This window comes from Bos taurus, chromosome 23, assembly GCF_002263795.3.
Source record: "Bos taurus isolate L1 Dominette 01449 registration number 42190680 breed Hereford chromosome 23, ARS-UCD2.0, whole genome shotgun sequence".
Taxonomy (NCBI): domain Eukaryota; kingdom Metazoa; phylum Chordata; class Mammalia; order Artiodactyla; family Bovidae; genus Bos; species Bos taurus.
Window position 1 is genome coordinate 13630203 of NC_037350.1, and position 288358 is coordinate 13918560.

A 288358-nucleotide genomic window follows, 5' to 3' on the forward strand; every position below is an offset into this window, starting at 1 on the left:
GGAGCTTTAGTCCCCAGACAGCAAAGGAATGTTTCCTAAAGTACACAGCCTCCTGCCGCTTTCTCCCGCGTCTGTTCCCAGCCCTCGCTCAGTATTCAGACCCAGGTGAAACCTCACTTTCTCTGAGCAACCTCTCCTTGTTACTGAATCCAAGCTCACTCTGCTCTTTGCATGACTGGCCGATGGCTGGGAGATGAGGTGTTGAGGCAAGGAATAGCGACTTTTTGCAGAGAGCCAGATATCCAAAAAGATGGCGGGCTAGTGCCGTAGAGTACCGTCGTATCAGGGGCGGGATGCCATTTTCTTTTACAGAACAGAGACGGGGAGGACGTGAGTAAGTGAGTAAAAAGGCCATTAGTCTTGCAAACTATCTTCTGGCTTGGCCAGCAAGAGGGGATGTGTTAATTTCTTCTTTTCTGTAGCCATTCATAGGTGGGCAGGGTCAGAATGTCTCTCTGTGAGCTGAATAAAAGCACTTTTAACATTCAGGCAGAGGGGCAATGTTCCAAGATACAGGCCATTGTGTACACTTTTAGCTACAGACAGCATCCTTTTAGTGATTATAATAACTAAAGCAACAAAGAGCAAAGATTGAAGTAAAAGGGACGGATCCAAGATGGAGTCAACTATGGCTCTTCCCTGTTACACACTGATCCTCTCGGACTCCATACCGCACTCCAGGTCCGCGAACCCTCAGCTCCCTGAACACCCTGTGGCACGCTTACTCCACACTGTCATTATTACTCATAACACTACGTACTCACCGTGGTTCAGACTCAACAGTTTTTTTTGTGTGTGTGTGGGCATCAGTCGTCTGTTCTTTTCATTGCTGAGTAGTGGTCCGTAAGGCATCAGTAGTCCATTCTTTTGATTGCTGAGTAGTGGTCCGTGAGGCATCAGTAGTCCGTTCTTTTGGTTGCTGAGTAGTGGTCCATGAGTTAGATGTGCTGTGATATGTGTGTTCATTCATCCAGGGTAGGACAAAAGTCTTCATTTCTCAAACTTAATGCCTAGTGGTACAATTGTTGGGTCATGCGGTTAGCATATGATTACATTTATAATAACCCCTAAATACTGTTTTCCAAAGTGACTCTACCATTTTGTCCTCTAAGTGGCAATATTTAAGAATTCTTTTTTCTATCCTCATCAACACTTGGTATTCACATTCTTGAAACACTTTCTAGACATTTAATAAGTACTGGTATCTCACATGGTTATAATGTTCATTCTCCTAGTGGTAAATGACAGTGAGCCTCTCTTTATGGACTTGTTTGTCATCTACATATCTTTGATAAAGTAAAAACCTTTGGGCCACTTTCTAAGTGAGTTACTTGCTTTTTGTTGACTCTCTACATATCACAGGGCTTCCCCAGTGGCTCAGCGATAAAGAATCCTCCTGCAGTGCAGGCGCTGCAGGTGACATGCGTTCAGTCCTTGGGTGGGGAAGATCCCCTGGAGGAGGGCATGGCAACCCACTCCAGTATTCTCGCCCGGAGAATCCCCATGGACAGAGGAGCCTGGTGGGCTACAGTCCATAGTGTTGCAAAGAGTCAGACACAACTGAAGCGACTTAACACACACATACAAACACATACGTATCATATATACATATGTTTATATATGATCTATGAATATTTTCTCCAAGTCTGTAGTTTATCTTTTCATTCTCTGAACAGCATCTTTCATAGAGTAAAAGTTTTAAAAGTGCTCATTTCAGTTCAGTTCAGTTCAGTCGCTCAGTTGTGTCCGACTCTTTGCGACCCCATGAATCGCAGCACGCCAGGCCTCCCTGTCCATCACCAACTCCCGGAGTTCACCCAGACTCACATCCATCGAGTCAGTGATGCCATCCAGCCATCTCATCCTCTGTCGTCCCCTTCTCCTCCTGCCCCCAATCCCTCCCAGCATCAGAATCTTTTCCAGTGAGTCAACTCTTCGCATGAGGTGGCCGAAGTACTGGAGTTTCAGCTTTAGCATCATTCCTTCTAAAGAAATCCCAGGGCTGAATGAAGTCTAATTTATCATTTTTTTCTATTATACTTCATACTTTTGATGTCATATCCAAGAACTCTAATTCACAGTCATAAAGATTTTCCTCCTACTTTTTTCTAAAAGTTTTATAATTTGACATCAATTTCTACATTTAGGCTTATGATACATTCTGATACATTTAAAATTAATTTTTATAAGATGTGAGGTACATGGAATTGAATGTCTTTGGAGACATTTTGCCTTTACCTTGGAATATCTTCTTTACGGTTCAACCATTGCAAGATGGTTTATTTTTTATGTCATGGTTATCTAGGGAGAATCTTTGAGGATGGGCAAATTTGATTTGAAGAAAGGCTTAATTTTAACCAGACAAGCTGACAGCAATGAATATTAATAAAGAATTAAAAATGCAGATACTAAAGTATCTAGCCCTTGCTTTGACAAGCATTGTTTGGCGAAATCAACACACTATGTATGTATGTGTTTATTTGTATGTATGCTTCTGTTCATTTATTCACACATGCACACACATCTATAGAATCTTAAATATTTCTGAGTTTATTGCTTCTCCCTAGAGCTTTAAGCCACAATTTTACTTGTTCAGAAATACCAGCTACCCTTTTCCCAGAGGCAGGAGATTTTGGTTAGTGGCTTTAGAGTTTGTCACAAACTGTCACATTCTTCAGTTTATAAAATGGACTTGACTTGGGTAGACAGAAGATGGATTTTCCATTACATCATTTAGAAATGGATAGGCCTTTCCATAAACACACTTAGACACTTTATCCCAACTTGTAGTTTTTTTTCTATTTCATTTTCATGTTTTAATGGCCCTCTTGCCAGCATATCCCTTTTGGCATCGTTGGCAACGTCAAGAAGCTTGAGTGCATCTGCCTTACCCTGAATCCACCAGAATGGCAGAGGGGCTTCTTTGCCAAGCCCACTGAGCTTGAGGCCTGAGGCATCCCCATTACCACTTAGCACCAGGAGACCTTCACATGGAGCTGGGAGCCTTCTAAATTTCTTGGATTTAGGATTAACGACTTTCTCTGTTGTCAATTCTTTAGTGTTTCTGGATTCACTTAATATAACACTGTCAGGCTTTAGTCTAAAATATATTCTTTGAATTAAATAAAAAAGCAGTTATCTAGGCCAGCCTTTACCAAAAAATACAGGATACTTGCTGTGAAAGATTGGATTGTTTGTTTCAGCTCTTCACTCGCCTGCAGTAGGGTTATACATCCGCACCCTTCCCTTTGCAGCTGGCACTTGTACGCCCACAGGACACTGGGACAGTGGGAAGAGTTTGCTTCCCCCCAAACTCCACGTTGTTGGCAGTTGGCTTGGCCAATGGAGTGCTGTGCAATTGGCGTGAACATAGGCTTTGTGTCGGCCTGTGTGTTTTAGCTTGCCCTCTTGCATCCCTGTGATCATCATCATCAGAACTAGGCCTTCCCTCTCTGCAATATGGGCCCAGCATGAAACACAGAGAACTGACCCAAACCTGATCTGCAGCTTGGACCTAAACTAGCTAAACAGCAGCTTGAAGCAGAGCTACCCTAACCAGTCCACAGACCAGGGAGTAACAAAGGTAAAATTCTTGTTTGTTTATGCTTGTTGAGTTTTCTTACTTACTAACACACTGACCTATCTCTCAGTCATGTTTCCCACAGTCAGTGAAGTCCATATGAAACGTAGAACAAACCGTTATTTGCTAGGAGAAACAAGTGAATATTGTAGCCATGAATCAGAATGGTTAGCATCTTCTCATGGATTTTTCTCCAGTCTACCCCAATCTTCAAGAATCCACTCTGAGCAGATTTTCTGAGCATCCTTTTGGTCAGATTAGTCTGTGTAGAATTACACAATGTGAAGGCTGTCATTTCCTAGTGGTCCTCACAAGTGCTGGATCCCAACAACGGAAGCCTCTATCGAGTTGTTATGTTATGATTTATACATGGGCAGTGGTACAGGTTCCAAGCTGTAGAAGCCAGATTTCTTGGCAATAGAAAGTACTGTTAAAATTCAGCCTTTACCCAAGAATATTAACAAGCTCTGATCACTAGCAGTTATGGTGCATCGAAATGTTCAGCGAGTATCAGCGTGAAATGACAGGCTGTCCTCTGTCTTCCCGAGATCCCCAAATCCCCAAACAAACACATTTTCTTACATTCCTTGCTCCAGGAACATAGGTATATTTTGCAGTTAACTTTACTGGGCTTGGCCAGACCTCGGGAGTCTTATTTCCTTACACCTAGATTTTTAGCTAGATAATTTTAATTGGAATCTTTTATTACAGTGCGCTCTTTCAAAATCTAAGGATATAGCTGGCTATTTCCTTTACCAAGCCCATCTCAGAATTAGATGCCATCATCTTACTGGCAGAAAGTTCCAAGGCCACCTTGAGCCTCTGATTTGTATCTTTACAACATGATCAAAGAGTCTTCCTACTTTTAATGCATCACATGAGCCCTAAATATTTAAAAATAATCACCAAGTACATAAAAGTCATGCTTAACCTTATAAAACACGTGTTGGCTCCGTTCATTTTCTCAAAGTTCACCTCCCCTTCTGTGCTTTAACTTTTTCTACTTCTCACCCAGCCATTCCTTTCTTCCTTGGATCTGATTGTTTCTCTTCTGACTAGGCAAACACAGGCAGATTGAGCAAGGCTTTGTCACAAGAGAGATGTTTAGCCAGAGCGAGGAAACACTAAAGGGAGACATTATAGTCATCTTTTAAATTTCATTTATTTTTATATTTTTGGCTGCATTGCATGGCATGCAGGATTAGTTCCTCAAGTAGGGATCAAACCCATGGCCCATGCAATGGAAGCAAGAAATCTAACCACAAGGAAGTCCCTATGGTCACCTTTTAACACGTGATGGTCTGTTATATAAAAAAGGGAATATGCTAGAGAAAGAAAGAAAGAGGGAATAAGCTTGTCCTCTGTTGCTATGGAGAGGATGTAGCTAAACAAGTTAGAACAAGTCATAGAAAAGAGTTTTCAGGGAAACTCTCCTATAAAAAAGAAATTGGGCTCAATTAAAAATTTTTCAATCAATTGGTAATGTCCAGTCATAGACTAAAAAGCAGTGAGTCCTTGTGAGTGAATGGATTCAAACTTTTCAGGCATAGTAAACACGTAATTCCTACATCTCTGAGTACCTTCCGAATTTAAAATATTATGATTTGATCTATTTGGTTTCTACAGTTTATCTACTGAGTGTGCAGTGCAGGATAACATCAGCCGTACCAGTTTCGTGATTCTGTGATTAAATGAAAAAGTCAAACAGAACTTGTAGTCTTGAGTCTAGTAGGTCCTTCTGAATACTCCCGACTTCTGTGGAATCCAAATTGAAATATCTTACATAGTAAGATAGAGAGCATTCTACTTTTTCGTATTGTGCTGGTTAGTTTTTTATTATACCTACAGCTTGATCTCCACTGTTTAGAAGCATAAATATGCGTATAACTTTATGACTGGGATCATGTTAATTTACTACCTCCTGCTGTCATTCTGAAAGGAGCTTGTTACTCTGTTTTCTAGTTTCTAACCACAACAACAATATTAAAAAATAACATTAAAAAGCAGAGACATTACTTTGCTAACAAAGGTCCATCTAGTCAAGGCTATGGTTTTTCTGGTAGTCATGTATGGATGTGAGAGTTGGACTATAAAGAAGCTGAGCACCAAAGAATTGATGCTTTTGAACTGTGGTATTGAAGACTCTTGAGAGTCCCTTGGACTGCAAGGAGATCCAACCAGTCCATCCTAAAGGAAATCAGTCCTGATGTTCATTGGAAGAACTGATGCTGAAGCTGAAACTCCAATACTTTGGCCACCTGATGCGAAGAGCTAACTCACTGGAAAAGACCCTGATGCTGGGAAAGATTGAAGGTGGGAGGAGAAGGGGATGACAGAGGATGAGATGGTTGGATGGCATTACCGACTGAATGGACATGAGTTTGAGTAAACTCCTGGAGCTGGTGATGGACAGGGAGGCCTGGTGTGCTGCAGTCCATGGGGCTGCAAAGAGTCAGACACAACTGAACAACTGAACTGAACAGAACTGAACCACAACAACTTTGGGGTTAACTTTCTTTTAGTCTAGCTATATTAACGTACAGAGTGTACTAAAAGAAACACTTTCTATGTTGACTTTTAAAATCATGAATACAATTCCAAGGAACAAAAATAGTAGATAGTGAAAATTCTTCCTTCTTAACAAAATCAAAAGTCAGATTTTAAAACTATATTTAAGACTTAAAGACTATCTAGATGCTTCAGTATGAGATTTGGGATTATTTTCTTCTACCTATATACACCTTTTAGAAAATCCTTTGCTGTGATTGATTAGTAGTGAACTAAGTGTTTGAAAGAAAATGCCATTCCTGAAGGACATTTTTCCTGGTACAAAATTATAGCAGTCATCATTTATTTACTGCTTTCAGCACACCAAAGACTGGTTTCTGGCTTCCATCAGTGTTGTTGAGAAGTCAGCTGTCAGTCTAATTACAGCTCATTTGAAGGCTTTCTTTTTTCTTTCTGGTTGATTTTACAATTTTTTGTCTTTGGTTTTCTAAAGGTGCCCTCTAATGCACCCAGGTGTGAATTTCCTTTATTCATCCAGTTTTTGACTCAGTATGCTCCTTGACTTGGTGGTGTTCATCAGTTCTAGCAAATTCTCACCCATAATTCTTCAAATATTGCTCTTTTGCCTTTTACTTTTTCTTCTTGGATCCAATGAAGCATCTTAGAATTCTGTTACATTCTCTATACCTTTTATCTTCACGTCGGCATTTTCTAAGGATTTGTTGGTTTCTCCAGGATTCATTTTTAATATTTTTTTTAAGTGCATGAATTGCAACTCTATTTTTTACACTTAAAGGCTGATGAGAAACCTTTACTAATCCTATTAAAGAAAATCCAACATGACAGCTCAATTGAAAAGTATGGTAAGCATGTTTACTCACTAAATACTATTTTTCAAGAACACAACATGAAACATCTAGCATGCATGTTTAATCTCAGTACAACAGATTCAGAACCAAGTATACATGTGTACATGCTTCAAGGCTAGGTTACAATTATCATAGTCATCGTCATCATCATCTTCACATTTTCTTTTCAATGCATTTGATGCTTCATTAGCAGTATTTTGTGATGACACCATGTTAGTGGTAATAAGAATATTTTTGGACCCAATTAATGATGGATTAATTAGAACATTCTGAACTACTGATGTTGCAGGAGTTGATGCCTTTACAGCTGGGGATTGTGAAGTGGGCATCTGTACTGTGAATCTTTGCCCTGTGAGGGACACTGGAGTCCCTACTTTAGTTGAAATGGACATGGCTTGTGGGGTTGGTGTGCCAAGCGTGGGAGTATTTGGTCTGCTAGTAACTGAACCAACACTTAACTGTGGAACTCTCATTCTTCCTATAGAAGTAGATGCCTTTTTTGTAAAGACTTAAGTCTATAATTTGGAGCAGTCAAGCAAAACCTATCAGGTAGCAATCTAGGACCTGAATATGGCTTGATCCATGGCAAAGGGGTTTGATTTCTTTGCCTTGCAATATCTAATAAAAAAATCTCTTGGGGGAGGAGAGGTAACAGACTGGTCAGCAGGACACTGGATTGCCATTCGCACATCATCTGCATCAACAGTAGCTTTCTTAGCATGATTGAATAAATTTTTGCATCGTCTAGAATTGTGGTCACATACCAGAAAGCAACCTCCAACATCTGATTTATAATTCTTGGTTCATGAATTCTGTAATCCCCATACCCTTCAGGATTTGTGCCATCATCTGTGCATCTTTTGGCATGCTCTTGGGAGAAGCCATCTTGCCAGACTCCTTGATATTTGGTGGTCAAACTTTTCAAGCTAAATCACACACATTAATGTATTTCAGTCCTGATCTTGATGCAAGTTACTTGCCTAATGTAGTTTTTCCAACCCCTGGTGTACCAGTGAGTAGGATGTTTGGAAGCAACATGGTCCTCACCCCACTGTCTCTGGACACCTCTGCACACGTGCTCTACACCCAACTCATTTTTAATATTTTTGACTCATCTTCCAATTCTCCAAGTCTCTCTTTAAGTGCTATTACACCTCCCTGCTGAGATCTTATTTTTATTATTATATTTTTCAACTCTGCAACTGTTTATTCAGTTTCTTTCCAAAAATCCAGGTCACTTTTTTATGGTTTCCAGTTCCAAGCTATAATTTTAAGATTGTCTTTTTTGCTAATTGAATATACTACACATAGTTTTTCTTGGTAGTCTGTCTCTAGTGCAGTCCTATAGCCTACTTTTTTTCACTTCACAGTATATTGTTCACATAATGTTACTCAGTTTCCTGTCTTATTATTTTGGTATCTGAATAATATTCTGTTGATAAAATGAATGGTAGTTGCCTCATTTATAAGACAGGAATATTCCTACCTCTTGGGGTAGCTGCCTGGCTCACAATAATTAATCTCACAGAGAATACTCTAAGTAATTACTTCTGACTTTCTGTATCTTTGCAATGATTATGACTTTGAAAATTATGTTTATGAGTAGATGGGGTCTTCAAGAAAATATGGAGAAATGAAATAAGTTTATTGGGTATTTGGATTCTGTATGTTAAAAATTTCCATTATTTATATTTAAATATGTTTATGTACTAAACATAAATCATAAAAGTAAAATGAAGTTCCTTAAAGGTAAAAAGGTAATATTTTATATTTTAATGAACCCTTCCTGTGTACCAGGCCCTATTCTAAGCTCTTCACATGTATTAGCTCATTTGACCATCTCCCAGCAACCCTCTTTGAGAGGTATAATTATTAGTCCTACTTTACAGATGATAAAGTTGAGGCCCAAGAGGGTTAAATAACTTTCTATGGTCATACAATTAATAAAGGGAAAGACCAGGATTCTAATACAAGCAGCGTGGCTCCAGAAATCAGTTTGTTAAATACTGGTATATGAAAAAAAACAAAAAAGGAGAGGAAACAGGAAAGGAAAAGCAAGAGTATCACATGTACCTCTACCAGTAAACCTCGTTATCACATCTTCTTTGACATCCCCAGCTCCATTCTGTACTAATCTTAGAGAACCAGGAAAAGATGTGAAGAGAAAAAAGACAGTGTTTCACGTTCTATGGATGTGTAACAAGTCACCCTTCATGGCAGAAAGTAGCCATTTGTTTTACCCATGGATTTCATGGGTCAGAAGTTCAGAAAGGGTAGAGTGAGCAAGATTTGTCTCTGCCTCACAATGTCTAAAGCAGCTTTAAGTTTAAAAAAAAAAATCTTTATTTCAGATAAAGTTATTTCCATAATTAAGGTTAAAGTAAATGCACTTCCATGAGTCCATTATTTCAGGTGACTGAGTCCTCAGATGGAAGACTTGAAACTGGGGATAGAAATTAGGCAGTCATCTGAAGGCTCCTTCACTCACTCGTCTAGCTGTTGATGATGATCCCTGGCTGGGAGTCTCAGAGACTCTTTGTGAGGACCTCTCCAGGGGGGCTTCCCTCAGAGACTAGATTGAGCTTCCTCATAGCCCAGGGTTGGCATCATCCAGAGTTAGCACTTTTAGAGAAAGAGAAAAGCAGATGGAGAGAGGGAGAGGGTGGGAGAATGAGAATAAGGCTGAAACTTTTATGATCTATCTGGAACTTACATAGTATCTCTCCTATGTTTGTCAATGAAGGAGACTCAAAAGATGCAGGTTTGATCCCAGGGCTGGGAAGAGTCCCTGGAGGAGGAAATGGCAACCCACTCAAGTATTCTTGCCTGGAAAAGTCCATGAACAGAGGACCTGGTGGGCTACAGTCCATGGGTTCGCAAAGAGCTGGACACGACTTAGCACACAGCATGATTTCCTCTGTTGGTTGATGTAGTCATGACTTCCCCAGTCTGACTCAAAAGAGGGACAGCCACATTGTAAGAAAACTATACGAGGTGGGATGTGAAAGTGAAAGTCGCTCAGTCATGTCCAACTCTTTGGGACCCCATGGACTACACAGTCTGTGGAATTCTTCAGACCAGAGTACTGGAGTAGGTAGCCTATCCCTTCTCCAGGGGATCTTCCCAACCCAGGGATCGAACCCAGGTCCCCCACATTGCAGGTGGATTCTTTACCAGCTGAGCCACAAGGAAAGCCCAAGAATACTGGAGTGGGTAGTCTATCCCTTCTCCAGGGGATTTTCCCAACTCAAGAATCGAACTGGGGTCTCCTGCATTGCAGGCAGATTCTTTACCAACTGAGCTATGAGTAAAGCCCATGAAGGGGATATATATACATGCCAGTATACATGTGAGGTAGGATATATATTGGTAAATATGCCTGAGAAGGAATATACAAAAGTTCATTTCTGTGTTGTACTGAAGCCAACAGAAAGAAGAGTGGTGATTTAGGCAATCTTTTTTAAGTTAAAAATAACAGCTAACAGAAAAATATGCATTTTCACCCAGAGTAATGGTGAGTGAACAGATATACTAATTTACATAAATACAAATGACTTTAAAACTAACAATCTTTATAAGTCTGCCCTGATTGATTTATAAACTACCTCCGATATTTTACAGTAGGACACATTCTGGAGGAAGAAAAAGTCTGATTTCACATATCATGACTGGTCTTTATATCCGAGGACCACACTGAGAGTGCATCTGTGGGACAAGGCTTCCCATTAAGCAGACAGAGTATTTAATAGCAAGAGCTTATATGATGTGGCAATTTGGTTCTTACATGTACATTATTACACAAATAGACACTTCGTAGGACAGAAAATGCATCTTTTGTGTCACTGATCAACAATGACAGCAAAAGATTAATTTTAAGAAAAATAAATACGATCTTTTAACAAACATGGTCAATGAGACCAGATTGAAAATTCAATTTATGAGATGAAACTGATGCCTATAACAAACCAGCAGATTATGAGATAATGTGCCCTCTTGAATATCAAAAAGCCTGAAATATCAAAGAATGTTCTGCATTCACTGGTGTTACCTAAAACTCTGGGTATAAGGTCAGAGGCAAAGCCTGAATGGTTAGAAGGAGCTGACTGTGCATTTCCACTGTATCATGGAAGGCATAACCACTTCTCAAGCATCCCTACTCCAGTATGCATCAGATGAGGTGGGGTGAATTTCAAACCAAAGAGGCTCAATAAAATCCTATTTAGGAACAAATCAATATGTATTAAAATTAAATCCAAGTTCTCAGCCTGTGCAAAAACATTTGTAAGTTACTATCAAGAGTTTTCTTTTTCTTAAAAAAAAAAAAAGTTTGCTTATTTATTTGTTTATCTGGGTCTTAATTGTGGCATGTGGGATCTTTTTTAGTTGTGGCATGTGAACGCTTACTTGCAGCATGAGGGGTCTAGTTCCCTGACCAGGGATCAAACCCAGACCCCCTTCAGTAGGAGCCCAGAGTCTTAGCCACTGGACCACCAGGGAAGTCCTGCAAGACTTTTCTTAAGGCAAATGATCATAATTACAAAACCCAGAGGCGTCAAAGCTAGACACGGACACAAAACGCAATCCTATCCAAGGCAGATGGATATGTGGGTTGGACCAAATGTTTTATGGGAACTTCAGTAGATGTGCAGCTAAGATGGTTGGAGGGAGGACCAGGAAGAACTGGAACTTCTTTCCTGGACCATTTCTCATGCCTGCCCAAGCCCTCTGGATCATGTGAGCTCCTGCTCCTCATGCCAAGTTTTCTGGCCCCTTCCATTGTGGTAGCAATACAACAACAACGAAGACAGTTCTGAAGCAAGATGTAATGATGATAATAACTACCTAAGAATCTCCTTGGGTGTACATTATTTATCCTCACCATTGGCAATTGACCAGTTATACACAGATCACCTGCTTGTGTTTTTTTTTAAGTCACAAACATTTTCTTTTATGGTGGCGGGAGTCTGTTGAAGTAAGCAGTAAAGGAATACTGGGGATATAATTGAATAGAGTTTGTATAAATCATAAATGAGTCCAATTTTTGTGTAAAAAAAAAACTAGAGGATGACTATATAAAAATTTTCCTCTTGAACTGATTTTTTAAATAATTTAAAAAATATTTTCTTGAGCTGAAAAAACATGGATGTTGGGAAAACTCATTTTGCATGCAAAAGGAAAAAGAGATGTTCAGAGAATGCTTATGTATTTTGCTGTCTTGTAGTGGTCCTCAGTTGCTGGACAGTTCTGAAAGTGTGTCTGTGGAGACACATTCAGCTTAGTGGCACATAGAGTCTGAGGCTGCTGTGCTGTGGATGCTGACATGTGGCATCCGCCTTCCTCTAGGCCGGGGTCCCCAACCCTGGGACATGAACTATTAGGAACCAAGGTGCACAGCAAGAGGTGAATGGCAGGTGGAATGAAACCATCACCCCCTCTCTCGGCCTCCCCATCTAAGGGAAAATTGTCTTCCGAAAAACAAGCTCCTGGTACCAAAAAGGTGGGGGACCGCTGCTCTAGGTCATCCTGGTGGGGGACCGCTGCTCTAGGTCATCAGGCTGACTCTCTACTGGAGGACAGAAGAAGCTTGCTATCCTTTGTGGAGCAAACTTGAAAAATGACATTGTATGTCCAGCTCACTCATAGTTAACATGGACGGATCACATTAGGTGGGTCCCTTCCCTTGTCTGATGGTGGAACTGATGGCCCACTCCAATTCTCTCTCCCTTAGCCATATTATGTCATTTGGAGCGTGACTGCAGTTGTTGACACAGCAGTCTCCTTACCGCACTGCAGGGGGGTGCCACTCCCTGCCCGGGACCATCAGAATGTGTTGCCTCTCTGTGTTCCTACTTCTTGATGGCCACTACTTTTACTCCTCCTCAGTGGCTTTCAAAGGCCTCGTTATCCATTTGCCAATCTCAGCCAATAATTTCCTTCCCTCTGGCCACAGAGTTTATAGAGCTGCCTTTCTCGCTCAAATCACTTGTCAGACCCACCTCCAGCTCCTGCAACCGAATTTCCATGTAGGGAGGTTGTTTACAAAAGGCCAAGGGACCTGTTTCATTTCTCCATTGTCTGGAGCACACCCATCATTACATGGAATTATGCAACATATTCATGGCTTCTGAAAATAATGCTTACCGTGTTTCTTGGAAAATCAGGATAAAATTCACTTCAAATAAGATGACCAATGTGAACTTAAAAAAGAAACCCACAAGAACTCACTTTTTGAAACAAAACAGAAGCTTTTTTGGCCTGCGCAATGCCCTCAAGTTTATTTCCAGTAAAGGATCATTACAGAGACAAATAACCCAACAGTTACTGTTACCGGATGCAAGATGGTGTGCCCGGTGCACAGAGGGACCAAACAAAAGGAGAGATTGGATTTTGGAGTAGAGAGAAGTTTATTGCAGGACATGCAAGTAGAAAGGCTTGTGACCTGTGACCCCTCAACCCCAAACTTCTTGAAGTGTTTCAACACAGCATTTTTTATTGACAAAGAATTCATTTTTAAAATTTATGTTTAATTGGAGGATAATTGCTTTACAATTGTGTGTTGATTTCTGCTGTGCAACAACATGAATCAGCCACAAGTGTACATGTATCCCCTCCATCTTGAGCCTCCCTCAAGAGCACGAAGCTGAGTTCCCTAAGTTTTATAGTATCTGTAAAGCATTTTTAAAGGTAAGGTGAGGAAGGGATGTGATGCTTTTGAACTGTGGTGTTGGAAAAGACTCTTGAGAGTCCCTTGGACTGCAAGGAGATCCAACCAGTCCATTCTGAAGGAGATCAGCCCTGGAATTTCTTTGGAAGGAATGATGCTGAAGCTGAAACTCCAGTACTTTGGCCACCTCATGCGAAGAGTTGACTCATTGGAAAAGACTCTGATGCTGGGAGGGATTGGGGGCAGGAAGAGAAGGGGACGACAGAGGATGAGATGGCTGGATGGCATCACTGACTCGATGAGTTTGAGTGAACTCCGGGAGTTGGTGATGGACAGGGAGGCCTGGTGTGCTGCGATTCATGGGGTGGCAAAGAGTCAGACACGACTGAGTGACTGAACTGAACTGAACTGAGGGAGGGGTGTGGTTAGTTGTTAAAGACTTCTCTGGTCGAAATCTTTTGTTCTTGGCTGCCATCAACTTCCAGTGTTCCTGTAAACCTCTAACAAGACAAATGTTATTCTCTTTTCAGCAACTTTTAATCTCTGTATGAATGGAAAAGTGTTACACCCTTCAAAGAATGGACTATCCTATATATTTCAGGCTATGGGCTACATTCTTTTTTTTTAATATTTATTTTTATTTGTTTGGCTGTGCCAGCTATTAGTTGCCACCATTCTCTGCCCACCCCAGAATCCATATGCTGAAAAGGTACAGCATCTGTAGGACCAGACTGCAAACTTCTTGAAATCAGCTCCTAAAACTTAAATTCCCTTGCAATCTCAAGAATGTTTAACACATCATCATGTGTAGGGTAGGTCCTCAGATATTGTTCACTTGGCCATGGTTCAGCTTCCAGTTATGTGACGTAAGATAAATATTGAATAATACAGGCTGGGTTAAATTACCTCTACATATTAGCTCTGACATTTATAAGCGGAATTTCTAAGGTCTTGAGCTACTGGAAAAATATACAAAGTATGGGGCAATTCCTTCCTATCATCACACAAATAGTGAAATACTCTCTAGGGAAGTTGACCTTCATTAGGTTGCTCACATTAGTTGAAAATGTATTTCAACTGAGCTTGAACCCTCACTTGAACATTCTTCTTAGAGGATTTCAGCCACTCTTACAGTTTCAGCTACCTCCTTAAAAGTGGATGATTCTCGAACACTTTCCAACTCCTATCCGTTTCAGGATCTCTAGACTACTCATTCCAACTCTTCATTGGAAATCTTCACCAGGCATTTAAAAGCCAGCTTAAAATTAACATGTGCAAAGCTAAACTCTAAATCTGCTTTTCCTATTTCAAATATTATTTTATAACATTATCCTCCCTAATGGACCCTAGCTAGAAACCTAGGCATCATCCTTGACTTTTTCTTCAATCTTACTCTCCAGAGACACAGTGAGTTGCCATATCCCATCTTGGTTGCCTTCTTAGCTCATTTTATTTTTCACAGTTTTTTGAGATTTAATTTACATTTCATAAAATTCACTCACTTTAAATAGGTTCTTCAATGTGTCTCAATAAATGTATATAGTTGGGCAACTGTGATCACAATTCGGTTTTAAAACACTCCCATTATGCTGAAAAGTTCTCTGTACCTCTCTCTGTACTCCCACCCTGGCCTCAAACAACTGCCTATCTGTTTCTACAGTTGTGCCTTTTCTAAAAATCCCATATAAATGAAATTACATAATATGAAGTCTTTTGTATAGGACCTATTTCACTTTCCATGATGTTTTTGAGATCCATGGATGTTGCATGTAGCAATAGCCTGTTCCTTTTTTGTTCTTGCTATTCAGTTGCTCAATTATGTCCGACTCTCTGCAACCTCATGGACTGTAGCACACCAGGCTTCTCTGTCCTTCACAATCTGTGGAGTTTGCTCACATTCATGTCCATTGAATCGGTGATGTCATCCAACCATCTCATCCTTTGTAGATCCCTTCTCCTTCTGCCTTTAATCTTTCCCAACATCAGGGTCTTTTCCAATGAGTCAGGTCTTCTCGACAGGTGGCCAAAGTATTGCGGTTCAGCAGTTCCTTTTATAGTTAATAGTATTCCATTGTATGAGTATACCATAGTTTGCTTATTTATGGACATTTGATTGCTTTTCCAGTTTTTTACTATTGTGACGAATATTGCTAAGAACATGCTCATACAAGTCTTAGTGTGGATACAGGTTTTTGTTTCTGTTGGGTAGAGATCTAGAACTGGAATTGTATGGTGAGTATATGCTTAACTTTTAAAGAAACTGCTGTAGTTTTACAAACTGGATGCTCAAGTTTACATACCACCATCAGTGCATTTAGGTTCCAGTTTTTCTATCCTCATCAATACTTGGAATTGTCTATCTTTTAATAGTTGATGTTTTGTTCAGTCACTAAGTCATGTCCAACTCTTTGTGACCCCCATGGAGTCCACCAGGCTCCTCTGTCCATGGGATTCTCCAGGCAAGAAGACTGGAGTGGATTGTCACTTCCTTCCAGATTAGGGATCAATAAAACCCATGTCTCCTGCATCGGCAGGTGGGTTCTTTACTGCTGAGCCACCAGAGAAGCCATCTTTTAATAACAGCCATTCTAATAGGAGTAGCAGCACATTTCATTATTATTTATTTTATATTTTTCCAAGGACTAACAATGTTGTTAGTCTAACATTGTTAGTCTAACTAACAATTTCAATCTTCTCATGAAATGTGCATCCATTTATCTTCTTTGGTAAGGTATCAAGATCATTTGCTTTTCTTTATTGAGTTGTCTCTTGTTATAGAGTCATAGAAGTTCTTTGTATTTCCTGGATATGAATCTTATTGAATATATGTTTTGCCAATATTTTCACAGAGTCTGCAACTTGCCTTTTCATTTTCTTCATGGTGTCTTTTGAAGAGCCAACATTTAGCTTCTTAACTTTTGAATGTGGCTCATGCCTCTCTTCCCACAGCCACTTCTTTGAGCTCAGCTGTTTTCTATTCATGGCTGAATTTTTTTTTTTTTTTTCATGGCTGAATTTTTGTAGTAGCCTACTGACTAGTCTCTTTATCTCCCCATTGCATTTTCTAAAATGACCTTTGCTTTCAGGACTAAACATAAGTTCTGTAGCCACATATATGTGATGTGACAACTACGGAGGGATGCCCCTCACATCGTTTCCCAAACAACCTGCTGTAGAAAGCATGGTGACTGTCAGAGTCCAGCCACCAGAGCTGTGGATCCGCCGCAGCACTCACTCCAGGGCCACTCTTGCTCCAAACTGCAAGACAGTGACGGAACTCAATGCAAGACTCTGCTAACAGGCGACCCCTGCTGAGGAGCTCCTAATCAGCTTTGCCAAGGCTTTCTCAGGGTTTTGCTGCAGTCTTTGGAGCTTTTCCAACCCAATTTCTTCATTCCTCATTTTTAAAAAAAAACTTTCTAAGTTTCATTGTGAATTGTCCTTTTTTTTGAGTCTGTATTGAATTCGTTGGACTTCCCAGGTGATGCAGTGGTAAAGAATCTGCCTGCCAATGCAGGATATGCAAGATATGGGGTTTTGATCCCTGGGTAGAGAATATGCTCTTGGAGTAAGAAATGGCAACCCACTTCAGTATTCTTGCCTGGAAAATTCCATGTATAGAGGAGTCTGGAGGGCTATGTCCATGGGGTCACAAAGAGTTAGACATGACTAAGCACACACACACACACACTCACACACTGAATTTGTTACCACATCCCTTCTGTTTTATGTTTTACTTTTTTTGGCCACGAGGCATGTGGGATCTTAGTTCCCTGAGCAGGGATCAAACCTGCACCCCCTGCCTTGGAAGCTGAAGTATGAACCACTGGACTGCAAGGAAGTCCTCTTCCTTCCTTCTTTCCTTTCACAGGTGTCAAACCTACATCACAATCTGAAGGCTCTTCTAGCCTTCTCCTATTTCCTCTCCCTTTATCCTTCTTGGTGTTTTTCTCAGTAAACCTCTCACATGTCTAGTCCTATCTTGGCATCTGCTTCTCAGAGAACCCACCTGCCACAAGAGACAAGGCCATGCCTGATCCAGTCCCCACTGTAATCTTGCTGACTCCTCAGTTGTCAGTGAACTTGTGTCTTCTTCCAGTTCATGATGACTATAGAAGGAACCAGGGCTTCTTCTGCCAGTTTGCTCTCTTTTGTTCAGACTTCTGAAGCAGCAGAAGAAAAATCCATCTGCCATAGTAGAAAGGCTATGATAATGTGCTGAGGAAACCTTATAAGAGTAATGTTAGGCAGGAAGTTAGTCATGAGCAACAAGAGGTGGCCCCATTGACTGACTGTGGAATAGCTGCCTAATCTCAAGCTATTTGCCAACCCCTTCTCAAACACATACCCCATCAGTACTCCAAAATGGTCAAGAGACTGGAAAAACCCCCCACAGGCCAACTGGAGGGATTTTCCCCACTCTGGCACATGTGCACACCTCATGCTATCATGTCCTTAGATAACCTTTGGTGGCCATAGGGCTCATTAAGTGTTCATAAATATCCTACAAATACATACATCTAATTATAACAAACTGAATTATGGGAAGGACATGTACAGTAGAGCCTCTTCTTATACAAACTGCAGCTATCAATTAAGACTGTCAATCAACAGCCTCCTGGATTATACAAAAGAACCTTGCCTTAAAAACCCTATACCCCAGCTCTCCCAAGGCCATTGGCTTCCTTGGCCTGGCCCACCTCTCTCTTGAGGTGTTCTCTCTGTTCTCTCTTTACCTTCAAATAAACTCTCTTGCAACAGGTAAAACTTCAGATTCTTTTTTGCATTCTTATCAAGAACTGAGGCCCACAGGAGGAGGGGTCTCCAGACTCTCTTCCACTAAAAGTAAGAAGAGCAGGAACTCCAAAGAAAATTCAACCCTTCTAAAGAACGTATACCCTCAACACCTTCTTTTGAGCTGTGGATGTTGGAGGAAGAAAAAAAAAAAAACCCTTTTCTATAGGGAGTTATTCTCCTTGTACCCATAAATAAATTCACTCTTCCTTGCAAAACCCGATGCTTCTGACAGTGCTCAAATGTGCTGTTAGAGGGGTTTGGTCAGTAGTGAGAGACAGCAGGCAGGCATGCTGTGTTTATCATCGCAGGAATCTCATGGGGCTCTTAAAAATTTGCAGGGCTCTGGATCCCAACCCAAACCTCCTAGACTAGATTTTCCAGAGAAGAGCACTGGGAAGAGTATTTTGGACAAATGCCCCATTACAATGTTTGAAAAATACTGGTAGAGTGGTTCAGATTACAAGTACTAAACCTAGCCTGATTAGTCTGGTTCTCTGACTTTTTCTGGCTGTGTGATCTTGGACCAGCTCCTTTGTTTTCTCATCTGTGAGATGCTATAATGAGTAGTACTTCCCGCATTGGTTTCTGTGAGCACACAAAGAGTTAATGGTTTGGGTATGAGTAGGACAGTGTCTGTTGCTTGTGGATTAGTTGCTAGGTTGTGCCTCACTCTTTTTGTGACCCCATGGGCTGTAACCTGCCAGACTCCTCTGTCCATGGAATTTCCCAGACAAGAGTATTGAAGTTGGTTGCCATTTCCTTCTCCAGGGGGGGGTCTTCCCAACCCAGAAATCGAACCCGAGTCTCCTGCATTGCAGGCAGATTCTTTACCATTGAGCCACCTGGGAAGGCCAGGACATTGTCTATCTTATAGAAAATTGCTTATTAAATTTTAACTCTCTTTATTGTTGCTATTGTTATCATCATCACCATTATAAGTCTTATTAGTGACAGATTGAATGCAACAAAATCATGAGCAGCTGCCAGGTGTTATGCTAGGATCCAGTAGGGAGACAGTATATTTTTGAAGGTATGGTTAGAATACGGAAATGAGCCCGACCTACCACCTGCTCATAGCTAGTTGAGTTTTTCCCTACCTGGCCACGTTCTCCCATCTAATCTCCATCATCTAGGGCATTCATTAGTCAGCTCTCTGTCAGGATTAGGAGTGGGCTTGGTGGTTGGTACAGAGACAAGCTAATAGTCTTTGATCTAGATTTAGGAGAGGCTCTGAGAAAAGTCTCTTAGTCATCAGTTCAGAGTTCACATCCCAGGGAATCTTATTAGAGAAGTGAATGACCTTGAGCAAATTATTTAAGCTCTCTGAGCTTTTGTTTCCTTAATTTCCGAATGTTTTCTACCTCCCTGGGCTACTGTGAGGCTTAACTAGCGAGATGATGGATGTAAACTCCCATGCTGGGGGCTGAAGAAATGGGCGTCCCACCTTGTTTCATTAGGACTGTTTTTAGTTCACTGAGATAACCTATCCACAGACCCTGGATGAGCCCAGCTGTCTCCCTTGGAGGGGAGAATTTCAAGACCCAAAAGCCTCCCCCAACTGCCAGACTTATAACTCAAATAAGCCATCTTCTCTCTGAATGTCTCAGCAGTGCGTGGGAATTGTCACTTCTCACCTGTATATTGTCTTGTCATTTACTCCTACAGTCCAGGAGTGGCCGTTCCAGGGTCATTTAAAAATGCTGAAAGAAATACATAGCTCAACAAACCCAATTCTTTCCCCAAACTTTGGCTTTGGTTTTATCAACATGGATTTTAATTCTCGCCCCCTGCCTCAATGGTGAGCGCACATGGCCTTTGCAAACATGTCTTCAAAATGTCTTCAAAGTTTACAAAATGAACTTTGAAACAGGACAGTAAGTAATATCACCAAAGCAGCAGTCATTGAGAAAATGGTCTCTTTAAATGGGCTAATGTTTTGGACTTTGATGTGTCCAAATTTCAGAGGAATATATATATAAACTTGTTGATATAAATTTTATTTTTTTTAAAATTAGGACATTTGCTAAAGCAGTTGCCAAAGTGGTGCCTAATTTGGAATTGTTCTTTCCACCCTGGTTTGCAAGGGATTTGCTTTGGGGTAAGAGTATGTAACAGAGACTGCAAATCAAAATTTGCTTCTTACAGATTTCCAAGCTTAAGGAAAAAGTCCCACACAATGGATTAGAAAGTACTTGAAATCTCTCTGAAGTGAAGGGTAGGATTATGCGAAGATAGTAACAGGCAGTTCATAACCTTTTTGCTATTTTTCAAGTGTGATGGTGAACTCCTGCAAGCTAATAAAACATAGAAATAGAGACGTAACAAAAACTTTTCGGCACTGAGAATGAAAACACTGGGATACTCTAAAAAATTTGCTAGATAAGCAACTCATGTTCAAAGGTGAAATAAATCATACACATTATATGATTGATTTATTTAAACATAAGTCTATACTTCAGGGAAAAAAATGATTTCTGAGGAATAGAATGAAATTCAGGATGCAGTTGCCAAGACATCCCTTGGAGAAGAATTGTATCTACTTAGATAAAGCTGGGATGGAGTCATGTGAGGTGGAATGCCAACTCCCAGGAAGCTGAGCCACAGCAGGTCCTTATGTCCTTTGTACAAAAAGGAGAGGTTATGCCTAGGGTGACAGGAAGAACCTCCTTTCCTTGACAAAGGACAAACAGTAAGTAGAATCCTACCAAAAGGGTTTTAGAAAGGCCCATAGATGAGGGTTATAGTACCACAGCTCGAGTGGCAGTAGGCAAGTCCTCCTTTCCTGGTGTGAGTTGGGAGACTGTTGTAGATGTTTAGGACGGGGACTTTCCTGGTGGTCCAGTGGTTAAGAATCTGCCTGCCAATGCATGGGACACCAGTTCAATCCCTGGTCCCAGAAGATCCCACGTGACACAAGGCAGCCAAGTCCATGTGCCACAACTACTGAGCCCACACACTCTACAGCCCATGCTCTGCAACAAGAGAAGCCATGGCAAGTGAGTAGCCCATGCACTACAGCGAGAGAGTAGCCCCACTTTTGGCAACCAGAGAAAGCCCCCTCGTAGCAGCAAAGGCCCAGCACAGCCAAAAATAAATAAACAAAAAAATATTCTTTAAAAAAAAAAAAAAGATCTTTATGAGAGTCTTGCCCAAATTCAGAGATTTAAAGCACATCCCAGTGCAACCTGGCAGAGAGATATTTTTTAACCTTAGTCCTTGGCATGTGTTTTATTCATTTAGTCCTGCATAACAAATTATCTCAAAACTTGGGGCTTGAAATAACAAGCTATTTTTTTCATAATTCAGCAAAAATTTGATCAGTTTTCTTCTCCAAGTGGTGTCAGCTGGGGAACTTGGAAGCGTTCAGCTGGTAACTGGGCTGTGAGGTCCAGGAAGTCTACGCTCACAGGTCTGTTGACCTGGTCCCCCATTAGGCTGCCTCTGCACATGGTTAGCTTGGGCTTCCTTACAGCATGGTGGTCTCAGGGTAGTCTGGCTGCTGACATGGCACCTGGTTTCGCCAGGTCTTAAAAGTTACCACTTGCCACTTTTGTAGCATTCTGTTAATCAAAGCAAGACATAAGGCCAGTCCAGATTGAAAGGGAAGAGACAGGGACCCCTCATGTTGATGGTGCAGTGTGCGCCTTGGTTCATCTTAAAGGAGGAAAAGAACTGATGGCAGCCCTCTCTGGAGAGTCTACCATAGTCTGAGAAGGTGGGGCTGGCAGCTGATGGCTTTGGAGAAGAGCGTGAAATCAGGCTAAGCCAGGGAGAGCTGCATCTGGAGGCAAAGCTGATGTATGAATGGTTATTAAAGTTTAGGCAGTTGGGCACCAAACTTCAGGTAGGAGTTCAGACATAGTGCAACAGGAAGTTGATCCTAAGGAATCCTAGGGGCAAGGAGCAAAGGAATCTGGGAACATTATACCAACATGAATCAGGCTTCCCACAATACCTGGATTTTTTTTAAAAATTCAAACATCAGACATCCCTGGTAGTCCAACAGTTAGGAATCTGCCTGCCAATGCAGAGGACATGGGTTCGATCACTGGTCCAGGAAGATTCCACATACCACAGGGCAACTAAGCCTGTGCCCCACAGCTATCGAGCCTGTGCTCAGGAGCCCCTGCTCTGCAACAAGAGAAGCCACTGCAATAAGAAGCCTGAGCATCACAACTAGAGCGTATGCTTTGCTTGCCGCAACTAGAGAATGCCGATATGCAGCAACAAAGACCTAACACCGTCCAAAATAAATAAATAATAAAAATGTTTTAAAAGATCCAATGATGTATATTGACCTTATTGTTTTTTAAAAACAAAGTCAAATATCTGTACAAAAACAAGTTCCTTTTGCATCATCTTTGTGTTCCTGATGTCTCTAAGCTCTTTAGGTAAAGAGCGGGGAGATGAATGACTCAGAAAAGATGGGGCCAGAAAAGCACAGTCAGTTGCCCAGCCTTGTCCTGGCTGCATCTGACTTCCTCATCTCAGCTCTGGAGGCTTCATATGAAATAGCCAGTGTTCTTATTGAGGAGAAGGCGGTGCTCTCCTAGGGAGTACTTGCAGATGTGGTCATCCTAAAGACCTCTGCTGGTGGGAGTGCTCCTGGTGTTGAGTGGATAAGAGCCAGGGAGGCTAAGTATTCAAACACCCCACACACTCGCAGGGAATTATTGCAGCCCAAATGCCATTGGCACCCTGACTGAGGAACACAAGGTAGACAATTGGGGTGATATTGAGTACTTGGGTGGAAATATGGAATTTGGAAGATGCAGGGGCTGCAAGATCCCATAATAGGCTGCTGTCATCTAGTAAGTCCAGTAAGTCACTGCTAAACTGTAGCAAGCATGGTGCCTATAGAAAATACAGTCTTTAGATCATGTACCCCAAAAAAGGTCACCTTTGAAAGCATGCATTTCCTCACTTCTCTCAACTATTCTGAAATGATAGCTGGAGAATCAAAAAATGTTATAATATTTTTATAGAAATAAGGTTGTACCATAACCTTGTGAAAAGAAGGATTGGCTTATCTCCATCTGTGGAAATAACTGCACCCTACTTTTATTGTTCTTATTCAGAATAAAATATGTTCATTTTGCTGTGAAGAGATGTTTCTGCTAACATGTACAGAAACCTATTTATTCTCTCCCAATCCAACTGGTTTTCTCCTAACCTGCCAATCCACCAGGTTTACATGGTCAAGTCCAGTCTCTGATGGCAGGGGAACCCGACATGTAGAACCTTACATGGGGTCTAACGTGTGGGGTCTAAGCTTTTCCTCCAGAATAAACTTCACCTTGTGTGGCAGAAACATACTCTGCAGCCTTTCTCTTGCAGTGATACATTTAAGAAGTGAGCTTGAATTTGGGAGTCCTGATCAGTCTGGCCATGAAATTGCTCCTCCCAGTGTCAACCTTGTTCTTCTAGTCCTCCTTTGTCTCTTTTTATGCTTTTACTCTTTTGTGTAGCTGGGACTAATGCAGAGATTTTCTTGGAGGGAAGAAAGCATTCCATGTGAAGCTTAGTACTGTCCATTCCAAGCTCTGGAAATGACTTAGGTGTTTGCCGCTGTGTGGTCAGCAGATGGCTATGTCTCACCCACTCCTAAGCTCAGAAAGTTTCCAATTTTAAAAGCTTTTTAATGACCTCTAATTTGTCAATGGATAATACAAATCCGGCACAAACAAGCAGTGATTTAATTGGGTACACTGACATCTGCTTTCACGGCCGTGTACTTTTGAAAATTGTGCACAAGTATTTTGGTTGAGTCTACACTGACCATGAAGAAAGCCTTTGAGTAGGGGCAAGCTGTAACAGATGTAGTGTAGATTTCATTATCCATACAGTGAATTACCTGTGGCAAATTTGAAATCCTCACGTTATTTCTTCTTCTACCTAACACTTATCTGGACTCCTTCCCTCTGTGGTTGGTTGATGTGTGCTCTGGGAATGCAAAATCATTTTAGTGCATTCCCTTTGATGACTTGGAAGCATCTGAGACCACGCAGAGCCCCAGGGTCATGGTTATGAACAACAATTATTATACTGGAGACTTACAGATGTGCCGGTTACTAGAGGGTTGTGGTTAATAGAATGTTAAACAACAAAGAGTTTATTGTAGAACTGAGGAGGAAAAAAAGCTCCCCAACAGCAAAATACATAATCTCAGAAAGTCAGGGGATCTGGAAGAAAACACACAAAGTTAACTTTTCCCTTTATAAAAAATTGTTCCCCCAAATTAAATGGTCTGAGTTTTAGAAACTTACCCTGTGGGAAATACGTTGCTTCAAAGGAGAAAGAGATTAAATGGAGATGCAGCGAGCAGTGTCTCCCACATGTAGACTCTCTTCCACAACGTGGTTAGGCATTTGGTGAAATCTGATTAACTCCAGTCACTAGGGAACTGTTCAGTGGCTTTTTAGTTCATGGCACTGAGTCCCCGTGCACCAACTCATGTCCTCCTACTGCACATGGAACATCAGACCTGATGGCAAATTCAAATGCAATTCAGGCACTATCGTCATCCTTTACACTGAAGGCAATAACCTGACACGCCTTTTAATGCCATCACCTGCCTTGGCCTGTAGTAACCAGACACATAAATTGGGTCTTGCTAAGAAGTTCACTCCAGTATTCTTGCCTGGAGAATCCCATGGACAGAGGAGCCTGGCGAGGTACAGTCCATAGGGTCACGAAGGCTCTGACACAACTGAAGTGACTTAGCAAACACACACACACAAGAAGTTCACCAGCGCTTCCCTGGTGGTCCAGTGGTTAAGAATCCTCCTGCCAGAGCAGGGGACATGGGTTCAATCCCTGATCCAGGAAAAGCCCACATGCCACAAAGCAACTAAACCCATTTACCTCAACTACTGAGCCCACGGGCCTAGAACCTGTGCTCTGCAACAAGAGAAGCCGCTGCAGTGAGAAGCCCACGCATCACAACTACAGGGTAGCCCCTGCTGACCACGACTAGAGAAAACCTGCTTGCACCAACGAAGACCCAGCACAACCTAAACAAATAAATAAAAAAATTTAAAAACGTTAGTATGGCAAAAACCACTACAGTATTGAAATTAGCCTCCAATTAAAATAAATAAATAAAATGTTTTTAAAAAGAAAGAAAGAAGCAGAGGTGAGAATCCAGATTATAAAATATTACAAATTAAAGAGACTAACAAAATTATAGACAAATGCCACTCATTAAATTTTTTGTTTTGGAAAAAAAAAATACATGTTAGCAAGTAATTCTCATTTTATTGATTTGAGCAAGTAATTCTCATTTTTATTGATTTGATCCATTGATCCTGGAATGGTAAGTGATACATTACCTGCAAATGGAAAAGCTGTTTACTCACAGTGTAAATCTTTTTATATCCAATAAATTTCTCAAAAAAACAAAAACAAAAACATAAAGTTCACCAAAAGCAAAGCAAACTCCATGGTGTTGAGCTCGTCATATCACAGTGGATGGCCTTGTTTCTGACCTATTGAGCTGTCCAGAAAGTTCATACTTATGAAAAAACCTGAACAAAATTTTTGGCCAACTCAATATTTCCCGAGATCAATGGGGTGAGCTGTGAAACAGACCAAACCCCACTGGGTTTACCTAATACAATAGGTAGACAGGCTACATGGTGCCAGGCAGTTGGTGATAGAATGTATTTCTGCCCAGTGACTGCTCTGAAGGTCTTTGACTTGTCCCTCCAGATTCATTCCTACCCCCTTCCATCCTTCTCTGTGTTCAGGAAGCTGATCTTGGATTTGCCCGATAGGGAGGGAGAATATAGCATTGGGAGACTCAAAGAAAGCAGAGCACAAGATACACTGTTCCATTCCTGGTTCCTAAGCTACTTGGTAGCCACTTCTGTCTATCTTCAGTTTCTACTTACGTCCCTGGCTCCCTTGGGGCAGTCCACTCTGCCTCTGGGTTCTGATTACCACTCTTTCCTTTCATCCTTCCAGGCCTAGGATTGTGATAGCTCCTGCTATGTCTAGCCCCAGGTTGCTGTCATACTCTGTAGATTCTTTCCCACCCAGATCTTTGGAAGGGCCTCTTTGTTGGCCTTCCCAGCTAGGTGAGCAGTAAAAAATCCACCTGCCAATCCAGGAGGTGCTGGAGATGCAGGTTCCATCCCTGGGTTGGGAAGATCCCCTGGAGGAGGAAAAGGCAACCCACTCCAGTGTTCTTGCCTGTATAATCCCATGGACAGAGGAACCTGATGGACTTTATGTGGTCACAGAATCAGACATGATTGAGTGACTGAGCATGCATGCAGCCCCTTTGTTAGGCTGGCTTTAGGTTACCCAGTGAGTAGGTTGGCCTGTCTTCTGCTGGAACACTGACGACCACATGGACTCAGTTCACCCTCTTTGTATGTGACTCCATGTGTCCCAGGCTGCCGGGAGGAGTGCAATAATAACAACAGACACAAAAGAGTGTTTCTCTTCATCCTTCACCCCCACGCTTCCTGCAGAAATTTCAGTTCCTCGGTGCCCTAACAATGAGTCCGCTTGACTTGACCCTTTGGAGGCACAGCCTTCCTCTATTCCTGCCCCAGTTTGCTATGTGGACAACTCCAACCTTTTCAAAAGGCAGCAGAGCCAGTTCTGCCCATTAGCTCCTCTAGGTTAGCTGCTGCAGTGTCTGGGCCAAGGTCCCTGGTGGGGACCCTAAAAGTACTTCTATAGCTGATACTGTGGTTTTCACATCGCAGCTGCCATCGCCAGTCCTGGATGCCACTGTCACACTCCGCACCTCCATTCTCGGTGTTCCATGGAAATGATACTCTTTATCTTTGCTTGCTTTTTATCAGAACCCACTCGGCCAAAGACTTGGTTTGAAGCCCAGTGGAATGGGTCAGAGTTTAGTCTATGTGACAGATCATGCGCTGATCTCAGAATCAGGCATCCCCTTGTCCTTAAACCAACTTCCTCACCTCCATTTATCCTTCCCTTGGGAAGGGTTCTTTCTCAGGAGTCAGATTTCTCATGTCCTGTTGTTTATTTCTCCAGACCAGCCTAGAAATGTCTGAATCCTCTGGGGAATTCAGCCTAGGTTCACTTGATACCCTCAGTCTTCTGGCCATTCTACTTGTGCCCCTAGAACCCTACCGTCTACCCTTATCTGCATCAATCTGTGCTCAGAAATGTCAAATTCTATGGATTTCATCACTTAGCCCTCCCTGCCCTCTCGGTGCCGTTTGGGCTCAGGCAGTAGAAGGCAGGGGCAGGATGTGAGCGTATGAACAGAGAGATCTCAGAGGGTGCGGCTGGGGTTCAGCTGGTAGTAGTGGTTTATATACAGTCACGGTGCCTACCAGGTCACTCTCTCCAGGGCCACAGCTTTTGCCGCATTCTTGTAAAAGTACCCCCAACCCAGCCCTTTGTCCTTTTAGTCCTAGGAGGTGTGGTGGGCGTAATTGCCCCCCAAAGATGACCACAGCCTAAATCCTAGAACTTGTAAGTATGTTACATTACATGACAAAAGGGACTTTGAGGGTGTGGTCAAGGTGCTTAGCTGCTCAATCGTGTCTGACTCTTTGTGACCCACCAGGCTCTTCTGTCCATGGAATTCTCCAGGCTGGAGTGGATAGCCATTTCCTTCTCCAGGGGATCTTTCTGACCCAGGGTCTCCTGCATTGGCAGGCAGATTCTTTACCGTCTGAGCCACCAGGGAAGCTGCCGTGGTTAAGGTAACAGTCCTTTTGAGACAGGGAGAGTAGGGACTTACCAGGTGGTTCCAGTGGTTAAGAATCCACCTTGCAATGCAGGGGACATGGGTTCACTCCCTGGCTGGGGAATTAAGATCCCACATGCCGTGGAGCAACTAAGCCCACGTGCCCAACTAGAGAGATTAAGTGCCATGACAAAGATTCGTGTGTTGCAGTTGAGAACGAACACAGCCAAATAAATTAAAAAAAAAAAAAAAAGATAGGTAGAGTAGCCTGGATTATCTAGGCAGGCCCAATCTAATCATGCGAGCCCTAAAAAACAGAGAACTTTCTCCAGCTGGAATAAGATAGATGCTGCAGTGGGATAAATCAGACATTCCAAATGTGAGAAGGATTCCGTGTTGGTTCTGAGATGGAGGAGCCAGAGAAGAGGCTCTGACTCCCATCTATCAGTCAGTAAGGAAACAGCTCTCAGCCCCGCACCTGCAAGGAGCCAGATCCCGCCAATCACCGGCATGAGCTTAGAAGCAGATTTATCCTCAGAGCAACCAAATAGGACCATGGGCCTGAGAACATGGTGACTCCAGCCTTGTGAGAGGAATCAGAGGACCCAGACGAGTTACACTGTAACCAGACTTCGGAACCAGCCAGGGAGTGAACCCATGTCCCCTGCATTGCAAGGTGGATTCTTAACCACTGGAACCACCTGGTAAGTCCCTACTCTCCCTGTCTCAAAAGGACTGTTACCTTAACCACGGCAGCTTCCCTGGTGGCTCTACATCACTGTGTATATAAACCAGGTATCATTTTAAGCCACTAAATTTTGGGTAATTTGTTATAGCAGCAGTAGGAAATGTTCCAGCAAGAATACAGGTGTTGATGGCTTTCTATTGTTGCTAGTCTGGGTGCTGCTTCTGCTGCTCCTACTCAGTCACTCAGTTGTATCTAACTCTTTGCCACTCTATGGACTGTAACTGCCAGGCTTCTCTGTCCTTGGGATTTCCCAGGCAAGAATACTGGGTTGCCATTTCCTTCTCCAGGGGATCTTCCCGACCCAGGGTTGAATTCACGTCTCCTATGTCTCCTGCATCAGCAGGCAGATTCTTTACCACTGAGCCACCTGGGAAGCCCCCCATGGGTACTGCACCATCCCCTAACTCTGCTCACACCGCATCAGTGGTCCCCCCCAGGCTCCGTTCAGTTAGCCCTTTGAGTGGCTGCCTCTTTCCTGCCGGGTCCCTGACTCACATGCACTGCCCTATTTAAAAGCCCTAAAGATACTTATCTACATATTTGCTAAGTGGTCACACATGTTCTTTTTTATTTTCCTTTTATTTACTGTTTGCATTTTTTAAATTGAGGTACAGTTGATGTGCAAATATCATTTACAACATAGTGATTCGGAGTTGTTAAAAGTTGTATTCCATTCATAGTTATTATAAAATATTGACTATATTCCCCGAGTTGTACCATATTTCCTTGTAGCTTATTAATTTATACAAAGTAGTTTGTGCTTCTTAATCCTCTATCCCTATCTTGCCCCTCCCCCTTCCTTTTCCCCACTGGTAACCACGAGTTTGTTCTCTACCTCTGTGAGTCTCTTTTGTGTTAAAAATCACTACTCTGCTTTATTTTTTAGATCCACATATAAGCGATGTCATACAGTATTTCTCTTTCTCTGCCTGATTTATTTTTCTTAGCATAAGACCCTCCAAGTCCATCTATGTTTTCGTTGTTGTTCTGTTGCTCAGTCCGACTCTTTGCACCTCCATGAATTACAGCACTCCGGGCTTCCCTGTCCTTCACCACCACCCAGAATGTTCTTAAAATCATGTCCATTGAGTCGGTGGTGCCATCCAAACATCTCGTCCTCTGTCATCCCCTTCTTCTGCCCTCAATCTTTCCCAGCATCGTGTTGTTACAAATGGCAACATTTTCTTTTTAATGACTGAATAGTATTCAATTTATATATATATCACATATTTCTTTGTCCATTCATCTGTTGATGGACACTTAGGTTACTTCCATATCTTGGCTATTGTAAATAATGCTTCTAAGAACATTGGGGCTCATGCATCTTTTCAAATTAGTGTTTTCATTTTTTTCAGATATATACCCAGGAGTAGAATTGCTGGGTCATATGAGAGTTCTACTTTTAGTTTTTTGAGAAATCTTCATACTGTTTTCCTCAGCAGCTGCACCAATTTATATTCCCACTAGCAGTATACAAGGGTTCCCCTTTCCCTACGTCTCCTCAACATTTATTTGTGGTCTATTTGATATTAGCCATTCTGACAGGTGTGAGGTGACATCTCATTGTGGTTTTAATTTACATTTCTCTGGTGATTAACAATGTTGAGCAACTTTTCATGTGCCTGTTAGCCATCTGCATGTCTTTGGAAAAATATCTATTCAGGTCTTCTGACCATTTTTAATCAAGTTGCTTGTTTTTTTGATGTTGTATTGTACTAGCTGCTTATATATTTTGTATATTAACCCTGTTCATGACATGTTCTTGACATACAAAGCATAATAGGCTTCATCAGTGTATATAAGCCATGTGTCTCTCATAGCCCCGCGCCTATTAGCTAATGGGGGCGTTTTTAACACCAAGTGGAGATATTATGTGTGGGGTCTGTGACCTAAGAGAATTTTGTTGCTCTTATCCCTGGGATTCCTGAGGTCCTTCTGGAATAGGATGAGACCAGAAATAGAAAGGCATGACATTTGATGCTTCAAAGTGTTTCCAAGAGCTCAACTACTCGGAGACTAGTAGCTGCACAGTGTCGGCTAGGTGAGTCACTGCATGGAGTGTAACACTGATCAGAAGGATCTGATCCCCGTGTAGTCAGCTTGTTTCCATTTCTCATGGACATGAAGGCCACCCAGTCCTGCCAGCTGTCTCACATGTAGGCTTCTCCGGAGGGTACAGATGAGATGGTGTCAGTGGATCGCCACCGTCAGAGAAGGGCTGGCAGGTGGTGGGTATTTTTCATTTGCCAAATACACTTAACCATGAGATGCTTTCCTGCTGTCCTTGCTCCTCTGATTTCACAAGTACAACCCGGCATCATTGCCTTGGCTTTTGAGAGTCTCCCAATATAGGAGACTTTTAAAAATCAGCTTTGGGCTCAAGGAAGGACTAAGGCTGAGCTTCAGAGAAGCTGTATGGTTAGCACTAGAGACATGATGAAAAGACAAAGGATTGGCTTTCCTGTTACTTGGAAGTGATATCTCCTCTCATTTACATTCCCCAGGGGTTCTTTGGGAGTTGGGTATTTTCAGAGGGACCTGGACCATGCTTGCACGACAATACGCCATGGAGGTGGGTATCATAAGAGCTCTGCAGCTTAAACCAGAGCACTAGACACTTCACAGAGCCCTTGTTTCCCTTACCAGTCACAGCCAGTCCTAGACATAATGGGTAATATGTCACTAATTATAAACAAACAGACAATGGAGTTTGTTTTTTGCCCCTGGAGTCTGCTCTAGCTCCCAGTCAGATCTGAATGCATTTTCAACTGTAATAGAAACCGAAGCTAAGCGCTTTGCGACTTTATTATGGGCACAGAAAAACAGAAGGAAGGGAAAAAACACCCAGTCCAAGTTTTTAAAAATTGAGTCCCCACTACGTGTGGGTTGTTTTACATACATTTTCTCTAGTAGGAAAAAATAACCCTGCATGTTTATCACGACCCCTGCTGTCCCTAGTTTATCGATGAGAAAACCAAGGCCTGGTGTGGCTCTTTTCACTTGGGCAGGGCCACCATGTTAACAAGCATTGAAGTTGGAATGAAACATTATGATCCTCTGACTCCAGAGCCTAGGCATCAGCCATTTCATCACACTTCCACACCAACTAATTTTTCTCCAGAATTGAGGGATATTTAGCTTTCTTCTCGGGTGTGCCTTACTGGACCTGGAAACTTTTGCCTCATCTGCTCTTTTGCCTTCCAGTAAAACTACATCCAGACAACTTCAGATAAATACTATTTCTAGGACTTTCTCCTAATGGTTCTCAGTGCCTGGAAGTTCTTTCTTATGACTGACCCAAATATTTCTTGCTGTACTTCGAAGACTTCTCTCTTGCTGTGCTCTTCCTGCAGACGGTGAGCAGCGCACTGTAAAACCACCTCGCAGACCTGCAGGATTGTGAAATAGCTGCTCTGTGGAGGGGGAGAGTTCATCCCCTTAGGCCAGACAACAGAGTAGCCAGAGAAAATCAGTCTCGTCTGCAGGAACTCAGTGAAGGTTTTAACCTTTCCTGGCCTCTCCCAACTAAAAGTCCAACTTGGAATAAATCTTCAGTGCCTTTAACCATCTTTTCCATACCTCTACTCTCTGCATGTCCTCTCCATGATCATCTTATTCCCCACCATCCTTGAGTTAAAAGATGGGGAAAGGGAAGTGGGAGGTTAAGGGGAACTGAGTTAGTTATACACAGCAACTGCTGTATTAAACTCCTTGGCTGAAAAATGTCCTTGAGGAGATCCAGTTGACAGGAGCACAAAAAGGCCAGGAGAGGTAGGGAGGCCACTGCTCCTGCCCAGCACTCCCCATTAGACACAGCTGGCTGAGCATGTGAGCAGCCTGCTGAAGCCTCTCGTGTGGTTCAAAGATCAAAGCAGAGTGTCCCCCGTGTCTAGTCCCTTCTGAAGGAGCCTCAGGCTCATCTGGGAAAGAGAACCCAGAGGAGGGAGGCTACCTGCTGTGACCATATATCAGAGGGAGGGCTGGGCAGCCTGGTCAGTGGTTGGCAACAGAATTCCCAACTGGAACTTGTAAGGCTTTGAAAGGGAGCCAAGGCCCTAGATGGCAGGCTCTGGGCTTGGTTCAAGGAAAACCACAGAGGGTACCAGGATGTTGTGAAGATCTGGGAACTGGTTGGCTTACCAGTGTTGGCATCTGGCACTCTGGGCATGCTGGGGGAGGTGAAGAGCCATGCAAGCTGGGTTCTCGCCATGCTCTCTTCTCATGCTCAATGAGGCCTCCCTGAGCTGCTACTTCCCTTCTCAGGGCCTCAGTCTTCACCTGGATTGAGTCGAGTTTCCCTCCACCTGTATTTCTATGCTCAGCTTGGACTGTTCTCCTAAGTAACTGACTCCTATTTTGACAATCCCTGAGCATATCCCCCCAAAGACCCCACGGATACCTTTTTTACTATCCCAAACTGAGACGACCACTTTCTCCTCTTTAAAATTGCTCCTCCTGGAAGGTCCTTGGTGATCCAGTGGCTGAGACTCTGAGCTCCCAATGCAGGGGACCCAGCTTCAATCCCTGGTCAGGGAACCAGATCTTACATGCTGCAACTAAGAGTTCGCATGCCGCAACTGAGACTTGGCACAGCCAAAATAAATAAATACTTTTTAAACATCTTTCTCCTTCTTTGCCAGGATTCAAATTCCAGTAAGCTGGTTTCAGAGCCTTGGCAGCAGGGCGTGAGGAGGGTTGATGGACTGAGGTCACTGGGGTGACTCTTCCTGATTATCCTAAGCAGGAGAATTCTGAATCCTCTGCCTCTGAACCCTCTGATCCCCAGACCCTGCCCTCAACCACTGTCTTAGCTCAGGTCTCCCTCGTCTCCATATAGGGTGGTAACAGCCTCCCTTGGCTTCCCTGCCACAGCCCTGTCCGTCATTCACTCCACCCTGTCCTAAACCTTCTAGATCCAGCCACAGCCCTGCTCTGTAGCTCTAGAGGCTTCCATGCTGTCTGCAGGATACAAACAAGGCTCTCTGGCCCCTCATACTTCCATCTACAATTATAAACTTCCTGAACTCAGTCCATCAACCCTCCTGACACCTTGCAGCCAAGGCTCCGAAACCAGCTTGCTGGGATTTGAAACCTGGCCTCTTAGACAAGGGTTTTATTTTGTTTTTAGTTTTCCCTAAGGGTCAAAAGCTCTTAGGAGGCCTCCGGCAATTTCTGCCACACTCACTAGACCTTCCAACCCCCGGGGAACAATATATGTATATATGTACACATACACACATCGATGCATATGTAAGTATATATTTATACTAAAAAGTACCCGCTGAGCACTTTATAAATGGGTGGGCAATTCTGATTGCCTTGTGTGTGAGTCAGGGGCTTCCCTGGTGGCTCAGATGGTAAAGAATCTGTCTGTAATGCAGGAGGCCCAGGTTTGATACAGACACAGTTCTAATTGCCTTGTGCACATTATTTATTCCTTCCTTAAGCTCTCTGAGGTAGCTATTATTATTAGCCCCAACTTATAGATAAGGAAATAAAGGCACAGAGAAGTTGAGAACCAGCTCAGTGTTGCATAGCTGGGAAGGAGAAAAGTTTGGCCTTGAACCTGTGCCATGGGACTCCAGAACCTGCACAATTAAGAACAAGTTCTTACCACCTGTGCCACGTTCCCCCTCATAATACACCTTCTGAGTTAGGGAACGTCCCCCTGCCTGGGCACCCCAGGGATCTTTTTCCCCATTAATTCTCCTATATTTGAGAATCATGGAAAATCAAAATTGAGAGGCTTCTCAGCTCTGGTCCAAGTTTTCCACTGCTCAGAGAGGGAAAGTGACTTATTCAGAGGCACACAGGAGACAGGGAAAGGCCCGACAAAGAACTTCCACACTGCTTTTCTTTTCTGTCTCTGGACATAATTTCTCACTCATTAGGCCCTTGCTATGTTGGTTCTGATTTGAGATTCCAGCAATATCTACTGCATTTCAGAAAGAAAAGGGGGGAAATGTGTGTATGTGTATATGCACGAGCACACACACACTCCATTCTGTAAATGAAGATTTCTTCTCTAGCTTCTCCAGAGTGAGTTCTTTGTGTGTGTGCACACATGCACGTTCAGTCGTGTCCAACTCTTGGGGACTCTATGAAGTGTAGCCCAACTCTTGGGGACTCTGACCATGGAATTCTTCGGGCAAGAATACTGGAGAGGGTTGTCATTTCCTCCTCCAGGGGATCTTCCCGACCCAGGGATCGAACCCACGTCTCTTGCATCTCTTGCACTGGCAGGCGGATTCTTTACCACTGCACCACCTGGGAATCCCTGGTGAGTTCTTTATCCCCAAACTCCCCTCTCCCCTCCCTGGGCATCTAGCCATGGCGTCCTTTCCCCGCTTCTTGTTGATTTTATCTAGGCTCGAAATGTGGAAGCAACTACAGTGTCTCAAAGGACTAAATACCTTGTGATGACTCTTCTCATCTGTTACCAATGCCCAGCGAATGCAAACAAGGACTCACAAAGGCAGAGGGATAAACATATTTAAGCCAGACCTATTTCCAGAGAAATAAATTAAAGATGGTTCAAACAAACGCTTCAAACACACAAGAATAATGATTTCCCCATGGATACATTGTGTGCTTGCTGGCACTATAACTTTGGCCTTACATGCAGGAGCCCATAAAAAGTTAGGGGCAGGATAAAAAGAAACAAGGAGTGCACAGTGGAGTGAAGCCATTCGCACTGCAGCCGAATATCGCTGCCCCAAATTACCCCGCCGGAGTCTGCTGTCTGGGGATTCCAGACACCTGGAATGCAGCGAATTCAATGTCTGTGGAAGCACCATCCGTGGATGCTAAGACACGCCAGGACCCCTACCTTTTGCCTCCCTGTGATTTTTTGGGGACCATGCTTTTTAGCCTGCCCACAAGGTAGGTTTGCCCATGGCTATCTGTCTCCTTTTTTTTTCTTTTTGCAGAGAAAAATGCCAAAGCAGATACGCAGCTGGGCAGTGGAGGAGTGGCTCTGTTCCATGGGGGAGACTGGGTTATTTCAGATGACCTCTCTGCACCCCTGAACACCATGAGAGACTTTAGCTACCTCGCTCAGGTTCATCTGGCCCTGATCCCCAGACCACCTGTAGGTATTCTCATGACCCTGACTGTAGTCCATAGCTTAACAGAGAGATTCAGGGGAAATCAGTGCCGCCAACTACATCCATTTTGATCTGCTCCTAAGCCCTCCACTGGGAACATCACCAATATGGCAAACATCTTGAAAAGGTCCATTTCTGTGCCTCCTTGCCGAGGGTTTCCAGGGTCTCGGGGTCCATCGAAAGTGACGAGTTGTTTTGAGTTGTGTCCAGTATTTTCACAGTATGTTTCTTCGCCACAAAGATTTTTGCCCTGAACATTTTCACTGCATAAGTAATTGGCCATAAAGCAATTGCGTCATAAGAGGAAAAATAACTGGCTGACAGTTTGGTTTGAAGTATACAGTACAAAGATCACGACAGATAACAGTGATTTGTCCTGAGAGTTGATTTCTTTATTTTGAAACACTGGAGGAGAAAGAGGCCTTGAGGGCACAGGGTCGAGCCCTCATTTTCCATAGAACTTTGGAACATTTCTCCGTGGACACACGACAATATGCCAAGGACATACAATGGTGTAGAGGCTTTCACAGCTCAATAAAGCTCAGTTGCAAACATGCATCCTGTGTTGGGAAACTGATACCTCTTTCTACCTTTTTAAAAAGTTTTTAATTTTTTATTTATTTTTGGCTGTGCTGGGTCTTCATTGCTGTGCATGATGCTATAGTAGGGTAATGGGAATACCTACAGGTGGTCTCTGGGGGTCAGGACCAGACACCCCAATTTGGTCTCTCATGGTCTTCAGTGGCTCAGAGGGGCAGAAGGGTGGACTACGCCAGCATCCGAAATAGCTGTCTCCCGCGTGACTGTGGCCTCACTCAGTGAAAGCAAGCCACTCCTCCACCGCCCCGCTGAATATCCAATTTGGCATTTCTCTATGCAAAAAAAAAAAAAAACAACAAAGGAGACAGAGAGCCTACCTTGTGGGCAGGCTAAGAAGCACAGTCCCCAGAAAGGAACTCTCGGCGTGCTTTCTCTAGTTGAGGTGTACGGGCCTCTCACTGTGGCGCCTTCTCTTGTTGCAGAGCACACGTTCTAAAGCACACCAGCTTCAGGAGTCACGGCACTCAGGCTCAAGAGCGTGCGCTCAGTCCCGGTGATGCACGGGCTTAGCTGCCCCTCGACATGTGCAATCTTCTGCAGCAGCGATCACTGGTGTCCCCTCTACACTGGCAGGCAGAATGTCTCAGTCACTGGACCAGCAGGGAATTCCTGATCAGATCAGATCAGATCAGATCAGTCGCTCAGTCGTGTCCGACTCTTTGCGACCCCATGAATCGCAGCACACCAGGCCTCCCTGTCCATCACCAACTCCCGGAGTTCACCCAGACTCACGTCCATCGAGTCAGTGATGCCATCCAGACATCTCATCCTCTGTCGTCCCCTTCTCCTCCTGCCCCAATCCCTCCCAGCATCAGAGTCTTTTCCAATGAGTCAACTCTTCGCATGAGGGGGCCAAAGTACTGGAGTTTCAGCTTCAGCATCAGTCCTTCCAAAGAAAATCCAGGGCTGATCTCCTTCAGAATGGACTGGTTGGATCTCCTTGCAGTCCAAGGGACTCTCAAGAGTCTTCTCCAACACCACAGTTCAAAAGCAGCAATTCTTCGGTGCTCAGCCTTCTTCACAGTCCAACTCTCACATCCATACATGACCACAGGAAAAACCATAGCCTTGACTAGACGGACCTTTGTTGACAAAGTAATGTCTGTGCTTTTCAATATGCTATCTAGGTTGGTCATAACTTTCCTTCCAAGGAGTAAGCGTCTTTTAATTTCATGGCTGCAGTCACCATCTGCAGTGATTTTGGAGCCCAGAAAAATAAAGTCTGACACTGTTTCCACTGTTTCCCCATCTGTTTCCCATGAAGTGGTGGGACCGGATGCCATGATCTTCGTTTTCTGAATGTTGAGCTTTAAGCCAACTTTTTCACTCTCCACTTTCACTTTCATCAAGAGGCTTTTGAGTTCCTCTTCACTTTCTGCCATAAGGGTGGTGTCATCTGCATATCTGAGGTTATTGATATTTCTCCCGGCAATCTTGATTCCAGCTTGTGCTTCTTCCAGTCCAGCGTTTCTCATGATGTACTCTGCATATAAGTTAAATAAACAGGGTGACAATATACAGCCTTGACGAACTCCTTTTCCTATTTGGAACCAGTCTGTTGTTCCATGTCCAGTTCTAACTGCGTACAAATTTCTCAAGAGGCAGATCAGGTGGTCTGGTATGCCCATCTCTTGAAGAATTTTCCACAGTTTATTGTGATCCACACAGTCAAAGGCTTTGGCATAGTCAATAAACCAGAAATAGATGTTTTTCTGGAACTCTCTTGCTTTTTCGATGATCCAGCGGATGTTGGCAATTTGATCTCTGGGTCCTCTGCCTTTTCTAAAACCAGCTTGAACATCAGGAAGTTCACGGTTCACATATTGCTGAAGCCTGGCTTGGAGAATTTTGAGCATTACTTTACTAGCGTGTGAGATGAGTGCAATTGTGCGGTAGTTTGAGCATTCTTTGGCATTGCCTTTCTTTGGGATTGGAATGAAAACTGACCTTTTCCAGTCCTGTGGCCACTGATGAGTTTTCCAAATTTGCTGGCATATTGAGTGCAGCACTTTCACAGCAGCATCTTTCAGGAATTGGAATAGCTCAACTGGAATTCCATCACCTCCACTAGCTTTGTTCGTAGTGATGCTTTCTAAGGCCCACTTGACTTCACATTCCGGGATGTCTGGCTCTAGGTCAGTGATCACACCATTGTGATTATCTGGGTCACAAAGATCTTTTTTGTACAGTTCTTCTGTGTATTCTTGCCATCTCTTCTTAATATCTTCTGCTTCTGTTAGGTCCATACCATTTCTGTCCTTTATTGAGCCCATCTTTGCATGAAATGTTCCTTTGGTATCTCTGATTTTCTTGAAGAGAGCCCTAGTCTTTCCCATTCTGTTGTTTTCCTCTATTTCTTTGCATTGATCACTGAAGAAGGCTTTCTTATCTCTTCTTGCTATTCTTTGGAACTCTGCATTCAGATGTTTATATCTTTCCTTTTCTCCTTTGCTTTTTGCTTCTCTTCTTTTCACAGCTATTTGTAAGGCCTCCCCAGACAGCCATTTTGCTTTTTTGCATTTCTTTTCTATGGGAATGGTCTTGATCCCTGTCTCCTGTACAATGTCACGAACCTCATTCCATAGTTCATCAGGCACTCTATCTATCAGATCTAGGCCCTTAAGTCTATTTCTCACTTTCACTGTATAATCATAAGGGATTTGATTTAGGTCATACCTGAATAGTCTAGTGGTTTTCCCTACTTTCTTCAATTTAAGTCTGAATTTGGCAATAAGGAGTTCATGGTCTGAGCCACAGTCAGCTCCTGGTCTTGTTTTTGCTGACTGTATAGAGCTTCTCCATCTTTGGCTGCAAAGATTTGATAGAATGTGGTCCACTGGAGAAGGGAATGGCAAACCACTTCAGTATTCTTGCCTTGAGAACCCCATGAACAGTATGAAAAGGCAAAATGATAGGATACTGAAAGAGAAAGTCCCCAGGTCAGTAGGTGCCCAATATGCTACTGGAGATCAGTGGAGAAATAACTCCAGAAAGAATGAAGGGATGGAGCCAAAACAAAAACAATACCTAGCTGTGGATGTGACTGGTAATAGAAGCAAGGTCCGATGCTGTAAAGAGCAGTATTGCATAGGAACCTGGAATGTCAGGTCCATGAATCAAGGCAAATTGGAAGTGGTCAAACAAGAGATGGTAAGAGTGAATGTCGACATTCTAGGAATCAGCAAACTGAAATGGACTGGAATTGGTGAATTTAACTCAGATGACCATTATATCTACTACTGCGGGCAGGAATCCCTCAGAAGAAACGGAGTAGCCATCATGGTCAACAAAGAGTCCGAAATGCAGTACTTGGATGCAATCTCAAAAACGACAGAATGATCTCTGTTCATTTCCAAGGCAAACCATTCAATATCACAGTAATCCAAGTCTATGCCCCAACCAGTAACGCTGAAGAAGCTGAAGTGGAACGGTTCTATGAAGACCTACAAGACCTTTTATAATTAACACCCAAAAAAGATGTCCTTTTCATTATAGGGGACTGGAATGCAAAAGTAGGAAGTCAAGAAACACCTGGAGTAACAGGCAAATTTGGCCTTGGAATACGGAATGAAGCAGGGCAAAGACTAATAGAGTTTTGCCAAGAAAATGCACTGGTCATAACAAACACCCTCTTCCAACAACACAAGAGAAGAATTCCTGATACCACTCCCTTTTTAAAAAAATTGTATTGATTCATTTTTGGCTGTCTTAGTCTTTATTGCTGCATGGGCTTTTCTCAAGTTGGAGTGAGTGGGGGCTACTCTCTAGCTGCAGTCTACGGGCTTCTCACTACGGCGGCTTCTCTTTTGGTGGGGCACAGGCTCTAGGGATTTCAGGTTCAGCAGGTGCAGTATATGGGCTCTGTAGTTGCAGCTCCCGGGCTCTAGACCACAAGTTCAGTAGCTGTGGTCCACAGGCCTAGTTGCTTCATGGCATGTGGGATCTTCCTGGACCAAGGATCAGACTCGTGTCTCCTGCATTGGCAGGTGGATTCTTTACCACTGGGCCACCAGGGAAGCCCCTGATACCTCTGTTAATGAAGGAAGAAATATTAGCAAAAAAAAAAAAAGAATCAGTGCAGTGTCAAAACAAACAGACAAATAAATATGCAAAAAAAAAAGTAAGATACTAAGAAAGACTTGGAAGACAAGTGCTTAGGATCAACCTACAAAATAAAAATAAAACCAATTATTTGCACAGATTGGCATGAATCTATATCCATTTAAAATGTATTCAAATATCTTGTATGTCACAATAAAGTCTTAATTTTTAAAATCTATTTCTCATGTTTCTTTATGTCCTTTTTAGCATCCCTCTTATTTTTCATGTTTTATCTTTCATGGCAAAATTGTCTTATGGCTAGTTAATTATGTGGCAAAAACATTTGTGGCAAAAATGCAGCAAAATGTTTACAATAAAGAATCTTGTGTCAAAAATACCTAGAACTAGTTTCAGTATTTCGAGAAGTTTTTTTTTTAAATCTACTTCTTTGGTAATAGGCCTGCATGTAATGGTTAAAGAATAGGTCTTTTGCTTACTGCTAGCATCATATTTGGAGAAGGCAATGGCACCCCACTCCAGTACTCTTGCCTGGAAAATCCCATGGATGGACGAGCCTGGTGGGCTGTAGTCCGTGGAGTCGCTAAGAGTCAGACACGATTGAGCAACTTCATTTTCACTTTTCACTTTCATGCATTGGAGAAGGAAATGGCAACCCACTCCAGTATTCTTGCCTGGAGAATCCCAGGGACGGGGGAGCCTATGGGGTCTCACAGAGTCAGATATGACTGAAGCGACTTAGCAGCAGCAGCAGCAGCATCATATTAGCTCAGAATGTCACAGTGCTACTACATCCTGCTCATGAGTGTTGATTGGCTATTGGTGGTATCTTGGACTCGCTGGGAATTTTTTAGTGCATCAGCTCTGGTTCTCAGAGCCACAGGCTATTTTCCCCTTTTCCTCCAACATGCATCCTGCCCAGTTCCTCACTGTGTGCTTAGGTTTCCAAGATATACAACACCCGCTTCACTCCTGAATTGTGTTGTCTTTCCCAAGCCAAGGTTCCCAGGTGACCACCCTACACAAGAATGAAGACTAGAGATACTACAGTATAAGAACTTTCCTAATCTCCTGTCTCGTCCAAACATCAGCAAGGGGGTTGGTGGGAACTCAACAGGACTTTGTCTTCCAGCGGCCTCCGTGTGGGTCCTGAATAAAGACTAAGTCTCCCTGGGAGGAGTTTTGAGAGAGGGCACAAGTTGTGGGGCCAGCCAGGAACCCCAATGCCCAAAGGGATCTTGTTTGTCATCCTCATTCTGGATAGGCTATGTAGGTCCCAGAAAGAGTGCTGAAAGGGGACTTAATGGTAAGTTTGGTAACCACTGCCTCACCCTGTAAAGGCTCCACCCATTGCCCTGGATTCAGGAGATTTGCCTGATCCCTTAGGAGGGGTCTCTCTTAGTCCCAAGACCTCATGTGTCATGATTAATGTGCTATGGGTTTGAAGATAGAGAAGAATCAAAATCAGGAATCAAAAGGCTGAAAACTCAAGAAAGAGTCTTGGTTCATCTGATAGGGATAAAATTCCAAAAGACAAAATGGAGAAAGAAATGCTGATTCAGTACATGGCTGGAAGGAAGGGAATCGTAGGGGTGAATTCAGTGGCTTCCCATATGCCAGCTATTGCCTTGACTCAATGGCTTAGGTGGGATGCCCTAGGGGCAGACCTGAGACAGTGACTTTTGCAGGAATAATTTATTAAGAAATGGCTCCTGGGGATGCCGATTAGGGAGTAGGGAGGCTGGACAGGGGAGGAAGATGAGCAAGGAGCTGTCTGGGGCAGGAGTTTAGTGGGGAAAAGTTTCAGCCAGATTCTACAGGGGACCCCTGGACTGAGATCCTGCCTCTGAGTGACTGCCAACTAAGGCAAATGACCTGGACTCTTGAGCTCCCATCCCAGTCATGGGTTAAAAGAGAGGGCTGTGAGCAGCCTTCAGCTGTGTTGAGGTTAAAGAGCTCTAGTAACCGGAAGATAAGCCACCAAAGAGTCTAAGGTGCAGAGATTGAAATCACACCAAACAAAATAGGGGATGAGCAGAGAAACGGTAAAAAGATGTTTCAGGGAACCATCTGAAAGCATGGACATTGTCTGGCGATAACCCAGCTTCCCTGTGTGATTCTTCTCTCTGGCTTCACTGACCTGGCCAGTCCCTGAGTCTCTGGTTTGGAACTGGCCACTCAGCCTTTGAGTTGAAGATCCTGTTCTTTGGTCAGGGACCCGAGTGTTAATGGTCTGGCCTAGAAGGAGCCCTCTCGCCGGGGCAGAAGGCAGGAGTCTAGTGTGGAGCCCAGCCTGTATTCATGATTGCCTGCTGTTTGGATCCACACCCTTAATCTTACTGTAGAGACCAGCAAGCCATGCCCTGGGTTGGTCTACACTACAGGAGTTGCATATACTGATTAACCACCAGTTAGGATGGCCCACACCACTGCTTCTTTCCAGTATCCTGTTTAAAGGGTTGTTTATCTATGTACGTAGATTTATCTATTGTTGTGATGTATCAAACGACAAGGTCAAAAATAATATATCAGTGATTTATGTGTGTGTGATTTTGTCTAGAGGGAGAAATCCGTTTTGCTAAAGAGCATACGTCAGTACTATCTATTCCAGGGCTGTTCATGTGGGTAATAAAAACGATCATAATGATGAATACTGCAGCAACAGTAGCTAGTGGTTTGGGTTCCCTGCCTCACATGCATCATGAGGGCATGTGTCATTCCCCTTTTGCAGAAGACAAAAAGCACAGAGAAGTTATGTACCATGGTCATAACCACACAGCTCCTAAAGGCAGAGCAAAAGGATTCAGACCCAGATCTGGCAGCTTCCAGAGTTCACCTTCCCCTCCTTCACCCTGTTGTCTGATGTTGGGTGCTGCTGGAGACATAAAAATGCCAAGAAGTTTGATAAAACAAAACCGGCAGAATTCCAGACTTGCTAGTTCAGGGAGAACATAAGAAGGCACCCAAGGGACACTTAAAAATAAGAATAAAGTGAACAGAGGATCTTTCCTGACTGTCCAGAGGTTGAGACACCACACTTCCACTCTAGGGGGCGTGGGGTCAATCCCTGGTTGGGGAACAAAGATCCCACACGCCACGTGGTGTGACCGAAAAAATAATTTAAAAAATATTTTAAAAATATGCCATAAGATCTTGTGTCTGGTGAGGGGCTTAGAGAAAAAATAAAGAGGACAGAGCCCTAACCCTCTGAGCAACTCTGATCTGGTCTCATCATAAGGCTGATGACGGTTGCAAGTACCCAACTTTCCCAGAAGCATAGATCGCCAGACAACTGATGAAACTCCATGCGCAGATAAATATGCTACTAGCTTAGCTTCACCTCATACTGTCATTTACTCTCGCCTGATTTTGTCCAATACGTATGCATTTTTTTTCTTAGCTTCAAAGGGAACTTGGAAAACAAATGAGAGGAATAAAGAGAACCGGGAAGCCCGCTGACCGTGACTTTGCACTCACACACACACTCTGAGTGCACACTTAAGTGAGACCCGTAAGAATTCTTGGCCTGACATCTCTGCACATGAGATCATGGCGTTTGTACAATCTGGCCTTCTGCTTATAAATAAAAGACACGGCCTGGAGATAGATGGAGATGACACTCTGGAAAAAAGGGAAAAACGCTTTATGAAGTTCAGGTTTTATATTTTAAAGCAGCGACATGGGAAGATAATCTGACTTGTTTGTAAGGCTTATTTTTTAATCTAAAAATAACGACTTTCTACTAAAAAGGGAGACTTGTGGGGAAATAAGGAGAAACAGTTTTCTGTGGGTGATTTATAAAGCAAGCTATTTCTGGGGATTAAGACTGTCTACCTGGGTTTGAGTTATTTGATTACCTAAAAACTTGAATGAGCATGAGTCAGTTAATTTGCCGGCTTTCTGGTTGACCTCTGTGTCATCATGTCCTCTCCAGATGCGCGGGCAAGATTTATCTGGGGTGGCCCCTCGGCCGGCTTGGGCCTGCAATACCACTTAGTCCCTCTTCCTCCCACGGGCCCCTCCCCGGCCTCTCTCACAATGGTTGCCTTTGAGTCCAGAGAACCTTGGTCTTGCGGGCCCCTGGTCTAATATCTCCGAGGAAAACACTGGAATCCCTCGGAACGGAGCAGAACTGGACGGGGAGACGTCATTATCCCAGGGCTGACTGTAAATTGTGCTGTTTAGTCTGTAAAGCAATTAGGTCTGGGGAGTGTAATGTGATGCTGGAGGCTGGCTGGCCTCTCTGCCCATCTCTGTCTGGTCTGTTAGTTCTCCATGGGCATCAGCACCCAGCTTTTTGGGCCAATATCCCGCTCCCCTTAACCCAAAAGCATGAGCTGAAACACATCAGTTTGGTCTTATGGGTTGAGTATCTGTGTATGCAAAGGACCTGGATCCTGACAACCTGAGGGTAAACTGCAGCTTTGCTTCCTTCTTGCTGTTTAATGAAGTTGGGCCAGTCACTGCACTGTCCTGAGAGCATCTTGGTTGCATTAAATGGGCCTTGTCGCCTCTATCATGTAGGTTTAACTGAATTGGGCAGGGCTAGAGCCTGGCAGGTGGTTAGAGCCCCAGTGTTCTCCTGAGTCTATCTGGGTCTCTTTGTAGGGTGACTGGTGACTACTTGGTTGACATCAGCCATGTTCAAAAGACCTGCCATTGTTTCTATCTGCTTCTTGTGAATGCTGGCTGGCCTGATGACCTTCTCCATTGATGTCTCTCCCTTACCACTTCTGCAACCTTCTAGCTGAGCTCTGTACGACCCTGAGCTAAGTCAATCTCCCCTGCTATTCTCTATTACAGTGTCCTGGCTGTCTCCTAGGTACAGCTTAGCCACAGAGTTCATTTTTCTATTGAAATCTTCTTATGGGTCTTCTCCACTTGACTGGAAACTTCACAGAGTGTGGTTGTAGTTGCCTTAGTCACATTATTGACCTGGCACCTGATGTAGTCCTTGGCACATAGTGACTTCTCAGTAAATATTGGGTGGCCACAAAGTTTGTTCAGGTTTTTCTAATGGAAAAACCTGAATGAACTTATTGGCTAAGCCAGTATCTTGTGGGATGAATGAGTGAAAAATAATACATACATGCCCCACAGGCATGTTGGGCATGCCCAACACAATGGGCAGGTTGGGGCCAATACTCGCCTTCTTGCTGGCCAGATACAATCTCAAGGTCAGAGTCACATCCTTGGAAAATCTGCCAGAGCAGCCTCTTTCCTTGGTTATCCCTGGGTACCTCCCTCATCCTCCATACCATACACAGCCTTGGATTCCCTACCTCTGGGGTTCTTTTGCATGAATAGAAGAAATAAACTTCTATTTCATTTATGCCACTGCTATCTTGGATTTTCTGCCATATGCAGCCAAAGCTTATTTGGTTTATATGCCAGGGAATTTCTCTTCAAGGGCAGCTCCCCTGGGCTAGACGCCACTTTGGAATAGCAAAGTCATGAGGGCCCTATGTGTGTTTGTGTGTGGGGAAGCAGGGGAGGTTTCACCAGAATCCTGGGTGTGTTTGGTGCAGGAAGGAACTCCTTTTTCCTAGTGAAAGATCAAGCCCTAGGAAGACTCTCACCACACTGTGTATTAAGCCAAGCCTACTCTGCTCCACCCGGACTCCAGTGCACATTTGTTTTAAATTATTCTTTAATTACTTAAGTGTTTGTGGTGTCTTTGCTCTTAACTTGGGGGCCTGAAGAATGAAAGGAGGGAATCTTGCTGTCCCCACCCCTCCACCCCCAGGATGGAGACCCTCCCAGAAGCTCCCCCTTACTTGTCCCAGGGAGAGGCCAGTTGGTCAAAAGACAAGACCCCCGGGTGTGAGAAATGGAAAGACCACCAGGTTTCCCTTGTAATCCTCCAAATTCCAAGCCCCAACTTGGTGTCGTGTTGGGAAATCTGACTGTTTTGCTTTTGTGGCAATGCTAACATATACCTAATTAGTCTGTTTGTCTTAAAATCCACCCACTCTTCAAAAGGAAAAGAAAATAGCTGGGGCTGAAAATAGTTCAGTTGTAGACGTGGGAGCCATTGCCAGAGCTTTAATAAATACCCCAAACCTCTGATTGGTCTTTGCCAGACCTGCTCTTAGAGCAAAGAGCTGCAGGGACCTGGCCAAAGCACTGTCTGCTGGGATCATGGGTGGGATCTCATGGCTGTGGCAGGGGAAGGTCCCACATCTCACGAGAGGTGGGAGTCATCATATCATAGACCGTCAGGGATGGGAAAGAAAGTGAAGTTGCTCAGTCGTGTCTGACTCTTTGTGACCCCATGGACTATAGCCTGCCAGGCTCCTCCATTCATGGGATTTTTCCAGGCAAGAATACTGGAGTGAGTTGCCATTTCCTTCTTTAGGGGATCTTCCTGACCCAGGGATTGAACCCGGGTCTCTTGCACTGTAGGCAGACTCTTTACTGTCTGAGCCACCAGGGAAGCCCCCATCAGGGAAGGGGGAGACCAGGAAATCATGAAGATCAGTGTTCAGTTCAGTTCAGTAGTTCAATCATGTCTGACTCTTTGTGACCCCATGGACTGCAGCACGCCAGGCTTCCCTGTCCATCACCAACTCCCAGAGCTTGCTTGAACTCATGTCCATTGAGCTGGTGATGCTCTTTCCCAGCATCAGGGTCTTTTCCAACGAGTCAGTTCTTCACATCAGGTGGCCAAAGTATTGCAGTTTCAGCTTCAGCATCAGTCCTTCCAATGAATATTCAGGATTGATTTCCTTTAGGATTGACTGGATTGATCTCTTTGCAGTCCAAAGGATTCTCAAGAGTCTTCTCCAACACCACAGTTCAAAAGCATCAATTCTCTGGCGCTCAGCTTTCTTTATAGTCCATCATGATCATGAAGACCAGCCCTGTTGTTTTATGCCTGAAATAACTGAGATGCAGAGATGGAGACGACTTGCCACAGTTTCACTCTTTAGAAAGCATAATGGTAACCTGAACACATTCTCGGTTCCCCTCTCTCCCTTTACACCATAAGCAGAGGCATATAGAGTCTTCCATGTTTAAGGGGCTACATGAGCCACACCTCTGGTTTCTTCCTACCCCAATCTAGTGACTTCTATATCTTGCTCATCTCTAAGAAAAGCTTTCGTGAGAAAATTTGTTGAGTCTTCACTCTGTGCCTTAGCCCTGGCGGCTCGGATGGTAAAGAACTCGCCTGCAATGTGGGACAGCCGGCAGGCTACAGTCCACAGGGTCACAAAGAGTTGGACATAACTGAGAACCTACCTAAGCACAGCTCAGCACATGTGATCATTGTAACAAGCTTACAAGATGGATATAACTCTTCAGATCAGATCAGATCAGTCGCTCAGTTGTGTCCGACTCTTTGCGACCCCAGGAATCGCAGCACGCCAGGCCTACTCCTTGGAAGGAAAGTTACGACCAACCTAGAGAGCATATTCAAAAGCAGAGACATTACTTTGCCAACAAAGGTTCGTCTAGTCAAGGCTATGGTTTTTCCTGTGGTCATGCATGGATGTGAGAGTTGGACTGTGAAGAAAGCTGAGTGCCGAAGAATTGATGCTTTTGAACTGTCGTGTTGGAGAAGACTCTTGAGAGTCCCTTGAACTGCAAGGAGATCCAACCAGTCCATTCTGAAGATCAGCCCTGGAATTTCTTTGGAAGGAATGATGCTAAAGCTGAAACTCCAGTACTTTGGCCACCTCATGCGAAGAGTTGACTCATTGGAAAAGACTCTGATGCTTGGAGGGATTAGGGGCAGGAGGAGAAGGGGACAACAGAGGATGAGATGGCTGGATGGCATCACCGACTCGATGGACGTTAGTCTGGGTGAACTCCGGGAGCTGGTGATGGACAGGGAGGTCTGGCGTGCTGCAATTCATGGGGTCGCAAAGAGTCAGACACGACTGAGAGACTTATCTGATCTGATCTGAACCATTATTATCCCTTCTGAGTCTTGGAGAGGTTATCAATGACTTGCCCAAACTCACATGGGCTTTCCTTGTAGCTCAGACAGTAAAGAATCTGCTTGCAATGTGGGAGACCTGGGTTCAATTCCTGGATCGGGAAGATCCCCTGGAGAAGGAAATGGTAACCAGTGTAGTATTCTTGCCTGGAGAATCCCATGGACAGAGGAGCCTGGTGGGGTATAGTCTATGGGGTCACGAAGAGTCGGACACTGCTGAATGACTAGTACTTTCTTTCTCTAAACTCACACAGCTTGAAAGTGACAGGACTTAGGTTTAGGCTCTGGGGAGTCTGACTCCAGAGTCCCCAGCCTTAATCAGTGTGCCATATGGCTTTCTAAACTTTGAAGATTTTAGTTTTTGTGTTCAGGGGATCTAGTACTGCTCACCAAACACCAATAGACCACATCCTTGGGGTGATTTTTTTCCTTTGGTGATGATGGAGTCACATGGACCTATTCACAGTTTCTGGTCTGCTGTGCTTTCTGGCCATATTTATGGCCTATGTTTAATGGGTAGAGCTTGTATAAATTCTCAACTCCTGCTTGCATAGTTTTGAATGGGACCTAGGACAGGAGAGGGTGCTTCAGTAGATCCAGACTAAGGTGCAAGGTCCTTTGCCTCTTGGACTATGTGATCCAGCATGCTCAGTGATACTCGAAGTGTCTGAGGCACACTGGAATGCGTCTGTAGAGCCTTTGGCAAGCCTTCATAGGTGAATCACAGCATAGACCAGCAGAATTTTGAGCAGATATGTCATCCTCTGTGGATAACTATTCTCCTTTGAGAAATAGCTCTGTTTTGCTCCAGGGTCCTAGTAGTGGCTGAAAACCACCTGACCTTGGGCCAAGTTACCATAAGACTTGAGTCACACATCATGAATTGGGTGTCAATATCTGACACATTAAAACACAAAGCTGGGCATGCAGGGACCCCTCCACAATCAAATGGAAGTGACAGGACTTTTCTAATGGTCCAGTGGTTAAGAATCTACCCACTAATGCAGGGGACACAGTTTCAATCCCTGGTCCAGGAAGATTCCACATGCCGTGCAGCAACTAAGCCCCACACCACAGCTACTGCCTGGAGCTGTGCTCCACAACAAAAGTCACTGCAAAGGGAAGCCCACACACCACAACGGGAGAGTAGCCCCCACTTGCCGAAAAAAGAGAAAGTCCATGCACAGCAAGGAAGACCCAGAACAGCCAAAAAATAAATAATAGGTTAACTGATTTTTAAAAAGAAGATAACCTCCTTAAAAAAAATCAAAGTGGCATACATGAAACGGCTCAAACCAATCCTAACAAGTAACATGCATAAACAAGTAGTCCAGGAACCAAGGGCCATACTCCTGCTGAGGGTCCTGGGCATGCTCACAGGGCCCGTGCTCAGAAGGCCTCACATTTGGTTTAATGCTCTACTCTCACCATGTTGAAATTCGTAATTTGGGGGGAAGGGGTCCTTCATTTTCATTTTGCTCCAGGCTCCACAAATGATGTAGCTGGCTTTGTTCCTGCACCTTGCTTCTTCCCTCTTGACCTGTCCCTGTGGCTACATGGGGGTTTTCTATGATCTTTTGACTTAAGAAGAAACATTTGGGCTTGGTTTATGTATGATTCACTGCAAGATACTGACACTATGTGAAGACAGCAGAGTACAAAAACCACAGTCCCACTCCCGGGTGTCCCCAAAGGACGAGGGTGAGTAAGTAATCCTTCCAGTGGGCAGAGTTGTTCATCCTGCCTGAAAGAAGAGATAACCAAAGGTTGGGAGCTATACTGATTCGTGCATAGTGGATAATGGTTTGGCTGGGTGGCCAAAGACTTGGAAAATCAGTGACAAGGAGGCCTGGGGAAGAAGCATATGGTTAAATTTTCTAAACGATAATTTAGAAAATTGTAAAGGACTAATGCATAATGTAAAGGACTTTGTATCTTTGTGCTCACCAAAGAATGCCCTCAATAGAGGAAGAGCTTAAGAATTTGGTAGACAAGATGACTCACTCTGCAGGTCAGACAGCCTCTCCCTAATCACCCTTCCTTGACCAGTTAGCTTGTGAACAAAGTAGCCTTGATGGCAGAAATGGAGGCTGAGCAACATGGATTTCTACTCAACAAGGCTGATTTGGCTACTGCCGCTGCTGAGTCTCCAATATGCCAAAGAAGAGACCAACAGTGAGCCCTTGATAGTACACTATTTCTTGGGGGGAAGGGAGAAGGGATCAGCCAACCGTGCAGTAGTAGGTTGATGACAGTGGGCTGTGTCCATCGTGGAAGGGGCAGCATTTGTTCTTATCGGAGTAGATTCTTTCTTTGGATTTAGACTGACCTCTCCTGCTCACAATGCTTTTGTCAAAACTGGTATCTGTGGGCTTAAACAGAATACTTTGTCCCCTGTCATGGTATTCAATGCAGTGTTGCTGCTGCCCAAGGAACTCATTTCACAGCCAGTGAAGTACAGCAGTGGACTCTTGCCCATGGATGTTTCTGATCTTACCTTGTTCCCCATCACTGCGAAGCAGCTGATTGCTAGAACTGTAGAATGACCTTTTGCAGACATAGTTATGGCACCAGCTGCGTGTCAATCCCTTGCAGAGCTGAGGCAATGTCCTACCATTCACAGAATTCTCCAGGCAAGCATATTGGAATGGGTTGCCATTTTCTACTCTAGGGGATCTTCCCAACCCAGGGATTAAATCTGGGCTTCCCAGACTGTGGGCAGATTCTTTACCATCTAAGCCACCAGAGAAGCCCAATATCCTACAGCATAAGGCATATGCTCTAAACTGGTGACCAAGGGATTGTACTCTTTCTCTCACAGCTGGGATTCATGGATTCTTAAAGAGTGGGAAAGGGATTAAGATCTCTATTACCACTACTTAAACTTCTGCTTTTTGTTTCTGCATCTTTGGGCCCTTCTTGTTGAGAGGACTTCGTTTCTTTCCTAAGAGGAAATCTGTCCATCACAGCAGTGATTCATTAAACTGGAAGTTGAGACTGCCTCTTGACCTCTTTAGGTTCTTCCCGCTGGAGAATCAACAGAAAAAGAAGGTGGACTGCTGTGCAAGCCTAGGTGATCAATCTTGCCGAGGGGAAATCGAAGACTATTGTACAATGGGGACTTCCCAGGTGGTGGAAGAGCCCCTGGAGGAGGGCATGGCAATCTACTCTATTATTCTTGCCTGGGGACTCCCATGGACAGGGGAGCCTGATGGACTACAGTCCACAGAATCACAAAGAGTCAGACACAACTGAAGCACACGTGTACAACGAGGGAAGACTGAGTACACTGGTGTGTCTGGATGCAGATCTGCCAGAGCATCTCTTGGTTCTCCAATGGTAGGACTTCCCTGGTAACCCAGTGGTTAAGATTCCATGCTTCCAATGCACAGAGCATGGGTTTGACCCCTGGTCAGGGAACTAAGATCCCACACACCATGTAGCACTGTCAAAATATTAAAAACCAAAACAAAAAACAGATGAATGGTAAAGGACGGCAGCCTAGTACAGGCTGGAGTGTTAGTGCTCCATAGCCTTTAGGAACAAAGATGGAGTCACTCCATCAGGTAGGAAATTTTGACCAACTGAAGATGTTTACTGAAAGCAAAAGTTATATTGAATGGATAGCAGAAGAAGGAAAACTCTAGCTATGACCATATAATCAGTTGTAGAAATGAAGACTATAACAGTGTTTCTTCCTCATTTTACTATGAACACATTAATATTTTTCTTTCCCTCTCCCATTTCTTCACCATCTAATATAAGATGTGTTAATAGTAAACTTGATTGATATCTTAGAATTTACATTACCAAATAGCTCCAGATGAGTATGACTCAGCTGGAGGAGGAATGAACATCTGGCAGTGATGGATAAAAGAACTTTGTATCCTCTGCAGCGGTCCCCAACCTCTTTGGCACCAGGGACCAGATTCGTGGAAGAATGTTTTTCCACGGACCCGGGGAGAGGGTGGAGTGGGAGTGGTGGTTTCAGGATGATTCAAGCACATTACATTTGTTGGGCACTTTATTTCTATTATTATTACATCAGCTGCACCCCAGATCATCAGGTTTTAGATCCTGGAGACTGGGGGCCCCTGTTTTACAGAGAAGGTTGTTGTGTTTTGGGTGGTACATGAGAGAGTTGCATCATGTAAGGCAAAGCAAGATCTTGCTATTGTCTTTATTTGGATGTTAAATATGATGAAAAGAAACAGGTATGGATGCCAAGTTGTCATGGCCCGGACTGTGGTGACATTGTATTCTGTCAATTTAGTAAAGCTGAAACTATATTTCCCAGAATTCGCTTCTCTGCATAGTTCCAGGTTAAGCCTGGCCACAAGAGAAATTTGCACCAGAGTTGAAAGGTTTAAGGGATGCTGTGGTCCTTTTAGTATGCTCTGAAGGTGGCTGAAGGGCAGACACTCTTGCAACTCAAGCATCTTGTGACTGATCTGCTGGCTCACTGGTAAGGGGTAGCAACTGGGCACACAGCTCTACCAGCTACCCCCCTCCAATATCCTCCTCCCATCTCTGAATCCTGGACCAGTTACTTGTGAGGCTTATCCTGCAGGCCACTTGGGTCATCTGGAGTAGAGGCGGTGAGGCACCGAGACAGCTCCAGTCTGCCCTTCCAAGTTCTAGCTAAACCTGAATCTCCCTAGTTCACAGATGTCTTCCCTTCACAACTGCCACCTCTGCTGACTTTGGGCCCAACATGGGATGCAAAAGTGATAGCTTTAAATAGACTGCCATACTATGCCCATGCTTGGTCTCATCCCTATAATAAATCATTATTCTGTATCGTTATTCTATATCATTCACAGCAGTTCATCTTGTCTGAGAGAACCCTGACTGATATACCTAGACTGTTAAGTAAGTCCTCTCTCAAAATTCTCTTATATACATTACACCACCTAATCCTTATAAGAAGCCCTTGAGGTCGATATTACTATCAATCTGAGGATAAGCAACTTGAAATCAGAGAGGCTAAGTGACATTTCCCATGTCAGTTCAGTTCAGTTCAGTCACTCAGTTGTGTCCAATTCTCTGCGACCCCATGAATCACAGCACACCAGGCCTCCCTATCCATCACCAACTCCCAGAGTTCACTCAAACTCATGTGCATCAAGTCGGTGATGCCATCCAGCCATCTAATCCTCTGTCATCCCCTTCTCCTCCCGCCCTCAATCCCTCCCAGCATCAGAGTCTTTTCCAATGAGTCAACTCTTCGCATGAGGTGGCCAAAGTATTGGAGTTTCAGCTTCAGCATCAGTCCTTCCAATGAACACCCAGGACTGATCTCCTTCAGAATGGACTGGTTGGATCTCCTTGCAGTCCAAGGGACTCTCAAGAGTCTTCTCCAACACCACAGTTCAAAAGCATCAATTCTTCGGCACTCAGCTTTCTTTACAGTCCAACTCTCACATCCATGCATGACCACTGGAAAAACCATAGCCTTGACTAGACAGACCTTTGTTGGCAAAGTGATATCTCTGCTTTTGAATATGCTGTCTAGGTTGGTCATAACTTTCCTTCCAAGGAGTAAGTGTCTTTTAATTTCATGGCTGCAATCTCCATCTGCAGTGATTTTGGAGCCCCCAAAAATAAAGTCTGACACTGTTTCCCTTGTTTCCCCATCTATTTCCCATGAAGTGATGGGACCAGATGCCATGATCTTTGTTTTCTGAATATTGAGCTTTAAGCCAACTTTTTCACTCTCCTCTTTCACTTTCATCAAGAGGCTGTTTAGTTCCTCTTCACTTTCTGCCATAAGGGTGGTGTCATCTGTATATCTGAGGTTATTAATATTTCTCCTGGCAATCTTGATTCCAGCTTGTGCTTCTTCCAGCCCAGCGTTTCTCATGATGTACTCTGCATGTAAGTTAAATAAGCAGGGTGACGATATACAGCTTTGACATACTCCTTTTCCTATTTGGAACCAGTTTGTTGTTCCATGCCCAGGTCTAACTGTTGCTTCCTGACCTGCGTATCATGTAGCTATTAAATAGCCAACATACATCACAGCAGGATCCTCTATGACCCACCTCCCAGAATATTGGAAATAAAAGCAAAAATAAACAAATGGGACCTAATTAAACTTAAAAGCTTCTGCACAACAAAGGAAACTATAAGCAAGGTGAAAAGACAGCCTTCAGAATGGGAGAAAATAATAGCAAATGAAGCAACTGACAAACAACTAATCTCAAAAATATACAAGCAACTCCTACACCTCAATTCCAGAAAAATAAATGACCCAATCAAAAAATGGGCCAAAGAACTAAATAAACATTTCTCCAAAGAAGACATACAGATGGCTAACAAACACATGAAAAGATACTCAACATCACTCATTATCAGAGAAATGCAAATCAAAACCACTATGAGGTACCATTTCACGCCAGTCAGAATGGCTGCAATCCAAAAGTCTACAAGCAATAAATGCTGGAGAGGGTGTGGAGAAAAGGGAACCCTCTTACACTGTTGGTGGGAATGCAAACTAGTACAGCCACTGTGGAGAACAGTGTGGAAATTCCTTAAAAAACTGGAAATAGAACTGCCTTATGATCCAGCAATCCCACTGCTGGGCATACACACTGAGGAAACCAGAATTGGAAGAGACACGTGTACCCCAATGTTCATCGCAGCACTGTTTATAATAGCCAGGACATGGAAGCAACCTATATATCCATCAGCAGATGAATGTATAAGAAAGCTGTGGTACATATACACAATGGAGTATTACTCAGCCATCAAAAAGAATACATTTGAATCAGTTCTAATGAGGTGGATGAAACTGGAGCCTATTATACAGAGTGAAGTAAGCCAGAAAGAAAAACACCAATACAGTATACTAACGCATATATATGGAATTTAGAAAGATGGTAACAATAACCCTGTATACGAGACAGCAAAAGAGACACTGATGTGTAGAACAGTCTTTTGGACTCTATGGGAGAGGGAGAGGGTGGGATGATTTGGGAGAATGGCATTGAAACATGTATAATATCATATATGCAATGAGTCACCAGTCCAGGTTCGATGCATGATACTGGATGCTAGGGGCTGGTGCACTGGGATGACCCAGAGGGATTCTACGGGGAGAGAGGAGGGAGGAGGGTTCAGGATCGGGAACACGTGTATACCTGTGGCAGATTCATGTTGATATATGGCAAAACCAATACAATATTGTAAAGTTAAAAAATAAATAAATAAGTAAATAGCCAAGCCAGGACTCAAACTCAGGTCTAACAGATCCTGAGTTCAAAATTCTTCTGTTCCCCAAACTCTTTGAATCTGCACTTTGTTATATGGCTGAATTGTGTCCTTGTTGCTCTGTTTTTGATTCTCGTGTCACCAGAGGCTAAAAGGGTTGTTTTCATGGGGGATGATTACAAAATCAACTGTACCTTTGTCCCACACTGAACCTTTCGCTCCTGTGGTGAATATCTTATCCCATGTGGTGGGTGGCTTATTTTACCTCTCACTAGGTAAAATCTCAGGTCAAGTGACTTTTCTCTTCATGAGTAGCCAATAGAAGGTTCTATAAATATGTTAGAGGGTAAAACATAGACTTGGTTTAAAATATCCAATCCTGTATATTAATTAGAACTTCAATGTATTCAGAGTACTTTTTTCTCTGAACCCCCGACACCCACCTCCTCCCCAGCTAAAATTAGCTGCAGTCTAGCTGCTTACCTTTGGGGAAAGGATGTGGTTTACATTCTCTTCTCTTTCTGGTCTGATTCTCTCCCCTCCTCTCCTCCCTCAGGTTTAAAGTTGAGAGGAAGTAGGAGAGGCAGGAAAGTGTTTTTATAAAAGGATAGTTTTGCATATTATAATATTCACCCATTGTAAGTGTATAATTCAGTGATACTTAGTAGATTTATAGAGTTGTGCAACCACAATGATTTTCACTCTTCTAGAACTTTCCATTACCCCCAAAAGTTCTCTTGTGCCCATTTGCAGTCAACTCCTATTCCTTCCCCCAGTCCAAGGCAACCACTGATCTGATTTTTGTCTTTCTGGATATTTCCTATGAATGGAATCCTACACCGTGTACTATATTGTGTCAGATTCTTTCATTAACATAGAGTTTTTAATGTTTATTTTATTGGAGTAGAGTTGATTTACAATGTTGTGTTAGTTTCAGGTGTACATCGGAGTGAATCAGTTATACATATACATACAGCCTTTCTTTTTAGATTCTTTTCCCATATAGGTCATTGTAGAATATTGAGTAGAGTTCTCTGTGCTACATAGTAGGTCCTTATTAGTTATCTATTACAGGAATACCAGACCACCTGACCTGCTTCTTGAGAAATTTGTATGCAGGTCAGGAAGCAACAGTTAGAACTGGACATGGAACAACAGACTGGTTCCAAATAGGAAAAGGAGTACGTCAAGGCTGTATATTGTCACCCTGCTTATTTAACTTATATGCAGAGTACATCATGAGAAACGCTGGGCTGGAAGAAGCACAAGCTGGAATCAAGATTGCCAGGAGAAATATCAATAACCTCAGATATACAGATGATACCACCCTTATGGCAGAAAGTGAAGAGGAACAAAAAAGCCTCTTGATGAAGGTGAAAGAGGAGAGTGAAAAAGTTGGCTTAAGGCTCAACATTCAGAAAACGAAAATCATGGCATCTGGTCCCACCACTTCATGGGAAATAGATGGGGAAACAGTGGAAACAGTGTCAGACTTTATTTTTTTGGGCTCCAAAATCACTGGAGATGGTGACTGCAGCCATGAAATTAAAAGACGCTTACTCCTTGGAAGAAAAGTTATGACCAACCTAGATAGCATATTCAAAAGCAGAGACATTACTTTGCCAATAAAGGTCCATCTAGTCAAGGCTATGGTTTTTCCTGTGGTCATGTATGGATGTGAGAGTTGGACTGTGAAGAAGGCTGAGTGCCGAAGAGTTGATGCTTTTGAACTGTGGTGTTGGAGAAGACTCTTGAGAGTCCCTTGGACTGCAAGGAGATCCAACCAGTCCATTCTGAAGGAGATCAGCCCTGGGATTTCTTTGGAAGGAATGATGCTGAAGCTGAAACTCCAGTACTTTGGCCACCTCATGCGAAGAGTTGACTCATTGGAAAAGACTCTGATGCTGGGAGGGATTGGGGGCAGGAGAAGAAGGGGATGACAGAGGATGAGATGGATGGATGGCATCACTGACTCGATGGATGTGAGTCTGAGTGAAATCCGGGAGTTGGTGATGGACAGGGAGGCCTGGCGTGCTGTGATTCATGGGGTCGCAAAGAGTCGGACACGACTGAGCGACTGAACTGAACTGAACTGAACTGAGTGTGTATATGTTAAGCCCAATCTCTCAATTTATCCCTTCCCTCTACCCCTGGTGGGGATAAATCTTAAGTTTGTTTTCTATGGTACATATATATAATAGAATAATACTCAGCCATAAAAGAGAATGAAATAATGCCATTTGCAGCAACATGGATGGTCCTAGAGACTGTCATATTGCGTGAGGTACAGAGAAAGGCAAATATCACATCATATCACTTATATGTGGAATCTAGCATAAAGGTTTTGAAGATCATCCATACTGTGGCATGAATCAGAAATCTGTTCCTTTTTATCAGTGAATAGTATTAAGTTGTATGGATATATCATGTTTTATTTACCCATTCACCATATCCATTCACCAGTTGATGGGCATTTGGGTTATTTCCAGTTTTGGGCTATTATGAACAATGCTATTATGTACATTCATTTACATGTCTTTTTGGGGATACATCTTTTTATTTCTCTTGGCTTTCTTCTTAGAAAAGGAATTTCTGAGTCTAATGGTAAATTTATATTTAAGTTTTTAAGAAATATACTGTTTTCCAAAAGGGTTGTACTATTTTACATTCCCATCAACAATGTGTGAAAATTTCACTTTTTCCACACTTACTGTTGTCTATCTTCTCAATTGTAGCCACTCTAGTAGATGTATAGAGATATCTCATTGTGATTTCAGTTCTCATTTCCCTAATAACCAATCATGTTGAGTATCTCCTTATGTACTTATTAGCCATCTGTGTATCTCCTCTTACAAAATGTCTATTCAGATAATTTGCCAATTTAAAAATTGGGTCGTTTGTCATCTACCTATTGAGTTGTAAGAGTTCTTTATATGTTTGAATATTAGTCCTTTATCAGATGAATGATTGGTACATAGATAAATGATTTATACATATTTTCTTCACATATGGCTTGTCTTTTCATTTTCATAGTGTCTTTTGAAATGTAAAACTTTAAAAATTGATAAGGTCCAGTTTGTCATGTTTTTCTGTTACAAATTATGCATTTAATGTCATATTTAAAGTCTCTTTGCTAAACCTAAGTTCACAAACATTTTCTCCTATTTTTATTCTAAGAAGTTTAATAGTCTTAGTTCTTTCATTTATTTACGATTAAAGCTAATTTTTTCCATATTTGATATCTAGGTCCTCAGCAGCATTTGTTGAAAAAAATTATCCTCTTCCCATTGAATTGTTGAAAATCATTTGTACAGAAATGTAAGGTTTTATTTCTGAACTTTTAACTTCATCCTGATGATCTACAATATAGATCATATGTAGATTCTATATGTCCATTCTATGTCAACACCACACTGTCTTGATTATTGTAAATTTATAGTAAGTTTTTTAATTGGGATAATATAAATACTCCAAATTCATCTTGCATTTTCAAATGTTTTATTTTTTTTAGTTCCTTTGCATTTCTATATACATTTTAAGATAAGCTTGTCAATGTAACTTTTTGCCAAAGACAAACAAATACACCCTGCTTCATTTTTGATAGGAGTGCATTGAATCTATACATCAATTTGGGGATAAATGCCAAATTTATCACCAACAATACTGAGTCTTTCAATCTAGAATATTTAAATGTATGTTGTTTAATTTCCAAATATTTGGAGATTCCCAGATTTCCTTTTGTTGATTTTTTAAAAAATAATTTAGATGATCTGTGATCAGATGCCATATTTCATATAATTTCAATCCTTTAAAATTTATTAAAACTTGTTTTATGGCCATGGTATTTTCTAGAGAAGGTTCCAGGTGTGCTACACTAGAAACAGAATTTTAGACAAGGAAAATACTTCCTAATGATAAAATAATCACCCAACGACTACAGGTTATCAAGCGTGCTTGAGACATTCTCCAGCAAAGACCATAAATTAGGCCATAAAACAAGTCTCAAACAATTTTAAAACACTGAAGTCATACAAAGTATGATGTTTGGTCACAAGGAAATTAAATTATAGTATCAGACAAAATAGACTTTAAGACACACATACATAGAAAGCGTTTGTTGTATCAGGTTGGTTGATAGAGTTGTTCAAGTCTTCTATATCCTTTCTGGTTCACTGTCTAGTGATTATATCAGTTCCTGAGGGTGGAATAGTGAATCCCCGATTGTTATTATTGAGTTTTCAATTTCCCCTTTCAATTCTGTCACTTCTAACTTTATGTATTTTGAGGTTCTGTTGTTTTTTATTATATCTTTCTGATGATTTGACCATTTAATAATTATGAAATATGCTTCTTTGCCTCCTACTATTTCTGCTTTTGAAGTCTATGTTATCTGATATTAATAGCCACTTGAGATTTTTGTGAATGCAGTTTGCACCATGTACTGTTTTTTTCCAAACTTTTGTTTTCAACCTGTTTGTGCAGTGTCATCAGTTTTGTTTTGATCTCCTTACTTTCATTTATAAGCTGGGCTTCCTAAAGATCACACTTGTATCTTTCTGGTACAGCGGTTAAGTCAACGATTTCACACAGCCTCAAGTCAGAACATTAAAGAATTTCAAAATTCTTACCCAAAGTTCATCAGTTTTATGTAAAGTATATGAACACTTCTCAGATTGTCTTTTGCATTTGATTGATTTCCATAGTGTCAGAATGGTTGTTTTTGTTAATTTAATCCCAGTTTGTAGTTGCTTTGTGGGGGGATAAGTTTTGCTAATCTCCTTACTCAGCCACAAGTGGAAGTCCCCGCTTCTGCAGAGAATTTTTTGGCATGGTTGCAAAATGGTTTGCATATATCAGACTCTTTTCCCTGTAAGCCTTTGGTGGGTTCTTCAAAGACTATTCAGTTGGGTCTCTCCAACTGCAACTCCTGTGATACAGGCTGTGCATTTTCTTCCTTCAGCTGATTTTCTCCCATTTAGTTGGTTTGCCAGTGGCCCACTCGTACCAACCCTTGATATCGTGGGTCCACAGTTCTTCCAGGTAGTTCTCTTTGATAAGGTCTAAATATGTCTCCTGGCTCACTTTCTCACCCATGTGGCCCACATATGCTTGTCGGGACACATGTATTAATCCTTGTCCTTGCAAACGTAGAGTGCCAACCTTCCCAATAAAGCAACTTCTCTCCTTTGATCCACCACCAAATCAATTTACCATCTGTGTCTTGCCTTCTATATTTTCAGGCTGGAGTCTGACACTGTGCACAATTTCCAACTTCAGGAAGCACTTAGGTCCTTGAGTCATCCCCCTCAAGCTGTTCTCACTAGGGGAGTAAAGGGAAGGAATTTTGGTGCAGGCATCTCAGAGAAATCTTCCTCATTATATTTTTTCTCAACTTCCATGCTTCTGATTCTTCTTATCTGAAGGAATTTTTGGAGGCATGAAAGCACTTCCCAGATACTTCCTTTTGAAAATCTGCTTCTCACTATGAAACATTATTTGAGAATCTCTTATCTATTGCATCTTGCTGCCTCATTAAAAATTCCAATTCAGCATCCCATTACACTTGTGTTTATTTTTAGAGACTTCTTCTGGTCCCCTTCAGACTAAACAATGTTTCTGAAAGTTACGGGATGTTCATAGATGTTATGTGAAAAACAGGTCCTGTGAGGAAAGAACTTTGGGGAGCACTGTGCTGAGCTAAGTTTGGGAGATCTCTTTTGCTGTGGACCTTCTAGAACTTTCCATATGCTAACAAGCACTGTGAAGTTTCAAGGTGTGTGTGTGTGTGGAGGTGGGTAGAATATATACAGTTTTTCTTGAGCTTCTTTGATCATGAAAAACACTTCCTCTGCCTTGTTTGGCAAGCCATTTAAAGGAATTAGCATTCTATAGAATGCATTTTGGAAATTGCATTTTGGCCTGGAATCACAATTGGCCTGGAAGTTACCAGTGGAAAGGGAAGGTATTTTCTTCTTCATCCAAAGGCAGGCAATCTACCACTGACCTTCACTGCATCCGATCCATCGTGATTCTGAAAGTTTCATGTGCTTTCATTTATTTTTTAACCTGCATGAAATTGAGCTTTCTTTCCCACTAGATTAAAATCCAAATTGATGGAAACCCCATCCAGTGCAACTTTGCAGCTCCAGGGCTTATCGCAATGCCTGAGACTTAGCAGGATGAGTGAATAAACAGCATTAGTGAAGGAGTGTTTTGCTGCTGCTTCTGCTCCTGCTTCTTTCTGTTAAAGAAAGTAAGAAAAAGTCCCTACACTAGAGTCCAAAACCACATATATGCATCCATCAAATATGCCTATTTTGTGTTTATGAAACTCCCCCAAAATATCTAAAAATCTGTGCTCATGACTATCTGCAAGAGGATTCATTAGATGTCCTTGCTTTTTCCAAAGGCAACCAGGGTGGGTTTTCTCTTTCTTTATTTTTGTGTATGATTGTGTACACACAGCTGAAGAGATGAGTCGCTGAGAACTTTCCAAAAGAAATGAATGGGATAAAACAGATTGCCAAGTTACTGAGTGGTAATTAAGAACAGATTCCTAACATCATCACTTTACCATGTTTAAGGTCTTTCCTTTAAAAGACAAAACCACTGAATGATGAAACGCGTTATGCTTCTTCTGATGTCCCTGGGCCTCCCCCAGGTCCCTGCTCAGTTGCATACACACACATGTGCCAGCCCAAAGTCATACAGACCTGACGATTCCAAGCAACCTCCATTTATTCTTCAACGGAGAAAAATGAGTGTGTGTGTGTTTTCCCCATCTCCAGTCCCAGTATAGATCAGGTGGGACGATTTCTTTCTCTCAAACATTTCAAAAGACAATTTCACCTTGAACTTGATTGCAGCACTCAGCCCTGAGCATGATTCTTCAAAGAGTCTTAAGCTACCGAAGGCAAGACCATCATGGGAGTTTGTATGCAGCCCCCGACTGCAAGGGCTCTGTCTCCAGAAATAACATAAGCTGCTGTGGCTACCAGTGGGCATGGCCTTTCCCCAGGCTGGGGACCCTAGACTCAGATCACACATTGTCTAGGGGGAGCAGGAAGGAATTCCACCCCCTTTCTCAGCCGCTGAAGTACTTTGCATACTGGGCCATATCCCGTCCCACATCTGGCCAGGTGTGGAGCCTGTCTGGCCTCTGCTGGGGATGGGAATAGGGGCACATACCGCATTAGACGCACGCATGGCCTGCCTTGCTGTGGGGGTGGATGGCTGCCGCCACGATGTCCCTGGATTGTGTGTCTTGTGGTTAAACACTTAGGGTTCTGACGTAGGCAAGGCAGCAGAGCCGACCCTCAAAGCCGCTGCAAACAACCTGAGCAGGCTTCTCAAAAATGCTGTCCTGCGTCTTCGGAAGGAGACGGCTTTTATGGGCCCAATTTTCCAATCGCTGCCTATTTGGTGTGGTCATGTCCGAGCCAGGGGAGGTTTCTTAACTCCAGGCAAAGATATTTGCAGAGAGCTAGATGCCAGGAACCTGGTGAATTGTACATTAATGTTAAGTGCATTCTTGGTATTAACTAACAGAAGAGCTGTGTGTGGTGGTGGTGGGGGCGGGGGGAGGATGGAGATGGAAAAGGGCAAAGAGAGGAAGAGGCTTGTAAGAATAATGGCCATCTGTAATTACAAACATTCTGCAATTCAATCCTCACTCCGGCACCATGGGCTTGATCCTCCTATTATTCCATATTTTTCCAGAGAAACTAAATGATGCTCTTAATTAGCTGTAAGATCTTGAACTGGGGTTAGAAACCAGGCTTTTACTGATGCCATATTCTGAGGCCATTCTACAACCCCACACCATGATGAGAACCTAAAACATCTTTCAGGCAGTTCATGTCCTAATTTCATGTCCTTTCCAGGAAGAAATTGTGGAAACTGACCTTCCTTCTTTAGTTGTAGTCTTAGAAGTTACTGTTGGCTGAATGCTAAATTTAAAGTGGATAACCAGCAAGGACCACTGTATAGCACGTGAAACTCTGCTCAGTGTTACATGGCAGCCTGGATGGGAGAGGAGTTTAGGGGAGAATGGGTACATGTATATGCACGGCTGAGCCCCTTTGCGGTTCACCTGAAACTATCAAAACAATTATTTGTTAATCGGCTATACCCCAGTACAAAATAAAAAGTTTGAAAAAAAAAAAAGAAGTTACTGTTGGATAGTGGAAGTTCAGGAGGCTGGTTCTAATCAATGGAGATTATACCCCTAAACATACGTGAAAGAAACAGAATGGTCCGTGATCAAAACGCCGGATGTGTTATATATCTGTGCTGGACTGGGCCCAGTGTACCACAGCTTTCTTCTGCCCTCTCGGCATTACCAACGCCCTTGAGACAGAGTTTGGCATTTTCCTGAGCAGAGCCTCCTGTCTAAAGGTGGATTCTGATGGCCTCAGGGCTGGGATGACAGGGACCGCACAACTCTGAGGTTCCTCTTTCTCCCCAGTCTTAGAAGAACTCACTGGAGTAGGGACTTTCGACCCATTTGCCTCGTTTAACCTTGTCAACAGTCCTTTAGGGATGGAATGTTCTTCATCCCATGTTATTGTTGAGAAACTGTATTAGTCAAGTTCTATGGATAAACAGACCCAATGGTGGGGGGTGGTTGGGGGTGTGTGTGTGTGTGTGTGTGTGTGTGTGTGTAGATAGATAGACAGGTAGATTTTTAGGAACTGGCTCATTTAATTGTGGGAGGCTGGCAGGCTGGAGACCCAGGGAAGAGGTGCAGTTCAGGTCTGATACGTCATCCGCTGGAGAGTCCTGGAAGTCGCCCTTTGTTCTATTACGACCTTCAGACGACTGAATGAGGCCCACCTACATTATAGAGGTTCCCCAATTTAAATGCTAATCTCATCCCAAAAACACCCTTACGAAAACATCCAGAATAATATTTGACCAAATACTTGGCTATGTGGCCCAGCCAAGTTGACATGTAAAATTAACCATCACAAGCACTAAGCTTCAGAAAGCTACCTGTCATAGGCAGCTCACAGAGCAGTGGGAGGCAAGGTGGGGACTTAATCAGGGTCTCTAATACCTGAGTTCTTATCACCATCTTCTTTAGCCTGTCAGTGTGAACTGGGGAAGGCGATTTTGTGCTGATTGGATGCTACTCATGGGGTTCTCACTGATCCTTTACAAGGTCTTTGCTGAGTGCTCCTGGGGCCTGTGTGGTACAGGACCAGGAGATCTGGCCCTGGAAAGTGGGCAAGGAGGGGCTTTTGTGATGCCTACTTCTCTCACAAGTTAGCTGGGCCTTGGAAGTGTACAGTTGGCTTTGGATGCAGGGACAAGCTTGCTGAATTGTTTGGGGGTCCCTTAGGAAGCAGGTGGAATTTTCTAGATGAGCAGTGTGCCACACAGAGCCATATTCCTGGGATATACAGGTGACTGACAGGTGAAGAAAGATGGGCCCCACCCCCACCCTTGGGGCAGTCTTGAGCATAAGCGATTACCCTCCATCCTCCCTACATTAGGGTTCTGTGTGCAGTAGTAAACAGATGATCTTGGAAGGGCCCCTCCCACTTTATGGAGTCTTCAAGACTCAACAACCTCAAAAACAGACTCTTAGCATGCAGAGGATGTATTTTACACGCTTCACCTGCTCCTCTTCCCAGTAGAACCTGAGTAAGCTTACCTGGGGAGGGATGGAGGTTTTTTTCCTCCTCTCCTCAGACCTGGCATATTCTGGTGCACAGCCTCATTCCCTTGATCCCATCCTCCTTATGCTTCCCACCTACCACCTCTAAGTCTCCAGCTCTATCTCAGTTCAGTTCAGGTCAGTTGCTCTGTCGTGTCCAACTCTTTGCAACCCTAAGCACACCAGGCTTCCCTGTCTATCACCAACTCCCGGAGCTTGCTCAAACTCATGTCTGTGATGCCATCCAACCATCTCATCCTCTGTCATCCCCTTCTCCTGCCTTCAATCTTTCCCAGCATCAGGGTCTTTTCCAATGAGTCAGCTCTCTGCATCAGGTGGCCAAAGTATCAGAGTTTCAGCTTCAGCATCAGTCCTTCCAATGAATATTCAGGACTGATTTCCTTTAGGATTGACTGGCCCTATCTCACCTCATCTTTAATCCCTTTCTGTCTCTCACTTTGCCTGGAAGAAGTTAATGAGGCTATTCTAAAAGGAGTTAATTCCAAAAGGAGTAAATTCTTTTTTTGACATTTTAATTTTATCGGACTTTTAATTTTATATTGGAGTCTAGCCGATTAACAATGTTGTGATGATTTCAGATGGAGAGCAAAGGGACTCAGCCATACATATACACGTAAAAAGGAGTTAATGAGGCTATTTCTCATTAGGTCTGCCTCTTTATAGGGTCTGCTCCTGCTAACTTCCATTAATTCTGCTGTATTTCCTTATGGCTGGGGACAAGTAGATTGGCTTGTGGGGTGATCTTCAAGGGAGGATGATCACACCAAAGCTCTCGATCCTGGAAATGAGTCAGTCACAAAATCCTCTTATGCTTTAGTCACTTCTCTGCATCTTTTTTACAATAATAATTTAAAACATATACCAATTATTTACTACTCACCATATGCTGGGCAATATGGACAAAAACAGTTGGAAAAGCAGGGTTAAGATTGAGAGGCAAATGGTGGTTGGAATGTAGATTTGGGTGTCGAGATGATGGTTGACATTCCCAGACAGTCACGGAGCCTGTGGTAGAACTAACGAGAAAGGATGAAATTGCATGAGATGAGTTGGTGACCGGCAAGAGAAGGAAGGTGGCTGGCAGATCCCTGGGGAACATCCACAGTCGGGTGGATGGACTGGGAAGAGAAACTACACAAGGGAAGTTGTTGTGCTAAGATGTCCCTGAAAGAGGGGAGTGCTTCAAAAAAGGGGTGCTCTAAGCATCTCACAGGCCAAGACCATGAAGATGCCAAGACCTGATTCAACTAAAAGGTCATGTGACCTTAGCAAGAGCAACTATGGGGATTCAGGGCAGGATATCAGAGAGTAGCTGGAAGGTGGTGGGGATTTGGGGAGACAATGGACTGGACTCAATTCCCCAAGTGGACTGTGGCACTTTCTAGTTCCAGAATTTACTTTCAGTCTCTTGCATCTTGGTTGAAATAGACTTAGTATGGATTAGGCATCTTCACTGGGCTTTGTGATTGTATTATTTAAGGTGTTGCAGAAAATAGGCAGAATTGGAGTTAGAAGAACTAGGCTAGGGTTCAAGGGTCCCTTACTTTGTAGACTGTGTGATCTTGGGCAGGATATCTATTAAATCTGGCTTCTTTTCTTATATGAAAAATGGAGGTTATTGTGATACTTCTCCAAATTATGAAGTTTGCTGGGGAATATATGCAGATAGGCTTTGAAAACTATAAAGAGTGATGTCAGTATAAGGTTAAATAAGGAGGAAATGGCAACCCACTCCAGTATGCTTGCCTGGAGAATCCCATGGACACGGGAACCTGATGGGCTATAGTCCACTCCTGTAGCTACAGGGGTCACAAAGGAGTCGGGCACGGCAGAGTGACTAAGCACACATAAGGTTAAAAGGAATCATCGTACTTGTGAGCTAACGTTCAGGAATCATTCCAATATTGTATTTTGGTGGACTGATGGAAATGTGTCAGGTAAGATAATGTTTGGCTGTAAAAAAAACATAAGATGACTATTATAACAGGAACACATAGGAGTTTCTTTTTCTCACCTGACAAGAAGTCGGGAAAATTCAGCCACTTACGGATGTCATCGAGGGCCCCAGTTCCTTTTGCCTTCCCGCTCCACCATTCTTAAGTGAGTGGTTTTTGTACTCAAGGTTGCAAGATGGTTGCTGTATCTCCAGATATCATATTTACATCCTAAGAGAGAAGAAATGGAGGAAGGAGAAATAGGGGCTGTCAAGGGGTTGAAGGGGCATGCCATCTGAATCTGACTTTTTCTTAAAGAATATTTGTAGAAACTGACCCCTGCCTTCTGCATGCCAACCTCACTGGATGGAAATGGGTTTCACAGCTATCTCTAGTTACAAGGGTGTCTGGAATGGTAACTATTGTAGACCTCCAGTTTCTTTAGTTGAGGAAGGCAAGGGAGAAGGGGATTTTGGAAGCCAATGTGCAGTGTCCACCACAAAGCCAAGTTCACCTTGGAACCCTGATGGGAGGAAGGGGATGGAGAGATGTTGCTGTGGGGTATGATGCTCAGGAGGGCAGCCAGACAGTGACCAAACAGCAGGGCTCTGAGTTCTCTGTGGCTTGGACCAAAACATCTTGGCTGTCTCCCACCAAGAGGCCCAGTCCCAAGACTTGGCTCCTTCTGGCAATCAGCCCTCACCAGCTGCTGCCAAAGGGGTAAACACATTCCAAGTCCTTGAGTCCCTGCTGCACTGTAACTGTGCTTAAGACACACCCCCACCTTTACCCCATCTGGGCTAACAGAATGCTCGCTAGAGCTGTGTTGTTTTAGTGATGACTTGTGGTTGTCCTCCTTCTCCTTAATGGGGAGTTGAATACCTACACACTTATGTTATCCCACTGAACAAGCGATTTGCATCCCATGCATCTCATTTTTCAGTTCATTCTCCAAACCGTGGGCACCAAGCAGGATAAGGCATTACGCTCTCTTTTCTTCTCTACTCTGGAAAGATGGCTATTAAACCAAGCCATGTCCTCAAACCTCTTCGGCTAGGTAGAGAAATAGACAACCATTAGAATCCAGAATCCAGACCTGAACAGCCAGAAGACGCCACCTGGCTCATCACCCAGCGTGGGCTCCATCTGCTTGCTCACTCCTGGGAGAGTGAAACAACCCAGACTCCATCCTGATGAAGGTGCCAGTCATGGAGGAGACTGTTTCTTGACTAAGGCAACTTCCGTCCAGACAAGGAGATGGATCACAATCACATTTAAGAAAAAAAAAATTAAAAGCCATTTTATAAAGTATGAATAAGGACTATTATAAATGGCTCAAACTCTATATGTAAGCAATGAAGTAAGATGAATTGACTGGTAATGAGTTGGAAAAGCTATACAAGGGCAGGGAGTGTGGAACATAATTTAATAAAAATAAACTTTTTTTTTTTTTTTTTTTTTACGCACCCACTCCCAAAGAAGAAATGGAAAAGTTGTTAGGGTGTGGACCAGGGCTTCTAATTAGCTGTTCTGTTCTTCCTGATTTATCTCCTTTCTTGCCCTAGCACCTTCCTGGGATTTAGTGTCCCGTGAAAGGACTTGGTGGAAGGGCAGGGCTCCCCCGTCCCGAGCACCTGATCTCCCAACCCGCTCGGACCAGGAGAGAAACGAGGAGAAACCCACCGCCTCAGGTCACCACTCCTGCCTCCTTGACCCCTTCTCTGTTTCCAAAACAGAGGAAGCCCTGAGAAGGCTCTTTGCCAGAGTTGGAAAACAGCTACCCTCATTGTCTGCCTCGCCCTGCCGGCTGCATTCTCCTCCCTCCCTCCGCTGCTTTCTGTCTGAAAGTGTGAAAATTACAAATCCCAAGGAACTGCAATCAGAACTCTACCTAGGGAAAATGCAGAGTATCCTGGCCATAAATATCCCGCTCCAAGACGCCTGACGTCAGAGCCGGGCGGGCGGGCGGGCGCGAGGCCGGCCCAGGGGGAGCGGCGAGGTCTCGGTCGGGAAACTGCGAGCTCGGCTCGGCTAAGCGCGGAGCGGGCGCGGCGGGCGCGGCGGGCGGGCGGGCGAGCGCGCAGCCGGGCGCGGGGCTGCGGGAGCCGAGGACGCGCCATGGGCGGCCCGGGGTGAGTACGGCCGCCCCGCTCTCCTCCCCGCTTCGCATCCGGGAGGCCAGGGGACCGCGGAGGCTTTCCGGGCCACTTCCCCACTTCTCTCCTCCTCTACTTTTCTTTCCGAGGCTGAAAGGGGATTTGGCGAGGCAACGGCTCCGCCGGCTGCCTGTTTTTTTTGTGTCTCCGAAGTGCTTTGCAGGAGCCGCCGAGAATCCCTGAGCGGGGTTCCGGGGGGGCTGGGGGCGGTGGGCTGCGAGCGCGTCGGTGCCGGTGGGTGTGATGTGCGTGTCGGGTCTGTCTGGATGGGCACATCTGGACACAGGAAATGTCTTCGGAAAACTTTAAAAAAAATGTTTATGGCTTTGAAATCCGATTCCTTCTTGTCATAAGTGGACAGACAGAGCCGGTGACCCCCAAACGGACAACTTTTTGGTGGTGGCTTTTCCCGGTTCGCTTGTGTCTGCCTTTGGGTGATTTAACTCTTCACACGCCCCCAGCTCCCACTTGCAAGCCTGGCCCCTGGCCAGCAGGCTAGGCGGGGGGAGAGGGGAGCTTCTTGCTCTCAGAAGCAGCGGGACCTGGGAGAGGGAAGGAGCGTCCCAGGAAAGGCGTCCTGAGTTGGGATCCCAGCACCTGCGGCTGCCGCCCGTCCGTCCGCCTGCTGGGGCCCTGACAGCGCGGGGCAATGGGGCTTTGACTTAACCCGAACGAAGGAGCTGGGCTGGAGGCAGGTAACTGCAAGGGGGAGGAGAAGAAGGAGGTGGTGGGCAGGACTGAGACTCTGTGTCCAGCCGTGCCGGAGAGTGGAGTGGATGTATTTGCCACATGTGCCCACTGTGGGGGCCGATGGGGGTTTTCTGGGAGCCCCTCGGTGCCCCCAAACAAGATGCAAGCTCGTAACATAAAGAGACATGTCTGAGTTGTGGGGTGGAGGAAGGGGGGTGGTGGGGGAGAGGGAGAGAGATTTTTATCAAAATTGAACACAGATTGTTGAGGTCTGGGCTTGATTTAACTCTTCTCTCTCTGCCTTGGCCACTTTTCCAAAGTCCTGTGGTGGTTTTGCAAAGTTCCTAGGAAGATGGGAAGGCGTGGGGGGGCGGGGGGGGGGGGGAACCTCTGCAGGAAAGAGTCCTTGGAGACTTTCCTTGAAACCTACAAGGGAAAGAGAGCAACTTTCTATCTTTAAATAGTTTCAGGTTTTGTGTCCCCCTCCTCCTTCCATGTTCGGTGTCAGTTTCTTGAGTTTCTCTGAAAAGTTGGCTGAAGAAGGGAATAGATTTTCCCTAGGTCGTAGAGGGGGAATCGTGCTCTTTGAGTGTGGGAGGAAGCAGGGCAGTATGGATCCACCAGCCCGGGGTTGCCCAATGCACACATTGGATGTCCATAGCTGTTCAGCAAACCAGTGACCACAAAGAGAGCCCTTTCAGCGTCATCCTACCCGGATCTCTGGTTTTATATTTTGCAATAGAACCAACCTGCAATATTTGGGTGGGAGGAAGATTACTGGACCTCTCCCTGTGTCCTAGAAAAAAGGAGAGAATTAAAAAAACAAAAAACAAAAAACAAAAAAAGGGGACAGGGAGGAAATGTGGATATAAAAAACGGACCCACAGGAAGTTGAAGATTTGGAAGGGTTTTAGAAATTATACAAATTGACTCCTCGAGAAGAGCTGTAAGAGACTGAACAGACAGCAAGTCAGCTCTAGACTCTTTTAACTTCAGGAGTACGTCTTTAACTTGAGTGCAGTGAAGGAGGAAATCACGCTAAGGGCCGTCTAAACAAAAGTGCTTGTAAAGGGGTAGTGGGGTACCCGCCGCGAAATGCATGTGTAGGAGCCTGTTTATGCATTGGCGACTGCGTGGGGATGGTCGTGGCCCCAGGCCTGGAAGCATAAATGGGCCATTTCTCGGTTGCTCTGGGAGCTGCATCGACCTTCATCTCTCCATTAAAAAAAAAAAAAAAAAAAACAACTGTGCTATTATTGTCTGGTTCCCTGGTAGCTGCACAGTCCAGCTCCTAACTCCTAGCTGCGTTTCCAGGGTTTTTCCTCCAGATCCTCAGATGCTGAGGGAATACTCGTGCCCCCATCAGGACAAAAAGAGGAGAGAAACTTCTCCTGGACCTCAGAACTGAGAAGAGAGTGAGGAGTTCAGGAAGGGGGAGGATGTGAGGGGGGAACCAATAGAAAGGCCAGTGAAGGCGGAGGGTTTTAGTTTTGGTGATTGTGGGGGAGGTTGAAAGGCCACTGCCTTCTGTGGAAAAAAAAAGTCTCCTCCCCAGTCTTCTTCCCCAGCCCCCGTCACCAAAGTTTTTTTTTTTTTTTTTTTTTGCCACAACACAGGTTAAACTGTTGCCATGATTGAAGAGCCTGGGATCCAGGGATAAAGAAGAGGGAAGGGTGAATGAAGTGTAGGTGGCCAGGAGGATGCAAAGATAATCAGGGAGGCAGAAGCTGGCCTCACAGTGGAGCTGATGGGAGTAACGACTAACACGTCCCCACTCATTCCTACCATGTACAAATAAAAGACTGGCTATCCAGGGGTGGACGGGACCTATCCCAGAGTCTTGTTCAGTCGCTCAGTCATGTCTGACTCTTTGTGACTCCATGGACTGCAGCATGCCAGGCTTCCCTGTCCTTCACTATCTCCCGGAGCTTGCTGAAAAAAAAAGAAATTTTGGAGTCTAGGGTGGCCTCTTGTCCCAGCACAGGACCCCTCAGGGACAACTGAGGCTGAGATCTGGCCTTTCCGTTCTTTCATCATCCTCTCTGGAGGGTCTGTGAGATACTGACCCTTGAGAGTTTGCTCAGGGGGACAGTTCACTGGATTCTCAGACCACTGATGGCCTGGGCTGATGTGGAAGCCTTCTCATTGGCCCTTCTATCAGCTCAAGCTTCTGACCAGCTCATTGGTCATCTCTGAGATCAGAATACTTAGGGTGCATTCTCAGGCTCTCCAGAAGGTTGAAAGGTCAAAGGCACCTGGCAGAACGAACCACTTGGAAGGCGTCCTTTGCTTTGACAGCAGTTGACCTAAGTCTCCACAACTAGAGTCTCCGTGTTCAGGGATCTGGTGTCCGTCAGCTCTGGATTTCAGATGCAGCCTGGCACAATGGAAAGAGGACCGACATCAGAGCAGTCTGCCTGGGAAAGAATTAGTAACCTGGGCATGCGTGCTCAGTCATGTCTCTCTCTGCAATCCCATGAACTGTAGCCCGCCAAGTTCCTCTGTCCATGGGATTCTTCAGGTAACAACACTGGAGTGGATAGCCATTTCCTTCTCCAGGGGATCTTCCTGACCCAGGGATCGAACCTGCATTTCCTTCTTTGCAGGTGGATTCTTTACCACTGAGTCACCAGGGAAGCAGTAACCTGGGATACATTACTTATTCTTTCTGAGCTTAAGTTCCCTCACCTGTGAAACGAGAATGATACTTACCGCTCAAGGTTGTTACAAACATGGTATTTATGCAAAGGGGCTAAAACAGAGCGAGGGATGTTGTAGACCTTTCATAAAGGGAATCTCATAATTTTATTTTCTAGTTTTTTTTAGCCATCAGCCACCCACGTGGTTTGGAAAGGACCTCTCTCCAAATCTGGCTGTGTTGTTTTCCGTTCTTGAAGACACCTGGTTGGAGATTCAAGGGCTCAGGTCACCCTTACTTCCTCCCTCTAGAAACAGTAGCTAGTGGGGATTATCCAGGAACGTGGCTGCTCCGTTATCCTGAGGGCTGGGAGGGGACACCAGGCATCCTGGATATCTGGCCTGGAAACCACTCTCGTGTTTGAGTTCTTGGCAGGGAGGAGGGCAGCAGAGCCGGTTGTACGGATGGGGTGGGAAGGTGGGCGAGGGGCGGGAAGATCAAGGAGCAGAGGCATCCTGAAGGACAAGGCCCGGGTCAGAGACGGTTACTGCTCCTCAGGGTGAGAGGGGAGAATCTGATGGGTGGTAAAAATGGAAGCTTTAGCCATTTGTAAACAGCTTGGCAGGTATGGGCTGGGGAGGCTTCCCCCTTCCCAATGGACACGCCGTCTAGCCCTGTGGGGTGGCTGATCCAGAGGACTAAAGGACCATCTGATGTGGGGAACGCAGCTGCAGGTTCTCTTGGCCCATCTCAGTGCTTCTCAGTTATCCTTCAAGTTGACATTTAAGACTTTGAAGATCACATTTGTTTCTGTTCTGTTCAAGCTGTCTCTTTAACCGTGGCCTGGGATGACTTTTCAGCTTTTAAGAGACTCAGCCAGTGGCCAACTTCTCTTGAGATGGCCCAGATTGGGGGTCGGTGAATTCCTCACTCCTGGCAGTATCTATTTCTCCAAACTCTTTCCTCACATTTTTTTGGTTTGTTTGTTTTTTTGTTTCATTATGAGGTTATAAAACTGCACCATCCAAATGCTGTGCAGGGAGGAAATGCCCTTTTCTTTGGACCTGTGGGTCATCCTGCTAGTGCTGAGTGAGGCTGTCAGACTATGGGCATTAGCAGGTGTTGTGGGGTTCTTTCTGGGTCCCCCCTAATCCCCCACCTGCTCCAGAAAAAGAAAAGGAAAGAAAAAAGAAAACTGAGAAAAATAAGCCTGAGGCAGTTGGGTAGCTCTTTGAATCCTGGCTACAGAGGAGCTGAATTATTTGTAGGATGCCCCATGGTCTGTGCAAAGAGCTTCAGAATCAACAAGACCCAGGTGTGAGTCCAGTCCTGGAACCATCAGGTCACAAGCTGTTCAGCCTCTCTGAGTCTTTTTCACCTGTCAAATGAGAACAATAAGTGTTCTAAAGGGTTGTTCTGAAGGTGAAATGAAATAGTATATGGGAAGGACCTAGCACACTGATCAGTGTTCAGCAAAATGGTAATGCCCTTCACTTTCTAGTTCTTAAGCTCTTGAAAGTACCTGAATTTGGACATTTGTCCATGTGTCAAAGTAAATAAGCCACTTATCCAAGGCTTCACAACAGTGCTCAAAGATCAGCTGTTTCTGCCTGGAGATGGAGACCTTCACTACAAAAGCAGGGCACAGGTCCGTGCTCCCCATGCCAGACAACTGGCAGCGCCATGCGAGGCTCTACCAGCATAAAGGAAAAGGCCACCCACTCGCTCACCCAGGAGCCTGGGCTATTAGTGAGCTACCACTAGAGCTTGGTTGAGAGGTCCCAAACTCTGTCTTGGTTCAAAGAATTGAGGTCAAAACTGGAGAGGGAAATCACTGATGTAGGACCCAGCATTAAAGCTGAATGATAATGGCACAATGACAGTCATACCTCACGTTTAAAAAGCATGTAGCCTCATTTTATCCTCATGACAATCCTATGAGACGGGTATGATCCACATTTTACAACTCAAAGCGGGGGGCTTAAAAGACTTCCCCTATTTCAGATCGTAAATAAGTGGAAAAAAGAGGAGGCCAACAGCTACCCAAGCAGTAAATCTCAACCCATCACCTGGGAAGCTTGTAAAATTATCAGTACCTGGGCCCACCCCGGGCTGATTGAATGAGAATCTCTGGGGTGTGGGGCCCAGGCACTGGTTATTCTGCAAAGTCCCCAGGCGATGTGAAGTATGAGTTGAGAGCTATAGGTCTAAGGGAAGCGAGAAGTGGACCAAGGTGAGGAATCAGTCTTATCAGGCACAGGTGAAACAAACAAACAGATCTTTACTAGGATTTAAGCTCCCTGGCAGTGGCAACTGGTGTGGTTCTCCCTCTACCTGGAACCTAGAACATGCCAGATACAAGGTAGACATTCGATCCATGTTGGCTGAAGGAATGAACAAACTGCTATAGATTCAGTTTAGTTGCTCAGTCGTGTCCGACTCTTTGTGACCCCATGAATTGCAGCACGCCAGACCTCCCTGTCCATCACCAACTCCCGGAGTTCACTCAGACTCACATCCATCGAGTCAGTGATGCCATCCAGCCATCTCATCCTCTGTCGTCCCCTTCTCCTCCTGCCCCCAATCCCTCCCAGCATCAGAGTCTTTTCCAATGAGTCAACTCTTCGCATGAGGTGGCCAAAGTACTGGAGTTTCAGCTTCAGCATCATCCCTTCCAAGGAAATTCCAGGGCTGATCTCCTTCAGAATGGACTGGTTGGATCTCCTTGCAGTCCAAGGGACTCTCAAGAGTCTTCTCCAACACCACAGTTCAAAAGCATCAATTCTTCAGCGCTCAGCTTTCTTCACAGTCCAACTCTCATATCCATACATGACCACTGAAAAAACCATAGCCTTGACTAGATGAACCTTTGTTGGCAAAGCAATGTCTCTGCTTTTGAATATGCTATCTAGGTTGGTCATTACTTTCCTTCCAAGGAGTAAGCGTCTTTTAATTTCATGGCTGCAGTCACCATCTGCAGTGATTTTGGAGCCCAGAAATATAAAGTCTGACGCTGTTTCCACTGTTTCCCCATCTATTTCCCAAGAAGGGCTGGGACCAGATGCCGTGATCTTCATCTTCTGAATGTTGAGTTTTAAGCCAACTTTTTCACTCTCCACTTTCACTTTCATCAAGAGGCTTTTTAGTTCCTCTTCACTTTCTGCCATAAGGGTGGTGTCACCTGCATATCTGAGTAGGAGCTGACAATTTCAGCAGCCAAGTCCAACCTGTCACCTTGTTGTGTAAAACAAGCCTTGTGTGTTACTGGAACATAGCCATGCTGTTTGAGTACGTGTTAGCCGTGGCCCCTTTCATGAGAAAAGGGTGGAGTTGGAGTGTTGTCATCGAGGCTGTATGGGTCACAGAGCTGAAAATATTTACTGTCTCGCCCTCTAACAGACAAAGTTTGGTGGTTCCTGCCCTGGTTCTCAGCGTGAACAGACCAAGTACAGTTTAGGGAAGGTTGTTGCAGCTTGGTGGTCAAGAATATGGCTTCTAGAATCAGATCTATGTTTGAATCCTGGCTCCACCACTTAACCTGTTGTAAGACCTTGCGTATTATTTCACCTGAGCCTCAGTTTCCTCATCTGAAAAATGGGGATGATAATAAATGCTACCATTCTCGAAGGATGGTTGCCAAGATTGCCAGCCCCTGGCCTAGAGTAAGCACTCAATCAATGTTAACTATCCCTATGGTGGTGGTGGTTTAATTCCTGGCAACTAGCCAGTTGGAGGGAAAACTAAAGTCAAAATCTAAATCCGGTATCACTAACAGAATAAGGGGTGTGGTGGGAAAAAATAATCAGTTGGTAAGCTGGTGTGAGGAAGAAGGACTGATGTGAGGTTTTTGAGGTAAAAGGGATCTTTTTAAGATAACACAAGACAGGCTCCTGGTGTGCGAGCGAGGTGCTATTTGGCTGACGGCTATGTCGCTACATCAGCCGTCAGTTCCGTCATCCCTCAAGGGTTAGGGCTGTGCTGTATTCAGTGGATCCCTCCTGTCTTACTCTTTGTGACCATTTGGATCGTAGACTTCCCAGACTTCTCTGTCCATGGAATTTTCTAGGCAGGAATATTGGAGCAGGTTGCCATTTCCTACTCCAGGGGATTTTCCCAACCCAAGGGTTGAACCCTCGTCTTCTGCATTAGCAGGCAGATTCTTTACCACCTGAGAAGCCCCTTCCCTGCCCTAAAAGGGTTAACTTGGGCTTTACGGAGCTTAGTCACAAGCATGTCCCACCTCTATTCCTTTGCTTGTAGTTTGTTCTGCCTGGATGGCCCATCTTCCTGGGGCTACTTGTCCTACCAGGCTTGTGCTGGTGGCCCCTTCTCTCCCAAACTCCCTTTTCCAGGCTTCCCTCTCCGCCAAGTCACTCCCTTTTCACTCTGCAAACTTAGCAGGCAGCTCTGACATAATATCTAACATGTGGCATCGGAGTCCAGGAAGGACTGAGTCTCTCTGTCTTGCCTTCTACGTATTTGGAGCTCATAAAAGTCGAATGACATTGTAGAAGCCACACCTGGTAGCCAGTGTCAATTAAACCCTTGGTTCAACTCTGACAGCTGAGTTAACTCCTGAGGAATGTCTATGGTCCGTGCCCGGGTGCTGATGAGATGGCAAGAGCAAATCCCCAGAGCCAACCAGATGGAGAAGGGCCATCCAGTTTATAGATGACGTGGAAGCTCTGTGTCCTTATCCTCCGTGCTGTGGTGGCTCCTGCCCTCTGGAGCACCTCTCCTAAGGGGTAGCCAGGGGCAGGGACAGAGGGAAGAAACTTGAAACCAACCCTCTGACTTCTTGTCAGCAGATGCGGCGAGAAGTTGGGTTTTGGCTTCTCTGGGCTTTTCATGTGTACGTGCCAAGATAATTGGGAATTGGCTTGGGACGGTCAGCTTTCATTATCACCGTAACAAAGAGAGGCATGGTCACACATAATAGCTAACAGCAGATAATTCACAGTATTGCCATCTGAACGCAGAATGTGTTGCATAATTTTTATAGATTTTACTGACAGATGTATACTCATGGCAAATATATGTCATATAGGGAATAACATTAAAATTGTTATTTTCTAATGATGGAGAAGGCATGGAAGAATGTCAGCCTTAAATTTTCCTCTTTGAACAACCCCAAATGGGCAATTAGGAGCTGATTTCTAAGAGGGCAAGGAAGACAGGGAATGAAATCGTATTGTTAATAGTAGGTCTCACTATGCATGTAGCACCATGTTGATAATTTTTTAAAAATTTATTTCTTATTTGATTTTTCAAAATTATGATGGTAATTCTCCCTTGCTTAAACATGTGGATCAATATCATGCAGAGATACAAAAAGACAAGTGGAAAGCGAATCGCATCTCCACTCCTCCTCCACACCCTGGGAATTGATGTTTACAGCCTAGAATTAATCCTTCCTTATCTTTTCCTTTGTCCATACAACTACTAGAGGTGTGTATACTATTATGGTGGGGTCTTGGCCCAGACGGTAAAGCATCTGCCTACAATATGGGAGACCCAGGTTCAATCTCTGGGTTGTGAAGATCCCCTGGAGACGGAAATGGCACCCCACTCCAGTACTCTTGCCTGGAAAATCCCATGGACTGAGGAGCCTGGTAGGCTACAGTCCATGGGGTCGCAAGGAGTCGGACACGACTGAGCGACTTCACTTTCACTTTCTTGTTGTTTGACTGTTTTTCACTGAAATGGAATCTCTGTGTATTACTCTGCTGCATATGTTTCTTCTCTTTTGACCATTTATCAGGGTCATCCCTATGGTGAATGGAACCGTTTATTTTTTTCTGATTTCTTTATATGCCTAGACACACACAGGGGCTTCCCAGGTGGCTCAGTGGAAAAGAATCCCCCTGAAATGCAGGGCATACAGATTCAATCTCTGCTGCAGTATTCTTGCCTGGGAAATCCCATGAACAGAGGAGCCTGGAGGGGTTGCAAAAGAGGCAGACATGACTGAGCGACTGAGTATACAGACGCACACAGCTCTATATATCTGAGATCATGCCATTCTTGCAGCAAAGTCCATTATTTTTTTTTTCAATCAGTCAGCTATTACATGTGATTTCATCCTGGGTGACCACCAGCTTGGGTACCTGAGTCTGACATACCAAGCATCCATCACCCAGGAAAGATGAGTGGTTGTTGTACCCTAGCCTGTGACCATCTGGGTACGCTTCCGTGCTGTGTGTGGTCTTTGTCCCCTAGGAAAGCTCTTGAGCATCAGTCCCTGTGGCTGCCCCTCCTTCTCATCAGATTTAGTCTTCCCTCCTTGGGTCTCTTCAGTCACTGAATATGTAGGAAGAGCCACAGGAAACGTCAAAGACGGATACACTGGATCGGGGAACAAGGGTGGCAGAGCAAGTCAGGCAGTGTAGGATGGCACATCCTACAATTAGGATAATGGTCAGCTGTGTGGGCCCTGCGTTCAGATCACCAGCCCCCAGCAGGACCGCTTCCCAGCAGCAGACAGTGCTGGCAGTCGTCAGCCCTCTTGAGAATTGCCTCCGCTGCAGTCTCTCCTACTGGGTCCCCTGTATCCAGTGACCAGTGGGTTCCCTCTGCCCCAATGTGGGGGAAATTCTAAAGGGCATCCTGGCTTCAGAGCTCCTCATGGGGTTGGCTGAGGCCTTCACTGATGCTGCGTGACAGCTGTACTTCCCCTCCCACCTGAACCTCCCTCCCATGATTGGTGAATTCTAAGAACCCTTCAATAAACCCCTGCCTGCCCCCAGAAGTTTTACTTATTTTACATAAAATCGTTTTGGAGCAGCCCATTATTATCCAGATAATTGTTCGTGGCTATGTCACTATATCGGAGAAGGCAATGGCACCCCACTCCAGCACTCTTGCTTGGAAAATCCCATGGATGGAGGAGCCTGGTAGGCTGCAGTCCATGGGGTCAGTAAGAGTCAGACACGACTGAGCGACTTCACTTTCACTTTTCGCTTTCATGCATTGGAGAAGGAAATGGCAACCCACTCCAGTGTTCTTGCCTGGAGAATTCCAGGGATGGGGGAGCCTGGTGGGCTGCCGTCTATGGGGTCACACAGAGTTGGACACAACTTGCCTTAGCAGCAGCAGCAGCAGCACCATGTCACTATATGAAAAAGTACGTTTTTTTCTTTTTTCCCTTGTGCTCTATATTGTATGTTTTCTAGATGGGACCCAACTGATTTCTCTTCACATAGAGTTGTGTTATAACTGGGAAGGCTGAGCACATGTTTTGATTTTATTGCCAGATTTGCATTGGCACCTGCTCCCTCCCTCAGGTCCTCAAGTCTAGGCTGAGAGGTGTGGGTATATCAGGTCAGAAGCATGACCGGATAGCTTTGTTGCCATCTTGCCTGGAGACAGGATCTGGACAAGTTGACCTTTGGGAATTCTTCTTTATCTTACCAGTGTGTCTTCTATATAAAGGGGGAGGTCTCAGGGGGCTCTGTTGGCTCATTGGGAGCCAGCTTCCTGCCTGTATAGGTTTTCATGCTTGCCTGGATCTCTGCCAGACCTGATTTGTTCTTATGGGGGTGTTTGTTTCTAACTGCTTGGTCCCAAGCCAGGGAGGTCTTTGGGGCTGTGCATTGAACATTCCACCTTCTGGGTTATGTACACTGATTGCCTACCCAAGTGCCAAAGCAAAGCTTGCCTGCATCATGGATTCCCGATGTGCCAGACTCACAGTTCATGTCTGACCGCATTCCTGGGGGTCAGTGTCAACACTCCCTCCATCACTTCCTCTCAGACACCACGGCCCCCAGCCTCAGGTTCCCCTGATAAGGTAATGAGGGAAGGGAGTGATTCCAGGTCAGTGAGGAGATCCATCAGCATCTCCACAGTGCCAGAGACAGCTTTGAAATTTGTTTGAAGCAAATTCAGAAGTTTCTGTGGACTTTGGGCAATAGAAAGACCAAGCCATTTTAACTTTTCTTTTTTTAAAAAAAAGTCTCCATCAATATATTCATCAGTCTGTTCCCGATCATGTGACACTGAGCTGGCAGCTGTCCAGAGAAAGAGAGTTAGGAATTGTCTCTGTCTTGCCGAGACACTCGGTTGATAACATTACCACTTCCCTGAACAGAGGTGATGTTATTGATGACTGTGGATCCTACATGGAAGCTGGGACTGACAGCTGATAAACAGACCAGACTTCTGAATATAAAACTGTGAGTCAGAACACAGGCATCAGCTTCAGGTTCTGGGTCTACTTCATGCTAGCTATGTGGCCTTGCATCACTTACTTCATCTCTCTGTGCCTAAACATCCTTATCTGTAAAATGGGCTGTTATGAAGGTAAAGTTAGTACATGATTTGGTAAAAAGAAAAAAGAAAAACCAGTACTTGAAACCATGGCTGTCACATAGCACTGGGAAGTATTAGTGATGGAGTTGATGGTGGTGGAGGTGATGATGGAGAACACAGATCCAGTCTCATTGGCCCCGTTGGGCCTTCATCCTCCACAGTGCTTGGCACAGAGCGGGGGCCCCCCAGGCATGTATCAAGTGAAATATGGCCCTGCCTTTTGCCAAGTGTCTGCAGCCTGATTAGTCTGCTCAACTCTCTAATAAAAAAATATTTTCCATTTGATATTTTTATTTCAACTTTGTTAAAGTTGACATGATTCAGAAAAATGCAGTTTGTAAGTGTGTATCTCAGTGGGTTTTCATGCCTGTGTAACCAGCATCCAGATCAAGAAACGCAACATTCCCAAACTCCTACCTCTTCTGCCCCAATAAGTCCCTCATGTCCCTTTGTTTACTCCCCTTTCATAATCCTAACTTCTAATGTCAAAAGTTAGCTTTGCCTGTTCTTGAACTTCATGTAAATGGAATCATACGTTGTGTGCTTGTTTGTAGGGTCTATGTTTGCTCAGCCGACTTCCCTTTCACTTTTCACTTTCATGCATTGGAGAAGGAAATGGCAACCCACTCCAGTGTTCTCGCCTGGAGAATCCCAGGGATGGTGGAGCCTGGTGGGCTGCCGTCTATGGGGTCGCACAGAGCTGGCACGACTGAAGCGACTTAGCAGCAGCAGCGTGTTTGCTCAGCACGATGTGCTGATGACTCATTCTTGTTGTTGTGTAGTATTCCACTACGGGGCTATCCACATTTGATCCGATCTTTGGTTGGTGAGCATTTGGGCAGTTTCCAGGTTTGAGGCTGCTGTGAATAGCCTTGCTGTGAACACTCATGCACTTGTTCTTGGATGAAGATAGGAATGTTTCTCTGTTGCTGTGTGCCCGGGACTGGAACAGCTGGGTAGTAGGGAATACATATATTCAACGTTAGGAAATACTGCCCAACAGCTTTATAGAGTTGTTCTACCATGTTTTCCCTTTTCTGTGAAGACGAAGCAGCTGTTCCAACTTGGTAGTGTGGGGGCACAAGGCCTGATCGTACCCTGGGGCTCCTGAAATGTGCATCTTCTCCAAGCTCTTGGTTGTAGAAAGCCTTGGGGAGGGAGGCATGTCCTTTTTAACCAGGCACTGCACAAGGTGTATCGCTTATGTTCCTTCACCAAATCCTCTCAACCATTCCACGAGCTCAGATGCTGTTATCCACCCCTCTCACAGATGAGGCAACTGAGGCTCAGAGCAGTTGAACGAGAACCCTAAGGTCCTTCAGGACGAAACTTGTCAGGACGGAAAACAAGTGTGCCCACACTAAGATGTGTGCCTTTTAGGATCCGATGGTGCATTGTTTTGCCTTTGGTGCTAACAGCAGAGAGAAACACAGACCACTCTAGAAACCTGCGCCAGCTGTGAGTGGTGGCCATGAGAAGATGGTCTGTGAGAGGGAGCAGAAATAAGCAACTCGGTGACCTTGGGAGGTCAAATTGTTTTCCTGCCCAGGGATGGTTGGAGAAAGTCATAACTTTCCTGGAAGGCAAGGGCGACCATGTAATTTACTGTCTAAACCAGGACGCTTTCAAGAGTGAAAGCATGCTATCTGCATAGGATGCTGGGGAGGCAAGCGTAAACTGGGACTCTTCCAGTTTTGCTCCCCCCTCAGAAGTCTAAGCAGGTATGGCTCTCCTGGTAAGTGGGGCTGCACAGGTTCTTTTTAACTCTTTCAGCACACTGTCTGTCTGGACTCTGCCCTGATGTAATGTCTTCTAGCCTCCTCTGTTTATACTAAAAACGAGTCTGGTTTTCTTCTTCCCTTCTATACAACATTCCCTGCCCAAATGGGGCTCTGACAAGGTAAGCTTCCTTTAAAACAGATCCTCTCACACTGAGATGCATGTGCCAACAGATTAGAAGCTTCTAGAAGCCTTGGACTCTGCCTTAGTTACTGTGATATCTACAGCACTTAGCTGAGTGACAGACATAGAGTGAGCACTCCAGGAATGCTTGACTGTATATGATGTTTATCCATGTGCTTATTCATTCATTCATAGCTCATAAAAAAAGAGCTTAGTTTGGATCCTAGCCTCTTTTTTAAAATTTATTTTTAGTTGGAGGATAATGGCTTTACAATGTTGTGTTGGATTCTGCTGTACAACCACGTGAATCAGCCATCAGTATATATATATATATCCTCTCCCTCTTGAACCTCTCTCCCAATCGCCACCCCATCACAGAGCACTCGGTTGAGCTCCCTGTGTTATACAGCAGTTTCCCACAAGCTGTCTATTGGAAAAGACCCTGATCTGGGAGAGACTGAGGGCAGGAGGAGAAGGGGACGACAGAGGATGAGATGGTTGCACGGCATCACCGACTCGATGGACATGAGTTTGAGCAAACTCTGGGAGATGGTAAAGGACAGGGAAGCCTGGTGTGCAGCAGTCCATGAGGTTGCAAAGAGTCGGACACAACTGAGCAGCTGAACAACAGCAATGTATATGTTGATGCTACTCTTTCAATTCATCCAACCTTCTTCCCTTTCTGTGTCCACAAGTCCATTTTCTACTTCTGCATCTCTATTTATGTCCTGTATTTACAAGTTCAATACCATTTTTCTAGATTCCATATATAGGTGTTAATGTACCGTATTTGTTTTTCTAACTGATTTCATTCTGTATAACAGGCTTTAGGTTCATCCACCTCAGTTCAACTGACTCAGATTTGTTCCTTTTTATCCTAACCTCTTCTTTTTATCTGACTCCTATTCCTCTGGTCCAGAAAGAAGTCAGTTGTGTGTGTGTGTGTGTGTGTGTGTGTGTGTGTGTGTGATAGGGGCAGTGCATGCACACAAAGAATGAAGAATCAAAGGGATCAACTTAATGAATAGCAAACACATCATGGAATTTGATGTCAGGATCTAGGTTTGAGTTTGAACCATCCACTAATTAGCTGCACTGGCTTAGATAAGCGATACAGCAGTTTAACATTGCTGAGCCTCTGTTTTGGCCATGTGTGGAGTGGAAACACAGTTATACCAGGGGTAAAGGAGTGAAATGTGTCTGCTGAGCAGGGTGCTGTGAAGTGTTACGTAATTTCTTGTTAGTTGCTGTAGTGGTTCAGCCGCTCTCTGAGAAGCACCAGTGGGAGGCACAGTGTGCTGAGGCAGGTCCTCCGTCAGCTGAATGAATCCCCCATCAGCTAAATCTATTTCTACCCCCCAGGGCCTCTGGTCTCTTAAAGCGAGGCATCAGCATGTACGTGGCAACCCCATGTGACTGGGAACTCTTATTAATAAACCAGGAAGCACTCGGCAAATTCTTCAAGGTCTTAGGGATTTGATGTGAGTGTCGAAAGATAAGGATGCAAAGGATGATTAATTTCTCACTAAGCCCACAGCTGCATTTTCTTTAGAACAACAAAAAGAAGCATTTAGAGGCTTAATGTGTATCCCACAGTATCTTTGGTATGGTGTGGTAGTTTCTCATGTAGATTCTGGGGTCAAAACTGCTGCTGCTAAGTCACTTCAGTCGTGTCCGACTCTCTGTGACCCCATAGACGGCAGCCCACCAGGCTCCCCCGGCCCTGGAATTCTCCAGGCAAGAACACTGGAGTGGGTTGCCATTTCCTTCTCCAATGCATGAAAGTGAAAAGTGAAAGTGAAGTCGCTCAGTCGTGTCCAACTCTTAGCGACCCCATGGACTGCAGTATTCCAGGCTCCTCCGTCCATAGGATTTTCCAGGCAAGAGTACTGGAGTGGGGTGCCATTGCCTTCTCCGGGGGTCAAAACTGCTGGGATCCAAATTTAGGATTCCACTGTTTATTAGAATTGCAGCCTTGGGCAAGTATTTATCTCCCCTGAGACTCAGTTTCCTCATCTGTGAAACGGTGATAGTATTTTAATAGTAACTACCACTAAATGGGGCTTCCCTTGTGGTTCAGCTGGTAAAGAATCCACCTGCAATACAGGAGACCTGGGTTCAATCCCTGGGTTGGGAAGGTCCCCTGAAGAAAGGAAAGGCTACCCACTCCGGTATCCTGGCCTGGAGAATTGTATAGTCCATGAGGTTTCAAAGAGTCAGACACAACTGAGTGACTTTCACTTTACCACTGAATGAGGACAAAAATAAGACTTGAAAAGTACTTAGAGCAGTGCCTAGAACACAGTACATACACTGTCAGTTCAGTTCAGTTGCTCAGTCGTGTCCGACTCTTTGCGACCCCATGAATTGCAGCATGCCAGGCCTCCCTGTCCACCACCAACTCCCGGAGTTTACCCATACTTATGTCCATCGAGTCAGTGATGCCATCCAGCCATCTCATCCTCTATCATTTCTTTCTCTTCCTGCCCCCAATCCCTCCCAGCATCAGGGTCTTTTCCAATGAGTCAGCTCTTCACATGAGGTGGCCAAAGTATTGGAGTTTCAGCATCAGTCCTTTCAATGAACACCCAGGACTGATCTTTAGGATGGACTGGTTGGATCTCCTTGCAGTCCAAGGGACTCTCAAGAATCTTCTCCAACACCACAGTTCAAAAGCATCAATTCTTTGCTGCTGAGCCTTCTTCACAGTCTAACTCTCACATCCATACATGACCACAGGAAAAACCATAGCCTTGACTAGACGGACCTTTGTTGGCAAAGTAATGTCTCTGCTTTTTAATATGCTATCTAGGTTGGTCATAACTTTCCTTCCAAGGAGTAAGCATCTTTTAATTTCATGGCTTCAGTCACCATCTGCAGTGATTTTGGAGCCCCAAAAAATAAAGTCTGATGCTGTTTCCCCGTCTATTTCCCATGAAGTGATGGGACCAGGTGCCATGATCTTAGTTTTCTGAATATTGAGCTTTAAGCCAACTTTTTCACCCTACTCTTTCACTTTCATCAAGAGGCTTTTTAGTTCCTCTTCACTTTCTGCCGTAAGGGTGGTGTCATCTGCATATCTGAGGTTATTGATATTTCTCCTGGCAATCTTGATTCCAGCTTGTGCTTCTTCCAGCCCAGCGTTTCTCATGATATACTCTGCATAGAAGTTAAATAAGCAGGGTGACAATATACAGCCTTGTCATACTCCTTTTCCTATTTGGAACCATTCTTTTGTTCCATGTCCAGTTCTAACTGTTGCTTCCTGACCTGCATATAGGTTTCTCAAGAGTACACTGTAAACCTGTGTTATTATTATTGGCCGAATAATGTGTTGTCCATTGGAATACGATGTGCTGATGCAGTACATAGTTAGAGAAGGGAAGTTTGTTTTGTGATGGGGATGTCTGGGAAGGCTTTGTGGAAAAGAAGCATCCTCAAGGTTGATTCTTTTACACTCAGAGCAGAAAGTTCATGCCCATGATTTCTCTCTTCTTTAAGCTTGGAAAAAAAGATTTAGTGTAGAAAAAAAATCTTTCCTTAAGAGACATCAGTTTAGACTTCCATGGTGGCCACTGGTTAAGTACCTACCCACCAATGCAGGGGACATGGGTCTGATCCCTGGTCCGGGGTGATTCTGCATGCTGTGGGGCAACTAAGCCTGTGTGTCCAACTGCTCAAGCCCACACGCCTAGAGCCTGTGCTCCACAGCAAGAGAAGCCACCGCAACGAGAAGCCAGTGCGCTGCGACTAGAGAGTAGCCGCTGCTCGTTACTTCCAAATTAGTTCCTCCATCCTTGTGTCAGGGACAGGGGAATATTCAGATGAGTCCTGCAGGTACTAACAGTGTTGTCAAGAAAGGATCTAGAAGTGAAGAATACTATCCTGTGTCACCAGTGCCATGAGTGGGAGATGCTGAAAGCTGAGAAATTTAGATTCCCCTTAAGAGTGTTTGGGGAGAAGGCAATGGCCACCCACTCCAGTACTCTTGCCTGGCAAATGCCATGGACGGAGCAGCCTGGTGGGCTGCAGTCCATGGGGTCACTAGGAGTCGGATACTACTGAGCAACTTCACTTTCACTTTTCACTTTCGTGCATTGGAGAAGGAAATGGCAACCCACTCCAGTGTTTTTGCCTGGAGAATCCCAGATACGGGAGAACCTGGTGGGCTGCCATCTATGGGGTCCCACAGAGTCGGACACGACTGAAGTGACTTAGCAGTAAGAGTGTTTGGGAACGTGAGGAAGTTCGGGAATCTCCTTCCAAGTTTCCGTTGTGATGATGGGGTGGTAAGTGTATGGTGCTTGCTGTGGGAGCAGGATGGACAGATGCTCTCTGTGGTTCCTTCGGTATGTCTGTGATGTCTCACAGGTGAAGGGCACGATGAGAAAACACTCTGAACTTTTCCTAGACTGTGTTGACAAGGTCTACACATATGTGTGTCTCACAGTGCCCAGGGATTGTTGGGATTTCTGCTTCAGGGGTTTCATCTCTGATGTTGTGACTCATTTTAAAATTGTCTATCTCAAAGCCATTTTAACAAAAGGAAGTCTTCCCTCTGGCTCCAGCCATAGCTCTTCCTCCCTCTCCAAATTTCCTAGTGAAGAAGTGATGAAATACTATCCGACTTATTCAAACTTTCATAAATTAAAAGAAAAATTCTTGGGGTTTTCTAGAGCATGCAAATGCAGTGCTAACATTGCAGTGATGCTGTAAAATAATAAACATGTGAAAAAATGTTCGACCTGACTTGGGATCAGGGAATTACCCTAAACTGAAGTCTTAGGGAGACAACCATTTCACACTCATCAGATTGGCTCCCCAAATTATACTCCTGCCATTGTGTGTAGTTCAGTCGCTCAGTCATGTCCAACTCTTTTCGACCCCATGGACTGCAGCACGCCAGGCCTCCCTGTCCATCGCCAACTCTCAAAGTTTACTCAAACTCACGTCCATTGAGTCGGTGATGCCATCCAACCATCTCATCCTCTGTCGTCTCCTTCTCCTGCTTTCAGTCTTTTCCAGCATCAGGGTCTTTTCCAATGAGTCAGCTCTTGCATCAGGTGGCCAAAGTATTGGAGTTTCAGCTTCAGCATCAGTCCTTCCAATGAATATTCAGGACTGATTTCCTTTAAAGAAATCTCCCATTCACTCATGGTAGGCATTAAATTGCTACAGACAATTGGGGGAGCTATTTGGTGCTATCCAGTAAAACCAAAGATATATTTACCCTACAACCCAGGAATTTCATTCTTAGGTAAGTCTAGAGAAACTCTAATACACGTGAAAAAAGAAATATCCAAGAATATTCATGATAACATGTTTTTTAAGAGCTAGAAAACTACCCAAATATCTATCATCAACCAGAAAACTGGTCACATAATTTGATATTTCTGTGTGATGAAATGGGGTGAAAAAAATGCATAGACTGTGCTATGGAGACATAATCTCCCTAATCTCAGAAACAGTATAAAGTGGAAAAGGCAAGTCACAGAAGGATGCCATTGCTATGAAGATTTAAATCATACAAAGTAATACTCTTATTTACATATATTTACCTATGTAATTAAAGTATAAGAAACACATTATTTTGGAATAAACACCAAATTCAAAGAAGTGGCTCCCTGCAGGGAAGACACGAAAGAAGACCAGGGAGGGGTCACACAGGGCCTCCGTTTGTATCCATGACATCCATGGCTTGTGATGGCTACACAGATGTTTATTTTATTATTATCTACATTATTATATGTATTTTGTAAATATGTAAAATATCTTCTAATCTAAAACAAGGTAACTTTATAAAATGGGCACGAACTCCTGCTCTGTCTCCTCTGCCTGTTGGCACAGAGATGCTGTGCCATGACTGGGAAGCTCTCCCCATTTGCTCTGGGTCCATATGGGAAATTTTAAGTAGATGTGGCCATCTCCAAAGCTTTCCCTGGCGGCTCGATGGTAAAGAGCCTGCCTGCAATGCAGGAGGTGCACAAGAGACACAGCTTCGATCCCTGGGTTGCGAAGATCCCCTGGAGTAGGAAGTGGCAACCTGCTCCAGTATTCTTACCTGGAAAGTCACGCGGACAGAGGAGCCTGGTGGGCTACAGTCCATGGGGTTGCCAAGCATGACCGTCTTCAAAGGGAATGTTCCCCATACATCTGCACTGGACCCTGTGTGCACGAGGCAGTCACTGATTTTTGAACTAAACATCTTTTTTCCCTTGGCTTGTGGGGTTTTGGGGATCTTATTTTGATTTGTTGGTGGAGATGCAGATCAGGGCCATAGTAGTAGAAACCAAATGGCATCTCTCTGGCTTATTCTCCGGCTAGCAAATTGCTAGAGCCTCCTCACATCCCATCTCTTCCTTGTTACTGGGATCTCTTGCTAGTGCTGGCAAGTGACCGCCATCCTGACATCCCCTTTGATAAGGACATGGCACTAACATGCTCAAGTATTTCTGATTGCCCGAGGGTGGGGGGAGGAGTCCCCCCTGTCTCCACCATAGCTGCCTGGTTTCAGTGAAGCTCCGCAACCCTTCTAGGTTCCATTAGTACAGTCCCAGCTCTGTTCCTGTTGCAAACATTGTGAAATGGGAAAGTACCCACCGCTGGGAATTGCTTCACTTTCTTTTCCTTGCCAGTGAAGCCATGCTGACTTCTCCTCTGGGTGCTCATTGAAGTGCAGTCGATCCATCTCTTTTATGTGCCTCCCTTTTTACTGCAGCCCCATCTCCCTTGGAATCTGGTCCACGTTCAATCCTGGTGACACACACTGCGTTGGCCTTGAGTGCCCCGTCCTGTATTGTACAGCCTCTGTCCTTGACCGAGCCTGTTAACCTCGTTGCTCAGTGGTTCTGCAACAGTGAGCCCCTTTCTCTGGTTCCCATGGTGCTTGCAGCTAGGGACTGTAGCTGGGGGTGACTTTCCTCTCTGCCTTTGGCTGATTTATACATCATATAATTCATCTTCTTTAAATGGGAGAAAGTCGCTCAAAGCTGGGGCTTTGGGGAGCAAGTCCTAGGTTGCTCTGAAAATGGACACCATAGTCCACATCAGTCAGGCTCCAGGCAGAAAGCAGTTGGCATGCCCCAAAGGGTTAAACTGATAAGAATGTAATGAGAGGGATATTTGCAGAGAGATAAAGAGCTAAGGAGATGATGAGGCACCCAGGGGCCATCAACAGCAAGAAGCTCTTAACACTCCTACGCCTGCAGAGGCCAGAGGAAGTTCTGGTGTTATCATTGAGCCCTGTGCCAGCTGAAGCCAAGGAGGAAGGGCTACGTGGCTGGAGATGTGGCCCTAGAGGAACACAGCCCCTGCCAGAGCCATGGCTTAGCAGAGACCTGAGATCTCTCTCCCTCTGCCCTCCAGTCACCTGCTGTTGCTTCCCACTGGTTGAATCCGACTGGGTAGCAGAAGCCCAGGAAACTGAGTGATGCATTCTGGAAACGTCAGCTCCCAGCTGCTCCGGGCAGGAACATGGCAGAGAAGGGCAGGGAGTAGAGCCAGGGGGCCAGGCAGATAGGAAGCAGCACCATGTATATTTCTCCATGCTGTCACCATGTAACTAGGAAGACCAGGCGTAATGAGTGTTCAACCAGTAACAGCGTTTTGGGCAACTGGGGCTATGGTTCTGGGACTGGTTGACTCCTGCTTAGATGGGTGAGCCAAGAAGATCTGGGAGGGAAAGGGACTGACATTCATGGTTATGGGTCATGGACTTTGTTCTGTGCTTTGAAAAAGATGATTTGAATGAGACCTGAGGATTGGCTGTTTTTCATGCCCCAGGTGGTTATCATATCTTAAAATAATTGAACTTGGTGATCTCACGTGGCAAATTTTAGCCTTGAGACCTTTTCTGAGCCTAACCCAGGTGACACACACCACGCTGGTCATGAGTGCCCAGAGTATACGCCTGTGAGGCTGATGATGCTCTTAGCTGGAGATGATCTTCCTGGAGTTTTCCTCCTGGCTCCACTTTCTTATTTATTTATTTATTTTTTTTTAGGGTATCTCATAGGAGTTTCATTTTTTTTTTAATAGATTATAACATTTAATTTTTATTTTATTTTTAAACTTTACAATATTGTATTAGTTCTGCCAAATATCGAAATGAATCCGTCACAGGTATACATGTGTTCCCCATCCTGAACCCTCCTCCCTCCTCCCTCCCCATACCATCCCTCTGGGTCGTCCCAATGCACCAGCCCCAAGCATCCAGTATTGTGCATCGAACCTGGACTGGCCATTCGTTTCATACATGATATTATACATGTTTCAATACCATTTTCCCAAATATTCCCACCCTCTCCCTCTCCCACAGAGACCATAAGACTGTTCTATACATCAGTGTCTCTTTTGCTGTCTCGTACACAGGGTTATTGTTACCATCTTTCTAAATTCCATATATATGTGTTAGTATACTGTATTGGTGTTTTTCTTTCTGGCTTACTTCACTCTGTATAATAGGTTCCAGTTTCATCCACCTCATTAGAACTGATTCAAATGTATTCTTTTTAATGGCTGAGTAATACTCCATTGTGTATATGTACCACTGCTTTCTTATCCATTCATCTGCTGATGGGCATCTAGGTTGCTTCCATGTCCTGGCTATTATAAACAGTGCTGCGATGAACACTGGGGTACACGTGTCTCTTTCCCTTCTGGTTTCCTCAGTGTGTATGCCCAGCAGTGGGATTGCTGGATCATAAGGCAGTTCTATTTCCAGTTTTTTAAGGAATCTCCACACTGTTCTCCATAGTGGCTGTACTAGTTTGCATTCCCACCAACAGTGTAAGAGGGTGACTCCACTTTCATTCGCATTATTCATTAACTTTGCCCGGAGGCTCCCTTGAGCATGTTTTACCTGTGAAGGGTGTGATACATGTCAGAGGGGCAGCCTTGATCAAATGACCCTGATTATGTAGACAAGGTCTCTAAACATTGTGGCAGGATACCCAGGAAGGAGAAAATAACATAGCTGAACTCGTGGGCGTATGGGACCTGTCTTTGCGAATTCCAAATCTAGTATGAGAATTGGGATGTACACACCAAAGGTAAGGAACCCATGGGAAGCAACATATCATGAGAAAGTTCACAATATACAAACAAAATGTATGCTTGGTAAAAGAGGATCGGAGAATAGAGCCACTGGGAGCAGAGAATAATAGCCCTGTGGGGCGGTGGTGTTTTAGTTGCTAAGTCGTGTTCAACTCTTGCTACCCCATGGATTGTAGCATGGATCTGTCCATTGGATTTGCCAGACAAGAATACTTGAGTGGGTTGCCATTTCCTTCTCCAGGAATTGAACCTAGGGATTGAACCCAAGTCTCCTGCATCTGGCAGGCGAATTTTTTACCGCTGAGCTGCCAGGGAAGCCCCACTTGCCCTGTAACCTTAACTAAACATTTGATAGCTCACAGTAGGCCTCAGTTTCCTCATCTGTAAAATGGGCAAACTAAAGGTCGATTTATCATTAGGCAGTTGCAGGGGTTACATGGGAACATCATATGAGGCACAGGGCCTGCTGCTGCTGCTAGGTCACTTCAGTCATGTCCGACTCTGTGCGACCCCATAGACGGCACCCACCAGGCTCCCCCGTCCCTGGGATTCTCCAGGCAAGAACACTGGAGTGGGTTGCCATTTCCTTCTCCAATGCATGAAAGTGAAAAGTGAAAGTGAAGTCGCTCAGTCGTGTCTGACTCTTTAGCGACCATGAACTGCAGCCCACCAGGCTCCTCCATCCATGGGATTTTCCAGGCAAGAGTACTGGAGTGTGGTGCCATTGCCTAGTACACAATAAATGCTCAGTAAAGGTTGGCGATTATCAACACCATCATTATTCCTGGAGGTGAATACCAATCACCACTTGGGAAAAGGAGTAAGGACTCCAAGATTCCAGAGGACTTGGCACCTCCTTGAGTCTTTTAACTGTCCTAGTTCACTGCCATTTTCCAGACCACGTCACAGGCCTCAATTCTTTGACTCCCACTCATGTCCCATCACAGGTGCTTGTGGACCTGGCCGTCAGCTTCGTCCCCTCTAGGTGGGAATCATGAAGTGTTTGGAAGGAAAAGTCTGAAGGGCCATCTTGGCTCGTGTTTCCCAAACCTCGTTTGATAAACCACTGGGTCCCCACAGTGGCCCTGGAAAGAAAGATCTGTGGTTAAAGAAATTGAAGCAGCCATTCCATCTTCGCTCTTCTTTCCCTCACAAAGCCACAAGGCTCAGAGAGGCACGGTGGTCAAAAACTGGCTTCACATTGTTTAAATAGGATTCTCTCTATTTCTTAACCTAAAGAGGACTTTTTTCCATAGGACACCCCACAGAACTAGTGTTTTTAGACACGTATCAGTTAGAATTTTTGTTTAGCTACGCGGTGATGGTGGTGGTGGTTTAGTCACTAAGTCATGTCCGACTCTTGAAACCCCATAAACTGTAGCCCCACCTGGTTCCTCTGTCCGTGGAGTTCAGAAGCCCAACTAGAGTGGCTCTATCAGCTCAGGTTCTGTATTTTTCTAATTTTCAGGACAGTAGATGCAGGCCTGAGTTGGCAGAGTGGCCCCACAGTGCTACGAGGGACCTGAGCTGCTTCTGTCTCTCTACTTCAGCCATCCTTAGAATAGATTTTTGTTTTTGCGCTCATTGTCTCATGGTTACAAGATGGCTGCATCACCACTAGCTTCGTATCTGCATTCCAGGCAGGAAGAAAGAGAAGGACAAAGTACACAAAGGGTCTATCAGCTAATTCTTTCTCTTTAATAAGCTTTCCTGAAAAGCTTTTAACAAGCTTCTTTCCAGCCTCTAGAAACTGGTTGAAACTCTGTTAAGGGGACTTCAAACTGCAAGAGTCTGAAGAGAAGCTAAAAACTTTTTAAATGGGTATTTTGATGCTTCAAACCAGACCAGGGACCTATTAGTATGGAAGAAGGAGAGAATTAATGTTAGGTGGGCTGTTCACATCATGTGCCACATTGATTGATTAAATCTTTGCTTCTTTCTTCAGCGGGTTTATTCTAAAAGCATCCCATGGCAAAGAAAGAAAAGCAAGCAAGGAAACCAACTACTCTTTGTAATCAATAGAAACTACTGTAAGCAATAAAGCGCTTGGGCTCACAGACTCATTGGGAAGATGCTGTTGGTGCCCCATGCAGGCCCCCCACCTTCCTGGCCACCGTGGGTGTTCTAGCTAATGGCTCACACCTGTGGGGACTGCCCTGGGGTTATTGAACCTTCTCACCCCGAGGTGCCTGGGAATTACGTCATACTTACCCCCACCTTCCCCTGCATCCTGTGGGCCAATGACTAACTGGGGAAAAGGTACAAAAGCCCCACTCCCTCGCCCCAACTGGGGTAGATATGGCAATGCCCTTCCTTCTCCAGAGCTCCCCCTGAATTGGGCTGAAGCTCGACTTTTCCTAAAACCACATTCTTGGCAGATCCTTCCCCTTTCTTTCCCTTATTCCCTTCCTGGTTTCTCCTGAGAGCACGGCCTCAGTACATGGCATGTGTATGAACGTCTGTCTCAGGCTCTGCTTCTAGGGAATTAGATCTAAGGTGTCCCGGGTCAAACAGCTTGAGGGATGGGGAGGGTCTTCACTTCCTTCTAAGGGATTTGGTATAAAACCTGACCCCTCAGTCCTGTCTGCGGCCTCTCTGGCTTGGCCTGGAGGCTGTGGGGCAGCTCTGCATTTCACCCTGGTGATGACTGTGGGGCAGCGTCTTTGCCAGTCCTGTCCAGTATGTTTGGGGAGGACTCGGCACAAGATGGAATCCAGTATTGTTATCTTCTCAAAGCAGATATTCTTAGAAACATTGATTTGCATTCTTAAGCCCACGAACTGTTTGAAAGGACTTGTCTTGTGTGTGGGTGTGCGCGCGTGTGCGCGCGCACGATTTTCCATCTTGCGGCAATGGCAGTGGGGTATTTATAGCTGGATCTACAGGGCCATTCTCACGTGGCTAAAGCAAATGAAAACCTCATGTGGATTTTGTTTTGTTTTCCCCCCTCTGCCTTTGCCATTGCAAACTCTCCTGTTCTTAAACCCTTGTTGTTGTAACCAGAGCCGCGCGGAGCATCGCTGCAATGGGGAGGTTATGTAAATTTACTATTTCAGGCAAGAGCGCCCGTTCTCCTGCAGTCAGGCCACAGGGCCTAAGAGAGGGGACTTGGAGGGGGGAGCTGGAGGGTGACCCTGAGTGGCTGCCCCACCCAGCACCGCTCCCCCTCGAAAGTCTCCCCAGATTAACCCTGTGGACTGTGGATTCCCCAGGTCACCTCATGATCCCTCTGCGTACATGAGCTCCTTGGAAAGACAACTGTTTTCTTTCCCCCTTGTTTTTCTGTATTTCTTAAGCCTTTCATGTCCGTGTTTTGCCTTCTCGGTTAGACGGAAAACACCCTGGGGGCCTGGTCTGCTTGCCCAGGTCAGTAGAGCTTTTGCAGGAGCTGAGGGGTGGGGGTGGGGGGCAAATGCTCAGGCCCCTGCTTTCTCTGGTTGGATGAAGAACTCCTGGGGTTCTCTAGACGGCAAGGTTGGAGTGTTGGCCTGATCTTTACGGAGAGGACAGCATTTTAAGCTGAGGAGGCCAAGGGACCCAGGACCCTCGTAGACCACCTACCATTTCTTTCTGGTGACCTGGAACCCACACATTAGCACTTTAGATGAAAGCAGCTGGGGCTGCACTGTGGCTGGGGAGGGTGGCCTGGCCGCAACCTGCCAGAGTATGCGGAGCACCCGAGGGGCTGGAGGACGCTTAGGAAGCTTGGCTGCCCTGACCCCGGGAGCTGCACATTCTTGCTGCCGGGCCTCCTGCAGCTGGCCTGCCACACAGAGGGCTTTCCAGACTCCTCAAACTTGCTGAGCAATACCTGCCATACATCCAAGGCCTACTCTGTGCCAAGCACTGGGCTGAACACTTGCACACTTCAGCACACCTCATGCTCACAACAGATGTGCAAAGCGGGTGTTATCCCATTTTACAGAAAAGAGAACCACGTTTCTGAGAGTTAGGCACTTTGCCTGAAGCCACACAGATAGGTAGAGGCACAGAGGGCCTGGCTCCAAGACCCTAGTCCTCTGATACGTCATAACCATCTCCTTTAAGGTGTACATATATGTTAAATATTTATTTGGTAGCACCAGATCTTTATTTGCAGTACTCGGTTTCCTGACCAGGGATCTAGTTTCCTGACCAGGGATCGAACCTGGGCCCCCTTCATTTGGAGCATGGAGTCTTAGCCACTGGACCACCAGGGACGTCCCCATCTCCTTTTACAGCGAACTCCCCACCGACCCCCGGATCAGAAGGCACCTTCTACACTGTGATTAGACAGGTGCCTGGCAAGGGGTATGCATGCTTAGTGGCTGAATCGTGTCTGACTCTTTGTGACCCCTTGGACTGTAGCTCGCCAGGCTCCTCTGTTCATGGGATTCTTCAGGCAAGAATACTGGAGTGGGTAGCCATTCCCTTCTCCAGGGGGATCTCACCAACCATGTGACTTCCACCATGCTATAACTCTGTAGCAACAACAAGCATTATTCTGTATTTCTACCTTTCCACCCTGCTTGGGAGCTTCCCTGGTGGCTCAGTGGTAAAAGAGCCTGCCTGCTAATACAGGAGGTGTGGGTTCGATCCCTGGGTCAGGAAGATCCCTTGGAGAAGGGAATGGCAACTTGCTCCAGTATTCTTGCCTGGGAAATCCCATGGACAGAGGAGCCTGGTGGGCTACAGTTCATGGGGTCACAAAGAGTTAGACACGACTTAATGACTGCGCCCACACCCAGGTGGCCGTCTAGTCACAGCATGGAAGGTGTCTTCTGATCCGGGGGTCAGTGGGGAGCTTCTGGAGAGCCTGAGGCTTGAACCCTTGGGTCCTGCATCTCAGTTCTGCCACTGCCTCCCTGTGGTGCTCCCCATTTCCAGCCCCCCTTCTCTTTCTACTCCTGTGAGTTCTAGAGGGTTTGCAATCCTAGGATAGAGCCAGCAATCTGTTAGTGTTTGTCCTGATTCCAAGAATCCCAGATACACAAGAATTCCTCATTGAAAAGTCAAGCATTCTTGGGGAAAGTGTGTGTCACCGAGAGAGCGAGATTCCTTGCATTGGGAAATAAGATCCTAGGCCGGTCCAGGCAAATAACTGTGGATTTCAGAGCCAGAGGGAAGTGGATTGGCTCCCCCGCGACACCCATCTCCCGGGCTACTCACCCCCTCACAAACCACAACTGGCGAATTTGCCTCCCCAGTTCATCTGAGGGCACTAACCAGATGATAATTTCCTCCAGATACAGAAGGAAGGAAGAGGCAGATTGGGGTGCCTGCATGCGTATGTGTGTGTATACAGTTCTCCTCACGGCTGGTCTCTTTTGTGTAGCTCCTGTTGGCTTGAGCCACTCACCTCATGAAGAACATGCTAGTGAGGTTTTGTTTTGGGAGGTGGGGGATCCCAGGATACAGACAGTGAGATCAGCTGCTCAGCTGCTCATCTTCTCCTACTTTGGGGCAGCTCTGCTTTCCAGAGCATCTCAGGTCAGTGCAAGGAAAGATGCTCAGTTGAGAAAAGAGCCTCTCATGGCTGCAAATTCGAGTGGTGGTGTCGCTCAGCTGTGTCTGACTCTTTGTGACCCCATGGACTGTAGCCCACTTGGCTTCTCTGTCCATGGGATTTCTCAGATGAGAAAACTGGAGTGGGTTGCCATTTCTTTCTCCAGGGGATATTCCTGACCCAGGGATCGAACCCATGTCTCCCATACTGCGGGCCGTCTCCTGCATTGCAGATGGATTCTTAACCACTGGTGGTTAAGACAAGTGGTTCCAGGGAGGGCACGTAACTGATGGTGTTCTCCCTAGGGAGGGAACTCGAAAGCCTCAGTCCTGGTATCTAGAGTGGGCATCAAATCAATAAGTCCAGTGTCACCACGTCTCACCACTAGGCTCTTCCTCTAGGAAGCCTTCCAGGTTGAAGTCTAATCACCATTTGTCCGTCCCTTCCTCCATCCCCTTCGGCATTAGCCTTCTCCAGGTTCCAGCTATACAGTAGATAATACTATGGCCAGATGTCACCCGAGCAGCCCTGTCTCTGAGATGCAGAATAAACTAGCTGGATCCAGCACCCTGCCCCCCAAGCACAGGGAGCCCCACATCCCTCCTAACCAGCAGTGTTTCTTAAACAGTGGTTCTGGACCAGCAGAATCGGTATCCCCCAAAGCTTGCTAGAAATGCAAGTCCTTACCCTGCCTCCCACCCCCACCCCCACCCCAGATCTGCCACATCAGAAGCAGCAGGTGCAATCTGTTTGTGTTTTATCAAGCCCAGTAGGTGATCCTGATCACAGTCAGGGTTGAGAACCACTGGCCTAGAGATTCCCAAGTAAGAGGTGATGGCTTCAGTTTTTCCTGTCACCTCCAGCTCTGAGTTGCTATTTCCATCCAACTAGTATGGAACAGTGGTAAAGAATCTGGCTGCTAAAGCAGGAGACTCAAGAGGCACGAGTTCAATCCCTGGGTCAGGAAGGTCCCCTGGAGAAGGGAATGGCTACCCACTTCAGTATTCTTGCCTGGAAAATGCCATGGCCAGAGGAGCCTGGTGGGCTACAGTCCAGGGGGTTGCAAAGAGTTGGACATGACATAGTGTTTGTGTGCATGCAACGCACAATTAAGATTATTAATCACTGTGAGTCATGAACAAGGGTGGCTGTGAGGTTAAGAACATGGGCTGTGGAGCTGGACCGCTTGGATTTGAATTCTCGACCTCCACTCACTGTGGTCCCTGGGTGGCTTAAATTCCCTCTCCTTCAGACCGCTTATCCCTAATAAGGTTAACATCATATTCCCCACAAGGCAGCTGGGAGCCTTTGGTGTGTTTGCATGTCAACTACTTGAGCAGTGCCTGACACATAGTAAGCCTGCAGTCAACGCTCACTTTTCTTATCGCTGGTTTTGTGCAGGCAGACTCTCTTTTTCACTGTGTTGATCCAGATGTGAAATTGAGTCCTTATACCCTGATTTACCCAACACACACACTACCATTTACACAAGGGCTCTGTGAACATGGTAAACTTTAAGGAGATTTGAGGAAATGGATGGTGTTTACGTTACAACAATGCAAACAGTTGAAATTGAAGATTGGACAGCCTTGTTCTAAGGGGCTGATTGCTTGGGGAGCAGTCTTATGGTTTGGACTTTTTAACTTGCTCCTTTCTTGGGCTCATCAGAAACGTAACCAGCTCCCTCTTTATTTTGCCGAGTGGTTTGGCTACCTTTCCTCCAGCCCTACTTGTAAACTTTTCTCTTTGCCTTCTTTGTAAATCTGACAACTTTAGAATAACGGCCCTTTTCGTCTGACTTTCACCCTGGCTTCCTGCCTATCAGGGGAGAGAGAGCAGCAGGGAAATATATTTCCCTTCGCGTGTGAACTACATTATGGTACCTCTCAGAGGGCCTTAGCGGCACAGTCAGCTTTGGTTTATCTATATATGTATATGAATATTGAGTTGGATCTGCTTATCTTATCTGTCAGAGCATGTTGTGAATGTTTTCACAGACAGAACATCTGTCTGTGAATGTTTTTCCTACTGTTTGTTGTAAACCATCACACCTGTACAGCTAGGGGTTTAGTCTCAACCGGAGCCTCTCAATCTTGATACTGCCTGGATAATCCTTTGTTGAGGAGGGGTGGCATCTTTCCGGGCTTTATAGGATGTTTAGCAGCATCATCAGTCTCTGCCCATTAGAGGCCAGTAGCATTCCCTGGTCGTGACACCAGAGTTGTCTCTAGACATTGCCAGGTGTCTCTAGAACTGGCCGCCACCAACCCTCACCCCCAACACACACTCAGTTGAGAATGGTCTAAGCTAACTCTTCTGTAGCAGTTTAAATCCAGTATATCTTACTCTCAGTCCCAGAGTTTACCTCTGGAGGGTACTTATGGTTGTTGATATTGTTTAGTCACTAAGTTGTGTCCAACTCTTTTGCGACCCCATGGACTATAACCCACCAGGCTCCTCTGTCCATAGGGTTTTCCCTGGCAAGAATACTGGAGTGGGTTGCCATTTCCTCCTCCAGGGATCGAACCGGGGTCACCTGCATTAACAGAGTCCCAGCAGGTCCTGGGTCACCAGCGATTCCTAGGGAGAATCACCAACACTTTGTAACTGCATTTCCTGAAAGGCTCCACACTTAACCCACCTGCGTTTGAGCCAAGGACATCTCGCTGTCTCCCCAGTACCCGTTTAATCTGCTTCTTGACTCCCAAGCCCCCACCCCACCCCCCTGCTACAGCAGGAAACCTCACAGGAACTAGGAATGGCCTTTGGGTTTTGGCTTATAAATACTCACGGTCTCATTTTTCTTACTGAGAAAAATTTTTTTATCGTGTTTAACATTCTTGTTGCCGTAGTGGAAACTTTTGTTCTTTGGCGAGTTTCCCATTCCAGGCATAGGGTCAGATTCCTCAGTGGAACTCTGAACATTTTCTAGGGAAGTTTCTTTCACCAGGGAGATTGTACCTTTGGTGCATGTACATGACTGAGGTTGGATTCTGCGTTACGACTTCCCAGGAAACTAGAGGAAGAGCCGTGTGTCTGGGGCTCCGTGGGAGGCCATAATGAAAATCCTTTTATGACTCCATTACTTTTTTGGTTTTTTTTTTCCTTCCCTTACTACATTCTAGCATCTCAAATCTAAGAGAAACAGCCAGTACTTCAGCCAGTATGAGTTAGATTATGCTGTGGTAACACAGAGTCCCCAGAGTTCAGTGACATCAACAGAGGTTTCTTTCTTTCTCACGCTACTTGTTTGTAGTGGGTCAACGTAAGACCTATACTCATTATAGTAAAATTTAGGAACCAAGCCTGGCAGAACAGGCACCTCCAAAGGCATTTGCTGTACCAAAGGGGAAGAGGATCTGGTTCTGACAATTAGATGCTCTAGAATCAAGATCACTGCTGATGCTTGTATTGGTCAGGGTTCTCCAGAGAGAGCTAATAGGATGTGTATATCTCTATCCCTGTATCCCTTCCTCTCTCCTCGCTACCCTTACTCCCTACTTACCCTCCCTCCTTCCTGTCATTTATTTATTTTAAGGAACTGGCTCACTTGACTGTGGGGGCAGGGAAGCCCCAGCAGGCTGGAGACCCCAGAAAGAGTCAGTGTTGCAGCTCAAATCCAGACAGTCTGGAAACAGAATTCCTTCTTGGAGGATGTCCATCTTTTCTTTAAGGCCATTTCATTTCAGATGATTAGATGAGGCCCACCCACATTATGGAGGGTAATCTGCTCTACTCAAAGTCTACCAATGTAAATGTTTATATCCTATGTAAAAAAAAAATTACCTTCATGCAGACATCTAGTTTTATCAAATATCTGGGATCATACCATGGTCTAACCCAGTTGACACATAAAATTAACCATCATTAGCACTCAGCATCTTCTGTCAAGTCATGGGCCAGGATTAGTCACATGGCCCCACTCAGATGCAAGAGTCCAGGATGTATGGTCTATTATGTGCCTGGAGGGAGGAGTAGAAACCAGTGATATTTGATGAAGTACCAGTAATGATCACAGCTGTGAATTCTGTTACCTGAGGATGAAAGAAAGCCTCAGTCTACGTGGTCCCCATTCCAATGCCTTCTGCAAAGTTGATGTAGAAATCGTTTTATTTTTCAGTTGTTTTATTTTATTGGAGTATACTTGATTAACCTGGCTTCCCTGGTGGCTCAATCAGTAAAGAATCTGCCTGCAATGCAGAAGACCTGAATTCAATCCCTGGGTGGGGAAGATCCCCTAGAGAAGGAAATGGCAACTCACTCGAGTACACTTGCCTGGAAAATCCCATGGACAGAGGAGCCTGGCGGTCTATAGTCCATGGGGCCACGAGGGTTGGACACGACTGAATGACTAAACCGCCCCTTGGTTTACAATATTGTGTTAGTTTCAGGTGTACAGCAGAGTGAATTAGTGACACATACACATATATCCCTTCTTTTTCAGATTCTTTCTCATCTAGGTCATTATAGAATATTGGGTAGAGTTCCCTCTGCTATATAGTAGGCCGTTATTGGTTTTCTATTTTATATATCATAGTGCATATATGTTAATTCTGAACTTTTGATTTATCCCTCACCCCCATCTTTTCCCCTTGGGTAATCACAAGTTTGCTTTTGTGATTTCTGAGTCTGTTTTTGTTTGGTAAATAAGTTTATTTGCATCACTTTAAAAAGTGGATTCCACGTATGAGTGATGTAATGATATTTGTCTTTCTCTAACTTATTGCACTTAGTATGATTATCTCTACGTCCATCCACGTTGCTGCAAATGGCATTATTTCAGTTTTTATGCCTGTTGTAGTATTTCGTTGTACATATGTTCCACACATTCTTTATGCAATCCTCTTGTTGATGGACATTTAGGTTGCTCCTATGTCTTGGCTATTGAAAACAGCGCTGCAGTGAACGTGAAGGGGGGGCGTGTATCCTTTCAAATTATGGTTTTCTCCAGATATATGCCCAGGAGTGGGATTGCTGGATCATATGGCAACTCTCCTTTTAGTTTTTTAAGAACCTCCATACTGTTCTCCAGAGTGGCTGTACCAATTTTCATTCCCACCAACAGTGTAGGAGGCTTGCCTTTTCTCCACATGCTCTCTAGCATTTATTAATTGTAGACTTTTCAATGCTGGCCCTTCTGACCAGTGTGAGATAAAACCTCATTGTGGTTTTGATTTGCATTTCTCTAATAATTAGCAGTGCTGGGCGTCTTTTCATGCGCTTTTTGACCATCTGTATGTCTTCTTTGGAGAAATGTCTATTGAGATCTCTGCTCACTTTTTGATTGGGTTGTTTGTTTATTTTTGATGTGGAATTAGTTTTAGACTGAGACCTGCCTGCCCTCTTCGCTCACAGGAAAGGTTATGAGGGGTGGGTTATGACACGTCCGGGCCTCCAGGGGTACTAAATTTTAAGATTGTTACTAAACATCTTCCTCTGTTACTTCTTTACTATTTCCTTTACTGTTTTCTGTGTGTGGTGTTGCATTCAAGAATCCTTGCATGTTATGTACTTGAAGAATACCCTGAAACAGTAATTTGGCCTTTGTGGCTTTCTTTTAGTACAGAGTCTTCAGGTTGTGTTTTTTCTTGCTTGGATGAGAAAAGGCTGAATTGTTAGCCCTCACTTTGCCACTCACGCTCGCTATACTTCTGACAAGTCCCTCCCTAGTCTGGGCCTGGTTTCCCCAGCTATCTAGAGGGGCACTGAGCCCTGGGATCTCTAAGTTTCCTTCTGGATCCAACGTTCTGGGCATCTTTGGTCCACAGCCTCTCCTAGTGACCCGCCCCCTCCAGAGCCAGGGTTTGTGGACTGGCTGCCTGGTTGGGTCCAGTGGGGGCTGCATAACAAGGTTCTCCTCCTTGAAACTGGCAGGATCACTCTGGGTTCTCACTTGAAGCTGTGGCCTTGTTAGTGCTCTGCCCATGCTGTGTTCATGAGCCCAGAGAGAATCCCTTCTTCAGCCCAGCTTGGAAGCACCATCCCCCTTCCCGGTTGGTGGGGGAGCCCAGGACGAGGATGTGTCGAGCTGGATGGAGTTCTGGGAAGCATGCAGAGGACAGGACTGGGAGATGGGAACCATCCATCTTACCTAAAAGTGGGGTCTGGGAGCCAGGCCAGCCCTTTATGGCTATCCAGGCAAACCTAACATCCAAAGAGCAGAGTTTTAAGGACCTCAACATGACTTGCTGTTGCAGTATTCATATCTGATGTTTCCAGTACCCACCCCAACCAGTTGTTTTGTAGCTCAAGTGAGATAATGTTTGAGAAAGGACCTGGAAAGCTATACATGCTGTCCAAACATTAATTAATATCAGAACCTCCCTAGGGGTCCTCTCGGAGAAGACAATGGCACCCCACTCCAGTACTCTTGCCTGGAAAATCCCATGGATGGAGGAGCCTGGTGGGCTGAAGTCCATGGGGTCGCTAAGAGTCGGACACGACTGAGTGACTTCACTTTCACTTTTTCACTTTCATGCATTGGAGAAGGAAATGGCAACCCACTCCAGTGTTCTTGCCTGGAGAATCCCAGGGGCAGGAGAGCCTGGTGGGCTGGTGTCTATGGGGTCACGCAGAGTCGGACACGACTGAAGTGACTTAGCAGCAGCAGCAGCAGGGGTCCTCTTCCCTAAGAGTCCATTGTAAAATGCAGAGGATGCAGGTTCAGTCCCTGGTCCAGAAACTAACATCCCACATGCCGTGGAGCAGCTAAGCTTATGCACCCCAGCTGGAGAATCCATGTGCCGCGTTGCCCCACGTGGTGCACCTAGAACCCAACGCAGCCAAATAAATATTAAAGAAAAAAAAGAATGTTTCAAGGAACTTGTTTCTTTCAATCAGAAATTAGAGGATCACAATAGCCCCCTTAAAAAAAGTATCATCGTGTGCTGCCTTATTCCATAGATATTTTGGTGCTGCTGCTGCTGCTGCTAAGTTGCTTCAGTCGTGTCTGACTCTATGCGACCCCACAGACGACAGCCCACCAGGCTCTCCTGCCCCTGGGATTCTCCAGGCAAGAAAACTGGAGTGGGTTGCCATTTCCTTCTCCAATGCATGAAAGTGAAAAGTGAAAGTGAAGTCGCTCAGTCATGTCCGACTCTTAGCGACCCCATGAACTGCAGCCTACCAGGCTCCTCCATCCATGGAATTTTCCAGGCAAGAATACTGGAGTGGGGTGCCATTGCCTTCTCTGATTTTGGTGCTAGGAATGGAAAAGTGAACAGAGACAGTAAGTTCATTAGAATACACCATGATGCCAGATCTCAGCAAGCTCTGGATGGGCAAAGCTCATAGGAGCTCAGAGAAGGGATCAATCGATTGTGCTCATCAGGGTAGAAGCCTCCGTAGGAGCAGTGACCACAAGCTGGGTTGTAGTGTCAAGACTTTGTAGGAGGAAGCGAAGGGCACCGTAGGCAGAAGCCTCTGCACAAGCAAGGGTCAGAGTGCTGGCTAGGCTTAGGGAGACCTCGGGAAGTCTAACCTGGCTGCTGGGTGAGGCGAATGGGACCAAGTGAGAGGAGAGCAGCAGGGCATTGGTGATCACATTGTGAAGGGCTGGTGATCACATTGTGAAGGGTCTGGAATAGCATAGGAGTTGGGTGTTCGCTGGGTTTTGTTTTCTTTTAATTACCAGATGTGGAAAAACTTTCTAATTTCAGTTTTGGCTGGAAAAAAAAATGCTATTGCTCTAATTCTATTGAAACCTGTAGATTGATAATGGGAAAAATGTAGATTTCATTAGAGTTGCCGCACTGTCGTATTCATTTTGCTACTCTCCTACCTCTTAGAACTTCCACATGGAATAGAGAGGTCTCCCTGCTCTCGTCTGGTCATTTGAAACATTCAAGTAGAAGATAGGAGGCAGAATCTTATTTTAAAGTTTTCTCTTTAAAATTTTTTCAGTTGCTAAGTCATGTCCAACTCTTTAAGGAAAAAGTGCTTATTTTAGAAAGTGTAGGAAAACAGTAAAGAAGAAGGAAAAAATACAGAAAAAAAATTCTACCTTCCAGACAAGTTTGGTGCTGCTATTTGGGTAATTACTTCCAGCGAGCATTTTGAGGGTAGATACCTCGTCTTGCTTCCCTCATAGCTCAGTTGGTAAAGAATCTGCCTGCAATGCAGGAGATCCCTGGTTCAATTCCTGGGTCAGGAAGATCCCGTGGAGAAGGGATAGGCTACCCACTCCAGTATTCTTGGGCTTCCCTTGTGGCTGAGCTGGTAAAGAATCCGCCTGCAACGTGGGAGATCTGGGTTTGATCCCTGGGTTGGGAAGATCCCCTGGAGAAGGGAAAGGCTACCTACCCAGTATTCTGGCCTGGAGAATTCCATGGACTACAATCCATGGACTCACAAAGAGTGGAACACGACTGAATGACCTTCACTTCACCTTGTCTTGCACATTTCTCACTGTGTGAACCTGACCCTAGTAGGAGCTTCATCTGCATTGTCTATTGATATAGGGAGGTTCCCCTAGACCCCTTTAGGGAAAACTAGTTGAATAGAACCAGGTATGTTCAAACCCAAAATATTTCCATTCACTACCTGCAAAGTTTGGCAGTTTTCTCTCTAGGCCTCAATTTCTTCATCAGTAAAATCGATGTAAAATTTTCAGTAAAATTGAAAATAACAGCATCTCCACACTCAAGTATGTGTGTGCTAAGTCGCTTCAGTTGTGTCCAACTCTGGGCAACCCTATGGACCGTAGCCTTCCAGGCTCCTCTGTCCATGGGATTCTCCAGGCAAGAACACTGGAGTGGGTTGCCTCACCCTCCTCCAGGGGACCTTCCCGACCCAGGGACTGAAGCTGCGTCTTTTACATCTCCTGCACTGGCAGGCGGGCTCTTTACCCCTGGTACCACTGGCATGTGTACACACTCAAGAGCGAAGACCAAATAACTTCTTTGGTGCAAAGGACACAGGAAGGGGCCTTGCACACAGGAAGTGGTTCACATTTGTTATGGGTTTTTGTACTGCCCTCTGGGTGAGTCCAGCCCCCTGTAGGGGGAGGTTTGGGGGGGTGGTTGCAGGTGGAGAACTCTGCCTGTGAGAACTGTCTTTCTGTCTCATTGTCCTACACAGCAGGAGAAGGTCAAGCCTGTTAAGTCCCAGGATTAGGCCTGTGAACAAGCCAGGGTCCTAGTGCTTGTTGCCAGCTTTTCCCTGAGTAGCTCCACCATCCCCACAGCCTCCTTCCTGTGTTTATTTCTCCCCATAGGCTTTCCAGGCAGGCTGTCCCTTTAAGAAAGCAGCCGCAAGCTGTGTACTCCACTGGTAGTCCTACCTCCCCTGCTGGGTGCCTCCTTAGGCTGCAGCTGGGACCCTCCTGGGCTGGATTTGTGGGCTGGACCCTCCCTAGGAAGGAGGCTGCTTTGCATCAAGTGCACACCCCCAGGAATCCATGCCCAAGAAAGGACTTTCTGGCCAGAGCCCCCCACTGCAGTCCTGGGCTCCTATCCCTCTGCCCTGGCTCTGGGACATACAAGGATCATTCTTAAAGACTGAGCTCAGGATCCCTAAAAAGAAAGTTAGAAAATAGCTGGATAAACTTGGGAAGTGAGAGAAACCTCCGATTGTGGATTGCAGTTTGGGGATTGAGTCTGGTGATTCTTGCTGGATGGAATCTGATGGGTAAATGTGGGAAGGAGATGGGGGGGTGCAGAGCTGGGATTCCCAGTGGGTAGGGAGCCTTGGACTTGGGGCCAGCCCCACCCCTCCTCCTAGTGGTTGTCATCCCTGAGGCAGGGAGCTGAGGATTGACATCTGGAAACATCTGGAGCCAGGCCCGAGGGGTGAAGATCAAGGAGGGGCAGATGTTAGTTTTCTCTCATTTGGGGAAAACAAAGTGTGGCCTGGGAGGGCTGTGTGCGAAGATGCCCCAGGCCAAAGGCAGTGTGTGACACTGTGATTCTGTCTCAGCTGGGGACTCAGGGGCAAGAAGGGGACAGACCAGGCCCTGGGCTTGGTCTCCAGGGCCCTTGGGCCCGGTCAGCTGCCCGTGAGTGACAGCAGGCAGGGCTGGAGCGGGAGGAGGCAGGTCTGCCCAGGGTTGGGAAGAATGAAGGCCTGTTGTTCTGAAGCCTGGGAACGTTGCCCTGGGGGGAGGCCCACGCTGGCCCAGCTGAGCCTGAGAAGGCGTGGGGGAGGGGTCCCCAGGCAGAATGGGACTGAGCTGGTACCTCCCCACTTTGCAGGTCCCCCAGCCCTATTCCTGAGGCCTGGGCACAGGTGAGCTGCCTAGCTGAGAATGCCCAGGTATATTTGGGAGGGCTGGGGTCTGCGACCCCCACAGAGGATGCAGGCTAGAAGCAGGTTCAGTCCCTGAGCTCCAGATCAGAGATGCTCGCTGCCAAATTCTGCTCCGAGAGTCCTTTCCTCTGTCCCATCTTGTGCCAGGCTGTGGCTGAGGGTTTACTGAGATTGGAAAAAAAAATGCCATGATGGAGTTGGCAGAGTGTGAAGATCTGGAAAGATGTTTTGGATACGAGATTAAAGCTGTCTTTGACAAGTGACAATAATAATTACCATTTATTCTGTAGCTTGAATGTGCCAATCATAGTGCCAAGGGCTTTTGGGGTACCATTTTGTTTCATCCTCTCAGTGATTGTTTGAGTCATGAAGAGTTTTGGAGATTTTTTTAGAAAGATATTTATTTTATTATTTATTTGGCTGCGCTGGGTCTTGTGGGATCTTTCAGTCGAGGCATGTGAACACTTAGCTGCGGCATGTGGGATATAGTTCCCTGACCAGGGTTTGAATCAGGGCCCTCTGCATTGGGAGTGTGGAGTCTTAGCCACTGGACCACCAGGGAAGTCCCTGGAGATTTTTATGGATGAAGAAACTGAGGCTCAGAGAGGTGAAGGCCCTTGCCTGAGGACACAGAGCTGGTAAATTGCAGAATCAGGACTTGAACGTCTTCGCTTATTCAATGGTTCATTCCTGTGTTGGTTTAAAAATGTTGAGCCCAAGAGCCTTTTGTGTGCCAGCGATTCTGAGGGGCACTGAAGACATGGTTGGGCGCTAGGTTGGGGAAAGCCTGACCAGCCTAACCTCACAGCCCAGTCCTCAGCCCCAGGCAGAGTCTTTCAGATGAACCCAGCGACCCTGGGGAAAGAGTTGTGTTGAGAACTCTGCTTGAGAATGTTCTTTGCCTTAAATGTTTCATTTTGTTTTCACTTTAATAATAATCTTAAAAATGAATGCATTCATTCTGAATCATCTGAATGGGCATCACAGAACCTACTGCTGGCCTGAGGTTTTCGTCCCCGAGTTTATGCTTCTGTGCGAGTTGGCCCCAAGTGGTTTCCTAAAATGATAGTGTTTAACGTTAATGCTTTGTTTCTTAAACCGGATTCTGCATTGTGTGCTTGGAAGGCCCAAATACCAAAGATTAAGAAAGGCTACACTGACTCTACTGCAGGGAGGGGGAGGTGCAGTAAGGGTATCCCGGGAAGAGATGGTTTAACATCCCTTCTCCCCCTGGGGACAGAGTAAACTGGACTCAGTCTGGGGCGGGGGGAGTGAAGCAACGTGCATTTCTGATCTCGCAGGATCAGGGGGGACCCAGCCCAGAGATTCATAGAGGAACATGCAAGTCAGGAAAGAGGAAAGTCCCTGAATTAGGGGCAGGGAGCCCCATTTCCAACACACCCTCTCTGACCTCTAGCAAATGGATGCTCCTCTGTAAGTCTTTCCAGATGGGGCAGCTTGTGCAGAGGTTGGGAAGGGAAAGTGCCAAGCCTCCTGAGAGCGCTGTGTGGTTTCCTCCCAAAGAGGGGTGTTCTCTGGCCACCCCAGAACTTCAGACCTCTCCCAGGGTCCAGCCGTTGGGTGAGAAGGCCAGAGCAGGCTCCCTGACATCCGGAACTATGGATGCAACCCAGGCTTCGACCCCCTGGACACGAGCAGGCGCCTTGTGCTGGCCTCGAGGCTCGGCCCTTGGATATGGGGCCAGGTGGCCGGCACCTGGTGTGTATCGGAGAGCCCCCCAGGGCAGGTGGCCAGAGACGAGACCCAGGACCCAGACAGCCCCCTCCTCCTCATCCACCTCTTGTTCCTCTTCCTCTTCCTGCTGAGGTCTTGGGTCTTGTTGTGAGGTCACTTGTGGTCACACCTCCCTGTGAGCAACGCTCTCATTATCTTTATCCTCTGGTTCCTGTCCTTTCCCTGGATCCTGACCGATCATCCTGGGCTTCCTTTCTCCAGACCTCTCTCTGGCCCCATCCAGCTCCTGCACTAGGAGTCGGCGAGCTGGGAAGTCCTGAGAGCACAGAGTTTGACTTTGGGGTTCACAAGGTCTCCATCACTCTCACTTGACTCTAACAAGTTGGTTCCCCGTGGCCAGCTGGACTCCTTAACGTGTTGCGCCCACCCGCTTCTACATCTCTGGGCCCAGCTTTGGCACTGCGTCCTTCTCATCCCTCCCATGAGCCCCACTCTCCAGCCACTCCACCCAGCCTGCCCTTCCTTGAACTTACTCATCTCTTCCCTGCCTCTGAACCCCTGCCTGTGCAGTCCCCCCAATCACCGCCCCGCCCCGCCCCCCACCGCCCAGTCCTATTTACTCATAAGATTTTGACGCCTAGTTCAGGTCAGCTGTTTCCTCTTTGTGTCCTGCCATGACCCTGCACCCCTGAACCCTCTCCAACACAGCGAATTCTCCTCTGTGACTGTCATTTCATACTTGCCTTCACACCCTGCACTTTAGTAATTTGTCCCTCACTGTATCTCTTCAAGGGCAGGAATCGATAGACTTGGCTATTTCCACTGCCTCCCTCATCCCTGGCTCCCTGTCTGCCAGGCAGCAGGCAGGCAGGAAGTCCTGTTGGCACAAAGGCTCATGACCTGTCCCTTCCCCACTTCCAGAGGCCCTGCCACAGCTGGTGGCTTTCTGGGGTCTAGCTGAGCCATTTTGGGAAATCAAGACCTCGTCACGTGTCAGGCCCTGAAACATCCCAGAGCCAAATCCATCTCTGGGCCTGTAACCTGAGCCTCCCCATTCCCTGCACCCCGTGATCAGGTGACCCTGTTTGTTTTGACATCCTGTGAGGGGCCCAAGTGGGGACATGAGAGATCCTGATTTCAAAGCAAAAATTTCTCTGGTAGCCGCTGAAAGCCAGGCCCCTGCCAACTCCCGGGCTCCTGTGTTAGCATTTTCAGTTAATTAAGAAAACAAGCCCTGAATCCCTTGCTGCGATGGTTCTGCAGATTCAGGGCAGAAGGTGCATGTCTGTGTGCAGGAAAGGCCTCCCAGCTTCTGTAGGCAAGGTGAGCCAGAGAGGTGCTGCCGTGCCTTCTCAGCAAGAGAAGATGCTCTGAAATTGCATCCTGGGCAGCCGACTCCAGGCAGGGCCCAGAGTGTGAATTTCTGCTCCACCTGCCCTTCTCAGGGTGTTTTCTGAACGGATGGAGGATGGATACAAGCCAGAGGGATGAGAGTAGCAGAAGAGGATTCGAGAGCCCGGAATTTGCCAGTCTTCTTCTCCAGAACCAGGTTATTCCAGCTTCCTGAGGTGGTCTGGGGATGGCTTTAACTGGGCTGACCTGCCAAGGGGGAAACCCCCAGTCAGGGCTGTTGCTCACCTATGCAGAGCCTTGGTGTGAATTTAAAAGGGTATCTTTTCTTAAGGGAAATGTAGCTAAATATCAATCTATTGCTGCAGAAGCTGCCCAGCCCACCCTCTTCCTTGCCCCCACTCTCTAGGGTATTGGGTAGTAATGCCTGGCCTCCACCAGTGCTCTTCCCTGACAGAGGTGTCATTTGACATCTGCGGGGATTGGAGTTGGGCTTCTGGGCGGTGCAGGAGCACAGTTGCATCAGGTGTTGCTGCTGAGGGGCCAGCCTGTGCCTTCGCTTCCAGATGTGCTGGCCCTGCAGCCACCGTGAAGTCACACAGCTCCGTGGAAGTGGGATGCTCTTGCCCAGCCTGGACACTGCATGCGGTGCTGCCATTGGGCAGAGGACGGCAGGATGGAGACCCAGTCCTGCTCTGCCGCTACTCAGCAGTCCAGGGAAAATCACGTGGCCTCTGTGAACCTGGTTTCTAGTGGGAAATGGGGATGAGGCACACATAGAATGTGTGTCCAGAAGGTGTAGGTGTGTGTAAACGTTGGATAAAGTGTTAGTTGCTTCAGTTCAGTTCAGTCGCTCAGTCGTTGCTTAGTCGTGTCCAATTCTTTGTGACCTGCGGACTGCAGCCCAGCAGGCTTCTCTGTCCATGGAATTCTCCAGACAGGAATAATAAAGTAGGTAACCATTCCTTTCTCCAGAAGAACAATCTTCCCAACCCAGAGATCGAACCTGAGTCTCCTGCACTGCAGGCAGATTCTTTACTGTCTGAGCCACCAGGGATGTTCCAAATATTGGATAAGACATGTGCATACCCGGCCTGGCTCAGGGAACCTGGCTTCCTCCCCGACTGTATGTCTGTCTTGTTCCATCCTGCCTGCTGGCCAGGTATCTGGTTCCCTGAAAAGATGCTGGGGAGGAATAACAAAGACGTGATTAGCTTCTGCTCAGCCTGGGGAAGAAGGGGTTGTAGGGTTGTAGGGTCTCCGTATCTGGTTTAACTGTCCAAATGATCAACAGTTGGTGGCAGATATTTTTTGACTTTTGAGACCCTTGCCTTCATCCCCTGGGGAATCTCAGGGCTCCTTGCTTTCCCCAGGTAATGACGCTTCACTCACAGGGAAGGCCATGTTCTGTAGGAAGGGTCATTTGGGGAAAGCACGTCTCTCAAAAAGTGAGAATCCTTGTGGTGCTGTAAAGTGGGACACAAGTCATTTGAGATTTTGAGGGGGAGTTTCTGATCTTTCTCTGTTTTTTTATTTCTTCCCTCTTTCCCTTGCTTCCCGCCCCCCACTCACTTATTTTCCCTTTTAATTTCCAAATCAGTCCTTATGTTGTATAGCTGATATGATCAATAGCTCTTATTTCCTGGAAGACCTATTCAAAATGCCACCTGATCCTCCCCAAACTCCCAAATCCCTGGACATCAGGTGGATTTGTTTGCTTTCAACTTCTGTTGCTAATTTTTCTCACTTCGCCTTAGGACCATTTGCATGCAAAAATTGAGAAAATTGTTTTTTAATTAAGGAAAATATACTTAAAATCAGGCGTGGAATATGAGACAGTGTACTGATGGTAGATCAATAATGCTAATTGTCTGTGAAGTCACAGCTTTCTATAACATTGACTTGGCAGGTCAGAACTTTTTGGACTGACTATTGGGAAGACCGTCTCTTCTTTAAAGAGTTTCTAAACATCCTCCGGGCTTCAAAGAGAACATTTGAGATAAAGACCAAAAGAAGTTGTGAATTTGTTTCTAGAATATTAGGGAATATCTTCCAAAGGGAAAGGCCCTCACAGGATTCACAGTCTTTAGGGAAGTATTCACTGAGGAATCTGGGTAAAGATTTTCAGAGTTTTTTTATTTACTACATTTTTGTAGTTGCTCTTTTATGTACACTGTCTTCAGTAGAAACTAGAGGAAACCAAGAACTGAATAACCAAACCAGGATTTGTCTGCTGCTGAGAATTTGAGGATGGAATTCTAGCCGTGGGCTCTCATGAGTTTGCTTTTTCCCAGGGGCAAATGGCCTTGCTTCTCAGGCCTCAGTTTTCTCCTCTGTAAAGTGGTCTTGGAAAGGATAGTCACCTCCACTCTCAGCATCCTGTGCTTCTTTGACTTTGAGTCAGTTCTAAATGAGGTGGATGAACTGGAGCCTATTATACAGAGCCAAGTCAGACAGAAAAACAAATATCGTGTATTAATGCATATATATGGAATCTAGAAAGAGTGAACCTGTTTGCAGGGCAGCAGTGAAGATGCAGACAGAGCAGACTTGTGGACACAGGGAGGGAAGGAGAGGGTGGGGCGAAGTGAGAGAGTAGCATGGAAACATACACGTCACCATATGTGAAATAGATAGCCAGTGGGGATTTGCTGTATGATGCAGGGAGCTCAAACCAGTGCTCTGTAACAACCTAGAGGGTGGGAAGGAGGCTTAAGAGGGAGGAGACATATGTATACCTATGGCTGATTCATGTTGATATACAGCAGAAAGCAACACAAAATTATAAAGCAATTATCCTCCAATTAAAAATAAATAAATTTTAAAAAATCCCATGCTTTCCAAAATCCTTGAGGGAGCCCCCTGCAGGATAATCAGAGAAGAGAGGAGTCCAGGTCCTCACCCACAGGCTGGGGGAGTGGGGAGGGAGGGGAAAGAGGTGGAACCATCCAGAAGCAGAACAGAGTAGTCTTTCCCAGGGTCGGAACTTGGCACCTGAGCTTATGGAATGGCACTTGGTCACTCCAGAGAACAGCGGCCCTTTTGCCTTGGCTCTCTGAGTGGGGGTCCACTGAGACACCCCTGTGCCTGGCTGATTGTGGGGCGTGAGCCTGGGCTGCCATTCAGGGCCTCTGTCTCTATCCCTTTGACCTCCTTGGTCTGAGCGTGGATCCTCTTAGTGGACCTAAGGAGAGTTTGGAAAATCCCAAACCCAGTTTCGGAGACCAAGGAGGGTGGTCCTCTCAAGACCAAGCCCCGGGCTACTTCTCAGGTCTGGCCACACCCATCTCTGCAGGCCCCTCCTCTCACCAGCCATATCTTCACTCTTGCCCTCGGTCCCCTCTGCCTGAAGATTGATACCTGGTGAGGTATCTAGCCCTCCTTCAAGGCTCAGTTCAAACACTCCCCCTGCTTCTATAAAGTCTCCCACCCCGCTCCCCCTGGTTTCAGGGAGATGACGTTCTCCTCCTCTGCCAGGCAGACCTGCCAGTGATGAGGCACTTAGTACGTTGCTTGAAAACCACTCTTTTGCTTGGCTCTCGCTAAACCAGGAGCTTCCAGAGGCAAGGATTCCAATAGCTTTGACTGGGCTTTCCTAGTCCCAGTGACAGGTTCTAGCACATAGTAGGTAGGTCTTAATTAAACACTGGCCGAATGACAAGTGAAGGGAACCTGGGCTCTTTGCGGTTTTCCACTGAGAAGCAAGCAGGCAGGAGTGGTTTGTGTTTGGGCCATCTCCCCAGGGCCCAGCTCCACAGTGGTGTCTGAACAGAGCATGCTGATCAGTCCCCTGCTCCCCCATACCCTTCCGTGCGAGGGGCTGAGAGCTGGGCTGATGGGCGTGCAGGGAGCCCGGGGCTGGTGTAGGAGGCAGCACTGTGCTGTCCTTCTCTAGGGACCGAGGTGTGACAACTCTCAGTTCTTCCTGGCCATCGTCCCCAGAGGCCTGGGATTCCAGCAGCACTTGGGGAAAACCAGACTGTTTGTGCCTGTGATGAACACCTGTGTTGGAGGCTGAGGAGACGACTTAACTTGGTACCCGTTAGAGAGTTCTAGTGGGTCAGACTGTCCATGCTCATCAAGAGAAACCTGGGCAATGCCAGCTTGCATGAAGGCCAGGAGGATCCGAGGAGAGAAGGGGTTGCTGAGCGTCAGGAGTGAGTTTGTTTACGCTCCAGCATTTCCAGGTCCATTTGCTGAGTGCCTCCCATGTGTGATCATGGTTCTAAGCTCTGAGGGAGCCACCTGACCACGTCCCTGCCTTCGGGGAAGCGTACTTCCTAGTGAAAGTCCCGGAAGATCAAGAGGATGGGAGCTGAGGCCGGTGCCCCCCTCCAAGGCTATTCTGAGCTGGCCTCTTGGTGAGGGGTATCCTTGCTCCATTCATTAGTCCCTGCATTCTTCCCCAAGATGTTGCCTGCCAGAAGCACAGATTCTCAACCCTCCCTCCTTCCCCAGTGCTTGTTAGAGACCCCTCCCCTAGATTCCCACCATGCCCTGCACAACTCTGCCCTCTCCCCAACCTGCTTAACTGTGGACCTTTTTTCCCTGACCAACCGAGAGCCTTTCTGATAACCAGGTCTCTATATATATGTATTTTAATATTTATGTATTTGGCTGTGGAGTCTTGGCTGCAGTATTTTGTTGGTTAGTCACTAAGTTGTGTCCACTTCTCGGCAACTCCATGAACTGTGGCACCCCAGGCTTCCCTGTCCTTCAGTATTTCCCGGAGCTTGCTCAAACTTACGTCCATTGAGTTGGTAATGCCAGTCTACTGTCTCATTCTCTGTCGCCCCCTGCTCCTCTTGCCTTCAGTCTTTCGCAGCATCAGGGTCTTTTCCAGTGAGTTGGCTCTTGGCATCAGGTGGCCAAAGTATTGGAGCTTCGGCGTCAGTCCTTCCAATGCAGCATTCTGGGTCTTTCGGTTGCAGCCTGGGCTTGTAGGGTCTAGTTTCCTGACCAAGGATTGAAGCCAGGCTGCCCCCGCCACCTGCCCTGCACTGGGGGCATGGAGTCTTACCCTGGACTACCAGGGAAGTCCCCAGTTCTGCCTTCTATTCATGACCACACCCCTGCAGCATGCTGTGCCTGGCACAGAGTGGGGCTTCCACATGTGACTGTGGAATTAATAAGCCATGGGGTAAATGCTTGGTTTCATTTATCCATCTTCCCCATCCACGGTCAGCTTGCACATCTGTTCTCCTCTCTTTCTGGGTGAGTCTTGGAGTGGGGTGAACTCTTGGGGAAGCTGCTGGAAAGCTGGAAAACTGGGAGAAATGGGAGAAGACCCTGGCTGGAGTCAGCTCCTCTGTGTCCTGTCTGCAATTTGGCCGCTTGAGGCTCATCTGCCTTTGAACACACTCCCTCCCCCGGGCTGGGAAGGCGGGTAGGGTTCAGGGCTGACAGAGCTGAGCCGTGAACACGGACCCTCCTTACTGAGGCCTGTGTCTCCCTCCTCGTGGGTGGGGACAAGGCAGTGCTGAGGGACAGACCTGCCCCTGTGGGCCTCCAGTTCAGTCCGCCCAGCTGGGCCTGCAGGAGAGCAGGCCGCCTGGGAACGGCTGGGAAGTCAGGCCCAGCCTTGGGCCCACTTCCCCCAAGGCCAGGATGTGGCGTGGGACCCAGGCAGGCGGAGGTTCCCACCACTTGGCTCCTACACCCGAAACGCTCTAAGCCCAGGCGGTGTCTCCCAGCAGGAGGGGGTGGGGAGAGACTCCAGCTGCCTGGGTCAGGCCCCTGCATCAGGACCAGGGCAGCTCCATAGGCGCCCACCTCTGACATCTGTCCGCCACCTGGACAGTTGCCAGTGGCCCTGCAGTCCAGCCTTGCCTTGCCACGGGGGAAGAGATCTGGGGATTAACCATTGCAGGCCCTGCCTGAGCCAGGCTGAGGCTGGCCCTCCCAGATCAGCTGGCATCCATCCACCATGAGCCCAGGACTGGAGAGGACATATTCGCAAATGTTGTCTCATTTCATCCTCATGTCAGCCCCGTTTTCCTGATGAGTAGACTGAGGTGTGTGGAGTTACGGAATTTGCTTATGCTGATGGTGGTGCTCAGTAGTATCCAACTCCGCGGTGGACTGTAGCCCGTCAGGCTCCTCTGTCCATGGGATTTCCCAGGTAAGAACACCGGAGTGGGTTGCTATTTCCTGTTCCAGGGGATCTTCCGAACCCAGGGATTGAACTTGTGTCTCTTGCGCCACCTACATTGGCAGGTGGATTCTTTACCGCTGTGCCACCTGGGAAGCCCATGTAACGTGCTTAAGGTTATACAATTAGTAAGGAAAGTTCCTGTATTCATCCTTTATTACAGGGTCTGCTGTGTGCTAGGCAGTAATTCTGGGCCCTGTGGATACACCTTGAATGATGGACAAAAAAATGATGGACAAACAGGGAGAGATAGAAAATAATATATATAGCATCTCATATGGTGATAAGTCTATGTGGAAGATAGGAGGAGGGAAAAGGGAGTGGATGGTGTTGGGAGAGTTTTTTTTTTAATTTTAAACTTTTATTAATTCTGTTGTTGCATATTCATCATTGTATTTGTTGCATTTAAACATTTTTTCATTTAAACATATTTTTATTTTATATTGGAATCTAGTTGATTTACAATGTTGTATTAGTTTCAGATGTACAGGGAAGTGATTCAGTTACACATATACATATATCTATTCTTTTTCAGATTCTTTTCCCATATAGGTTATTATAGAATACTGACTAGAGTTCCTTGTGCGATGCAGTAGGTCCTTGTTGATCATCTTTATTATCTATAGTAGTGTGTATATATTAATCCCAAACTCCTAGTTTATTCCCTCTGCACCTTTCTTCTTGGGAACCTTAAGTTTGTTTTCTATGTAAGTCTTTCTGTTTTGTAGATCAGTTCATTTGTATCATTTTTTAAGATTCCACATTCAAGTGATATTATATGGTATTTGTCTTTCTCTGACATACTTCACTTAGTAGGATAATCTCTTGGTCTATCCATGGTGGGGCAAATGCATGATTTCATTCATTTTTATGGCTGAGTAATATTCCATTGTGTGTTTACATATCACAGCTCTTTATCCAGTCCTCTGTTGATGGACATTAGGTCGCTTCCATGTCCTGGCTATTGTCAACAGTGCTGCTGTGGACATGGAGCTGCATGTATCTTTTTGAATTATGGCTTTCTGAAGATATATGCCCAGGAGCAGGATTGCTGCATCCTATGATAGTTCTAGTTGTAGCTTTTTAAGGGCCCTCCATACTGTTCTCCACAGTGGCTATGCTATGCTATGCTAAGTCACTTCATTCGTGTCCGACTCTGTGCGACCCCATAGACGGCAGCCCACCAGGCTCCCCCGTCCCTGGGATTCTCCAGGCAAGAACACTGGAGTGGGTTGCCATTTCCTTCTCCAATGCATGAAAGTGAAAAGTGAAAGTGAAGTCGCTCAGTCGTGTCTGACTCTTAGCGACCCCATGGATTGCAGCCTAACAGGTTCCTCCATCCATGGGATTTTCCAGGCAAGAGTACTGGAGTGGGGTGCCATTGCCTTCTCCAGTGGCTATACCAGTTTATATTTCCACGAACAGTGTGGAAGTTTCCCTTTTTTGCACATAGAAGAAGGGTTATTTTAAGTAATCTCTTTGAGAAGGTTATTGCTACTTACACAGCATTTGCTGGGAGCCAGGCATGACCCAGACCACTAACCCACTAACTTAATCCCTGCAACTACCTTCGGAGGCAAATTACTATTATTTACATTTTCAGATGGGGACACAGAGGCACAGGGAGGCAAACTAAGTTGCCAAAGAAAACATAGCCGGTCAATGGTGTTGGCATCTGCACTTAAGCCACCTGAGTTCTGGCTCATTACCATTTTTCTCCCCTTCTAGGGCTACACAGACAGTAAGTGGGTGGGCAGAGGAGCGGGCCTGCAGGACCCTATTCAGACAGGTCAGGCAGGTGCTAAGGGGCAAGCGTCCTGGTGCTCCCTCCTCTGCAGCCCTTTTGAGCGGGGGAGGAAAGAGCAGAGCAATGGGTGGATTCTTTAGAGTTAAACCTGAGTGAGAAGGGAGGGCTTGAGTAGATTTGCAGAAAATAATAGACAGTAAACACTCCAGATGTGCTCTCCCCCCCTGCCCCACCCTACCCAGTTCTTCTCTCCTCTCCTGGTCCCTCCAGGCTCCTTCACTTCCCAGAGGACTCAGATCTGAAATAAGTAGGACTGTTTCTTGCTCTTGTTCTAACCTGCCCTCCCTCCATATCAGTCTGGGGAGAACTTAGTTATGATGATGATGAAGGCAGCTAACATTTATTGCAGACTTCTTGAAATGGCTGGGGAACATGTGTACATTACCACTCACACATGCAAGAAAAATAATTGCTGGAATTGATCACTTGCAATACAAAAACCTTAGCCTGGTCAATAAAGGTATCTTCATCTTTTCTGTGATGTGATACACAGAGACTTATGGTCCAGTGAAGTCAGGATTCAGTCTTCTAGGGCCCCCCTCCTTAGTGATCTGCTCGCTGGGGAAGCTCCAGTTTTCCCAAGGCCACAGGTTCCGTGCTGACGCGCACTGAGGTGTTCTGTGTTCCCTCTGCGTCTAGGATCCTGGAGCTTGTCAACTCAAAAAGATGCACAGCTTGGGAGTTGCGAATTGAGTTTTATTTGCGGCAAAATGAGGACTGCAGCCTGGGAAACAGCACCTCAGATAGCTCCGAGAGACCACTCCAAAAAGACAGTGGGGGAAGGTCAATATATAAGATTTTGGTGAGGGGGGGAGTTCAATACAATCAAGTGCTTACTTTACAAAAGGTTTTCTGCTGGTCACCAAGAGCTGATGTCACCATGAAGAGATTTCGTCCTTTTCTAGTTACGAAGAGATGCAAAGATTGGGATCATGCCATCAGTTGAGATATCTGCCTATCTAAAGAACTGCTGCACCAGCTTCCGTGGAGCACAGAGTGCGTCACTGCACCCTGACCCCTCCCTGGGGGGGCTGAAGGTCAACAGCTGCCGAGGCACAGGGTTCAGTCTTTGCAGCGGCACATGGCAGATGCCTGCACTGTTGTTCAGTCGCTGGCAGCTGTTCTTGGCAAGGGCCAGTTTGTAGTCAACAAACCGAAATCCGCTGAAGGGGCCGGGTCTGCTCTTGTCCCCGGGGCTTTTAAAGGGTTACCTGGCACCTGTTGCTGAAGCCGTGGCTTCTTCAGGTCCCTCACTCTCCCAGGCACCCACCTTCCCCTAGGGGGCCCAAGTGTCCAGCTATTGTGAGGCCCATTCTTGGGCAGGCCCGAGAACAGCCCCCCGGTCCTTCCCAACCTGCCCCTGGCAGAGCCCTGTTGCTCTGAGCTCAGCTGAAGATGGGGCTTCTCCAAGGGGCGTGGTATTTCCCCAGGTGTGCGGTCCCTCTCCTAGGATTCTCCAAGTCATTGGCTCCTTTCTAATCATGTCCCTCCTCCCAGGTGTGGAAGTGAAATCCTGCTCATTTACTTCCTCCCCCTCCTAATCCTAGAAAGTTTCTCTATTTCCTCTTCCTGTCCAGAGTAAACAACATTGCTTCTTAGTGACCCTTCCCTGCTCGGTTGACCTTTTTGTTTGCAGGGGGGTTGATGGGGGGTGGTTATAAATCTTCTCTGACCAGAGAAAAGGCCATGGCTTAGCTCTCATATTAATAGAAGGGTATGGGAGGGACTCCCCTGGTGATCCAGTGATTAAGACTCCTGGCTCCCACTGCAAGGGGCACAGGTTCGATCCCTGGTTTAGGGACCCTGCACTGCTGCATGATGTGGCCCAAAATCAACAAACCCACAACAGCAATCAGAAGGGTACAGGGGAAAAGGAGAAAAAGAAAATTAAACATCTGGATCTCCCAGAGGCAAAATATATTGGGAAATATTTTCCTCATAAAATACTCTGTATCTGGCCTGCAATATTATTCCTGAATTTGTCAGTTACTCCTCATGACGGCACTGTGGGGTATGACCTGTCCTGACAAAGAAAGTGAGGCTTTTGAGGAAGCAAACTTTCCCAAGCTTTTAGAGTGGGTTCCTGGCAGAGCCAAGTTTAGAAGCTGAAATTCTGGATTCTCGGCTCCATTCTATTCCTAGGGCCTTTGCTTCTCAGAAAGGAGTCTTGCGGTCGAAGTTCGTTAGCCCTCAGTAAAAATAAAATGTTACCCCTTGAATAACATATAATCCTCCCCAGAGAAAGGGGGATTGGCTTCAAGTTGACTCAGCCAGGGGTGAATATCAGGGCAAACCTCTCATGTCATAGAAAATCTCACTCCATGTTAGCAAGCGCTGTCTTCAGATTCTTTCCTATTCCTAGGTATGTAAAAACTTTCATCCTTCTTGGTTTTTTTTGTTTTATTTTGTTTTTTTTTGACGTGTTCTGTCGGGTGTGGGATCTTAGTTCTTCCCTGACCAGGGATCAAACCTGTGCCCCCTGCATGCATTGGAAGCAATGACTTTTACTACCTGTTGGGAGGATGACTGTGCTTGACAGAAAGTGTGATGTGACAGCCTCCTCCTCACTCAGCTTCCCTAGCTAAAGAGGCCTTTGACTCACAGCTGTAGCTGCTTTGTGCAGAGCCTGGTACAGCCCTGACTCAGCTCACAAGTCAGATGAAGCCCTGCCCTTTTCCATCTGCCAGTAGCTGTTTTCCGGCTCTGAAGACCGCAGTGCAACATTTGAAAATTCAGCTCTGGCCCCTGGTTGCACTGGCGTTAAATAAGCCAAGGAGGGTATCTGAGCACCAACTAAAAATAGCCAGGGGAAATAACCTTTTCCTTTTATATTTAGCTTTTATGACCTAATGAAGTTATTGGTATTGTAACATTTTTTCCCTTTGACCACATGCACATGGATTCATTTTCCCAGAAGCCCCAATACCCAGGACATTCTGAGATGCAGGGACAAGGAAGGGAAGGAAGCAAAGTCAGTGAGAGACGTGGTTAAGATGACCTGAAATGGCAGGAACCAAGCCTGCACAGGCTCAGTTTAAGACTTACTACTTCTCTTCATTGCCTCCTCCAGGAAGCCTCCCTGGTCTCCTCCTGGTCAACAACCAGACTGCAGCAGATGCCTCTCTCCACTCATATCACAGTGCCTACCTGTGTCCACCCCGTACAGTGCTAGACTAGCTATTGCGTGCCTGGCTCTCCCACTAGACTGTCATCATTAGGTGCTCAGGAACATACCTTATTCAGCTCTTATCTTTCCTGCCTGGTTCATCCGAGCAGGTCAACTGATGTCAGTTAAGATGGTCCCTAAGGTGCCAGATACAGAGGCTGAGTGAGTTACTGAAGATGACATGCACTGAGGCTCAGACACGTTTCTAAAGTCCACAGGATGGAAAGCAACATGGAGCCATAAAGTATGTTACACAGGTGTGTTTTCTTTGGTGTGATTTTTGTGTGTAAGCAAAGAGGATGCTGTCTCACCACTGGCTGGGAGGTCTCTTCTTATGCTAAAAAAAGAGGATTGAAGAGCATGAGCGTGAACTTGAACATGTCAAAGGGACACTGTTATCTCCTTTCGACTGTGAGGTCCCACTCTAGAGCTCTTTGCACGTGCCTAGTCAGAGGGTCACTAGGTCCAAGCTTGTAGTGCTCACTGTGCAACAGGTCAGTAAATCAAAAGAGATGATTTTGGGGGGCGAGGAATAGAGGTTTTATTCAGAAAGCCAGCATATTGAGAAGATGATGGACTAGTGTCCCAAAGAGCCATCTCACCTGAGTTAGAATTCTGGCTTGTTTTATATCCAAAGAGCAGAGGGTGTGGCTGGCTGTTGCAAACCTGGTGCAGTAATCCTTGGTTCTTGCAGCTGTCCATGTAGGTCTGATCACAGTATGTCTATAAATATCCACATTAATTAGTTATTGATAATCGTTTTCTGTTCTACTTTTTATCTCTATATGAATGGGAAAGTATTTTACCTTTAAAGGTCAGAGCCTTGAGAATGGGCTATTATGTGTATTTCAGGCTATAGGCGACATTCTTTTACACACATACAGAGCCCACATGACTAAGCACCGGCAACAGCGCACAAGGGTTAGAGCTAGAGAAACAGATCCAATATGGAGTCAGGTTTGTTCTCCTCTGTTACAAGAGCAGATGCTGAGTAAACATTTGTGGAATGAATGGATGGGTGGATGGATGCATACATGGAGGAAGAAACTCTTACAATCAAGTGAGGTTCATTCAGGGAAGACTTCGGGGAGATGAGCTTTGAGTCTAGTTATGAAAGAGGGAAGGACATGGGTTGGCAGAGATAGCAGGGAGGGCTTTGTGGTTGGGTGAGGGGAGGCAGGCCATTGGTACCAGTTGGTTTGGATCCTTCTAACCAGATGCTGACTCCGAATGCCCGTCTCTTAGGGGAGAGGAAGACTTGGGGGGCTGTGGATAGCCATACAAAGACATATGCCTAGAGACAGGGTTTTTCCCTTTTTACTGTGCTGCTTTTCCTCCAGCACTTGGAACTGAACACATTGCTAAAATTCCTTGAGTCCCTAGGGCAGGGGTGGGGGTGCAGTTGGTGGGGGGGTCAGTTCTAACAAATGAGTCTGGACAGAGGCATGTGGAGTGTGGCCCAGGGAGATAGGGAGGGGGGAGGGGGAGAGCACTGAAGACTTGGAGAGGAGGGAGTTCTATTTTGGGCAACTCTGACTCCCAGCCTCTCTCCCAGCCAGGTCTGCAGCAGACCCCCGCCTCTGCACAGTTTGCTTGTCCCTCTGCGCACTGGCTTCTCTGTTTCTGGCTCCCCTCTGCATCCTTCCAGTCTTGGCTGTTTGCCTCTTGGTATTCTTGCCTGCCTCCCAAAACCTCCTCCCAGTCTTTTCAAAGAAGCCATCCCTGAAAAACAACATCATCTACAAATAATAATCAACATCGACATTTATCCTCAGTCCCACTAAGTGCCAGGCTCCACACTAGGTGCTTCATGGGTACTGGTTCAGCTCACAGGAAGCACACGAGGTCATTGTTCCTGTGATGATGGCTGTTTGAAGAAAGCGAGCCCCCGAGAGGTTGACTGAACCCCAGGCAAGGCCATCCTTAATGCTGGTGCCAAAGATCTACCCAACTGACAAACCTGTGCCCTTCTCTTCTCACAGCTGCCCAGCCCTCCCTCTGAATCAGAAACTCTGGGAGTGGGGCCCATTGAGCTGCGTTTAACAATCCCTCCAGGAGATTCCAGAACCACTGGTTTAGCTGATCTGGCTCCAACCTGGCTGATCAACCTCCAAGTCCACCCAAGATTTGGAGAAAGCGGATTCATTTACTGCTATTACTCATCCTTAGGATTCTGTTGACTGGCTCCGGGCAGTGGGCTAGATGCCCAAGGCTACCCAGACCTTGTTTCCCTGGTTGAGAAATAGGAGCAACCCCCACCCTTAGAGGGCAGCATCTCTGTGGCTTCTCATTTCCAGGAGAGGATCTCCCCAAGAGTGGTTACTCAATATTCACAGCACCTTAGCATCACCCAGGGAACTTTTACAACCATCAGATATTAAAGCCACTCATTCCCTGATACCACCCCCAGAAATGCTGGTCTGGACCGAGGAAGGAGCCAGGCTTTAATGGACGTGGGGGTGGAGAACCTTGACCTTTCCCTCCCCATCACTTCCCCAGGGGAAGAGGCGAGGCATCTTTGACCAGTGACTCTGGGAGGTAACGAGTTGGGCTGGCCAACACTCCTCCCTTCTCTGGGTTCTGCTGTCTGCAGGGTGGCGCATCTGGCCAGCTCTGGGTGGTGGGGTTGGAAACCTGCTCCTATGGAAAGGTCCCCAGTCACCCTCCTCTGCCAAGGACTGGACACATCAGCTGGCCTCACTCATGGGTGAAATATCAGGAAGTCCATTTGTCTAAAGAGACAGCCGCACACTCCCACAGTTTTATCAGGAACGTGGCTGATTCTGTGACCTCCGTCTGTTTGCTCCATGTATCTCTTTCTCAACTGGCCCTGAACTTGAGCCAGAAGAGGAAAGTTTCATAGATGGACCCTGCAAAACCCCAACACCATACGCTGGACAGGGTTAGTGTTGAATTTCGTGAGATGTCATGAGCATGCCAGCTAGTTTAGTTAGTGGTCAGTAAAGGGTCTGTGCATTTGAATCAAAATGCAGCCCACTCTGGTCACCAGTACACCCCTCCAGGGAGAACTGAAGCCTCCCAGCCTCAGACCTCCACCATCAGTTAACTCCTTAATCCTCACTTAAGTCAGTGAATCTTGGTGGCTCTGGGTAGAGTATCAGAGGATCCCTCCATAGCTGTCTGTTGTTGTTTAGTCGCTTCAGTTGTATCTGACTCTACGCTGTAGCCCACCGGGCTCCTCTGTCCGTGGGATTTCCCAGGCAAGAGTACTCGAATAGGTGGCCGTTTCCTTCTCCAGGGGACTTCCTGACCCAAGGACTGAACCTGTGTCTCCTGCTCTTCAGGCAGATTCTTTACCACCGAGCCACGAGGACAGCCCTCTGTATCTGAGAAAAGCACAGATTCTATTTAGAGTTGGCTCTCCCTTGTTAAAACAAGTTCCCAGTTGACACTGATGCTGCTGGTCTAGAGACACACTTTGAGATTAGGTGAGCTGAGTGCAAACCAAAGGCAGGTGAGCGCAGATGAGGTTCAGTGTTTGGCGAGCTTGGCTGCAAATTAGAATCACCAGGAAACATTTGCACCTCGCCACCCCCACCCCCTACCCAGAGCCCTGTAGGGTAAATGACTGATCCCCTTTTCCTGGGACTCAGAACTTCCCAGGGATGTGGGACTTTCAGGATTAAAACTGAGACCGTCCTGAGCAAAGGAGGATGAGCTGCTCACCCCAGTGGCTCCCCGACACCTGCCCAGAGATTCTGTTTTAATTGGTTCTGGTTAGGATTCAGGCGTAAATATTTTTAGAATGCCCTGTGATTCCATTGTGCAGCCAGAGATGAGAACTTAGGGGGATTTGAGCACTACTCTGGAAAGGAGGATGAATTGTGGGGAAAAAAAGAAAAAAAAAAAGGTTTGTATAGATGTGAAAGAGAAGGGAAGGGGATGAAGAGTCAATGAAACCACCTGCATCCCAATCCCTTGAAGAACTCGTTAAAATGCAGATTTATGCTTACCCATATCTGCTGATTCAGAAACGCTAAGAGTAGGGCCCTGGGATCTGCATTGTTGAGAAATCCCTTAGGATGGGATCCACTGTCCTTGGGATTCTTCTGTGCAGAGTGGGGAAACCAAGAGCTAAATTGGGGGAAGAGACCTGGAAACCCAGTGTGTGCTCCAGGTGGGTAGCCTGTTGACGGCTTTGGGCCTGAGGCCAAGAGGAGCAGTGAGTGAGGGGCAGGTCCAGGGCAAAGAGTTCACCTCTGCCTGGGCTGGAGGCCAGCCAAACTGGTAAGAAAGGATGGGGCCTTGGAGAAATGCTTCCAAGCTGTGAGCACGAGGGGAGGTCAGTGCTGCTGGCCAGACAGGCAGGACCCATGGCCTCCCATCCCCCCAGCTCTGTGACCACACAGTCAGGCCCTGTGTGTCTGAGTTGGGTCCACATGAGAGATCAAAGGGCCCGTGAAGGAAGCATTTCCAAGTGGGAATCGACTGGGCGTGGAGACTGATTGGATAATTATAAAGGAGGGAACATAGTGTGTTTGTGTGCACACGCGCTTGGTGGTCTTTTGGACAGCCTGTCAAAACCTGCCTCTCACCCCAGCACAGTCAGTTATGTGCCTGTGACCTTGGGCAGGTCACTGGACTTCTCTCGGCCTCAGATGTGAAAGAGAAAGGAAGGGGATGAAGAGTTTCCCGGTCTAAACTCAGGATGCTGATACCCACTTCTCGGTGTTTGATGTGGTCAAGAAATGATATAATACATGTAAAGGCCTAGCATGCAGCACCTCTCAAGACAGGAAGCGCTGAGGATGAGCTGTGCTTTGAACCTCGGACCGTGGCGTCACTCACAGAGGAAAGCCGAGGTGGGCTACAGGCGGGAGGAGCGAAGACTGTTTGAGAGGACGTCGGTGGGAATGGTGCCAGCATTTCAGAGCAGACGTGTGGGTCGTTGGAAATAAGGAGCTGGAGATAGGGGAGACAACGCTTCAGGAGAGACCGCTGGCTGAATTCGTCTGAAAAGAGAGGGAAGGTTTGCTGGGAGGGGAAGGGGTGAGGGAGAAGGACAGAGACCAGAGGTGTGAACCTTGGCCAAGCCCCAGCACACCAGCTTCGAGACCAGCTCTGCTGGGTGCAGGGCTCCCAAGAGACCGTGTGACACTGGTCCTGAACTCAAGGATGTAGCAGCCCGTTGAGAGCGACCCTATTCAGGAAGCGGCAGCGGCAGCTCTGATGTCTGATGGGAGAAGCACAGGATGCCAAGGAGGGGCGCCTCACCACACCTGTGAGCAAGGGCGCGGGCTGCCAGGTGGGTGGCCGGGAGCGAGGGGAGGGTCCAGGAGTGGTGCTCCAGACGGGGACCAGCTAGTTGAAATCGGAGATGAGAGAAAGTGGAGCGTGGGGAAAGCTGGGCTGGGTGTCATGTTCTGAAACACCATGGAGAAGGTACTGGGAAGACAGCCTCTGGAGGAGGTGGGGAGACAGGCTGGAAAGAAGTGATGCTGATGTCCAGAAGTTTCCAGGTGAGGTGGACACTGAGGAGGGAGGCGAAGGGGACGTGAGGGGCCCTCGGGTAAGTAACTTTCCTTCAGTGGAGAGAATCCGGGCACAGCTTACAGGTGTGTCTGGGTCAAAGGAACATGACTTAGGGACGGGGGAGTCCACGCAGAGACTGGGCTTGAAGCTACGGAGGGCATGGTCTGGGTTCCAAAGGGGAAACCCCACCTTCTATAGCCTGAAGTCTCCCAGCCGAGGTCTCACTTCCCTTGGAGGAAGCATCCCGTTCTAGAAGCACAGGGAGGAAAAGTATCTTACACCTTTTACATACGAGATGTCTTTGGTTCGCTGGAAGGGAGCGAGGGCAGCAGAAACAAACAGAAATGAAAATGTCCAGTGTTTCGTCTGGGAATGCCAAGGTCTCATTTAGCCACGCAGGTCCGTCAAGGCGCACGCTTTCGCCTCTTGCTAAGTGCCACTTGAGACACCTCTTGATGGTGTCTGGCCAAGATCTGGATGCCTTTGACCTCCGGTGAACTCTTAATGTTGCAGGAAGGGGGATCCCTTCCAGGGCCTGAAACTGGGCTCTTGTCTGACGCTTGGAAATGAATTGTACGAGGAGACACATATGCTGACAAAGCGAGAGATTTTGTTGGGAAAGGGCACCCAGGTGGAGAGCAGAATGGTAAGGGAACCCAGGAGAACTGCTCTGCCACCGGGGCTCTGCAGGCTCGGGTTTTATGGTGATGGGATTAGCTTCTGGGTTCTCCTTAGCCAATCATTCTGACTCAGAGTCCTTCCTGGTCGTGCAGGCCTTGTTCAGCCAAGATGGATGCCAGAGAGAAGGATTCTGGGAGGCGGTCGGACCTGTGGTGTCTCCTCTTGACCTTTCCCGAACTCTTCCGGTTTGTAGAGGCTTAGTTCCGTGTTCCATACCAGGACCTCCTGTTGTAAAACAATTATGCAAATGGTTACTATGGTGCCTGGCCAGGGTGGAAGGTTTCAATCAGTGTGCTTCCCCTAACTTTAAGAAGAGAAATGGTTGAAGGACCTGAGTTCGCATAAAATCATTGCGAAGATTTTATTTCTGGGGTTAATAACTTCCTCCTCTCTCTATTCTCCACCCACACTCCCTGCTGGAGTCAGATGGCTTTCATTCATGGCGCACATGGCGTTACGTCATGTTCCTGGGGCACTCAGTATAGATGGTGGAAAAGCTCATTGGCATAAAAAAGATAAATGAATTCAAGACGTCAAATAACATGAAGGGCCGCAGAGTAGTATATGATGCAGCGTCCTATAAAAAGGGTAGACAGCAAGGGCTCTGAGTTTATTTGGAAGAATTCAGATAGTCGAGGATGGTTAAGAAGGCTGCTTGGAGAAGGTGGGACCTGCGCAGGGAAGGGAGAGGAGGAGGAAACAGAGGTAGGCGTGGGCTGGGGGATAAATGTTGCAAACACAAATGTAAAACAAGCAGAACCAATTTTTTTTTTAACTCTATTTCAAAGCTAACACATTTTTCTTGCTTTTAATATTTATCCAATTGTAGAAGGACCCATAATCTTTGTGTCTGAGTAAAGTCATCACCTTGATGATAGATCCTGTAACTGATGGGGTCAAGAATTCAGGAAATACATACTGCAGTGTATCCATCCGCTCCCATCAAGTTCCTGCTGTGTGTGCAGAAAGAGCCCGGGTCAGGGGAGTTGGAGATAAAGCGGAAGTGTCCGTGCCCTCCAGGAATTTTAATCCCTTGAGCAATGGTGTGTTTAGGGAGGAGTGACCAGGGAGCATGTGGCCCGAGGGGTGAGGTGGGATGGAGAGGAGAGAGCAGGGTGGGGAGCAGCCCAGAAGTTACTGTGTTGCCCCATCAAGGCCGTTAGGGCCAGGAAGCCACCCCAGATTAAAGTAACTTGTCTCCGTTCTGTCCTGACCATTTGGGGACTGTGGGTAACATTTTTGGAAACACGCAGGGAGTGGCTGGCTGGGCTGCTCTTCCTGGGAAAGGCTGCCCGAGCTGGCTTCCTTGGAAGATGGGCAGGACCAGCTGCGAGATTCATGGGCCCCAGCGCAAAATGGAGAGGCAAGGCTGCTTGTTCAGAAATTACTGAAGATTTCAGGACGGCAGCGGCAGAGCCTTAAACCAAGCCAGTGGCTCTTGTGAGAGTGCCTGGCACTCATCTTCAAGAGGCTGGCCCTGAAGATGGGTAGCCTGGATCTTTCTGTGGCTCAGCGTGGGCGGTAAGATGATGGGGCCCGATTGTTGCCTGTGGCCGGGGGACAGGGCTTCTCTGTGCTAGCGCTCAGTTCTTCCCTGAGGGTTGGGGTGGGTAATGGGGAAGGGATGGGAAGGCTTTCGTGGCTGGGGGGCCGGGGAGGCGGGGGACGACAACTGCTTACCATGATGCTGTCATCTCTGTGCAGTGGGAAGGCTGTGTCTGAGTTTTGGAATCAATTAGACTTCACTTTGACTTTTCACTTTCATGCATTGGAGGAGGAAATGGCAACCCACTCCAGTGTTCTTGCCTGGAGAATCCCAGGGACGGTGGAGCTTGATGGGCTGCCGTCTGTGGGGTCGCACAGAGTCGGACACGACTGAAGTGACTTAGCAGCAGCAGCAGCAGACTGAGGTTCACACTTTTTATGAACTCTGCTAACTTGGGCAAGTTACTTACCTTCTCTTAAGCTTTAATTTCCCTATGTGTAAAAATGCATAAGGTCATCTTTGCAGGCTGCTGGGATAATTAAGTGAAATAAAAAAGGCCAGTGTTTGAGCCCAGCCTAGCTCTTAGTAAATGTTAGCATCCTTCTTTCTAAAAATGTGCTGAATGTCTATCTTGTAAAATATGGAGCATGGTATAGTTTGAGGACACATTATTGTCAGCAATTTGGTTTGGTTTTTTTTTTTTTTTTTCCCATCTCAGCCTTATTGGGGAAAGGGCTAAACTCTAACACCAGAATTTCAAATAGCTGCAGAGGGAGTATACACATTGTCTGTTTTTTTTTTAATTGGAGGATAATTGCTTTACATTGTTGTGTTGGTTTCTGCCGTACAACAACTAGAATCAGTCATAACTATATCAGTCATAACTTCCTCCTGAGCTCCCACCCCTCTAGTTTATCGCAGAGCGCTGCATTGAGCTCCTGATGCTATACAGCAGCTTCCCACTAGCCAGCTATTTTACACACGGTAGCATATTTATGTCAGTGCTGCTTTGTCAATTTGTCCCCCACTTTCCTTCCCCTACTGTGCTCACAAGTTTGTTCTCTACATCTGTAGCTCCATTCCTTCCCTGAAGATAGGTTTGTACCATTTTCCTAGATTCCATATATAGGTGTTCATATACAATATTTCATTTTCTCTTTCTGACTGACTTCACACTGTATAGTAGGCTCCAGGTTCATCCACCTCACTGCATTGACTCAATTTCGTTGCTTTTTATGACTAATATTCCATTATATATATGTCCTGCAACTTCTGTATCCATTCATCTGTTGATTGACATCTAGGTTGCTTGCATGTCATGTAAATAGTGCTGCAGTGAACGCTGGGATGCATGTGTACACCTTGTTAATATGCACTAAGGAAAACCCAATTATGTCTTCTGTACAAACACATACACCCAGAGAAATGCACACATGTGTGTGGACATACACATTACAGAACTGAGTTGAAACTGGGTTGGAATGAGATGGTGTTTCACAGGAGAGGGTGGGATTCATCTCCTGGTTTTAAACCTCAGTGTCCTTATCAGTCAGAAATACTGACGTTGGTGGGTTGTGTTGAGATTCAATGAGATACTGCATGTGAATACTACATTCTCCGGTTCACGGCAGGTACAAGCATCTTTCAGTGGATCTCTGTTCCCAGGCCATAATGTGGTTCACAGGAAACTGAAGACAAGACAGTGTCTTCCCACAGTAACATTTCTTGAATATTACATTTGGGCAGCTCCTCATAAACCAAGCATGGGCTGATTTTAAATTGGCATGGAGGCTGATTGTCAGTGATATTACTGTTTCTGCTGCTCATATATGTCAGGGAGCTAGCTGGGTCTTCTCTCTACAAAAACTTGAAAGTCAGTAGAATTGTGTGTTTATTTCCTGGGAATGAATACACATATACATACACACATCACCTATACATCTGTACCATGCCACATACGCACATAAACACACACATAACACTATCAGTTCAGTTCAGTCACTCAGTCGTGTCCAACTCTTTGCGACCCCATGAACCCCAGCACGCCAGGCCTCCCTGTCCATCACCAACTCCCGGAGTCCACCCAAACCCATGTCCATTGAGTTGGTGAGGCCATCCAGCCATCTCATGCTCTGTCGTCCCCTTCTCCTCCTGCCCCCAATCCCTCCCAGCATCAGTCTTTTCCAATGAGTCAGCTCTTCGCATCAGGTGGCAAAAGTAGTGGAGTTTCAGCTTCAACATCAGTCCTTCCAATGAACACCCAGGACTGATTTCCTTTAGGATGGATTGATTGGATCTCCTTGCAGTCCAAGGGACTCTCAAGGGACACTCTCCAACACCGCAGTTCAAAAGCATCAGTTCTTCGGCACTCAGCCTACTTTATAGTCCCACTCTCACATCCGTACATGACTACTGGAAAAATCATAGCCTTGACTAGACGGACCTTTGTTGGCAAAGTAATGTCTCTGCTTTTTAATATGCTGTCTAGGTTGGTCATAACTTTCCTTCCAAGGAGTAAGCGTCTTTTAATTACATAACACTATAAACACACACATACATACCACCCAGAGTTGCACCCTGAAGAATGCTGAGTGCTGTAGAACTGATGGGCAAGCTCCAGGAGATGGTGATGGACAGGGAAGCCTGGTGTGCAGCAGTCCATGGGGTCGCAAAGAGTTGGAATGACTGAGTGACTGAACAACAAAACCATACCACCCCATACATACACTTCTGTACCATGGCGTCAAACCCTTTCACAGGCCAGCATGGATTCATATCTTCTGTCCCTCTGTTGTCTGGTTATTTCTGAGCATCTCCTATACTTGTCCAGTGAGCAAGGACTGGGTATCTCCCCCACCCCTACCCCGCATCTCTCCTGATGTCTTGTCCTAGAAACTCCAAGTCATGGCCCCCTTTCTCAATCCCCTCTGCTATGTCGTCTGCCTCTAACAAATTCCAGAACTGTAACCTTGGCTGAAGGTGCCTTATTTTTACCCACCCAGAAGCCGGGGGTGCTTTCAATTCAGCTCTACCCCCAGAGGCATCCAGGTAGAATCAGGCTTGTGCTTCACTAGGCTTCTGGGGGCCCCTCAGCTTTTCTCATGCTTTGGTAAAGCCCTGAAATATAACCACTCCTGGGAGGAGCCTGGGGTTGGAACAGGGGAAGGGAACCCTGTTGGAGGGCCTGTGATGTGCCCGGAGCTGAGCTGGCTGCTTGATGCCCGCTCTTTGCTTGATGCTCACCTCTAGGAGGTGGAATTTTCCTCCATATGCCTATAGGAAAGTGAGGCTCACAGGTCCTAAGTAACTTAGCCACAGGCTTAATATGAAAGCATACACTCTTTACAAGAAACCACCCCACCTCCTGGAAGACCAAACAAGGTCAGCTGAGACCTGGACCTGAAGAGAGTTCCTTGTCCACCTTCCCACCACCTCTGGGCTGTGAGGTCTTTCCTAGAACCTGTAGAGAAGCTTATCATACTACTGGTTTTCTAGAGCAGGGGTCCCCAGCCTCCGGGATCTAATTCCTGATGATCTGGGGTGGAGTCGATGTAGTAATAATAGAAATAAAGTGCACAGTAAGTGTAATGCGCTTGAATCATCCTGAAACCATCCCCCACCCCGGTCCATAGAAAAACTTTTCCACGAAACCGGTGCCTGTTGCCAAAAATGGTGGGGGACCTCTGCAGGAGATGCTCAGTTATGAAGAAACAGTTCATCAGGTTCACTCTTGTTTGCCTAGAGGAAGTAAGAAGGCAGCCAAGAGCAAACCAGTGAAAGAGGAGGGGACCTATCCTGCTAGACACCTGCTGTTCTAGAGGGTTACCACCTGCAGACTCCAGAGCCCTTGGTGGCTGGGTATTGTGAGGCTATAAATATCTCTGTTTTGTTTGTTTTTAAACAACTTCATTGAGATTTAACTGAAGTGCCAAAAACTTTATGTAATTCAAATACATAATTTGATATATTTTGGCATATGTATATGCCTTTGACTCCATCCCCACCCTCAAGATCATGCTTGACCATCATCCCCCAAAGTCCCCTTAATCCTTTTATAATCTACTCCCTCCCTTCCCACTTTCCACCCCCTCCATAAGCAACCTTCCACCCACATTCTTTAGAAAGGCCAATTGATCAAAAGATCAATAGATCTTAGTTTTTAGTCAGTATAGGTTAATTTGGGTTATCTCAAATTTTAGATAAGTGAAATCATACAATATGTATGCTTTTATCTTCTGGTTCCTTGTACATAGCATAATTATTTTGAGCTCCATTCACGTGTGGCACATCACAGCAGTTCATTCTTTTTGGTTGCTGAGGAGTAGTCTATTTTATGGATACACTATACCATTTGTTTATTGATTTGCCCGTTGATGGACATTTGGGTTGTTTCCAGTTTGGAGCTATTACAAATAAAGCTGCTCTGAACATTCATGAATAATGTTGTATGGGCACATGCTTTCTATGTTTGGGGTAAATACTTAGGAGTGGAAAGACTGGTTCATACGGAGGTGTGAGTTTAACTTTTTAAGAAACAGCTGTTTCCCACAAGCAGTAAGGAGAGCTCCAGTCTCCCATGTCCTCAGTGGCACATGGATGTAGCTCTGATTTCAAGGCTTGGCTGGTATGAAATTTGTGAGCCCCGTATAATGACCAAACCTGGAAATTGAACCAGTTGGCTTTCAGTTTGGACAGGGACCCCCAAGTGATGCTGAACCTAAGAATGTAGAATCGGGTGCTCCTGGAATTATTATTCAGATGGCTGTTTGCAGAATGCCAGGAGTGGGGGGAAATGAGAGGTCGGCACCCATCCCAACCTGAGAGCCTGTGGGGCTGGACCAGGTCTGGAGCTTGGTGTTTGGGAATGAAACAAACACACTTGCGGCATCTGGGGGAAATGTGACAAGAAGCATTAACAGGATGGGGCGTTAGGGAGAGAAGACAAAGAGCCATGGGAGGGGACCTTGACCTTGGGAGGCTGTAGCTCCATGAGGGCAGGGGCTGCGTCTGTGTGGTTTGCCCTTCAACCTCCAGTACTGTGAGCGGGGCCAGCCACAGAGTGAGTGCTAGAAACAGTAGAGGTGGATTGAACGAACAATTGAATGGAGGATGAACTAACTAATGGGAGCTTGAGGCAGGATTCCATTCAACCAGCATCACTTAGCACCTCGTGTGTTCTGTGGCACAGAGCCTAGTGTCCAGGGTGGAAGGAACTCTGGAGAGCATGTGGTTTGACCTCCTCATCCACAGACAGGGCTCAGAGAAATGATGCTCTCAGCCAAGGTCATTCCTGTCTTGCCCAGGTCGCCTGCTGGGGCAGTTGGGACTCGCTCCTGGGTTTCTTCAGTTTTACTCTAGGGTTTAGCTCCTTTTAAAAATAATATTGTCTTTTCTGATCAATCAATGCTTATTGTTGGAAATTAGGAAAAATCCAGAAAAGGATAAGAAAAACAACCCTAAACTCCCAAAGATAATTACTTTGGGAGTAAATAACTCTAAACTCAAAAGATAATTATTTCAAGCTGTCATATATGTATATGTGTCTGTCTGCATCTATCTAACCAGTCTTTATGTTTTAACATTTTGGCTGTTTTCAGTCTTTCATAGTATTGGGTTGGCCAAAATATGTTCGTTTAGGTTTTCCCATACACCATACAGAAAAACCTGAATAAACTTCTTGGCCAACCCAATATTAGTAGCCCTGGGACAGGGTATCTGGTCCTGAATCCTTGAGGGCATCTCTGACTGTCTTCCAGTGCTCTGTCCATACATGATACCGTTCGTATGAACAGAGAGCTCGGAGGAGGATGGAACCCCACACTGGGAGAGAGCTCGGCAAACATTCTCAGACCCAAACACCAGTACTGCCCCTAACAGAACCATGCGGTGGTGGTGGTGGAGTCACTAAATCATGTCTGACTCGTTTCCAACCCCACAGACTGTAGCCCACCACGTTCCTCTGTCCATGGGATTTTCCAGGCACGAATACTAGAGTGGGCTGCCATTTCCTTCTCCAGGGGAGCTTCCCAACCCAAGGATCGGACTCTAGTCTCCTGCGTAAGGAGAAGCCACTGCTGAGCCACCAGGAAGGCTCGTAGCCACAATTTATTATGTTCGTTTGTCTCCTTTCCCCACCAAGCTGAACTTTTGTTTACTCTGGTATTTTTCCAGCTCTTAGCAAGGCACTTAGGTGCTGAACAAATGTTAGTTAGAATGAATGAATGGGTGAAATTGTAAGAATAAGACTGAGGGGCAGGTGAGGGGAGGTTGTCCTCCAGGAGTCAGCTCATCTGCCCTCCCCCAGCTCCTGCCCTCCCCCGTTCCCTGAAGAGATGGAATGTGCCTGCAGTCCAGGATTTATGTCCGGCCGGGCCAGGGCACATGCAAGGCCTTTTCTGGTGTGAGTGAGGACGTGGAGAGGGACTAGCAGGACTGTCAGCCCAGGGTCCAGAGTGTGACCAGGCGCACAGGCCCAGCGAGGGTCCCAGGGCCAGCTTGCCTCGATGGGACTTCGAGGTCCTGCCCTCATGACCAGAAGGCCTCTGTGTGGGACCCCAAGGAGTGGCTGTAGGGAGCTGCTCCCAGGCCGGGGGTTGCCCAGAATGGTGTGAGTTCTCAGCTGTCTGGTACTCTGGCAGGAGACCTGGAGAAGCACCCAGGAGGAAGCTGGGGGCACTTTTCCCTGCCACCCTTCAATAACGTCTCTCCATCCCTGTGGCCCACGGAAGGGGGCTCGGCTTCCAGGAAGCAGAAGGGGGTGAGGAAGGGTTGTCACGTGTGGGGTGGTTTCCCTTTGGCTGGGAGCCTCAGGCCTCTGGCTCTAATGGGTAGCAGAGATTTGGGTGTTGAAATTCCTCCTTCTCTTTCACTTCACAGCTGTTGCTCAGAGAGCTCCCCTCTGCTCCCTCCCGTTCTCAGTTCAAGTTCTTGCTTTCTGTGCCCAGTCCATGTCTTGCCAAAGCTCCCGCGTCTGCTCACGGCTCGCACACGTGTGGACACGCCGCCTGTCCATGACATCCTGGGCATCTGGCCCCTCCTGTCTTCCTAGGCTGCTCGGGGACTCGTTAACTCTTACTCAGAGCTGCTTCCAGGCTCTTCCTCACTTCTGTCCTCTGATAATCCACGCTGAGACAGTGCCACCAGAATTGTCCATCTGGATACTACTCAGACGTAGAAAGGAACACATTTGAGTTAGTTCTACTGAGGCAGATGAACCTAGAGCAAATTACATAGAGTGAAGTAAGTCAGAAAGTGAAAAACAAATATCAGATATTACGCATATATATGGAACCTAGTGGAGAAGGCAATGGCAACCCACTCCAGTACTCTTGCCTGGAAAATCCCATGGACGGAGGAGCCTGGTGGGCTGTAGTCCATGGGGTCCCTAAGAGTCGGACATGATTAAATGACTTCACTTTCACTTTTCACTTTCATGCATTGGAGAAGGAAATGGCAACCCACTCCAGTGTTCTTGCCTGGAGAATCCCAGGGACGGGGGAGCCTGGTGGGCTGCCGTCTATGGGGTCTCACAGAGTCGGACATGACTGAAGCGACTTAACAGCAGCAGCAGCATGGAACCTAGAAAGACGATTACTGACGAACCTATTCGCAGGGCATCAGTGGAGACGCAGACACAGAGAACAGACTTAGGGACAAAGACAGGGGAGAGGAAGGAGAGGGTAGCACGAATGGAGAGAGATGATGAGAGAGAGAGAAGCATGGAAGCATATATACTACCATATGTAAAATGGACAGCCAATGGAATTTGCTGTATGACTCAGGGAACTCAAAGCAGGGCTCTGTAACAACCTAGAGGGGTAGGAAAGGGTGGGACGTGGGAGGGAGGTTCAAGAGGGAGGGGGTGTATGTATATGTGTGGCTAACTCATGTTGATGTATGGCAGAAATCAAACCAATATTGTAAAGCAATCATCAACCAATTAAAAAAAAAAAAGTTGTCCATCCAAATCCCAGCTCAGAGCAGGCCTCGAAGACTCCCCTTTACCATAAGCCAGCCGACTAATTGGCCAATAAGCCAGCCAGCCTGGAGCTGCCACCGGCCCTTCCTCCTCCTCTTCTTCCCTGCCCTGCAAGCCCTGTCTTTCTTTACCTGGTTGCCCATCTAATTTCCCATCGCACCTCTCTGAGTTCTGTGTTCCAGCCTGGTAAAAGGAACCCCGTCTTCCCCTCACTCACCTGGATGCCAAGTCCTCACCCCAGCATACCTTTGTCATGAACGGGTTTCTTAGCCCCTCCCAACTGGCACGTGTCCACCTCTTTCCTCTGAGTTCTGGCTTCAAGGCCACTTCCTCTGGTGAATGTTCCAGACCACCCCAGCCAGAAGCCACTGTCCTCTCCCTGTGGTCCCAGAGCCTGGAACTCACTCCCTCCGCCCCCTTAGAATTCTGGTGGTTTATGCACAGACCATGGAGAAGGCAATGGCATCCCACTCCAGTACTCTTGCTTGGAAAACCCCATGGACGGAGGAGCCTGGTAGGCTGCAGTCCATGGGGTCGCTAAGAGTTGGACATGAGTAAGCGACTTCACTTTCACTTTTCACTTTCATGCATTGGAGAAGGAAATGGCAACCCACTCCAGTGTTCTTGCCTGGAGCATCCCAGGGACGGGGAAGCCTGGTGGGCTGCCGTCCATGGGGTCGCACAGAGTCGGACACGACTGAAGTGACTTAGTATAGCATAGCATGCACAGACCTTCCTAACAACATTGTAAACTGGGGTGAGAATGGGATTTGATATTTGGTTCATCCAAAGCACCTAGAAAATTGCTTGTGCATGCAGTCCCTTGGGGGTTGAGTGGCTAGATGGGTGGATGAATGAGTGAATACATGCATGCGTACTTGGCCACGGCCTTGGAGAGCTACCATCTGCTTGTTTTCTGTCCTACTGAGACAAAGAAACCTATGTTCTCTTGATCATTTCTCGAAATGAGAAAAACCATTGGAAAACCCACAACTTCCTACTTGTCCCCCTCCTGAGTCAGAGAAATGTCACTTTGGGGGACGTTTTCAGTTTCACTTTCCCAGCAAGACGCCCCTTTCTCTCCCTCTCCTCCTGCCACCTTGTGGGGCGGGTGGCACAGAGGGGCCCCTGGGGGCGCAGAGGGGCCCCTGGGGCTGTGAACATTTACTTTTGCTTTCTTGCTTTTCCCAGAGCCAAGGGGGAAGACCATCATTTAGGCAGCTGCTAAAAATAGCTCCACCGGTCCTGGAAAGAGAGCTTGCTTGTTTTTGAAAGTGCTCCCCGCCCCCTCCCCAGCCCTGACTGTGGCTCACAAGACAAGTCAGATTGTTCAGAGTTCTGTCCTGAGGCCGACAGGGAAGTCACAACTGGGCCTCATCCACTGTGTGGCCATTGCTGTCTGGGAGGTGGACCTGCAGAGAAGTAGGGAGACAGGAGGGCCTCAGGCTGTCCATTTTTTTGTCCTATCAGAGATGGAGCCTACTCCCAGCAGCCTCTTAGCACCCAGGGGGGACGGTATGGTGGGTGTGGAGTCTGGAGACCTGGTTTGGTTCCTCCACTCACACTTTAACATCTTTCTGAGCCTCAAGTATGGGAGGGAATCCAGGTAGTGATCGTGCTTGCCCTGCAGGAGTGTGGTAGAAGTTCCAGATAAACCCTGACCATGGTAAATATTCCAAGAAGGATCATTATCACTTTATTATGATCAGAATCACTGGATCTAAAGCGCAGCACTCCTGTTTTGGGCTCCCCAGGTGGTGCAGTGGTAAAGAATCTGCCTGCCAATGCAGGAAGCACAAGAGACTCAGGTTCGGTCCCTGGGTTGGGAGGACCCCCTGGAGGAGGGCATGGCAACCCACTCCAGTATTCTTGCCTGGAGAATTCCATGGATAGAGGAGCCTGGCGGGCTGCAGCCCATAGGGTCGCACAGAATCAGACAGAAGTGACTTAGCATGCACACACGCACGCACTCCTGTTTTAGTGGCTAAGGCAGGGTGCATGATGAGCCAGTATGCTATACTAAGTTAAGCCATTTGAAATGCATGGTTTTGTGGGTTAAAAACAATTCAGTAGTCAGCTACATACGATTCAAGCTAATAACACAGGGATCAGTACACTTTCTGTAAAGGGCCAGGTAGGAAATATTTTTGGCTTTGTGGGCCCTACGGTCTCTGTTGAATAAAACATTTATAGATGATGAGCGAGTATAGTTGTGTTGTTTTTAAGTTTCACTGAAGTATGGTTGCTTGTAGCTGTGCTTTAATCAGACTATTTTCAAACGTAGGCTGGAGCTGGATTTGACCCCCACAGCATTTGCCAACCCCTGTAATAATATGTGGGCTTCCCTCCTAGCTCAGTTAGTAAAGAATCTGTGAATATGTAAGAGCCATTCACACAGAGAGCCCATCTGTAATATATACAGTCAATATTCAGGTTTCTTCATAATTGTAACAGTAGCTTATCTATGTAGCTATTAAGTGTTTACTATTACTATTACTGGGCGCTATTCTAGATACTTTACAAATATTAGCTAGTTTAATGCTTATGACAATCCTATGAAGTGTATTGACACTTCAAGGACAATAATGACAACCCTGTTATTTCCCCATTTTACAGATGAGGAAACTGAGGCTCAGAGAGCCTAAGTAACTTGTCTGAAGTCACATAGAGTTGATGGCAGTCGAACAGAACCCAGCCAAGTTTGTGAGGTAGAATGGGATGTCGGCAGTTCAGGATGGGAGCAGGGGCAGGCTTGTGAGGGGTCTCGAGTCTGTTTGCTGTCCACAGAGCTTGAGGGGAGGGTCTTCAGAGACTTGAAGTGGGAGTAGGTATGGTGTAGGTGAGCAGTGGGGAGATGGGTGGGTGGAAAGCCTGGGAAGTACTGTGGCCTGGGATGGAAAAGCATAGACTCTTTGTTGGGAAACCAGGTTCCGGTAAGCTGGACCTGGGGCCATTTCCTGGGTGATGCCCAGTGGCACATGAAGGGTCAATGTATAGGGAGGAATCTGCCCGGGGAACAGGACGTGGTTGACATTCTTTATGTTTTATGCAGCCACTCTGGGGAGCTCTGGGCCCCATTCCCAGGCCTGGACCCCGGGGACCTGGTCAGGATAGGAGGGCAGAGGAGCGCCGCCCCGCATCTCCAGGATGCCTGGTCTCTGCCCACAAGTCATGGCACTCGGATATGCTGTTGATTCCCTTTGCCCATTAGTTTAGCCTCAGATCAACAGGCAGCTGGTTGGGACACTGACCTCATGTGTTCTGGACTCTTGTTCCCTCTGTGTCTCTGCTTATGCCCTTGCCAGGAATGCCTTTCCCTCCTCTAGTACCCTTCCTTAATTCTCTTCTCTCTTTCAAGATGAGGGGGCATGGGTTCGATCCCTGCTTGGGGAACTGAGATCCTGCAAGTCATGTGGCCAAAATAAGAAAAGAAAGAAAGAAAAAAGAATTCCCTGCCAGTCCAGTGATCAGGACTGTGTTCTCATTACCAAGGGCCCAGGTTCAATCCCTGGTCAGGGAACTAAGATCCCACAGACCATGTGCCTTGGCCAAAAAAAAAAAAAAGACTTTTCTCAAAGCTAGTTCAATGTTGCCTTCTCCTGAAAGCTTTCCCTGGCTCCCTCTTCACCCCCCAGGCTGCACTGGGTCCCCTTTCTGAGACTTTCTCACTCCACCTTTCTGTACGGTCATCGCCTCGACTCCCCCAGCTCCTCCACCAGAAGAGGTCCTGCTTGAGGAAAGGGACCAGACTGTGTTTACTCCTGTGTCCTCCCCACACAGTCAGCATCCAGCACAAGGGCTAGAAACGGGTTCCAGGCATGTGTGTTCCAGGGCAACACCACTGTGCTCAGGATGCGGTGGTTGAGCAAGTTGCCTGAACTTTGGGAGTCTCAGTCATTGGTGAGAAGGGATAGTCAGGCCATTAGACGGTTGAGATAAAGGGCAGTATTGTCAGCTCAGTGCCTGGCTCCTGGTTGGCAGTGGGGAAGTGGCCAAGGGGAGATGCCGCGGTACAGCATTGCTGTTACCCGCATGTGTGGAGCTGGGGGGAGGGGATGGAGAAGAACATCCCGGGGTCATGGCATTGGTCCCAAGAGCTAACGGAAGGGTTCATGAGTCAGCTTTGCTTCTGTGACAAGAGCTCTGCACTTACAGTCAGAATATTTCCTTGGGGTTCCAGCTCTGTCCCTTAGCTCCTGGGTGTCACTGATAAGCCGTGTAACAGCTGCTGAAGTCTTAGTCTCGTCATCTGTAAGGGGGGATAATAGTAATAACCACCTCACAGGGTCATTGTGAAGCTGAAATGCTATTGCAGAGCTGTGAAAACACCTGGCCCAGCCCATAGGAAATGCTCAGTCATGAATTATTGAGCCTAAAGAACACTCGAGAAAGCTCTGAGCGGGTCTCAGATCAGGACATGTCTTCCATGGACACATGCCCTCTGTCTTAATGGTCTGTAGCTTTAGAATCAAATAGTCATGTGTTTGAATCCTAGCTATGACATCACTAACTGTGTGTCTTTAGGCAAGTTACTTCTCTGAACCACAGGGGTTTGTTTGTTTGTTTTGTCTTCCTTTAAATAACTTCTTTAAATTTGTGCCTTCCATCTCAGAGCATGAGGGGTAGCTATAGCCCTGTGGCCAGCAAATACCAAAGTCTCAAGTACTAATATTGTTCTGCTTTCACTTAAGATTTAGGAGTAAGTGCTAATGATATTGGAATTTTGAAGCTTTAATTAATGTAAATAAAAACTGATGAGTCGAGGACCTAGGGGCCAGGGTTTGGGGTTAAAGGTTAGGATTTTCATCTTTAAAAACCAAATGGGAGTTCTGGACTCCAGTTAGAGGAAGCACTTCCTGGCCTGGGATGGAATGTGGGAGGAGCACCCAGGGCGCGCTGAGGACAGTCTCTGGGGGAATCTTGGTGAAGGAGGTTGAGCCAGGCAGTGTGGACAGTCAGGGCTAAAGGGGCCCTCGGAGGTCTTCAGTCCAACGTGGACACAGCATGGAGGGGAAACCGAGGCCCCAAGGGGACGGCACTGTGGCCCCCGACCCACCGCTGCCTCGCGACTCGCCCCGTCCCCTGAGTTAAGAAGCTGTGCTTTCTTCACAATGTGGAGGATGTGATCATGAGGAAGTGAAGTCCGGTCACACCCAGGGGACTAGAGGAAACCCCGAGAGAGTTACGGGAGGGTCAGTGGATGGAGCCCTGACAATCTGATGTTGTAGGCCATTTGGTCTGTGTTTAGGGCCGGATGGTCCTGGGAAGGCTTTGTCCCCACAGGGATATGGGGATGAAGCAGGCAGACGGGAAGTGTAGGGCATGGAGTTGTTGGTGTTGGGGAAGTTTCCCTGGAGAGAAAGGTGGGTGGTGGGGGCAGGGCGGGTGCCGGTTCAGTTTCTCAGACCCAGGTCCAAGTCCTCTGGGTTTTGTTCCGTGTGGCTTTCTGTTCTTCTATATTGCTTCTCAGTTCTCCTCTACTGCTCCTCTTTGTAAAAGAGATTTGCAGAAATGAATGGTGCTGGCCACTTCCACCTTTCCACTCCCTGCTCAGGGTCAGTGACAAGGGTTTATCTTTCCAATGAGAGGTCACTCAGAGCCGGAGGAAGAGTCCTGCCCTCCCTGGTCCAGGCTTCCCAGTTACTGAAGGCAAAGGTGGGTGGCTGCTTAAATCTGGCTAAGAAAGTTCCTTCAACGCCAGGCTTGGTGACCCCATCTGTGTGCGGGGAAGGGCTCATGGTTCAGACTCTGGGGAGGGCCAGTCTCACCTTGCCAGTCATGGAGAGGTGGTGTTGGCCTTCTTTAATGAATATATGAGGTACTCCTGGCATTTTACTTATATTAGATCATTTATTCTTCCCTGAAACTGCATGAGGAAGATCCTGTTATTGCCTTGGTGTCACAGATGAGGAACCTGGGGTTCTTGGAGGTTAAGACCTCATGCTCAGGGTCACCCAGCTGAGAAGGCAGAGCCAGGAGTCAAACCCCAGTCCGTCTGACTTCAGAGCCTCTGCTGGAGTGGAGGAAGGATTAGAGTAGGGGTGGGAGAGAAATTGGCGTGGTGAGTGATGGAGGCAGTTTCCCCCAGGGAGGAGAAGCAGGCAGCCTTTGGAATCTTCATACCCTCTTCTGATCTAGAAAGGACCTTGTTTACTGGGGCTATTTCTTTTTTTCTTTTTTTAAATACTATTTTGGATTTTTTTGTTTGTTTGTTTATTTTTTGGCTATGCCACACAGCTTTTGGGATTTCAGTTCCCCAAATGGAAATTGAACCTGGGGCTCGGCTGTGAAATCGCCAAGGCCTAACCACTGGACAACCAGGGAACTCCCTGGAGCTACTTCTATACTGAGCCATAGAGTCTGATCTTCTCTAGGGGGTGGGGGGAGGCTGCTTGGGGGGCTGGGGCAAGATGGGAACAAAGGGCATTGATGTGGGAAGAGGCGCTCTGGGGAGGCAGTGACCGGACCACAGCCTGGACCCTGGCATCCTGGTTTTCAGCCCCAGCTCTGTCCCCATCGTTATGTGGCCTCAGAGAAGACATTTCCTTCCCGGACCTCAATTTTCAGATCTCTACCCTGAAGCTAGATGCTTTCCAGCTCAGGGCTTATGGTTTTAGTCTTGGGTGTTCAGAAGGGGCCCCAAGAAAAGGAGGAAGGGACAGACTTAAGAGTTCCTGGGGAGGAGGACACCCTCAGGAACATAAACACTCAGGAGCGGTGGAGCAGGCCGCCCTTAAAAGGGCAAATATGCAGCGCGCCCGGGGGTGCGGGGGAGGGAGGGTTGGTAAGGCCCTTCTCTGTGGGGCCGGCACTTCCCGTTTGGAGGTCCGTGTCTACTTCTTCCTTCTTCTCTCCTCCTGAGGCCACTCCACCTTACTCCTCATACTCAGGCGAGACCTTAAAAATATTTAGACAGGTATGAGCCTGGTGCCAGCCAATCAGGGCTCACAGCTGTGAACACGGGTGTAAGACTAATGGGGTGCTCCAGCTGTATGTCAGCCCTGCCTCTGCTGCCCCTCCCAGGAAAGCCTGGTTCAGGCACTGAAGGGCAAAGAAGGACCAGGAAGGAGACTGGGGCGAGAGAAGTCGAGGAGGTGAAGACAGAAGAGAGCTCAGAGGGGCAGTGACTGCAATCTCTGATTCCTAGTAGTTAAGGCACCAGGCATCCTTGAGGGGAACAAGGGCACAGTCTGGAGGTGGAGGAAGCAGCTGGCAGGCTAGTGCAGAATCCGGGTGTATGTTGGCAAAGACCTGGAGCAGGCCCAGAGTTCGCAGATCCTCCCAGACATCAGCCATCCTTCCCGAGAACCCCGTCATGCCATACAGCCCATCTCATCCCACCTCTGGGACCTGCCCTTCCATGCTCTGTGTCCTCAGCAAAGCAGTCTTACCTATGGGACCTGGCCTGGAGTCTGCATCAGCATCCCAAAGGGATGATGGGCAGGGGGCCCAGGGAGGCCCGCCCCTATCTACCTATGGAATTAGTGCTTTCGGAGGCCAGGGTTTCGTCCCACCCACTCCTGCCCATTGGCTATCAAGTCCCCTGGAAAGCCTCAGTGTCTCCCTTCCTCCCTTGATGTCCTCAGCTACCTGTTCCAGGTCTTTGCTGACATAAACCAGGATTCTGCACTAGCCTGCTAGCTGCTTCCTCCACCTTCGAGACTGTCCCCTTCTTCCCTTCAAGGGTTCTTGATGTCTTAATTATTAGGAATCAGATTTCAATCAGTATTTCTTGACTGATTGATAAAGACCCCTCTGTTCTGTCTCCATGAGCACAGTTTCTTTTTCCTCAATTGACCAAAAAATATTATTGAGCACCTACTAAGCACAAGGCCTTTTATTAGCCATAAAGGCGTGGGGGGGTGGGTGTCAAATAAGCAGGAGGCATGGCCCCTGTCATCAGAGAGCCTTCACTGTAGCTGTGGAGACAACGTGCAAACCTGGAAAAGATGGCCAGTAATACCAGGCGGGCTCAGATAATGTGTTATTTTAGGTATCCCTGGGTCTACTAAAAAGTCTTTTTTTTTTTAATTGAAGTATAGTTGATTTACAATGTTATGTTAGTTTCAAGTGTAACTGCAAAGTGATTTTGGTTATACATACATATGTATCTATTTTTTTCAGATTCTTTTCCCCTATAGGTTGTTACAAAATATTGCATATAGGTCTCCGTGCTCTCCAGTAAGTCTTTGTTCGCTATCCATTAATATATAGTAGTGTGTCTATGTTAATCCCAAACTCCTAATCTAATAAATTGGTAAGTAAGGGGAAGGAAGGATCAAATCCCTTTGAATGAATAACCTAAAGTTTATATATATAAAACATAACTCTTGGATTGTATAGGGCAATATTTCTTAATATCTTTGAAAAGTAATCCTTAGAAAAATTTTTAAAAGTTCTATGTTCAAATACATTTATTAATGCAACAATATATGTATTCTTTTTTAAGGTAACAATATGGTTGATTTATTCTTTTTCTTAACATACGCACATATCTATTCTCTTTCAAATTCTTTTCCCAATTAGGTTGTTATAGAATATTGAGCAGAGGTTCCCTGTGCTATACAGTAGGTCCTTGATGGATATCCATTTTAAATACAGCAGTGTGTACCTATCAATTCCAAAATCCCCAGCCATTCCTTCCTCTCCTCCCCCGACCATAAGTTCAGTCTCTAAGTCTGTGAGTCTATTTCTCCCTTTTAAATAAGTCCACTTGTATCATAGTCTAGACTCCACATGGAAGTGATATCATATGCTATTTCTCTGACCTCAGTCAGTATGACAGTCTCTAGACCCATCTAAGTCCCCGCAAATGGCATTACTTCATTCTTTTTAATGGCTGAGTAATATTCCATTGACTTCCCTGGTGGCTCACCCAATACATTGAATAAATGCTAGAAAACATTTAAAACGTCTGTCACAAAGTTAATAAAGAAAGATAAAGTAGGGACTTCCCTGGTGGGTCAGTGGTTGAGACTTTACTTTCCAATGCAAGGGGTGTGGGTTTGATACCTGGTGGGAAAGCTAAGATCCCAGAGGCTTTGTGGTGCACCCCCCAAAAAAAGAGATAAAATGGAATCAATAAAAACACCTCTCTTGAATGATGAGTAACATGCGTCATGCCTTATATGGGAGGCTAGCTCAGATGACTGATTTATTAGCTAGTTTGTTAGGGTTTGGAAATAAAGCAGTGTTCTCCTTGAGTTACCTTGGATTCACTAGGAACACGTTATGCCACAGTTATCTTTTTTCGATAAGGTTCTAGAACTTGATTCAAGGGAATGCCTTAGATTTGACATATTTGGAGCTCCCCAAGGATTCAGGGAACAATCTCCTGTGGTGTCTTTAAGAAAAGAGGGCAGGGACTTCCCTGGTGGTCCAGTGGTTAAGACTCCATGCTTCCCATGCAAGGACACAGGTTAAATCTCTGGTGGGGGAACTAAGATCCCACATGCTGTGCAGTGAGGTCAAAAAAAAAAAAAACAAAAAAACCAGAGGGCTAGATCAGTGCATGGGATTCAAAGCTGGTTGAAGGACTGTCCCTTGAGAGTGTTAATGACTAGTTCTTTGGCATTCCCAGACGAGGAAGCTGTGTCATCTGGGCTTGTCTGTGTCCTTGTTGTGGTCAACATTTAGAGCAATGATGTAACTAAAGACCAGGGGGACATTCTGATCATTCCGTTAATGACCTAGATATAGGAGAAACAACTCAACCTTTGGGTATATTACCTAAGCACTGAAAGCAGGGACACAAACAGATATTTGTACGTGTTGGTAGCAGCGTTCTTCACAATAGCCAAAAGGAGGAAGCAACCCCAGTGCCTGTCAACAGATGAATGGATAAACAAAATGTGGTCTCTGCATACAGTGGAATATCATTCAGCCAAAAAAAGTAAGGAAATTCTGCTACAGCTTGTATGAACCTTGAGGACATTATGCTAAGTGAAATAGGCCAGTCACAAAAAGATAACTGCTGTAGGATTCTACTCATATGAGATACTGAGAGCTGTCAAATTCTTAGAGACAGAGAGTAGAGTGGCGGTTGCCAGGGGCTGAGGGGAGAGGGAAATGGGAAGTGATTGTTTAATGAGTACAGAGTTTCTGTTTTACAAGATGGAAGAAGTAACAGAGGTGGATGGTGGTGATGGTTGCAGAGCAATGTGAATGTATTTAATGCCACTGAACTATACACATGAAAAATGGTAAAATAGTAAACTTCATGTTTATATGCATTTTACCCACAATTTAACAAAATCTTGCCCCCAGACCTGTGTTATATCACAGATATTACAGCTAGAATATCTGTAGACTATAAAGGTAGAATAAAGGTAGAATCTGATTTATATTCAAAAATTAAGATACAAAAGTGTGGGGAGAGTATGTTGAGCAGCAGTGTGGTGGGTAAACAGTGGTCTTTCTGCTGAACCCACCCAGATCTGAAACCATGTTTAGGAAGCATTGGAAGGATCATTTGGCCCATTCAGGAAGCCCACGTGTGGATAACTGGACTTAATCCACCTGGAAGCTATGTGGCCTCAATGACTAGGGCCAGTGTTTATCCTTAGGCTGGTCATCATAGGACTAGGCCTTCCCAGAGGGAAACCAAACGCTTAATCCTTTCCGTTCCAGTGACCACCCATCTGTTGTGTCTCTCAGTTCCGGGCTCTAGCCATAGCGGTATCCTCTGTTCCCCGTCTGTATGGAGAGCACATTTGAGCACATTTGACCAGATTCCCATCACTCTTGGTTGAACACCATTCCAATGATCAGCCCCATTTCTTTACCCAGGGTTCACTCTAATGGCTCCGCAGGCCACCCCTTCTTCTGGATGGATGGGTGAACCCACACCCTGTTGATATTTCACATTCATCCAGACATGCCTGGCTACAGCAGACTGGGAAGAAAGCTGTGCAAGCCTTCCGTCCTCTGCTCCCAGGGAGGCCTGCACTGCAGGAGCCAGGCCATGTAATTAGCTCAGTGTCTCCCCTGCCAGCCGAATTCAGCCCTTCCCTCCCCATTGGATTACACCTTTAAAGCAGGTATCCCCAGACCCTGGAATATTCACATGAATAAGGAAGCCCTGCAGGAAAATGGTCTGCCAGTGGACGGGGAACAGGATTCCCATCTGTACAGTCAGAGTGGGTAATGCATAGTGCCACCTCTGCCCTGGAAGTCACATTCTGTGACCACAGCCCTCCCATCTTCTCTCAGGTCACAGAGGGAGAATCTGGAAGTGTTTGCAGTTGTGGGAGAAAGAAGGAGCTTGGCTGTGGGGTCAGAGGCCCCTGAGAGTTGGTCAAAGAAGTTATGGTGGCAGAGCAGCCATGTCCTGGCCCACCTGGCTGCCAGGCCTGACCACTCTGTACTCTGTTCTACCCAGATCACGATGAGGACCTAGGGCATCTGCCTGCGGACTGTCCCCCTGGCCTGCAGTGACCATGGCCCCCCGCAAGAGGAGCCGCCATGGCCTGGGCTTCCTGTGCTGCTTTGGGGGCAGTGACCTCCCTGAGATCAACCTCCGGGACAACCACCCTCTGCAGTACATGGAGTTCTCCAGTCCTATCCCCAACCCAGAGGAGCTGAACATCCGCTTTGCAGAGCTGGTGGTGAGTGAGGGGCGGGGCAGAGTGAGGGGCGGGGTAGAGTGAGGGGCAGGGGCAGAGTGAAGGGGGCGGGGCAGGGCGAGGGGCGGGGCTGGATGAGGGTCAGGGCAGGGAGGGCTTGGTCATGGAGTGGCGGGCCCCAGCAGGAGCAGAAGGAGCCAGACAGAGGGCGGGGGCCTGTGTGCGGGGATCTTCACCTGCTGAAACCCTGCTTTTGGCAGAGATGGGTCCCAGAGCACCTCAGCTGTGGGGGAGAAACGGTCAGCACTGGGGTGGACACCGTGAAGCTTGTCCCCAGAAGATGGACTTTCCTCATATCTCCACTGGACTCTAGACCTCGCTGGGCAGCGGTAGGCTCCCATGAGAGGAGCAGGTGCAGGCTTTGTGAAGTCGGCACCGAGGAGCCTCAGAGAACATAAGAATGCTTGACACCTTTTTCTCATCTGCTGGCTGTAATTTCCCCGGGATCCTCTTATCTCAGACATAAGAGACAGGTGGAATTCTGTAGGCAGATTCTGGGTACCTCAGAACAGGATTAAAAAAAAAAAAAAAAAAGCCTTTTAATTTTATATTGGAGCATAGCCGATTAACAGTATTGTGATAGCTTCAGGTGAACAGCAAAGGGATTCAGCCATACATATGCAAGTGTCCATTCTCCCCCAAACTCACCTCCCATCCAGGCTGCCATGTAACATTGAGCAGAGTTCCATGAGCTATACAGCAGGTCCTTGTTGGTTATCTACTTTAAATATTGCTGTGTGTACATGTCCATCCCAAACTCCTTAACCATCCCTTCCTCCCATCATCCTTCTCCCTGCCCCCTGCTCCAGCAACCATAAGTTTATTCTCCAAGTCTGTGAGTCTCTTTCTGTTTTGTAAGTTCATTTGTATCATTTCTTTTTAGATTTAGGGGATGGTTTTTTAAATTGAAGTATAGTTGATTTACGGTGCTGTGTTAGTTTCTGCTGTACAGCAATGTGATTCAGCTATACCTGTATATACATTCTTTTTTTATATTCTTCCCCATGGTGGTTTATCACAGGATATTGAGTATGGTTCTCTGTGCTGTGCAGTAGGACCTTGTCATTTATGCATCCTATATATAATAACTAGCATCTGCTAACCCCAACCTCCCGCTCCATCCCTCCTCCAACCCTCTCCTCCTGGGCAACCGCAAGTCTCAGATCAAGGGATGATTAACTGGAAACAAGGAGATAGAGATGCCTGAAAGACACCTGGATTGGGACTGGGATGATAACGCCTCGTGTCTAGCCTGGGGCAGACAGAGCTCTGGCATTCACACTGGCGGCAGCTCTTCCGGACTCTCTGTGATACCCATTTAGACCACAGCAGCACCCTGTGTGTGAAACATCCTATTCTGACCACAAAGAGACAGAACAGGAAGACGGCATGATTCTTCTCTTTGGAGGTCTGGTGGTGAGACAAAGTCTGCACACCAAAGAAATTCCCAGATGGGGGAGCAGGATCTGTGCCCAGGACTCGGGCCTGAACCCCTGGGAGAGAGAGCCGTAAACGCAGGGTCATCTACCATCAGCTCTTGGTCACTCATTCTCATGGCTGGCCTGCAGAGAAACAATGCAACATGATTGGAATGGGGTTTCCTACTTGGATTCGGTCATGGATGTATCTGATGAAGACAATCCAGCTCTTCAAAGCACAGGACCACTGTAAGATGGAGCAATGCCTGTGGGAGAAAAAGTGGTCCACCTTCCTCACCACATCAGGTTCAGGAAAACTCACTGTCCCAAGTTATGCCTTTCCTGGGAGTGGAGCCAGGGGTGGGAGATAGGAAATGGCAACCCACCCCAGTATTCTTGCCTGGAAAACCCCATGGACAGAGGAGCCTGGTGGGCTACAGTCTATGGGGTCACAAAGAGTTGGACACAACTGAGTGACTAACACTTTTCTTTGCTTGTGTAGAATAATATTTGAAGCCTGAGCCGTGTTTGTCAGTCCTGCTAAGATCAATTTTTCACTCAAATACTGCTAACACCATTTTCCACATTAAGCAGTTCTCCAGTTTTCTATGGACACCAACTGGATGTCCTGCAATACAACTCCATTCTGACACTTACTGCCCAGAGTTAGCACAGAGCCCACAGGTTAAGGGCTCAGATCCACGAGACTGCCCCTTACTTCACACACCTATTAGAGGTGGTGGGTCCCAGGTTTCCTATGCTTCTGTCCAACATGGCTACAAACCAGGAGTCCCCACGATCTCCTCTGCAAGTGTGGTAATTTGCTAGAACTGCTCACAGAACTCAGGAAACACTTTATGTACTGTTACCAGTTTAGTATAAAGGAGATGATAAAGAATACAAGTGAGCAGCCAGAGGAAGGCGTACAGAGCATAAAGCCCAGAAGGGTAAGGTTCCTGTCCTGAGCCCAGGAGCATCTGTCCCCAGAAGGTTCTGGGTGCCCCACCCTCCAATCACGTGGATGCATACACCCACCCAGAAGCTCTCTGAGCCTTGCCATCCTGGGGGCTTTTGCGGTGGTTTCAACAAGATAGATTTTTTTCCCCTTATTTTTTATTTTATATTATAGTATAGCTGATTATGGGGCTTCCCTGGTGACCTTGGAAGAAAAGCTATGAGAACCTAGAGAGCATATTAAAAAGCAGAGACATTACTTTGCTGACAAAGGTCTGTGTAGTCAAAGCTATGGTTTTTTCCAGTAGTCATGTATGGATTTGAGAGTTGGACCATAAAGATGGCTAAGCGCCAAAGAATTGATGCTTTTGAACTGTGGTGCTAGAGAAGATTCTTGAGAGTTCCTTGGACAGGAAGGAGATCAAAGCAGTCAATCCTAAAGGAAATCAGTCCTGAATATTCATTGGAAGGACTGATGCTGAAATGGAAACTCCAATACTTGGGCCACCTGCTGTGAAGAACTGACTCATTGGAAAAGACCCTGATGCTGGGAAAGATTGAAGGCAGGAGGAGAAGGGGATGACAGAGGATGAGATGGTTGGATGGCATCACTGACTTGATGGACATGAGTTTGAGCAAGCTCCAGGACTTGGTGATGGACAGGGAAGCCTGGCGTGCTGCAGTCCATGGGGTCGCAAAGAGCTGGACACGACTGAGTGACTGAACTGAACTGGTGACTAAAACAGTAAAGAGTCTGCCTGCAATGCCGGAGACCCGAGTTCCATCCCTGGGTTAGGAAGATCCCCTGGAGAAGGGAATGACAACCCACTTCAGTATCTTGCCTGCTTCTCCATGGACAGAGGAGCCTGGTAGGCCACAGTCCACGGGGTTGCAGAGAGTCGGACATGACTGAGCGACCAACATACGACTACTGCTGCTGCTTATAGCTGATTGGCAATGCTGTGATAGTTTCAGGTGTGCAGCAGAGTGGCCCGGCCATACACATACATGTATCCACTCTCCCCCAAACTCCCGTCCCATTCAGGCTGCCACAGAACACTGAGCAGCGTTCCCTGTGCTGTACAGTAGGACCTTGTTGCTTATCCACTTTAAATACAGCTGTATGTATATGTCCATCCCAAATGCCCTAACTATCCCTTTCTCCCACCCTTCCCCACTAGTATCTGTAAGTTCGTTCTCTGAGTCTGTCTTGTAAATAAGTTTATTTGTAATGGTATGATAGATTTTTAGCTCCATCTATTAGAGTTTGGGGAGTAGGGCTGAAAGTTCAAGGCTTCTAATCAAGGCCTGATCCTTCTGGTGACTGGCCCCCACCCTGAAGCTCTCTAGGGTCCACCAGGAGTCACTGCAGCAGGAGAAAAGGGACTCCTATCACCCAGGAAATTCCAAGGGGTTTAGGAGCTCTATGTCAGGAACAGAAGATATTCCTGTCAGTTCTATCATTCATGAAATTCCGAGGGGTTTAGGAGCTCTAAGACAGGAACCGGGAACGAGGGTCAGAAATATTAGGTTGACACTGCTATATTTAAAATGGATAACCGGCAATGACCTACTGTACAGCACAGGGAACTCTGCTCAGTGTTATGTGGCAGCCTGCATGGGAGGGGAGTTTGGGGGAAAGTGGATCCATATATGTGTATGGCTGAGTCCCTTTGCAGTTCATCTGAAAGTATCATGACATTGTTTGTTAATTGACTATACCCCAATACAAAATAAAAAGTTAAAAAAAAATAAAGCATGATGCCACAAAACACCAAAACAGATTTTTTAAAAAAAGAAATGTTGGGTTGGCCATAAAGTTCATTCAGGTTTTCCATAGCATCTTACGGAAGAACCCAAATGAACTTTTTGGCCAAACCAGTATATTTCTTACATTATCCCAGTCAGGGACATCTTCCTGAGAAGAGTGCATGAATTTTGAAAGAAGGACATGGCAAGCAGTGTTCCTTCCTTTGGCCTTTTTAGTCTCCAAATATTTATTGAGCATGTTAAGTGGCAGGATTTCTTACTAGGTACTTTGGCAAAAATCAAGGATGAGTCAGACTTGTCTCGTCTGCAGGCTAGCGTGAGGTATTGATCAAACAAATGAAAAATATTTGAGAGACTGACGTGTACTGGGTTTCGTGGGCTGCCAGGGATTTAGTGATGGACCCACTAAAATGGGTTGGTGCAGCCCCTCCCCCCAGGAATATGAAGTCTAACGAGAAGCCTGATCTTGAACAGTAATGACAAGTGTAGAGAGTGTCTTGAGAGGGAATGTTTGGGGCGGTCTGTGGCCTCTCTAGCAGAGAGCCTTATTCTAGATTCAAGGTCCTGATGGGCCCCTTGAAGCAGTGACAGATCTTAAAACAGAGTGATGGTCAGGTAAGTGAATGGAGGTGCAGAATGATGCCATGGAGTCCCTGCCAGAAGCAGCATCAGATGTGAGAGTCTCTAGTAGGAAAAAGCTGGGTCCTTTGGGGGGTACCATTATGATGAGAATATCTGAGGATTTGGGATTCAATCCTAGGCATGGTAGAAAGCCACTGAAAAGGTTAACCAGGGGTTTGAGGTTCTCCAATATACTTTTCTAAAAAGACCATCTGGGGTACTTTATTGGCTCCAAAGGCACTGTGTAGACCATCTGGGGGCTCCAGGTGCAAACCCAAGCTGTGGAAGATGGTGGCTTGGACTAAAGCGTTAGCCGTGGAAATGGGGAAAAGTGGACAGATTCCGGAGCCACTGAGAAGGAAGGATAATAGGACTCGTTGGGACTAATGCGTGAGTAGGAGTCAGGGAATACCAGGTTTCTTACATGAGGATCTGGGTGGATGGTGAGACCCTCAACAGGACAGGATGTGCCAAGGAGACCCAGGCTGAGGTGACTGGGGTAATGAATTCAGTTTGCATGTGCTTGCTGTGCCTCAGTTTCCTCATCTGTAAAATGGGTTGTTGCAAATGTAATGGATAAACTTTAAACCCTGGGAACAGTGCCTGGCACACTATCACACGTGCATGAGTGTATGGGGCACCTGAGGGCCGTCAAGCTGATCGGTGCACAGGCAGTTGGGTGCCAGGATTGGGCGCTCAGGACACTGGGGGGCTGAGAGGATTTAGGATCGTCACTGAGTCCTTGGGAATGACTTGTGAAGGGGTCACCAGAGGAAGCATAAAGGGAGGGGAGAAGAGGACCCAGGATGGTGCCCTGAGGGATTTAAGTGCTGAGTGATAGGAGAGAGGAGGAGAAGTCAGTCAGGGGTCCCAAGAGGAGCATAGCGCAAAGCAGGAGGGACGGCCCAAGGGTGTGATTGTCCAGGAAACCAGGAAAGAGAGACTCAAGGAGAAGTGGATGGTCCACAGAGTCATAGGTTACCAAGGCTGAACCAACCAAATTACCAAGAAATGCCATTTGATTTAGTGGCAGAGACCACTGGTGAGAGAAGACAAGTGTCTAAATAACCAGAATACAAAGTTGAACACAACAGCTCTGCATTCAGGTAGGGAGGGGTGTTCCTACCTGGGAAGGGCTGTAGAAGGCTTGCCAGAGGATGCCAGCTCTGAGCTTGGCATTAGACCGTGGGGCAGGCGGGCCAGGAGCGCTAGCTGGGTAGAGCTACCTGCAGAAGCAAAAGCAGAAGAGGGTGCAGTGTGTGCCAGCCAGTGGCAGGTGCACAGACGTCTCTTTAATTTCTGATTCTGACCACAGAAAGGAAATGCTTCAGAAACCTCGAGCAGGGTCTGGAAACATTCCTGGGATATGTAGAGAGTGGTTCCAGGGAAGAACTTTTCTTTACCATTTGATCTACAGGAGTCTTTAGTTCAAAAAGCAGGTGACCTGGTGGGCATAGATTCAAGTTGTCCTTGTCGGTGCCACTCAGGATGGCAGCCGCCGGTCACATGGGGCTGGTGACACTTGAAACATGGCTGGTCTGAACCAAGATGGGAAATCCACAGCAGATTTTGATAACTTTGAAAAAAAAAAGAATTCAAATAGCTCATTGATCTTTTTCTTTTACATTGATTACATGTTAAAATGACTCTATTTTAGATACTTTGGGTTAAATACAAGGTACCCAGGTGGTCCCATCACTTCATGGGAAATAAATGGGGAAACAGTGGAAACAGTGTCAGACTTTATTTTTTTGGGTTCCAAAATCACTGCAGATGGTGACTGCAGCCATGAAATTAAAAGACACTTACTCCTTGGAAGAAAAGTTATGACCAACCTTGATAGCATATTGAAAAACAGAGACATTACTTTGCCAACAAAGGTCCATCTAGTCAAGGCTATGGTTTTTCCAGTGGTCATGTATGGATGTGAGAGTTGGACTGTGAAGAAAGCTGAACACCGAAGAATTGATGCTTTTGAACTGTGGTGTTGGAGAAGACTCTTGAGAGTCCCTTGGACTGCAAGGAGATTCAACCAGTCCATTCTGAAGGAGATCAGCCCTGGGATTTCTTTGGAAGGAATGATGCTAAAGCTGAAACTCCAGTACTTTGGCCACCTCATGCGAAGAGTTGACTCATTGGAAAAGACTCTGATGCTGGGAGGGATTGGGGGCAGGAGGAGAAGAGGACAACAGAGGATGAGATGGCTGGATGGCATCACTGACTCGATGGACATGAGTCTGGGTGAACTCTAGGAGTTGGTGATGGACAGGGAGGCCTGGCGTGCTGCGATTGATGGGGTCGCAAAGAGTCGGACGTGACTGAGTGACTGAACCGACTGACTACTGACCCAGGTGATGCTAAGTGGCAAAGAACCCACCTGCCAGTGCAAGGAGATGCAAGAGACACGGGTTTGATCCCTGGGTTGGGAAGATCCCCTGGAGGAGGGCATGGCAACCCACTCCAGTATTCTTGCCTGGAGAATCCCATGGACAGAGGAGCCTGGCGGGCTATGGTTCATTGGATCACAAAGAGTCAAACACGACTGAATCGACTTATCACACGTTATTAAAATTAAGTTCAACTATTCCTGCATAATTTTTTAATGTGACTGGAAAAATTTTTTTAAAACGTGGCTCATATTTCTATTGGACAGGTCAGATCTCTGTGAAGGAAAGTCTAAAAGGCTCTCATTGAATGCAGGTATCGATATACTTAAGACTTGTACTTTCTTAGATATTACTTTCACTATCATTTTAGAAAATACAAAGATTAGTAATATGCTTTTTTTGATCTTAATGTAACTTTTGCTTTTATTAAAAAAAAATTCAAGAATCATGTTGAAAGGCCCATTATGTTTCCATGGCCCATTAACTTTTATTTATTTATTTTTGTTGAGTCCTGGCATAGCTCATGAATCATAGGAGAAGAATTTTCAGTAAGAGAGCCTTTTAGGCACCATTCAGCACAGCTAAACCTAAAAAAGTCATCCCAAACTACCTACAGAGTTACCTGAAACTTGATGATGTCAGCAACTTCCCAGTCCAGCTCCCAGGGAAGTGTGGGTTTACTGCTGGAGCCCAGCCTTGTGTGTGCATGGCATGGTCTGGGTAGTGGTACCGCTGGAGGGCGATCTCTGTCGGGCACACCTCCATGGGAAGCAGATCGACACCTTCCATGGCACAGGGTGCCCTCCTTAGCAGGAGGCTGAGTTAGATGAGTTGATGAATTGATGAGTTAGTTGAGTTAGATGAGTTGCCCAGCTCCTCATCTTTACCAGGTGTCCTCAACCATGCTGGGGCTGATGCTGGGGTTGGGGAGCCAGAGACTTTCTTGGGGACACATTTAAAGGGACAGAAACTTGAAGGATGGGGGCCAAGAGGGAAGTGGATCAGGGGACATCCTGGTGGTCCAGTGGTTAAGAATCTACTTTTCAACACAGGGGATGCAGGTTTGATCCCTGGTTGGGGAACTAAGATCCCACATGCTGCAGGGCAGCTAAAACCTGCGCACAGCAACTCCTGAGCCCCATGCACTCTGGAGTCCCCGTGCCACAACTAGAGGGTCCATGCTGCTGCAAGGAAAGATCCCGCATGATGCAAGGAAAGTCCCAAGTACCGCAACTAAGATCAGATGCGGCCAACCAAATAATATAAATTAATAATAACAGACTGGATTGGTAGACTGATTTCTTTCTTTGTCAAGCCTTGATTTATGGTGTTGACCAGCCTAAGAAGGACAAGAGGAAGAAGACAAGAAACTCCAGGCAAGAGGACTAGGAGCTAGCAAAGTAATACGGAGAGGGGCGGGAACAGGGCCCTGGACAGGGAGGAGCCAGGGGCGGGGACAGGAAGTGAAGGAAGCCTGGACAGAAGCTTGAGGGCTTGATGCAAGGGGATGGGAGGATGGCTCTGTGCTTCAAGAGAAAGAATTGCCCCAGAAAGAAAAACACCAATACAGTATACTAACGCATATATATGGAATTTAGAAAGATGGTAACAATAACCCTGTGTACGAGACAGCAAAAGAGACACTGATGTATAGAACAGTCTTATGGACTCTGTGGGAGAGGGAGAGGGTGGGAAGATTTGGGAGAATGGCATTGAAACATGTAAAATATCATGTATGAAACGAGTTGCCAGTCCAGGTTCGATGCACGATACTGGATGCTTGGGGCTAGTGCACTGGGACGACCCAGAGGGATGGTATGGGGAGGGAGGAGGGAGGAGGGTTCAGGATGGGGAACACATGTATACCTGTGGTGGATTCATTTTGATGTTTGGCAAAACGAATACAATTATGTAAAGTTTAAAAATAAAATAAAACAAACAAACAAAAAAAGAATTGCCCTATCGTATCTTTGATGCTCTTTGAAGGAAGACAGCAGGCTGAGGAATCTGAGGAAACTGTAATTTCCTATAGGCTGAATATCCTAAGATCAACCATCTCTGGGTTTCAGACGTGTTTTTGTGTCTTTGCAGGATGAATTGGATCTCACCGACAAAAACCGGGAGGCTGTATTTGCACTGCCCCCTGAGAAGAAATGGCAGATCTACTGCAGCAAGAAGAAGGTACCGTCTCTGACCCCTTCCACTGCCGCGCAGGTTCCACAGCACCGGTAGCCCTTGCTTCCACGCTTGCTCATTCATTTCGCAAACCTTTGTTCCACACCAGCCTCATTCCATTCTAGGTGTCGGAAGAACAACAGTGAATGAATCAGGACAGAAATAATCCCTGCTCTCATGGAGCTTACACGCAGAGGGTTAGGGTTCTGTTCTTCTGGGTTCCAGGAGGCGTGCCGGGTCAGGGAGATGCATGATGACAAGTCCAGATTCCCTTTCCGTGGCTGTGCGCACGCGGGGAGGGCGTGCCACCCCGGGCAGTACCCACGGGGCAGCTCTGTTGGAAGGACTGGTTTGGGGGAAGTGAATGGCCTCTGCTGGATCTTTAGCCTGGGCCGTGTCCCAGGCTGTGTCCCTGTCCCAGGGCAGCACGCAGGTCAGGGACACACATCAGTCTCTGCTCTGCCCGCCCGCCCCGCCCCTTCATTAAAAGGTGTCAGTCTCCTGACTGCGCCTCCCTAGCAGGGTGTGCTGGGCTGCAGTCAGGACTGAGCTGGGCTTTCTCTCTCCCCTCCACTTTCTCAGTGGCTGTGCTTTCTTCTCCCTTCCTCCCCCTCTCTGCCTCTCTCACCTCATCTCTTTCTCTCTCAGTCTCTCTCATCTCCTTTCTGTTGGGTTGGCCATAAGGTTCATTCTGGGTCTTATAGAAAAACTCAAACTTTTTGGCCCGCCCAATGTTTTAGCCTGTCTGTTTCTTTCGCTCTATTTTTCCTTCCTTGGCCCACTTTCCTCTCCATCCCTCTGCCCTCTCATCTCCCAGGCTTGCAGCTTCATGCCTTCACTTCAACGTACAGGTGTTTGGGAGTTGGGGCCTGTTATTCCAGCACCCAAAGGCTTAGAAGTCTCCCTCCTGGGAGAAGATGGGCAGGTCTGTGAGACTGCTTCTCCTTCAGGCTCCCTGAAGCCCATTTTGGCTCTTCTCTTAGTCTTCTTGCTCGGGATATTTGTTCCATCCTAGGCTCCATACTGGGCCAGACCGAGCTTATAAAGTTGGTCCCTCTTCCAGAATTGGAAGGGACTGAGGAGCAACCCAGCCCAGTTTTTTATTCTACACAGGACGCAAGGAAGGCCTGGAGGGGTGATGGCCTCACCTAGAGTTGCCAGCCAGCATGACCAGTGGCTGCGCTGACACTTGAATGCCGGCCTGCTGAGAGCCTGCAGGCACTGCGAGCCACATCTAGTGTAGTCAAGGCATTTATTAAGCAGCTGCAGAATACCATGCTCTGTGTCCAGGAGTCTCATTATGAGGAGAGCAGATCTTTAAAAAACTCACACTATGGAAATAAAGAAGGAAAGGAGGAGAAAATGAATTTCAGGAGTAATTCATCTTCTCTCGTGATTCCCCACTTTCCAAATCGATTTACGATGGAGGTCCCTGACGTTGATTCCTTATGAAGCTAACATAAAAATGCACTAAAATGTAAGGACACTTCTCACCACCTTCCAGACCAGTCTGTGTCATCTCCCAATACACTTTCCCACTCCCCATCTTTCCACATAGTACTTCCTCTGCCTGTAACACTCTCCCCTTGTCTCAGCCTCAGTAATCTTGAGTAACTCAGCTCAGTCCTCTCAGACCCCCACCCCATCTTCCCCATTAGCCTTCTGTGTTAAATGACCCCCACCCTGGTTTCCAGGGCCCACAGTGGACAGTCCTACCACAGAGCAGTGGTCACCCTGCCTCTGGTATTAGACAGGCTATTACATGGATGGCTTTTTGTTCAGTACTTTCAGGGCTCATAGCAGTGATTGGCATGGAGTAGGTGCTCATTAAATGCATGTGGAGTGGCTAAATGGGAAGCCAGTGAAGGCAGGAAAGTGTTTCATGATATGTTTGTTTATGTGCTGTGATCCCCTCTGTAAGGCAGAAGCTAGAATTTGGGGGCCTCGGTTACGGGAGCCCCGTGGCTTTAGGCATACAGCCAGGTGAAGTCACAAAGACCCAATCAAAGCAGGTTTCTCACTGATTTAAAATTTTAAGATTTAAGAAATTTAAAATCTTGGATTTTAAGAAATAAAATCATGAAACCCAAGTGGATGGGCCTGAAAGATGCAGGGCCAAGTCCAGGCTGGCTGGCAGGCAGGTGGCCCATCAGGAAGGTTCTTGAGGAGGTAAACGTTTCATGCTAATTTGAAAGCAGGAAATTGTTAGAAAGCAAATAAAGGGGAGCATCCAAATGGGAGAGAGACAGGAAGCAGGAGGGAGTGTGAAGAGCAGACCCACTGGCCGGAGAAGGGGTCTGAATTTTCAATCAGCGTCAGTGCTTGTCCAGTTCCCATCATTCCTGCCCACCCCTGGGGAGGAGTTGAGGCTTTCTCTTGGGACCTGAGGGCTGGGTCTGATCTGGGCTCTGCCTTCCAGCTGCACAGACCCCATCCCTCACCCCCTTTCCAAAACCCAGGACCTTGGGGCAGGGTGCAGATCTCTTTCTCTCCTTTTTTAAAGTTACAATTTATTGAGCACCTACTCTATGCCAGGCACTACACCAAATGCTTAATATCAATCGATATTTTCCAAAACTCCAAAAGACTAAGTTTTTTTAAAGGTCCAGGCTGTCACAGACTGATACTATTTTATAAAATATAGTGAGAATGATATCAGAAAAAATGAGGTTTGAAAAAGTAGATGTACAAAGTACAAGTGCACATTTTCATTAGATTCAACAGACTGAAAGTCGTATTTCATTAAATGGAGTCAGAACAAGGATGACAGGGGAAAAAAATAAAGTATTTTTAACCATATATATTGTTCATTGAAAGTGTATATACCTGCATGGTTTCTGCCCATGTCATTATCCGGTCCTGAGGTTCGGATGTTTGTGATCTGCATCTTGCTGAGGAAGAAGTAGAAGCCTAGGGAGCTTCTGTGACTCCCTCAAAGTCACCCCGTCTAGGCGGGGCTGGGAGATGAACCTGAATGCTGACCTGGAATGAAGCTCAGGACTCCAGACCATGGGCCTGTCTTGCCGGGTGGTCCATACAACCCTTCCTCTTGTTCTAGGAGCAGGAGGACCCCAACAAGCTGGCGACCAGCTGGCCTGACTACTACATCGACCGCATCAACTCCATGGCCGCGGTGAGCCTCACGCCTGTCCTGCCCCGGCCCCACCTGGAAGGGCTCCAAGGGGAATGGGCCTCATGTTCCCTTGCAGCCCACAACTGGGGATCAGCAGCTTTCCAGTTATTCCCAAGATTGTATCATGACCCCTCCGTCCCTATAGAGTCCCCAAACTATTGAAACAGTGATTAATGATGTGTAGATCACCCAGGCTTGAGAAACAGGCTAATCATTCTCCCCATTTTACAGATGAGGAAAGTGAAGCCCAGGACTGGAACCTGGGTCTTCTTACAGCCTGACACTCTTGTCTCAGTAAACCATTTGGTGGGGCCTCATCCCTCCTGAGGCGAGGGTGGCCCCTGGTTCACAGGCAGGCTGGGGGTGCAGGGAGCTGGGAGACAGGCAGCCCAGCGCGACCTCTGCTGCTTTCTCTGACCTCAGATGCAGAGTCTGTACGCGTTTGATGAGGAGGAGACGGAGATGAGGAACCAAGTCGTGGAAGACCTGAAGACTGCCCTCCGGACACAGCCTATGAGGTGATGCCCCTTCCCTCGCTTCCTCTACATCCCTCCCCCAGTGGGCCCCTCAGCTTCTCGAAGCTTCACACAGAGCTCTGCTCCCATCCCAGGCCCCTTGGGATGCACTCTCAGCATCCCCTCCGGCTTACTTTACCCTCTTTCACATCTGGGCTCCCACTCCCCCCTCTCTCTCTGAGGAGCTGGGATGCTTCCAGAAGATGAGCATGTTGGGGAGGAGAGATGAACATAGGAAGATGAGGTAAACCTCCGGTCCAGAGGTGGGCATACGGGCAGGGTGCTCAAGAGAAGGGAGGAGCCCCACCAGGGAGGTGAGAGTGGGTGAGAAATACTCTAGCCACTAGAGGGCGATGTGCTGTCTCCAGATGAGATTTCTCCATCCAGCGTGGGAGCAGGTAAGGAAGCAGGTGGTGGCTGTCTCCAGGGCTGAAAAGCACCTCTCCCTGCGTCCCAGGCCACATTGGGAAAGGGCCCAAGAGAGCCACAGGCTCCTCTCGTGTCTGGCAGTGGGCTCATTCCGGCTTAGGGGAGGCAACTGTTACATTTTCAGCAGTTTTGCAAGCTGCTTGTTAAAACTATGATTAAAATGTAAATTATATCAACTCATGATTTAAAAAATGATATAAAAACCAAAGGTAATTAAGAACTTGAAACTTATCACTCCTTAACTACCTGATGATTTGACGGCATTTTCCTACACTCTGTCATGCGTGCCCACGGAAATCGCACCCGTTGTGTGTGCCTGGTGGGAATCTGTGAATGCTACATGTCTTCCCAGCTCCACGTTCAGTGGCATCACATGACTAGCTTGAAGTCAGCTGTGCTGGGAGTATTTATACCATGGAAATTGGCCAGCACCACAGTCAGGCCTGTTTCTTTCTCCAGAGGGCCAGTTGTTACCAACACACGAGTCTGCGTGTGTGTGTGTGTGTGTGTGTGTGTGTGTGTGCGTGTGCATGGTCTGGGCTGACCTTTCTGCCCCAGGAGCCTGGAAGCGGAGCCTCAAGGAGAACAGAGGCTCCCTAACCCCTGCTTGTTGCTCAGGCGGGGATGGGGTCTGATTTAGAGAGGGGATACAGGAAGGTTGAGAAAGTCAGGAAGTAGAAGGGTTGAGGGGATGTTGCCCCTCATCTCCCACTTCCATTTCTTTTTCTTTCTCTTAATCAAATTCTGATGACAAATGTCACACATAGTCATGGTGGAAATTTTGTGGGATACATAAAAGTGTATAATAGAAAAAAGTAAATGATACCTGTTTTTAACAACTTAATGCATTCTGTTTTTCTAAGTATATTTATATAATCATGTAGAAACACTCACAGATGCCCTTGGAATCAAATGCATTCATTATATAGAGTGCTTCCCTCAGCTTCGTTTATGGCATGTCCTCAGATCATTAATTATTGTTCTACTAAATCAAGGGTTTTAAGCCTTTGTGTGTGTGTGTGTGTGTGTGTGTGTGTGTGTGTGTGTGTATGGATGCACACATGTGTGCCATGGATGACTTTGGTACCCAGGTGAAACCTATTGACTGCTTATTAGAACGATGTTTCTAAGTAATAAAGTAGATAGTAGGTAAGGTTTAAAAATGAGCCAATTAAATTGAAATACAGCCACCAAATTTTAAACATTTGTGAGATAGCAGTAAATGTACTGCTTTATGCCTTAAATAAAAAGAACTAGCAACCACCATAATTTTGAAGTGCTGATGAGTGGAAATGATATTTTGAGATATCTGTAACAGCTGCAATTTGAGATGAAAACAGCTGTGATTTCTTTGGGTGAGAAAGTCAGAAATTCTGGTAATGCCACTATATTTTATTGCTTACCTTCATCATTGAAAGAAATGCTAAATTCAAGGTTGCTGCTGCTGCTAAGTCGCTTCAGTCGTGTCCGACTCTGTGCAACCCCATAGACGGCAGCCCACCAGGCTCCCCCGTCCCTGGGATTCTCCAGGCAAGAACACTGGAGTGGGTTGCCATTTCCTTTTCCAGTGCATGAAAGTGAAAAGTGAAAGTGAAGTCGCTCAGTCATGTCTGACTCCTAGTGACGCCATGGACTGCAGCCTACCAGGCTCCTCTGTCCATGGGATTCTCCAGGCAAGAGTACTGGAGTGGGGTGCCATTGCCTTCTCTGAAATTCAAGGTAGAGATTACCAAAAAAGTGTATTTTTTGTTTCCCATGGAAGTTGATTAGCCATAGACCCCTTAGGGGAACACATATTCCAGGTTAAGAACTCCTGCACGAAATGGTTTTTAGTGTTTTTTGCTAACATTTAAGCTAACTCAGATGTTTTCTTAGGGATCCCTTAAAGAGTGCCTTCCCCAGTCTTGATCCCTCGATGCAGTGACTGATGGCTCCCCTCTCTGGAAGTCTTCCTTGTCTGCTTGTAATTCTCTTCATTCCCATCCTCACTGGTGATGAGTCTTCAGGTTTAACAGCCATGATAATTATCCTAATAATTATCATAATCATCCCTTTCACGTATATACCTTCATAGTTGTGTCACTGACAGTCAGTGATGTGCAAATGCACAGTATTTAAAATGCAAACAAGACGTGAGTCCCTTGTGGGGTGGTAAGGATTTTAGAGCTTTGTTGTGGTTCAGTTGTTAAGTGATGTCCAACTCCCTGTGACCTCATAGACTGTAGCACACCAGGCTTCCCTGTCCTTCAGTATCCCCCAGGGTTTGCTCAAACTTATGTCCAACCATCTCATCCTCTGTCACCCCTTCTCCTGCCCTCAATCCTTCCCAGCATCAGAGTCTTTTCCAAAGAGTTGGCTCTTCACATCAGGTGGCCAAAGTATTGGAGATTCAGCATCGTTTTTTCTAATGAATATTCAGGATGGATTTCCTTTAGGATTGGCTGGTTTGGTCTCCTTGCAGTCCAAGGGGCTCTTTAAAAGTCTTCACCAGCACCACAGTTCTAAAGCATAAGCTCTTCAGTGCTTTGAAAGTGAAAGTGTTAGTTGCTCAGTCATGTCCGACTCTTTGCAACCCTGTGGACTGTAGCCTGCCAGGCTCTTCTGTCCATGGGATTCTCCAGGCAAGAATACTGGAGTGGGTTGCCATTTCCTTCTCCAGCAGATCTTCCCTACCCAGGAATCGAACGCAGGTCTCCTGCATTGCAGGTAGATTCTTTACTATCTGAGCCATCAGGGAAGCCCTAATAAGTTGACCATATAGCAACCATGGAGGGATTAGTGCTTTAGATAAACCTTACGAGTGAACCAAATGGCTTCTGTAGGTGGGACACAGTGGTCCCTAGATAAAGGGTAGCTATTTGCAAAATGCAGACCGAATAATATGCAAATACAGGATACCTGTTTGGCTGACGGCTCTGGTCTGGGCAGGTTTGTGACCCGCTTCATCGAGTTGGAGGGCTTGACCTGTCTGCTGAACTTCCTCCGGAGCATGGACCACGCCACCTGCGAGAGCCGCATCCACACCTCCCTCATTGGCTGCATCAAGGCGCTGATGAACAACTCGCAGGGGCGGGCGCACGTGCTGGCGCAGCCCGAGGCCATCAGCACCATCGCCCAGAGCCTGCGCACGGAGAACAGCAAGACCAAGGTGGCCGTGCTGGAGATCCTGGGCGCTGTGTGCCTGGTGCCCGGCGGCCACAAGAAGGTGCTGCAGGCCATGCTCCACTACCAGGTGTATGCAGCTGAGCGGACGCGCTTCCAGGTGAGGACCTGGCGGAGGGCCTGTGTAAGAAGCCCCGAGGGCCCTTAAGAGAGCGCGGTTTGGCTGGGATAATGCACTCTTACCTAGACCGTGGGTTCCTAGAGGATAGGACATTGCTCCGCTTCATTTTTGTGGCTCTACAACTCTGAGCCCAGTACCTGGCTCAGATAGGGGCTCCATCAAGAATTATTGAATTGAATGCCATTGCTCGAATCAAGATTTTAGGCTTCAGAACTTCCCTGGTGGTGCAGTGGTTAAGACTCTGCACTTCCACTGCAGGGACACTGGTTCAGTCCTTAGTCAGGGAACTAAGATCCCACATGCTGCTCGGCGTGGCCAGGTAAAATAAAAGGTGTTAGGGCCTAAGCCTGGACCAGTGCCTACTTTGGGGACACTGGGACCAGTCCCAGGAGCTCAGGCCATGCTAGTGTCTTTATTTCTCCCTGCCTGTGCCAGTAAAGAGACAGACAAGAAGTATAGTGTCTTGGTACAGAGTAAGTCTCAGTAGATGTGACCTGTCATCACAAACTTTATGGTTTGCCCACCAGAATTGACTACATGCTTATTCTGTCATCAAACATTTTAAAGCACCCACTCTGTTTGGAAAGTGACCCTCGACCCTTTGCAGAATATACAAAGGAGATGAAAGGTAGAAACCATGCTATTAAGGAGCTGAGAGTGAATATAGTTACTCTCTGGGGTTCCTCCTCCAGGACCCTCACAGGTAGCAAAATCTGTGCATCCTCAAATCTCTTACAGTTGTGCAGTATTTGCGTATAACCTATGCACATCCTTCTGTATACTTTAAGTCATCTCTGGATTACTTATAATACCTACTATAATATAAATGCTCTGTAAATAACTGTAAATAAAATATAAATGCTATGTAAACAGTTGTCAGTTCACAGCAAATTCAAATTTTGCCTTTTTAATCTTTCTGAAATATAAAATATATATGTATATATTATGTTTTAATGTGGGGTCGGTTGAACCCATGGATATGGAGGGCTGATGAGCTGTAAACAGCTGTAAAGTGCTGAAACAGCATTTTGGCATCACCCAGCAAAATACAGCAAGTCCCCAGGGCTGAGTGGGAGAGGAATAAGGCAGGACTGGGGCTGAGATGTGGAGAGGCAAAGCACGCTTCTTGGAAAAGGTGGACTTAGAGAACGTTCGAGATGAGTTGGATAGATCGGGTACAGAGAATGAATGCAGCGTTCTGGGTGGTTGGAACGGTGGGAGCAAAGGTGTGAGGCTGGACCTGTAGGATCCTGATCCCTCCCTTCTTTTCGGTCCTGCCTTTCCATCCAGACCCTCCTGAACGAGCTGGACCGGAGTCTGGGCCGATACCGGGATGAAGTGAACCTGAAAACAGCCATCATGTCCTTCATCAACGCTGTCCTCAATGCTGGCGCCGGAGAGGTGAGGCCTCTCCTCCGTGTCCTTGCTGTGCTCTGACTTTCTGGCCCTGGGAAGAGGGCGTGAGTGCTGCCTGGGGAAGTGGCAGAGGGTCGGTGTGGCTGCCAGTGCCGTCATCGTGTCTTCAGATTGTCTGTATCATGTCTTGCCCCCTGCACTGGACGCCAAGAAAGAGGGGCTCCTGGGGAGCTCCCTGCATGGGTGGCGTCGTGGGTTATGTGTGCCATGGTCAAAACCCAAGCTTGTCTGGCTGATGATGGCTTAGGATGGCGGGGGATCACTTATAGGAGGAGGACAAGTGTTGGCCCTTCTTTCTAAAGCTTTCCAAAGACCTGTTTCTGGACTGATTTCTGAGTTAGCTAGTCATAGTCTTCTAGCATCTTCTGTTAGGATGTGTGACTTCTGGTTTTCCTTCAGAATGGGGTCAGAAATGGGATTCCCAGACCTTAAAAATAGAAAAATGGAAGATGAACTTAAAGAGCAGGTGAACTCCCCAAATTCTAAGGCAGTCTGATGCCTTGGTGAAGGTCAGCTTGTTGAAGGTCAAAAGGGGCAACTTAATGATCTCTGCTTTCCCCCGTTTTCTGCCAGCATACTATCTTTTTTTTTTTTTTTCCCCGCATCCCATCCTGATGACCTGACTTAGGTGAGGTAGGTTGAGGGAATTACCTGTCCCTAAGATGCTGACATCACCTGGGTCAGTACCAGCTATTTATCCTGACATCTGTTCTGATTAGTTGCTAACCATATCTCATTAGGTAGTTTTTATGAATATCATTCTTGTTAGGTAGGTAATGTTATGCCCATTTAACTGATGAGAAAACTAAGCCTTCTGCAGAGTCACAAAACTGTTAAGTGACAGAGCAGGGATTGGAACCAAGATCTGTCTGGTTCCAAAGCGTGTGCTCTGTATCACTCTTCAGCACCGCTCTTTGAGTCCAAAATCTTAGAGAAAGCTGGTGAAGGACTTAAAGGAAGTGAGGCAGGAGAGCTGAAGCGCATGACTAACAGGTGAAAGGGTGTCTCCTCCCACCCCCTCCTTGCTGCTCTGGGACCTGAAGCAGTTCCGATGCATTTGCTGCTGGGGATGTGGTGGAACCGGAGTGGCCGTGAGGGGACTACTGGGGGACTCTTGCAGAAATGGACACCAGCCGGTGAGCCTAGTACCCCCTTGGTGACCCCCAGGATAACCTGGAGTTCCGTCTGCATCTGCGGTACGAGTTCCTGATGCTGGGGATACAGCCCGTGATTGACAAACTCCGGCAGCACGAGAATGCCATCCTGGACAAGTAAGGCCCAAGCCACCCATTCCCACCACAAACCTATGGGGAAAGCGCCTCAGTGGGGGATGGCCGAGAACCTCAGAGAGGCTTCTGTTCCCTGGGAGACCACCTGCCACACCCAGCATCAGTTCAGGAGCAGCTCTGGGTCTGGGGGAGAGGTGGATGACGGCTCTCCCACCCCCTGTCCCACATCACCTGTGTCCCCTCCTGGCCTCCTTGCCAACCTCCTGTCTCATCTCTGATGTTAGAGGCAGGTGGACTCAGTGGTCCTCTTCCGTGGCAGTACCAATCCTGGGGGGAATTTGGAAATGTAGGGGTGTTCTTCGGTTTTCAAACTGGATGGGGGAGGCACTACTTGCATTGGTTGTAGGGAGCCAGGAATGCCAAACATCCACCGTGCCCTCCTGCTCAGCAGAGACCCGCCCCTCAAGGTGCAAGCCATCAAGGCCTTTGTTGACTGAAGAGCACAATGACGCTCCTGTGTATCACCAGTGGGCCCCTCTGGTCCACCCCCTTCACACAGGCTATTTTATTACACTAGGTCTTAAGGGAGAGTGGATGGGTGGATGGATCCTTTTGCAGTGGAGTGGAGGAGGGGATGGGGCAGAAAATGACAGATTGGCTTTGAGTGGAGACCTAGGATGGTCTGAGAACACTGGGGAAGGTCAACCTAGGGCAGTGATCCTTGACTGTGGGTGGTTTCACCCCCCCCCCCCCAACCCAGGGAACATTTGGCAGAACCTGGAGACATTTTTGGTCATCACAACTCAAAGTGGAGGGCGCTGCAGGCATCTGGTGGCAGAGGTCAGGGATGCTGGTACATGTCCTTCAACTCACAGGTCCACCTCCCCCCACAGAGTCAGGGATGATCCAGCTGCAAATGTCAATCTGGGAAAGCCTGATTGAAGGTCATGGGACCCTGGGTTGGCCTCTCCAGGGACAGGCATGAGATCCTATAAAGGATGAGAGTGTTGACTTACAGGAAGCTAACTTCTTTCTCGTTTTGCCTTGGCCTCATTTGCATGATGCCTTCAGATTTAGTCATTTCAGAGGCTTACAGGGGCTGTAACCCTCACCCAGCGCTGACCTGGCGGTCATGTCTACTTCCTCTATCCCCCCATCCCGTTTAGGCATTTGGACTTCTTCGAGATGGTCCGGAATGAGGATGACTTGGAGCTGGCCAGGAGGTTTGACATGGTGAGAAGCCTGCAAAGGCGGGACGACTGCAGTGGGTCCTGACTCCTGTGCTGTGTGTTAGCCTGGTTCTGTGGTGGTGCCACAGTGGCCGGGTCTCACTTCTGGAGCCCTGGCACTATAGTGGCTCTACAGGGCCTCGCCTTAAACTGGGAGAGCATCTCCCCTGGAGGAGACTACAACCCCCAAAGGAAGGAGAGACAGTTCTTACACACGGCTACCCTCGCATGCCTCCTCTGGGATGACTTTCTCCCTGTCTTCCAGTAATCTGAGTCACCTTTCCCCATTGCTAACCTGATCCTGCTTAGCAAACAAAATCATTTCCATGTGAGCCTTGGTAACCCTGAAAATACACACACCTGCTGCTTTAATATGGTGCTAGAAAATCCCTGTCCAAATAGAGACCTACTTTGGGCTGGTGCTTCAGTGGCCAAGCACCACCCTTTTCGATTCTAAAAAGAGCCCCAGATATAAAGAGAAGGATACCAATGTTCCAGAGGACCAGCGGCTTCTTGCTGTCACACAACTGCAGAGTTGTTCTGCTGTTTGCACCCAGGCTGTGGATCTAGGCCACGTGCTCCTGGAGTCAGCCAGGCCCTGCTTCCTCCTCTTAGTTTGAATCAGTAGTTCTCAACCAGGGGCGAGTTTACTTCCCTTGGGGGCATCTACAATATTTAGAGATGTTCTTAGCTGTCACAGCAGGTGTGAGGAGGATGCCCCTGCATCTGGTAGATGTAGGGCTAAGATGCTGCTAAGTCATCTGCAGTGAACAGGGCAGCCCCTCACCCCCACGGATAAAGAACCATCTAGTTCAAGATGCTGGTGGTGCCAAGGCTGGGGAACCCTGGTTTATATAATTAGCACATCTCTCTCCTCCTTTTCTCTGCCCTTCTCTTTTTCTAAGTCTGGACCAGAGGCAGGGAAGGAATGCTGTCCTGTAGGATGGGGCTCAGTGGATGGAAACAGGGTCATCTCCCCCTCTCTTCTCTTCCCCGCTCCTTCCCCTCCCCTTGCCCCATTCACTGTGCGCCCCACACCCTCAGGTCCACATTGACACCAAGAGTGCTTCCCAGATGTTTGAGCTGATCCACAAGAAGCTGAAGCACACGGAGGCCTACCCATGCCTGCTGTCCGTCCTGCACCACTGCCTACAGATGCCCTGTGAGTAGCACCCTTCCCTTGGCCAATCTGAGCCCTTGGTCCAGGGCATCTTGAGAAAAGGTGTCAGAAGCTCCCAGGGTAGGGGTGTCTCCCCGTGTCTCCCTCCTGGCCCAATTGTACCCCAGTTCCCAGGAGGTCGGACTGGAGGACTCAGGCCCCTACTCTACCTGTCCTCCTTGGAGTCAGGACTTCCACTGTCCCCAGCACAGGGGCTGAGGATTCAGCCCTGAGCAATGCCAACATCCTGGACCAACACGCAGAACTTGATCCCTGCTAAATCAAACAGCCCTGACTGCCAGCTCGTGGCAGCGTTGTGATGGGCCTTCTCGGGGCGTTCCAGAAAGAAGTTTCATGCTTGCGGGAGCAGTACAGCTGTGGAGTGGAGGTTGTGGCAATCACGTGAAAGCAAACTTGTTGCTTTGTTTTTAAAGATTTTATCAACTCTTCCATCTAACCCTGGCTGGCTCCCACCCTAGCGCCCTTGTTCCTGCCTCACTTTACAAATACCAAATGACCGTATCTATAGGAGCAGGTGCTAAACTCTTAGGATCCAGGTGTGTGCAGTGACCAAATAAATTATGCAGAGTTACTAGTAGCCACCCCAGTGTGCGATCTGAAATGAGTTGGAGCTGCACCATTTGGTATTTAAGCTCTTCATAAAATAGCAGATTTGGAAACTGGCATGGACCAATAAAATGGTCACCCCAGACGGACTCTCTTTAGTGGTGGTGATGATGCTGGTGTTGGTAATCAGGTGGTGGTGAAAACTACAATTTATTGTTGCCCACTCAGGGCTGGGTCAGAGAAGGCAATGGCACCCCACTCCAGTACTCTTGCCTGGAAAATCCCATGGACGGAGGAGCCTGGTAGGCTGCAGTCCATGGGGTCGCTAAGAGTCGGACACGACTGAGTGACGTCACTTTCACTTTTTCACTTTCATGCATTGGAGAAGGAAATGGCAACCCACTCCAGTGTTCTTGCCTGGAGAATCCCAGGGGCAGGAGAGCCTGGTGGGCTGCCGTCTATGGGGTCACACAGAGTCGGACACGACTGAATTGACTTAGCAGTAGCAGCAGGGCTGGGTGTGATGGGAGATTTATATAGTATCTCTAAATCTCAAAATGGCTTAAGGCATGTGTTCTATTATCTACATCCTTACAGTGGGGGAGCCTGAGAATCAGACAGTCTTTACATATGAAAGAATTTTGTTTCTTTGGAGTCAGGACTTAATTTTTAAATTTTTTTAAGAGGAATTTTTTTTTTTCAAAAATATTTATTTGGCTGTACTGGGTCTTAGTTGCAGCATGCAGGATCAAGTTCCCTGACCAATAATTGAACCCAGGGCCCGCCCGCCCCCATTGGGAGCATGGAGTCTTAGCCACTGGACCACCAGGGAAGTCCCCAGGGGTCAGGGCTTTAGATGAATCACGTTCTACTTCTTTGAACACAGGCTTTACCCTGTGAAAGGAAATGGAAGACATTATCATTTTGCAATGCATGTGCCAGTGGAGGGATGGGAAGATGGACAGAGTGGCCTGGACCAGGAAGCTGCCTGTTCTCCAAAACCCAGTCTAGAAGGTCTTGGTGAAAGACTTGAGAATTCTGACTTCTGCTCCCATGAGTGTTTGGTACTCCAAGGGCATTGTGAATGGGTCCCCCTAGTCTGCCTCAAAATGGAGCTGTGCAGACATGACCTTCCTCCTTGTAGGCATTATGGTCTGCCTTTGAGGTCAGGATCTTGCTGTTTGACCTCCACCTTGGTGGTCAGTAGAAACACAGTACTTGGATTATGAACCCAGGAAGAGGAGCCTGTGGCGATCCCATGAAAAGAAAGTCCTTCTTCAGCCAGACTAAATTAGAGCAGACAGCAGTAGGGCCCTGTAGAAATAGGCACAGCCCACTCAATGCCTTTGCCTTCACAGTTCAGGGTCACCTTCACCGAGAAATCTGCCTGAATTCCAAGACTGCTTCTCCAGCCCATTCTGACCCCCCTCTCAGTACACACCTGTAATTATTTTCCATTCCTATAGGACAATAGCATCAATAAACCTAGAGCCTTTGCTTTTTTAAAAAAGTTTCCCTAGAGACTTCATTATTCAGCATGTAATGTTTGGAGCAGATTTACTTTCTTGAATGTGCTTTTCTAAGATAATTGTTAAAAAAAAAAAAGCAATTTGCATTCCTAAGGCATGGGATGCTCAGGGTACCAACAGGGAAGAAGGCAGCCAGAAAGCATTTCAGGGAGTAGAGAAATATATCTAGAGGGTTGACACATTCATAAAAGGTCAGTTGCAGATCAGCAAGAAATGATAGGATTTATGAGCCTTCATTATCAGCAATCACATTTCCTCCTCCATCATCCGGGGAGCTTGCTGAGGAGATTGCTTTCTTCCCCAGCCTGGCCCCAGGCGGTGACCCTAGGGCAGGGCCCCAGGGGGCTCTGCAGCTCAGTCAAGACAGGATGTCTTTCGTTCTGCAGACAAGCGAAACGGTGGCTACTTCCAGCAGTGGCAACTCCTGGACCGCATCCTGCAGCAGATTGTCCTCCAGGATGAGAGGGGCGTGGATCCTGACCAGGCTCCCTTGGAGAACTTCAATGTCAAGAACATTGTCAACATGTGAGCAGTGGCCATCCCTTACCTGTCTTCGTCTTCCTTCCCCATCTCTGTCCTCCTTGGCGTCTCACCAGCAAAATCTCAGCTCCCTCTCTCAAACCCAGACAGGGCTCCAGATGGGCCCTGGGCCAAAGCATCCAATAGAACTGCCTGAGATAGCAGAAACGGTCTCTATGCACACTGTCTAAACGTGGCCCCTGGGCGCTTGACCCATGGTTAGTGTGACTGAGAAACTGAGTTTTACGTTTTATTTCGTTTTCATTAAGTCCATGGGGTCGCTGAGGGTCGGACACGACTGAGCGACTTCACTTTCACTTTTCACTTTCATGCATTGGAGAAAGAAATGGTAACCCACTCCAGTGTTCTTGCCTGGAGAATCCCAGGGACCGGGGAGCCTGGTGGGCTGCCGTCTATGGGGTCGCACAGAGTCGGACACGACTGAAGTGACTTAGCAGCAGCAGCAGCCATGTGACATGTGGCTGGTTACCACCATATTGGATAGTAGAGGTTTATAGAGGGTGCTTACCGCTCCCCATGATCCACGCGCATGGAGTGGATTGAGGGAGACGGCAGTGTAACACGGAGGAAGAGTCAGCAACCTATGGCTGTGGGCTAGCCCCCATCCTCCAGTTTGTTTTGTGTCCTCCGTGAGCTAAGAGTAGTTTTACATTTTAAAAGAGTTGTTAAAATCACGCACAAGACGCTGCAGCAGAGACCTCACATATGAAACCTAAAATAGTTACTCTGGCCCTTTAGAGATGGTCTGCCGACCACTGAAAATAGAGCATGACAATTGAATTATTGGAAAAGGATGTCAGAGCCTAAGGTCTCTGGCTTATCATCTTTGACTCACCCTGGGTGTAAAGAAACACCAAGAAATGAGTTTACAGTTGCATCAGTTAATAACCAGGCCTCATGTTAACACACTTAGTTTTAATTTTAAAGTTTTGCTTTCAGTATCAGTCTGAGTCTGCTGCCCTTAAGGAGATACATTGGCTCTCAATGATTCATTGTGCTGCATTGCAAAGCCAAGTAGAAAATGATTTTTGAACCGTTCATGCTACTGTTTTCATTTGCACAAACAGCCGGGTGTTAAAGTCAAAATCCTAACTGGTACGCTGGGAGAACACAGCTAGTAATCCAAAGGCAGCTTTATTAGGAAACCGTTTAATTTAATTTTTATTTTATATTGGAGTATAGTTGATTTACAATGTTGTGTTAGTTTCAGGGGTGCAACAGAGTGATTTTGTTATATGTAAACATGTATCTATCTATTCTTTTCCAAATTCATTTCCATATAGGTTGTTACAGAATATTGAGTGGAGTTCTCTGTGCTATACAGTAAATCCTTGTTGACTGCCTATTTTATATATGGTAGTGTGTATATGTTAATCCAAGACCTAATTTATTCCCTCATCTTTCCCTTTTGTCAACCTTACGTTTGTTTTCTGTGTCTGTGAGTCTGTTTCTGTTTATAAGCTCATGTGTATCATTTTTTATATTTCACATATAAGTGATATCACATGGTATTTGTCTTTCTCTGCCTGACTTACTTCACTTAGTATGATAATCCCTAGGTCTGTCCATGTTACTATAAATGGCATTTCATTCTTTTTTTTGGCTGAGTAATATTCCATTTTCTATATATACCACATCTTCTTTATCTATTCCTCTCTCGATGGACATTTAGGTTGCTCCATGTCTTGGCTATTATAAATAGTGAAAACAGCTTGATTTGTTATCTTCTGCTTGTTCTATACACTATTTAGTGGGGAAGCTTCTCCTCTGCTGAGGATGACAACTCCTCAGGTGCAGTGAACTTTTTGCTGCTTCTTGGACAATAAGAGTCCTAGGCTTACTTTCAGACACCAATATAGTCTCAAAGCTGCAAGTAGAAGGGCTAGTCTTAGATGTGAATCAGCATTCTAGATTTGATTCAGCCTTAAATCTCTTTCCTTCCTGGGTTGGAGCTGGAAGCTGCAGTGGGAAGAGTGAGTGAGTGAGTGAGTGTGTGTGTGTGTGAGCGTGATGATTGGCTTCTTTCTCTGTTCTCTTTCTCTTCCAGCCCCTTCTATCCCCTCCTTTCATCTAGCTAACCATTTTCTGAACCCCCACCAGAGGGAGCATGGGGCAGGAAGGAAAAATGGGAAAAGGCCCTGCTTGATCAGGTAACTTAGTAAAGAGGTTTCCTGCTCTCTGGGTTTAGCACATGGATAAAGAGATGACGTATATCCCTGGGGTCTTCAGATGTTCCTTGCTGGGTGCCTCTCACTACAAAACCCTGGTCACTGGCTAAGCCTGTTTTTCTTTTTTCCCTCCAAGCCTGCCTGGTACCATCCCTTCTATCAGACCCTGGTTCAGTGGCTATACAGTGCACTGACTCAGTGGACATGAGTTTGAGCAAGCTCTGGGAGATGGTGAAGGACAGGGAAGCCTGGCGTGCTGCAGTCCATGGGGTCACAAAGAGTCGGACGTGACTGAGGGACTGAATAGCAATAGTCCATGTAGACTCATGTTGTCAAAGTGTCCACTTTTCTCCCAGGTGCATTTTTTGGATGAGACTTACAACAGCTTCAGCCGACTTCCTCCATGATGCTCTCTGACTCATGAGCAACCCTCATGCAATCTCTCATACTAACAAATTCTTGGAGTGCCATGGATGCCAGCCCCCCTCTGGACCTGCCTTGTCTCAGTCCACCATGCCTCCCTCCCAGTAGCAGGGCACATGGGTCAGACTCTCTGGATGGGTGCAAGGAAGTCACTTCCTCTGGGAGCACTGAAGGAGAGCCTCCCTGTACCCACCCTCCCCAAACCTCCCCACCAAGGGAGGATGGCAATAGCTTGCTCCAGAGAAATCTCTTCATAAATTATTTCCTCCTTCATACCTTACCCCCTCTTTATTTTATTTTATATTTGTTTATCTGGCTGCTCTGGGACTTAGTTGTGGCATGTGGGGTCTAGTTCCCTGACCAGGGATGGAACCCCGGCCCCCTGCATTGAAAGCATGGAGCCTTAACCACCGGACCACCAGGGAAGTCCTTCGTCCTCTGGAGAAGGACACACGTGCATTCACATCCTCTCTTCCCATTTCCTTAACCACTGGACCACTGAGGAAGTCCCTGTTCCCTCTTTGTATCCTTGATCTGGTTGAGGAGGCCAAGAATCATGGATCTGTCTCCTCCATGCTTCCAGATTTACAAAAGGAATGATGATTGGGCTCTCACCTTGAAACTTCACCTCTCATACGTTGATGTATCTGGGTACAGCCCTCATTTAAACCCCACATAATGAGAGTTTGACATGAATAGGGCGTATGACTTAGACACCCTCTGCCCACTCACTCTGAGTTGCTGGGGTGAGTGATTTCTCTTGCTGTAACAGACTGGAAGTCTGAACCATGGTAAGACTGATATTTTGACCTCTCTCAGATGCAAGGACCTATTATTACAAAGGGGTACAAATCATTGTACAACTAGGGGAAACCTGGGACATCGTCCTAGCTTGACGAGTTAGCTTCATCTTCTTTATCACAGAGGGGTTGGACTCTAAAGGTGCTTTCACTTTCTCAGCCCATAGAGAGACAGGTGATGAGACCTTGTCAGGGGTGGGACCTGGAGAGACACCTGGAGAGTCAGAACCCTAGCCTCCTAGCTGCACAGATTGGAGATCAGGGCACCAATGTGGGGGACTGGAAGGTGCCATGCCCTCTGGGAAGCTATGAGCCAACAGTCAACAGATCCTTCTCTCAACCCCCTCACCCCAACCCCAGGCTCATCAATGAGAATGAAGTGAAACAGTGGCGAGACCAGGCAGAGAAGTTCCGGAAAGGTGAGGGGCTCTGCCTAAACCCACCACCTGCTCCCCACCCTCCCCTGCCCACCCCAGGATCATCCCATCTCCTACATTTTTTTTTAAGTTTTAAATGTATCATCTTTGTTCTTTCTAAAAAAATTTTTTTTGGCCACATCACAGGGCATGTAGGATCTTAGTTCTCAGACCAGGGATTGAACCCGTGACCCCTGCAGTGGAAGGGTGGAGTCTCAATCATGGGACCACCAGGGAAATCCTTCACCCTTAGGAGAAGAAGGCACACACATTCACGTTCCTTTCTTCCCGTTTCCCCTCCTGTCCCACTTCCACCCTAGAACACGCAGAGCTGGTGAGCAGGCTGGAGAGGAAGGAGCGGGAATGCGAGACCAAGACGCTGGAGAAGGAAGAGATGATGCGGACGCTGAACAAGATGAAGGACAAGCTGGCGCGCGAGTCTCAGGAGCTGCGCCAGGCTCGGGGCCAAGTGGCAGAGCTGGTGGCCCAACTCAGTGAAATCTCGGTGTGTGGCCTCTCCTCTCCTTTTGCAGAGTTGAGCTGGGATCTTCAGGTCAGGTGGGGAAAAGTGGATGTAGTGAGGGACCAAGGAGGAGAGAGAGAGGATCTCAGACCAGGATAGAGGGCACCCTTGTCTGCAAGGTCGACGCCTTCGTGTTAGATGGAAACCATGTTCCTTCCTCCAGGGGAGCAGGAAGCACACCTTGGAAAGCAGAGGGCCGGCTGGGTGTTGGTTTCCCTCCCCACTCGCAGCTGGATGCCCTTGTGCAGACCGATCTGTATATCAGTCTTGCTGTTGCCGGCAATGACTGACTGTGTCCACTGTCTGTGTTTGACTTGTGGGTGCACTTGTGTGTTCAGGATGTTTAGGTGTCCAGGATGCAGGGCGAGAAAACAGGGCTCAGCTTGTGTGGGAGGTGAGAGCAGACTTCGGGGTCTAGTCTAGAGGGAGAATAGAGTAAGGGAAGGCACAGTGACTGGGGACTTGAAAGGCATCCTCGTTGATGGCTTTGTCTTCCTGATGTCTCTGTTTTCCCCACAGACAGGACCTGTATCTTCCCCCCCTCCCCCTGGGGGCCCACTTACCTTGTCTTCCTCGATGACAAACAACGACCTGCCTCCACCCCCGCCCCCTCTTCCGTTCGCCTGCTGCCCCCCACCGCCACCCCCTCCTCTGCCCCCCGGGGGGCCTCCAACTCCCCCCGGCGCCCCACCTTGCTTCAGCATGGGGATGCCCCTCCCCCCAGACCCCTTCCCCAGCAGTGATGTCCCACTCAGGAAGAAGTGTGTCCCCCAGCCTTCACACCCACTGAAGTCCTTCAACTGGGTCAAGCTGAATGAGGTGAGTAACAAGGAAGATATCTATCGGCTCCCTTCTACAGGTCGGGGCAGTCAACCATAGATCCACAGCCTGCTGTTTGCAGATCTCCATGGCGAATGCTTTCTTTGGTAGGGGTAAGGGTAGACACAGTGGATGCAGAAGAGGGGGTTGTAGATGACAGGCTGTCTCTTGGGAAGAGCACAGGGAGGAGATGGTTTGGCCTGTGGTGATGCTCACATTGGCAGAGCCACCTACAAACAGAATATGAGTGTGCTGAGGGTTCCTGGAGTAATGTAGGGCCAGTCAAGTGTGCTTTATAGACAAGGGCTTGGCTAGAATGTTAAGGATAGGGTTGATTTGAGGAAAAGGGTGGAACATATAGGTGAAGATCTTTGGCCAAGGTCTGGAGAAGGCAATAGCAACCCACTCCAGTACTCTTGCCTGGAAAATCACATGGACGGAGGAGCCTGGTGGACTGCAGTCCATGGGGTCACGACTGAGCGACTTCACTTTCACTTTTCACTTTCATGCATTGGAGAAGGAAATGGCAACCCACTCCAGTGTTCTTGCTTGGAGAATCCCAGGGATGGGGGAGCCTGGTGGGCTGCCGTCTATGGGGTCGCACAGAGTCGGACACGACTGAAGCGATTTAGCAGCAGCAGCAGAGATGATCAAGACCAGTGTGTACAAAGGACTGAAATCATGAAGCTATGACAGGCTAACAGGAAAAAGACAATGAAGAGTTTGATGTCAAGGTACAGCCACTTTGACATCCTCTTAGGGGAAGGTGCATGCACTGGCTACTTCTCTAGACTGCTCAGCAGTGAGAGGTCCTCATGAATATTATCCACTAAGAACCTCTCATCCCAGGCTGACATGTGGGACTTGATTCCTCTGTTGGATTCTCATGAGTGTAGAGATGCCCTGGGTCACGTTGGACCTCTCGTATTGAAGGCCAGTTCCAGCCTGGTCCAAGCCCTGCTCTGGTTCTGTGCTACGTCCTCTTGCAAGGACCAGTGGCTTCATCCTTGAGGTAAATGTTGAGTTAGCCAAAGACTTTGTTTGGGTTTTTCCATATCAACATGGAAAAACCCAAACAAACTTTTTTGCCAACCGAATAAATACAGTAGGTTTCCCTGGTGGCTCAGATGGTAAAGAATCTGCCTGCAATGCAGGAGACCCAGGTTTGATCCCTGCGTCAGGAAGAAACCCCAGAGAGGGGAATGGCTACCCACTATAGTATTCTTTCCTGCAGAATTCCATGGATAGAGGAGCCTGGTGGGCTACAGTCCATGGGGCCTCAAAGAGTTGGACACAACTGAGCAACTGTCACTTCAGTGACACAAGGGACCTGGCCTCCGTTAGCCTGGCCCATTCACACTGCAAAAACAGTTTGGAACTGGGACCAGTGAATGCCCTCTGACCTTGTTGTATAGACCAGGGACTAACTCTTGGGGAAATCATTACTCTGAGCTAAAATTAGCTCAAATGGAGACTTAAGTGGGAGGAGACACAGTTTGCTAAGTAGATGGTCAGCTATTTGCTAGGTGCCTCCTCTTGGTGGTAGACCAGCTAGCCCATCAGTCTGAGCTGTGCTTTATGTAAAGCTTTCTGTTGTGGTGGGGAGGGGGGCTGTGATGGATAATAACAAAAGGTGAGACATAACATTGCCCTGAAAGAGCTTTGGATCTGGCAAATTAGGAAATGTGTCCAAGGAACTACCTTGAGGTCCTGGGGATGGGTTGAAGGAACGGTTCTAACTTCTAATCAAATCAGGCTTGGCTCAAACTAACTGTGTGGTCTGCAGAAATCATTCATTTTGTACCTGTTTGCTCATCTGCGAGATGATCTCTGATTCCTTTTACCTCTGGTTTTGTCATCTAAGTGGAAAGAAAGACAAAGTATGAATATAGCCCATCCATCACTTAGTCCTGGAGTTCTGTTGTAGAGCCACCTCTAGCAGCACTTTGAAGCAATATCGTTAAAGTCTGTGACAACTGCATCACACAGTTGTGCCCTGTAGTTGCTTCTCCATGGCCTTGAGACCAGCCAGAAAGACCAGCTGCATATGAGCGGGCAAGTGGTTCTGCAGAACCAAAGGCTGTAGGCTGTGTAGAAATGTTCGTTGTTCATGATCAGAAGTAGTATTTTTAAGTTGCTATTAAAAAAAGAATTTTGCTTTTGCCTCCCATGCTTGCAATTTACAGTTTTGATCATGTAATGAAGGATTGATTAGGCATCTCCACAATTAAGGAAGACAGATAAGGCATCTAATGTTTTTGTAATATTTTCACCTTAAAGAACTTTGTGCTTAGGAGTTTCTCTGGGATCTAGCAATAATAAAGTCTATATCAATTCCTCAGGGACCTAGAGATGGCCAGAGTCTCGATCCTAGACTGGGAAGTCCAGGTTTGATGCAACACGTGTTGAGGAGCTCTTGTAGGGTGTGGGGAGTGGGGGGCTTTGCATCATATTTGTCATCCCAGCCCCAAGCTTTTAATTGCATGACTAAATTCAGGTCATCTCATCATGTGGGCTTTGATTTCCCAATGTGTAACATGCGGGTGATTATGATAACTAGATGAAAAAGGTTGTTTTGAGGATTGACTTAATACATGCAAAGTGATTGACACATAGAAAGCCTTTAAAATAAGAATAGCAGATGAGTTACTATGAGTGTGACTACCATGCGTGCTGTACGTGTGCTCTCTCCCTTAACCCTCACTCCAGCTCCATCAGGTAAATGTGAGTGAGGCTCAGTTTCCTTTCATGGGATGGGGGAAGAGAAGAGAACCCCTCTGTTTGCCAACTGCCCCACTTAGAGGCTGTGTGACCCCAGATGCTCGAGGGAAACATACTTTCTTGAGCAAGATTCCCTGGCTTGTAAAGGGTGTCCCTAGAGGGGCAGAAGTTTCAGAGATCTGGACTGGAAGTGGTGAAGTCTTGGCCAGAGCAGTGTGAAGATCAAATTTGAGAATGATTGTGTGATGGGGACGCATTGGGGTGGCGTGGCATTTAGGATGTGGAAGATGTTAGGAAGAAATGTATGAGTCTCCGGCCCCAGCCCTCAACTCCACCTTCACAGAGCATCCTAGGTTCTCCTGGTAACCACGGGGCAGGGGCAGTGTTTGGGGACCAGTGAAGGGGAGCTGGGTCCTCAGCCTGTTGACTCATGGAAATGTTTCCCCATGCTGACCCGCCCTCCCTGCCTTTCCCGCTCCAGTTCTCCTTCCCATCTCCTCTGTGCCTCCCACGTACCCCATCTGAGAGCCTGGCTCCTCTCCCCGGTCCCCTACCCCACACGTGCTCCTGTACACACACGTGCCCACCCACCCACCCACACACACACACACACACAGAGTGGTTGTTTCTGCCATGAAAAGAATGTGTCTGTGTTGGGTTTGGCCAGTTGCCTGCATCCCTTGCTGCTCCGAGCTTCCCAGCCCAGCATTCCACGAGAGGGTCCCTGGCCTTAGGAAGGCCGCAGGAATGTCCCCACTTTCCCCCTCCCGCTCTGGCCTTGCCTCCCCTTTGCAGAGTTTAAGAAAATAAAAGTGAGTGAAAGGTATGTTTCTCTCTCTGAGCCTTGCTGAGGGGTGATGGAGAGAGGAGGCGGCAGTGGCATTAGGAAGGTTCCCGGCTGCCCCGCAGGCAGAGAGGTGGGGGAGGTTCTGTTTTAAAGGGCAGCAAAGCTTGGGGAGAGGCGAGGGGTCCTGGGCGGGGGCCTCTTGTCTCGGCTTCTAAGCCATTATTGGGATGTTACAAGACCACTAGGGCATTCCTGGCATGGGTACCAGATCTTGTCCAGAACCCCAGAGTGGGGTTCAGTGCAAGGATCCTACCCAGAGGTGGACATAGCCTCAGCTGAGAGACCTTGGAATATAACCCTGGGCCCATTCCAGTCTCGAGGGATGAGACGGCCTGTGACCATCAGGAACTCGTGGCAGAGTCTTCCTGGCTGGGGCAGTCACTAGCAGGGCCAGGATGGCCCGGCCTCTGCCATTTGTCCACTTTCTGGGAATCTGGGCAAGTGGGAGGAAGACCCCCTGGGAGAGAAGACGACCGTCTGAGACACAGGAAATGCAGGCAGCCCTGGGGACTTGAGGATCCCCAAGCGTGTGGGGGCACTCTTCCTGCCATCACTGCAGCCACCCCGACCTTGCGGGGAGACGTCCTCTGAGAACACTGGCTTGGTTTTTTTTCTGGAAGGAGTTTCATAGCCCTCTTTCATGCTTGCCCACCCGTTACTCCAGCACTACCGTTGATTTCTGGGGCGCGCTGACATATGGCCCCAGGTGAAGAGGAGGAGTGGTCTCTCATCTCTCCCCTGGAGCGGAGTGTTGAAGGGGGGGCACAGGGAGGAATCACCCCCTTCTGAAGGCCTGGGAGCCTGGCTGCCAGCTTCTGTGTACCGGGAGGACAGGCGGGGTCGGGAGGTACCAGCATCTCCATCACGAAGGAGCCGAGTCAACCACGGCCTCCTCCCTCCCCGTGAATCTTAGGAACGTGTCCCTGGCACCATATGGAATGAGATTGATGACATGAAGGTGTTTCGGATTCTAGACCTCGAGGACTTTGAAAAAATGTTTTCAGCTTATCAGAGGCATCAGGTAAGACCCTGCCTGCTCTGGTGTCTTGAGTCTTGACCTCCAGTCGTGACTTGACGCCACCCCTTGAACTCGACCCTCAGTCCCTCCTTGCCTCACTTCCTCCCTCCCACATACACTGACTGATTTTATTCTTTATCAGGTACCATGTTCTTTCTGGGACATGAATTGCGGGGGAGGGGTGCGGTGCACAGGGGAAGCATCCCACTGTATTAGTTTGTATTTGCCCATCACGGGATGACGTAATATGATGTCCGTTTCTCTCCTTGGTCTTGGAGCCCTGGAGGCGGAGTAGCAGGGCCAGGCCACTGCGGACCTTATTCTTTTTCTGGCCTGGGACCTAGGAATTATACCTACAGGGCATGATCACTTTTCAATCGCTTTTTCCACTCTGCTGTCATATCCTGACACTCCCATGAGCAGAGGATGTTGTATCAAGGATGGTGGCGCTGCTCCAGGTCACACTGAGGGGTTGAAGCTGGGTGGGGCAGGCCAAGAGAGGCCCTGGGCTTTGCTCTGAGGATGCTGTGCAGAGGTGGACCAGCAAGCCTGCTCTTCCTGAGGCAGGACAGGGAGTGGGGTGGATAGCAGGATGCAGGGCCAACCCGAGGCGGTAACTGCTGGGATGACCACAAATGCGGATTCTTCCATCTCACCCTCCCATGAGTACGAGGGCCCAGGAATCTGCACAGCAGAGCTGGGGCCTTCCTCGGAGGTCCAGTGTGGGAAGAGGCCTCGGAGCCTCTGCTTTCGCTCTGGCCCTCCTCCCAGGGTTTGTTTATTCTCCGGGCTGTGCTATCTTCTTCCGTGTTTTCTCCACTGAGTCTGGGGTTCCAACCCCGAGGACGTCCCCCAGTGCCTGCAAGAAGGCTCTGAGCCCTCCTGGGTCTGCATGTCTCGGCCGATCTCCCCACTGCTTTCTGCCAAGCCCGGAGCCGTGGGTGACCCCTCCTGAGGGCAGATAGGATCGAGGGCACGGTGACAGCTCCGGGGCAGGGAGTGGGGACTAGCCAATAGCCAAAGGGCTGTGGTGGGGGTGGGGCTCTGGCTCTGCCTTAGGGTTCTAGAAAAACCCAACGGTTGTTTGTTTAGCTTAAATGTAGGTGCTCAGGGTGTCTGATTCTGTACCCCTAGTCCAGGAAGCACTTTTAGCCCTATGGACATGTCTGCCTGGCATGGCCCGAGCAGCCACTGCGGCCCGACTGGGGCTGGAAGAGGTTCTTTGGGGCATTTGCTGCTCCTGTGGTCAGTGCTCCTGAGCGGGCACCAAGGAGGGACGCAGAGGATGTGCGAAGGGTGATGGAGGATCAGGCCTGGCCTCCCTGCATTTTGAGAGTCTTCCTCCAGGCCAGGGTTCCAGCCTTGCCTGCCCAATCTCCAAGATCCTGGGGTAGGACCAGGGTGTGGCCCAGTAGGGAAGGCGGGACTTTGGGGTTTAGGACAAGCGGGCCTGCCCCCACCCGACCCCCAGTTTGGGGATGGGGAAGAGTTAGGATGGACAGCGCCTTCTCTGAGCGCACTCAGTCTGTCACCCCATCTCAGAGCTGGGCTCACCCAGAGGACTATCACTCTGCAGGTCGCCTGGACTCTGGGGGATTGAATTCACAGCCGCAGAGCCAGAGAGATCCCAGAGGCTGCATTGCCTCTTTGGCCTCCTGTTTCTGGCTTGGGGTCCTGGGCATGTGGGACAGGGACCGTCCTGTGCCCTTTGCCAGTCCTGAGTTGGTGACTTCAACCCCACCCAGGTGTGAGCTCTGCCCCCTCCACTTCCTTGGAAATCAAAGACAGACAGGGGGCAGAGGGCAAGGGACAAAGTTCAGGGATGTCTGCTTTCCTCTGTCTCAGTGAATGCGACATGCACATGCTTTCAGCTCAAGTTCAGTTGTGGTTGTGTCTACTCCCCTGTTTTGGAAGAATGAAGTCATGCAGGGGTACCAGGATGCTCTATGTAGGATAGGGAAGAAGTGCAGTCAAAGCCTGGGGTGGGGCAGCTTGGGGGCCTGTCCGACCAGGAAGTGGTGGTCTCCCTGGGCGCGGGGCACACAGATGAGGCTGCCTGTCCTCTGCTTGGTCTGGCTTCTTTGTGAGTGCATGTCTGCTGGAAGCAGTTCCTGTTTAGTGCTCCCTGCAGTCTCCATCTCCAACCGTGGGGGTCTCCCTTGGGGTGGCACAGACAGAGTAGATGCTTAGGGGTCCCCATTCCTTTCCTACTACTCTTGGGTCCCCAAACCTCTTGGCTAACGTTGTGCATGTTTGATTCTCTATTGGCTGTGGCTGCTACCTGCCTAGGAGCTGATAACTAATCCTTCCCAGCAGGTGAGTCACTCTTGGGGCTCTGGACACTATAACTCTTAACCACTGTCCTGGGCTGCTGCCCTATACTGGGCTCAAAAGAGGGGGCTTGTCAATTCTACCTTCTGCCTTATTACTCATCTTAACAGGGTGGTATCAGGTTGGGTCCCCAAAGAAAAAGTGGAAGTGTAGGGAAAGGAGCTAATGTAAACAGACCCCTACCACAAGGGAGGTAAATGTCTACAGAAGTGAGGAGGAAGCTTCTAGGTCTGTTGTCTTACCCACAAGGCCCTAGGGGCTGTCCTATAAGACTGCACAGGTTGGGCACTGCACAATTCCAGGGGCACATTTCACAAAGGCAGTGATGTGGGTGGCAGCCCCTGGGGCATGTGCACGGAAGGACCTCCCAGTGGAGGAGCCAGCCTCCTGTCTACCTCATCAGGGGCCAAGAGAAGGCAAGAGGGGGGGTCTTTGATTTCTTGGGAATTGCCTGCTAGGACCCCAGAGAAGAGAATTTTGCAAGGAATTGTGCCTCAGTTTCCCCACCTCTGAACTTGTGGATGCTCTCCACCCTGGGCACCTTGGGCAGCACCCAAAGTCCTCAGGGGTCCAGGAACCGTGGCCCTCTGGGGACTTGGAGCCAGCTTCTCACCATAAGATCGGGGCAGGGAGGGGGGAGGCTCTCTGGGCAGGGTGGGGGGAGTGGGGGTTGATTGTCTGGGACATGGCATGGATCAAATCCCACTGCCCACAGCCATAGGGATCAGTCACTCCCCCTCTAGCCTGCCCAGAGAAGGCAGTGTCTGAAAAGAGGTCTTCTCATTGCTCCCAACCCCTTCTAGCCCAGGCTAAAGTCCCAGAGCCTCGAATTAGAGTCAGATATTAACCACCCTCCTTTCTCCTCAGTCTTGTTCTTTTGCTTTCTTTCTTCCTCTCACACCAGGAGCATTCTCTGGTTGGCACGGGGGTGGCTCATGGGCTGGGGTTGGGCGGTGGGCAGGAAGAGGACTGGGGGAAACACACACGTCAGCCTTGCCACTCGGCTTGTCGGTTACAGAAAGAGCTGGGCTCCACCGAGGACATCCACCTGGCCTCACGCAAGGTCAAAGAGCTGTCTGTCATTGACGGCCGGAGGGCACAGAACTGCATCATCCTTCTCTCCAAGTAGGTGTCCGCCCTGCCTCTGCAGCCCTGCTCCAGGGAACGTTGTGGGTGGGAAGGATGCGCCCCCAGAGAGTGGCGGCCTGGGCTGGGCCTAGAGAGGAAGATGAGGGAGCTGAGTGCCTGGGGAGAGAGGGACTGGCAGACAGATGGGGTGGTAGTGACTTCTGGGCTCCCCCCATCTCCCAGCTATCCCCTGGGAATGGCAGGGCGCTCCTGATCCAAGCATCCTCTCCCGGGAGCCCCCGCGGAGCAGCAGTGCAGACTCTGCAGACAGGAAACTGCCCCAGTCACGAGGCCCCTGACCTGCCTGGTCAGCGTCTGGCAGTGGCATTGCTCTAAGCCCGCAGAGGGCCCCGCTTGGCTTAGGCCACAGAGCAGCATGATGTCAGCCCCCAAGCATTTCCCGCGGCTGCAGAACAAACAGGGCAGTATCTGGGCTAACAGCCTAGCTTCTGTGCGGGGGCCTCCCGCCTGAGCTGGGGTCAGAGGGCACCGCCTCGCTTACTATTCTTAGTGCTGCCCTAGGACATCCATCCCCGCTTTCCTCCCACAGGGCCCCAGGGCTCAGTGTCTACCCCTCGATGGCAAGGGAGACTTCTGCTTCCCCAGGGCTCCCGATGGGTGTGCATCTGGAGGGCTGTGTGGATATGTGTGTGCGTGTTTGTGTGTGCACGTGCAGGGGTTGCTTCTCCCTCTCCCAGTGCTGGAACGGCTGTGTGGGCGCTGAGGGGCAGCTGTTCTGTCTTGAAGGAAGCAGGGGCCTGCCCCCTTAATGGCCTGCCCATGTTCCCATCCTCCCGTGGAGACGCTGCGGGTATTTCGGGCATGAGAAGGAGGATCAGAACTCTTTGTCCTGTCTCAGTCTACACTGAAGGTGGCCCTCTTCCTCCCAAACATCCCCATCAGTGAGGATGGAGACTCAAGCAAGAGACCAGAGTACTCACATCGCTGATAGGGACTAAAATATCTCAGGCTCAAGTTATAGAGGGAGCCGGGTGAGTTTCATGTCAAAGGTTTTACCGAGCAGGGAGTGCTCTCAAAGGTAAAGGAGAGAGAGGAGGCCCCGGTTCTGGCTTCAGAAGGAGGAGGCCTGGGGTCTGTCCTGGGCAGAGGGGCCAGGCCAGGCTGCTCAGGGTGGGGTTTTGCCATAGGTTGAAGCTGTCCAATGAGGAGATCCGGCAGGCCATCTTGAAGATGGATGAACAGGAGGACCTCGCTAAGGACATGCTGGAGCAGGTGAGGCCCCTGAAACTAGTGGGCAGCTGTATCCCTTCCCGACAGCCCCCAGGGAGGCTGAAACTCTTAGATGAAGGAGAAGTCAGGCTGGAGGAGCAAGGGAGAGGCTCATAGAAACTTCCTGAATCAACCTCTCTGAGAGGAGACCAGAACAGGCTACATCTTTTTAGGGGCTTGAGGCCCCTAGAAAGGAAACGTAAGGAGTGATTCCCTGTGAGTCTCAGGGCAAAGACAGTGGCCGCAGCCATGTGCTGCTGAGGGCTTCCCTGATGCCTCAGCAGGTGAGGAGCCCGCCTGCAATGTAGGAGACACAGGAGACACGGGTTAGCATCTCTTCCTCATCAGTCTGCTGTGTCCTTCAAGAGAAACCCAGAAACTACCAAACAAAGCCACAATTAGTTGGACATTAAAATTAAGAACTCTATTGAGCAAAAGGCACTATTACCAGAGTGAAAAGGCAAGCCAAGCCAAGCTTTAGACCTTTGCGTTATGTATAGATCACAAAAATCTCATATTCAGAACAGAGGACTTTACAAATCACTGAGAAAACTGACAAACAACCTAAAAATGAGTAAAAGATTCGAATAGATACTTCATAAAAGAGAATCTCCAAATGGTTCAATACCATCACGCATCAGAGAAAATACGGTAAAAGATGTTCAGTACTATTCCGTTCAGTTCATTCGCTCAGTCGTGTCTGACTCTTTGCGACCCCATGAATCGCAGCACGCCAGGCCTCCCTGTGCATCACCAACTCCCAGAGTTCACTCAGACTCACGTCCATCGAGTCAGTGATGCCATCCAGCCATATCATCCTCTGTCGTCCCCTTCTCCTCCTGCCCCCAATCCCTCCCAGCATCAGGGTCTTTTCCAATGAGTCAACTCTTTGCATGAGGTGGCCAAAGTACTGGAGTTTCAGCTTTAGCATCATTCCTTCCAAAGAAATCCCAGGGCTGATCTCCTTCAGAATGGACTGGTTGGATCTCCTTGCAGTCCAAGGGACTCTCAAGTCTTCTCCAACACCACAGTTCAAAAGCATCAATTCTTCAGCGCTCAGCTTTCTTCACAGTCCAACTCTCACATCCATACTTGACCACAGGAAAAACCATAGCCTTGACTAGACAGACCTTTGTTGGAAAAGTAATGTCTCTGCTCTTCAATATGCTGTCTAGGTTGGTCATAACTTTCCTTCCAAGGAGTAAGCGTCTTTTAATTTCATGGCTGCAATCACCATCTGCAGTGATTTTGGAGCCCCAAATAATAAAGTCTGACACTGTTTCCCCATCTATTTCCCATGAAGTGATGGGACCAGAAGCCATGATCTTTGTTTTCTGAATGTTGAGTTTTAAGCCAACTTTTTCACTCTCCTCTTTCACTTTCATCAAGAGGCTTTTGAGTTCCTCTTCACTTTCTGCCATAAGGGTGGTGTCATCTGCATATCTGAAGTTATTTATATTTCTCCCAGCAATCTTGATTCCAGCTTGTGCTTCTTCTGGCCCAGCATTTCTCATGATGTACTCTGCATATAAGTTAAATAAGCAGGGTGACAATATACAGCCTTGACGAACTCTTTTTCCTATTTGGAACCAGTCTGTTGTTCCATGTCCAGTTCTAACTGTTGCTTCCTGACCTGCATACAGATTTCTCAAGAGGCAGGTCAGGTGGTCTGGTATTCCCATCTCTTTCAGAATTTTCCACAGTTGATTGTGATCCACACAGTCAAAGGCTTTGGCATAGTCAATAAAGCAGAAATAGATGTTTTTCTGGAACTCTCTTGCTTTTTTGATGATCCAGCAGATGTTGGCAATTTGGTCTCTGGTTCCTCTGCCTTTTCTAAAACCAGCTTGAACATCTGGAAGTTCACAGTTCACATATTGCTAAAGCGTGGCTTGGAGAATTTTGAGCATTACTTTACTAGCATGTGAGATGAGTGCAATTGTGCAGTAGTTTGAGCATTCTTTGGCATTGCCTTTCTTTGGAACAGAATGTAGTCCACTGGAGAAGGGAATGGCAAACCACTTCAGTATTCTTGCCTTGAAAACCCCATGAACAGTATGAAAAGGCAAAATGATAGGATACTGAAAGAGGAACTCCCCAGGTCAGTAGGTGCCCAATATGCTACTGGAGATCAGTGGAGAAATAACTCCAGAAAGAATGAAGGGATGGAGCCAAAGCAAAAACAATACCCAGTTGTGGATGTGACTGGTGATAGAAGCAAGGTCTGATGCTGTAAAGAGCAATATTGCATAGGAACCTGGAATGTCAGGTCCATGAATCAAGGTAAATTGGAAGTGGTCAAACAAGAGATGGCAAGAGTGAAAGTTGACATTCTAGGAATCAGTGAACTGAAATGGACTAGAATGGGTGAATTTAACTCAGATGACCATTATATCTACAACTGTGGGCAGGAATCCTTCAGAAGAAATGGAGTAGCCATCATGGTCAACAAAAGAGTTCGAAATGCAGTACTTGGATGCAATCTCAAAAACGACAAAATGATCTCTGTTCGTTTCCAAGGCAAACCATTAAGTATCACAGTAATCCAAGTCTATGCCCCAACCAGTAACGCTGAAGAAGCTGAAGTTGAACGGTTCTATGAAGACCTACAAGACCTTTTAGAACTAACACCCAAAAAAGATGTCCTTTTCATTATAGGGGACTGGAATGCAAAAGTAGGAAGTCAAGAAACACCTGGGGTAACAGAATGAAGCAGGGCAAAGACTTCAGAGTTTTGCCAAGAAAATGCAGTGGTCATAGCAAACACCCTCTTCCAACAACACAAGAGAAGACTCTACACATGGACATCACCAGATGGTCAACACTGAAATCAGATTGATTATATTCTTTGCAGCCAAAGATGGAGAAGCTCTATACAGTCAACAAAAACAAGACCAGGAGCTGACTGTGGCTCAGATCATGAACTCCTTATTGCCAAATTCAGACTTAAATTGAAGAAAGTAGGGAAAACCACTAGATCATTCAGGTATGACCTAAATCAAATCCCTTATGATTATACAGTGGAAGTGAGAAATAGATTTAAGGGCCTAGATCTGATAGATAGAGTGCCTGATGAACTATGGACTGAGGTTTGTGACATGGTACAGGAGACAGGGATCAAGACCATCCCCAAGGAAAAGAAAGGCAAAAAAGCAAAATGGCTGTCTGGGGAGGCCTTACAAATAGCTGTGAAAAGAAGAGATGCGAAAAGCAAAGGAGAAAAGGAAAGATATAAGCATCTGAATGCAGAGTTCCAAAGAATAGCAAGAAGAGATAAGAAAGCCTTCCTCAGCGATCAATGCAAAGAAATAGAGGAAAACAACAGAATGGGAAAGACTAGAGATCTCTTCAAGAAAATTAGAGATACCAAGGGAACATTTCATACAAAGATGGGCTCGATAAAGGACAGAAATGGTATGGACCTAACAGAAGCAGAAGATATTAAGAAAAGATGGCAAGAATACACAGAAGAACTGTACAAAAAGAGCTTCATGACCCAGATAATCACGATGGTGTGATCACTCACCTAGAGCCAGATATCCTGGAATGTGAAATCAAGTGGGCCTTAGAAAGCATCACTATAAACAAACCTAGTGGAGGTGATGGAATTCCAGTTGAGCTATTTCAAATCCTGAAAGTTGATGCTGTGAAAGTGCTGCACTCAATATGCCAACAAATTTGGAGAACTCAGCAGTGGCCACAGGACTGGAAAAGGTCAGTTTTCATTCCAATCCCAAAGAAAGGCAATGCCAAAGAATGCTCAATACTATTAGTCATCAGAGAAACACAGTAAGTCACAGTGAGGGCGAACCAGCCACCCGCTTAAACAGCTACAACTGGAAAGGCCAACAGTGTGAGCTGTTGGCAAGGATGTGAAGCAACTGGAACTCTCATTTGGTAAAACCATTTTGGAAACCGATTTAGCAGTACACACACCTATTCTGTTTCCCAGAAATCCCACTGGGTACAAATACTGACTATAGGAATATTTATAACTATTTATAAAACCCTCAAACTGTGAAGAGCCCAACTGTCCATCAATAGGAAAGTGAATAGATTGTTATATATTCTCACAATAGAATAATGGTCAGCAATGAATGGGCTTTCCTGGAAGCTCAGATGGTAAAGAATCTGCTGCCAATGCAGGAGTCCTGGGTTCAGTCCCTGGGTCAGGAAGATCTCCTGCAGAAGGAATGCAGCCCACTCCAGCATTCTTGCCTGGGAAATCCCATGGACAGAGGAGCCTGGTTGGCTACAGTCCATGGGGTCAACAAAGAGTCAAACATATCTGAGCAACTAACACTTTCACTTTTCACTTTCATCAATGAATAAAAAATGAATTACTAATACCTAAATGTGAATGAGTCTCAGACATTCTGTTAAGGGAAAGAAACCAGACCCCAGAAAGAGCACACAGCATCATTTGTTCAAGAATAAGTTCAAGAATAGCCGAATTTGGGACTTCCCTGGTGGTCTGGTGATTAAGACTCTGCACTTCCATTGCAGGGGGAAACAGGTTCAATCCCTGATCAGGGAACTAAGATCCCACATGCTGTGTGGCATGGCCAAAAAAAAAAAAAAAAGCTAAATTTGATCTAAGGTGATAGAATTTAGTTGAGAGGCTATACTGGAGGAAGAGGTAGCTTTGCTTATTAAAGTAGCAGAGGGGAACTTTGCAGGGGATGAAAATCTTCTGTATCTTAATCTGGATGGTTCAATTAGTGGTTTTGTTGTTGTTATTCAGTCACTAAGTCGTGTTCAACTCTTTGCAACCCCATGGACTGCAACATGCCAGTCTTCTTTGCTCTTCACTATCTCCTGGAGTTCGTTCAAACTCATGTCCATTGAGTCAGTGATGCCATCCAACCATCTCATCCTCTGTTGCCCCCTTCTTTTTCTGCCCTCAGTCTTTCCCAGCATCAGGGTCTTTTCCAATGAGTCAGTTCTTCCCATCAGGTGGCCAAGAATTAAAGCTTCAGCATCAGTCCTTCCAATGAATTTTCAGGGTTTATTTGCTTTAAGATTGACTGATTTGACCTCCTTGCTGTCCATGGGACTCTCAAGATAGTTTTATCAAAATTCATTGAGTTGTACATTTAAAATGGATGCATTTTATTTTATGTAAATTATACCTCAATAAATTGATGGAGAAGACTCTTGAGAGTCCCTTGGACTGCAAGGAGATTCAATCAGTCCATCCTAAAGGACATCAGTCCTGAATATTCATTGGAAGGACTGATGCTGAAGCTGAAACTCCAATACTTTGGCCACCTGATGCGAAGAATTGACTCATTTGAAAATGCTGATGCTGATGCTGGGAAAGATTGAAGGTGGGAGGAGAAGGAGATGATAGAGGATGAGATGGTTGGATGGCATCATCGATTCAATGGAGATGAGTTTGAGTAAACTCCAGGAGTTGGTGACGGACAGGGAGGCCTGGCATGCTACAGTCCATGGGGTCGCAGAGTCAGACACGACTGAGCAACTGAACTGAACTGAAATTGGTGGTAAATAATCTGCCTGCAAGAAAAAGATGGTAAAGAATCTTCCTGCAATGCAGGAGACCTGGGTTTGATCCCTGCGTTGGGCAGATCCCCTGGAGAAGGGAACGGCTACCCACTGCAGTATCCTTTCCTAGAGAATTCCATGGACAGAGGAGCATGGCGGGCTACAGTCCATGGGTCGCAGAGAGTCAAACACGACTAAGAGACTTTCACATACTTCAATCACGTTGGTTTAAAAAGAAAAAGCTCATTGAGCTGTACACTTAAGAACACTGTATGTAAGTTTACCATATGTAAGTTATAGCTCACTTTTAAAAAGTGAAAAAGAAGGAAAGAAGTCTGGAGCTGGGTGCCCTGAATCCCTTGGAGCAGATGAAACATAAACCACCCACACGAGGATGTGTCTCTCTGACAGAGTTGGGGGGGGTGCCCTTCTAATCTGAGCCTGGTCTGAGTGGGGGGGTTTCCATTGGCTGCACCCCCATGGCAGCCTCTCACCAGTATCCTGACTTTCAACTCCCCTTTGCAGCTCCTCAAGTTCATCCCGGAGAAGAGCGATGTTGACCTTCTGGAGGAGCACAAGCATGAAATCGAGCGGATGGCCCGCGCGGACCGCTTCCTCTATGAGATGAGCCGGTCAGAGCAGTGGGCATGGCAGGAGGCAGCGGGGGCGGGCAGGCCGAGGAAGGGGGTGGCTGGAGCTGGCCGGGACAGGGGCTGCCTCACCATGCAGCTTGCCCTGTCCACAGGATCGACCACTACCAGCAGCGGCTGCAGGCTCTCTTCTTCAAGAAGAAGTTCCAGGAGCGGCTGGCTGAGGCCAAGCCCAAAGTGGAAGGTATGGCCCAGGGCTGGGGAGCAAGCCCGGTGGGGTGGGTGGGAGTCAATGGACAGGCACAGAGGGAAACTCCTTCCTTATTCTTGATGCACCCCCAAAACCAAGGCCAGGATGTGAATCCATGCTTTTTGTAGATATGGCGCTTGTGTATATGAGCACCTATGCCAGCCATGCACCCTGTTCCCTGGGCTCAGCATGCGGGCTCTTGAGGCCACGGACCTGCTGATATCTGCCCCAGCCTGGGACGGAAATGCCGAAAAAATGATGATAATAGTAAGCAACTGGCACCCTTCTTGGCATGGACTAACCCATCGTTACCCTGCTTGGGAGAGGTCCGAGGTGCAGAGAAGACCTCCAGACACATTATTTGAAGTGTGAGCTACTCAGAAAGTAGGGAACTTGGGTGAGGTGATCCCCAGAGGCATCTGATTTTCTGACCTGGGGAACTTCTCCCACCTATTTCGGGTGGAAACTTTGTAATTAGACAGGAAGCACAGGTCAAGCACCATGCGAAACACGGGGCGTGGATGGTCCCATTTGGGGGCCCTTCTCTCACCTCTCAGATGGATCTGTGTCAGTGGCCCGAGGCTGTGTTACTACTGGTGTTGGTGGAGCCGGGACTGGAATGCAGATGTCATTCTTCAGAATCCAGCCCTTCCCTCTTGTCCTGTCCCAGAGGGCGTGTGGAACTGCCTGGGGATGGCAGAGGATGGAGAGGCAGGGAGCCTGGGGGAAGGGCAGGTGGTCAGGAGGGTGGGCAGCCATGAGGGCCCCAGAGGAGAGAAGCAGGAGAGGCTGTGGGCCCCTCTGTGGCGAGAACAGGCTGAGCAGGTTGGAGACAGGCTGTGTCCTGGATGCTGGGGGGCAGGCTCGGGGCAGAGCAGAGCACGGGCCCCCTCTGCTGGACACCAGGCTGGCCCACATGCCCTGGGAGGCCAGGTCCGGAGAATGGTCCTTCCTGGAGTTTGATGAGCTGCTTCGGGAGGACTCTGGGGGGTCAGGTGGGGCATGACAGAGCTCGAGGCTGACATTTTCTGTAATCTGGACACACACTCACGTGCACACTCACAAGGGGTCCTCAGGCTCTGTGATCACAGATAACACGTCTGAGCGGGAAGCCAAGGGTTGAGCAGCGTCGCTGCGGGGCTGTGGTCTGGAGGCATCTCCTGCCCTGCCGACGGGCGAGTCCTCACTTTTGTTCTGCTGCTGCCTGCCTCTGGGGCCTGAGGCAGGGACACCGAGGTTCAGCCCGAGACATGTGCTCAAATATTTGTGTGTCTTGGATCAGCGGAGCAATTGTGAGCAATGGCCTGCAGTTTGGTGCTGTGGAACCAGTTTAGCCACTGGGTAGATTTAATCTCAGATAATTCTGTTCCCAGGAGCTCACTCCTAAACTCTCCCTAAGAAACATTCCTGGGAAAGCTAAGATTTTGCCTGTCCCAGCTGGTTGATAAGCTGTTAACTCTCCTCCCTAGCATCCATCCATCCCCAGGCAGGGGTTTTGGGTCAATTTGCCAAAGTCAGTTCATCAAATCTGACAAATTTACCAATTGTCCTATGAATATATTCATGAACATAGTCTTCTTGTATATATTCTTCTTTTAAGTATGTTCATTGCTGAATATACCAAATTCTCCAGTTCTCATTATGAACACATTTACTGAGTATAGTCAAGATGAATATGGCTTCACATGGAGATATATTCTTATGAATATATGTATGAATACATTATTCTTAGGAGTGTATCTAAAATGTCTGCATTGCATATGGCAGTTTTTCCCTTTATACTGATGCCCTTTAAATTCTTGTCATTTTCTGTTTTGTCAACATTGTAGCATTTTTAGGATTCCTCTGCAGATTTTTCAGATAGCATATCAATCTAAGAAAATCTACCACGACCAATATATGTTGCCAGAAACTTCCCAGGTGGCACTAGTGGTAAAGAACCCACCTGCCAAGGCAGGAGACATAAGAGAGGCAGGTTCCGTCCCGGGGTCGGGAAGATCCCCTGGAGGAGGGCGTGGCAACCCACTCCAGCATTCTTGCCTGGAGACTCCTACGGACAGAGGAGCCTGGTGGGCTACACTTCATAGGGTCGCACAGAGTCGGACACAACTGCAGGAATATAGCACGCATGCATGCACTTAAACTCATTACTGAAACCTGCACTTTGAAAAAGTACACAAACCCTAAGAGTCCTAACTGATGAACCATCCCAAAGTGAATTCACCTGTATGAGCATATGCTGGTCTCTTGTTCAGCATTATGAATGTAAGGAACAGTGGGCTATTTATTTTCAGTGCTGCATTTTAGTCCATTGTATGAACATACCATAATATATTTAATCTAGATGTAATTTTAAAAAAAGGCAGACTAGGAACCACTCAATTACCTTTCAAGAGTAATGCCACTGTGACGTGGCATATGTTTGAGTTTAGAAGCCACTGACCAACCTACCTTCTCATTTTTTTTTTTTTTTACAGCTTTTTGACAGTTACTTAAACTGCTTTTGAAGAGTTTTGCATACTTTTAGTCAAATGGCTCTCATTTTAACTTCATAGCAGCATCTTAAGGAATGTTTAGTTTGGCAGAGGCCAAAATCATAATACAACGGCTTGGTCTTCTCATCACATTTAATAATCCAAAATCATATTCTTTAACCAGTAGCCAAATTTTCAGTGGAGGATTTGTGTCCCAATTGTGCATACCCACCATAAATACAGAATTGCTGAGGGAAGGGCCAAAACAGCCTATCAGAATGAAATACTGAAGTTTTGGTGACGGGTTAGCCTTAGATTGATTGTATTTCTAGCAAAGGTATCATTTAAGGCATTAGAGGGAAATTTTTAAATGTCTAAAGGTTGGAGAACATTTTAAAATGCTATTCAACAGGCTGTCACGTAACCTATTTAATCAAATCTAAGACACCATCAACTGCAAAGCATAACATTATAGAAGAAAAAATATGAGACTATTGCAATTGATGTTTTAATTTGACAGGGATTTTTTTTCCTTTCCAAAAAAATCAAAATACAGCACTTCAAAAGAGGCAGAAATAGTCCCATAGTATGTAACATGCTGAAATTAAAAATTTTAATCACTAGGTTTATAAAAGTAAAGGACTTTCCTGGTGGCTCAGATAGTAAAGAATCTGCCTACAATGCAGGAGACCCAGGTTACATCCCTGGTTGGGAAGTTGCCCTGGAGAAGGGAATGGCTGCCCACGCCAGTATTCTTGCCTGGAAAGTCCATGGACAGAGGAGCCTGGTGGGCTATAGTCCATAGGGTCACAAAAGAATCACTGAGCAACTAACACTTTCACTTTAGAAAAGTAAAAGTATTATATTCTTGCATATATCCATAGGAAAGAAGCAGTAATCTTTATATGGAAGGAAGATACGTTCTCAAGTCTAGTCTTAGGAAATGTTGGCACATTTTGAGAAAGGGTTATGTGGTTGACTTGGCTTTTGGCGAGTTTGTCGGCTTCCCCTGGAGGCAGGCAGGTGTGGAGAAGATTGTCCTCTGGGACATGGGAATAGCCTCTGCCCCTCTGAAGCTGACACTTGACGACTCCTTTTCTGGATTCTGTGGTGGCACCATCCGAGGGTCCAGGAGCCCCGGCGTGTGCAGGGCTCTCACCTGTCCCTCCTCCCCCAGCCATCCTGCTGGCCTCCCGGGAGCTGATCCGCAGCAAGCGTCTAGCGCGGATGCTGGAGGTGGTCCTGGCCATCGGCAACTTCATGAACAAAGGGCAGCGTGGGGGTGCCTACGGGTTCCGGGTGGCCAGCCTCAACAAGATCGCTGACACCAAGTCCAGCATCGACAGGTGGGACCTCCCGGCTTCTGTCGCCTCTCTCTCACTCCGCCCTGGCCTCTCCCTTCTTCCCCCTCCCGTGCATGTGTGCTGTTGCTTCGGTCATGTCCAATTCTTTGCGACCCATGGACTGCGGCCCACCAGGCTCCTGTGTCCATGGGATTCTCCAGGCAAGAATAGTGGAGTGGGCTTGCCATTTCCTTCTCCAGGGATCTTCCCAACCCGGGGATCGAACTTGCATCTGCCTGCGTCTCCTGCATTGCAGGTGGATTCTTTACCCACTGAGCCACCGGGGAAGCCTTCCCAAAATAGGTCACAGCTCTCCCCTAACACCTCAGCCTAATTTCTGCCAGACCTTCATTCCCAATTCCCTTGGCCCCTGACCCTGACCTGACTTTCACCCACAGAAACATCTCTCTGCTCCATTACCTGATCATGATTCTGGAGAAGCACTTCCCTGACATCCTGAACATGCCGTCTGAGCTGCAGCACCTTCCAGAAGCCGCCAAAGTCAAGTGAGGGGACCCCTTGAGGCTTCCTTTCCCTGTGATCACGTACTCTGTCATCTAAATTTCCTCCTTCGGGGCTACTCTGGGCTGACTAGGAATGAACGGTGTCTCGGGGTTCGCTCTGGGAGAACCCAACAAGAGGAACTAGTAGTTGTCCTTTAGTCGCTAAGTTGTGTCCAACTCTTGCGACCCCATGGACGGTAGCCTGCCAGGCTCCTCTGTCCATGGGATTCTCCAGGCAAGACTACTGGAGTGGGTTGCCATTTCCTTCTCCAGAACAAAAGACACTATTTGCTCTCAAATCCTCATTTCAGAGATTCTCCCAGGAAACACAGTGGGGAGTGGGGAAGGGAGCCAGGGATGGGAAGAATGCCAACAGTGGAAGTGTTGCTAAGTCAGTTACCACTGCAGGCAATCAGAGCTTAATCCTGCCTGCAGAGCTGGGCGACAGCATGGGACACTCACTCTGCTTATCCCCCCAAACTGCAAAGGAGGTGAACCATCATCTCCAGTCAGTCCCTGGCTGAGGAGTTTTGGGGGGGCAATGACTCTGTGACCACCACCCCCCCCCAGAAAAAGTGCTCAGTGGTTGGAAGTCAGGGCTGCGCACTGGGATGGATGGTCCAAGGAGCTATTGGCTGGGGGCACCAAGGCCATCTGCTACAGGCAAGCAGTCAGTCCTAAACATATACAGGCTGATAGAAGCATCTCCAAGAGACGCACAATCAGAGCTCAGAGGGGATATGATTTGCCAGGGCCACATGTTAGTAGCAAAAGCAGAGCTGGAACCCAGGCCCACTGAGTCCCAAGGCCATTGGGGTTGACACTGCCCTGAACTAACCCCAGCTCCTCTCCCTCCCTTTGTCCCCTCCCCACCCCCCCAGCCTGGCAGAGCTGGAGAAGGAGGTGGGCAACCTCAGGAGGGGCCTCAGAGCAGTCGAGGTGGTGAGTACATGGTCTGTGCCCGCCTGGGTTTGAAGGGATGCTGCCTGGGTTGGCGGCTGCCTGTCACTGGGCCAGAGGGTGGAACCCCAGCTGCAGATCCCGTCAGAGGCATCTCTGTGACCCAAAACTCCTGGCGGGACAGACAGAACAGCTGGCACAACGGACACAGCCTCCAGCACAGAGTGGGCCCTCAGGAAAGGATAGCTGAATTATTCAAGGCTTAGATTTAGACTCCTGAATAGGAGACATCCATCCAAGACAGTGCAACCTGTCACCATAGAGGGGATGGGAATGAATGGCGAATTAGCCACATATTGAGGGATGGGCTGGGGAGGGAGGAGGGAGGGGGGTTCAGGATGGGGGACACATGTACAGCCATGGCTGATTCATGTCAATGTATGGCAGAAACCACTACAGTATTGTAATTAGCCTCCAAGTAAATAAATTAAAAAAAAAAAAGATTGATTCAGATGGATGGGAAAGAGGATCTGCAGGCTTTGGAAATGGCTCGTGGCAGGTATTACCCAGTGTGACATGGGGACCACTGTCGTCGTCCTATTCCCGCTCTAAGGGCTTCTCCGATGATATGCTGTCTCTGGCACCCAGTATGGGGTTGGCCCCTACACCCAGAAACTGGAGCGCCTTCTCATCTTCACCGTGTGGGGGTGGGTAGGCAGCTAAGGGAGTAACGGGTTTAGAGAAAGAAGTAGGAGAAAGAACCTTTTGTTGCCATTATGGTGGCAGGAGGGGGCACGCTTCCTAATTTATAGCTCTTTTAAGCACTACCCGAAATGTAGTCCATGGAGCAGCAGCATCACATGGAGATTTGGAAATGCATCTCAGACTTTAATCTGCACATGAATTGCCTGAGGGGCTTATTAAAATGCGGATTCTAATTCTGAGTGAGCCCGAGAACCTATTTCAGAGAAAACTTCACGGCGCTGGTCCCAGGACCTGGAGCAAGATGGCAGTGGGGAGGAGGGAAGGATCGAGGCAGGTGGACTGGCTAAGAGCTCACACTCTTCGCCACCCCTGGAATTGGAGGCTTGGGGTGTGCCCCTTCCTAAAGGCTCAGAGCCCTGCAGCCGGCAAGAAGGGTGGGGGGTGGGGTGAGCCGGGACTCCTGACTCTCATCCTGGCACAGGTCTGACCAGCACTTGGCTCTCCCTCTTCAGGAGCTGGAATATCAGAAACGGCAGGTGCGAGATCCGAACGACAAGTTTGTGCCGGTCATGAGTGACTTCATCACGGTCTCCAGCTTCAGCTTCTCAGAGCTGGAGGACCAGCTCAATGAAGCCAGGGCCAAGGTAAGGGGGCCCCAAGCCTGCAGGCTGACCCCACCCCGACTCCTCTCCACCTGCATCACTCTGACCACAGAGGGCGCAGAGGGACACACCCAGAGGCACAGAGCTTTGAGAAAGCCTGTCCTCACTCCTGCAAGCAAAGCAACTCTGTTGTAAAAACTTCGATCCGCAACCAGTGTCAGGCACCTTGTTGAGCGTTTTCCACCATCTGCCTCACCACCCACCGTATGGGTCTGTTGAAGGGGTATTGTCCTATTCGACAGATGTGCGAGGTCCGGCGAGGTTAAGTAACCTGCCAAAGGTTGTGCTAGACAGAGCTGGGTGAAGCCCGACTCCGGAGCCCAGCTTTGCTCTCAGTTGTTCTGCCTCTCCCGCAGGCATGCCCCTGGACCCCTGCTGCGAGAGTCGCATTGAGATGTGGGTCCTCATTCAGGGTCTGGGGTGGGCCGAAGATTCAGCCTTCTAACCAGCTTCTGGGAGATGCCCATGCTGCCAGTCCAAGGAGCATGCTTAAGAGTCATGAGGGCTGTCTTAGAGGGTTTTCAGCAGGTTGAATTAGAGACGTAGCTGTCAGTAAACAGTGCCGGGCACATGGCTAGCACCCTACATCAACTCATTTAACTCCCCCAACATCATGAAGTAGTCCTGTTATCCCCATTTTACAGATGAGGAAACTGAGGCACAGAGTGGTTAAACAACTAGCCCAATAACTAGATGATCTGACATCCTTTTGGGTTCTAACCAGGCAGGTCCTGGCCTGTGGATGTGCTTCCCTAGCTGTGTAGCTCCTCGTCCTGTACCTACACCCTAACAGACCCAGAGGTGGCTTGGGTCCCTCACCTCTGGCAGGTGTCAAGCCTTTCCTTCAGCCTTGCCCTTACCCCGGATGACAATGGGGATCTCCCCTCTCTAGTCCTGCCCCTCAGCCTAAGGTCCTCTACCTGGATGAGCTCTGCTCTGGCTGGAACCCACCTGCTCACTGGGCTCAGGCGGGGGACTCTCCATCAACCCTTCTCTCCCAACAGTTCTCCAAGGCCCTGATGCACTTTGGGGAGCAGGACAGCAAGATGCAGCCGGACGAGTTCTTCGGCATCTTTGACGCCTTCCTGCAGGCTTTCTCGGAGGCTCGGCAGGACCTGGAGGCCATGCGCAGGAGGAAAGAGGAGGAAGAGCGGAGGGCGCGCATGGAGGCCATGGTAAGGAAGCCGCCCCGGCGTGTGGCTAGGCGTGTGCACCCGAGAGCGGCCGAGCCGGCGGGGGAGTGCGCACTGGGAGCGGGAGGCTCGGGGTGCCCCGGGAGCCAGGTGGCAGATGCAGCCCAGGCGTCAGTCACCCTGTGGCTGCCAGCCCCTCACCTTCCCTCCTCGCCTCCCCCTCCCCACCACCCACCAGCTGAAGGAGCAGCGGGAACGTGAGCGGTGGCAGCGGCAGCGGAAGGTGCACGCGGGCAGCGCGCTGGAGGAAGGCGGCGAGTTTGATGACCTGGTGTCGGCCCTGCGCTCCGGAGAAGTTTTCGACAAGGACTTGTGCAAACTCAAGCGCAGCCGCAAGCGATCAGGGAGCCAGGCCCTGGAAGCCACCCGGGAGCGGGCGATAAACAGGCTAAATTATTGACCTGAGGACTGGCCAGCAGCGGGAGACTGGGAGACAGGGATGGGTATCCCCTCCTCCCCCCGCAAGGGGGCGAGTGGTGGAGGTGCGAGAGTGATACTTAACGCGACTTGGTGCTGGGCTTAGAGCCCTGGACTGGGTCCTGGGGGCAGGGCTGTGTGTGGCAGGACCCTGGTGTCTCCCCACCTGAAGGGGTTTCCCTCATCTCCACTTCCCATTATTCTTCCTGCACCCCAGCCCCAGGGGTCACTCTCCTGAGGCTGACTTGGACATCCTTGGCCAGCCCCAGCTGAAGGGGCCCTGTTCCCCACCCTGCAGCATGGGCACCTGTGTGTTGGCACAGAGCTGTTTCTGATCTAGACTGGAGAGAGGTCCACAGACCATGTCCAGATTTCCCATGCTGTGGGAAGTTAACAGTGGGGTGGGGGCACCCAGGACCCCATCTCTCAAGAGTAGGGTTAATGGAACATTGATCTGGGGTGAAGTATCCTATCAAATGGAAGAGGCATTAGAGATGCCAGCTAGGTGTTCCAGAAAGAAGAAAATGCTGGGAGGATGCTGCGGGGACCAAGTTATCACGACAGGGTGGCAGTACCCATTTCCTAGATCAGAAGTCCGCTGGCCCCTCTCTGGCATGTCATAAGTCTCTTTCCCTTCCCTCCTGCCATCTCCAGTCTACTAATCCAGAATTTCAAAATTCACCTTTGGGTTCCCATGATCGTGGCTCACTATCAGGCATTTGATGGATCTGGTAAGGGTTCAACAAAGACCCCATTATCACCACACCCTGGATGCTAGGCACAGGGATCCCGGGACAGAACTCTCCTTCCCCACCCAGACCTGGTATATCTTGACCGTTGTCTTGGAGACAGTGACCTCACATGTTGGCTGGGGGTTCCAGAGGCCAGTGCTTGAATGGCTAGGTTCACCCTAGAGCTCCTGGGTCACCAACATCACTCAGAGCCCACACTTCTCTCAACATCTGCAGTGACCTCCTGCTCTGTTCAGCCTGCACAGGGCTGCTTTAAACTGCCTGTATCTGGCTGAGGTTGGCCCTGGGCATTGGTTCCTGAGAAGGTCCCAAGGGCAAGAGCTTCCCCTCTGCCACCTATAAGGGGGTATGAGGGCACCCCCCCCCCACCATCAGCAGCATTCAGACGGGGCACAGCAGAGCAAGGCAGGAGAAGCCGGGGAGTACCCTGCCCAGGGGAGCCAATGGTGGAAACCTGAGGGGGTCCCACTCGCCCATCTCTGGTGCCTGATTTGGTCCACCTGACTTCCAGGGGGCCCATTCTGGTTCTCCTGTCCACTCTGACCTTCATTTTGTCCATCTAGAACTGTCCTCGTGGGGAAGGATGATGACTGGTATCTATAGTTTTCTCTTGTAAAAGGACAGAGGGTAAGCCCAACTCCAGCAAGGTTCATACTTTTAATACATTTCCTATCTCCTAGAATTAACCCCTCATCCTCAGTGTCAGAGACCTGCCTGTCCCTCCCCCCGCCCCACCGCCTCCCCCATCAACAGGCTCCCTGCCCTTCTGTCCTGCCCCCACTTCTGATTCTCACCTCTGACCTCCTCCAGCTCAGGGTTATTTCCAGTGGACAGACTGGTGGGCTGGGGCCCACTCTTCAGCTGCCTTTTCTGGGGGTGGAACCAGAGTAGCTGTGGGGTGGGGGAGAAACACAGGGTTGGTGAGCCCAGCACGTGTGTCGGTTCGAGGGGGAGGGACTGGAGTAAGTGTGAGTGTGGCGGGGACAGGTGTGAAAAGGCCACCAGAGTCCGTGTGAGGGCCAGGGGAAGGCCTCCAGGAAGGCTGGCTGCAGGGCAATGTGGCACCCACGAGCCCCCGCTGTTAAGAAGCTGGCACTGGGATGATGGGAAGGTTGTGGCAGGGCCTCTTAAGGCCCTCCCCGAGACTGGCCAGGCCGGAGTCCACCTCACCCATGGGGGCAGGGAGGCCTCTCCTCCTATGCAGCAGGCCTGTCCAGATCCCAGCATTCCCACCCACCATGGAAGACTAGATACGCACCAGGAAAAAGAAGGGAGAACGGAAGCGTTTGGCAAGACACGTTGGGAATCACAGAAAAAGCACAGTTTGGTTTAACTGTTTACAGAGGACACGTATATTGTTCCAGGGCTCAGGCGTCTCACTTCTAAAGGTTTTTTGCCTTCTCTATTTATTATTTTCTAGATCTGGCCAGTGGCTCTGACACCAGACGCTGCTGTAGCCAGATGGCCAACAGTGCCTTGGACCGTGGACCATCGTGGCCAACTCAGCAAGAAGGGCAGGTGCCCTGGAGACGGCCGGGTTGGTCCTCGACACGCTGCGTGTTTACGCCTGTTATATTTGTTCCTTGGTCATTCCCCCATGCCCTTCCTGCCCCGCCCCCCACCCCTGCGCCTGCCACCTATGAGTTAATTTCTCTAGCTGTCTTATGGTGTGTCCAGTGTAAAATTCCAATTAACCTGATGCAACCTGTCCCTTTCTCAGCAGCAGCACCCACCGCCCACCCCTTCCTCTCAGTGATGGAAGCAGGGTGTGTTTGGGGCAGCAGGAGGAGGAAATTCTCCAGGTGGATGGGGAAGGGTCTGATCCAGGCTTCACCCTCCCACTTTGCACCCAATGGAGGTGGAGGGTGGGGCATGGCCATCTCCCTGACCTGTACCACCTCCACACCAAAGCTGTTCCCACCAGCTCTTTCAGACGACAGATGAGGCTAATGTACAAAATCTGCAGTGTCCTTTTCGCCTGCACCTTTTTTATAAGAATATATTGTAATACTAAAAAATATTAAATCCGTACCACCCTCACCTAGCCTGCCTTGAAACCTGTGTCTCCTTCCCAGGTGAGGATGTGAAGTGTGCTGGGGAGGGGGCAGAGCCCATGGGGTGTTGGGACCAGATCCTACCAGCGCCGGGAGCACCAACTGTTACAGCCTCAGGGATTCCGCAAGCCGGTTCACATCATACGGTACCTTGAAATCAGCCAAGGTGGAAGGACTTGGAAAAGAAAAAGCCAGTCTCCACAGTCTAAGAGCTGGGTGGCTGTTACTGGTTTCCCAGCAGACCTGGGTGTAGGGCAGACGGAAGCAGATAGGGTGGGGTCAGAGGGTGGGTCACACTAACCCACCCATGTCGAGAGAACCCAGCGAGCGCGTCGTGCTTTGGGGGACGTGAAAACCAGGAGCCTCTAACCGCACCCCCGGCCTCTATCGGCGACAGGAGGTGCTTTGGACGTCCCCAGATGACCGTGCTACAGGAGACGCTGCATCTCCATACCTCCCACTCCAAGCCTTCCTTCTCCCCCAGGGAGGAGAGCATGTTCTCCCTGTGCCCCCGCCTTTTCCAGCATCTCTGCAGTTCCTGTTCCTCCAGGGGGCGAGGCTATAGGCGGCAGGACAGACCTAACATCACGGCTCGGTGCCCTCGGCACAGACAGTCCTCACTCCTGCATCTCCAAAACTGGCATCGTGGCTTTATTTTGTGCGCAGTGAGGGTGAAGGCAAGCTCCACCACTCCTCCCCACCTGGTGTGTCCCAGGGTGAAGGGATACAGGAGGTGTGCTCGGTCAGGAGGCCTCGGGGCTGTGGCCCATGGGGATACTGCTTAGGAGGAGGGGCCAGGGAAAGGAGCTGCAGGACGGTGCAACTGATAAGCTGGAAGCCTGTGTGTCTGATGGGACAGACTCCGGCAACGGGAGGGGGATAACCTGCTTTTCCGAGGCAGCACGGCAGAGAGGCCGGGGCTGCAGTTAGAGAGAAGTGATCCATTCCCGGGGCGAGCCGCGTTCCCTTCCTCAGAGCGGGTTCCTCTGCTTATGAGCCCTTGTTCCTCCCAGGAAAAGGAGGAGAAGAGAAAACCCACTCGAGAAGTGGAGGTCATGGGCTCGACTGATTGTCTCAAAGAGTTCACAAATCATACTGTGATTATCTAGCAAGGCTAGATAACCCTCCCAGGCACAACCTCAGGGTCCAGGAAGGCTGAAGTGCCTGCTGGTTTCCTCTTGGAAGACAGGAAACCCTGTAGGTGAGTGAAGGTCATCTAGCAGTGAAGGGGTGGGCTGGCTTCAGGTTCCTACCGGCGGAAGGTAACTGGTGAAAGGAACTTGACCTCTTTCCCTTGGGTTGAAACGGCATCCCATTGCTTGCTGGCCTGGGGGTGAGAGCGGGGGCAGGAGCTCTACGTTCGATGGAAGTCCCCTCGCTGACCCCCAGTCTTGCTAACGAGCTTGATCTCCGCCAACACGATGTCCCTGCTGACGGCCTTGCACATGTCGTACAGGGCGAGGGCGGCCACGGCAGCGGAGGTCAGGGCCTCCATCTCCACCCCGGTGGGGCCCCGGGCCCGGCAAGATGCCTGGATCACCGCGGCGTGGCGTGTGCGGTCCAGCTCCAGCTGCACCTGGACATGGCTCAGCGCCACGTGGTGGCAGAGAGGGATCAGCTGACTGGTCAGCTTGGCCGCCTGGATGCCTGCCAGCTGGGCCACCGCCAGGGCATCTCCCTTCTTGAGCTGGTTCTCCTGGATGAGCTTGAAGGCCACAGGCCCCAGGAGGACCACGGCCGAGGCCACGGCCACCCTCTCTGTGTCTGGCTTCCTGCCCACGTCCACCATAGCCATCCGTCCTTCCGTGTCCACGTGGGTCAGTTGGTCAGAGTCTGGCAGAGGTCCTGAGGAGGCGGCAGGAGCCTGGGGTTCTGTTGGGCTAAGGCACTTTGGGTTGGCATCTGAGTCCAGGTGGGAACTGAAGTGTCTCTGAGGGAGGCTGGACCCCAGCCACCGCTGGGCAACAAGAGGGGCCTGGGGGACCCCGCCTCCTTTCCATAAAGTCACCATCTGGCTGGAGAAACTCACTCTGTGTCTCAGAACCTGAACACGGAGAGAGTTCCTGAAAGTGCTTGGAAGGGCTGGTGGGGAATCTTGGCGCATCAAAAATAACTCTAGAATGAAAACAGAAGAGGAGACTCAGTCCAAAAGGGTCTTTTGCAAAACCACCTCCTCCCCCAACTCTCTCCCCATCCCACCTCGAGTTCCCCTGTTCATGTCAGGGAACGTGGAATGAAGGGCCAAGAGCACAGTGAGAAGACAGAAAAGAGAAGATCCACAGAGAAGGGGCCCCCAGAATATAACTATGCAGGTTTCCTCACCAGGAGGTGCAGAGAGCAAGGGTCCCAGGGTCTCCACCTGTCCTGCAGTGGAGGGTGGGCTTGCTCCCACCTGCTGCCACCATGCAAGCCTCGATCACACGACCACTCTGTCCCTTCATTTTCTTAAAACTATAGCCAGGCCTCAGCCTGAATTACCAATTAGTTACTCTCATCTTTAAATGTTCCAGGAAGGGCTAACAGTAATCACCTGCTTTGCAGACAAGATTCTAAGGGAAATAATGAATCTGTTTCATTGACATCTCAAGCACATCAGAAGTGCACACGAAGCAACAGGCTGATTCACATGGTCCCACGGGCCTGGGGAACCACCTTGTAGGCTCTTGTTACTCGAAGGGTGGTCCAGGGACCAGCACCTTCTGAGAACTGTTAGACACACAGCCTAGACCTCTCAAATCCGAGTCTGAAATAACAAGATCCCTAAGGGATTCAAATGCGTGTGAAAGTCTAAGCGGCCCTGTTCTGGACAACTTTCGGTTTTATAAAAAATGACCCCACTTTAGTTACTCTATATCCTGACACTAACCTTACTCCTTGTCAATCAGTCAGGTCTCCCGATTCCCAGCCTTCCAACATGCTCTGGGTCCCCTAACTTGTCAGTGTCACAGATACAACCTCCATCCGTGGGAGGGCGGGGGTGGTTGTCCTCCCCCACTCTCTGCCATCAAGGCAGCCTGGGTCAAGGCCCGATACAGGAGGAGGAGGGTGTGGAGGTGAGGGCAGAAGAGAGGTGGCACGGCTTCCCCCTCGATGGCACGCTGTGGTGAGGGAGGCTGGTGTGGCTCCTGGGCTGCCTCAGGGCACTGGCTGGCTCTGCTCCATGCGCTGAGGAAAAGAACCCTTGCCCCTAGCTGTTCTCTCTGCCTTCTCTTGCTTAGGGCACGATTCAGGGGCCCAGATCTGCCTGTGGCCAAGGGGGCAAGGCCTCCCCTGCTCTAGCCTGGGCATGTGCCAGCGGGGTGACAGCATCCCTAAAGCTCCTCGTGGACCGGCCAGGTCCCCAGTGTTAGAGCCCACATGCAGCTCAATAACAAGGTGTTTCTGCTTGAAGCATCCTATGCATAGGAGAGAGACCCTGCTGCTGCTGCTGCTGCTGCTAAGTCACTTTAGTCATGTCTGACTCGGTGCAACCTCATAGATGGCAGCCCACCAGGCTCCTCCATCCCTGGGATTCCCCAGGCAAGAACACTGGAGTGGGTTGCCATTTCCTTCTCCAATGCATGCATGCATGCAAAGCCGCTTCAGTCGTGTCCAACTCTATGCAACCCTATGGACAGCAGCCCACCAGGCTCCTCTGTCCACAGGATTCTCTAGGCAAGAATACTAGAGTGGGGTGCCATTTCCTTCTAGAAACACCCTGGGCAATATGTTCAGTTCCCCGGAGTTCACGAATTAGGTAGCTGCGATCCTGGCTGCGTCCTCCATGGAAAGCTGAGCAATATGCTTGCTTAGCTGCCTAAGCGCCGCCCAGCACAGAAACATAACACCGGGCCCAATGGCACTGATGGTCCAGACACACTCGTGGCCCGGTCCACAGGGCAGAAGGGAAGGGACAGACCATGACTGCATCCGAGCCGGGAGATTCCAGAGCCGAGGACAGGTCTCTGTCTTAACCAGAAGCTCCACTCTCAGGGGACAACCACCACAGCGATCATAAGCTTAGAACCACCCCACTCCCCAAGCCTGATCTCTTGTGAGATAGGATGATGACTTCTATGGATATGCAGTGAGGGGCAGCCGTGGAAGGGAAGAAAAGCAGCAGTAAAGGCTGGATGGGGCAGGAAAAGATGAAGGATGAGAACCTCAGGATGAAGTGCAGGATCAGGGGGGCAGGGCAGGGGTTGCCTTATGGCAGGAGCCCTGCCCCAGGGGACCCCCAGTGATGAGAGCGCGTGATTACGTACTGATGGGTCACCCACCGATGAGGATCATGGGCCGGTTCTTCATCTGGGAGATATTGAACATGCCTGGGGTGAGCGAAGGGTGGGGAGAGGGGAGTGGGGACGGGGGAGAAAGAGGGCAGGGAGAGAGTTCACTAAGCGCACGATGGACACAGCGGTATGCCAGCCGCGGGGCCACGCGCTCACCTACATGCACCCCAGCAAACCCCCGCAGGACACTGCGAGGCCGCCCACGACAGAGCCCAGAGCACGTGTGGGTGCCAGGACCCCGCCTCGGTGGAAGACAATGTGTGGGATGACCGAGAGGCAATGACGCCCTCTTTTCCCCCCACCCAATGAAAACGGCCCCAGAGCCTCTGGGCTCCCTTGTCTTGCATGGGCTCTGCTGTGCCAAGAAGCATCACTGTGCCCCCAAGTCAAGAGGTCCAAGAACAGTGATGGGGAGCACAGACCACACGGGGTCCCCAGGCTCCCGCCAGGCTGCCCCTCATCCTCCTGCCCCCAAACTACGGACCTCCCTCCTGCTGCCGACAGCCCACTCGCCACCCAGCCCGGCCTCTCTGCACCCTACCTGCGTGCTGCCGCTTCTTCCTGCCCACCGCAGCCCCGATGACCCTCAGCAGCTCCTCCTCGGAGGCCCCTGCCCGCAGGTGATCCCGTAGAGACACCTCTGAGTTCCCAAAGAGGCAGACCTGGAGAGGGTCACATGGTGGGTGAGGCCAACACATCCTCTGGATCCTGAGCCCTGGCCCCCACTCTTAAGAGTACCCCGCCCTGGGCTGAGCAGGAGGGCCTCCCTTGGCTGGTCAGACTCAAAGCAAGATTTCCTGCAATGAGAGGCCGAAGGTGCTAGATGGAGTAGTCAAGAGGGGCTGTAAGGGCAGGAAGACAAAACCAGACAAGGCCTGTGTCTGACTTCCAGTCATGCTCCTTACAGCGCGTAGAGTGTGCTTTAAAAAATTAATTGCCAACAGAGACAGTGCATCAAAATCTACATTCATACCTTCTCCTGAGACATTCCATGGAATGGCCTCTTGGCTGCCAGAAGAACAGATCCCAGAGAGTGGGAGCTGCGTCCAAACGGTCTCCTGGGAGACTGGCACTCACAAGCCGCTTCCCCTCCGTCCTCTCCCCGTCCCTTTGCTCCTGGACACTGCCCGCCTGCCCCGACTCTGTCTGTGGTCCCTGACTGGCGGATGATCAGCAGAGGGCTGGTGGAGACGGCATCCTGGGGTCAAACTTAATTCAACGCTCTGCTGCTTCTGGGCTCAGAGGGGACGGGGTGGTCCCACAAAGCGAGATAGCTACTGCCTCCCATGAAGCCCTATAAAGCCCCTACTAAGTGCCAGCTCTGTACATGGCGCTCTGGACACAGGCACCGAAGCATCTTTGACAAACTGAGATGGTCGGAGAGGATGTGAACGAGAGCTAAGCGGAAGGCACAGCCACCTCCTCGTGCGGGCTGGTGCCCTTCCTCGCTCCCCAGCAGCCTCGAAGCTCCACTCTCTGCCCTTCTCTGCAGCCGGGGGGGGCCCCTCCAGCTGCCTTCTGCCCAGGGGGTTGGCTGTTGGGAGGTCAGAAGAGAGAAGGGAGAGGCCGGGCACTTCGGCAGTGGAGTTTCCACCCACAGCCCTGGCCGGGCGGCCACTCTGCCAGGGTCCAGCTCTCCCAGGGCCCCAGGGACGCCATCTCCTCCAGGGCCCCTTCCTCCCAGGGGAGGGACAGCAGTTTGCTGCAGCTCATCCAGTGCATCGACACCCCTTAACAGGCCCCCTGAACCCTGCACTATAAACAGCCTGTTCCCAACTTTCTGCTCAGAATCCTGGCTCCACTTCCTGGGGCGAGGGCGCGGGCAGGAGGCTGGCTGACACTGCCGTCATCTCTCATCTATAGCCCAGTCAGTCCTACGCCTCCAGCCCAGATAAGCCTTTGGTTTTCTTTTTGGCTGAGCCACGCCACACAGCATGTTGGAGTTGATGGATTTGTCTGCACTTCTCTTCCACCCGCAATCCAGTTTCCCAACCAGGACTGAACCTTCAACCCTGCAGTAAAAGTGTGGCATCCTAACCACTGGACCGCCAGGGAATCCAGCCCCTGGCTTTATGACCGTCTGCTGCACAGCTCCGTTCTGATGCCCAACTTGATGGTCTAAGCCCACCCACCAGCACCTCCGCCTCCAGGCAGGTCCCAGAGCCCACCAGACACCCGGGCACCGCTCTCTCCACCCCCACCTGCGTCTCCAAGTTCTTTCTCTCTTCCTTCCCACTTTCACCTAAACTCTTATGTTTGGAACATCACTAAATGGCATCTAACTGTCTATTTCCAAATTCAAGCTGGGAGTGATTCTTCCTAAAATACGACCTCCACCTTGTAAAAAACCTCTGCACAGCACCCTGCCGTCAACAGGACTCTCTGCACCTTTGAAGGGGCGCTCAGGCCCTCCACGTGGTCTCCCCAGAGCTGACCAAAACCTGCCCTGGCCCTAATTAGGGTGAGCCTCAGATATGCCTCCTCCCCCACACCTGGAGGGAGGCCTGTCCCGTGCTCATCTGACAAAGAATCACATGCTACCACCCTTAGCTCCTTGGTCTCAGAAGGAGCCTTTGTGCCCATAGGAAATGGACCTGTCTGCGCCTCCCTTCCACCCGCTATGCCCAGCACTGAACACACGCACAGCCCAGCACGTGCTGATTAGATGTGAGGAATGGATGTTGGTTTCAGGGACGAGCTCCTGGCCTGGTGGGAAGGGCAACCAGGGTAGGGGCTGGGGGCAAAAGGCACCCTGATCCCTGCCTGGCCCCCTACCTTCCATGGCACTGAGTCCTAGAGAGGGGCTCCCGATCAAGCAGGGGACCCAAGCAATGATGGAACCAGGGAGACAGTTCCATGGGAGCCACAAGTTCACCCCCATCTGCTGCTCCCATGATCCCCCTAAACCTGTCACTATTTCACCATCACTCCCGTGTACCCTGCGAACCTCGCCTCCAATCAGGGGGCGCGGCTGGGAAGAAACATACAGAGCGCAGAGGGGTGGGGGTCCCGCGGGGGAACAGACACTCACCTTGAGGTTCCCATCAGCTGTGATTCGCAGCCGGTTGCAGGTCCCACAGAAATGCTCAGACATAGACGTGATGAAGCTGACCTGGCCTCGGAAACCGGGGATTTTAAAGGCCTGTGGGTGGGCGCAGAGGAGGAGATGCGGGTGGGCCAGCTCTCCCTCCGTGACATCAGACCTGATACCATTCCCTCTCTGTGGGAGCCCTGCAGAAAGCGGTCTGCAAGGCCCTCAAACAGCAGAAACCCTGAGCTCTCTGCCTGCCCCTGGCCTGCCCAAGACGAAGGCTCCTAAAGTGTCAGGGACCTGGGGGCAGCATGGCCAGAGACAGCCACGTTGAAGGGCCAGACAAGGTCCCCTCCACCACTTACTCCAATGTGCCCCACGACAAGTTCCTTAACCCACGTCAGGGCTTCCTCTCTGTCAGTGAAGCAGGGAGTCCGCTATGATGGCCCTGAATCGCTTCCCGCTTAAAGAGCACTGTCCTGTATCACTGACTCCGCCCCCAGCACGGCCCCTGCCAGCTCTCCCGTCTGAGGGTCCTAGGGTGGTGGCATGACCTCCTCCCAGCCCCAGCCCCTCCGTCTGCCCCCAACCTTGGCTGTGCTGGATTCCTCCTCGGGCAGCTTCTCCAGCTCCGGCCACTGCTGCCGGAGGGTGTCCAGCATCTCCTTATAGCTGACCATCTTCTTAAAGTTCCACTTGTTGCCTGTGTTGGGGGTGGGAACCACTGAGTTGCACGCTATGGGGTGCTGGGGCTTCAGGTTCACCCTCCCGCAGCCCAGGAACCAGTTCTCTGCCTCTGGGTCAGGAGGGCATGAGGCTCAGCCTGAAATGGGGGATGGAACCACACCAACGCTCTCCATGAGAAGCCTCCAATCCCCACCACGGGCCTGGTGCCTGCCAGACCCCTCCCCACCATCCGTGGAGAAATTCCTACACGCTCAGTGGGGTCTGAGGTCAGCAGCGTCCACAGGGGTGGCCAGACCTTGTCTGCCCACTCAGCCCTTCCCTGGGTCCTCGGCAGCCCCCCACTGTGCTCTCAGCGAGGCCCTGGTCAGGCTCCGCGGACAGGCCTGGCCTCGTCTTCCCCCACCCACCCTGCCCTGTGGCACTGACCGTCAAAGGGCATGTACTCGATGAAGCGCACGTCCAGGGGGAGGCCCTCGGTCAAGGCCACAAAGTCCAGGAGTTCGTCCTCGTTCAGGCCTCGCATCACCACGCAGTTCACCTTGTCGTGGGACGAGGGAACCGTGAGGGTTAGCCCTGTGGTGTTCTTTTTCCGGGGCGGAGGGCTGGTTCTGGCATCTCCCTAGGCTCTCCACCCAGGGTCCCATTCCTTGCGGCTCTCCCCCAGTTCTCCATGGGGTGGAAGATCCCATGGGGTCACTGGTTTTCTCCCCTCTCTTGTGCGGAGCAGGGGCAAGGCTGGAGGGAGTGGACCAGAGGTAGTGGGGGCTACCCTGCAGCTGCTCCGGCCAGGGATGGAGGCTGTCTTGGAGGAGGCAGGAAGTCCTCACCTTCACGGGGCTGTAGCCCAGCTCGATGGCCTTGTGGATGCCCTCCATGACCTTGTGGAAGCCTGTGGGCAGGGAGAGAAGCAAGGGTCCAGGCACCGCCTCCCTCTTCCCCCGACCTCACACCCACAGTGAAGTGCCAGAGCCATCAGGAGCCTCAGAGACCACAGAGTCCAGGGACCAGAGGGTAAATATTTTAGGCTCTGTAGGCCAAGAGGCAAAATTGAGGGTATGATGTAGACATGTATCATAAAGGCTTCATTAACTACATTCAGAATATGATAATAATTGAGTATAACTTATAACACAACTCTGCAAATAGAATGGAAGAGTAAAGTTCTTTTTGCAGGGACAATATTTCGCTTAATTGGGATTCATGGTGAATGTCCCTTATCATTAAATTCATGGCAAATGCTATCAGCAAAATCCATTCCTGACTCGCAGGCTGTAAAAAGCCAGGCACAGGGGCTGGACTTGGCTGGTGGGCTGCAGTGTGGGGACCCTGATCTAGGTGAACCCACTGATGGTCAAGAGGAAGAAACCGAGGTCCAGAGAGACAGGCAGTGCCCACCGGGCTGGGGGCGGGATGGGGGCCCCCATCCTTCAGAATGCAGGTTCCCCAACCCCCTCACAGCGCTTCCTCCTCCCCAGTGCATCCATTCACCCACTCTCCACGTTCTCCTCAAGCACCTAGTAGGCCCAGACGCTGGGCCGGGCTGGTGAGCACGTCCCGTGCATGTGAGTCTCACCCCTCTCTGTGGTTAATGCAGTGAATGCGGGCCCAGGCTGCCTTCTCCTCCTGCCCCAGCTCACTCAATGCATGCAAGCATCTAGGTGCCTACAGACCCTCCCCCGGCCCGCAGCTGGCCTCCATGGCTTCCCTGTAGCATTTCTGGAGTAAGACGGCAATGCTCAGTCCCTCAGTCATGTCTGGCTCTTTTGCGGCTCACCAGGCTGCCCTGCCCATGGGATTCTCTGGGCAAGAATACTAGGGTGAGTTCCCATGCACTCCCCCAAGACAGCAGTAAGAGACGGCAAAGCAAAGACTGGGCAGCATTTACACAATATGCTGTTGGAAAGTTGTCTCTTCTGTAAAGCGCTCTTCCCTCCAAAAGGAGGCAGGGGACACAGAGGTGCAAGTGGGAGGGCAGATCTGACATTAGGATCTACTGTCTCCAATCTTCGTTCCAAGAAAGGAGTCAAGGAGGCAGGGAGTATGGGGAGTGTTTGCGGGTGGGCGATAGTGGGTAGGTGGGTGCAAATAAAGCTCCCAATTACACCTTCCACCTCACCCCGCCTCAGAGCCCCTGCAAATTCAACTGACCTCCACGTCAGAGTGGGCTCCCTTGATCTGAATGCCCCATCCCTCAAGGCCCAGCAGGAATGCCTCCTCCTTGAAGTCCTCCCAGTATGCCCCTGCTAGGAGACACAGCCCTAGAGAGTTCTCTCGTTCTCTCGTCCCCTCTGAAGGCCTGAACTGACACCACACAGCCAGCAAAGGTGGTCCTCTGTCACACTCTCAGCCCTTCGTAGTCTATAAGGCAGAGCAGCGTCTTGTGTCTGTCCTTCCACTGCACCCAGAGCGGCTCTGCACAGGAAGCAAAGACTGCCCCAGGCTTCCTCAGCACACTTCTGGGTATAAACAGGAAGTCACACGCTGGGGGGATGGGGGGGGGGAGGAGGAGGTGGGGCTGAGCTCCAGGCTGTTTCCAGAGAAGGGGAAGGAGAGCCGGATCTCCCCCCATCTCTCTGATCCTCCAGAGCAGTCTCGGTAGTGTACCGCCCTTCCCAAATCAAAGGGCGTCCGACCCTCTACAGAACCTCCCACCCAACCCAGGGCTCATGAACAGCGGGTGCCAGTCCAGTGAGACCCAGAGCTCGGCCCCTCCCTGGTGGAGCCTGGCAGGAGGCGGCCGTGGATGTGCTGGTTGCAGGGGGTGAAGGAAGAGGCTTGCTACATCAGGAGGGGCCCAGCGAGCACCCCTGGGTGCTGGGGGACCCCCCACCTGGCAGCACTGGCCCTGTCCCTGGCATCTAGGATGATGGCTTCCACCCCCAGGCTGCCCCACACTTCCTCAGACCTCACTACAGGGTAAACAACTTGTCCCAGCGTCCCAGGGACTGTCTTGGTTTTAAAATGGAATGTCCTGTGTTCTGGGAACCCTCTCCGTGCTGGGCAGGGCAGAGGGAAGGCTGGTCACCACGGTTCATTAGCATCTGACCCCAAAATGTCCTCAAGGGGGTGGCCACAGAGAAAAGGGACACGTAGCAAGAGTAAGGAGGGAGGAATAAACGTCTAGGCTTCGCGAGAGCCCAGACACAGAGAGGGAGAGACCAGGCCCCTCGCACTCGCCACGGCTCCCCTGCTACGAGGGCCTGGGAAGGTCACCCTCCACCGTGAACCCCATCTGATCACCTTTCCTGCGGACGATGAACTCAAACTTGGCTGGTACCAGCGTGTCCAGGCTGATGTTGATGGCGCTGAGACCAGCTTTCTGGAGCTGAGGTAGCAGCCGGGCTAGGTTGATGCCGTTGGTGGTGATGCCAATGGTCCTCAGGCCTTCCAGCTGGCGGAGCTGGGCTGGAGAGACAACAGGGAGGGGTATCAGCCTGCTTGTTCTTGGTGAGGCCGGGAGAAGGGCTGAAAGGAGAAACTCTGCAAGATGGATAGAAAACGGGCTCTGTGTGTACTACTACTGACCAGGTTTAGCTTAACAAGAAACAAGGATAAAAACAATGATCTAAAAAAGCAACCAAAAGATCAAACACCAAGTGCTCCCTTTGCTAGAGTGCAGATGGGACCAGAAGGATTAAGGGACCAGAGCCCAAAGAGCACAGAGGAGGAGGTTCTGTACAAAGTGGGAGGGAAGCTAGCCTGCACGAAGCTTAGCAGGCACCTGGACAAGGAGCAGAAGCGGGGGCCCTGCGCGTGGCAGGGAGGCTGCCTTCTAGAGAACTGCATACGGATACGTTGGGTGTGCTGGTCGCCCTACCATCCCCACCAGCACGGGGATGGCAGCAACCTTTACCCTAAGGCTGCAGCACTTGAGCCAGCTGAAGGGGGTGGGGGCAACCCTGAGTAGCCGCAGATAGTCAGAAGAGACTGAAAACTACAACACACAGAAGAAAGAGACTGAAGACCACGCAAATAAACAGAAAGATACTCTCTGCTCCGGGGTTAAAGAATCGACGTTGCTAAAATGCGCCATCCTAACCCAAAGCAATCTCCAGCTTCAATGCAATCTCTATCAAAATTCCAATGGTATTTTTCACAGAAAGAGAGCAAACAATCTTAAAATATGTATGGTACCACAGAAGAATCTCAACAGTCAAAGCAATTTTGAGAAAGGAGAACAAGGCTTGAAGCATCAAACTGATTTCAAACTATATTACAAAGCTGTAACAATCAAAATGGTATAATATTGGCATTAAAAAAAAAAAGACCCGTGAGGGATTCCCTTGGTGGTCCAGTGGCTAAGACTCCACACTCCCAATGAAGGGGACCTGGGTTCAATCCCAGGTCGGGGAACTAGATTCCACATACCGCAACTAAAGATTCCGCATGCTGCAACTAAGACCCAGAGCAGCCAAATAAATAAACAAAGCTACATGGTTCAATGGAACAGAACAGAGTCCAGAGAGAAACCCATGCATGTGCAGTCAACTAATTTACAACAAGGATGCCAGAAATACACAATGAGGAAAGGACAGGGAAAACTATATAGCCAAGTGCGGAGGAATGAAACTGGACCATCCTATTATGCCATACACAAAAATCAAACTCAGTTCAAAATGGATTAAATCTTGATGAGAAACCATAGGACTCCTAAGAGGAAACAGGGAGTGAGTCCAAGGGGCTTACTTTGACACTGATCTTGGTGATGACTTTTTTGGATTAGACATCAAAAGCAAAGGCAACAGAAACAGAAATAAGTAAGTGGGACTACATCCAAGGAACATGTCTGCACACAGCAAAGGGAATGGTGGACTTAAGTCTGCCTACTGAACTGCAGAGGATATCTGCAAATGATACACATGATGAAGGGTTAACATCCAAAATATACAAAGGACTCATACACCTCAGCATCAAAAAAACAAAAACAGCCACCTGATTAAAAACTGGGCAGAGGATCTGAACAGACATTTTTTCCCAAAGAAGATCTACAGATGGCCAACAGATACATGAAGAGGTGCTCAACGTTAATAATCATCAAGGAAATACAAATCAAAGTCACAATGATATCACTTCACATTTGTTAGAACGGCTATGATCAAGAAGACAAGAAATAACAAGTGTTGGCAAGGATGTGGCGAAAAGGGCACCCCTATGCATTGCTGGTAGGAATGTAAATTGCTGCAGCCCCTATGGAAAACAACGCAAAGATTCTTTAAAAATTTAAAAATAGATCTACCCTAGGATCAGCAATTTCACTTCTGGGTATTTATCCAAAGAAAGTGAAAACATTACCTTGAAAAGATATATGTACCCTATGTTCACTGTAGCATTATTTATAATAACCCAGACTTGTCCATTCATGGATAAATGGATAATTAAAATGTGGTATACACACACAGAATGGAATATCATTCAGCCATAAAAAGAAGGAAATCTGGCCATTTGTAACAACATGGATGGACCCTGAGAGCATCATGTTAAATGAAAATAAGTCAGACAGAGAAGCAAATACCACATAATCTCACTTAAACATGGAATCTAAATAAAACCAAAAAACTAAAAAAAAAAAAAACCCCAATAATCATGGATGTGAACAATATTCATCGACAAATATGTATTGATCAACGAGCAATACATAACAAAGGGAAGTAGGAAAGCATCCAGACGGTCAAAAACAGACAACTGGTAAATTATGCTTTGTCTAGATGATGGAATATCACGCAACTAAAAGTGACTTTGTAGCAAAATATGTCAGGATGTTGGGAAATACACAAAGTCCAGAGGGCAGGTTAAAAATTAGGGCGAGAAGAGAAAAAGACAGGAGGGTTGCCAAACCAAAATGTTGACAGCAGTTTCAGTTGGGCAGCAGTGATATTATTTTTGCTTATCTGAAATAAACATGTATTACTTTTGCAATAAGAAAATGAAAGTGTAAAAATAAACGTTGTTGTTTTAGAAACAAAGAGAAGACCTTTACTCTGGGGACTCTGCCAATGTGAAAAAATTAGTAGCAGTTCTTGGCTCCCTTCAACAAATCAACCCTGAAGAAACACAGAAATCTAGGAACTTAAAAGAAAAAAAAAAAAAAAAAGACAATCTTGAGAAACTCACAGGATGACGGACAGTCCCTTTTGAGCTAGTACGGGGAAGGGAGTGTGGAGCTGAAGGGGACTGGCGAAGGAAAGCAGTTAAGAGAAAGCCAGAGGGGGTGGGTGGTGGGCAGATAAGCTTTCTCGCTGCCCTTAGGCACTGATGACTCAGTATGATAACTGCTTGTCCCCTTACTGAACAATCTGGTGATAGAAGCACCAGAGAACCAGCTTAGGAATTCACTAGAGGTCAGGTGTTGGGGGGTGGGGGCGGGAAGCTGTTAATGTCCTGCTGGGAGTTGAAGACCACAGTGGGGGACTGTCTGGCCTCAGGCATCCATTCCTCCACTTCCCTCCTCCAGCGCCCACTGAGGGTCATTGCTTCCTTCCAACCTGCTTCTCCCCAAGGGCAGAAGGCCTGCTGGACCACCATATTACATCACTCCAGGATTATATCACTCCAGGAGCTGCCGTTCTCATCATGCTCTAGGTGGATAGCATCTCCTAGAATTTCACAGTACACAACCTGCAGTCTGATGTTAGCATCCTTAGTTAGGAAGGGCCTCGGGGCCTCAGTTAGGGCCAGCGTCAGGGCATTAGTTAGAGCCATAGTCAGGACACTAGTTAGGGCCAGCCTCAGGGCCTTAGTTAGGGACAGTATTTGGGCCTCTGTTGGAGATAACTTGAGGGCCCTAGTAAGAGGCAGATTGTTAGTTAGGGCAGCATCAGGGGCTTAGTTAGGGACAGGATTAGGGGGATAGTGAGGGGCATTTGAGGCTCTTAGGGACATTGTCAGGGCCTTTGTTGGGAAAAGCATCAAGGCTATAGTTATGACCAGTGACAGGGAGTGAGTTAGGACAGCATCAGTGTCTTTAGAAAAGAGTCAGGCCACTATCCTAGGCAGTGTCAGTGACCCGAGTAGAGACAATATCAAGACCTTACTTAGTGAGAACGCCAGAGACTTATTTTGGGTTAGGGTTTAGGGTTAGGCTGGTCCCTGGTGAGGAAGATTATAAACATGAGTGAATAACTGTGATATTCTGGCAACTTGAGCTCTCTGGGCCTATCAAAGACTACGATCTGGCCTTGAACCTTTTCCCGTTAAGTAGTGTCATACAGAATAGCTCATATCCTCAGTGCAGGAAATTTACTGGCTAAATTAAGGAGACCCTTGAGAAGTACATCTAGTGCCTCCCCGAACAAAAACAAACCAAAAAACCCCAACCCTCCACTCATATCAATAGAAAAAAAAAAAAAGATCAAACAGACCAAGACTGTAAGAGAAATATAAATACAACAAAACAAATACCAGAGGACGTTAACAAAATGAAACAAAATTTTTCATGGCAAAAGGGAACAAGGGAAAGCAGTAGCTAAAAACATTATTGTGAAATAAATAACACAAAAAGATAAATGGTAACATCCACACAGGAGAAATCGATGAGCTGGAGGGTAAGACTAAAGGGCTCTTCTAGCAAAAAGAAGAGAACAAGACACCAAAATATAATTTAAGAACAGTGGAGGATCTAAGTAGATGGGTCACATCCAAATAGAGGTCCAAGAAAAAATAAATAAACTTGGGAGAAGGAAGGAATAGAATAATGGAAAAAAAATTTCCCTATATCAGGAAAATTTCATTGAATGCCAACAGGATAGATGAGGAAAAGCTTATCCTAGACATATTAGGTAAAATTTAAGGAAATTAGACAACAAAGACAACACTCGATCCAGAGAAGAAGAGCATATCACCAACAGCAAAAACCAGACTGACGTAAGACTTCTCCCAATAGCCAGATTGATTAAGGAGACAATACAGTGACATTCCTAACATAATGAAGGAACGAACCTTGAACACAAAATTGTATATGCATTCAAATAATATTATAAAATTACTACTTTAATACTATAAAACGGTGGTGTTGGAGAAAACTCCTGAGAGTCCCTTGGTCTACAAGGATATCCAACCAGTCCATCCTAAAGCAAATCAGTCCTGAACATTCATTGGAAGGACTGATGTTGAAGCTGAAACTCCAATACTTTGGGCCACCTGATGTGAAGAACTAACTCATTTGAAAAGACCCTGATGCTGGGAAAGACTGAAGGTGGGAGGAGAAGGGGACGACAGAGCATGAGATGGTTGGATGGCATCACCGACTCAATGGACATGAGTTTGAGTAAACTCTGGGAGTTGGTGATGGACAGGGAGGCCTGGCGTGCTGCAGTCTGTGGGGTCGCAAAGAGTCAGATACGACTGAGTGACTGACCTGAACTGAACTGCTTTAAAACTTTATAAACACTACCTGGCACGTCAGATTTAATTGGATTCACGGTCAATAGTGGAGTCACCATTAGAAACCACCACAAAAACATTCATATAGGAGAGAAACAAATCCAAGAGCTACTGCAAGAAATGTGCATTTACACAGGATCAAATATCTTGGTAAAGTTATCTTAAAAAGAAAGAGAGGGTGCTTACAAGAGATACAGAGGGGCAGACTATTCGTAATAACCTGAAAGTAAAATTCTAGAAAACACCAACAATAACAGTGGGGAAGGTTGAAAACAAAAATCAAAGGCCTAAGAGTGTGCTAAAGCTTTTGCCTTGTTTGGAAGAAAAGCAGGGGATCATTTATTTAAAAAACAAAAAGGAGGAAAAAACACAAAAAAGTACAACAGATTTTTAAAAACTGTTGAAATGAGTCCAACTATCTCAATAATTACAACAAAGGCAACTAGAATAAACTTGCCCGTTAGAAGTCAAAGATTGTCAAATTTGATCAAAGTAATAGCTGTGTGCTATTGTGAGAGACATACCGAAAGAATAAGAGCACACAGCAGTTAAAAATGAGTAGATGAAAACAGATAAAATAATCTTATGAAAGCTAAAAGCAAGCTGATATAGCTTTAGTAAAATCAAATACAGAAACCTTAAGACCAAAAATATCATTATGGAAAGAGACCTACTACTTAGTGATAAAAGATCCAATTTATGAAGAAGACATAACAATTCTAACCACATATGAACCTAATAAAATCACCTCAACTATAGATAAAATAAAAAGCAATAGGACCTCTGAGAGAAACCAACAAATCCACCCACTTATTTATTGTTGGCAGGCCAAGCAGATGGAAAGTCAGCAGAGACTGACATAACCAAAGGTTTAGGCAAGAAAATTAACCAGCTGGGTCCAATAAACATAGATTTTTTTTTCATGTAATAATTAAAGGATAAGCTGCTCAAGAATTAAAAAAAATTATAAAAATTGCCAAAATACTAGGTCATAAAGCAATCCTCAATAAATTTGAAAGGATAAGTTTCATACAGATAAGACTCTCTGGCCATATAAATTATACTTTAATAAAACTATGAATTAAAGTCCTCATCTCTTGTATCTCCTGCATTAACAGGCAGGTTGTTTTTTGTTGTTTTTTTTTTTTTTACCACTAGTGCCAAATGGGAAGCTGCTGCTGCTGCTGCTAAGTCGCTTCAGTCATGTCCGACTCTGTGTGACCCCATAGATCGTAGCCCAACAGGCTCCTCTGTCCCTAGGATTCTCCAGGCAAGAACACTGGAGTGGGTTGCCATTTCCTCCTCCAATGCATGAAAGTGAAAAGTGAAAGTGAAGTCGCTCAGTCGTGTCCGACTCTTAGCGACCCCACGGACTACAGCCCACCAGGCTCGTCCGTCCATGGGATTTTCCAGGCAAGAGTACTGGAGTGGGGTGCCACTGCCTTCTCCGACAGGGAAGCTGACTCCCCTACAAACAGTGCTGAACTTCCTCAGAAAATTAAAAACAGAATTACCACATGACCCAGCAATTCCACTTCTGGGTATACGCCCAAAAGAATTCAAAGTAGAGTCTCAAAGAGATATCTGTACATCCCTAATCACAGCAGCATTATTCACAATAGCTAAAACATGGAAGCAACCCAAGTTGATCAATGAATGAATTACCAAAATGTAGCACATTCATCCAGTGGAATATTATTTAACCTTAAAAAGACAGGAAATTCTTCAATATGCTACAACATGAATGAATCTTGAGGACCTTTGCTAAATGAAATAAGCTAATCACACACACACACACACACAAAAACCCAAATACTATAGGATTTCACTTCTATGAGGTTCTTATTCAGTTTCCCAGTCGTGTCTGACTCTGTAACCCCATAGACTGCAGCATGCCAGGCCTCCCTGTCTCCCACCATCTCCCAAAGTTTACCCAAGTTCATGCCCGTTGCATCGGTGATGCCATCTAGCCATCTCATCCTCTGACACCCTCCTTCTCCTTCTGCCCTCAATCTTTCCCAGCATCAGGGACTTTCCCAAAGAGTTGTCTGTCTGCATCAGATAACGAAAATACTGGAGCTTCAGGTTCAGCATCAGTCCTTCCAGTGAATATTCAGAGTTGATCTCCTTTAAGATTGACTGGTTTGATCTCCTTGCTGTCCAAGGGACTTTCAGGAGTCTTCTCCAGCACCACAGTTTGAGGCATCAATTCTTCAGCTTTTTGCCTTCTTTACAGTCCAGCTCTCACAACCGTACGTGACCACTGGGAAGACCACAGCTTGACTATATGGACCTTTGTCGGCAGAGTAACGTCTCCGCCTTTCAACACACTGTCTAGGTTTGTCGTAGCTTTCCTGCGATGGGTCTTAGAGCATCCCACACCATAAAGACAGAAAGTATAACGGTGGTTGCCAGGGGCTGGGGAAGAAGATAATGGGGAGTCACTGTTTAATAGGAGTAGAATTTCAGATGTACAAGAGAATAGGAATAGATGGTGGTGATGATAAATTTTCTGTTATGTGCATTTAAACACAATTAAAAAAAAAGAGGGGGGGTGAGGAACATCCCAACAGAATTTTCCAGGGAACGTGGTAATCAGATTCTAAAATTCTCATGGACAAAGCTTGGTATAGCTAGCTAAAGCACTGTTGAAGATTAAAACGGATTTCCCTTATCAGATAATGAACTTATGAAGCCATAGAGATTAAGACTGTGTGATACTGGTGTACAGATAGACAAACTAAATATAATAAAATGAACTCAAAACAGACCAATGCACACATAGCTGATTTATGGAGGAAGTAGGAATTATTCAATAGATGGAATGAGAAAAAGTGACTATTCACGTGAAAAAGAATGAAACTGGATTCCTCGAAGTTACCCCCAGATTAACTAAGGACTTAAATGCAAAAACGAAACTTCAAATGTTTCAGTAAAACCAGAGGCATTATTCTGACCTTGAGTGACGCGTTTCATTAAGTACAAAAAGCACTAACCGTAAAAGACAGAACTAATAAATTCAAGAACTACTACTGATCAAACAAGTTGTTACACAAAGTATGGCTTGTTTTTTCAAACTGGGAGAAGATATTTGCAACATATCTCAAGAACTTGGACCATACCAATATGAAAAACCAAACAGAAAAATGAGCACATGAATTGATCTGGTATGACACAGGAAAATAAATAAATATATATATAGCTAATAAACACGTGACAAGACACCTGACCTCATTCTAAACAGGGAAGTACGAAGCAAGACCACAATAACATGGCATTTTATACACAGTCCACTGGAAAAAGTCCAGAATGATAATACTGAATGTTGGGAAGGATCCAAAAGACACTTACGTACTGCTAGGGAGAGTGTAAAGTTGTACAAACTCTGTAAGACAATGCCAAATTGTTTGCGAGGTTAAATATTCACATATTCCATACCCTGGCAACTCCTTTCCTAGAGAAAGTGTACACCAAGATGCAGTTGCATCTTGAATGAGAATACAAGTGTTTCAAGCAGCACTGTTTATAAAATCAAGAAACTGGAAAGAACCCAAACGTTCACGAACAGGAAGTGTGGTATATTGACGTAATGGAACAGGAGACGGAAGTGAAAGAAACGAACTGCAACTCAGGGTGACATCTGTGAATTTCAGTTGCGTCAAAAGAATACTGCCTAAAATAATACCACGTTCCCTGGAAAATTCTGTTGAGATGTTCCTCACCCCCCCCTTTTTTTTAAGCACAGTGCTTAAAAATCCAGGAACACTATCTCATTCTTAAAAAGCAAAGGAAGGATAAACAAGGCATAAAAGTGTTTTCTTAGGAAGGAGAAATACAAGGTAGTGAAGTCCACAGAGGCAGTCAAAGGTTTTTTCCAGGGTTCTGATTCTTCACACACAAAAAATTGATGAGGTAGTGGGTTTCCTTAGGAATTCATAGCATTATCAAAATATGTAAATACATTTGTATAAATAAAGTGAAAAAGGCCATGCATGGATCAATGATGAGATTATTTAATGAACCCAGGGTTAGGATTTACTCTAAAATTCTATGTAACTAGAGTCCATCAAAAATAAATTAAAAAAACTTCACCCCGTTTCAAAAATCTTTCATGCCTCTTCATTGCATCAGGCCTCTTACTAGGGGCTCTAAGCTTTGGGACCTGGATGCTCCACGTTTCATTTCTTCAACGTAATGGAAGAGCAGAACGGAGGACGGAAGAACAAAACCAAACAGGGAAAGCCTGCAGGACTGAGCGATTCTCCAGCTAAGCTGTCATCTGACAGCGACAAGTCAGTCTTGAAGTCAGAAGCCAAAACAAGTGGCCCGCAAACATTGCCAACACTATCGCAGGACCTGTGTGTTCACAGGCATACCTCGGGGATACTGTGGCCTTGATTCCAGGCCACTGAACTAAGGCAAGGATCACAATAAAGCAAGTCACACAGAGTCTCCTGGTTTTCCAGTGCATGTAAAAGTTATGTTGGACTTCCCTGGTGGTCCAGTGATTAAGAATCCATCTGCCAATGCTGGGGACATGGGTTCTATCCCTGGTCTGGAAAGATCCCACATGCCACGGAGCAGCACAACTACTGAGTCCAAGCACCCACAGTCCGTGCTCTGCAATAAGAGAAGCCGCTGCAATAAGAAACCCATGCACCGCAACACCAGGAGTGGCCCCCACTGGCCACAACCAGAGAAAGCCTGTTCAGAGCAACCAATTCCCAGTGCAGTTAAAAAAAAAAAAAATTATGTTTACACTGTCCTGTGGTTCGTTAAGTGCACAATAGCATTAGTCTAAGCAAATGTACATACTTGAATTAAAAAATACTTTATTGCTAAAAATTACTACTATTAAGCCTTCAGGGAGTTGCAGTAGTAACATCTAAAATAACCGATCACATGGGATTTCCCTGGAAGCCCAGGGGCTAAGACTTCAAGCTCCCAAGGCAGGGGGTCCAGGTTCAGGTCAGGGAACTAAGATCTCACATGCAGTAACAAAGATTGAAGATCTGGAATGCCGCAACTAAGACCTGGTACAGCCAAATAAATAAATATTAAAAAAAAATAACTGATCACAGATCACCATAACAAATGTACAACAAAAAAAGAGTTGGAAATGTGAGAATAAAATGTGACACAGTGAGCGAATGCTGTTGGAAAAATGTCACCAATAGACTTGCTCAATGTAGGGTTGCCACAAACCTTCCATGTGTAGAAAAATGCAGTATCTGTGAAGTACAGTAAAGCGAAGCATCATCAAGTAAGGTGTGCCTACTTGATGCTTCCTTTTTTTCGAAAATCGCAAACCATCACCATCCAACGTGGCAGCTGCTAACCACACATGGCCATTTACATCAGTGAAACTGTAATAAAGTTACAAATTCAGTTTCTCGGTCACAGTAGCAGCATCTGAAGCCCAAGGCTGCCTACTGTATCAGATAATACATAGAATGTTTTCATCATCCTGGGAAGTTCTATGGGACAGCACTGCCCTAAATCTATGACAAGAAGGAAGGAACTTGCTCACATACAAGCCAGGAGGAGCAGTGCAGGATCAGCTCAGGATTGTTGGAGGGCTCCCGAGCTGAGCTGTCTTCTCAGGGGGAGTTCTGCAGCACCAGCCCCAGGGCTGACAGCCGCATGCAGGCACCCAGAGAGACCAAGACTGCTGACTCAGTGAAACCCACAACCCCTTCATCTGCCCCCTGGATGGGGTCTCTCAAAACTCTCATCTGGAGGGTGGGGGACAAGTGCTTGTGAACATCTCAGCTCTGCCTGCTGCCCCCTCCCCTCCCTCTAGCCCTTCTTCCTCACTAGCCCCACTTACCCTGCCCTGCAGGGCAGTTTTTCTCTGAAGAAGTACCTCTGCCAATCAAAGGAGCTGGGCTGGGAGATGTCAAAGCGGCAGCAAACAGCAGCACAGGAATTCAAGGCCCTGTGACCGCCATTGTCTCAGAACACTGGCGGAGGGTTGGGGGAGAGCTGGGGGGTGGTACAGTCCCCCCTGCCCCGCCCCAATACACACCATTGAAGAAAGAGATCAATCATTCCAAGTAGGTCACAGTAGCCGGTTCCTTGTCCAAACCACCATCTATGTGGTGATCAACCCTCGACTATCTCCACACTACAAAGCCAGGACCAATAACCCAGGGCCATCAGAGCAGGAGAGCACGTGAAGCAACCGCTGTGTAGATCATGACACTGAGCCCAGGGTGGGGCAGGAACCTGCCCAAGTTCAACACGGCGAGGGGGTGGAAGAGCCCAGAGCAGGAATGCAGCTGCCACCTCTCCAGGCTCCCTGGCCTCCTCCTATGCAAGGAGAGCTCTGTGTCCCCCTGACTGTGCTCAGCCAGCCCTCTCTAACCAGCAGTGATCCCCACCCCCTGGCTCACCCACAGGCCCCAGACAGAGAGCAGAGGTTGTGCCCTGACCAAGGGCAGCCAGCCAGATCTGGCCCCTTCCTGGAACCCGGTCTGCCCATCAGGCCCTGAGGAACGGCCTGGAACAGGGCGGGTTAAGTCAACTCCCCTTGGCCAGCGTGTGCAGCCCAGGAAGGATGCCAGGATTCCAGGTCAAGTGACCAGTGGGGGTTGCAGGGAGCTGGCCACAGGGCAGGAGGGAGGGAGAGCTGGCAGGGGTCCCTGGACCCCTTCTCAGAGCCCCCACCGCAGCTGAACTCCGTGTCAGATGGCAGTCTTCAGGAACTACTCCCACCAATGGGCTGGGATCCTTGAAGGTGGGGCCTGCGATCACTTCCCTTTGACCCCAACACAGTGCCAAGGACACAAGCAGACACTTGAGAGAACATGCATTGAACCAGCAAATGAGGCAGACAGCTGAAGCCCTGTGGGGGTGGGGGTGGTGGTGGGGGTGGGGGTGGGGGGGTCCCACCCTGAGCAGCGGAGGCGAGGGCCTCAGCAATCAAGAAAATGAAACCTTATTTTCCTCTGACTTCATCTTCTATAAGCACACACTCACAGTCCCTGCCTGACCTCAGGGCTTAGAACCAGCATACGGCAGGGCCCACCCCACACACAGCACTTGCCACTTGCTGGACATTTCCTTCTTATCTCTTCCCCAGGTCCAGCCTGTAAGGTAGGTTACCCTCTTCATTGGAAGGCTTAGGATGGACTTTAAAAGTTGCCCGAGATACACTACTGTAACAGCAGTATACAGGTGCAGCTGAGATCCCCACAAGGGCGCGTCATGCTTCAGAGACTGCATTTTGAACCACCTTCATTCATTCAGCAAACACCAGGGAGCACCGGCCGTGTGCCAGGCACTTTCCTAGGTGCTCGAAACACAGCTATGAACAGAATTCACCCAGATCCCTGAGAGCTTTCATGCTAGTTAATGAGAAGACAAAAACTAACCAAACAACATAACGTGGTAGAGCAGGGTCGCCACATCTTTTCTGTCGGAAAGACCAAAGAGTAAATATTTTCAGCTTTGCCAGCCACATGGTCTTTGCGGCAACGCCTCAGCTCTGCAACATACTGCTGCTAAGTCACTCCAGTCGTGTCCGACTCTGTGCGGCCCCATAGACGGCAGCCCACCAGGCTCCCCCGTCCCTGGGATTCTCCAGGCAAGAACACTGGAGTGGGTTGCCATTTCCTTCTCCAACGCATGAAAGTAAAAAGTGAAAGTGAAGTCGCTCAGTCGTGTCTGACTGGTAGCGACCCCATGGACTGCAGCCCACCAGGCTCCTCCGTCCATGGGATATTCCAGGCACGAGTACTGGACGTGGGAGATACGTAAATGAGTAGGTGTGGTTACATCACAATAAAACTTTATTAATGGACGGTGAATTTAAAATGTCATATAATTTTCACATGCCACAGAGGTTATTCTTTTGATTTTCTTTTTCAATCACATTTAGAAACAGAGAAACTATTCTTAGCTTACAGGCTACACGCAGGCCGGTGGTGGCCCTGGACTATATCTTGCCAACTCCCGGGAGACAAAATAGCTGGGGGCGTGTATGTGGGGAGGGACTTTAGGTCAAGGAGGCCTCCCCTAAGGAGATGATACCGGGGCAGGGCCCTGAACAAGGCAGTCTGGCAGCCCTCTGCTCCTAGCGAGGGCAGTGGCACGTGGAAAGGCCTGGTGGCGTGAATGCGGGGGAGGATGGGGGGGGAGCGGCAGGAGAGAGGTCTCTGCGGATGATGGAACCAGGTCACGTGGGCCTCCAAGCCTAGGGGAGGACTTTAGTCTAAATCTGACGTCAAACCACTGTGCTCTGGCACTTACTAGCTTTGTGACCTTGGGCGAGTTCTCCAACTTCTCTGTGCCTCATTTCTTAACAAAAATGAGAATAACGATGGTGCCTGTTTTCAGAGGGTGGCAGGACTCTTTGAACATAACATCCCAAGGGAGTGTTGGCTTCTGATATTTGTACTCAAGTCAAGCTGGATGGAGCAGGACCTGGGAGAGGCGGTGATAACTCTGGTCAACTCACCCACGATGTCCACCACGTCCGGCCGGATGAGCGGCTCCCCACCCGTGAGCCGGATCTTGTCCACACCTTCTTTCACAAAGAGCCGGGCCAGGGTCAGGATTTCCTCTGTGGTCAGCAGGTCAGCCTTGGGGGTCAGAGGGACCCCCTCCTCAGGCATGCAGTATTGACCTGAGGGAAGGGAGGGGACATGGAGGAAGGAAGTGACCGAGGCGGTTAGACCGGGAGGCCTCCAGTCCCCAACTCACCCACCATGCTGTAAGTTTCTCTGGAACCCCAACCCAGCTAGGAGGAGAGACCCGGCCAAGTCTGAGGTGGCACAAACCCTAGGCCAGATTCTCTCTGAGGCTCACCTTCCTCTTCTATAAAATTTAACACCCCTCCCCATCTGGCCGTGATGTCCCTCAGTGGGTTAAAGATGAGAAATGAGCGGCCAGGGCAGCCTGGCTGGGGGCAGGGGCAGGCCGAGACTGCCTCCTCTGTGAGGGGCCGCTGGGTGGGGTCTGCGAAGAAGGCCAGGGCCCTGGGCCCACCCCTCCTGCCATCATTCAGTCCCTTCACCGCATCTGGTTGTGACAAGCAGTGAGCCCCACCTCTGTGTGTCCTGAGGTGCAGGAGGCCAGGAGGTGCTCCCTGCCCTGGGCAAAGCCACTCTCCTCTGTGGCAACACGTGTTCTCACACCCAGGCTACAGTCCTTCAGGTGACCAAACACCAGTCCCATTTCACAGACCGGAAGACTGAGGTACCGCCTGTCCAGGGCAAGGCAGCAAAAGAGGACAACGAGGCGAGCCCTGGCTGGTGAGTGGGGCACCATTTCCTCCCTTCAGTTCCCGTGGGACAGGTTCAACAGCACTAGTGGCCAGGACCTGCCAGGGAGTGGGGCGGATTAGGGAAGGGTCTAGAATTGGTCTTTCAAGATGGAACAGATTAGGCAAGAACATCAGAACATCAGTACTGCACGGGGTAAGTATTGTTAGGTTGAACATTTACTACACAGACATGTATTTATTGGGCCATGAAGTAAACACATTTCTCACCGTGAGTTACAGTGAGAGGAAGGGAGGAAGAGAGGAAAGATGGAAGAAAGGCAAGACAGACAGACGCGCACACTGTGGAAGTCCCTCCAGCAGCGGACCCGCCCAGAGCTCTCTGTACGATGTTATGCAATGTTATGCAATGAGGACCGTGTACCAGCCTGGCCCCAGACGACCTGTCTCATGAAACTGGAGTGTTTTTTTATACCCGGCAGTGCTGGCTGTGGGCACCAGCCTGTTTCACCTGTTTACAGTGCCCGGCGGGCCCCATGCCATGTCCTGCACTGTGCAGACCTTGGGGAATTAGGAGGGAGGGAGGAAGAGTCCCGAGCCCGTGGTAGGTCCCGGGTCAGCCTCGACCCTGAATCCAACAGCAATTCTGTTCTCCAGCCTGATTCCAAGGAGAACCCAGCTCCCAGGACCACAAAACTCACTCTTGATCCCCACCTTGCCCCTGAACCCCACTTGACAAGCAAGGAAGAAGGCTGGGTGGAGTTTTCTAGAAAGAGGAATGGGGAGGAGGATTCCTGGACCGGGGGCGATTGCAGGGGTCACTGCAGCAGAGGGACCGGTGCCCAGAGAGGGCCCCGGGGGTGACTTACATCTGAGGTTGCACCTCTCGGTGAGGGAGATCCGCAGATAGCTGTGGTGCCGGCCGAAGCTGTCGGTGAGGAAGGCGGAGAAGGGGGCGGCGTGCTCCCCCAGGAACGGCCTCGGCCTGGACAGCACCTGCAGTGGGGTGGGAGGGACCACGGGCTGGGGGCAGGTGCGGGGAGAACCCACCTCCGGGACACGATGCCCACCCCCGTCAACCACCCTCCCCTCCCCTCTGACACCTGCACACACTGCCTCTCCATCCATATGTGGGCTCCACGGTTGTGGGGGTCTGGAAGTCTCCCTTCATTCACAGGATGAGAGACAGGTCTAGAAGGAAGGACCTGCCCCTCCAAGCCCCATACTCAGCCCTGAGGGTGCAGGGTCTCTGCCGGGGTGCATCTGCCTGGGCATCAGGGCAGGGCAAAGGGCACTAGACCCCACCCAGCCCCCACCTCCTCCCTGTCACGCCTCCCTCAAAGGACGCCCATCCTGGAACAGCCATCCCTAGCATCTTTTGGACAGGTCACCAGGAGGGCATGTGCCTCTTGGCACCCAAGAAACATGTCCAGAAACGAGGAGGAAGGAGCAGGCAGCTATGAGGGCCAGTGGCCTGGAACATGGAACCACTTCTCCAACTCAGGCTTCCCCTTCCTTACCTTGAAAGTGAAAGTCGCTCAGTCGGGTCTGACTCTTTGCGACCCCATGGACTATACAGTCTAAGGAATTCTCCAGGCCAGAATACTGGAGTGGGTAGCCTTTCCCTTCTCCAGGGTATCTTCCCAACGTAGGGATCAAACCCAGGTCTCCCACATTGCAGGCAGATTCTTTACCAGCTGAGCCACAAGGGAAGCCCTCCTTACCTTGAGCTCAAAGCGATTACTCCTTGTGGCAGATGGGGTCACACAAGCTGCCTCCCCACTGCCCAGGGGGACCCAACAGACTACACCCGCAGGAGAAGCTGGGGGCCGTAGCCAGCCAGGGTGGGTACACCTACGACGGGGGGCTCCCCTCCTGTAGAAGGCCTAGGGTAAGGACAGTACAACCAGGGGGACCCACAGAGGGAATGAGGACACCAGCCCCCAGGAAGGGAGGATGGAGGTGCGGGATGGCCACCATGCTAACCCCATGCCCAGATTATGTCCGTCCTTACCCTTCACCCACCCACTGCCAGAAGAAAGGATTAAGGACCCGCACTTTGGGGTATAATGGGGAGGGGATTGCTGGAGCCTTCTCACAAGGCGCAAACGCATCCTGGGGGAGAGAAAGGAAGCAGCCAGCCTCCGTCCCCCTTTCCCAAGTCTGAGATCATCTGCTCTCTCTCCCCCGTCCCTTTAGAGCAGGGGTCCGCGAAGCCCAGGCTGTGGACCGGTACCTCCTATAAGATCAGTGGCAGCATTAGATTAGAAATAAAGTGCACGGGAAATGTCATGCACTTGAGTCATCCCGAAACCATACCCCCAACCCCAGCCCTAGTTTGTGGAAAACTGTCTTCCAAGAAATTGGTCCCTGGTGGCAAAAAGGTTGGGGACCCCTGCTTTAGAGCACAACCCTGGGTCATGACCGATGTTGATGATAACTGCCCCACAGAAATAACATCTGCAAGGCATCTTGAGGTTTCCAAAGAACGTTCCCTGCTCCATCCCCACACCTGAAAGGATTATTATAACCAGTGCTCGGATGGGGCCCACGAACACCCCTGGTGGAACCAGGACTCAAATCCCGGTCTTCTAAGTTCTGTAGTCTTTCCCCTACTTGCATAGGGTGTGTCCAAGAAGGTACACAGGATGGAATATAGGGCAGGGAGAAGTCATTTCTCTAGAGTCTTTAGAACAAAGGAATCATGACCGTGGTGGTGGTCATCTGTGAGGTCTACAGATAGAGCTCTGGACTGGGGGCAAGAACCCCTGTTTCCGGGTTCTGTGTACCCTGACAGTCTAGCAAAGTTCTCTGACTCCTCTTGGTCTGCTCTCCCAACTATAAAACAAGGACAGTTGTGGGCTAAAAGTGTCCTGCTGTAAAAGAGGGGGTTAGCCAGGATGCTGGCAGAGAAACACCCCAGATTATCACCATCTTATAACCTAATAAAGCAGGCCTCTGGAATGGCTAAAGAAGATGTGGTACTTATACCCAATGGAAGATGATTCAGCCATAAAAAAGACCAAATAATGCCATTTGTAGCAACATGGATAGACCTCGAGACTGTCATACTGAGTGAAGTCAGGCAGAGAAGGAAAAATACCGTATCAATTCCACGTGGAATCCAAAAAAAAAAGGTACAAATGAACTTACTTACAAAATAGGAAAAAAAAGGTACAGATGTAGAAAACGATCTTATGGTTGCCAAGGGAGAAAGGGATAAATTGGAAGACTTATAAAGGGGGACTGACATATACACACTTGGGTGCTGAGTGCTCAGTTGCTAAGTCATGTCTGACTCTCTTCGATTCCATGGACTGTAGCCTGCCAGGCTCCTCTCTCTGTCCATGGGGTTTTCCAGGCAAGAATGCACAATCGAGCTGCCATTTCCTTCCTCAGGGGATCTTCCTGATCCAGGGATCCAACTCGCATCTTCTGCATCAGCAGGCGGATTCTTTTACCACAGAGCCACCGGGAAGCCTGTACACACACTGCTAATAAAGACCTACTGTATAGCATAGGGAACTCCACTCGGTACTCTGGCATGGCCTATACAGGAAAAGAATCTAAAAAAGAGTGGATGTAGGTCTAAGTGACTCACTTTGCTGTGCAGCACATTGTAAATCAACTATATTCCAATAAAAAAAATTTTTAAAAATGTTTAAAAAAGAAAGAAAGCAGGTCTCTGGGTCTCCTGCAGTCCAGGAAAGAGAAACATTTACTTCAGGGACCTCCCCAGCCCTGGCTGCATGTTAGAACCATCTGGGGAGAAGGCAATGGCACCTCACTCCAGTACTCTTGCCTGGAGGGTCCCATGAATAGAGGAGCCTGGTAGGCTGCAGTCCATGGGGTCGCTAAGAGTCAGACACGACTGAGCGACTTCACTTTCACTTTTCATGCATTGGAGGAGGAAATGGCAACCCACTCCAGTGTTCTTGCCTGGAGAATCCCAGGGACGGGGGAGCCTGGTGGGCTGCCATCTATGGGGTCGCACGGAGTCGGACACGACTGAAGCGACTTAGCAGCAGCAGCAGGGGAGTTGAAGAACATTCCCATGGAGACCAGTTGAATTCAGATCCCCAGGTGCTTGCGTTTTTCATCTCTCGGTGCGATTCTAATGTACAGCCAAGGTCAAGGGCCAGATTGACTCAAGAGGCAGAAGGGGTGAGAGAGAGAGAGAGCAGGGGGTGCTTCAGGCTTTTCCTGGGTCCGTAAAACTGACCTCACTCTGCTCACTCCAGGACCGGTTTCTCAATCATCTAAGAAACTCTTCCCATGGTCCAGGGACCAGAAAGTAGCCGTCACTTCCCTGAATTGCAGTCTGAAATAATCACAAGAATGCTCCCTCCTCCCTCCCCACTCACCCACTGCCTTTCCACTTCCCCACTTCCCCCATGCCCTTGGGGGTGGGGCAGGGACACACCGCAGAATCAAGAGTCCCACCCTCACTGGCCACCAGAGTCCAGGAGCCCAGACACCCCGGAATCCACAGCTATTCACAACTGAGTAACTGGTTAATCACTCCAGGGCCCCTCCTCCCACTCGCCAAGATGCCCTCCTCACCCTAATCTGAACACCCTGGGGGAGGCGGCTGGGTGAGGGAGGAACCCAAATGAAACCCCGAATGGGAGTCAGTGAGAAGACAGAGGCTCGTGACTCAGCAGAAACCGGAGAGCAGATGTGGAATGGAGCAACCCAGCAGGGAATTAGGCCCTCTGTTCTGGCCAAGGGTGGGGCAGGCCTGATTTCATTTTTGAAACCAAGAGTCACCTTCTCTACATTCATTCAGATCATACAGCCAGTACCTGAGGCAGCCTCCTAAACACACACAAAACACATCTCTCGTCTCCCTCTCCCTGCCAGGGCTGCAAACTCATCACTTGGATATTAACACGCCTCATCCCTGCCTCCCCTCTCCTCCAACACTGCATGTCCTACTTTCATTCTTCCCTTTTTTTTTTTTCCCCTTTTCCTTTAAACCCCCTTGGAGGGAAAAAAATATTAGCACCAGTCAAAGGAGATTGGAATCCAGGAGGAATTACCGGGCAGATTAGACAGTGAAGCCTCTTGCCCAGGAGAGGCTACGACATGTCACAAGCAGAGCACCCTTGGCTTCGCAGACTCCCCAGGCCCCGCCTGGGGTGGGAAGTCTCCCTGCCTGACTCAACGTTCCCGAGTCATAGCAGGTGTCGAAACACCTGTGTCAATGGACAGACAGGCAGATCCCCAATTCAGAGAGAAAGGCAGTGTGTGTGAAACCCAGTTACACTGGGGTAGCCATTCATTTCTAGGCTGGTCTCTACTGTCAAAATGCTTTAACCCCACGGAGGGCCAAGAGGGAAAGGGTAAATGTATACATACAGCTAATTCACTTTGTTGTACAACATCGTAAAGCAACAATGTGTGTGTTAGTTGCTTGGTCATGTCCAACTCTTTGTGACCCCATGGACTGTAGCCTGCCAGGCTCCTCTGTCTGCGGGATTCTCCAGGCAAGAATACTGGAGTGGGTTGCCATGCCCTTCTCCAAATTAAAAAAAAAAAAAAAATGGTTTAGCCTCTAACAGTGACTCTTAACTCTTGTTACACATGAAAATAACCTGAAGAACTTCTTAGCAGTACTGAGACCAGAGCCCCAGACCACAGATTCTGTCTCAGCTGCTCTGAGTTGGGGCCCTGGCTTTGTTTGTAGTCTTCCTATTCTTCTCTGCAGCCCAGGTTGAGAACCACTGGCCCAGCCACACCAGAATTCGGTGCCATGTTAATCCGGGGGATTGCAGTTCTGAGCATTGGCTTTGGAGGCGGGTAAACCTGAACGACAGGCCTGGTTGCCTACTACTCTTTCAGCTTTAGCTTCCTCGTCCATAAAGTATGGACAATAATCCTACCTAAGTCAACCGGAGGAGCTCCTGGCACACAGTAGGGGTTCAGGAAGAGACTGCTCCCATTCACTTCATCTAACTCCTACTCAGAAATATCCAGTCACCATATATCCATGGAGGGGCACTAGTTGTATACACTAGGACTAGTTTTCCCACTCATGTCAGCTTCCCTAGTCTTGCAAAGCCCTACTTAATGGCAGAGGACCCAAGGCTGGGGTTTCCAGACCTGCCCTCACACCACTCAAAGCAGGACAAGCAGGGTCTGAGCCACCCAGGGACCATGGACACCAGTGCGATTAACTGGGCACAAGACAGCCAACCACATGCTACTGGTTACACCTCGTCTCCTACCAGTGCAGACTGGGTGAGGTGGGGAAGGGTAGTAGGAAGGAGTCAGTTTAGGGAGGGACCTGCCCTCCAAGTGCCTTCCCTGGTATCCATTAACATCGGGCCTTTGGTTTGACTGATAAAGGCCAACCTCCAAATTGCTCTGCAGTGTAGATACCAGAGGAGCTGGGGGACAAAGAGACAGGCCAAACCCAAATAGCACTGGCCCATTTACACCCTCTTTGGGACGAACTATACCCAGGGATGTCCAAAATTCATCTCTATTAAATGAGGGGACCTGGGCAAAGTGCCCAGCCCCGGGCCTTGACCTCCACTCTCCCTCCAGCCCCACCCTAAGTCTGAGGTCTTCACACATGTAAGGATAGTCGTATGTCACTGAAACACAGGCCTCTGAGGAGCTGGGCAGGTTGGACGTTCAGACAGCCCTCCTGAAAAGTCTGCTTTCCTCCCGAGGGTGACTGCCCCAGGCCTGGCCCGGCCATCCTCCTCATGTACGCAGTCCCTCCCTGCAGAAACCTCTCCGACACGTGCTCTTCCCGGCCCCCCGAATAACTAGGTGCTGCTGACACAGAGTCAGCCTCTCCCCTGGACCAAGGCAGCACTCCCGGGACCTGAGGCCAGCCCCACGTCACCCCAACGAAGCCTGCCCGGAGCCTGAGACAAAGAAAAAGGGCTGTAGCGCTTGCAACTGTGGGAAGCCCTCTGTCCTGACTGTGCCAACTAGGCTGGCAGGGAGCTCCGTCTCCCCTACCTACCTCCCTGTGTACCCACTCACCTCCCCTGTCCACTTGGAGAGCCACCTCAAGTGGACCCAGCCCAAGGCCCCCTTCCACCAGCCTCGCAGCCAGCTCCCTCCCCACACCTCACTTCGCTCTCCCGCCAACACGCTGACTGACGAACAGACAAGCCCACACCCTGACAAACGGACAACACCTCCTGGCTTCCCCTTGTCTCTCCCAGCACCTCCCATCCCAAACCAGACCTCCAGGGCACTCCAGGGCACGGTGGTGTGGGGAAAAGGCCCCCTGCTGGAAGGGAAGGGAGGACGGGGATTCCAGGAGCCCCCACCCTTGCTCCCACCAACTGGCAAGCTCAGCGGATGGGCAGAACACAGCTGTCTCCAAGACTCGCTCACCTCTGAGACTCTCCGAAGGACATTCTATGCCCTCCCTCAACTGCGTACAGATGGGCTGGCCACCCCCTGGTCTTGAAGACATGAAAAGAGGGGAAGCCGTAGACCCAGGAGCCGCATCACACTGGGGGCGCAGCAAGTGTGAAAACTTGGGGCGTCCTGTCCAGCGCTCTGTCGTGTGCTACCTCACCGGGTCTGTTTCAAACGGCCCCAAATATCTGCTGATGCCACCGACGGCAGAGCACCAGGTAAGCACCATACCTAGAAACACAGGGGAGCAACCCATCTGCGGAGGATAACCCTGCTGGGAGACGTCCAGGGTTGGGGCGGGGAAACTTATGGGACACAGCATGTGACAATGGTGGCAAGGATAATTAAGACAAACCTGAGATACTCATGCACAGCATGTACATGGGCCAGACTTTTCAAGTGTGTATATATATATATATTACATTAATTCCTTTAATCTCTATAATCACCCTAAGAAGTAGACACTGTTATTCCCAGTTCACAGAGAAGACTGAGGCACTGAGCGGTGAAGGGACTTGCTGACATTCACACACCTCATAAGCGGCAGGGCTGGGATTAAAATTGAGGCATTCTGCTCAAGTCCACCTTCCTACCTGCTAATGATACCTCCGCCCTCACAGTGTAAAGGAAAGGGCAGGAGTGGCCTCCCTCATCCTCCCTGAAGACAAGAAGCCGGAGCACAGGTGCGAGAGTTTGCGCTCCTGCTCACTTACTTTACAGCTCAGGGGGGTCCAGGGAAGTTCACTTCCATGGGCTCCCTCACCTGAAGATACAAACTCTACTCACCTCAGGTGGTTTACTGTGAGGCCTCAGTGAGACCATAAATGAAGCCGCTTAGCACAGGCTGAAAAGTACAAAGTAAGTTAGGGGCTCGGGGTGGGGAGAAGAAACTTCCCCTTTTCCTAAATTCTTTAAAGATCTCTCAGCCATCTTGGTTTTCCCATTTTCCCCTCCATGACGTTCAGAGTTCAAGAATTTGGACACACTTCTTCACCTCCCAGCAATGCGAATTACTTATCCAAGGATCCTGAGGGTGAGGAGGGAGGTCAGAATTGGGGAAAGCAATTTAGCCTGAGACCCTCCTCCTGACTGAGCAACAGCAGGTGCTCAATCTGTTGACCTGCTGAGCCCCTGAACCTGAAGTCCTGCGCCAGGTGGTGGGAAAGGAATGACCAAATGGACCCAGAAAAGGTTTCACCAAATAAAAAGAGATGCTTCTCCCAAAATGATACCCTGACAAGATGGGCAAAACAAATTGAAAACCTGTCACACCAAAAATCCCTCTGAGAGATGCTGTTAAGGACTCAGGGCGGGGGGCGCTATCCTAACCCTAAAGAGAAAGCAGATTCCCAAACTTGCAAGAGCCCAGGTTCTGGGCTCCACTCTGCTCCAGAATCAGGCTGAACCCTCCTAAGGGAAATGAAGATGAAACACAAACAGCCAGTGAAGGACGGGTCACACAGCCAGGTGACTACAAAGTGACATTTTTAGTCAGTGTCACATTATGAAGTAGGTGTCACAAAAGCACCTGATCACACAGATAACCTACCCCAGGGGTACAGTGAGGAAACTGTTTAAGGAAGAAGCTGTTTAAGGGTGTGAGGCAGGACTGAGAGGGGTGCTAATAACATTGCACTGGTCCCAGAGTCCTGCCCGCCTGCTCCCCCATCTCTGGGAGTCACTTAGACCTGGAAGGAGGTTGCCTGGCCGGGTGGGCAGGGAAGCTTTTGAGTCAGACCCCAGGGAGCACCCCCACCCCGCCACCCCCAGCTGGGATTCCAGGTGGGACTGGGCGGTCGATCTAGAGAACATCTTTCCACACCTCTCCCTGTGCGCCTAATTAAGCGCCGAGGGGGGTCCCTCCCAGGAGCGGACACCACTTTCAGAAGCAGCTGCCGCGGAGGGGCCGGGGTGCTTCTGGGCAGCTAGCTGCCTGGCCACTGCCTCCCCCAGGAAAAGTGTGGATGCGAACGGGCTCACCTCCACGACAGGCTCCCCAGGGCATGGCTGCGTCACCGGAGCCCCCGAGCTGCAGCTCCGGACACCGGCTCTCAGGACCCGCCGCACCACCCGGGACACTGGCTGGGCCGCCATTGAAGCCTGCCGGCTGTGCAAGATCCTACAGGGTAGCCGATTCGGGAGAACGCTAGCCCTGGACTCGCCGCCCCGGGTCCTCGAGGCGGAGGCGGGGCCCGGGAGGGGGCGGGGCCCGAGCAGCCAATCGACGTGGGCGCTGTGCCGCGCGGCTTTCTGGGAGTTGTAGTCCACTCCGGCCGCTCCTTTTCCCTGGCAGGTTGTGTTCTATCTAGGGAGGACTTGGAAAACACCAGGTTCAAACTCAGCCAATGATCCTGAGTCTTTTCCTACTGGCAGCTCTGGACTTTGTGCCAGTCACATACCACGACCTAAGTGCTTTAGGGCCAGGTGAATGAAATTTAAGGAGGTGCCAAAAAAGTAGATTTTCAAGATAATGTTTTAATGCAATATCTCAAAAAGTCAGAATGCAAAAAAAAAAAAAAAAAAAACAAAAAACCCACACACATAAAAACAAAATATCAACATTTTACATAAAAAGATCTGAGGAAAAAAGACATGAATGAGTAATAGCTGTAGGCTTTTCCCTCACCATATTTCTGGCTTTATCAGCCATTTCTCCCCAAAGTATGTCCTGCATTCCCTGACACAGGATTATTGGCCATTTCCTCAACTGTGCTTTCCTACCTATGCACCTCTGCCCATCTCTGCTGATTTAAAGGTCATCCATGCTCAGACACAGAAGAAATTCCATTTCACTAATCTCAACAGTGCCCTAAGCCCTAAACACATACTCAACCAAATGTTCTCTCTTTTCCTGAAATTTTTAGGCTTTTATTTCTTCCTTTGTCATAAATCCTTTAACCTATTATGGTATGTATTATCAGTTCAGTTCAGTTCAGTCGCTCAGTCCTGTCTGACTCTGCGACCCCATGAATCGCAGCATGCCAGGCCTCCCTGTCCATCACCAACTCCGGGAGTTCACTCAGACTCACGTCCATCAAGTCAGTGATGCCATCCAGCCATCTCATCCTCTGTCGTCCCCTTCTCCTCCTGCCCCCAATCCCTCCCAGCATCAGAGTCTTTTCCAATGAGTCAACTCTTCGCATGAGGTGGCCAAAGTATTGGAGTTTCAGCTTTAGCATCATTCCTTCCAAAGAAATCCCGGGGCTGATCTCCTTCAGAATGGACTGGTTGGATCTCCTTGCAGTCCAAGGGACTCTCAAGAGTCTTCTCCAACACCACAGTTCAAAAGCATCAATTCTTCGGCGCTCAGCCTTCTTCACAGTCCAACTCTCACATCCATACATGACCACAGGAAAAACCATAGCCTTGACTGGCGGACCTTTGTTGGCAAAGTAATGTCTCGGCTCTTGAATATCCTATCTAGGTTGGTAATAACTTTTCTTCCAAGGAGTAGGCCTCTTTTAATTTCATGGCTGCAGTCACCATCTGCAGTGATTTTGGAGCCCAGAAAAATAAAGTCTGACACTGTTTCCACTGTTTCCCCATCTATTTCCCATGAAGTGATGGGACCGGATGCCATGATCTTCGTTTTCTGAATGTTGAGTTTTAAGCCAACTTTTTCACTCTCCTCTTACACCTTCATCAAGAGGCTTTTGAGTTCCTCTTCACTTTCTGCCATAAGGGTGGTGTCATCTGCATATCTGAGGTTATTGATATTTCTCCCGGCAATCTTGATTCCAGCTTGTGCTTCTTCCAGCCCAGTGTTTCTCATGATGTACTCTGCATATAAGTTAAATAAGCAGGGTGACAATATACAACCTTGACGTACTCCTTTTCCTATTTGGAACCAGTCTGTTGTTCCATGTCTAGTTCTAACTGTTGCTTCCTGACCTGCATACAAATTTCTCAAGAGGCAGGTCAGGTGGTCTGGTATTCCCATCTCTTTCAGAATTTTCCACAGTTTATTGTGATCCACACAGTCAAAGGCTTTGGCATAATCAATAAAGCAGAAATAGATGTTTTTCTGGAACTCTTTTGCTTTTTCAATGATCCAGTGGATGTTGGCAATTTGGTCTCTGGTTCCTCTGCCTTTCCTAAAACCAGCTTGAACATCTGGAAGTTCACAGTTCACATATTGCTGAAGCCTGGCTTGGAGAATTTTGAGCATTACTTCACTGGCATGTGAGATGAGGGCAATTGTGCAGTAGTTTGAGCATTCTTTGGCATTGCCAAAGTATGTACTATAGTTTTATATATATTTGTAATGCTCCTATACCCAGTGACTGCAGTCTTCTAGAAAGAAGGGATCAATGCTCCCAGTCATTTTGTATGACCCACAGTGCTCAGCACAGTACATTACCATAGTGCTTATTGAATAGTTCTTAATCAATTTTAAAAAAACCAATGTCTGAGCCTGCACATTTATGACTTATCTAAGTCCTTTCACCGAGTCTAGGCCCTGGTTGTAGGATGGTCAGCTCCCTCCTTCAGGGTACACTTCTCCAACTGTTAGTGCCCTAAAGGACACTAACAATCTTGGTGTCTGTGTTTAAAAACGTATGTAGCAAGAAGTCATAGAATAAGTGGATATCATCTTTGGAATGCTCCCTACACCCCAAACATCATGCTAAGTATCACTTAGTACTTAACAATAGTCTTACAGTTAATAGAATGTCAGCTTTACAACTTAGGAAACAGAAGCTTGGAGAGGATAGGTAATTTTTCCAGAGTCACATGGTTGATAGCTGGCAAAACTAGGATTTAAACCCAAGACAATATGATTCCTAAAGTCAAGATTCAGTATGTATCAGGAATTGGCAAGAAGGGTCCCTTTCTCTCTCTCAAAAACAAAGAGCATAGTCTTTAAAACTTTCCATGGAAGGCACCCTCAGTAATGAATCTATGTACTGCTGCTGCTGCTGCTAAGTCGCTTCAGTCGTGTTCGACTGTGCGACCCCATAGACGGCAGCCCACCAGGCTCCTCCGTCCCTGGGATTCACCAGGCAAGAATACTGGAGTGGGTTGCCATTTCCTTCTCCAATGCATGCATGCATGCTAAGTCGCTTCAGTCATGTCTGACTCTGTGTGACCCCATGGACAGCAGCCCACCAGGTTCCTCTGTTCACAGAATTCTCTAGGCATAGATTCTCCGAATCTATGTACTGCTGCTGCTGCTAAGTCACTCCAGTCGTGTCTAACTCTGTGTGACCCCATAGATGGCAGCCCACCAGGCTCCCCTGTCCCTGGGATTCTCCAGGCAAGAACACTGGAGTGAGTTGCCATTTCTTCTCCAATGCATGAACGTGAAAAGTGAAAGTGAAGTTGCTCAGTCATGTCGGACTCTTAGAGGCCCCATGGACTGCAGCCCACCAGTCTCCTCCATCCATGGGATTTTGAGTACTGGAGTGGGGTGCCATTGCCTTCTCCAATCTATGTACTAAGAATCCTTATACTCAAACAGGCCTATCTGTTATATCACTATGGAACTGCAAGAACCAAACACTGAAAAACATCATAGGAAACTCACCTTTAGTTTGAAGCTAAAATCACCCTAGCTTTTCTGAAAGTCTCACTGCATTTGTACAAATCAATTATTGTCAGTTATCTTTTCCTCTCCATTAGTCTATCAGTTTTTTGAGGACGGGAACTGTATCTTTATTTCCTAATACACACTTGGTAGTTAGTATGTTTCAGTCAAAGTTCAGACAATATATGCAGGGGTTGAAGGTGTGTTTGGGTACATTTGAAACAGTACATTTGAAACATCAGACAGGCCTGATGGAAGTCTATTTGAAAAGGGCCTGAGAACCCATGAAAGACTGTTCAAGCTCTGTCCACAACTAAGTTTGATGCCTGTCTTCCCTCCTCTCAACGTACCCCCCTCCCAAAAAGGACCCAGGACAAAACTTTTGAAAGCAACCAAGATGTCCTTCAGTGGATAAATGGGTTAATAAGGTGTGGTACACCTGGACAATGCAATATTATTTCAGTGCTAAAAAGAAATAGCTAATGATCCATCAAAAGATATGGAGGAAACTTAAATGCATGCTACTAAGTGAAAGAAGACAATCTGAAAAAGCCTACATATGACTGTATGTTTCTAACTCTAGAACATTCTGGAAAAGGCAGAACTATGAAGAGAGTAAAAAGATCAGTATTTTCCAGGGTTTAGTGGAGAAGGGTCAATAGTTGGAGCACAGAGGATTTTTAGGATGGTGAAAGTATTCCCTATAATACCAAAATGGTGGTACAGATCATTACTCATCTGTCCAAAAGCACAGGATGTATCAACACAGCACTAAGAATTAACCAAATTGTAAATGATGAACTTTGGCTAGTTATGTTGTGAGAGCATAGGTTCATCAGTCATAACATGTACCACCCTGGTGGGGGATGTTGACAAGTGGACAAGCCTGTGCATGTGTGGAGACAGTGGGTATGTGGAAAATCTCCGTACCTTTTTCTTAATATTTCTGTGAACCTAAAACTTCTCTAAAAAACAAAGTCGTTATTCAACAAAAACCCACAGTTGGTTTTCTGGCTATATGCCCATTGCCTCTCTCTCTCATAATAGAAGCCTCAAGTACGCAGCCCTCTAAGAAAGTGAAGTCGCTCAGTCGTGCCAAACTCTTTGCGACCCCATGGATAGTAGCCTGCACCAAGCTCCTCCGTCCATGGGATTTTCAAGGCAAGAGTACTAGAGTGGGTTACCATTTCCTTCTCCAGCGAATCTTTCCAACCCAGGAATCGAACCCAGGTCTCTCACATTGTAGACAGATGCTTTACCGTCTGAGCCACCAGGGAACACTCATTCCAATCCCTTTTCACTCCATCGGTAGCTGTGGACTCTGCAAATTTAGGCATTTAAATTAAGCAATGAAATTTTTAAAAGTTTTGAAAAATATTATTTCAACAATTCATTTAATGTCTATGCTGTTTGGACCTTATTCACACTGCTCTCCATTTGCCTCTCCAGATTCTCCGTGACCTTCCCCCACCCTGCTCTGAGGACTAGAATGTTGGTGTCTACCAGCTGTTTGATGGCATCACCCAGGCACCCTTGTCTCTGGTTTCCTGCCTAGCAGGAGGCACAAGCAGGAGACTGGAGATGAGAAAGAGAGTGAAGTCAGAGTGTTTATTCCTCCTGCCTGTTTTGCTGTGGTCTGGTACTGACTGTCCTTTTCTACAACTGTAATTAAATGGCCCTGCCATCTTGAGTCCAGTAACACCAGGTCCAACAGCACCGTTTCTAGCCATTGTCCCTTCAGGCTGGGGCGGGGTTGGCTTTCCTCTGTTGATGGTCACAGATGTCTCAACATCCCTGTTAGCCACTTGGACTCTGCCCACACCTCAAAAATGATCCTTTTGAAAAGCCCACCTAAATGTACTGTCGGTTTCTTGCTGGTTCCAAGACTGATAAAGGATTCAAGGACTTTTCCCTCCCATAGTAGCCTAGATTCACCCTTGTTGATAGTGGTACTTACAACAGAGCAACAGTTTATCTACGTGCCTTCTGCAATATAAGCTCTTTGAGGGCTGCTGCCAAATTTAAGTCATATTTAATCACAACACGTAGCATGGTGTTTCATGCACAGTAATCTCCTGATAAACATGCATTAAATAGTACATTCTATGCCTTTGACTTGCCTTTCCAGTGAGGTGGCTGTATTAGTCAGGATGGGCTAGATTGTGCTGTGATAACAACCAATCCCAACATCTCAATGGCTACATGTCCAGTAAGGGTTAGCTGAAAATTGTTTCCCATCAGTGTTGTGCTGACTCTGAGCCCCAGGTTGGCGGGGAAGCTGATATCAACACAGAACATCTGGAGAGAAAAGCAGTGTGCAGAGTAGCAAACCAGCTCTTAGAGCCTCTTCCTGGAAAGGTCACACATCATTCCGCTTCAAGGAAGTCATGTGGCTACATATAATTTCAAAGGGAAGAGGAGCTTAGCTTCCTGGCAGAGTGGGGAAGCAGATATTGGTGAACAGTAAAAATTTTACCAAGGAAACAAACTTCCCCTTGTGTTTTAATACAATACCATCCAAGCTGTTCTGTTCCCTTGGACAACTCTTGCCTTTATTCATCCCTGTGGGTTGCATTATATACTGAAACCAACTATGGAGGTTTTATGTGTCTCTACACATGTCACCATAGTCCCAGTGCTATGAAGTGCTGACTTCACCATTCAGTTGTCTGTCATCAGCAAAATTAGTGGGGAGAGTTTGTAGTATGTCTTTAATTCAGTGCTTCTTAAAGTGTGGGTTTCCAAGGTCAAGCACTAATACTTGTACATACTAATATTTGTATTAATACAAATACTAATACTAAATACTTCTTAATACTGCTAAGATACTATCTGCCTTTTCCATTCTCATGCTCCTATGGCTCTATCAGTTCAGTTCAGTTCAGCTCAGTCGCTCAGTCACGTGCGACTCTTTGCAACCCCATGAATCACACTACACCAGGCCTCCTTGTCCATCACCAACTCCCAGAGTTCACTCAGACTCATGTCCATCGAGTCAGTGATGCCATCCAGCCATCTCATCCTCTGCCGTCCCCTTCTCCTCCTGCCCCCAATCCCTCCCAGCATCAGAGTCTTTTCCAATGAGTCAACTCTTTGCATGAGGTGGCCAAAGTACTGGAGTTTCAGCTTTAGCATCATTCCTTCCAAAGAAATCCCAGGGCTGATCTCCTTCAGAATGGACTGGTTGGATCTCCTTGCAGTCCAAGGGACTCTCAAGAGTCTTCTCCAACACCACAGTTCAAAAGCATCAATTCTTCGGCGCTCAGCCTTCTTCACAGTCCAACTCTCACATCCATACATGACCACAGGAAAAACCATAGCCTTGACTGGCGGACCTTTGTTGGCAAAGTAATGTCTCTGCTCTTGAATATGCTATCTAGGTTGGTCATAACTTTCCTTCTAAGGAGTAAGCATGTTTTAATTTCATGGCTGCAGTCACCATCTGCAGTGATTTTGGAGCCCCCAAAAACAAAGTCAGCTACTGTTTCCACTGTTTCCCCATCTATTTGCCATGAAGTGATGGGACTGGATGCCATGATCTTCATTTTCTGAATGTTGAGCTTTAAGCCAACTTTTTCACTCTCCACTTTCATTTTCATCAAGAGGCTTTTTAGTTCCTCTTCACTTTCTGCCATAAGGGTGGTGTCATCTATAGATGAATTTTAAACAGGTTATGTAATAGTGGCTTCAAAACAGATTGAAGGAAAAGCAGATATGAAAATCCAGCTTTTCTATGAAGCTCAACAAAGAGATCTGCAAAAATGGAACACAAGGCCACCTTTCTTCCTAATTTTTGGAAAATATAGGTATTTTAATAAAAATGCTTATAATAGGTATTGATTTTGTTATTTTTAAATGAGTTCAATATTTTTAAATTTCTATCTAATATGATAAATATAAACAAATTGGCATACTAAATATATATTAAATAAACATAACACACAGAAGAAAAACTTCTATGGGTCTTTTGTACTTTTAAAGAGTAGAATGATTTCTTGACAAAAAGGTTGAGAATTTCTGCCTTAATATATGCCTTTTCATCTTCTGCAGACCCAGAGGCATCCTAATAGTGCTTTATAATTACTCTCTGATCACATCATCTTCCCTAAACCGTAAAAAAAAAAGAAAAAAAACCAAACAAACTCAGACCAATTCCCTATTTTCCTGGGCTCCTGGTGGGCTATCTGTTTTATGAAGAGGATAGTGGTGGGATGATGGTTTCAGGGAATCCTCCCTAGGAAACCTGGTTCAATGAAGGAGCCCCACACTGGAAACCAACCCCACATTTCTGGTGTAACCTCTGCCATTTAGTCACTTTCTATTCATTTGATTCAGGTTCCTCTTCAGTTAGGAATCATAAACAGGTTTTTGGTTTCCCCAGGATTAAATCATAATGCATAAGCAAGTGATCTATTGCTTTTATAGTTTGTTTAGGAGCAAAGAGTGCCTTACTAGTGCCACCAAAACCATGTTTGCTCCACGTGAAAGAGATTAGATTGATTTCACTGGGTTCAATAAGCCTCCAGGGGTCTGTGTGTCCACACCATGAACACCTCAAATCAAATTAGCTTAACTGCTTTCCAAGGATAGATAGCCAATAGCAATCATGGGAAATGAGGTAGGTATGGCAATGAATTGGGAAAGTTGAGAAGGGATTGCCAGGAAGGATGGGTCCCAGCAGCAAACCAACTACCAGGGAGCCCTGAGCCCCTTGGCATGTGGGAGAAGAAGGTGTGGAAGGGAGCTGAGAACCTTGTGAGACCTTCCCACCCCTGCAAGGAAATTACTCTGAACTCTTTCTCCTAATCTCTTTCTGACTGTAGGGTGGTTTAAGATTGGCCCATATTTTTTACAGTTGTATTTATTTATTTTCGGTTGTGCTAGGTCTTTGTTGATACACCTGAGCTTTCTCTAGATGCAGTGAGTGGAGGCTACTCTCTAGTTGCAGTGCCCTGGCTTCTTGTTGCGGCGGCTCCTCTTGTTACAGAGCACAGTCTCTAGGGCACACAGGCTCAGTAGTTGTGGCACATGGTCTTAGTTACCCACACAGCACATGGAATCTTCCCAGACCAGGGGTCAAACATGTGTCCCCCCACATTGGCAGGTGGATTCTTAACCACTGGACCACTAGGGAAGTCCCAGAAATTCTGAAATACTCCTTACTTCAAAAGGTGGAGCCGGGAATTCCCTGGCTGTTCAGTGGTTAGGACGTTGTGGTTTCACTGCCAGGGGCTCAGGTTCAATCCCTGCTCGAGGAACTACCTGCTTGACATGCAGCAAGGCCAAAAAAACCTGAGAGGGTGGGATGTACGGAGAGAGTAACGTGGAAACTTACATTACCATATGTAAAATAGATAGCCAATGGGAATTTGCTGTATGACTCAGGAAAGTCAAACTGGGGCTCTGTAACAACTTAGAGGGGTGGGATGGGGAGGAAGGTGGGAGGGAAGGTCAAGAGAGAGGGGACTATGCATACCTATGATGGATTCATGTTGATGTTTGGCTTAAACCAACACAATTCTGTAAAGCAATTATCCTTCAATTAAAAATAAAGATTTAAAATAAAAAAAATAAAAACACTAGATTTTGTTTTTGTTTAAGGTAGAGCCTTGTTTCCCTCCCCTTAAATGTGGGCTGGATTTAGGAAGAGCAGCAAATGGAATGTGGCAAAGCTAATGGTGTTAGGTTTCTGAGGGTAGTTTGTGGAAGGCAAGCAGCTTCCTCCTTGCTCTCTCATCACTCACTTTCTGGGAGAATCCATTTACCATGTTGTGAGCAGCACTTTGGAGAGGCCCACAGCCCAGGGAAGGACACCTCCTGCTGACAGCCAGTGAGGAACTGAGGCCTCCAGCCATCCGCCTTGTGAGTGAACAACCTTGAACTCAAACCCTTCACCCCCAGTTGAACCTTCCAATGACTGCAGCTTTTGTGGGTATCTTACTGCAATCTCTGGGATTACCCAAGCCAGAATCACACTGCTGGCCACTGCAAGAGTCCCGATCCTCAGAAACTGTGTGAGAAAATGTTTGTTTCAAGCCACTACATTTGGGGTGACTGTTACACAGCTGTGGACAACTAATACAGTATGCAAATTCCTCCTGTGTGTTATTATTTCTTTAAATATATTTCCTGGCCCAATTACAGGAAAGGGGTGCCCTTTGACAGCATATCCTTGCTAAGATGGCAGAGTAGAAGGACATGCGCTCATCTTCTGTGAGAACTCCAAAATTGCAACTAACCACTGAACAACCATCAACAGGAGAATGTTGCATCCCACCAAAAAAGATATCCCACATCCAAAGGCAAAGGAGAAGCCCCAACAAGATGGTAGGAGGGGCAAAATCACATTTGGAATCAAACCCCATACCTGCCAGAGATGCTCAGAGGGCTCAAACAAAACCTCATGTGCACTGGGACCCAGGGATCCCACAAGAGACTGAGCCAGACCCACCTTTGAGTTTTTGAGTGTCTCCCGTGGAGGCACAGGTCAGCAGTGGTCTGCCGTGGGGACTGGGGCTCTGATTGCCACAGACCTGGGAGGTGCTGCTTGTGAGCCCCACCATAGAGCCACCCAGCAGACAATCTGGAGAACAATTACATCAAAGAAGTTCTCACACTGTTCTGAAAGTTCTAGGGCACACAACAGATTTCCCAACCTGGGGATCCAGCAAAGGGACTGAGAACCCCCAGGGAATTTGACTTTGGAGGCCAGTGGGATTGGATTATAGAACTTCCACAGGACGGGGGAAACAGACTCTTGGAGGGTACAAAATGCTATGTGCACCAGGACCCAGGAAAAAGGAGCAGTGACCCCACAAGAGACTGAGCCAGACTTGCCTGTGAGTGTCCAGGAATCTCTGGCAGAGACATGGGTGAACAGTGGCCTGCTGTAGGGTCAAGGGCCCCGATACAAGAGTCCTGGCATAAGTCCTTTTAAAGGAGGTTGCATATTACTGCCATTACCCCTACCAAAGTTTGGCCTCAGGTCAAACTACAGGGAGGGAACACAGACCCACCCATCAACAGAAAATTGGATTAAAGATTTACCAAACATGTCCCTGCTCATCAGAGCAAGACCAAGATTCCCTCACAGCCAGTCCCTCCCATCAGAAAGCTTCTACAAGCCTCTTATCTTTATCCATCAGAGGGCAGACAGAATGGAAACCACAATTACAGAAAACTAATCAAACCGATCACTTGGATCACAGCCTTGTCTAACTCAATGAAATTATGAGCCATGCTGTGTAGGGCCACCCAAGACAGATGGGTCATGGTAGAGAGTTCTGACAAAATGTGGTCCACTGGAGAAGGGAATGGCAAACCACCTCACTATTCTTGCCTTGAGAATCCCATGAACAGTATAAAAAGGCAAAAAGATAGGACACTGAAAGATGAACTCCCCAGGTCAGTAGGTGCCCAATATGCTACTGGAGAAGAGTGAAGAAATAGCTCCAGAAAGAATGAAGAGGCTGAGCCAAAGCAAAAACAATGTGCAGTTGTGGATGTGATTGGTGATGGAAGTAAAGTCTAATGCTTTAAAGAACAATATTGCATAGGAACCTGGAATGTTAAGACCAAGAATCAAAGTAAATTGGAAGTGGTTGAACAGGAAATGGCAAGAATGAACATCAACATTTTAGGAATCAAGTGAACTAAAATGGAATGGGTGAATTTAATTCAGATGACCGTTATATCTACCACTATGGGCAAGAATCCCTTAGAAGAAATGAAGTAGCCCTCATATTCAACAAAAATGTCCGAAATGCAGTATTTGGGTGCAATCTCAAAAACAACAGAATGATCTCTGTTTCCAAGGCAAACCATTCAATATCACAGTAATCCAAGTCTATGCCCCAACCACTAATGCTGAAGAAGCTGAAGTTGAATGGCTCTATGAAGACCTACAAGACCTTCTAGAACTAACACCAAAAAAAGATGTCCTTTTCACCATAGGGGACTAGAATGCAAAAGTTGGAAATCAAAAGATACCTGGAGTAGCAAGCAAGTTTGGCCTTGGAGTACAAAATGAAGCAGGACTAAGGCTAACACAGTTTTGCCAAGAGAACGCACTGGTCACAGCAAAAACACTCTTCTGAGAACACAAGAGATGACTCTACACACGGACGTCACCAGATGATCAATACTGAAATCAGATTGATTATATTCTTTGCAGCCAAAGATGGAGAAGCTCTATACAGCCAGCAAAAACAAGACCAGGAGCTGACTGTGGCTCAGACCATGAACTCCTTATTGCCAAATTCAGACTTAAATTGAAGAAAGTAGGGAAAACCACTAGCCTGTTCAGGTATGACCTGAACCAAATCCCTTACAATGATACAGTGGAAGTGACAAATAGATTCAAGGGCTTAGATCTGATAGAGTGCCTGAAGAACTATGGATGGAGGTTCATAACATTATAAAGGGAGTGGCAATCAAAACCAAGAAGAAGAAATGCAAAATGGTTGTCTGAAGAGGCCTTACAAATAGCTGGGAAAAGAAGAGAAGAGAAAGGCAAAGGAAAAAAGGAAAGATATATCCATCTGAATGCAGAGTTCAAAAGAATAGCAAGGAGAGATAACAAAGTCTTCCTAAGTGATCAATGCAAAGAAATAGAGGAAAACAACAGAATGGGAAAGACTAGAGATCTCTTCAAGAAAATTAGAGATACCAAGGGGACATTTCATGCAAGGATGCACACAACAAAGGACAGAAACCATGTGGACCTAACAGAAGACGAGGCAGCCAGAACACACAGAAGAACTGTACAAAAAAGATTTTAATGACCCAGATAACCACGATGGTGTGATCACTCACCTAGAGGCAGACATCCTGGAATGCAAAGTCAAATGGGCTTTAGGAAGCATCACTACAAACAAAGCTAGTGGAGGTGATGGAATTCCAGGTGAGCTATTTCAAATCCTAAGACATAATGCTGTGATAGTGCTGCACTCAATATGCCAGCAAATTTGGAAAACTCAGCAGTGGCCACAGGACTGGAAAAGGTCAGTTTTCATTCCAATCCCAAAGAAAGGCAATGCTAAAGAATGTTCAAACTACCACATAATTGCACTCATCTCACATGCTAGCCACGTAATGCTCAAACTTCTCCAAGTGAGGTTTCAATAGTATGTGAACTGAGAACTTCCAGATGTTCAAGCTGGATTTATTTATTTTTTAATATAAATTTATTTATTTTAATTGAAGGCTAACTACTTTACAATATTGTATTGGTTTTGCCGTACATCAACATGAATCCGCCATGGGTGTACACGTGTTCCCCATCCTGAACTCCTCCCACCTCCCTCCCCATACCATCCTTCTGGGTCATCCCAGTGCACCAGCCCCAAGCATCCTGTATCCTGCATCGAACCTGGACTGGCGATTCATTTCATATATGATATTATACATGTTTCAATGCCATTCTCCCAAATCATCCCACCCTCTCCTTCTCCCACAGAGTCCAAAAGACTGTTCTATACATCTGTGTCTCTTTTGCTGTCTCACATATAGGGTCATCGTTACCATCTTTCTAAATTCCATATATATGCATTAGTATACTGTATTGGTGTTTTTCTTTCTGGCTTACTTCACTCCATATATTAGGCTCCAGTTTCATCCACCTCATTAGAACTTATTCAAATGTATTCTTTTTTAGAAAAGGTAGAGGAACCAGAAATCAAATCGCCAACATCCATTGGATCATCGAAAAAACAAGTGAGTTTCAGAAAAACATCTACTTCTGCTTCATTGACTATGCCAAAGCCTTTGACTGTGTTATTCACAACAAATTGTAGAAAATTCTTAGAGATGGGAATACCAGACCACCTTACCTGCCTCCTGAGAAATCTGTATGCAGGTCAAGAAGCAACAGTTAGAACTGGACATGGAACAATGGACTGGTTCCAAACTGGGAAAGGACTACATCAAGGCTGTATATTGTCACCCTGATTATTTAACTTCTATGCAGAGTACATCATGAGAAATTCTGGGCTGGATGAAGCACAAGCTGGAATCAAGATTGCTGGGAGAAATATCAATAACCTCAGATGTGCAGATGACACCACCTTTATGGAAGAAAGCAAACAGGAACTAAAGAGCCTCTTGATGAAAGTGAAAGAGGAGAGTGAAAAGCTGGCTTAAAACTTAACATTCAAAAAACTAAGATCATGGCATCCGGTCCCATCACTTCATGGCAAATAGATGGAGAAACAATGGAAAGAGTGACAGAGTTTATTTTCTTGCGCTCCAAAAACACTGCAGATGGTGACTGCAGCCATGAAATTAAAAAACACTTGCTCCTTGGAAGAAAAGTTACGACCAACCTAGACAGCATATTAAAAACCAGAGACATTACTTTGCCAACAAAGGTCCATCTAGTCAAAGCTATGGTTTTTCCATTAGTCATGTATGAATGTAAGAGTTGGACTATAAAGAAAGCCGAGTGCCAAAGAATTGATGCTTTTGAACTGTGGTGTTAGAGAAGACTCTTGAGAGTCCCTTGGACTGCAAGGAGATCAAACTAGTCCATCCTAAAGGAAATCAGTCCTGAATATTCATTGGAAGGACTGATGCTGGAGCTGAAGCTCTAATACTTTGGCCACCTGGTGTGAAGAATTGACTCATTGCAAAAGACCCTGATGCTGGGAAAGATTGAGGGCAGGAGGAGAAGAGGGTGACAAGGATGAGATGGTTGGATGACATCATTGACTCAATGGACATAAGTTTGAGCAGCCTCCGGGAGCTGATGATAGACAGGGAAGCCTGGTGTGCAGTAGTCCATAGGGTCGCAAAGAATTGGACATGTCTGAGTGACTGAACTCAAGTAAACTTGATATCTGTATCAGTGGAATTCTGAGTGGTTTGCTCTCCGTTTTACCCAACCCTTATGTGGGATCATTTTTCATCTCTCTCTGCTCTTAAGAGGTTGCTTGTGTGGACTCCGTTGCCCTCAGGCTTCTGGTTGGTTTTCATCCACGGAAAACACTGGTAGGGGAGCAGAAGGCAGGACAAGAGAGAGGTCTGGACATCCATCCCTTTGACTCTGATTTCCTTCCCACCATCCTAGGGAGGCAAGAGATGATATTACACATGGCTTTGTTTTATCCAGACCTGCAGAGCAAGGGTTCACTCTGTTAAGGCCCATGCATTGAAAAGAAAATCGACTCCCTCTTGATTCATTTCTTCCTTTGAACTGGAAAACATCCTGTAATTCCCTGAAGACAATCAGATCCACTTACGCAAGCCTGATTCCTCTGCAAGCAAAATTTAGTCTCACTCTCTAGATTATGTGATTGTTTATTAAATTAAATTGGGGCAATTATCAGGGTGGAGAAATGAAACAAGGAGTATCAAAGACTGATACTCCTGGAAATACCTCAGAAGGTCTTCCTGCTCCTTTGAGACTTAGCTGAGATTGACTGAACTGAGAACGCTGCGCGTGACACATTCCCTTGCTAGAGCAGTCAGGGAGGGGCAAGCCTCTATGAATAAGGCAGGTGCTAGATTTCGAAGAGGTTTGGCTTGGCAGCAGGGACACTTGGCTGGCTGTCCTCACTTGCAAGTTCACTGCCTAGCCACAGGCAAATAACTTCTTGGGTTTCAAATGGAAATTGGTTTGTCTTATCTACTTCATGGGCTGGTGGTTATGAAAAAAATCATTTAAATAGAATTTTGCTGGGTTATTAAACATAAGATGAGGCACAAAGAGGTTAAGGAAGTAGGCCAAGAGCACATGGATAGCAAGTGGTGAAGCTGGGATTTGAACCCAGAACATCTGGCTTTAGAAGCCATGCTCTTAGGCACTCTGCCCCGTTGGTGGCCTTGACCTTGACCACGTCCCTCAGATAGTCCCTTCAGTTATTCCCTGAGTGTCTCTCTCGAGCTCTCACTTCTTTCCTGCTGTAATTTGTACTATAGTCTATGGTCGTTCACAACCTTACAAAAGATTAAAAATGAGACTGGGAATTACTTTAAAAAATAGTTTTGAGGTAAAAGAACTTTATGTTTTATATCAGAGCTGAATTCTAGGTAAAGTATATTAATTATAAATGAAAAACACACCATTCCCTAGCTTTTTCCTAAATATTATGAAGCTAATGTGGATGAAAACACAAGTCCAAGATCTCTTATCGGAAGGCCTAAAGGCCAGATAGATTTCAGAATTTAGGAATGTTTCAGGGTTTTGAAAAGTCTTATTTAGTATATTATACACACTATATGTGTACACAAAAGTATATGAATATGTTACATAACACAGGGTCTAGGGAAGCCTTTAGAAACCAAATATTTTTTCTCAAGAAAACAGACATTCACACTAAGTGGAATAGATCATGGTGATAAATAGTTCATATCAGTAGGTCATGTTATGTTGACAAATGAAGAACTTTATTTTTCAGAAGTAGCTTGGCTTGGAGAATTAGAGATAAAAGATTGTGGGCGTGAGGTAATACAGAATCAGAATCGGGTCAAGGGTAATAAATCTAATAAACTTTTATCAGAGGGAGGAACACATACTTCCCCCTTCTAGTTCTAGTTACTTCCTTGGGAAGGAGGATGCAGTTTTCGGCTCTGTCCCCTCCCCAGGTCAAGATGAAAGAGATCTTTTTTTCCCCTTGTGGTTTGGCAGACTGGGGCAGTCCTTTTGCTCTGAAACACTGACCCTAAGAAAGACATTAGAGTGTTTGCTTTTGGAGGTGGACATAACTTCTCTTTGCACCTCCAGACCCCCTTCCATCTTCTCCACCTTGCTCTGGGCCTCAGAAGGCTGACCTACAGGGGTGACCTGTGGCCTCTAGCTTCTGACGGGGCTTGTCCAGCGGGGAGCCTGGCAGGAGCTGGGAGTGGGGAAGGGCAGTGGCTGGGTGCTAGTCCCTGGGCTCCTGAGTGGCTGCCCTGGGAGGCCCATGTCCTTCAGCTGCAGTCACAGCCTCTGTCAAGGCATCCTCTCCAGCATGGCTTTCTCCTTCCTGGAGTCTGCTATCTGCTCCCTCCTTCCTTGTTCCTTCAGGCCTACCTCCAACACACACACTTACACACACACATTCACACACACAGAGTCACCAGCTCCAGGAAACTGTACTTTCCCTTGGAGTTTCATTATGTTTATGATTTCCCTTTTCCATTTATTCCTATCCTGCAAATAAGCATGCTTCTTCCTCATGTGTTGTTACCCAGGTCTATTTTTTGAGACGTAGGAAGGGCCCCCAGAAATGTGTGAGGGGCCCAGTGATCAGGCAAAGATGTCAAGTGCAAGGTCATCCAGGACAGACCCAAGAGGGCAGGCATCCAATCATTCAGTTCCCTTCCTGTGGGCCTCCACAGAAATCACTCTTCCTAAGAGATGACCCCTTGGTCATCTGCCTTTTCATTCTTTGGCTGTCTTTCCTTCCCTCAGAGTGCATATAGTCAGAAGGCTAGAGTTCTACCTCTACGATAGACTAGAAGGGAGACCTTCTTCTGGGCAACTGGAAATTGTTCACGGGACTCAACACTATCGGCTTCCGGCACTGCCAGCCTCTTCCACCCCCACCCCCCGCCCCAGTTTTACTTCTTCCCCAATCACACCTTATTTGTCTTCTACCCTTGACCTTCAGGAAAAGGCATGAAAGTAGAGAGAGGAAAAAAGAGTGATTGACGCTGGCTAGTTCCTCTGGCGTCTACGCTGGCTTCAAGGCTGTGTTGCCACAGTTCTGCAGCTGCCATTTCTTGGTTCATTGCTCACTTTTAAGATAAAACTTTTTCTGCAGCTCCTAGCATGGTGCATGATCAATCACAGTGCAGGTATAGTCAAGAAAGAGAGATCAAGTCATCAAGTTCTCTAATTTAACACCGAGTACACAGAGGTCAGTCACAGGGAGGGAAAATGTGGGAAGATGGCCTGACAAACATGGGGATGACCATGTGCCTCCCCAAGTTTCTGCAGTAAAGGGTCAAAGGGCAGGACACTGCCACAGCCTCTGCACCTCCTCCTCCTCCTGCCCCAGTTCCAAGAAGAGAACAATGCAAGACTGAGAAAAGTTTTTATCTACAACCCAGATCAGACCTTTCCCACCTCTGCCAGGATTCATCTCCTGCTGGCACACTGTATTTCTCCACTCCTCAATTATGCTAAAATCTCTCTCTCATGCCTGCCTCTAATTACACTTCAAAAGGCGCCCTCCTATTACCTTAATCATGTGACGGATGGGGTCATGTGTGGGCTGATGCCTGGCCCACACTCCCCAGACCCTCCAGGGTGCACAGCAGGTATGGTTTTCAGCCCCAGCACAGCAGTTCTTCCCACCTGGAGCCAGAGGGTTTTCTCAGAAACCAGGGGAGCTCGCTTGGCAAGGGTGACGCGGTAAGCCGTTCAACGTTGGTGGTGGGGCGCCCGGAGGCAACCCTCACCCAGCGAGGTCATAGGAGGCAGCAGAATGACTGGGGGAGCATTCGGAGGCCTCGCTCACACAGTTCCCGAGGTGCGGGTGCAGAAGGACTGCACCCTCGTTGTGCGTGGCTGTCTTGCCTATGAGGACCCTGCTGTCCTGCCTTTTCTTTCTTCCCTGCCTCCTTCACTCTGCTTCATTGCACTTCCGGTTTCACCTTCCAAATAGACTGAAAGTGAAAGTGAAGTCGCTCGGTCGTGTCCGACTCTTTTCGACCCCATGGACAGAGGAGCCTGGTAGGCTACAGTCCATGGGATTTTCCAGGCAAGAATATTGGAATGGGTTGCCATACCCAAATACTGATCCACCATCTACTTTGGAGAAATCTAAACTAAGACAGTTGGAGAGGAAATGGTACCATTTCTTCCTTGGAGCACACTCCTCTCCTGGCTTCGGGCACAGCCTTCTCTCCCATTTTCCTCTAACAATGGAAATTTCTGGTGGTAAGCTTTCCTCTTACCATGGTCTCATTCAAAGATGCCCCCCCCCTTTTTTTCCTTCACTTTCCACTTAGGTATCCAGATTCCCCAAAGGCCCTCCTTAGCCCTCTTCTCTTCTCAGGCCTCACATTCCCTGGGGGACCACCAACTTCCCTGGCTTCCATTCCAACAAATGCCAGTGATGCCCCATCCTCACATCCCGGCCAGACCTCTGGGCTGAGCCTCCTCCTGTGCAAACCTGCCCACCGGGTGGAGCCTCGTGAATGTTCTGCGCATCCTCAGATAGTGCTTCACAGGTGGCTCAGTGGTGAAGAACCCGCCTGCCAATGCAGGAGACTCAAAAGACTTGGGTTCGATCCGTGGATCGGGAAGATCCTCTGGAGAAGGGAATGACAACCAATTTCAATATTTTTGCCTGGAGAATTTCATGGACAGAGGAGCCTGGCGGGCTACAGTCCATGAAGTCGCAGAGAGTTGGATATGACTGAGAGACGGAATACGCATTCACCAACTGAAGTCTTTGTGGTGGTACACTTCCCCCTAAGAAGTCTGGAAGAGAAGGATAGGAGAGAGGCAGGAATGTGAGGAGGTGGGATTGGACAAGGTTCTGCCTGTCTCTACCTTGGTAAGTACGCTAACCAAATGGAAGGTGAATGGAGGAAACTAGTGAAAAGAAAGGTAGCAAAGATATGGGAGAAGCCGAGGTTCTGAGAAGGCAGAGGGGAATGATTAAAAGGAAGGAAGGAGGAAGGTTCAGATTCAGATACTTGCAGATGTCAGGGAAACATGCTGATATCACCCTCGCTACTTAGCCTGTTCCCTGCTTGAACCATGAGGCTAGATCATTTGCTGGGGGTAGAGTGAAACGGAGGATTCTAGAGCAGAGGCAAACGTTTGGAATGGGGCACCAGTTAGGCTGCAATAATGGAAAGCACAACACAAGCTGGCTTTAAGAAAACAAGGTGGAGGGAGTTCCCCGGTGTGGTCCCGGGGTTAAGAATCCACCTGCCAATGCAGGAGACACAGGTTCGATCCCTGGTCTGGGAAGATCCCACATGCTGCAGAGCAACAGTCCATGTGCCAAACTATTGAGCCCTCACACAAGAGAGGAGCCCCTGCTCACCGCATCTAGAGAAAGCCTGTGTGCAGCAAGGAAGACTCAGCACAGATATAAATGATAAACAAAAATTTTTTATAAAAGAAAATGAGTAGATTGACTGATACAACCTGACAGTCTAAAGGCAGGCTTGGATGCAGGCATCGTTTGGCCCAGAGAGTCAGGATTCCATCTGACTCCTGAATCGCACCTTCCGGCCCTCGCAGTTACAAACACCATGTCCTCCCTGTAACACCCAGAGGGATGTGGTCTCCTCTGGGACTCCAGCAGAAGACAGGGGATGCTTATTTCCCAGAAGCCCCTACAATTGTCTCTTGGTGTCTCATTGGCCCAAATTGGAAGATGTCCGTGGTGAACCAATCACCATATCCAGAGAAACAGGAGAGCTGATTGGCTGAAGCCCACTGCTGGAAATGCAAAAGAAGCAAACCCACCCAAATAACAGCACTGAGACTCGGAGAGGGGCACTGCCTTAAAGGAAAATTTGGGTGCTTTTGGAGGAAAAGATTAAGGTGGAGGGTGGCAGGGAACAGATGCGGTAAGTCAACCAACAAATGTCCGCCAGAGTTCATTTCCGGGGAAAATGTGAGAAGCAACTGTTGAAATATTTGTGAAGGTGGCAGGTGTAGAGTAGGATAATTAAGTAGTTTAGAAACTGCACGAGGGGATTAAGGACAGAAAGGAAATTGTAAATGAGTTTAGCGACTGTTGTAAGCTAATGACCACTCAAGAAAGAAATCCAGTAACCTAGCAACAATCATACTACCTTAAAGGAAGACCAGGTGCATTCAAACACCAAACACACTCAAACCACAAACCCTGATGGTTAAAATACAAGACAGTAGATGTGGGTGTCTGAATCTTGTTACATGAAGTCAGAGAGTTATAGTCCTTGAAGAGTAACATTTCTGCATGGAGCCAAGACAGAAATATAGGTGAAAAAGGAAAGAAGCTAGGTGAAAGGGGACATTATACTGAAACCTGAAATGAATTACCATATTTTCATATGTGTTACCACCCGGTTGCTATTATTTTATATATATATATATATATATATATATATATATATATATATGATTTAAATGGGTTTCTCTGGTGGCTCAGACAGTAAAGAATCTGCCTACAATGCAGGAGACCTGAGTTTGATCCCTGGTTCAGAAAGATTCCCTTGGAGAAGGAAATGGCTACCCACTCCAGTATTCTTGCCTAGAGAATTCCATGGACAGAGGAGCCTGGCGGGCTACAGTCCATGGAGTTGCAAAAGTTGGACACGAACTGAGCGACTTTCACACATGATTTAAATAGCACCATGACAGTCCTGATTAGACCACATAGGGCCAAAGAAGAACTAATTATGTCAGCCTTAGTGTCTGCCCAGGAATGAGGAAGAAGGAGGCCTTCTCCCCTCCCAACTGTTTCTTTAATTATAAAAGTGTAGCCCTCTTTGTTTCGGGGACCTGAGCTACCCTGCCTGCCTGCTTGTATTAACATCTCCCACAAGCATGCTATGCTAATAAACTCACTCTTTGCCACTTTGCCTCATGCTGAATTCTTGTTGCCATGAGACAAAAGAAGCCAAGTGTCAGTCAGTTCTGACACCAAGTGAGCAGTTGTAATCAAAAGAGTTCTAGTCCCTTTCTAGTCAGGGATCATGGGTTCAAGTCCCAAACTGAGATGTAGGTGGGTTCAAGTCCCAGTCCATGGGTTCAAGTCCCACCCAAAAAGGAGTGTGGCTTCAAAGGTGTGTTGTGCTCAGGTAGGGTTCTGATGCTTATGAACAGAGAAATCTGTACTGGCTTCACACCTCTTGGTTTTATGACTGTCTACAGCAGGCTGGTGGTAGGAGAGGAAAAGGTGAATGATAGGATTGATCCAAAGTTGGAGGATTGGCCTTCGAGGACAACTAGGCAAGATGCAAGCCGAGGGTAACAGAGGGCTTGAAATGATGGATGGGGAAGCTGAGAATTCGGAAGGGAGCTGATCAGATCAGATCAGTCGCTCAGTCATGTCCGACTCTTTGCGACCCCATGAATCACAGCACGCCAGGCCTCCCTGTCCATCACCAACTCCGGGAGTTCACTGAGACTCACGTCCATCGAGTCAACGATGCCATCCAGCCATTTCATCCTCTGTTGTCCCCTTCTCCTCCTGCCCCTAATCCCTCCCAGCATCAGGCTCTTTTCCAATGAGTCAACTCTTTGCATGAGGTGGCCAAAGTACTGGAGTTTCAGCTTTAGCATCAGTCCTTCCAAAGAAATCCCAGGGCTGATCTCCTTCAGAATGGACTGGTTGGATCTCCTTGCTGTCCAAGGGACTCTCAAGAGTCTTCTCCAACACCACAATTCAAAAGCATCAATTCTTCAGCGCTCAGCCTTCTTCACAGTCCAACTCTCACATCCATACATGACCACAGGAAAAACCATAGCCTTGACTGGATGGAACTTTGTTGGCAAAGTAATGTCTCTGCTCTTGAATATGCTATCTAGGTTGGTCATAACTCTCCTTCCAAGGAGTAAGCGTCTTTTAATTTCATGGCTGCAGTCACCATCTGCAGTGATTTTGGAGCCCAGAAAAATAAAGTCTGACACTGTTTCCACTGTTTCACCATCTATTTCCCATGAAGTGGTGGGACCGGATGCCATGATCTTCGTTTTCTGAATGTTGAGCTTTAAGCCAACTTTTTCACTCTCCTCTTTCACTTTCATCAAGAGGCTTTTGAGTTCCTCTTCACTTTCTGCCATAAGGGTGGTGTCATCTGCATATCTGAGGTTATTGATATTTCTCCTGGCAATCTTGATTCCAGCTTGTGCTTTTTCCAGCCCAGGGTTTCTCATGATGTACTCTGCATATAAGTTAAATAAACAGGGTGACAATATACAGCCTTGACGAACTCCTTTTCCTATTTGGAACCAGTCTGTTGTTCCATGTCTAGTTCTAACTGTTGCTTCCTGACCTGCATACAAATAAGATAAAAATGAAGCAGTTCAGGGACTGAATGTTTGGAAGAACTCATAGAAGCTTGGGTGGGAGGAAGAGGAGACTGTGAATGCTGCCGAGAGACAGTGAGAGAGATGCAGTGAGCTAGAGAGACAAAGCTAACAAGAAAGAGTGAGGGTGGGATACTGGCGTTTAAAATTCAGAGTGAGACAGTGATGGAAAGGGGTTTCCCAGGTTCTGTTTTCTCAATGAAGACATAATGACACACAGGTCATGGTAGGCTTGATGTTGTTGTTGTTTTAGTTGCTAAGTCGTGTCTGACTCTTTTGCGACCCCATGGACAGTAGCCCACCAAGCTCCTCTGTCCATGGGACTTCCCAGGCAAGAACACTAGAGTGGGTTGCCATTTCCTTCTCCAGGGGGTCTTCCCAATCCAGAGATTGAACCCACGTCTCTTCCATTGGCAGACAGATTCTTTACCAATGAGCCACTGGGGAAGCAGTGAGCTTGATAACAACCCAGTAAACATCTAAAAACCCCCCCACCAGCCTCAGAAATATGAGACATGTCACCAAGGTTTCATCTGCCTGGGTGTCCTGTTGGTCCAGCTGGGTTTTTTGGACAGAAGGGTCCCTGGGGGCTACTGGCCATCCCTCTGTCTCCAAAATTATCTATAAAACTCAGAGACCACCTCAGTTTTCCTTCAGTCAGGGGTTTTGAAAAAGTTTGTTTTGTTTTGTTGTTTTTGTTATTTTGCTTTTTTCTTCCAGAATGGGTCAAGTCACCTTAGTTCTTGAGACAGAAAGGAATGGAAAAGAAGTATGCCATGAATAGCATACATACTATATGTTCTAGCTTTTTTATTTTTTAATCAAACACATACTCTAGGCTAAGTAGATGTGTACAAAATTTCTAACAGCATGTGCAGGCAGAAGGAGTCTTAGATGGAATCTAAATTTCTAGCTGACTGGCTTGACCACTGACAGGTTCTGTGAATTAAATCCAATTGTTTAAATATACAGACCCTCGGTTTCTCTATATATGCAATGAGCTTATTTATGGCTGTATATCAGGGGTCAGCAAACTTTTCCTCTAAAGGACCAGAGACTAAAGATCTTAGGTTTGGTAGGTCTCCATTGCATCTACCCTGCTGCTATAGCAGGAAAGTGGCCACAGATAATATGCTAAACAGTAAGTGTGGCTGTGTTCCAATATGACTTCATTTACAAAAACAGACAATCACAGAATAATTATAAAATGCAGAACTATAAAACTCTAGATGATAATGTAGGAGAAAACCTAGATGGCCCTGGGTATGGTGATGACTTCTTAGACACAACACCAGAGACATGATCCATGGAAAAAATAGACTTCATTAAAATTAGATTATTTCTGCCCTGTGAAAAACAATGTCAGGAGAATGAGAAGATCAGCCATAGCCTGGGAGGAAACATTTGCCAAAGACACGTCTTCTGAAGGATGGTGGCCCAAAATATACAAAAGCTCCTAAAACTTAACAGTAAGAACACATACAACCCAACTTAAAAAATGGGCCAAAGAGCTTAACGGACACCTCGTCAAAGAAGATATAGAGGTGGCAAGAAGCATATGAAAAGATGCTCTGCATTGTAATTCATCAGGGAAATGAAAATTAAAACAATAATGAGATTTCTCCACACACTTACTAGAATGGCCAAAGTCCAAAACGATGACAACGCCAAATGCTATTGAGGATGTGGAGCAACAGGAATGCTCATTCATTGCTGGTGGGGATGCAAAATGGTACAGCCACTTTGGAAGACAGTTCGGTGGTTCCATATAAAACTAAACACAGTCTTGCTATACAATCCAGCAACTGCGCTCCTTGGCATCTATCAAAGGAGTTCAAAAGTCATGGTCACACAAAAACCTGCATACAGATGTTTCTAGTGGCCTTATTTATAATCGTCAACCCTCGAAAGCAACCAAGATGCCGTTCAGTAGGTGAATAAATGAATAAGCTGTGGTACCTCCAGGCAATGACCTGCTCTGCCAGGTGAAAGAGCAGGGCTCTACTCAGCCCTTTGGATGCCAAGTCCCCTACCTCTTGCCCTCACCTGTGCCTGGTACAGCCCTGAAGTACCAGATAGTGGCATCATTTGCTTCCAAAAAACTACACAAATTACACTACATTCATTGCAAATATGGTCGAAAGCTTCTCATGTTGTAACATCTGCATGCGTGCTAAGTCACTTCAGGCATGTCTGACTCTTTGCGACCCTATGACCTGTAGACTGCCAGGCTCCTCTGTCCATTGGATTCTCCAGGCAAGAATACTGGAGTGGGTTGCCATGTCTTCCTCCAAGGGAACTTCCTGACCCAGGGATTGAACCCTCATCTCTTAGGTCTCCTGCATTGGCAGACAGGTTCTTTACCAATAGTGCTGCCTGGGAAACCCGTAGAGGGCTATTAAAAGAAAACAGATACTGATGCCCATTTAGGCCTGATGGAAAGGGAGAGAAATGAGAGAGATTTAAAATGGGGATGACATGTGGGTAAAGCTGATGTATTAATTAGAGTACCTATTGCTAGCCACCATAATTAACTTTTATGGTCGAGCCACTAAAAAGTCTTTGGTTTATTTTTCATCTGCTTCACAGTTTGATGCATATTAGGGAAAACTCCATGCAGTCATTCAAGGACCTAATTGTCTTACATCATAAGACTCCACCATCTTTTAGGAAGATGCCCTTTTCTGCATTCAACTAGAGCTAGAAAAGCATGGGAAAATGGGAGCACAGAGAATTTTGTAGGAGGGTTTATGGGTCATGCCTAAAGATAGCAACATCACTTCTATTTATGTTTCCTTGGCCAACTAATTCATGGCCAAATTGTAAAGGAGGTAGGGAAATCCGTCAGTCCAGACAAAAAAGAAACAGGTTTATTGGACATACAGGAAGACTGTGACAGCTGGGGACTAAATGAGGGACAAACATTACTCTCTACTCAAAATTACATTCCCAGTTGACAACTGAGTCTCTGTTCCTGTTGGGAAACAATTCTCTGTGGGCATTGTCCTCTGAGCAGAGAGCCTGAGAGCACTCTGGGCTTTTTTGTGGAGGTCCTGCAGATCCTCAGAGGATGGAAAGAGCATCTCCCTCCAGAGCTGAAGGCACAATAGTTTGATATCCAGGATAAAAAAGATAATGTCTCCCTCTGGGGCAAAAGTTAGACACATTTGCTTGCAGCCCCTTTAAAGACTGAAGTTCCCTACGCTTGGGGCTCCTCAGGGGTGAAGGAAAACTATTATGTGGTCAGCATCCACTGAATGCCCTGCATTGCCCCATGGCACTTGGTGGGCAAGGGGAACCTGTGCAGACTTGAGGCTCATGCTGCTTGCTCTGCTATGAGTACTCAAGTCCCTCGTTTCTACCCAGGCATTCTGTGTCTCCCCGAAGCAACCAGTAAATGGTACCAGGGTAACTTGTCAGCTTGCCAGTAAGGTAAAATCTCAGGTCCTTCTGTTTTTGAGAGTTACCTAATCAAATGTATCATGGTTAGCATCGAGTAGATACCTCTGGCTCAGTAACCTTTGCTAGATTTAGGGAACCCCAAGCGGCAGACTTCACTCACACTTAAGTTGAGCACCCTGTGCGCAGTTAGATGAAATGACATCGGTGGTGACAGTGTCAACTATGAAGCGTAGGCACTTGTAACCTGATCAGGGTCTCCACATTGTGCAGCTTCAGGGAACTATTCACACCACAGTCTAGAAATATGCAGTGTGACTACTCCCACTATTGCAGTATTTCATTGTTCCTAACAGTCGTTGGGTGTATTTTCGCATTATTTTTGGTGCCATTGTGTATGTGGGCGGGGGGGAGGTGGGGGTGGAGGGGTGGAGGGAAGCTGCCAATTAAGCCAAGACAAAAATGCTCTTTTATTTTGATTTCTTACTGTATTTTTATTGAAAGAGCTCTTTAATACTTATTGAGACAGATTTATCATATCTCAACCTTGTATATACATAGGAAAAAATAACCATTCCTATTCAATGTTACACTGGAAGATCTAGCTAGTACAATAAGAAAAAAAGAAAAGGCATAAGAATTGGAAAGGAGGAAATAAAACTATCTCTGGTTGCAGACAACATGATTGTTTATAGAAAATCTTAAAGAATCTAAAATAAAAGTTGGTAGTGTATTTATCTTGGTTGGAGGATAGAAGGTGAATATATAAAAATAAAATGTATTTTCATATACTACTGATGAATTATTGTAAATTAAAACAATTCTATTTGTAATAGCACTAAAAAAAGCCCATGAAATATTTAGAGATGAATCAAATATATGCAGGGTTATGCTTAAAACTATAAACATTACTGAGAGAAATAAAAGACTGTGTTCATAAGTTGGAAGACTCAATATTGTCAAGGTATCAATTTCTTCAAATTGATAAGTTCAACATAACCCCCAAATTGCAAAGTTCTAGAGGGGTTTTTTTGTGTATGATAGAAATGGAAAGTTGATTCTAAAATTTATGAGGAAAAGCAAAGAACAAGAATAGTCAAGATAATTTAAAAAAACAAGAACAAGTTTGGGGGACTTACACTATTTCAAGATTTACTATAAAGCTACAGCCATCAAGAAAGCATGAAACTGGCCATAGTTTAGACAGATCAGTGCAAAAGAACATAGACTCACATGTTCAATTGATTTTCAATAAAATTTGAAAGGCATTTACATGGAGAAAAAGTTTTTCAATAAACAATAATGAAACAATAGGATATTAACCTATAATCTTGAACCATATACAAAACATAACTTGAAATGGATTATAGACCTGATTGTAAAAACCTAAAACCCAAAAAGGGGCTTCCCTGGTAGCACAGCTGGTAAAGAATCCACCTGCAATGCAGGAGACCCTGGTTCGATTCCTGGGCCAGGGAAGATCTCTTGGAGGAGGGCATGGCAGCCCACTCCAGTATTCTTACCTGGAGAATCCCCATGGACAGAGGAGCCTGGTGGGCTACAGTCCACGGGGCCGCAAAGAGTCAGACACAACTGAAGTGACTTAGCACATAGCACACAAAACCCATAAAACTTCTACAGAAAACCCAGGAGAACATCTTTGTTACCTTGAGTTTGGCAAAGATTTCTTAGGACACAAAAAGCATGAGCCATAAAAGAAAAAAAAACTTGACAAATTGGACTTCGTGAAAATTAATTATTCTGCTCTTGGGAAGACACTGTCAAGAAAATGAAGATAGACCACAGACTTAGATAATATTTGCCAAACATCTGATAAAGGATGCCCAGAATATAAAGAACTCTCATAGCTCAATAAGAATATAATCCAACTAAAAATGACGTGAGGGACTTCCCCGGTGGTCCAGTGGTTGAGAATCTGCCTCCTTGTGCAGGAGACAGGGGTTCAATCCCTGGTATGGGAAGGTCCACGTGATCTAAGCCCACGTGCCACAACTGCTGAAGCTTGCACTCTAGAGCCCATCCCTGCAACAAGAAGCCCCAGCACCACAGCTAGAGAGTAGCCCTGCCACCGCACTGCAGCTAGAGAAAGCCCACTTGCAGCAACAAAGACTCAGCACAGCCAACAAATAAATAATTTTAAAAAATGATCTGAACAGACATTTCTTCAAAGGAAGTATATAAACAGCAAATAAGGCCATGGAAAGATGCCCAACATCATTAGGAAAATGCAAGTTAAAGACAGAATGAGATACCGCTATAAATTAAGAGAATGCCTGTACTTTAAAAAAGCTGATCATACTAAGCCCTGGTGAGGTTGCAGAGTAACTAGAATTTTTGTTCACTGCTGGTGGGAATGTAAAATAATGCAGACACTTTGGAAAGCAGTTCAGCCATTTGTTATAAAGTTAAACATAGACTCACCATATGACCCAGAAATCCTACTCCTAAGTATTTACCCATGAGAAATAAAACTGTATATTCATATTAAAGCCTATACCTAAACATTTATAGCTTTGTTCATAGTTGCCAAAAATGAAAAACAATCCAAATGTTCTTCTATTGTGAATGGATAAACAAACCCTGATACAATCACATAATGGAATACTACTCAACAATAAAAAGAAATGAACTGCTGATAAATGCAAAAACACGGTGCTCAGTGAAACAAAATGCTGCATGACATTACAGAAAAGAGAAAGCGATAGAGAGAGAAAACAGTGGTTGCCGAGGGCTTGGAGTGTGGGTGGGGGACTGGACATAAAGGGGGAATAAGGAAATTTTAAAAATATTCTATCTCTTGATTTCAGAGGTGGATATACGACATTATACATTTTTATCAATTCATAGATTTGCACACCTAAAAACGGTATATTTTATAATATGTAAAAGTGAAGTCGCTCAGTCGTGTCCAACTCTTTGTGACCCCATGGACTGCATCTTACCAGGCTCCTCCATCCACGGGATTTTCCAGGCAAGGGTACTGGAGTGGGGTGCCATTGCCTTCTCCAATAATATGTAAAGTTTACCTTAATAAATCTGACTTAAATTTGTAAACACTGGTTGAGGGTTCCCTAATTTTTTCCCATAGAATTCAAGTCCTCTGAATTATTTTCAATGAGAGTTGATGTCAGAGTATTTTCACACTCTATCATTCTCTGGGGAATCAGCACCTATTCTTAAGAGGGCTCCAATATTGCATCTGTGATTTTCCTTCAAGCTGCTGATGCTCATCCTATAAGTTTTGATGCTGAATCTTTACTGATCTAACTAAAAGATGTCAAATAAAATGTTTGCAGACCATCAGGACTCATATTTCCGGTGGCATACTGGTCAATTGCAAATCCTCTACATTTTGGCCAACAGACTGCTTAGAGACAATTTAAACATGGGCTAATATCCATCTAAAGTTTGTGCACAGGCAGGCAACAATAACTGCATTGCAGCTGCCACCTGGATAACAGCAATTGTAAGAATCTGTTAAAATCTCAGGTATTAGAATGTGAATGTGCTGATATTCATGTTGGTCAGATATTATTACGGGAAAAGTCTACATGGAGAAGCTGGACTGCAGAGCTCCTTTTGAAAATCTGTTGAAACAGTGATGTGATAGAATATTTTTAATTAGTTTTACATTTTTTTTTTCAGAGAACTACATTTTCAATTGGTTTAGGTAATGTGTATGCATGATACAAAGTCCAAATTGTAAAACAGGGTACATGAAAAGTCTCTCTCTAACGCCTTGACCCTCAGACACCAAGTTTGCTCCCTGAGAGAACCACTGTTGGGGACCCCGTATGTCTGAATGGATTGAGAAGGCAGAGGCTAAAGAAGTGGAAGGAGCAAAAGGCCATTTGTCAACTAAGAAGAAAAGACACTAGTCTGGTGGCAGAGGTGCAGGAAATAAAGCCATAAATTCAGATAGTGGGGATGTATGTCATTGAGAATTGAACTTAGTTACAAATGCAAGCAATCTAAGAAACAGTGACTTAAGACAAAGACATATTTTTCCCATATAAAAGAAGTCTGGGTGAGCACTTAAGGGCTGATACAGCTGTTCAATTATGTCATTAATTCTCAGGCCTCTTCTATATTTCTGCTCTACCATCTTTAGAAGGTAGTCTCAGGTAGCGAAAGTGGCCAGTGTTGCTCCAGCCATCACATCCAGATACCAGAGGAAAAATAAAAAGAAGAAAGGGCAGCAGCACGGGTGCTTGCTATCTTCTATTTGTTCCGATTCATTTCAACTCTGCTCTTCTCCTTTCCCATCTGCTCTCTGTTTCAGCGGGCTGGCCTGTGTGGGCTACATCAGTGGGCAACCTTTCCCATCTGCTCTCTGTTTCAGCGGGCTGGCCTGTGTGGGCTACATCAGTGGGCAACCTTTCCCATCTGCTCTCTGTTTCAGCGGGCTGGCCTGTGTGGGCTACATCAGTGGCTTTCTTGCCCTTGGTATTCTGATAGGTTCAGCCAACAGGATCCATTGCAGGAGATTAGAATGTGAGAAGGGAATGGGCTCAGGACTCTTTCCTTCACTGACTCCCTTTCTACAAAGTCACATTTGGCTGACTGCCACCCGAAGGCCACTGTTCTCAAGGCACTCTGCTCTACCTGACCCTCTGCTTCCCAGCACAGAAAGAGATAACAGTTTGGCTGAGCCTAATCTCGTGTCTGTGCTTGTGCTCAGTGGTGCCCGACTGTGCAACCCCACGAACTGCAGCCCACCAGGCTCCCCTGTATGGAATTTTCCGGGCAAGAATAGTGGAGTGGGTTGTCATTTCTGACTCCAGGGGGTCTTCCAGATCCAGGAACTGAACCCACATCTCTTGCGTCTCCTGCACTTGCAGGCAGATTCTTTGCCACTGCATACTAATCTTGTACTCCTGTTCTATTCTTCATGATTTCTGTACGTTCTGCTCACATGTTTATCAAGCCCCATAATATATAAAGCCTTTCATGTTATCCTAATTTCAGTGTTCCAGCTGCTTCCCTGCTAGAATTCAGAATGATATATAAGTCACAGGCCTGCTGAGTCAGCCTCTTTTAAGAAGTCTTCCTAAAAGCTTCACTCAACAATTTCTTCTCACAGTTAGAAGTTAGATGGCCATTCTGCTGAAGGGATGTAGGGATATACATATGGCTTATTGTTGGTTGTCAGGGGACTGAAATTAATAATGAAGGAGGACTAGACAGAGCAGGCAGCTAGATGGTCCTTTTATAAGAGGGATAGAGGGAAAAATAAAGATGCCCCTCAACCCAGTGCCCTGTGACAACCTGGAGGGGTGGGATGGGATGGGAGGTGGAAGGGAGGTTCAAGAGGGAGGGGACATGTGTATACCCCTGAGAAACAGTAATTTGTCATTAACCAGTCTGAAGAGAGAGGCATAATGCATCAGTCATTGAATTTCCAGTAGCTGTCACATTTAAAAAGTGAAAGTCGCTTAGTCTTGTCCAACTCTTTGCGACCTCATGGATTATACAGTCCAAGGAATTCTCCAGGCCAGAATACTGGAGTGGGTAGCCTTTCCCTTCTCCAGGGGATCTTCCCTACCCAGGGATCAAACCTAGGTCTCCCGCATTGCAGGCCGATTCTTTACCAGCTGAGCCACAAGGAAAGACCCACATTTTAAAGGTTACTGTCAAATTCATAGGCAACTGCCCTTGAAGTTTCCAAACTTTGAAGGTCTTTTTCTCCCCTCTCTTATACAGCCTCTTGTAGAATCTGATTAAAAATAGACCTTTTTAACTCCGAAAACACACACACAAACCATATGCACAATTGTTTAATGACATTCTTTCTGCACAAAAATCCAGTGCAATAAAGTTTTTTTTTTTTCCTTTTTTTTTTTTTTTTTAAAGCATAGCATAGTTGTTATGAAATTGTGTCTTGGAGCTAAACTACTTAAGTTTGAAATCTGGCTCCACATATACCAGTGGTGTGTCCTTGAGCAAGTTATCTAGCCCCCATGTGTGTTTCCTTATCCATAAAGTAGATAGAGTGGCCGTGAGGAGGTACTTGGCAGACCTTCTAGTTCAAGGAGCACAGTGGCTGAAGGTCCCCGCTGCTGCACTTCGGAATCCACTGTGGCGTTTGTGACCCAGCCACTTCTCCCATGGGCTTCTCCCCACCAATGATGGGGTATGGCAGGGATACCAAGCCGGGCTCATTTCTGGAAGATCCTAGATTCCATCAGCTAACATCAGCTTGAAGACAACCCTCTCCTGAGCTTTGGTGAACTTCATTAAGCCTGCTCTGCCATCCAAGAACATTCTACCAACCTTTCTTCTCCCTTTCACTCAGGGTTAAACTTGGGCTATGATCTAGTGACTCCCCCAGCCCTTACCAGCTCCCCTTCACTTCCTTTCTCAAAGGGATTTTACTTAATACAATCTTTGCACGTTTATTCTGGTCTTGGTATCTGCTTCTCAGAGGACCTGGACTAACACAGTAGGGATAACACTAGTTCCTACCTCTCACTGAGTTGTTGAGAGGATAAAGGAGTTAATTCATTTACTGTGCTTACAATAGTATTTGACAAATGGTAATAATTCAATCCATTTAAGTTATTAAAGACCAGATCTTACATGACTACTATTATAGCAGACTAGATAATCCCCCAAGTCTTCCATTATTAAATACCATAAAATTATGTTGAAATACAGAAAATAGTCTTCTACCTGCATAGTTGAACTTATAAAAAATAAAAAACCCCAGGGGCAAAATGGAGAGGGACCTAAACACCAGAGCAGTGGTCCTGAGTTCACAGTGTAGCTGTCACCAGAGAATTTCATGACAACTTTGAATGTAAAGCTGACAATTGTCAAAGAGCTTTAGAACAAAAGTGGGGACTAAAAGCCAAACTATCAGCAAAAAGAGATCAAGGAAGCTTGTCTATCTTCACTTATATCTGGATAAAGGGAAAAGATTCCTTAAGACACCTGCCCTCACTGAAGGCAGAGTTTGGCATTTATACCACTCTCGTGGCTGAGAACTCCCAAGCTGGTAATGCCAGTGACAGAGTGAATACAAGTCCTCTTGCAGGGATAACTGGATTCTCAGGGTTCTTTTCGACATAGCCCTGAAGATGATTTCACAATCCAAAACTGCAGAACCAACAAGGAAATAACCCACCATGAGTGCTGGTGTGAGGAGCAGGATTAGATTCCCAACAATTTAAGGTAGTTATTTTTAATATTTTATTTAATCTCTGGCTGATATAATCTATCACATTAAAGAACAGAATTAAAAACAAAATATAACCAAAAATTGAGACTCTCAAAAAGAACCAAACAAAAGTTTTAAAGACTCTCCTATCTGAGTTTCTTTAGAAAGCAGAGCTGAAGGCAAGGATTAGGCTATTGATTCAGGAGATGAAGCCTGTTGAGGTAAAGGCAAGGAAGAAAGGGGAAGTGGGCCTAGGAAAGACACGGAGCAAGGTGATAGGGTATGTTACAGAGCTGGCCACTATTTGATAAGCCATGGAGAAACAGCCAGTCACTTGGCAGGAATTTTGCCTAGCACCCAGGACGTCTCTGGAAACTTTTCAGAAAGAAACACTACCTCTATTTGGAAGGAGAATTTATCTCCCCCCAGCTCCCTCTTTTTTCCCGTTTCCTATTGCTCAAATCCACTCCATGGAGAGTTAACCCATAAGTGCAGTGTTGCTCATCCTTTGATGTCACTCCGTAAACTAGATCCTCTGTCCAGAAGTAGAGGAACAGCTTGGTGCAGACCCCCTAGCATGTAGAAGGTGAAGCATTGTGATCCCAGGCCTCCAGCCAACTTGGGGAGCTCAGCAGAGATAGCAGAGTACCCGCACACTTGTGTGAGTTACTAGGAGTTGGAAGAACTTTGAGGATAGAGAGGCAGTTTGACTCTGAGGAGGTGAACAAGCTTAGATTCTGATATGAAATTAAAAATAGAGTCATCAAAATTAAATACTTCCCAGCAGATAGCTTGAATAGTATATGGATACAGCCAGAGACTAACTTGTAGATTTGAAAAGATAATTTAATAAGTTATACCTCTATGCTATATATATATATATATATAGAATGCTTCATAAATTTGTGTGTCATCCTTGTGCAGGGGACATGCTAATCCTCTCTGTATCATTCCAATTTTAGTCTATGTGCTGCCCTAAATAAGCATCTCTATGCTATATTCTGAATAAAGAAAAAAATGAGGCATGAAAGAGTGAAAAGATGAAATTTATATCCAATAGGAATTTCAGAAGGTGAGAGTAGACAGGAAGAGGTTACACTGATAAAGAACATGAATCCTTAGATTCAGTTTCTATGATATTTTTGATGTCCAAGGACAGCTTTTGTATGCAGAGAAGGTGATTTTCATTTATTTGGGACTGATTTTTTTTACAACTTTACCTACTGCAATTATAAATTTAAAAGCCTAGTTTTTCTTAAACTCCTAAATTCATAAGTTTTATGACACAATTTCATATCCAGTAAATTTTATATAAAATAGAGACAATTTCAGGGAAACTTTCACATAAATGGACTGATTACTTAAGGGAATCTGATTTTGAATAATATTATATAAACTTGAATAGGACAGACTAATTACCTTTAAATACTTCAAATAATATTTATATGTTTAATGTATTCAGTTTTCTTTAAGACTTGGAATGTTCAAACTCAACAAAACTTCTAACTCAATACGCTAATCCTTCCCACATTGTTAAACAACTCTCTAATGCAGGTTCTTTTAACTACTCTACCACTGTTTACAAACTAAGTCACTTACATCATTCAATTTCAAATTAAGTGTTTAATTTGGAATCACAGGCCAATTTGTCATACACTTTAATATGCAAATTCAATTATATTTTATAAGTATTTTAAATGCCAAACAGTGATTATATTGATTGTAATACAAAATGATTAATGCCATGGGTTGGACATATTTCATATTTCTGGGGTTAAGAGATACAACCCACTGAGCTTTACTGTGACTTTAAAATTCCTGAGCCAATAACTCAGGATGTTGGGCTGCCCAGGTGGCTTAGTAGCAAAGAATATGATTGTCACCTGGGGCTAGTTGGAGTTGCTTATTGAACAGACACATTTATTTCAGGAATGCCAGACCTGCAGCTGCCTATGTCCAGTGTGGTCCTTCCTGTATCACACACTGACATACTGAGTCCAGTTTTAGTAATCTCGAAATCACAGGAGACTCCATGTCTATATCCTTCAGGCAAGGTTGATACCTCCTCTTCCGATTACACAACCACATAATACTCTTTGTAACCTCTTTCCCTTTTTCTTTTTTTTTAATTTTATTTTTTAACTTTACAATATTGTATGGGTTTTGCCATATATCAACATAAATCCACCACAGGTATACACGTGTTCCCCATCCTGAACCCTCCTCTCTCCTCCCTCCCTGTACCATCCCTCTGGGTTGTCCCAGTTTGATCATTTGACTTTTTTAACCTCCAACCAGATTGCAACTGATTTTGTTCACTCATCTCATTACTCTCAGGCTGAACTCTATTTTTCATTTTTTTCCTATGTCTTTGGGTCACAGGTTTTGGCAATCTATAGTCTTTGGCTTTATGATTACAACAGTTGTAAATGGCATAAATAAAAATAGATGCACACTGAGACACACTGAAGCACAGAATATAACAATAAAGACAGAGAGACTATCTTGAAACAACCAGAGTTTTGTGCCAATAGTACTTCTACAAACATGGTGAACATGCCTAAAACCTGCAGGACTTTCTGTAAGCAGTGTGGCAAGCACTAAGCCCTCAAAGTGGCACAATACAAGAAGGGCAGGCATTATGCATATGTCCAGGGAAAGTGGCATTATGAGAGGAAGCAGAGTGGCTATGGTGAGCAGACTAAGCCAATTTTCCAGGAAAAACTAAAATCACAAAGACTGTGCTGAAGTTGTAGATCAAAGGATTCTTGCTATTAAGAGATGTAAACATTTTGAACTGGGAGGATTTAAGAAGATAAAAGGTCAAGTGATCCAGTTCTAAGCATCCTCCTTTGCTCTTATAAAGATAATACAGTCTTGAAGTAAAAAAAGGTAGAAAAATTACATCAAAGTGGAGTGATAGCAGACTTCTAATTAACAACAGTTGAATAGTATCTTCGAAGCAAGAGAAAATAGCGAATCTGCACTTTTTTACTCAGTCAAGCTACCATTCAGGAATGGGAAAACAAAAGTCATTTTTAGAAAGGCGAAGTCTAAATTCATTAACAGACACTGAAAAAAAACTGCTGAAGTACATGGATCTTTCTGTATGAAAACCCTTGCTATTTGCTATCTGAAACTAAGGAATGAAAAAGATTTGCATAACATGGTGTACTTTTCAATCTCAATACCCCAAATCATCATCCAAATCTAGGAACCCAAAAATTCAGATGCTGAAAACAACTTACACTAAAGAAAGAAATTAATTCACAAAGAAAGAAGTGAGCCTCAAGAAGGAATGATGAGCTAGGAAAATGACAAAGTGTATGGGTAAATCTAAATGATCCTTGATTGTTTAAAATAATAAAAAACCAACCTGTTTCGGGGGAGTATAAAAACTACATAAATAAAGTATGCACTTGGAGAACGCAATGGCACCCCACTCCAGTACTCTTGCCTGGAAAATCCCATGGATGGAGGAGCCTGGTGGGCTGCAGTCCATGGGGTCGCTAAGGGTCAGACACGACTGAGCGACTTCACTTTCACTTTCATGCATTGGAGAAGGAAATGGCAACCCACTCCAGTGTTCTTCCCTGGAGAATCCCAGGGACGGGGGAGCCTGGTGGGCTACCATCTATGGGGTCGCAGAGTCGGACACGACTGAAGCGACTCAGCAGCAGCAGCAAAGTATGCACTGAACATGTAAAGTAGCATAGGTGATGTGAACGGACAAGTTAAAGGTTTGGTAAAAAGCAGTCGATGTTTAGGAATGTTGGTTGTAGTAGACACTGTTGTTGTCACTAACCCATATTCTCTCTGTCCACCTAAGTTCATTTATTGATGGGATAGACAGTTTAACAGGCTGCCAGGTGTTGCTCCAGCACATGTGTCTCCCTTCTATGCCTGATGTTTTTCTCCTGAATCATAGAACTTTCTCTGCCTTAAGCAGGTGTAATCTGGACATGCAGGGGAGTTAACACTTCCGGGAATGACTTTCAATCAATGGAGGAGTCAGTAGATTAATGTTCCAACCTTCTTATCTCCTCACAGGAAAACTCTGAACCAAGCTTCATGTGGTTGTTCAGAGGATTTGAGCCCCTGGCATCCACAATAAACTGCTCATGAGCGTTTCCTAGACCTGCTTTTCTCTTCCCCTGCCTCACTTCCCCCTTCCTTGTTAGCCCTTCCTGATGTCACCTCCCAAATGCCTGTATTCAAGGTCTGGTCCTAAGGGCAACTCTTGGGAGAATCCAACTTAACACACTGGTTAGTTTTAGCATTTAATTTATGTATGCTTGTGACAATTTTAAGAGTAAATCACTAAAATGGTACAGATAGAATGTGCAACTTCCAAACAAACATAGGTGAAAAGGAGAAATTTTTTTAAAGTCTTAACTCAATAAAGATAGGAAAGTGATGGAGGGGGAGAGAAACTTAAGAGAGTAAATATCACATTTCATAGAATGTAAGATGACATCACTTGTAAAATACACCTAAATTTTTGCATGCTAATAAAGAAGAAAAGAGATGCTAATTACAACTTCAATTATACAGGTATCATAATTTCAAAGATGTTTAAAAGTGGGGGAAAATGTGTGTCATAGACTTGATGAAATTTGATAGTGTGAAGTAAGATTTTAGAAATACAAGTAAATATTCAATAATTACAATATGAAGGGGCTAAAAAACTCAGCAGTGGCCACAGGACTGGAAAAGGTCAGTTTTCATTCCAATCCCAAAGAAAGGTAATGCCAAAGAATGCTCAAACTACTGCACAATCGCACTCATCTCATACGCTAGCAAAGTAATGCTCAAAATTCTCCAAGCCAGTCTTCAGCAATACCTGAACTGTGAACTTCTAAATGTTCAAGCTGGTTTTAGGAAAGGCAGAGGAACCAGAGATCAAATTGCCAACATCTGCTGGATCATCAAAAAAGCAAGAGAGTTCCAGAAAAACATCTATTTCTGCTTTACTGACTAGGCCAAAGCCTTTGACTGTGTGGATCAAAATACACTGTGGAAAATTCTGAAAGAGATGGGAATACCAGACCACCTGACCTGCCTCTTGAGAAATCTTTATGCAGGTCAGGAAGCAACAGTTAGAACTGGACATGGAACAACAGACTCATTCCAAATAAGAAAAGGAGTACGTCAAGGCTGTCTATTGTCCCTCTGCTTATTTAACTTACATGCAGAGTATGTCATGAGAAACGCTGGGCCAGAAGAAGCACAAGCTGGAATCAAGATTGCCGGGAGAAATATCAATAACCTCAGATATGCAGATGACACCACCCTTATGGCAGAAAGTGAAGAGGAACTCAAAAGCCTCTTGATGAAAGTGAAAGAGGAGAGTGAAAAAGTTGGCTTAAAGCTCAACATTCAGAAAACGAAGATCATGGCATCTAGTCCCATCACTTCATGGGAAATAGATGGGGAAACAGTGGAAACAGTGTCAGACTTTATTTTTTGGGGCTCCAAAATCACTGCAGATGGTGATTGCAGCCATAAAATTAAAAGACGCTTACTCCTTGGAAGGAAGGTTATGACCAACCTAGATAGCATATTAAAAAGCAGAGATATTACTTTGCCAACAGAGGTCTGTCTAGTCAAGGGTATGGTTTTTCCAGTGGTCATGTATGGATGTGAGATTTGGACTGTGAAGAAAGCTGAGTGCCGAAGAATTGATGCTTTTGAACTGTGGTGTTGGAGAAGACTCCTGCAAGTTCCTCAGACTGTAAGGAGATCCAACCAGTCTATCTTAAAGGAGAAAGGTGTTCATTGGAAGGACTGATGCTAAAGCTGAAACTCCAATACTTTGGCCACCTCATGTGAAGAGTTGACTCATTGGAAAAGACTCTGATGCTGGGAGGGATTGGGGGCAGGAGGAGAAGGGGACAACAGAGGATGAGATGGCTGGATGGCATCACTGACTCAATGCACATGAGTTTGGGTGAACTCTGGGAGTTGGTGATGGACAGGGAGGCCTGGCGTGCTGCGATTCATGGGGTCGCAAAGAGTCGGACACAACTGAGCGACTGAACTGAAAATCATTTAGAAGATCAAATTGTCTAATTAGGCTTGTATTTTTTTTGAAAACTAGCTGTACACTGTTCATAAGAGATATACTTCAAACATAAAATATGAGGTCACATGTAAAAGAACTGAAAAAGATAACACCAAGCAAACACTGACCAAAAAAAGCTGGTATAGCTAACTCAAAATGAAGACAGACTTCATCTCTGGAAATGCTTTTTGTTGTAAGGAGGGTCAGTTCATAATGACACATTTTCAATTCATAATGAAGAAATGGTAGTTCTAAATAGTATACACCTCACCTCAAACATAGCCTCAAAATACATAACACAAAAAATTGAGAGACCTACTAGGAAAAATGTCAAATCACCAGAAGGGAAATTTGGGGTATTCTGGTGGTCCAGTGGCTAAGGCTGTGTTCCCAATGGAGGGGGCCCCAGTTGGATTCCTGATCAGAGAGCTAGATTCCACATTCATCCACTAAGACCCGGTACAGCCAAATAAATAAATGAATGAATAAATTAGAAGGAGATTTTTTATGTATCTTAATTTTGATGGAACAAATAAACAATAAGTATTTAGAAGCTATTAATGATATAATGGAGAAGGCAATGGCGACCCACTCCAGTACTCTTGCCTGGAAAATCCCATGGACGGATGAGCCTGGTAGGCTGCAGTCCACGGGGTAGCTGAGTTGGAGATGACTGAGCAAATTCGCTTTTACTTTTCATTTTCATGCACTGGAGAAGGGAATGGCAACCCACTCCAGTATTCTTGCCTGGAGAATCCCAAGGGCAGGGGAGCCTGGTGGGCTGCCATCTATGGGGTCATGCAGCAATGATATAATAAATGTGATATAATGAAGTTGAGCACCGAAGAATTGATGTTTTGAACTGTAGTGTTTGAGAAGACTCTTAAGAGTCCCTTGAAACGCAAGGAGATCAAACCAGTCAATCCTAAAGGAAATCAGTCCTGAATGTTTATTGGAAGGACTGATGCTGAAGCTCCAATACTTTGGCCACCTGATGCGAAGTACTGACTCATTGGAAAAGACCATGATGCTGGGAAAGATTGAAGGCAGGAGGAGAAGGGGACAACAGAGGATGAGATGGTTGGATGACATCACCAACTCGATGGACATGAGTTTGAGGAAGCTCCGGGAATTGGTGATGGACAGAGAAGCCTGGCATGCTGCAGTCCATGGAGTCACAAAGAGTCGCACACGACTGAGCCACTGAACTGAGCGAACTGAGCATATATTGAACTCTATACCTCAAATTTAAAAATATAAATTTACTCAAACATAAAGGGAACATTTATGAAAATTAGCTACATATTAGTCCACACATCAGTTCAGTTCAGTTCAGTCACTCAGTCGTGTCCAACTGTTTGCGACCCCATGAATCACAGCATGCCAGGCCTCCCTGTCCACCACCAATTCCTGGAGTTCACCCAAACTCATGTCCATTGAGTCGGTGATGCCATCCAGCCATCTCATCCTCTGTTGACTTCACATTCCAGGATGACTGGCTCTAGGTGAGTGATTACACCATCGTGATTATCTGGGTCATGAAGATCTTTTTTGTACAGTTCTGTGTATTCTTGCCACCTCTTCTTTATATCTTCTGCTTCTATTAGGTCCATACCATTTCTGTCCTTTGTCGAGCCCATCTTTGCATGAAATGTTCCCTTGGTATCTCTAATTTTATTGAAGAGATCGCTAGTCTTTCCCATTCTGTTGTTTTCCTCTATTTCTTTGCATTGATTGCTGAGAAATGCTTTCTTATCTCTCCTTGCTATTCTTTGGAACTCTGCATTCAGATGCTCATATCTTTCCCTTTCTCCTTTGCTTTTCACTTCTCTTCTTTTCACAGCTATTTGTAAGGCCTCCTCAGACAGCCATTTTGCTTTTTTGCATTTCTTTTCCATGCGGATGGTCTTGATCCCTGTCTCCTGTATAAAGTCACAAACCTCTGTTCATAGTTCATCAGGCACTCTATCAGATCTAGTCCCTTAAATCTATTTCTCACTTCCACTGTATAATCATAAGGGGTTTGATTTAAGTCATACCTGAATGGTCTAATGGTTTTCCCTACTTTCTTCAATTTCAGTCTGAATTTGGCAATAAGGAGTTCATGATCTGAGCCACAATCAGCTCCCAGTCTTGTTTTTGCTAACTGTATAGAGCTTCTCCATCTTTGGCTAAAAAAAATATAATCAATCTGATTTTGGTGTCAACCATCTGGTGATGTCCATGTATAGAGTCTTCTCTTGTGTTGTTGGAAGAGGGTGTTTGCTATGACCAGATGACCATTACATCTACTTCTGTGGGCAGGAATCCTTCAGAAGAAATGGAGTAGCCATAATGGTCAACAAAAGAGTCCAAAATGCAGTACTTGGATGCAATCTCAAAAACGACAGAATGATCTCTTTTCGTTTCCAAGGCAAACTATTCAATATCACGGTAATCCAAGCCTATGCCCCAACCAGTAATGCTGAAGAAGCTGAAGTTGAACGGTTCTATGAAGACCTACAAAACCTTTTAGAACTAACACCCAAAAAAGATGTCCTTTTCATTATAGGGAACTGGAATGCAAAAGTAGGCAGTCAAGAAACTCCTGGAGTAACAGGCATATTTGATCTTGGAGTACAAAATGAAGCAGGGCAAAGGCTAATAGAGTTTTGCCAATAGAACGCACTGGTCCACACATCAAATCTCTACAAATACTAAAATAATCAATATCACACAGATTACATTATCTGAGTATAGTACCATTAAGCTAGAAAGCAATAACAAAGATCATAGAAATATATTTGGAAATTTAGAAACCTCACTGTTAAGCAGTTTTGGGGTCAAAGACAATATTGTAAGGGACATTAAAAAATATTTCAACTGAACAATAATTAAAATCTACATATCAAAACTCATAGAGTACAGCCAAAGCAGTACCTTTAGAGAAATTTACATCTTCATATCCTCAAAGAAGTCTGAAAATTTATGAGTTAATCATGCAACTCAAGAAGTTAGAAAGAACAGAGTTCAAAGTAATTAAATAGAGGATAATAAAGATATGATCAGCAATTAATTGTAGATTGGATTATTAGTCTCAGTTTTTCATTCTCCTGTAATAGGATTATACATAGACACCCACACTCACTCATCAGCCTGTGAAATTACCCTATAAAAACTGACAGCCCCTTCTAGGATGGCCCAGTCTGTCTGTGGAGTGTGTTTCTCTCTAAATAAATCCACCTCTCAGCTATCACTTTGTTTCTCCCTGAATTCTTTGTGCGATGAGACATCAAGAACCCGGGCTTCATTAAGTCCCGAGGCCAGGTGTGTACTCTTAGTTAAAAGACCATGAGCTTTGGTTGGGTTCAAGTCAAGTCCCAACCTGAAGGGCACTGTTTCAGGCTGAGGAGGACAAGACATGAACAGAACCTGAAACTTGGAGTCTACATCCTGAATTATAGCCATGCCCTGCTGATTTAGCTGACTCACATATCCTTTAGAAAGAAATCTTGTTTAAATGCTGAGCTGTGGTTTGATATGCAAAAGAAGGCTGAGTGCCAAAAATGGATGATTTCGAATCGTGGTGCCGGAGAAGACTCTTGAGAGTCCCGTGGACAGCAAGGTGATCAAACCAGTCAGTCCTAAAGGAAATCAACCCTGGATATTCTTTGGAAGGACTAAACTTAACCTCCAATACTTTGGCCACCTGATGTAAAGAGCTGACTCACTGGAAAAGACAGTGATGCTGGGAAAGATTGAAGGCAAAAGGAGAAGAGGGTGGCACAGGAAGAGATGGTTAGATAGCATCAATGACTCAATGGACAAGAATTTGAGCAAACCCTGGGAGATAGTAGAGGACAGAGGAACCTGGCATGCTATGCAGTCCATGGGGTTGCAAAAAGTCAGAGATGATTCAGCAACCGAACAACAGCTGCAGCAAAAGCTAATTCATTTGTGAAACAGAAAATATATAATAGAGCATTGCCAAACCTAAAATCTGATCTTCTGAAAAGACATCTATCAGAAGACTTTGCCAGACGTGATGGATGACTGGGGGTGGGAGTGGAAGGGAGGGAGGGAGGAACAGAGAGGAGGAAGGAAAGAGAAACAAATGACCAGATGATGAATAAAATAGGAGGCCGAACTATAGATACATCAGTGAGCTTTAAAATGAAAGACTGCTGTGAATAATTTGATGCCAATGAATTTGGAGCCTTAAAGTAAATAATGTCCTGGAAAAACAACTTACTGAAATCAAATGAAAGAAAAGAGAAAATCTGAGTAAGTGTATAACTATTTTTAAATTAACAAGTAATTCAGACTTCTGATCAAATACGTCATGGAATAAACATACTTTTCCCTAGTCTCTACTCAGAGTACAACCAAGAACCCTGAACATTAAATATAAAACAAACCTAAGACAACTCTGAAAAGAAGAGAGGAGGCTGACCGCCTAGGGACCACAAAGTAGTGAGTTTCCTGGGTTTTCTTTTTGCCTCATAAATCCCAGATTTGAGGCCGAATATTCCAGAAACCAAAAAGCTAAAGTGTGTTAGTTGATCAGTCGTGTCTGACCATGTGCGGCCTCATGGACTCTAGCCCTCTGGCTCTCTGACCGTGGGATTTCCCAGGCAAGAGTACTGGAGCGGGTTGCCCCTTGTGCAGACAAAAGACGTTCTGACAATGCCACACTTAGCAATACTAATCGGACCACTAGTAATACTAATACCAGTATGATATCTTAGTCTAAGAAATCTGTACTCAGGTTAAGGGTGGCATCGATATTTTTTTCTAAGAATGAGAGCTGCAGAAGGAAATGGCAACCCACTCCAGTATTCTTGCCTGGAAAATCCTATAGACAGAGGAGCCTGGTGGGCTACAGTCCATGGGGTCGCAAAGAGTCAGACACGACTGAGCTGCACACCGACACACACACACGAATGATAGCTGGGTTGTTCATGAGGAGTATTTAAAGGTTCTATTTTTACACTTTTTCTTTTTTATTTGGCTAAAACTCGTGGTATACAGGATCTTAGCTCCCCGACCAGGGCTGAGCCCTGGCAGTGAAAGTCCAAGTCCTAATAACCACTGCGTCGCCAGGGAATTCCCTGCACTTTCCCCAAAACAACATATTTATTCCTAGAAGGTCTTTTATACGGATAACATCTTAAAATGACAAAAGTTAATCCATGTATATAGCCCAAGTAATGGAGAACACAGTCTCTGACTTACAATTTACAAAGGCATGAAAATGATATGCACTGTATAGCAACCAAACTTAGAATTTTGATCTTTTCTTGGGCTAGACTTATGTGACATGATGCTCTCCAGTGATGCTGCTCCTCCAAGTCAGCCATGCTACCGTGAAAGTAAAAAAAAAAAAAAATATACACACACACACACACACTTAACCATCCTGTTAAGGGTTTTGTAAACATACAACCTTTTTTTTTTAATTTTACTTTCAGTACATTATTCAGTACATTGTATGAGATATTCAATACTTTATAATAAAGTAGGCTTTGTGTTAGATGTTGCCCAACTGTGTGTTGATGTAAGGATCCTAAGCACATTTAAGGTAGATTAGGCTAAGCGCTCATGTTTGGTAGGTTTGACCCAGACATCAAACCTGCATCTCCTGCATTGGCAAGTGGGTTCTTTACCGCAGAGCCGCAAGGGAAACCATGTATTTAATTGGTGCCCCTCGAAGGGGACTGGGCCAAGCTCTGAGGTTACAGGCACTTTCTTTTTATAATCACTCAGCTTCCTTTGCTGGTTCTGGGATGTACTCAGTGGCTACCATGTCTCAAATTTCACTCCATCTTTTTAGATTCCTTTTGGTAAGGTACATCTTTCATTTTTAACACACAGGGCTAGTGGGTAGCAAACTTTCTGGATCTTTACACATCAGAACACATGAGCAGCTGTCATGAGTGCACACCCTTCGGATCTCACTGCTGCTGTGAGATCCATCGTAGAGTTCATGCTAAGCCTTCCCATAGGCTGCCTCCAGCCAGTGATGAGCAGGGAGACCAGGGACTCCACTTGAGCTTGAGGACTTCCTGGAAGCCTTTTTGAAATTAAAAGATGCTTACTCCTTGGAAGGAAAGTTATGACCAACCTAGATAGCATATTGAAAAGCACAGACATTACTTTGCCAACAAAGGTCCGTCTAGTCAAGGCTATGGTTTTTCCAATGGTCATGTATGGATGTGAGAGTTGGACTGTGAAGAAAGCTGAGAGCCAAAGAATTGGTGCTTTTGAACTGTGGTGTTGGAGAAGACTCTTGAGAGTCCCTTGGACTGCAAGGAGATCCAACCAGTCCATTCTGAAGGAGATCAGCCCTGGGTGTTCTTTGGAAGGAATGATACTAAAGCTGAAACTCCAGTACTTTGGCCACCTCATGCAAAGAGTTGACTCATTGGAAAAGACTCTGATGCTGGGAGGGATTGGGGGCAGGAGGAGAAGGGGTCGACAGAGGATGAGATGGCTGGATGGCATCACTGACTCGATGGACGTGAGTTTGAGTGAACTCCGGGAGTTGGTGATGGACAGGGAGGCCTGGCGTGCTGCAATTCATGGGGTCGCAAACAGTCAGACACGACTGAGCGACTGAACTGAACTGAAGCTTTCTCTGCAGTCTAAGACACTCCCACACACCCTTTCTCCCTTCCTTCTCCCCTTTCCCTGGAGTCTGAATAGCCTTGTGGCCTGTAGTCTGAAGCCTCAGACACCCTCTTGGGTGCCTTTATCTCTTTAGGTGTTTGTTTCATGCACTTCTTACACAACTCTGTCTTGGCATGTTTCTTACAGGACCCAAACTTGCACAACATCTTAATTTCAGCTCACATTTGATTTTTTTGCACCTAGAATCCTATTCCCAGTCATTTTCTCCCCAGTTTTTGATGGCATTGCTCCACTGTCCTTTAGTGTCCAGAACTGCTGATGAGGTCTTTATTGTTTCTTTGCAAAAACATTTTGAAATTTTCTCATTCTTAAGATACAGAAACCTCAACTAGTAGGTACCTAGGTGTGTGTATTTTTGAATTTTTGCCTGCTTAATACTTGCTGGGCTCTTTCAATTTAATGACATATTCTTAGCTGTTATCTTCTTAGTGATTTCCTTTCCCCTTGTCCCACCCTCAGTTCCTCTGTTCTGTTCTTCTGAGACTTCTGTTAGAACTTCTCGGGTTTGCACTCGTGAGAACTATGTGTCTTGGCAAAAGAGCTGGGTTTTGTTTGTCTTCTGTAGTAGTTGGTTTGGAACTATGAGAAGCCCAGGTCACCTGGTAAGACTAGAACAGGATCTGCAGGGAGAGAGGCCCTAAGAGAACCGTGGGAAAGCAGACACCAAGCCAGGTGTGTGTGGCTTTGGGCTCTCACCAGGTCAGGCTGTGAGCTTGGAAATGCACCCTTTGTGGTTATGAGCGTATTGGTTCAGTACAACCTATGTTTCCTAAATTTATGGAGATAAGAATATATACTTGAGTGATAGAAAATTCACTGTGTTGGAAAGCCTTCCTCCCACCCCTTTAAAGACCCAGCGAGCCGAGCTCTGTGTGGGAGGAGATGGTCTGGAAAACATCGAAGGTGATGAGGTTTCAGCTGGCCTTTGAAGGCTCCATTGTAGAATCCAGGCACAGGGATTAGCTTGGCCTGTGGTCAAGAAAGTACACGGTAGTTTTGGAGTTTATATACCCCTGTGGAAGAAGCAGGGATCATCTGCTGCAGGAGATGAGGCTAAGATGGAGGGCTGGGGAGTCAGACAGCAGGGGCCTGACCTGAAGGCCCTGCAATCAATGTGAAATTTTCCTGAAGGAATTCTTCGAAGGTTTTTTGGAACAGGGAAAACACTATGATCACTACGTTTGGGTTTTATTAAGATACTTCGGGTAGAAGGTAAATTTTGAGAGGGATATAGGAGCCTGTCCACATTAGGGCAAACCTGTATTTCTGTTTTCATGACTGGGACTGGGCAGCCAGATCAGGGCAGGGTGAGCAGTTGGTGATCTGTCCTGGGAGCTGGTATACTGAAAATCAAGGAGGCAAGGGCAGAAATGCCCAGAGAAAACTAGTAGGGTACTGTTCTGCTCCTCTGATCTAAGAGGGAAATAAGAGGTTGCTTGTGAGATGTGTGAGATGTGATGGCATTGGAGGTTGGGAAAGTGGAAAAATACTGTAGGACCTGGCCAAGAAAACTACCTGGAGAGGACTAAGAGGAGATTTCACTAGGGGCAGGAAAAGAAGAATGTGTGGGAGAAGCCAGCTCCCTCGCTCTATGGGTTGGCTCATGATCTTAGCGGCTGCCCAGAAGGTGTGGAGAAAATCAAAGGTTCCTTTCTGACATCTTCTCCTTTCCTTCTAGGACCCTGTGTTCACCTGGTTTTCCTTCTACCCCCCCCCCCCCCGCCCCCAACTACTTTGCCCCAGTCTTATTTGGCTAGGTGGGTCCACTCTTCCAGACCTCTAAATGTAGAGGTATCGCTGAGGCCCAGACTCTGAACCCCCTCTGTGTACTTCCACCTCTTGGATGATGTCCTCTGGCATCTTGGTTTTAAATGTCATTGGTAATCTGAGGACGCCCACTACTGATACTGTCTATCAAACGGCCCACTTAATATCTCTACTTGGATATCCAACAGGCATCTCAAACAAGTAAAAGGAATGACTTTTGATTCCCCTTTCATCCTCTGCCAGCCTACTCCTCCCCCATGATTATCCATCTCATAAAATGACAATGCTCTTCATCTTGGAGTCACTCCTAAGTCTGTCTTGTCATCTTTCCCTTCTGAGTCACATTCAATTCATCAGCAGACCCTGTCAGTTCTACCTATGC

General features: G+C 47.0%; 2 protein-coding genes, 1 non-coding gene and 2 pseudogenes across 14 annotated transcripts; 2 read left to right on the top strand and 3 right to left on the bottom strand.

The window, feature by feature from the left end:
- Positions 1 to 7037: 7037 nt before the first annotated feature.
- On the bottom strand, positions 7038 to 51061 carry LOC100138924 (transcription initiation factor TFIID subunit 9-like; annotated as a pseudogene).
- An 18352-nt stretch (positions 51062 to 69413) lies between these two features.
- On the top strand, positions 69414 to 205410 carry DAAM2 (dishevelled associated activator of morphogenesis 2). Of its 9 annotated transcripts, XM_059880549.1 has the most exons (27): positions 116030 to 116119; positions 116893 to 117026; positions 149048 to 149273; positions 158533 to 158622; positions 161675 to 161749; positions 162173 to 162267; positions 165622 to 165955; positions 167267 to 167377; positions 168560 to 168663; positions 169788 to 169854; positions 170895 to 171012; positions 173492 to 173630; positions 177397 to 177455; positions 177773 to 177957; positions 178495 to 178794; positions 183276 to 183383; positions 185670 to 185696; positions 186730 to 186836; positions 187988 to 188072; positions 194103 to 194209; positions 194323 to 194411; positions 198069 to 198237; positions 198633 to 198740; positions 199619 to 199679; positions 200855 to 200986; positions 202009 to 202179; positions 202376 to 205410. In XM_059880549.1, exons 3-27 carry the CDS (start codon positions 149106 to 149108, stop codon positions 202595 to 202597), a joined length of 3231 nt encoding a protein of 1076 aa, XP_059736532.1. In that variant the 5' UTR covers positions 116030 to 116119; positions 116893 to 117026; positions 149048 to 149105; the 3' UTR covers positions 202598 to 205410. The 9 variants fall into 9 exon arrangements, with proteins under 9 accessions (XP_010816461.1, XP_002697271.2, XP_010816462.1 ...); XM_010818159.4 differs by lacking the exons at positions 116030 to 116119; positions 116893 to 117026 and adding an exon at positions 69414 to 69512; XM_010818160.4 differs by lacking the exons at positions 116030 to 116119; positions 116893 to 117026 and adding an exon at positions 69792 to 70231.
- A 638-nt stretch (positions 205411 to 206048) lies between these two features.
- Positions 206049 to 240551, bottom strand: MOCS1 (molybdenum cofactor synthesis 1). 4 transcript variants are annotated; one of them, NM_001166297.1, is made up of 11 exons: positions 240384 to 240533; positions 231884 to 232010; positions 230250 to 230417; positions 216650 to 216814; positions 214237 to 214298; positions 213836 to 213947; positions 213313 to 213425; positions 212723 to 212833; positions 210233 to 210353; positions 209680 to 209727; positions 206049 to 207535 (listed from the first exon to the last, which is right to left on the bottom strand). In NM_001166297.1, the coding sequence occupies exons 1-11, from the start codon at positions 240495 to 240497 to the stop codon at positions 206775 to 206777; spliced, it is 1902 nt and encodes a 633-aa protein (NP_001159769.1). In that variant the 5' UTR covers positions 240498 to 240533; the 3' UTR covers positions 206049 to 206774.
- A 33804-nt stretch (positions 240552 to 274355) lies between these two features.
- Positions 274356 to 274463, bottom strand: LOC112443929 (U6 spliceosomal RNA). Its single transcript, XR_003032330.1, has one exon. It is a non-coding gene; the product is annotated as a U6 spliceosomal RNA (small nuclear RNA).
- A 1560-nt stretch (positions 274464 to 276023) lies between these two features.
- LOC100848955 (large ribosomal subunit protein eL42-like) lies at positions 276024 to 276630 on the top strand (annotated as a pseudogene).
- Positions 276631 to 288358: the final 11728 nt, after the last annotated feature.

Excerpts from the sequence above, each read along its gene's own strand:
- MOCS1 (NM_001166297.1), bottom strand. The coding sequence starts at position 240,497 with ATGGCGGCCCAGCCAGTGTCCCGGGTGGTGCGGCGGGTCCTGAGAGCC. Across the intron at positions 232,011-240,383 it reads CTGGGGAGCCTGTCGTGGAG|GTGCTGTCCAGGCCGAGGCC; the intron begins GTGAGCCCGTTC and ends ACCCCACTGCAG. Across the intron at positions 210,354-212,722 it reads CAGCTGATGGGAACCTCAAG|GTCTGCCTCTTTGGGAACTC; the intron begins GTGAGTGTCTGT and ends GACCCTCTCCAG.
- DAAM2 (XM_010818159.4), top strand. The coding sequence starts at position 149,106 with ATGGCCCCCCGCAAGAGGAGCCGCCATGGCCTGGGCTTCCTGTGCTGC. Across the intron at positions 171,013-173,491 it reads CCACTGCCTACAGATGCCCT|ACAAGCGAAACGGTGGCTAC; the intron begins GTGAGTAGCACC and ends TTCGTTCTGCAG. Across the intron at positions 194,210-194,322 it reads TTCCTCTATGAGATGAGCCG|GATCGACCACTACCAGCAGC; the intron begins GTCAGAGCAGTG and ends CCCTGTCCACAG.